The sequence below is a fragment of the Pleurodeles waltl genome, chromosome 5 (assembly GCF_031143425.1).
Source record: "Pleurodeles waltl isolate 20211129_DDA chromosome 5, aPleWal1.hap1.20221129, whole genome shotgun sequence".
Classification (NCBI taxonomy): domain Eukaryota; kingdom Metazoa; phylum Chordata; class Amphibia; order Caudata; family Salamandridae; genus Pleurodeles; species Pleurodeles waltl.
The window spans coordinates 238,608,748-238,897,105 of record NC_090444.1 but is presented as its reverse complement, the minus strand read 5'-3'; positions in this window follow the sequence as shown (position 1 = coordinate 238,897,105).

Below are 288,358 nucleotides of genomic sequence, written 5' to 3'. Positions count from 1 at the left end.
CCAGGTATGCGATCCTCTGCTCTCAGGCACCGTCACTGTGAGCAATTCCCTACCATCTAATTATTCAAAATCATAGTAGTTTGTATTACCCTGAACTATGTGGCATTTTATTTGTCATGTTCTGTTGCATTATGGGGCACTTGGCACAGATATTCAAAATGTTTTCTGATTCTGACTATTCTGTTATGTATTTTGCATGTTTGACATCACATTTTGTCTCTGATATTGCTGAGGTTGTTCCGATTTCACCTGCATCCTATTATGATTCTGTCTACACTCCCTTTTCCAGTGCCCAATTGTCCCTCAATTATGAGGTGGTATATTCTTTTTCAACATTTCAACACTTGATTTAATTCCATCACTTCTACCTTGCATTCCTCGATTCATCGCATGCATTCATTCCATTCTGTACAAAATTCATATTTGAACCCATTTTTTATTCTGCGATCCTGTTCAAATTGTTTTGTCTGAGCAATCATCAATTTTATTTGTTTTATTTGTTTGTCTTGTTTCAAGATAGACCCTACCATTTTTCACCAACATCAACCTCAAGATCAATATTATTCATCCGCAAACACAACAAAAGCAGAAACAACACCACTAGCTCCATCTTGTTTCTGCATTTTTCAATCTGCTATGCTTGTTAAAACCTCTCATAATAGGAATTCACTGATTCATTGGGTTCCTTTGTCATTCTTAAAATTTTCTACCGATGTATAACCTTTTCGGGGTCTTGCTTTTTTAAGTTCTCAATTACAGTCTTTAATTTGACAGCTGTCTCATTTGCTGGGACATTATTATGACCAGACTAGTTCTTGTGTCAGTCATCCAGCAGCACCTTGCATTCTAACCACAAATCTTCAGGGACCACAATCTCAAACAATGTAATCAAACTGGCCCATAACACTGAGAAATGTGTGTCAACAGATGTATTTCTTCATGCCACTTTGCTGGTTGCTCCCTCAATTTCAGAAAATTATTTATAAAAGCATACAAATCTACCCTTATCCATGAGACATGTACTAAATTTCCTCTGTGTACTACTCTTAAGGGAAATTCAACTACTGTGACTGTCCCTACTTCTGGATCACTTGTGATACTCCTTGACCTTCCCTCAGCCCCCTTCATTTTTCTTTTTTTTGCTGTCCCCTTCTTCCATTTTTTCTCGATATTTCTTCAAATCATTCCAATCTCTTGTTTCTCAATTAGGACTTTAATATGAGCTCTCAAAGTACTCCAATTCATCTCTTTAATTTCATCATGAGTTTTGCATTTCTCATTTTGCTAATGTCAACGTCTGGCTCATCAGCCAGTTCTTCTAATTTATTATGAGCTTTGTTGGCACACCTAGCTGCTTCTTTTATCAAATACCTTATTTTATCTGCATTGTAATTCAATAACAGGTTCAAGTCCACATTTCCTGTAACACTTCACCAAATTCAATTTTCAGTATTCCAATACAAATTCCTTAGGCGGTGATTCTACTAACACTGCTCTCACAGGACTAACCTGTGTTTGATCTTCTGAAACTCCACTTCCACTAGTACTAGGCACTGACATTATGGGCAATGTCTCTGTCAGGCACTCAGTATAATCCCAGTAGGGGCTTGTGCCATTCCTGTACCTCCCCCAGCATCATTATGAATAGACTGGGCTGCCTCCATTAATATATCTGTGTATGGAGGAGGTATAGAATTCAATAGCAGACTTATGATTTGATCATTAATATCTGACTCCACTTATTTCCTTCTCTTAAATTTCTCCTTATCCTGCCCTTCTCCATTAACTATTGCAGGAACATTTGTACACACTCTATCATATCTTCCTTCCAACTTTTCTCTTGGCAAGCTAGTTTACTTCCTAACAAACCCCTGAATTACATCTATGATTTACATCATATTTTTATTCTCCCTTTCCTTTTCAGTCGCTATGGCAACTTTTCAGTCATGCTTTTTAAATGCCTCAAATTGTGTGGTTTTAGGCTTTAGCTTCATGTCATATATAGTTTGTTTTAGGAAATCTAGCTTTTTAATATTATAAGTGCCCTCCAATGGAAATGGTAAAACCTCATTTGCAGTGTAGTAGTGCATTTATTACATTCAGAGATCCAGGTGCATGTGTAATACCCAACTTCTCCCATCATTTCCTGGGCTAGTGTTTTTTCACTCAATAATTTCTAACCATCTCTATGTATTTCCCTCTTTGGTTTAGGTTTTGAAAATATACCACTCATATTTCTGCACAGAATAGACTCAAAAAACTCAAAATCACAATAAAGCTCTATAAACAACTTCAGCAAACAACAACCAATTACAGCGCTACTCTGTCAAAGGTCAATCTATCACAGTAGGACTATGTCAGCAAGCAATCAGAGTGCAGCTTTGTGGTGGCATCTCATCAATCCCAGCACAGCTTCCCGGCTAAGCCACCAATCACAGCACAACTTCTTCATGAACAGGAAAACAATTACAGAACCACATTAAGCCACATTAAATCATTAAACCTTTGACTGTTTAACCTAGAAAGAAGCTATAAGTGAGTACTTTAAGTAAAATAACTCAATGGCAAACCATAAAGTTTAAATTGGAGTACTAAAAGAATAGGCTAACAACAATGATTTAAGACATCTCGCTAGGTAAATTCCGACCAGCACAAATCTATCGCCAAATTAATGTTCTTCATCCTGTGCACTCAAGGTAAGCACACCAACTCAAATTAAGATCTCAAGCCTGAAAAGGAAAAGTGTTGATTCAAAGTCCCTACTGATGCGTCAGTAGCACCTCTCTCTATACACCACAGTACGTAGTTGTTTTTTTATTTGTGTTCATGAATATGATTTAGTATAACTCAAACTGCACATTTGCCTGCATGATTGGATAGCTAATGTCATTTTTTTTAATGGGGATCTGTTTGGACTCAGGACAGCATTTCAACTGGGGACCCAAGAGTTATTTGCCCATGTAAGTTCAACAATGAAAAAATAGCTCCCCTACCAAGTCTGCCAAAAATAAACAAAATATGACCTTGTAGTCTGAAACTCTTTTACGCACGTCATGACGTAATATTAAACAGGGCTGTATCCCAAGCAAGCGGCAGGTAGAGACTGTTCCACTGTGAGGGCGGGGATTGGAAAACTCCCCAGATTCCTGGGTTTGTAAAAGAAAAGTTTGCTCCACTGGTAAAAATATTTTCACTCGGAAGATAAAAAAAAATATTTTTGTGTCATCGTGCAACGGTGCTCTCATTTATAATTGTACACTTCATACATTTGCACATTGTTGAAGTGTCTCTGCCAAGGGAAGAAAGGGAATTCATGAACTTTACACCTGCAAAACTGCCATTTGTGTAGCTTTTCAGGTCTAACTTTGCAAAGTTTTGTCTATGCCTGATAGTGGCGAGCCTACCTCCAGGCAAACTCTTAGAAATGATGTGTAGGTTAAAACTTAGACTTTGGAACAGGAGGCTGACACACAAACACATGCGGCCATTCAAACCGGCAAACGATTCCATATTTGTGGATTACAAATATTTTTTTTAAGTTTTTATCCCATGAACAAGTCGGCATGTTGAAGTTTAAGATGTCTGTGAATCATCCAAATTACATTTTGCTGCTGGTTAATCTCATAAACAACATTTTTTAATCTGCTCCTTAATGTTTCATGTAGTTTGCTAATGTATATTCTAAGCTCAAATATCCCAGGCAAACTTTTCCTGTACCTTGATTTGTCCTTTCTGTTAATATCAAGAACATGTCCTGACAATGACCATGATTTAAGACTGCTCATATCACCTAGTTTTCTTCATGCCATATTTATTGTCATTTTAACTTCACATGTAGCTATCTGTTTGTATTGTCCACGAATAGTTCACCAAAACGCTTACGACATAATCACTTTTAGCTAGACCTGTGGAACTTCATGGGCTCAGACATAAAGTAAGCATTATTGTCAGTCCTCAGGGAAAGTGTTGAATATTTCCCAGTATTATCCTAACAACAGGAACAATGACACCCTCAGTGTTTCAGGTCTTGGCGCCCACACAGCGGCGCGTTACAGATGAATGCCTTTCTCTGTTAACATTTCATAGAAATGGGACCCTCTGCTTACATCTGGCATGTTCACTCTCTCTGTCAGTTGGGAGCAGCCTTTTTCAGGAAAGAAGAAATTATGTTTTGATCACATTTTATGGCTGTCATGCTGAGCCTTACAAGAACAGCAAATGTTCAACAGGTGTTTTTTGTACTAATTGGGAAGATGAGTTTTAAAAAAATGACAGGGTCTGCCCTCGCCGCTGTGAGCAGCTTTACACAAATATCACTGCTCAAATTAGAACCAGCCTGTTTTCCACACTCCTGTTTCTGCTGACATGTGTAGAGCTGCACAGATAGCACGTGTCCACGCCGGCAGATACAGATTTTTTTTAAACATTTGGACACATTTCCCTTAATGCATACACTGATGGAACGATACAAAAATGATTATACAACTGAATGTTTATTAAACTGCGATGAGCTCTATAACTAAGACGTTTGTTCTACCAAGTTCATGAAGGGAATGGCTGCCTTTTACATGTTTGTCACTTCTAATAATATTGAACAGTGATAATAACTTAAAAAACCCAACTTAACACATAATAAACATTTCCTGAAAATGGGGTTGACAGGGACACTGCACCATCAACGTTCTACTTATATAATCAAAACTTCATCAACACCATTTAGGCGTTAATGCCTCTATTTGCTTGTTAGAAATGTTTTAGCTTAGCATAACTTTAGTGGAGGCTTCGGCCTAGTTGCCTGTCTCACGGTTTAGATGCTCGTATTTTTCCAACGTGCTAATAAAAGTGTATTCTTGCTTGAAGCTGTACTTTTCCAGTGGGATCGTTCACATGCTTATCTTTAAGGTTTCGTGCCAGCCTGGCATCTTCTTCTTTGCTCCAAGGTCAATCTGCAGGTGCAGACAATGGACGCTCTGAAAGTGAGTTAATTGGTAAAATATGTTGCAACTTACGTTCCCGACTCCAAGGATAATGTATGCTTAGGTAGAAGCTTGTGAACTGTAGTTTTTGATTGGACAATTTGAAGCCAACCTATGAACCCTCCAATGGAAGACCCTACTGGATTTGAACTGTTGTCTATTTAAACCAGGTGCACGAGAGGAAAGCAGCCATTATTGGACATGCGCCTTTACCAGCCCATTACCCGTTGTTGCCGACTTCGATGCCAATTGATGTTCGATGAGACTTTGATGCTTTCTCTAATCGAGAGAAAGAGACTTTAAGTAATTCTCGCCCTAGAGACTTTAACTTTGATTTGTCCCTTTGCATGAAGTAATAGTTTTGTCCTTTTGCCGCTGAGATGCAATTGCCCCATCCACCCTGCCCCTTTGTCCTGTCCCATGCTGATCGAAACCGGTACCTGTGAGACGAAGACTTCCTTGAATGCTGATTGGATTTGGTAAATATGAAAGGAAATTGTACAATTGCATTGTGTTCTTTTTAGGTAACCAACTGCTGATTTTTGATAAGAGCCTTAGTTAGGAGTTTTCTAAATTAATGTTGCTAAATTGTTTTTGCATGAAGTCCCACATGCCGATGCTAATTTGAGGATAGATGAGGATTCATCTGTCGCACGATGCAATTTGAGACCTTGTTATGCTGACCAATGTATGCTATAAGCTCATTACAGATTATAGTTTTAGTGGTTTGTATTGCTATTATCAAAGGCATTATTATTCAAATGCTGCATAGATTGCATCTGTTTCGTTGTTATGGACAGCTATTAATGTTCATCTACATATATCATTTGGTGTTGAGACATGTTTATATTGTGCTAGCTTTGTTAATATAGGGAAATAAATTCACTAACTTTGCAATAAACTGGTGTGGTTATTCATGACCGAAAGGTCATGGTTTCGTCGAAATGTATTCTGGATTAATTGTGAAGTGTTATGTTATGTTGATCAAGGCATTGCTTATGTTCATTATTGATTAGTGATTTGATTAAATGGATTACTCTCGGGTGAGGAGAGCCCCACTAGGTCAAAAGATTCATCGACCCAAGAGCGTTCAGATACAGGTAATTTATTAGGTCCGGAACGCTCTATCAGTAGATGGTAGCAGAGGACGGTTACGCCCTTTGGGACCCCTCATACTTAAAGTACATGGTGTTGAATTAATGGTTTCGCCCTTTGGGACCCCATTCGAGAGGTATATGGTGTTGAATTAACGGTTTCGCCCTTTGGGACCCCATTCGAGAAGTTGAATTAGATTTTTCTTGGGTAAAACAGATTGAGAGAATGATGATGGGCTAAGTCCCCCGCGACTTTCCCGGGATCTCGGAGCTTGCGAATGGAGAGAATGGAGGTGTGGAATCGGCGTTGGCGGTACTAGTGACGGTATGAGTGAAGTTAGAATTTTGCGCTTGCACAGCTTATTGCCGCAGATTGTGTGAAAAGGTTGGGAGGATTTTAGAGAATAGCGGAGGTGCGACTCTGAGTGTAGGAGTAGAGAAGTCGTCGAACTTCATAGAAAATAGCGGAGGAGCGACTCCGAGTGTGAGAGTAGGGAAGTCGTCGAACTTCATGTGTATGTGGCGCTTTGTGCAGAAAAAGGTCCACGTGGTTGTTGTTGTTGAGACGGGCCCTGCAAGGTCAAGAGACTCCGGAGTATGTTGAAAAGTGTATGAGACACTTGTTTTATGTTGTGGTCTGGTCGGTTTAGTAGGTTGATCGGGCGCGGTCAACGAGTCGGTACGTGTGTTAAGGGAGTGAAAGAAACTTCGACTTCGGGCTTTGACAAATTCTAAGTGCACTAGAATAGATCATTGACAAGTTGAGAGTAGGTCTGCGGGTCAGATTTGCTTGCGAAAGTGGGGACCGAGAAAGATGGAATAACTGCCGAGGCTAGTGAAAAATCCCTAAGGTCCTGAAGCGATTGTATTACCCCTCCTGTAGTAAACCGACAGATCTGTTTTATTATTATTTTGGTTGCTCGCGATACATGCTAGAAGTTGTTACGAGAGGAGCTGAGTGAAGGAGGATAAGCCGCAAGGCTTTGTCAGCCGCAGTGTGTGTGAGTGTGACGTCACTAGGAGCCGCGCTGGGATAGGTTGGTTGCAGAGAAGGGCCGCGCACGGATTGGACGCAGTCCGTGGGGCTCGATTGGAAGGGGAAAGGCAAGCGAAGAGTATTCCGGGAATTAAAGTCACTTATTGATTACAAATTTTGTGAAATAAAAGTCGAGAAAATGAAATTTTTGAAAGCATTAAAGAGTGCGATGAAGGGGGAGTCTTACATTAAAGCGAGCGTAGGAGAGGAGACGCCACCCGAAGGTACACCAGCTTACATTGTAATGGAGGAAAAGGGGGTAGCTCCGTGCCTTTGGCTAAAGCAATGGCACAAGCTGACAGAGAAACATGGGAGCGTAGCGTTCCCGATCCATGGGACATTCAATATAAGGATTCTAGAGAATTTGAGATTTGCGATGTACGACATGAAGGTACCTCCAAGGCCAGCACAGTTTGAGGCTCTAGCGATTTGGGAACTAATGGCCAGACAGCAACAGCAGAAGAAGTTCGAGACCAGGATAAGGAAGGTAGAAAAGACACTAGCGGACGCTAGGTGGGATAATGCACAGAAGGTGTGGAGGTCAGATGTATTGCAGGGGATAAAATTGTTTCCCGCAATTGCAAAGGAAGAAGAGGCGACAGGTAAGAAAGCTACCTGTAAGACAGACAGGAGGTGTTCCAAAGATAGAGAGGAAGACGAGTTAGAGGATGAGGAGTTCATCATGCAATTACTGAATGACCGTCCACCACCTTATGCAGAGAGTGGACAAGGTCCAAGTACCAGTTCTGTCCCTCCGGCACCGGTACAGAATGATGAAACTCCGAATTCAGAAACGCCATCGGGATATAAGGACCCGAGTTTACTGTTCACCCCGCAGATACGGCAGGTTAGGAGAATATATCCAGATGTGCCTATATTGAAAACTGCAGAAAATTATCAGCCGCAGGTCCCAAGGTACTACAGCAGTGACAACAGCACGGGAATGATTCTAGATCCAACCGTAATGGGAGTACAGAATGGTCACAGCCCAACATTGGCACAAGCTGAATCAACCCAGTTTTTGATGCCTCAAAAGCAGATGCAGGGGGGAATCACACATGCTCAGATGACGGGGAGTCAGATAGGCAGGCCGGCAATGATGACCCATAGTGTGGGAATGAACATGCCTCAGAGCATGGGGAATGGACAGAACCCAGATGCGATATCCCTACCCATTACTGTAGGTCCACCGGTACCTTTGTACAGTCAGCCTAACTCAGGTATGAGCGGTCAAGGATTAGTGGTGCAGAGTGGGATAGAAAGGAGGTGCATAGAAAACACTCCAGAGACAACTCCGATAGTGGCTCAGCCAACTGGATCTGGGTCCCTGATGGAGTTTAGTCCCATATGTGCTCAGTCAACAGTGGTGAGGTTGAGTCCCCCACTGATGATAACGCTATCATCGAACACTGAAAAGTTGCCGCAACCGTCAATGGCAGTCGATGTGAACGCTACACTGATGGGGTTGAATGCGCAACAGCTGACACAATGGTTCAACAGTCTGAATTCCACACAAAGCTCAGCCAGTGGGAAGGGAGAAGACTACCTGAATAGGGTAAGGTTGAACATGGAAGCAGAAGAATTGGTAGAAGGGACTATGGGTGTGAATAGGTTAGAGTCCTACTCGGAAGAAGAGCTGAGGTATCTATGCCCCAGGATTACGAGAGAAGTGAACAAGGTACACAGAAGGTTGCAAGAAATAGCTGACAAAAACGGGGTTGAGATAGACAAGACAAAACACTTGAGCAGGAGCTATAGATTGGATTTCGGGACCACAGACTTTGAACACATGAGGTCAGCAGGCATGAAAACGCACCTTAGAGAATTGCTGCAGAGTGCACAAGTGTGGAGGTGCCTAGACAAATGGGAGAGCACGTGGGCAAAGAAAAAGGAGAAGAAGAAAGACAGTGTCTCAGAGCACAACGAGAAAAGACCACAGAGTAGTGATGCAGTAACAATGTTACCAATGAGGGAGACAGCAGGGGGAAAATTAATACATGTACCGTGGCACAGAAGCGACATTCAGTCTTTCACGGATGATTTTCCCAAACTGAGAGAGAAACCGATCGAATGGTATCAACAGACTGATAGGTTTGTGAAGCTTGCAAAATGTCTTTGGGAAGACCTGAACACCCTCTTTGAGATTGTGGTTCCGGCAGATTTGTGGGAAGAATGCAAAAGGGCTGTAGGTTGGCCGACAAGTGAACCAGAGAGAGACAGGGATACAGGTGCACCATCACCTATGGTGATGAGCTTGTACTATAAGGTGATTGAGCATTTGAAGACGAAAAATGTGGATTGGCAGAAGATTGATCGGACTGCCCAAGAGGCTAAAGAGTCAATTCATGGTTACTATGAGAGGTTGTTGAAGGCGTTCAAGAACTACAGTGGCACGGAAACAATAGAGGCGAAGGACATGCTTCATTTTGTGTTTAGATTTGTGGAAGGGTTGAGACCAGAGATAAGTCAGATGATAAAGACGCATTTGATTTGTTGGCAGTCGAAACCGATTGATGAGGTGTTGAATTATGCGAAATACTGTAGCGACGAAATTGAGGTGAAACAGAAAAGGTTGAAAGAGAAAGTGATGGTGATGCAACTTAAAGCAGCTCAGACAGGGTTGCAAGGGCTGCAAGGGTTCCACCAGCAGGTACCGCAGCTGCAGCTGCAACCGCAGGGAAATATGGTGTTTCAGCCAGAGGCGAGAGGAAGAGGCAGAGGAGGTTTTGGGAGTAATGGTCCGGATTTGAACACTGTTGTGATTCCGAATGGTGTGCAGGCAATGAAAAAGGTGATGCCGTGTCACGTGTGCGGAATCGTCGGACATTGGAAACGTGAGTGCCCGATGATGGTGAAGGAAGGTACAGGTGTTGGTCAGCAAAACAATGATGTCAATGCATTCCAGACAATGAGGGGACCGAAAATGAGAGGTCCAAACCCAAATTTTCAGACCATAAATCAGCTGCAAGGATTACAGCCCATGCAGCCGCAGCAGATGCAGATGCCCCGTATGCAGATGACGCAAATGCAGCCAATGCAACAGCAGTTACCAATGGTACCTAATCAGCAAATGCAAATACCTTTGGCACCAATGGGTCAGCAGCAAGTGATGGTTCCTCCACAGGTCTCGAATCAGGTGATGAGTACAAATGGCACAGTGCAACAGTTCCCATTACACAGTGAGAATGGAATAAACGATGTATGGGAGAGTGAAAGTTCAGATGAGGAGGGAAATTGTGTGCTTGCAGCATCCTTGGAAGTTGATCAAAAGGGTCCGTATGTGGAGGGAAGAGTTATGGGTCATCGAGTTTCATTCTTGGTTGACACGGGAGCCACACGTTCGACTGTTAGGAGCATCGAAGTACCAGATTTGCCCCTCTCAGGGAGAACAGTTCAGGTAGTGGGAGTAGCAAACAGATACCTGACAAACCCAATCACAGATCCAATACCAGTCAGAATTGGGAACTATCAAGGGTTACATAATTTTGTGGTATGTGACTCAAGCCCGATAGCACTGTTAGGGAGAGACCTATTGTGCAAATTGGGATGTTCGATTATGTGTTCGTACGATGGAATCAGAATTCAGACGAGCAGTGATGGGGAAGAAGAGGACAGTGTAGAAGGGGACGAAATGGAAATTGTCGATGAAAAATATCCTCTGATTAACCTTCTTCCGATGATAACTGAAGAAGATATTCCAGATGAATTACGGGAAACAGTCGGGAAAGAAGTGTGGGATATGACAGGAAAAGAGGTGGGATTGGTGAAAGGAGTGGAACCAGTGAAAGTGACAGTAAAACCCAATGTAACTTTTCCCCAGACCCCACAATACCACATGGCACAAGACACCCTCATGAAAGTCGCCCAACTGATTGACGAGTTTGTAAAACAGGGAGTACTGAAAGAAGTGTTAAGCAGTCCATGTAATTCACCAATCATGGGACTGATAAAGCCGAGTGGAAAGGTCCGAATTGTGCAGGACCTGAGGAAAATAAATGACATCATAGTCAAATGCTGCCCTGTAGTACCGAATCCAGCTGTGATAATGTTTCAAGTCCCTTGCGATGCTGAGTGGTTCTCAGTCATCGACTTGTCACAGGCATTCTTTTCGGTGCCTCTTCATGAGGACAGCCAATTTCTCTTTTGTTTCAAATTCTTAGACAGAGTTTACAGTTGGTGTCGAATTCCTCAAGGGTTTTCTGAGTCACCGTCAATTTTCAATCAGATTCTAAAGAAGGACTTGGAAGCGTTAGAATTGCCATTCGAGTCAATCCTGGTACAGTACATTGATGACTTACTGATTGCCTCTAAGACAGAAAATGGCTGCACAGCCGACACCATTGCTCTACTGAACCATTTGGGAAGGAATGGACACAAGGTGTCCCCTTCAAAGTTGCAGTTCTGTCAGAAGAAAGTAAAATACTTGGGTCACCAAATAGAGAAAGGGTCACGGAGAATAATGAAGGAAAGAATAACAAGTGTACTTCAAATGAGTCCACCCAAAACGAGGAGGGAGGTGAGGAAGTTTTTGGGAATGGTGAGCTACTGTCGCCAGTGGATTCCCAACTTCTCAACTCTAGCAAAGCCTTTACTGAAACTGACCCAGAAGGATGCATTGGATGAAATTGAGCTGAAAGGAGATGAAATGGATGCTTTCATTGAGTTGAAAGAATGCATGTGCAGGGCTCCAGCTTTAGGTATGCCTGATTACACAAAGCCTTTCACATTGTTTTGTCATGAACGTGATGCATGTTCTTTGTCTGTCTTGACCCAAGCCCATGGTGGCGTAAACAGACCAGTAGCGTATTTTTCAGCTACTTTGGATCCGGTCGCAGCAGCACTTCCAGGGTGTTTGCGCGCCGTAGCAGCAGTTGGTATCAGCCTCACTCAGAGTGAAGGAATAGTGATGGGACATCCATTAACAGTCATGGTCCCTCACTCAGTTGAGATACTTTTGACCCGCTCCCGAACACAACACATGACTGGAGCAAGACTCACAAGGTATGAAACAATAATTCTGGGTTCACCGAATGTGCAGCTGAAAAGGTGCACTACGTTGAATCCAGCAACCTTGCTCCCTGGTGAAAATGCTGAAATTGAGAACGCTGAAGACATCGAGCATGACTGCCTTCAGGTGACTGAATTTTGCACAAAACCCCGACCTGACATCAAGGATACTAAGCTTGATGAAAATGACCAAATTGTTTTTGTTGATGGGTCATGTTTAAGAGATGCATTGGGAATATTGAAAGCAGGATATGCTGTATGTACTGTAACAGGTGTCTTGGAAGCATCCTGGCTTCAAGGAGTCTATTCTGCACAAGTAGCAGAGCTTGTAGCCCTTACAAGAGCATGTCAACTGTCTGCATTGATGAAGGTTACCATTTACACTGATAGTCAGTACGGGTTTGGAATTGTGCACGACTTTGGGCAACTATGGTCACAGAGAGGTTTCCTGACTTCTTCAGGGTCCCCAGTGAAAAACGGGGAGAGAATAAGGGAATTGTTACATGCCATTCAAATGCCAGCCGAAATTGCAGTGGTAAAGTGTAGTGCTCATACTAAAGGACAGGACTATGTTTCTTTGGGAAATGCATATGCGGATCAAGTCGCAAGATTTTGTGCCTTGAACTGTATATTGCTCAGGGATGAATGGAATTCGATAAATGAGCCAGAGCTCGAACCAGCTGAAGCATTTGCCTTGAAGGTCGTGGATACAATGGATGAACTAAAAGCATTGCAGAATAGCATCAGGGAGGATGAAAAAGCTTCCTGGATTAAATCACAATGCACAAAGAGACCAGATGAGATATGGGTTTCAAATGAGGGAAAATTTGTGTTACCAAATTGTCTCTTATCGCAGCTAGCGCGGTTCTATCATGGGCAAGCTCACCTAGGGAGAGATGCCATGATAAGATTGTTCCGTCAAGTTGCAGAAGCAGTTTGCCACCGATGTGTCATTTGTCAGCAGATGAACCCAGGAAAGGGAACGGTTGTGAACGTGAGCCACATTGGCAGGGCCGGTGGCCCGTTCAGCCGAATGCAGATGGACTTTATTGAGATGCCTGTGCATGGAGGTCTGAAGTATGTGTTGGTGATTGTGTGCATTTTTAGTCACTGGATTGAAGCATACCCCACACGTAGGAACGACAGCCTTACAGTTGCAAAACTATTGTTGAGGGAGTTAATACCACGCTTCGGATTCCCGATCTCTTTAGAATCAGGTAGGGGAAGTCACTTCAATAACGAGGTGATAAAGTTACTTTGCGCAGCGCTGAACATTGAGCAAAAACTGCATTGTATCGTCCAGAAGCCTCAGGACTGGTGGAACAAATGAATGGTACACTGAAATCAAGAATGGCGAACATATGTGCATCGACAAATTTGAAATGGCCTGACGCATTGCCTTTTGTGTTAATGTCAATGAGAAACACCCCTGACAGAAAGACTGGATTGTCCCCGCACGAAATTCTCATGGGCAGGGCCATGAGACTTCCTGCAGTTCCTGCAAACGCGCTTTTGAATATTACAGATGATATGGTGTTAGACTACTGCAAAGGTCTGGCTGACGTGGTTCGCTCTTTCTCTCACCAGGTGGAAGCAACCACCTTGCCACCGATCCAAGGTCCAGGACACACACTGAAAGCAGGTGACTGGGTCGTGGTAAAGAAGCACGTGAGGAAGTCGTGTCTGGAACCCCGTTGGAAAGGCCCTTTCCAAGTGATCCTGACGACAACTACCGCTGTGAAGTGTGCGGGAGTTCCCAACTGGATTCACGCCAGTCACACAAAGAAAGTGTTGTGTCCCACAGATGAGGAAGTTGAAGCACTGAAACTGCCAGTTCCTGATAACAAAGTGCCAAGCGCGGAGACAGACCAAAACAGAACTAGAAGCGAACAGGCAGAAATAGAGGAGAGAGAAATATTCTCTGAGGACGAAACAGCCGACTCACTTGGGGAAGACCAAGGAGAAACCTCAGACAGCGACGAAGAAGCTGAAGGTAACAAAGAGCCTGAAGCAGCTGAAGGTAACAAAGAGCCTGAAGCAGCTGAAGGTAACCAAGAGCCTGAAGCAGCTGAAAGTGACAAAGAGCCTGACAAAAGTAACGGTGACAAAGGGCTCGAAAGAGGTGAAGAAGCAGGTGAGCCTGATCAGAGGAGGGCTTTCCCAGAAGCAGACGGTACAGAAAAGGAAAAGGAAAACCTGATTGACCCAGAAGGAGGGGACAAGGCAAAACAGAACGAAACTGTTCAAACTTCTTCAGGAGAGATCGCAGGTCCATCAAGTGGACAGAGTGCAAAGAAAAGACCAAGTATATCACCAGTAAAAGTAAGAACGAGAGAAACGTTGAACGACAGTGAAGGACCAAAAGTGAAAGAGAAAAGAAAGGAAGTGTCTGTCGTGGTACCGACATCAAGTGAAGAAAAAGACTTGACCAAAGAGGAAAGTACCAGTGAGGCAGAATCAAAGAGAGAGGCAAAATTGAAAAGGAAAAGGATACCAAACAGGAGATATTCCGGTCCAGAATGGGCATATGTAGTCAATGACGATTGGACTGACGAATTTGTATCTCTTAGCCTCGAGAACGAAGAAGAAGAGATACCAATAGAAAAGAAAAGTTTTATGGACTCTGTTGATTGAAAAGCTGGTAAATGACATTGCTTGCTATAATATAACGTGATACAACCAGCTGAGACATTGCTAAAACCGGATGAGACATTTGCTAACTTGATAAGACTTTGATAACCTGATTGACTCTTAAACCCGATTTGAGACGACGTTGCTAACCGAAAAAAAAAAAAAGAGAGAGAGAGTGAGTTATTGAACTTTGAAAAAAAAAAAAAAAAAAAAGACTGAGTTATTGCCGAATTGAGACAAATGCTACTAACCGATAAGTGACTGGCCTTCTGAAGAAAACTGTGAACATTGCGCTCGTTCAGCTTTGTAACTGAATTGCTAAATCGTTTCTTTATAGGTGCTTCTAACTCTCTGATTCTATACAGATCATGACACAAAACAGTAGAATGAAATATTGTAAATATGCGTGTATAGGCTTGATAACTGCATGTGTACTAATAATAATGGCAATAGTGCTTGGAATGCGTGGTAAGGGTGAGAATGAGAAAATTGATGCTTCTACTTCTGCTCCTATTGCTGTCACTGAACTAACCGCACTGAAAAGACTAGAATTAGATGAGAGACACTTGCATGATAAGAAAGAGCTTTCGTATAATGTTTTCTATCGCTTGCTAACAGAATACGTTGAGACTATGGATGCGAAAGATTGTTATGTGTGTACACAGATACCGACATCGGTAACGGAAGGGGTGACTTATCACCACATGCCTCTTACATATGGGATTACATGTAGTATAGTGACTTCTAGATTGTATGGTCAAACCAACATACAGTATTTTTACTCAAATTATGATGTTACTTTTGCATATGTTCCTATAATCACGCAGCTAAGCCAGATTGCTAAGGATTGGGATGCTAAAATAATGAGGGAATTTTTCGAGCCAATGCAACCTTTTGAAACCGCTCACGCACATAGGGAGAACCTTACCTGCTCCCTCTCAGCAGTAGAAATAAGCTTTTTAGATCGCACAGATGATAGAAGGGCACAAATGAATGCGAAATTAGAAAAAGAGCTACATAAGAGGACTTCAGTAGATAATTATGCTTTTGCTGCAATAAAAACACAAGGGAGAATAGCTTTAGATGCTTGGCATGTAGGGAAATTTTGTATATATCGAGGTGAATCTTATTATGACAACATTTTTGTAGGAGCGAGTGAATGCAAACATACGTTTATCTTTAAGGCCAAATGGACATTCATGCTGAACGGACTTGACCCTGTCATACCGGGTGTATATTACATTTGTGGCCATAATGCCTATTATCGTCTTCCAAAGGGATGGTGGGGGAGATGTTATTTGGGTATAGTGTTCCCAAAGGTTTATCAACTGGATGACCTATCGGTGATTCCAAAGACGTCTGGATCTCATTGTATCCAGAAAAGAGAGACCGCAGCTGCTGTGGTAGGAGATATATTTGGAGCCATGATTCCTTCATTGGCAGTTGTGTTGAATTCCATCAAAATAAGAAAGTTGTCTACTATAGTGGACAACATGTTGACAAAGTTTTCAGGTGCTATAATCCTGATAGATGCTGAACTTGCAGCGGAAAGAGCTATGACTCTTCAAAACAGGCTTGCCCTAGACATTCTTTTAGCAAAGGATGGCGGCGTTTGCAAAATGCTTGGTGCGCGTCACTGTTGTACGTATATTCCAGACAACAGTGTGAAAATTAAAACTATGCTTGCGAATTTAACAAAAGAGAGTGCAGATTTGAAGGAATTGAAAGAACCAGGAGTTTGGGAGAAGGTTGGAAAGGGAATTGCTTCAGTGGGAAATTGGCTTGGTGGCATTAGGAATGGAATATTATTAAAAATAATACAGGGAATATTAATCGTACTGATTTGCATATTTGGAATTTGGGGAATAAAAAGGGGAATAATAATGATTATGGAAAGAATTAAAAGAAGGAAGGAAGAGAAAATGATGAAAAGAATGGCAGAAGAATACAAAGCAAGAACAAGGGGAACTAAAAGGCAGAGAGAACTGACAGAATTTTAATGGAATAAAATTTGTGGGAATGGTTTTGTGTGATGACAAGTAGTCATCAGAGGAGGGATTGATGCCGCAGAAATGAAGGTTTTACATTTATTAGCGCTTAAACGTAGTACTGCAATAATTAAGTGTGACTTTAACCGAACTAATAAAGATTGTACGGGGACAAATGTGCCCTCAGAGTAGTTTGCCAACATTTATAAGCGTGCTTTATATAACGTGATGTATTAGAATTGTGCTAGTTTGACATAATCGTAAACGTGTGCCATGATTTGCTTGTTAGAAATGTTTTAGCTTAGCATAACTTTAGTGGAGGCTTCGGCCTAGTTGCCTGTCTCACGGTTTAGATGCTCGTATTTTTCCAACGTGCTAATAAAAGTGTATTCTTGCTTGAAGCTGTACTTTTCCAGTGGGATCGTTCACATGCTTATCTTTAAGGTTTCGTGCCAGCCTGGCATCTTCTTCTTTGCTCCAAGGTCAATCTGCAGGTGCAGACAATGGACGCTCTGAAAGTGAGTTAATTGGTAAAATATGTTGCAACTTACGTTCCCGACTCCAAGGATAATGTATGCTTAGGTAGAAGCTTGTGAACTGTAGTTTTTGATTGGACAATTTGAAGCCAACCTATGAACCCTCCAATGGAAGACCCTACTGGATTTGAACTGTTGTCTATTTAAACCAGGTGCACGAGAGGAAAGCAGCCATTATTGGACATGCGCCTTTACCAGCCCATTACCCGTTGTTGCCGACTTCGATGCCAATTGATGTTCGATGAGACTTTGATGCTTTCTCTAATCGAGAGAAAGAGACTTTAAGTAATTCTCGCCCTAGAGACTTTAACTTTGATTTGTCCCTTTGCATGAAGTAATAGTTTTGTCCTTTTGCCGCTGAGATGCAATTGCCCCGTCCACCCTGCCCCTTTGTCCTGTCCCATGCTGATCGAAACCGGTACCTGTGAGACGAAGACTTCCTTGAATGCTGATTGGATTTGGTAAATATGAAAGGAAATTGTACAATTGCATTGTGTTCTTTTTAGGTAACCAACTGCTGATTTTTGATAAGAGCCTTAGTTAGGAGTTTTCTAAATTAATGTTGCTAAATTGTTTTTGCATGAAGTCCCACATGCCGATGCTAATTTGAGGATAGATGAGGATTCATCTGTCGCACGATGCAATTTGAGACCTTGTTATGCTGACCAATGTATGCTATTAGCTCATTACAGATTATAGTTTTAGTGGTTTGTATTGCTATTATCGAAGGCATTATTATTCAAATGCTGCATAGATTGCATCTGTTTCGTCGTTATGGACAGCTATTAATGTTCATCTACATATATCATTTGGTGTTGAGACATGTTTATATTGTGCTAGCTTTGTTAATATAGGGAAATAAATTCACTAACTTTGCAATAAACTGGTGTGGTTATTCATGACCGAAAGGTCATGGTTTCGTCTAAATGTATTCTGGATTAATTGTGAAGTGTTATGTTGATCAAGGCATTGCTTATGTTCGTTATTGATTAGTGATTTGATTAAATGGATTACTCTCGGGTGAGGAGAGCCCCACTAGGTCAAAAGATTCATCGACCCAAGAGCGTTCAGATACAGGTAATTTATTAGGTCCGGAACGCTCTATCACTTCCGCTCCTTGTCCAGGTCTCCTCGGACCAGAGAGTGGCATGGATTGACGGGGAATTAGGGGGAGCAGGTGAGAATGAGAGGAAGACCATGTTGTGTTTGGGTCCTGGATTATCACCCAACAATGCTTCCTTCCGCCTCCATGGCTGATCTGCTGGGGAAATGGCCATATGGGTTTTACACAACATAAAATTGTAGAAAGAGAGAGTATCCTTACTAAGAAACGTTCCTCTTCCGATTTCGTAGTGACATCATAGATAGCCCAAGCTGTGCTCTAGGGCCAATTGGAACCAGTTGCTGGGAAACAATCCATTGTTAATTCTATATATGAATTTATATACCCATTCTCCCCTTGAACTTTATATTTCCATTCATCTCTTTCAACGTCGCTGATGTGCAATCAACTTTATATTTTTTTCAGGCTGCTACAAAACATCTATTTAATCCCATTAAAATATGAAAATCAAGTTACCAAATGGAATAGGCATTTGCTAGTACTCAGGGTTCAAATCTGAGTAAACTTCTACATCTCCACTGTCGGAAGATTTTTAATCTCAAAATCAGCTCCAACTGGAACGTAACCACTTGTTTGAGAAGCAATAGGAGGGTAGAAAGCTATGTGTATTTATAGCCTATTTATTTCTCCTTTCTGGATCGACATGGGTATGAAAATAAATCTGATCTTTAACCCCTTCGCTGCCAGGCCTTTTCCCTTCAGGTGCCAGTCCTTTTTTTGGCTATTTGGGACAGTTTGGGCTTAGGCCCTCATAACTTTATGTCCACATAAGCTACCCACGCCAAATTTGCATTCTTTTTTTCCAACATCCCAGGGATTCTAGAGGTACCCAGTCTTTGTGGGTTCCCCTGAAGGAGACCAAGAAAGTAGCCAAAATACAGCGAAAAATCTGTTGTTTTTTTTTTAAATGGGAAAAAAGGGCTGCAGAAGAAGGTTTGTGATTTTTTCCCCTGAAAATGGCATCAACAAAGGGTTTGTGATGCTAAAATTACCAACCTCCCAGCTTTCAGGAACAGGCAGACTTGAATCAGAAAACCCAATTTTTAAAAAAAGTTTGGCATTTTAGTGGGACATACCCCCTTTTTACTATTTTTTGTGCTTTCAGACTCCTTCTGGTTAGTAACAGAAATGGGTGTGAAACCAATGCTGGATCCCAGAAAGCTAAACATTTCTGAAAAGTAGAGAAAAGTCTGAATTCAGCAAGGGGTAATTTGCGTAGATCCTGCAAGGGTTTTCTACAGAAAATAACAGCTGAAATAAAAATATATTGAAATTGAGGTGAAAAAAACAGCCATTTTCCTCATCGTTTTACTCTGTAACTTTTTCTTGCAATGTCAGATTCTTTAAAGCAATATACCGTTACATCTGCTGTACTCTTTTGGTTGCAGGTATATATATGGCTTGTAAGATCATCAAGAACCCTAGGTACACAAAGCCAATAAATGAGCTGCACCTTGCAATGGGTTTTCATTCTATGCCGGGTATACAGCAATTCATTTGCTAAAATATAAAGAGTGAAAAATAGAAAACCTTTGTATTTCCAAAATGGGCACAAGATAAGGTGTTGAGAAGCAGTGGTTATTTGCACATCTCTGAATTCTGGGATGCCCATACTAGCATGGGAATTACAGGGCATTTCTCAAATAGACATATTTTTTACACACTGTCTTACATTTGGATGGAAAAAATGTAGAGAAAGACAAGGGGCAATAACACTTGTTTTGGTATCCTGTGTTCCCCCATGTCTCCCAAACAAAATGGTATCTCACTTGTGTGGGTAGGCCTACTGCTCACAACAGGAAACGCAACATGACACATCACATTTTTACATTGAAATCTGATGTGTTTTTTGCAAAGTGCCTAGCTGTAGATTTTGGCCTCTAGCTTAGCCTGCACCTAAGTAAACCTACTAAACCTGTGCATTTTTAAAAACTAGACACCTAGGGGAATCCAGGATCAGGTGACGTGTGGGGCTCTCGCCAGGTTCTGTTATCCAGAATCCTTTGCAAACCTAAAAATTTGGACAAAAAAAACTTTTTTCTCACATTTCGGTGACAGAAAGTTCTGGAATCTGAGACGAGTCACACATTTCCTTCCACCCCGTGTTCCCCCAAGTCTCCCGATAAAAATAGTACCTCACTTGTATGGGTAGGCCTAGCGCCCGTGACAGGAAATGCTCCAAAACACAACATGGACACATCACATTCTCCCAAAGAAAACAGACCTGTTTTTTGCAAAGTGCCAAGCTGTGGGTTTTGGCCTGTAGCTCAGCCGGCACCTAGGGAAACCTACCAAACCTGTGCATTTTTTAAAACTAGATACCTGGGGGAATCTAGGATGGGGTGACTTGTGGGGCTCTCACCAGGTTCTGTTACCCAGAATCCATTGCAAACCTCAACATTTGGCCAAAAAAACACTTTTTCCTCTCATTTCGGTGACAGAAAGTTCTGGAATCTGTGAGGAACCACAAATGTCCTTCAACCCAGCGTCCCCCAAGTCTCCCGATAAAAATGGTACCTCACTTGTGTGGGTAGGCCTAGTGCCCGCGAAAGGAAATGCCCCAAAATACTATCTGGACACATCAAAATGATCAGATACAAAACTACCTGTTTTTGCAGGGGGCACCTGCGTTTTTGGTCCTGGGCTCAGCAGCCATCTAGGGAAACCTACCAAACCCAGACATTTCTTGAAAACTAGCACCCGAGGGAGTCCAGGTAGGTGTGACTTGTGTGGATCCTCCAATGTTTTCTTACCCATAATTCTCAGCAAACCTCAAATTTAGCTAAAAAATCACATTTTTCCCACATTTCTGTGTGGGATCACCACAATGGGATGAATTTTCCACCACCCAACATTCCCCTCAGTCTCTCGGTAAAATGATACCTCACTTGTGTAGGTGGTCCAAGTGCCTGTGACAGCGAAGAGCCAAAACATGTCAAATTGAGGGGGAACCAAAGCGGGTCCAAAAAGGCAGTTTGAAAAAAAAAGTTTTTAGGCTGACAAGTGCAGCAGAATTTTTATCGGTATAGTTGAGACAATGCTGGGTGGTAAGAATTTTGTGGATTGCAGCAGATTCCGGAAGGTTCCATCACAAAAATGTGGGCAACATGTGTGATTTCCAGCAAAGTTGGAGGTTTGCAGGGCATTGTGGGTAAGAAAATGGTGTGGGGTGCATGTTAAACACACCACCCTGGAATCACCCATATGTTTAGTTTTCAGATGTGTCTAGGTCTTGTGGATTTTTCTACATGGCAGCATCCCAAAGTCCAAAAAGTGCAGCCCTCACCATTCCAGGTGGGACGATTTTGAGAGTTAGCCAAGTTCTTATAGCCCAAATGTAAAACCAAAATAATCAAATGTCCTCTTGCTTGCCATGGGATAAGATGTTTTCGTGTGTGAGGGGATTGCTGAAAGACTGTTACCCCTTTCAGTTGGGGTGGGGGCATAACCAGGCCCAAACTGGTTGGTAGCCACCACCCCACTATTTTTAGTTTTTTTCTTAATTCTCTGGCAACTAGTAGACTTTCTGCCCCCTGAGTGTGGATTGGGGGTTATTGCCCCATCTGCCCACTAGTGGGCAGAACAACTTTGACCCCATTTATTTGGAGTGGTGGTATGGCCATACCCCCACCCTCTTATTTTGGAAAAAAAATCTTCCCTCGTCTCTGGTGGGCTTTCTGCCTCCCTTGGGGCAGATGGGCCTTCCAAATATCAGCCGCAGATATGGCCAACAGTAATGTGCCCCCATGGGGTGTGACCCTTGCCCAAGGGGCTGCCCCCCCAAACAAAACACACACATACGCACCCCAATCCCTGATGCCTAAGTGGTTTTTGCCCCTCTCAGGGGCAGATTGGCCTAATATAAAAAAGCCAATCTGCCCCCAAGGGGACCAGATAGGCCTAAAATAAATTCCCCCCCCCCCCAGGAGAATGACTCTTGCCTAAGGGGTCACTCCCCTTGCGTGAAATTGGTACAAACAAAAAAAATCCCTAGTGGTTTCTGCCACCCTTGGGGGCAGGTCGGCCTAATAAAAATAGGCTGATCTACCCCCAAGGGGGGCAGAAATGGGCTAAAATCAATTTGCCCCCCAGGGGAACGAACCTTGCCGAAACTGAAAAAAAAAATCCCTGGTGTCTAGTGGGTATTTCTGCTGCCCAATTGCATCGCGATTGTGCAGCAGAAATGCTGAGAAAGACATTAAAGGAAAGGCTTTTCCTTTCCTTTCCTTTGATGCCTTTCTCTGCCCCTCCACGTGATCGTAGGATAAATGCAAAAGCATTTCTCCTCGATCGGCGCTGGAAGCTGAGCTTCCAGCGCGGAGGGGCAGGCCTCTGATGAGGTCAGTGCACGCATCACACTATACGGGGGGTCAGGGGGCATAGGGGGTGGAAGGGGAAGCGATTCTCATTCCATCGCTTCCCCCTTGGGCCCCTATCTCGACGTAACGCTTCCGTTTTGGGCACCTGAGCCACGCTGCCCAGGACGTAACCGTTACATCCAGGGTATCCAAGGAGTTAAACATAATTCATCCTAAATAATCATAATACAATTGATTGACTTTTTCTAAAGTGCCACAAATCTCAATACTTTACAAAATCACAACAGATTTAATAGAATAGACAGAAAATAGAATGATGGTAATATTATGGAAGTTAAGATACCTTCTTCTGATAAAAATTAAGTGAAATGTCCAGTTGTGGAGAAAGATTACATATATTAATTGCTACATTTATAAATAAATACATGCAGGTACCAATAATTTTTCCCTAATATCTGCACCAAGACCACATTTTGTATACCATGAACAAAAACATGCCTTCTAGAGAGAGTGTTGAAAAGTGGTGCTTACACAGTTTATCATAGGTGCCTGCTTGACCTTGGTATTGATCTAATATATGTTAATCTGAGTACTAATAGTTTGACAGTAGAATGATGCACTGAGAAGTCATTTTTTAAATATGCATTTGTGTAGACTAATTTTAGAAAAACAGGTGGTAATGAAGTTTAATTATTTGTTTGAAGGATTAAACTGACATTATGTTATAATTTAGAGTCTGAACTAATAGTCTGTATTGAAACAATACTGAATTTCTTAGAAAGAGTGTTTTAAAAATATGTATAAAGAAAGAGAAAGGCAGTTCTTTGCCATAATAATGATAGTGTTTTGGCTAAGTTCTTTTGTTTTAAAGCTATTGTAACATGAATGCTGATGAATATTTATTAATGCATAGTTCATAGTTTGCATATTAAAATGTGTTTTATTTGAATGTATTAATGTGCTGCTTAATTCCCTTGCATTAGCCTACATGAAGCCTGTATTCTTGACTGTGGAGAAAATGTCAAGTCAGCTTGCTATAAATGTCAAGTCAGCTTGCTATAAAGTACTTTTCTTTCAGACTTCATTCCCATGAGAAAACTAGGTTGGTAATAGATGTCTATTGTTTTACACATAGATAGTTTATAAATTAAACCTTGAATATGGAACATCCTAGACTGTGGACCAGTAGTTTAAACATTTGTTTCAATTTTGTGTGGAGCTACACAGATGGATGCTATTCTCAATACAGATTTGTGAAATTATGAAGTTGTTTCAAGTTGGAGTTGTAAGATCGATTGCTATTGGATGATGCCCCTTCAGCGTCAAATTAACTGTTGCCCTAATGGATCAGATTGCCATATGAACTTTAACCAGCAGGACTTTGGTCAGATTCCCATCAGTATGCAGACAGATGATTTTCAAAACTCTTACAGATGAAAAACACTGCATGTTGAGACCCTTAGAGAGATCTCTACAGCTCTGCCGTTTGTCCCTTTCAAATGCTTTGCTGAGACTTAAAGATTTTCTTTGAAACCCTTACAGAAGACTCTTCACCAAGCTTCTGATATGCTGACACTTTCCCTTTATACCAACCTTTTACCCCACCTCATTATCAAAATTCTTTTTGTCCTTTTGTTCTTGCTTGTCTTTTGCCCGCATATGGTCCACCCCACATGTTATCCCATGATTGGCTAAGTTTCCCTCTGTCCATTCAACATTGAATTGTGATTATTTGAACTGCCTTAATGCTTATTAAGACTTTGCAGCATTTATTTACGGTACAACAAATCATCTTATTGATGTTTTGCACTATTCTTCTAGAGTGTCTAGTTCTCTTAATGTTAGATCACCTTAACCTGTTTCATCGCCATGGTCAAATCTTTATCTTTACTACTTTGTCTTGACAATTGTCTCCTTGACTTTGAGCTTAAGTTTGTAATTGAACTCCTTAACTTTATTCCTGACTCAAGTCTTCCTTGTATGGCCACATGGGTCCTACGGTGTAATGTAATTGGTTTGTATTGAGCTTTGTTGTTTAGTTCTACTACACCCTTTTGCAGGTTCCAAAAATCCATTGACCTCATCAAGCATTGATTCCTGTAAAGGATGAACATGCTCAGCAGAGTTATGGTTTGTCCCACAAAGGGGGTTAACCATTTAAGTATAGTGTTAGGATGATAGAATTTGTCTCATGCAATTGCCCAGTCTTAAATCCCCCCCCCCAACTTCTGTCCCATGAGTGAGTATTAATAGGAAGTTGCACTTGCATTGCTTTTGGCCTGAAGATTGTTGTAAAGTGTGATGATGTGAAGTGCTTTGCAGAGTCGTTGTACTCGATTGATTGTAGCGCTTGTTTTAAAAAAATGTCCATGGTTATTATTGTTCTTAAGGGGTCCATTGTAGCCTCTGATCTTCGGGATAATGCACAAGTGTAGAAGACACTTGGTTAATTTATTGTCTGCAGTGAGGTGCTTGTCATGGGACATTGTTGGCAGTGCCAATAGGTTTCCTTGAGTAAGTGTGGGTTTGTTTGAAATGAAAATGGAGGAACTGTATCAACCAGAGTGGGAACTGCTGGTCAGGTTTCACTCGATGTGTAAATGTGAAATATCTGTACAGCTCTGAAGTGGTTGAGTTCTTACCCTGTAGCGCACAGATAGTTTGTTGGTTTTTTGCTCACAATATTTTGCATTAGGCATGTGTGAGCGATTGTATGAGAGACAAAAAGTGACTGTGTTGCTGAAAGATGTGAGTGTGACATCATTGTGTGCTGTTCTGGTGTAGGTCAGTTGGTGTGAAGCCGGGCTGGTGGACAGTGCTGCATTGCTATTGATTGAGAACATCAAGAGAAAAGGATTGTGGAGTTGAAGTTACTTCAAGGTAATTGTGGTCCACTGAATTTGACAGAAAATATAGGCCCTCATTATGACAACGGCGGTATTGACTGCCTACCGCTGCGGCGACGGCCAACAAAATCATCGCCGTGGCTGCCAGCTGACCGCCATATTATGACGATAGCCGGAATTCCGCCAGAAGGATGGCGGAATTCCGGCTGTGGCCATGGCGGTGGATAGAGGTAAGGTGGCACTGCTGCCAGCAGCAGTGACACACCAGTAGACCGATGCAGACAGCATCATGACACATGATATGGCCTGGCAGTTTTCTGCTGGCGGATGCTGCTGCTGGCAGCAGCGCCCCATCCCATCTCCTGCCAGAGGACCCCCTGCAATCAGGTAAGTCGGGTGCTCCAACAGGGGAGGGGGTGTTTTGTGTGTGTGGGTGTATGTTTGTGTGTGCGTGCATGTGGGTGTGTGGCGTGTGGAATGCTTGTGTGCATGCATGGTTGTGAATGTGCATGTATGTTGTGTTGTGTGAATGCGTGGGTGCTTGTTTGTATATAAGTGTGTGTGGATGTGTGTGTGAATGGATGTAAGCATGCATGGGTGAATGTGGGTATGAGTGTGGGCATGTGTGTATGATGGCACGTGAGTCTGCGTGTCTGACGTGGGTGGTCTGGAGTGGGAGGGGGAGGGTGGGGGAAGACTCTGGGGAGGGGGAGGGGAGCAGGGGAGACCCCTATCAGTGACAGGGAAAGAATTCCCTGTCACTGATAGTTCCTACCATCATGGTTTCCGTGGCGGTAAGGAAGCCACGAAAACCATGGTGGTAGGCGGTGTCAAAATCCCGCAGGTGGAACAGTGACAGCTGCCTGGCTGGAGAGTGAAGTCTCCAGCCTAGCAGCTGTTACCGCCCTGGCGGACGGAGTGGTACATTGGCGGTTTGGCTTAAGCCAAACTGCCAATGTCATATTTTGTGGAGGAGTACCGCCAGCCTGTTGGCAGTACTTTTCTCCAAAATACCACTGTTTGCCAGGGTCGTAATGAGGGCCATAATTCGTTAAAGCTTTAAAAACTGCTTTGAGAGTGGGTGTGTTTATTTCAGTTTGAGAGACCCAGCCCAAAGGTGCTCCAGGTCATTATGTGTCGTCCTTCATGCATGTTTGTGGCTTGAACAATGGTGCAAGATTACTGAGAAAGAAGGTGCTTTAGAATTTCCCCATTATGGAACTTTTAATTTGAGAATTCTAGACAGTCTGAGGTGAATACTCGATAAAATTAAACTGCCTCCAAGACCTGCACAATTTGAAGCCCTTAGGATTTTGGAACTCTTAGTAGATCAGAAGATGACAACTAAATATGAGAATGGAATGCAGAAGCGATAAAGACATTTGCTGAGGTGAGTGGGGATACAGAGCAGAAAATTTGGAGAGCAGACATAATTGAGGGACTAGGAATTTATCCAGTTACTTCTCATGAAGATGGAGAAAGCACTAATCCTAAGCTAAGAGAAAGACAGGAAAAGTAGAGCAGACAATAGATACTGAAGAGAAAAAAAAACGTGACATATGAGAGTGATTTAGATGATGAGTTTATAAATCAAATCTTATTGAATTGTCTGCCTCCGTATTATTCAGTTTAGGTAAGAGCAAGAAGTGAAGCTACCCAAAATGTATCCCTGAATGTGCCCACTGCTCCAGTTGCACAAACCCCAAATCTGATAATGACAGGTACACCTGCAAATTCAGTGATACAGATTCCTGAAGTGAATCAACCAGTTCAGAGCTTTAATACAATTCAATCTGCTCCAAGTCATATTGTGAGTCAGATTGTGCCAAATCCTAATGTGAATCCGAGGTGCAGTCACCTCACATGAATTGGATGGTGCAGTCATCTTATGTGAATGTGCCTGTGCAAAAATTGTGTTCCGAATCAGCCTACACAAATGTTTAGTCTGAAACAGTCAGTACCCAATGTTTCACCAACCCCAACAGGACAGAGTTTGACTACAGTCTTAACAGGACAGATTGTAGGAATGACAATTCCTCAGAATCAGACCAATCATTTTGGTCCTGAGGCATTGGCAAATCCTGAACTATAGGACTTGTTGTTGTCTTGTATGCCCCAGGTATGTCTGGAAGTAATGCACATTGGTAACCAGCTACAGCTCATGAGATGTCCCTTCATGGTGTGATCAGTATATTCTTATAACTCAGAAATGGAAAGAACAGGTTCTCTTGTGAGAATATTAGCCCCTACATGAATTGCAGATCCAAACCCGAAGACAAGTCAAATAGGATTTACCCCTGATGTGAGGATTCCTCAGAGAGCCTCACCATATTTTGTACCCAGGCCACACCAAATTCTGAATGTTAATTCAAGCACTCCACAAGGACTATGCTATAATAATACGCCAGAGAGCATCTATTTTTAATAGTTCAATTCAGCAGACTGTAGGTCTTTTAAGAGCAGAAGTGATGCAGAATAATTCTATGAGTTTGAGAGGTTTCACTGCCCAGCAGCATAATAATTGGTCAGATAATTTGAGTTCTGACGGTGCAAAAGGTGCAACAAACTGCAATGTGAGAACAGAAGGGACGCCAGAGAGACATAGATCAGCGAATGTGCCTAGATTGAAATTGGAATTAAATGAAATTATATTAGGAACATTAGACACAGCCCAATGGCTGGAGTAGCTGAAAAATACGCAGTGGGTTTGGAAAAATCAAAGCCCTTAAAGAGAAGTTACAGATTGGAGGTTAGCACAAAAGATACAGTCAACATGAAATTCCATGGAATAAAATTTCTCATTAAGGAATTGATCACATAAATCCAGAAATGGGGAGCAATAGACAAGTGGGAAAGAAGATGGGCGAAGAAAAGGGATCAGAAGAAAGCAAAGCCAAATGTGTCCCCGGCAGGAACAAATCAAGTTAAGGCAAATATAAAGATGCTTCCTCTGAGAGAAATACCAGGTGAAGGTTATGTTAATGTACCATGAAGTAGGAGTGGTATTCTGTCATTCACCAACGATTACCCGAGGCTGAGAGAGAAACCAGTGGAATGGTACAAGTAGACAGAGATTTGCAAAACTTTCAAAATGCCTTTGGAAGGATTTGAATACATTGTTTGACATTGTGGTTCTGAGTGATTTGTAGACCAAATTCAAGGTGAATATTGATTGGCCTGATCGTGAACCCCAAAGAGATCCAGTAACAGATCTACTCTCTGAAGAAGTGCTGTAAAACTATTAGAAGACAATTGAGTTTTTGAAAAGCAAGGTGTACCTAAAAGATACTGATTGGCAGAAGATTGACAGAACAGCCCAGGAGTCAAAGGAGTTGATTTATGCTTACTACGAAAGATTGCTGCAACCTGTCAAACGTTACAGTGGTACTGAACCAATAGAAGCTAAAGATATGGGTAATTTTGTTTTCAGCTTTGTGCAAGGTTTGAATCAAGACATAAGTGAGATGATTGCGCAGCATTCGATTTGTTGGCAGAACAAATCGATTGATGCAATCTTGTCGTATGAAAAACACTGCAGCAATGAACTGGAATTAAAGCAGAAAAAGTTAAAAGAGAAAGTCATGGTCATGCAATTGAAGGCTACACAGAAAGCTAGTCAGAGCTCACAGATGATGGTGAATGCTGGTGGTTTGCCGGGAGTACCATAGCAGGTAACAAATGTTATTTAGTCAGGAGGTAGATGACCAAGTTAGATCAAACTGGTGGTTCTTTTGATGTCTAGGAATTGAAGAAAATGAGTCCATGTGACGTTTGTGAGAACTTGGTTGGGCCATTGGCGAAGGTAGTGTCCCCTGAATAATATGAATTTTCAGGTACAGAATATGGGAGTTGCTCAAGTTCAAGGCAATAATCAGGTTCAGATTCAGAGGGTTCAAAGACCCCAAATCCAAAATGTAAGTGTGCCCCAAGGGCGACTGATACGTGTGCCCCAAGTACAACAGACACAAGTACCACAAGCTTTGATGACTCAACAGCAAATGATTGGTCCTCAATCACATCTAAATCAAATTGCAAATGCTAATGTGAATCAGATGGCGGCACACTTTACCCTAATGGACCTGAGTAATAAGGAATTTACAGACCTTATTCAAACAGATTGTTCAGATGATGAGGGTTGCATACTAGGTGCATCCTTAGAAGTAGCTCACTATAGTCCCTACATAAATGTTAATGTGATGGGTCATGATGTTTCATTCCTGGTTGATACTAGGGCTACATGCTCAACTGTCAGAACAGCAAGGTACCAAATTTGCCCCTTTCAGGAAACAGAATACAAGTGGTAGGAGTCACAAATAAACAGCTGACCAACGCTGTGACAGATTTTTTTTCCCTGTAAAAATGGTTCATTTGAAGATGAGCACCAGTTTGTGTTCTGTGATTCAAGTCCTGTAAGCTTACTTGGGCGTGACCTATCGTGTAAACTAAATTGGTCCATTAGCTGCACAATCCCAGGGATTGTGATACAAACCAATGAAGAAGATGTGTCCTGTAAAATTGTGATGCAGTACCCAAGTATCACATTGTACCAAATGATGACATGTAATGACTTGCCTGGAGGCCTAAAAGACATAGTAACACCTGAGGTTTTAGATTTTTCAGGAAAGGGCATAGGATTCATTAAAGAGTTGAGCCTGTAAAAATAACAGTGAAGTCAAATGCAGTGTTTCCCAAAACACTAGGAAGTCCATGTAACTCTCTCATTTTAGCACTGCGGAAGCCCAATGGAAAGTACCACATAGTCAAGGACATGAGAAAAATCAATGAGATTGTCATTCCATGTTGTCCCGTAGTCCCGAATCCTGTAGTCAATTTATTCCAAATTCCACATGAAGCAGAATAGTGCACAGTGATTGATTTGTGTCAATAATTGTTCTCCTTGCCATTGCATGAGGACAGCCAATACCTCTTCACATTCAAATTCGGCTGTCATGTTTTGGCTCGGTGCCAAGCTCCACAAGGGAATACTGAGAGTCTATTCATTTACAAATAGATCTTGAAAAAGAATCTGGAGTCCCTCAAAATGGCGTATCATTCAGTCTTAGTGCACTACATTGATGGCCTACTAGTCACATCAAACACTTGAGAAGCATGCAGGAGAGATACAATTACAATTTTGAATCATTTAGGAGAGAATGGACAAAAGGTTTCCCCAGCTAAATTGCAGTATGGCAAAAAAGAAGTCATTTACTTAGGCCACCACATTGAGAAAGGTGTGCAGAAGGTGTTGCAAGAAAAAATCTCAGCAATTCTGAAAATGTATTTCCCTGACACACAGAAACAAGTCTGAATGTTCCTGGGAATGGTTGGCTACTATCGCCAGTGGATTACAATCTTTTTTATTTTTTGGCCAAGCTTTTACAGAGGCTGACACACAAGAATGTGTCTGATCTGGTATTAATGGATGGCGCCTGCACACATGCCTTCACAGAGCTGACAGAAAGCCTATGTTCTGCCCCAGCTCTTGGAATGCCTGATTATAAAAAAAATTTTTCTTTATTCTGTTGTGAGAGGGATGGATGTGCTCTCTCAGTTTTGACACAGTTGCATGGTAATGCAAACAAGCATGTGGCTTATTTTTCTGCCACACTTGACCCTGAGGCTTCTGTGCTGCCTGGTTGTCTGAGGACATTTGCAGCCCTGAGCATCAGCATTGAACAATCCGAAGGCATTGTTATGGGTCACCCTCTGATTGTTTCTGTATCCCACTCAGTGGAAATGTTGTTAACCCAAACCAAGACTCAGTATTTAACCAGTGTGTGTTTGACCTACTATGAACAGATCATCCTTGCTTCTTCCAACTTTAATCTCAAGAGTTGTACTGTTTTGAATCTTGCTGCATTGTTGCCAAATCTTGATGAAAATGTAAATAAATAGGTGGATAAGGTTCATCATGACTGCCTTGATGTGACTGAGTTATGCACCAATCCAAGATCTGACATTCAAAACATACCCCTTACTAAAAATGACTATGTCATGTTTGTTGATGGCTCTTATTTAAGAATTAAAGATGGCACCCTGAGAGCTGGTGCTGCGGTTTGCATAGTCTCTGGTGTGATTAAAGCTTCTTGGCTTCGAGGAGTCTTTTCTGCCCAAGTGACTGGCTAAGTTGCTCTTACTAGAGCATGCCATGTTTTTGAAAAGCTGAAAGTGTCAATTTTCACTGATAGTCAGTATGGGTTTGGCCTCGTTCATGATTTCGGACAGTTGGGGTCCCGGAGAGGGTTCATAACCTCCTCTGGATTCCCTATCCATAATGGTGACAACATTTTCAAGCTGTTGAATGCATCGCAGTTGCCAGCAAAAATTGCTGTATTAAAGTGTGTCGCACACAAAAATCTACTGATTATGTATCCTTAGGTGATACATATGGTGATGAAATTGCAAGATATTCCACTTAAGCTGTATCTCCTTTAATGGAGAATGGAACAATGACACAAATGATGAGACAAGTCAACATTTCCTGTCAACTTCTGTTGATACTTGGAGAAAGTTGAAAGATTGTAGGAGGAAGTGAAAAAGAGGAACAGCAGAGTTGGGTTGGATCATGATGTGTCAAGCGAAATGAAGATGATGCTTGGGTTTCAAATGATGGAAGAGCAGAGTTACCCAATAGCTTATTGTCAACCATGGCCAGACATGATCATGGACAGGCACATATTAGTTAGGATGCAATGGTCAGAACATTTAGACAGACATGGTTTAACCCCAGATTCAGAGTGATGGCAGAAGCTGTGTACCACAAATGTGCCACATGCCACCAGATGAATATAGGTAGGAAAATGCACAGTTGTCACACTGAGTCACATCAGTAGATCAAGAGGCCCATTCAACAGGATGCAGCTGGATTTCATTGAGTTGTCTGTGTGCAATGGACTGAGATACATCTTAGACATTATATGCATTTTTTCCCACTGGGTTGAAGCCTACCCAACTAGGAGAAATGACACTCTCACATGAATGAAGCTGTTACTTAGGGAGCTGATTCCTAGGTTCAGAATCCTGGCTTCTCTAGCATTAGACCAAAGGAAATACTTCAACAGTGAGGTCCTGAAGTTATTATGTACGGCATTACAAGTTGAGCAAAGATTACATTGCAGTTACAGATCTGAGTCTTCTGGATTGGTGGGGCAACACAATGGCACTCTGAAGTCTAGACTGTCGAAAGTATGTGCAAACACCATTCTAAAATTGCCAGATACATTGCCTTGCCTCATGTTCTGCTGAGTATGCATAGTACACCTGATAGGAAAACTGGTTTGTCCTGGCATGAAATTATCATTGGGAGGGCCATGAGATTTCCAGCAGTGCCTGCAAATGCGCTTGTGAATATTTCAGATGACTTGGTGCTGGATTATTGCAAAGGACTGGCTGACGTGGTTCATTCTTTGTCTCATCAGGTTAGAGTGGCTACAGTACAGCTGCAGTAGGAGCCTTGCCATGACCTATGTCCAGGCTCTGGGTAATGGTGAAGAAGCATGTAAGGAAAACATGCTTGGAACTGCATTAGAGAGGCCCTCATCAGGAGGTTTTGGAGGTTTTGGTAACCAATAAATAAAATAACTGTACCAAGAGGGAACTAGCCAAGAGAACAGCCAATGCCAGCATTACAAGTGGCTCACAATAAATACTGAAGAAACTGAGTACACAAGCCAGAGTGAAGGTGATGCTGAGGGTCAAGTAAACAAACAAACAAAGAGAAAGAGATTTAAATTCAAATCCTGTTCAATATTCTTGAGTTTGAAATTACGATGGAGCTCAACTTTGAAATGTCATTACCGCTTGAAGAACAAAGACATCACATTTTGGAAGTGATTATTAGTGATTACGAACTGTGCTTTTATTACAGACATTTGAACTTTTATTGGAAGCCTTTTTGAGCTTTGCAAGTAAAGAAAATCAAGGAAACTTTAGTGAATAATTTGAACTTTTGATGAGACAAATTATTGACTTTTGCTTTGCTCATGAATAAAAAAGACTGAAAAAGAGACAGTGATACATTAAAGCCACTTTGCAGTTTTGATTTTTGATTTTGAATTCAAATTTTTGGTCTGAAATCAAAGAGCTCATGGAGTTAAATAGAACTAGAGGCAGGAAGTATAAATTACATATGTATAAAATTAGTGACTTTGACAGTTATCATGATTATAATATTGCTTACTGGACTGGGCCTACCCACACCAAGTGATTCAGAGAAAGCTCATGCTACAACTGTTGTAAGCTTAGCAAATCCCATAGCAGATCAAGATCCCCTATACAATAATGATGAATACTTGCACACTGATGGTTTTAGAGGAGATTTATCAGCCAATGTTTAACATAAGTAACAACTTATGAATACACAGATATCATAGGGGTTAGAGGTTGCTACGTGTGCACAGAGTTGCCTTGATCAGTAAATGAAGGAATCACCTATCATAGTTTACGCCTAAACTGCGGAATTTCCTGAAGTCGGTTATTAACACTTTTGTATCAGCAAGAGGATTATCAATATCATTACTTAAATTATGACCTAGTGTTTTCAATTTCCCCAATCATTAAACATTTGAGTAATTTTGCAAAGACAAAAAACATTGACACAGTAGGAGGTTTCTTTGAGCTTACATTGACATTTGGTACAGTTTATGCCCATTAGAATAACTTGACCTGAATTTCTCACCACAGTAGAGAAAGAGTTCATTGGGCAAGTTGAAAAAGGGGAAGAGCTATGAAGACTAAAACAGAAAAGGGAATAGTTTTAGAAAAACGGGAAAAACATATTCAGTGGCTGGAAATCAAGGATTAAAGGACGGCCGCAGGAGGTCCCGCCATGCTCCACGGCTGAGCCACAGACAGGGAGAGAGCGAGTGCACCAGACTCAAACGCACTGTGAGGTTCCTAAATGGTTTGCTGAACGGAATGCGGAAGTGATTCTTCAAGGCTCCGAAATTGAAGCAGTATCCAGGCAGTTGCTAAGACGCCGGCTCGGGTGTACTGTGAGCGGTCTCCCAGACGCGCTATGCGGAAACTGAAACTGAAGCTCACGAGGTCTCCAGGCTGTATCTAGGACACCGTATCTATGGATCTCTGAGGAAGTGCCAAACAGCGGTCAAAACAAGCGGCCGCGTAACCGGGCAGGTATTTTACAGATTCACTGCAGATTGACAGAGCAGGATAACGGCAAGTGAGACACCAGGATTTTCACGTCCTAGGGGAAGGGGGGGCGGCTGTGAGTACTAAATTTTTCAACTATCGACCTCTGCTGGTCAGGAAGCCGTCAGCCTCGCCTGGCTCAGTATACAGACGTAGGGTCTTTTTTCGGGGAGCAGCTCATGGAGAGAGACTAGGGGAAGACTGAACTGAAACTGAACTGAATTGGAAAAAGACTGCTACACACCCCTTTTTTTTTTTTTTTCTCTCTCAAATTCTTCTTTTTTTTGGAGGGAACCTGTACATTACCGCCCCAGTCGGATAGGGGTTAGGGGGATTGTATTTGAAGTGTTGGAAGAGCTAAAAAAAAAATTGGGCAGTTAATTTTTTGCCCCTGTGCATCCTGTGAGCTCGGCTATATCCTGATATAACTCAATTTAAACACACCTGAGGAGGGCAGTACAGGAAGCCCCCTTTGTTTTGTTTTTTCCCTCTTTCTTCTCTCTTTCATCGTTACACTACATGCTGCTCAGTGATTTCTGGAAAGATGCTGCACTCTCCACATTATGCATTGAGTGCAGGTCGCCCTGCCGCTAGAGTTCCTAGAGCAACACGCACTGCCAAACAGAAACGCCCTGCGCCTTCAGATAATCATTTGCACAAGGCTCCAGCTTCCGTACCTCTCCTTTTTTCTGCCATAGATTCAGTCTCTAACCCTACTTTGCCCCTACCTCTTAATCTACCACCTTCCGGGACTAACTTGTCAAGCCCCCCCTCTGACGAGTCTAGGGCTCTGCCAGCCAACTTGGACCCTAGCCCGCGGTCATTCGAAGGCTCTCCATTGCCTACTCAGTCGACCCCCGGCTCCCCGGCTGGAACTCTGAGACCTCTTGTGATCAGGCGACGGATATGGACTCTGCACCCAGACCCCTCTATCCCTTTTTTGGGGGGGAACCCTCAAGAAGGGTACCTCTGCACTATCTAGTAGCTGCACTCCTGCCCCTCAGGTAGACAGATCTTTATCCGTGCACAAGATAGACACAGCAGCGGGAGCTTCTCTTCAAGCTGCTTTTCCTGCTGTGCTTTCCGGATTTAATGGCCAAAATGGCGGGTCCTTCTCAGGAGCCGAAAGATACGGCAAGCACTAGCGCTCCCCCGGAAAACTTACTTCTGCAGATACTAAGAGAGTTAAAAACGCTGAAAGTCTCCCAGGACGATGCAAATCAGAGAACAGAATCACAATTGAACTTGATCTATAGTAATATCCAGCAACTTAACTCGCAAATTACGGATATTGAGCAACGAGTTTCCGACCTTGAGGACATCCGGGTGGCTGTAGAACCATCTCTGGCAAAATGTCAAGCTGATTTGTTAGATCTACAGATTCGACTCAACGCCGCCGAAAATTGATCACATAGATACAATCTGCGTTTCACGGGAATCCCTGAAGGACGTGAAAACGGCCAGACAGTCATAGATTTGGTAACTGATCTTATTAAAGGTCATGTTTTGGTAGGACTAATGGATAAGCATCCAGATCTCACCATTATGCGGGCCCATCGGGTACCCGCAGTCCAGCCGTCAAACCCTAAATATCCTCGCACTATTTTAGTGAATTTTGGTGATTTTCGTAACAAGGATCAGATTTTACAGAAAGCAATTAAGGCTAAAACCTTCCAGATTCCCGGCGACTATGCATTCAAGATTTTTTCAGACATGTCGGCGGTGGCTGCGCATCGGAGAAGAGAACTGAAATGGATGATTCCGGCATTTCAAAAAACAGGAGCTCAGGCTGGACTTGTGCAACAATCTAAACGTAAAGTTTTTTTTCAGGGTCGCTCAAATTTTATTCATACAGTCGATGCTGCTAAGTCCTTGCTTCATGTAATCCAGAACTCTGAGCAGCTAGGATGAGCAAGGGGGGGTGAGGCCAGGGCTGGGGTGGAAAAGACTTAATAAGATAATAAGACACTATCAGGGTGTCATATTGGACTATGAGGATAATAAGGATAATGATATTCTAAGAACATATGGACCTTTTTTTTTTTTTTTGCCCACAGCGCATGCTCAGGCTATTCTATTTGCTGTCTCTCTAGTCTATGGCTTAAGGTGCTATGACAAGGCACCATGCTAGGACAGGATGCAGGCAGGGGGTGGGGAGGGGTGTGGCCTTGGGTTGTCCGGGCAGGAGGGCTCCAGGTGTGGGCCACTGAGGGCGAGGGATGGGGGGCAAGGAAGGGGGGAGGGTTAGGGGGAGAGGTATGGACACCAGGATCCGGTTTTGTCACTTTGGAGGACTGTCATGTTTTGGATAGTGTATTTTACTCCAGATTAGGGGAGATCTTAGGCAGACTAACTCTAGGTATAAATCAATGATAACATCTTTTCTTCCATTAAGAATACTCTCCTGGAATGTTAATGGATTAAATAATTGTAGGAAAGATCCGCGATCGAGGAAAGGGTATCTGCTTTCAATCCCTCAGTTATACTTCTTCAGGAGACTCATCTTCCGGTTAATAAAGTCCCGGATTTTTGCATGTTTAAAAAAATGGCTGATTTTAAAGTAGTTGCTGCGGCTTCAGCGGTGCATAGAGGTGTGGCAGTCTTTTTAGCCAGAGCCCTCAATGCACAACCATTGGATCTTTTTTCTGACCCTGATGGGCGTTGGTGGTGGGTTCAATGTTTAATCACCAAGGAGAGATTCATTTTTTTGGTCCTCTGATAGATGACCCAGACCCTTATATAGGCCTGTTTCACTCACTCTTGCAATTGACAAGTACAATTATTATTGGTGGGGATTTCAATTTCCTACAGGACCCAGTTTTAGATACTACAGTAAGAGGTAAGAGACAGCACAAACCTTAAATTGCAAAAATCTTCAGAGATTTCGCTAAGGTTTTGATGCTGTCCGATCCTTGGAGAATGAACACCCCCAATGCGAGAGAATATACTTGTTTTTCCACTCAATTCAAAAGCTCCTCACGCATAGATTTTTTCCTGATATCAGACACATTGTGCTATAGATCTCGGTCGGTTCAGCACTCTGGTCTTTCAGACCATGCCTCTTTGCTGCTGGAAGTGTCTCTCTCCTCCACAGCTTGCACAACTCGGACCAAAAGGTGGGGTTTCAACCTTTGGCACCTTTTAGACAAAGGGTGGATACAGGCTTGCAGGACGAAATAAGGGATTTCTTCAAACACAATCAGGGATCCTCAACTCCAGCGGTAGTCTGGGATTCATTTAAGGCTTTTTTTAGGGACTGGGTAATCGCCAAAGAGGCAGCGGATAAACGGCTCTTGAGACAACAAATCGCTGTATCGGAAGATGTAGTTCCAGTGTTTAATTGCCTATCTACATGCCCCCTCGGACATTAATAGGCAGGTGTTCGAAGCTGCCAAGAAAGCGTTGGTGGAATTTTTTTTTAAGAAGGTGGATATAGAATATCGGATCTATAAACAAAAGGCGTACGAAGAGAACAACTTTACAGGAAAAATGTTGGCATGGCAAGCTCGAGATCGTATTGCTGATAATGTTATACATGCTCTAAGATGTCCAGTCACCGGGGCTAGACGTACTGACCCCGGGGATCTTGACAAAATTAGGCTGGAACATTATAAGCAAATTTATAGTTATGCCCCAGTTATAGATCCTGGGACTATTGAAAAGTTCTTGAGGGACCTAGATATTCCCTGCCTCTCAGAGGAAGACTCTGTGGCACTTTCACAGCCATTCACGAAGCCAGAACCTCTAGACGTTGTTAAGAACCTTCCCACGGAGGCTTCCCTGCTGAGTTCTATAAGACTTTTATAAATGCATTAGCCGAGGATTTTTTGGCATTAATAAATGGTCTGCTGTGGGGCGAACAGATTCCTAAGGCCTGGCATTCAGGAAACGTGGTCAGCTTTCCTAAGAAAAACAAGGACAGGGAGGATCCAAATGCATATCGTCCAATTTCACTGTTAAACTCAGATTATAAAATAATCACAAAACTATTGGCCAATCGGCTTAATAGGGTAGTTAATGAACTGGTACATCCCGATCAAAACGGGTTTATAGCTGCCCGACAACTGGCTATAAACACACATTATTTAGCTGGGGCTCTTGATTATTTTGCTACTAATAAAGTCCCTGCCATTATTCTTTTGCTGGATGCGGAAAAAGCATTTGACTTAGTTGTTTGGGACACGCTCTTCGCAGTCTTGACTAGCTACAAGGTACCTTCTTAGGTCACTGCCCTAATTCAAAGGTTGTACTCAAACTCAGAGGCCAATATCATTATAAATTCGAAGTCTGTCGGACAACTTCAAATACAACGAGGGACTAGACAGGTATTTCCTTTATCCCCGTCTTATTTGCCCTTTTTATTGAGCCTCTCGCTATTAAAATCAGACAACATATTCAGATCCAACCTCCGTTAAAGTCAATGGGTAAGATTAAACTTTACGCAGATGATATAATTTTGTTTTGAGATACAGAATGTTCTTCTCAGGAAGTGGTCTTTAATCTCTTTAATGAATTTGAGCAAATTGGTGGTTACAAGATCAACATGAGTAAGACTGATATTATTCTCTGTGGCACTTCTCCTATCTATCTGGTTCCTGAATTACGGAGCTGTGTAAATGCCAATCCAAAGAGATACTTAGGAATTTATTTTTCGGCCAATACAGGAGATTTTTATGATTTAAATTTTGCTCCCTTACTTCAGAAAACTCAGGCTCTGCTGGCTCGTTAGGGGTCTCTCCTCCTCTCTATATTAGGCCAAGTTGCGTTAATTAAAATGTCAGTTTTACCACTTTTCAATTTTTTGTTTGCAGCTATTCCGTGCGTTCTAACGCAAATTGTTTTTAGAAAACTGGAATCCCTATTTCGCCCATTTATTTGGCAAAACCGAAAGGCCCGCGCTGCTTTAAGTATACTGTATGCCGAAAAAGAAAAAGGGGGATTGGCCTTGCCAAATTTCAAAGATTATTATTATGCATTTTTTGCACATTATTATGCCAGATTTAATATGGATCATTTGGCTGGCTTCAGGTTTTTTATCGATTTTCAGGTATTAATATGTAGGGAGCATAATATCCGGAACACTGCACTCTTGGCGAAATCACCTAAAAAAGTTTGTTATAAGATTTTTAAATGGTTTTTTAAGCGAAGATCAGACTTCTTTAGAAAATACTCAATTCCTTTTCTACATTTCGACACTCCACTTTCACAGATTTTTTTGCACTCTTGTGCTCAGCTTACTGAAGATTTAGTAAAGAGGTGGGAGCTTGCTGGATTCAGTAAGATTGGAGATTTTAGGGCTCAGGATAATTGGGAAACTCCATGAAGTATTCTGATTACTGTTAAAAATGATTTTTTGTTGGCTGGGTCTTATAACATTTTGTTACATACTCTTAGGGATTTAGACGTCAATTCTATTGTCAACGTCCAGTCATTGGTAACAGAATCGGTCAACCCTCCTAGGACAAGGACTGCAGGGTCGTGGAGAAGGTTCCTGGCAGAAAGGGCCAAAGTAGATCTATTAATCGTCTGAATTTCTCCATGCTCCAAGGGGCTAACTGGCACAGAATTATATTTTTCAGTAAATGGTTATTGTATCGAACGCCGCAGGCCCTATCTTGCATGGGGACTGGCTATCCTGATAAGTGTTTTCGCTGCAAGGAAGTAGGAGTGGCAGGTTGGATCCATTTGATTGCGACATGCCGATGTATACAGGGATATTAGGAGGGAGTTTTTGAAGTCTTAACGATTATGGCATCGGTATCCATATCAGCCAGTATTCGCTTAATGAGCTTGGGCTACGATCCCGAGGCAAGGCTCTCTTCTAGATGGGCGAAGCTCGTAATCATAGCCACTGCGGTCGCTAGGTCGCTTCTGCTGAGAAATTGGCGTTCTGAGCTGTCTCCTACTAGTCAAGAATGGTATTGTACGATGGCGCAAGTCAGACTTCAGGAGAAGCGATACGCTACCAGAGTAGGCAGTGTCAAAAAGTTCTCACTGATCTGGGGGGATTATTTCTTCGATAAATTCGTTTGATTTTGTTTTGTTTCATTTTCTGAAAGTGACAATGTATCTTGTTTTGTTTCGATGTTTCTTCATCCTGGTAAAAAAAATATTAATACATTTTTTTTTTTTAAAGGATTTTTGGCTTTAGACTGGCAACATGTAGGGAAGTTAAGTGTATATAGACCTAGATCAAAGACTGATGCATTTTGTAGGGACTAGTGAATGTAGACATGTGTTTTTGTTTGAAAGTGTTTGGACAATCATATTAGCTAAACAAGAAATCAACATATAAGGTGTTTATTTCATATGTGGAATAAACACTTATTACAAACTGCTAAAAGGTTGGTATGGTACATGTTGACTGGGAGTAGTTTTTCCAAAGATTTATCATGTGGATCATATTAACGATCCAGTCAAGGATAAGAAATCAAACACCAGAGTAAAAAGAGGTGCGAGTGCTTCAGATTTTGTAGAAGATATTCTGGTGGCATAATTCTATCTGTAGGTGTTATCTTGAATTATGTCAAGATAAGGAAGTTGTCAACTATAACAGATAAGTTACCTAAAGACACTTCAGGTACCATTTTATTAACAGACATGGTTGACGTAAGATCAATGGTTTTACATAATCGCCTTGTGTTAGACATTCTTCTTGTAAAAGGAAGCATAGTTTGCAAAATGTTACAAGCCCAACAGTGCTGCACTTATATCCCTGAAAACAGTAAAGAGAGAAAAAAGAACATTGCAAACATGACTGACTTGAGATAGGACCTGAAAGAGTTAACAGTGACAGGTGCATGGCAAGCAACAGGTGGTGGATTTTCAGCGACTGGAAAGAGGTTTGGAAATCTATGGAAAGGAATTGCAGGAACCATCTTGATACCCCTATTGATATTAGTGCCCTATTTGCAGATGACCTTTGCTAATTATTCAAGTAGCTGAAGGAGGAAAGAGCCATGAGTAGACAGAAAAAAGAGGAGATTGAGATGGACACTACAAGGAGCATATACTGTAGTAACATGAAGCAGCAAGACGAGTCCAGGAGAGCTTACCTGCATCAACCTCTGAAATTTTGAATAATTGAAAATGAGAGTTGGGGTATTTTGTGATGGCTAGATTTGCCATCAAAGGGGAGAAATGATGTAGCCCAAACCTTAATGGTTTTCCTCGTGTCACAGGGACCATCTATACATGATACACACATCTCAGTACTAATCTCAGTACTAATAGTTTGACTGTAGTATGATGCACTGAGAAGTCATTTTTAAATGTGCATTTGTTTAGACAAATTTTAGAAAAACAAGTGATATTGAAGTTTAATTAAATGTTTGAAGGGTTAAACTGATATTATGTTATAATTTAGAGTCTAAACTAATAGTCTGTATTGAATCAATATTGAATTTCTAATAATTAGTGTTTTAAATATGTGTGCAAAGATAGAGAACTGCAGTTCTGTGCCATACTAATGGAAGTGAATTGATAACGTTATTTCATTTTAAAGTTATTGTAACATGAATGCTAATGAAGATTTACCAATGCATTGTTCATAGTTTGCATATTAAAATGTGATCTATATGAATATATTCATGCGCTATTTAATTCCCTTGCAGTAACCTAACTGAGGCCTGCTAGGCCCCCTGTGTGCCTGACTGTCCAGAAAATGTCAAGTCATCTTGCTAACGTACTTTTATTTCAGACTTTGTTCCCATGAGAAGACTAGTTTGGTAAGAGATGTCTATTGTTTATGCATACATAGATTATAAATTCAACCTTGAATAGAGAACAAACTGGATTGGGGACTAGTAATTTAAAGATTTGTTTCAATCTCATGTGGAACTACACGGATGAATGCTGTTCTCATGACAGACTTAGGAAAATATGAAGATATTTCCAGTTGGAGTTGTATGATTGCTTGCTATTGGATGATGCCCCTTCAAAGTCAAATTAACTGTTGCCCTAACAGATCAAATTGCCACATGAACTTGAATATATTCATATCCAGCAGGACTTTGATCATATTCCCTTCAGAGCCCAGGCAGATGCTTTGCAGAATTCTTACAGATGAAGAACCCCGCAATATGAACCCCGCAAGCTGAGTCCCTTGTAGAGGTATCTACATCTCTGCCTTTTGCCCCTTTGAAATGCCTTGCTGAGACTTAGAAATGTTAATTGAAACCCTTTTGAAGAGCAGTCCCCCACCAAAGAAAGTGGAATCAGTAGAAGGGAGCTGGAGGAACTAGGAACCCCAAGAGGTGAGTACCAGAATGACCGCCAGCGATGAGGAGAGCAGACGTAAATACCAAATATTGCCCAAAAACAACAAGGGGACTTTAGAAAAGGATTATGCATGACCCAACCAAGACTGGAAGAACCCAAAGGTGAATCCTGATAGAAGAGTCACTACCCACCCTTCTGTGGATGCAAGACCTGGTTGACGGTGGATGAAGAAGGTCAGCAGCGCAGCACAGGAGATGAAGAGAAGTCCCAGGAGTGATAAAAGTGATGTCCCATGTCGCAGTCGAGAAATAGTCAGATGGTGATGCTGGAGAACCACCAACAAGCCTCCGCAAATGCAAGATACAGAGAAGAAGGTGTGCAAGGCTGAAGAGGGCCAGCAAGGTCCAGTGTACATTACAGAAAGAGGGGACGGCAGGGTGACCCTCAGAAGCAGGTCGAGTCACAAGAAGAGGAGTCAGCCCCCACAGGCAACCCACTGGCAGCAGCCACAGGAGTTACAGTGAGGCCCACTCAGCACACCTGAAGAGGAGTTCCACATCACTTGAGCAGCAGGCAGGAGACTGTGCTTTGCAGTAAGGGGTGCTAAAGGCTAGGGCTACACAGAGCTTGAAGATCCCTTGAAAGAGGAACAAACAAGCCTTGGTAGCTGCAAGAGTCATGGTGCACAGGGGTACTGTCCTGGAAGGAAAGGCAAGGGCTTACCATATCTACGTTGGACAGCTGGTAGAGAGGACCAAGGGGACCACTCCAGACTACCACCTGTGATGCAGGATCAATGCATTTTCCGAGGAGAGCACATCCACGCAGTCGGTCATCATTGCAGTTGGTGCCTGCAAATGCAGGCGAGTGACTCACCACCCTCAGAGGATGCACAGCTGAGGAAATGTTGAAGTTGCTGGAAGGAGCCAGAGAAACAGTGTTACAGAGTGGAGTCATCACTGAAGTTGCAGATTGTTGGTTCCTGGAGGGTCCAGTTGCAGTCCCAGTGGCCAGAAGATGAATTAAATGATGCAGAGGAGTCCTGCTGGAATCTTGCATGTCAAATATAAGGACCCACCCAACAGCGAGACCCTAAATAGCTCAGGCAGGGGGATTGGTCATCTAGCTGGGTGACCACCTCCAGGAGGGGGCTGTAACATCACCTACCTGACCTGGCCCCTCAGAGCCTCCCAGGGGCTTCTGCCTACCTTAGATTCAAGAAGGCAGAACCAAGTGGACACCTGGAGGAGCGCTGGCCACCAACCCTAGGGTGGTAATGAACAGGGGAGTGTTCACTCCCCTTGCCTTTGTTCAGTTTCATGCCAGAGCAGGAACCAGGGGTCCCTGAACTGGTGCAAATCAGTTTATGCAAGGAGGGCACCAAATGTGCCCTTCAAAGTATACCAGTGGCTTGGGGAGACTACCCCTCCCAAGCCGTGTAACTCCTATTTCCAAGGGAGAGGGTGTTACCTCCCTCTCCCACAGGAAATCCTTTGTTCTGCTTTCCTCTGCCCCAGCTGGTCAAGCAGCAGGAGGGCAGAAACCTGTCTGAGGGGCGGCAGCAGCACGAGCTGCCTGGAAAACCACAGAAGGCTTGTAGGAGCAATGCTGGTGTCCCTCTAAGGAACCCCTGAGTGCATGGAATCATATACCAATACTGGCAACAGAATTGGGGTGTGATTCTGACATGTTTGATATCAAACATGCCAAGGTTCGGAGTTACCTTTATGTAGCTGGGCACAGGTACTGACCGTTATGCAGTACATTGATAAAGGTGCTTCTCTGTACTTACGAAGTTCAGTGTAATGGACCTGGAGTTCATAGGGGCACCTCTGCTAATGCAAGGGTGTCCTCACACACAGGTACTTGCATCCTGCTCTCTGGGATAGGAGGGCCTACAATGGGTATGACTTACAGTGGCCTGGTACAGTGACCTGTAGTAAAAGGGTGCATGCACCTTATCACGCATGCTGCAATGGCAGGCCTGCAGCCACATATTGCATGGGTCCCATGGGTGGCACAATATATGCTACAGCCCATGGAGAACCCCTGGTGCCCGAATGCCCTGGGTACCTAAGTGCCATATACTAGGGGCTTATATGGGGGCACCAGTATGCGAACCGTGGGGTGAGCAAAGTCCTAAGCAAGCATATTTAGAGGGAGAGAGCACAATCACTGGGGACCTGGTTAGCATGATCCCAGTGAAAACACTCAAAGTATACTGACAGCAGGCAAAAATTGGGGGTAACCATGCCAAAAAGAGGGTACTTTCCTACAACCCTTACAGAAGACTTTTGACTGAGCTTCTGGTATAGTGAAGCTTTCCATTAATACCAACTTTTTTACCCACCTTAGTTAGTAACTTACTGCCTGAGATTACCTTTTACCAAATTATTTTGGTCCTTTTAGTTCTTTTTGTCCTTTGCCCTAATGTGTTCCGCCCCACACATGTTCTTTTCAGATTGGCTACCTAAAGAGTGAACCCATGCGCAGCCAAAATTGTACTTTGATGATTTGAAACACCTTCATGCTTATTAAGATTGAGCGACATTTTTTCTCCGTACAGCAAATCATCTTATTGAAGTTTTGCAATGTTTTTGTAGAGTGCCTAGTTCTCTTTATATTAGTTTGCCTTAACCTATTTCATCACCTTGGTCAACCCTTGATAATGCTGTATCTTTACAAATTTGTCTTGAGAATTGTCTATATGACTTTAAGCTTATGTTTGCAATAAAACTCCTTAACTTCATTACTGACTGAAGTTTTTCCTCTTATGGCAACATGGGTCATACTGTGTGATGTAATTCATTTGTAATGAAGAGTTGTTGTTATGCTCTACCCCACCCTTTTGCTGGTTCCAAATATTTATTGACCTCGTCAAGCACTGATTCCTGTGGAGGATTAAAATGCTTCAGCAGTACTGTTTGTGCACAGTCTTGCTGAGGGGCAAAACTGGGTGGAGCCTCAAGACCTAAGTACACCCAGTGCAAGGCTCCTCTGCTTGTTATACTCAAACTGGAGTGGTGTGAGGATAACTTTTCAACACACAGATCTGAACACCCTGTCAATTTTCAATACCAGCCTATTCCACGCTACCTGCAGAAGGCAGCCCTGCAGCACAGCATCAGCCATCTTGAACCTGCCTCTACTGTAGGAGCCCAAACAGTATTGGAGTAGAGAGTGTGAGCAAACCAGGACATAATCCTCTAAAAACATGCAGGTGGAGAAAATGACAACTGCCAACATGAATTAAATACAGCAGAGACATTTTTTAATGAAGAACATACTGCCTTTATATAAGAACTGCTGGGCAGATTTTCCTGAATTGTATGTAGGGGAATCATTCTTAAAATTTAAACAACATCACTTCATTATAGTCAAGTTTGTCTTCTATATATTTTGCCTGAAATATATTATAATAATACATCACTCTTTGACGCTGTACACTTTCTTGTAAACATTATATACACTTTTTTGACGAGTTTCTTATTAGGTTTACATTCATCATTTGTCTTCCTCCATTTTATATTTTAATTAATATTTTCAGGTTGTATTAATTATGTCTAGTTTCTATTTATGATTGTTAACTTTAATATTTTTTTGCCAATAACATATATTAACAAACAATGGCAAAGCCGAGAGGCCTTGCCTATGCAAAATTTACTGGCTTTGTCAATGTATCCTAGGCATGTTGTAGAGCAGCACAGCGGCTGTGCTGCATGGGTATAAGTTGGAAAAAAAGTGCTATGACAAAGCCAGCTCTGGCGACGTCATAGAGCTTTTTTTCCTGTGGTGGCTAGGCAACATAGACATAGCAAGGGAAGGTGTGAGGAAAGAGGCAGCCCGAAAAACAGGATTGAGGGTGGGAGGTAATAAAACAGTTAAAAACGTGCTCTGTTGCGTCCAGAACTGGCTGCATCATAGGGCATTTTTTCTTATGGTGGAGGGAGCAACACAGACAACAAAAGGGTCAGGATAGGAGTACAGAAGCAACATTACCAGGAGGGTGGTGGTTGTAGGAGGGAAGAATCAACACAGAAAAGGTTAGGGATGGGTTGGAGGGAAAGAAGCAACTCAGACAAGAGGTTGGAAGGGGAAAAAGCAACACATACAAGGGAAGATGGGATGGGAAGAAGCAACACAGACATTGGGGGTTGGGAAGAAAAGAAACTACATGGACAAACTGAACATGGAAGCCCTGAATCTAATGGAGCTGCATTTCTGAAGGATCTTTCCATTGTGTTCCAAATTGGCCTGATCGTCAGCAAAAGTGTGACTTTCTGTCACTAGAGACGGGGAGGCAATGGCCAAGAAGAAGAGAAATGTCCTGAAATTCAATCAAAACATGAACACCCAGGGGTTCAGGCTGTCCTTGACAAAGTATTTGGGTATTAGTGTGCTAGAGTAAGGACAGGCAGTGAAATGAATAAGAAGGATGGGTGCCAAAAGTCCAAGTGTGTCATTAAGTTCTCACATGAATGAAACCTTTATTTGATGGCCACAAGAAGTATAGCATTATGGAATCCTTAGGGACTGTAGTGGTAACATTGATTTCTGTGGTTTCAGTGAACAATCAGTATTCTGGGAGTGCTAAGTCACCAGTGGAGCTTCTGTTCTCCCACATAACTGTTGCCATGTCTGTAACAGGTATGTTACATGATCTGGACAGGTTTGCCTGCAAAGCTTATAATAATATTTTTTTGTTTTTGGAAGTGTTGTGGGCGGACAGGTTGGATGGCATTCGGTTACTTCACATGGGCACGGAACAAGTGGTTGTTTGAAGTCTAAGATTCAAGGTCATATCGCTAGATGTTTAATAGTTTCTATTTAGGAGAAGCATAATACAAAACAGTAGCCGTAATCCATGCAAAGATAGGTCTATAGAATAAATACACATTGACAGACTTCAGTATGAAATACAGATAATGTACAGCTACTAAAAAAATCTATAGAACAACTCAATAAACAGAGGGGACTATATGCAGCATAGGTAAATAAGTGTAAAAGATGCTAACATAGAAGGAAACGGAAATTAAGAAGATAGAAAAGAAAAGAGGAAAGAAGAGGAAAATTATATATTCAGAGACATAATTTTAACCCTTAAAAATTATATATAGATATTTACATATTCAAAACATTAAAGAAAGAAGCAAAATGAATGAAATGCATACCTAATAAATGTACATGCTCGTCTTGAACAAGCAAAAAGAAAATGTTAATAGTACAAAAAGAATGTATTCTTAAGAGTAATTTAAGATAAATAATAGGTAAAGGGATCCATGCATTATTATGTTTAACAGCCAACTGAATAGCATGTATGTTATTTCTGTCCAGTCTGTGGTTATGACAAACAAGATTAAACAACGCTTGAACTGAAAACTTATGGTTAGGTTTCCAATTGAAAGAAACAACTTGTAAGGCAATTGATATTAACATATGAATAGATTTTGCCAGTAAATTGTTCAACCAAAGACAATATACACTTCCTAAAAATTATGTATTGACGGAGAAGGGTGATGTTGTATGACCAATTATACTTATTGTGTTCTATACATCTAACCAAGCAAGAATTGTAAGAGCATGCATGAGAGTAGCAGTATAGTATACCTTTAATAGAACAAATATAAAGTTTGAATTAGGCGACCTGATCATGAAGTGGAGTACATAGTGGCCTCAATTTAATCCAAAATAATTGTTGCCCAAGAAACAGAGAAGTTAGTTTCCCTTAAAAACATAATCCTTTTATAAATAAGAGAAGCTGTATTTAGTATCGTTGTAGAAATGTTGCTGGCAGAAATAGCCAAATTGCAGGACCTTAAAGAAATTATTGATACCAAAAGGGGATTGACAATAATCTTCTGGACATTATATTGAACATTCATTAGGTACTCCTTATGGCTCAGTGAGTTAGTGAAAAGAAATAAATGAATCCTCAAAACATAGTTGTGATACAGTAAATGTACCTTTCCTAGCCCAATTACGCCAAAAGATTACCTCATCATTATTCTGAATAAATTGTTATACAAACAGGAGAATTAAGAAACTGTCCCAAAGAAGAGAAATTGTAGAGAAGAAAATGTTTTTTACAAAGTATGAGAATTTACGCTATTTGAAGGAAGCCAACATTTTGGAGCATTCAACATCCAAAGAAAATGTTTATGTGAAATTGAGATATTAAACAAAGTTCCAAATCAAACCAGAGCTTATCATTACTAGGGTGTTCATTATTTAAAGATACCATAATTTGTTTAATACAAAAAACTATATGATAATTATTGAAATTTGATAAATTAGTGACTTCATTAGATTTAGATATTTTCAATTTATCTATGGATAGCCTAACCCTTTTCACATTCCACTGAAATCATGAGAATAAACTATCTATTTTAGGTAAGACATTATTACAATTGTAATAGCTAGTACAAGATAAAATTAATAATAGGAAGAGCCGTCATTTTAATTGTATCCAAATGACCCCTAGAGTTAAAAAAGGGGACCATGTTTTAGTTAAGTGGGTAACTTTAGATACAATTTCATCTATATTGAGATTAAGAGTATTCTTAATAGAATATGTAGAACCTGTGTTAATCATGCTATTGGGCTTTTTCACTATTGTACTTATTTGTACCATGTGATTACATTTGCACAGATAACTATTATTGTCTGTTGTAGATCTTTTATATTCTTATGTTTGAGTGATTACTCTTAGTGATTTTGTGCATAAAGCATTGGTGTATACAGTTTAGAAGGACTTATGTTTTCTCTTAACAGTTTGCTAGAGACAGTGTACCAGAAATCAGGGTCTGGGTGAGTAAAACCATATACATATATAACATAAACAGTAGAATTTTCTAATTTTAATTTAATAACAATCCAGCTTCCCTCCAAATCAGTATCTTGTGAAATAAAAGAAAAGGGAGGATTCTTATGACATAGCCATACAATTTCTGTTATCCAAAGAGAGTGAATGAAAAATATCACCCACCCACTGTTTTTTAATTCCATTTATATATGCATCTGAGAGATCTGTTTTCTGTAATAATATTAATTGACCCTGGAGTTCAGAAAGATGGGTTAACATTCTCTGTCTTTTAATTTTTTTTTCAGTCCCTTCACATTCCATGTAACAGTCCTTAACTTGATCATGTGAAATCATAAAATGAGATGAGGAACAATTGTCTCCTATAACACTGAACATTGTATACCCCCCAAAAAGAATAGATAAGGAATGATGATAGAGAAGAAAATAGAAGAAAAAAGAGAGACAGGAATGGGAACAATTTCCCAATACATAGAAATACCTAGACAAAATGTTGACAAAAGGAGAAAGTAATAGCAACTCATAAGAACAACTCAGAATAAGGATGAAAGGGTTGCTGAGCACCTGAAGAAGGATGCTTATTCCAGGACTCTGCTTAATATATACATTGAAGGTAACCAAACATTATGAACAGGTATTAACAAGCTAATGAGAGGAGATACCTTACTCATATAAATGGCAAAGTGAATATGAGGAGATAAAAGGCAAACAACATGTAGGGGCTTCAGGAAATGAGACAACAAAACAACAAGATGCTGAATGGATGACATGGCACATCATTATGGCATACAAACAAAAAGAAACACATATTAAAGAAAACAAGTGTAATCTTGACACTATTAACATCAAAAATGAAAAACACAGTACATAAGATGTGCCAAAAAACCTACTCTGACTAAAAAAAGAATTGAAAACGTCTAACATGTAATATCAAGTGTCCATATTCTTTCCCTGTTCTATGTCTAGAACTTGATGTTGAATGAATTGTTCCAATTTATTTTGGATCCTCAAAGGTGCAGGTGTTTTTTCTCTGAAGGTAACTTTGAAAAGCCAAGGATGTAAAGGCCATAGCTAGGATTCATAGCTTTGAACTGAGGACTCATAGAGATGAAGTGTATTCTACAATTTGCCTTGGCATTCAAACCATGCTGAGAGGAGACAACTCTGTTTCCTGACCATTGTAGGGACTTTTTAGACTGTGCTGCTGAAAGAATATTCATCAAATGAGCAAGGTATAAAAAGAAAATTATAATGCCCCTTGGCTCTGAATTTTGAGATGAAGAGAGTTTTTGACTCAAATGACAAGTCCTTTGATATTTAAATGAGAAGAAAGTTCCAAACTGACAATGTCGGGAATGATCTTCTGCAGAAAGAGAATCATTTGTAAGCCTTCAGAACCATCAGGAATGTCATATAGTCTGAAATTATTTCTTCTATTCCTGTTTTTCAAATGTTCTTTAAACTACCTAAAGAACTGAATAGTAAGTTTTACAACATTCTGTATTGAATGTTTACCATTGTTTATCCTGTGTTGCACAACAGAAAATCTTTTGCCTAATGCAGACCACTTTTCCTTTATTCTTTGTAAGTAACTATTTGTTTCTACAACAAAAGGCTTAAGAGTTTTAATTTCTTACAAAAGGACCTCAGGAGTCAATGGTGTAGGAGACTTTGCTATCTTAATCAATGTTGAGGTGCTTGCCTTTTTAGAAATTGCCCCAGCAGGATGAGAGTCAGCCAGAGAGTACTCACTAGAAGTACCAGCATTATCCATAGTGACAAAAGACAAATATTTGTTGATTACAGTCTCTTTAGGTTTTTTGTTTTGTTTTTACAAGAGACTGTATTATCAGACTTTAGGGGGAAAGATACTGCTTTAATTGAGTTCTTTATTCAGCAAGATCTTCCCATTCAGTCCCTAGGCTAAAACATATAACTAATCACTATATATAAAGCATAACCATTGAGGTTAATGGGCATGCATTTAGATAGACCATTTATCCATTCATGAACATCTGTGAAAAAAGCAAGCATTGATCTAAATCATGTATAGCCACAGGTACCACTGAAAATGTATTCACATAAGCAGCAATGCACAAGCTGAATATTAGAATGAGTCAGATATCCCCAGCACATAAGGTTCTTGAGAAAACATTAGGTCCAAATGTTGAGAAAAAACAGGCATAGAAAACTGTAGATAACCAGTAGAAGCAATTATGAAGAACAGTTTATGCTGTTAAATAAGAATTGTATTGAGATGTTTTCCACCTAATGTGTAAATATGCTAAAGCCTTCCAGCTGCAATTGACCACTAAGGAAGTAACAAACATGAACCAGCAAGCTGTTTCACTGAAAACAGTTGTCTTTTCCCATACTGCCGATGTTTGAACTGAAACCTCATTGGAGGAAACAAGATGGCAGGTGTTAGCCATCTCTCCTGAGGTGAAAAAAACCCTGCTAGTTTGACAAGTAAAATTCCACATAGTTGCTTTTTGTAGCCTGCAAAATCAGCCTGCTGAAATTGCCTGCAAGTGCAGCCACTAAAGTGTGATTGGAAAGCCGAGCCTCCCCAAGAAGTACAATGAAAGGCTGGAGCCACTCCAGAGTGCTAAAGACCTGATGCCATCTGCTGTGGCATCCAGCCACACTTCCCCAAGTTCACATCCCTTAACATATAGGGTCTAAGCTCCCCTTCCTAGAGGATGCGGGGCCACTGTTATTTTGGCAGAGAAGGGGCAGATCTGGTCAAAGAATCACCAGGTGAAAGGTGATGTGAGCTTTCTTTCATCAAAAGCCTATGACAGGCAATTTAATTTCACCACTAGAACCAATAATTATGGCATGGATCTCTCTTGATGCACAAGAGCCTCTTGTTTATACCATGGGTGATAGCTCATGAAAAGGACCTGCTCATAGTAGCAATAGTCTGCTCCCATAACCAAGGTCAAGATTTACTCATTTAGCAGCTAATCCATATGATCATGGAATTTGTGGAAGGGAAGATAATAGTGGCCAGAGAGCCATATGAAGTAATGCCTTCTAAATTGGACCAGTCTGGGGATGCAGGAGTTCTCCCAAGGTGGCATCAAAGGAATTCTTAGAAGGGCAAGAACATTTTTAGGCATGGTTATGGTGGGCATTGCTTTCCTAGGACCTAGCAAAGGTGTCATACAACTCCTTAGGGCCTGCACGTTGGGATCAAAAAGGGATGGCCTCTATCCCCTGCTCTTTGCATCGTCAATGGATTGCAGAACACATGGGTTAGACCTGAGGAGACTGTCAGAGATGTGCATTTTGGAAAAGAGATGCATAAGCAGTCTCTATTTGCAGACACTTTCATGATGTTCCTGTAAAACCATGTCTTCTCAGTATCGAGCTTAATGTTAGATAGAAGATTGAGGATTGCTTGTACTACTGAATATCAACCACCCAGAAAATTGTGGTAGAACAACATTGAAAGCAGAATATCGAGAGACAAAATATTAAAAAGTACACATCAGTAAGCATAGATTCACTATTCCTAACTTAAATATAAATAATTATTATACATCTACATATTTATGACTTTGATATTTTGTCCTCAATTTTGTGTCTCATTGATATTCTGGTGTCAATTTTCAGGGTGCACACCTTTTCTTTTAATCTCTTGGCCAAATGTGCATCAAGGTCAAACTATGGGTGACATGGTATTATTGACACCCCAGATCTCTGCACCATGACATAAAATGCCTCTCACTTTTGCGTGTACATTCTCTCATGGGTGCATGACTCAATCTGATATATTTTTGGAAAATAGAATGAAGCCCTTTGCTGTGCCCTCTGTCCCATCTAAGGCATCGCCAAGGTGGCTTTTCCAGGTTAGTAACTATTACTGCTTGGTAATTGACAAGGTGATCTAAGTTAAATGAAAAAAGGTTTGAGGCCCCCGGCAACAAAGTGGGTCATCTAAATTGGTTATTCCAAAAGTTATCAAAAAGTCTGTGTAAGATGGGTAGCTTCAATATGGTCCTGATATACTGTTGTATACACATGCTATAGATATATGTGAAGACCATGAAATAGAGACTGGATAGTTTGGCACGTACCAATGGCCATTAAGTTAGCATCCTTTTGGGACCCCTGTCTGTTATGGAATAAAACAAGATTGAAGAACTTGTTTTTATCTACCTCCTTAATTTATCATTTTGAGTTGGTTACTCCGTGCTGCATTGAAATTTGACATACTTACATTTCTGTTTAAGACGCCTTCAACCTCCATGAAGACTCTTCCAGTTTTAGACCTGTCTCATTATTGCCTTCAGTGGCCAGAGTTCTGCAAACTCACACTTCTATTCAGAATAGTTTACCTGGGATCTAACTTGCAACTTGATGACTACGAAGCAGGTTTCCACCATAGAAAGAGAACAGTGTGAGCTGGTGGCAGTATTTGATGATTAACGGACATTCAGTAGCATTTGGCATCACAAACTATGCTATCTTATTATGCCCTCTATAACTTATGCTCTTGATTGGGGTGAAGAACCATATATGCCCCAATCAATATCTAATCCTTGACAGTTGGCATCCTTAGGGCTCCTCATTGCCCCCCATTCTCTTTCATTTACATGTTGAGCCACTGGCATGTCTTACCCGTTCCCAGGGTTTCCACATATAACTGTATGACGGCTATCTCCAGACCTTCCTTTGGTGGGGTGGATATCTGGGCATAACTGCAACTAAATTACAATAGTTGAAGATCTGGATGGCCAGCTATTGGCTAAAAATTAATTCAAATAAATCTGTAAAATGTAGATGATGGTGGAGAAAGAGCTATAAATGCTTTTGGAAATCCTTTATAGTAAGGATTATGAAAGGGCTGTGTATAGCAACTCCAAATACCTCAAGTTATAGTGACACACCTGTTGATGGGATCTCAATAATTTGCCTAAGTGGCTCCTTTCACTTTGAAATCTTCACTAATTCCCCACTTTATCAAGAGCAATGTTTAAAGTTTTGTACCTATTTAATTGACCTTTTCTGGCAACTCCCAAAAATTCTTGAGAGACTAAGGGGCTCATTATGAACTTGGCGGTTCAGACTGCCATGCCGGCAGAGGCGGAAAAGACAGCCACCGGCATGGAGGTCTGAACCACCATATTAATAACACAGGGAGGGCCACCTGTGGTGCCCCTCTGCCACCGACAGGCTGACGCTGACAGGCAGCCTGACGATGGCAGATTACATTATCCGACAGGGCAGCATTGCAAGCAGCGCTGCCCTCCAGATTATGTACTTTGTTTTCCCCAGCCTTTCACTGGCGGGTTCCCCCGCCAGGAAAAGTCTGGTGGAAGAGGTGCTCCTGGGCCCCTCTGGTGGCCCCTCTGGTGGCCCCTGCATTGCCCATGCACTTGGCATTGGCAGTGCAGGGGCCCGTGCAGTGCCCTGTCATGCAGGTCACTGCCTGATTTACAGGCAGTGATCAGCCCAACGGGTGTTGCTGCACCCACCGCACACCAACATTGGCGGCGGCTCCATTTGGAGCCACCATCAATGTTAAGGCCCAGCAGGAAAAACATTATACGGCCGGCAGGGGGGCCGTCGCGCTGGCGGTCTTCTGTTGACCGCCAGCACTGATCTCATCGTTTTTTACCGCCGAGATCATAATGAGAGCCCAAGTTCCAGATATGAATATTATGGTCAGCATTATCGGGTTCAACTGGAAGATCCACAACAGGAGAGGAAGAAATTAGAGAAAATATTAGAAGGCCACCACAGAAATCCTGTATGCAGCTTGCACTTCTGGTTGCAACTACTATAATTTGGAGGCCTATCTCGGCTTCTGGTTGATATTACAGGTAAAAAGTGTGTTTCCGTTGGATATGGTGATTATACCTGGCTTAATGTAGCCTGAACTGATACTTTTTTGGGTTTCCGTTCCACCTGGTGGGCATCCCTGGGATGTGGGATAACCTTTGGCATTTAATGGTGATAGGTGAGAGTGTGAACCTTTATCAGTTTGTGTAAATGTGAACGTTAGTTGCTTATTGTTGGACCTGGCCCTTTTTGCAGGGTCATTCCCAAATGTTTTGACTCCTTCCTCCTATTTTTCTGACCAGTTTTTTTGGCTTTAGGACTCTGGGCACTTTACCATTGCTAACCAGAGCTAAAGTGCATATGTTCTGTGTCTAATTGTAGTGATGTTTGGTTTATCCATGATGGGCATATTTGATTTACTTGTAAGTCCCTAGTCAAGTGCACTAGAGGTGCCCAGGACCTGTAAATCAAATGTTACAAGTCGGCCTACAGCACTGATTGTGCCACCCACCTGAGTAACACTGTAAACGTGTCTCAGGCCTGCCACTGCAGTGTCTGTGTGTGAAGTTTTGTACTGCTAATTTGACCTGTCAAGTGTAACCACTTGCCCGGCACAAACCTTTCCGTTTACGACATGTAAGTGACCCCTAATGCAGTGCATTAAAAAAATTGGACATGTACTGGTTTTACATGTCCTGGAAGTGAAATATTGCCAAATTGGGTTTTCACTAATGCAAGGCCTATCTCTCTTATAGGTTAACATGGGGACTGCCTTCACATATCTCTTTAGTGCATTTTCCCATTGGGAACTGATAGAGATGTGGAGTTTGGGGTCACTGAACTCACAATTTATGAATACATCTTTTGGTAGAGTTGATTTTCTGATTGTCTTTTTGAAAGTGGGCATTTTCTTGCTTAACCATTCTGTGCCTCTGCCTGTGTGTGGAATCCACGTCTGGGTCAGACTGATAGTTAAGCTATTTGTGAATAACCTCAAGACAGTGACACAAAGGGAGCTGAGGTGTGTCCTGTATATACTGATGAGTCTTCCTGGGCTATGGTGGGGAGGGAGGAGCTGACACCTGCACCTGAAAGGGCTGCGTCTGTCCTCCCACAATGTAGTCTAACTCCCTGGAGTGTGTCTGGGACCAGGCCTGGGCAAGCAGGATCTTGCAAACAACAGAGGCTTTCCTTTGAAGTTTGCCTACTTCAAAGGCAGAAATGAGTGTAAATAGTGGACCCAAAACCCCAGATTTCTAGAACACCTCTGGATCAAGAGGAGCCTCTGCCAAGACAAAGAGCTGAACAGCTTGAGGAGGAGTAATGCCCCTTTGCTGTTTGTGGTTTGCTGAGTTGGCCTGCAGTTGCTGCTTCTGCCCTAAAGAAGACAAAGACTGGACTCTGCTGTTTATCCTGCTTGTGAAGTCTCTCCAAGGGCTTGAAGTAAAGCTTGCCTCCTGGTGGAAGTCTCATGGATATCAAAGACTTCAGGTTCATCTACCTACAACACTGTGAACTGTGTATTTTGTGCTGCAACAGAAGAAAGAAAACTCCCCATGATGCCATCAACGATGCCGCTGTCTGCACCTTGACCTGACGATGCCGTATGGAGTCATGCCCTGCTTCACACTGTAACCAAGGTCTCACCAATGCCACCACCAGATGCTGTCTCCAAGCTGCTGCTTGCACGTGACCTGTGGGCCCACACTCTGCATCACCTGGCTCACACCACAGCCTTGGTATCCCCAAACTGCTGCTCTACACTGCCAACAACAACGCTGCCTGCACCGTGGCCTAAGGACAGCGCTTGTGAGGTACACAAAGCACTGCCCCTAACCCCAGCCCTGGCCAACTGATGCCAGCGCAATTGGATCCAGCATTGTCAACAGACGACCCTGTCTGCACCGCGATCCAAGGCGCTGTCGCCTTGGGCCTACCAATGAAAGCGCTTCAGCAAAGACGATGCTGCTGCCTGCACCGCGACCTGAAGACACCCAACGTTGCACCGCCCTGCTTCACACCGCAGCCCTGGTCTCACTGACGCTGCAGGATGCCGTCACTGAGCAGCTGCCTGCACCATGACCTGTGTGCACCGCACTTTGCATCAGCCCTCTTTGCTTTTTTTTTTTAACATCCAAACATTTTATTGGGAAGGTTGGTGCTGCATCTCGGCAACTACCTTTTATTTATTTTTTATTTAAAAAAAAAAAAAATTATTATTGGAAAGAATCATACAGCAAATATATTCTTACATCACTTTACACTGAGAACATATCATTCTAAGCCGATAGTGGAGAAACAAACAGGGGAGAAAGAGAAATAGATGGGGGGGGGGGGTTTATTCATTTATACGCTATTCATTGTGAGTCCGAATCCAGACCTGAAGTAGCTCCCATATTGCCTTCCCTTTCCTCCTGGCACGTTTCCCCTTGCGTTTGTATAATGCCATCTCCGGATGATATACAGCGAGCAGCCTGGCCAACCATTGCTGCCAAGACGGGGTTCGTACATTCAGCCATGCGGATGTTATACATATTCGATACACTGCCATGGCTACAAAAATAAATGCTCTATGTGAACCATCCAAATCGCCAGCTACCCCGAGAACCATAATTTCGGGAGTAAGGACGAAATCACATCCCAAAACCTCCTTCAAGACCGATTGAATACCTTCCCTCAAGGCCTCCAGTTCCCCACATGTAGCCATCATATGTACGATACCGTACCATACCTCTCACATCTTGGACAATTTGTTCCTGCCGTACACCCCCATTTGGCAAGGTGAGCTGGAGTATGATACAAATCAAATATAGTTTTATAATGCTGCGCTTGCAAGGAGGAAGATAATAAGATGGTACATCCCAGCTCCAATGACCGCATAAAGTTATAGCTTCCATCCACCAGTAATTTATTCCACTTCTCCTTATACTTCTCTAGATCGTCTAGCTGCTCCGCCAGCATTAAAGGGTAAATTGATCTGATGGTTATATTAGAATTGGCCAGGATATTGTTCAACAGTTGATTACTTCTGAATCCCTGCGCACCTCCTGTTTTTTTCCATAAAAAATCCCGTATCTGTAAATATTTTAAAAAGTCCCTTTGCTCAAGACCGTACTGCTCCTGTAAATCTCCAAATGCCTTCACCCCGAAATTATCAAAGAGATTCCCTAGCCTACTTATGCCTAAGGAGACCCAGTTTGCCATGTATTTATCCTGAAAAATCTCGGGGAGCAGTGGGTTCTTCTCAATCATGGTATAATGATTATATCTACCGAGTCCTTTCTTCTTATACCATACTCGCCAACACTTATATGCTGCTCCCAAAACCTTAAATCTAGTTTTCTTATAATATCCAGGCTCATGATACGTTACCAGACACCCATTGGCATCTAATCCTATCTGTAGCTCATAAATACTAGGGCAGTCTACCTCCGTACTTCCTTCTTTCTTGGGACCCCATAATGGACGCATGTACTGAAAAGCTGCTGCAATTTGATATAATTTTATATTCGGTAACGACCACCCCCCCCCTTTATCGAGAGAGAGAGACAAAAATTTGCTTGCTCTTCTACACTTACCATATGCCCAAATAAATCTCATAATCACTCTTTCTATCTCCTTAAAGCTAAGATTATTAAAGCTCAATGGTATGGCCCGAAAAAGATACAACAATTTAGGAAGGAGGATCATTTTCACCATATTACACCTCCCCACAATAGTCAGATGTAAATTATTCCATCTGCACATATCTTCTCTGGTTTTCTTCAGTATAGGATCTATATTCAGATTAAAAATTTCATTTATCATTGGTGTAATATTGATACCTAAATACATTGCCTGATCCACCCTCCGACTGTCTTCGGTGTTTGTGTATTGATTAGCCAGCAGCTGCGTTTTAGCACTATTTAACAAGTATCCAGAGAACTTCCCAAATTTTGTCGTCACCTCTTCAACCTCTCTCAGTGCTGAGTCGGGGGAGGGCGTTAAAATGGCTATATCATCTGCATATGCTAATACTTTTGTATCCCATCCCAGCCTATGTACTGGTGGAATCTTGCTATTTGCCTCCAACTGTCTAAGCAAAGGGTCTATATACAATGCAAACAAAAGAGGGGAGCATGGGCATCCCTGCCTAGTGCCTCTCCTGATCATAATATTCTCGGATTGACCTCCCATTAACTGTATTTTCACGACCGGTGATCTATATAGAGCCCTTACCGCTGTAATAAATTTCTTCCCTAACCCATAGTATTCCATAACATACCACAGATAATTCCAATTTACCCGGTCAAATGCCTTTTCTGCGTCTAATAAAGCAACCGCCATAGGCTCCTTTGCTACCTCCGTAGCATCCAAGAGTGCTATGACTCTCTGGATATGGTTAGTAGTGTCTCTTCCTGGGACAAACCCATGCTGCCTAGGGGAAACGAGCTCCTTGATCACCCGAGATAATCGTGCAGCCAGTATCTTTGAGTATATTTTAACATCACTATTTATTAATGTGATCGGGTGATATGAGGCCGGGCTTGACGAAGGTTTCCCCTTCTTCAAAAACATAACTATATTGGCCAGATCCCAAGATGGGGGAATTTCCCCTCCATTCTGAACCTGAATGAACAGCTCTACCATCACAGGGAATAATAATGCTTTAAAAACTTTGAAGAATTCTAAAGGAATCGAATCGGGCCCTGTAGCTTTCCCGGTAGGTAGATCGCTCATTGCCCTGTCGATTTCTGAAATATCTATCCACTCCCCCAAGCGTAATATGTCGCTCTTGGCTAATTCCTTAACCTTAATGGGGTGTAAAAATTCCGACATCTCTTCCTCCGGATGTCCAGGTATATCATTATATAATTCCTGATAGTATCTATGGAACACCTTTCTAATTCCATCTACTTCAGTTACTGTCTGGCCTTGCCAGTCTTTAATCTTTCTGATGACCCCAGATGCTATTTTCTGGCTTGCCCGTATCGCTAGCAGTCGCCCGACTTTTTCTCCATACTCAAACCCTTGTGCACGCTGTGCTAAATATTTCTCCGCTATTCTTTGGGCCGTATCCCTGTTCATTGCTGCTTTTACTATAGCAACCTCCTCTTGAGCCCTCCTTACATCGGCTCCAGCTTCTATAGCTGTAATCAATTGCCTCTCTGCCTCCTGCAGCTTCACTTGGAGCTCTTTTATTCTCCCTTGGATATCCTTCTGTCTTTTGATACTAAAACTCAATGTTTCGCCTTGAATTCCTGCTTTCAAAGTGTCCCAGATTATCTCTACTGAAGCTGACCCCTGGTTAAACCCCAAAAATTCCACTAACCACTTTCTCATATGCTCACAATACTCCGGGTCCTTGAGGAGCCCCCGTTCAAATGTCCATCTACTAACCTTTGGCTCTAACCCACTCAGTTCTAAATCTAGAACTAAAGGATTATGATCTGATATAATCCGTGAATGTAGCTAGCTCAATCTTACCCTGCTTCAAAAGAACGGGAGAGATTAAAAAATAATCTAGTCGTGCTAGTTTCGCATGAGGGGATGAATAATAAGTATATCCAGGGTCTGGTTTACGCAGCTTCACCCAAGCGTCCACTAATCCTAATTCTTGCTGGATAGCGACCATTGCCTTATATACCTGAGGTTTGCGCCCCTGATACCTCTTGGTTGTAAGTGCTAGTAAATCCTGCAATCCCTCCCAAGATCCGTTGAAGTTGAAGTCCCCACATATAATATAGGGAGGTGCCCAATCTGTTAGCTCAATGGCAAGAGTATATACCACAACTGGATCGTCCGTAACCACCCCGTACAGAGAGCATAATGTAAAGCTACTATGTCCGTAACAACATTCTACTATTACCCATCTTCCACCCATATCTGCCTTCTGCCGAGTAATATTTAATTTATTAGTCCGGTCTAATATTGCTACTCCTTTGGTTCTAGCTTCTTGTTCTGTCCGGGCGATCACTTTCATACCAAGCGAGCCACTGTCCCCAGAATTAATATATTCCACATGTGTCTCTTGCAAGCAAAAAATATCTGCCTTAAAAGTTTTCAATTCCTCGGCCACACCCCTTCTTTTACGAGGGTCATTTAGTCCACATATATTAATTGAGACAATTCTAAGCCTAGCCATTCATTATTTTGGTTGTTTCCCTTTTTTTTTTTTTCTCCCTTTTTCCTCCTTCCCCTTCCCCTCCTTCTGCTCGATAGAATCCTTACATTTAGCTTCATTTTCTCTTGAATTCTCCGTTCCGACTGCTCAGCACTTCTAGTTTTCCCACTCCATTTCTCTTGCTTCTCTTGAACCTTTCCTTTCCATTTTCTCCCCTCGTTTTTTCCCCCTCCCTCCCCCTTTGCCCTTCCCCTCCTCCCTGTTCCCCCCTCCATCCCCCCCACCACCTCCCTGGGCCAGTCTCCGCCCTCCCCCACCTCATCTCCTTCCCACCCCCCCGGGACTGCCCCCCACCTTGTTGAGCAATCAGACCACCTGTGGCCTGGATATTGGTGTCGTGAATACAGCGGCTCACCCACCCATCCGTCTCCCAAGCACCACTTCGTCCCTGTATTTCTATATTCTATTGCTTGTCCCCCATCAGATATTCTTTTGCCTTAATTTCTGAGGTGAAGACTTTTACTTTTCCATTCATTATTGTTTTAAGTCTAGCAGGGGCCAACAAATAAGCTTCCCCTCCTTTATCTGAGAATGGTTTAATAAGTTGTTGTAGCCGCCATCTCCGCTCCACGGTAGCATGGCAAAAATCGGGGCGGGTAAAGAAAGTAACCCCGTCCGAAAAACGTGGGGTCTTAGGACGGGTTTTATCAGCTATCTCTTGTCGTAGCAAATAATTCCCAAAATAGACCAAGATTGCTCTTGGATATTTCGATTTTGCCCGCTGGCCCCCCTCCCGTTGGGTTATTGGAAACCTATGGACCCATTGTACCTCATTATGCCAGTCCCAGTTCCCCAGCTCTGGGAAAGCCCCACGTAGGAGATTGACCATATACGCCTGTATATTATTTCCTTCTAGCCCCTCCGGTATGCCCAGAAATCGAAGATTGTGCCTTCTCTGTCTATTTTCCAAATCTTCCATTTTCCACATCACATCCGTCAATTGCCCGTCTCTCTCATGATTCTGCTCTTTCAGAGTGTCCACATCCTCCTCGACCGCCACAATCCTCTCTTCCATTGAACATAGCTTGGCTTCGATCTCTGTGCATGATTTCGCGACTTTACGAACCGTCCCCTGCAGTCTTTTAGTAGCAATCCTTACCCGCCGACTTTCGATCCTGGTCTCAGTTTGCAGTTCTTTAATTGAATTATATATTGACTGCAGGATCCCTGCCTCAGTGCCCAATGTAGATGCACTGCCAGGGCTGCCTGCAGAGGCTCCAATTTCTGTTTTCTCATTATCAAGACCCTGGGAGCCACTGGTAGGAACATCTATTAAACCAATACCAGAGTAGTCCCACTTTAAAGTCCTGCCACTCATAGATGCTGCATTTTCACCACCCTCCTGAGACCCAGGGCGTGTTCTGACCATTTTCCGTTGTTGGTATTGCCGCACTGTAAGTTCATTGCTTGGAGATTTGTTGTCAGCCTCGGATGTCTCACTCCCTTCTGATTCACTAAAACTGTGGTCAACACTGCTGAGATCGGAGCCTTCTGTTAAAGAGTAAAATTTATCACTACAGTCTTTGCCCCAGTCCATAAGTTGGGGGTCTTTTCCAACTGCTTTATCCCATTGTTTCCTATTTCCTAGAGGGATAGTTAGGTCATCCTTTTCTACTGCGGGTCCTGATGCTTTTATAGCTCCCTCCTTATTTTGGAGCTCCGACTCCTCATTTTGATCAGGTTGTTGTCTTTGGGATTGCCTGAGCACAGAGATGCCGGGTATTTTCTCACTTATCTCTTTATTACTGTCTTCAGCCTCTATACTGGCACATGGAAGAGGGGTTTCCACCCCTGACGCTTTGCTTTCCAAGGGGGGGGTTTATATGTGCCGGAAGACTATTTTGCACCCCGCTTGCAAGGAAGGCCGTGATAGTTGACTGGTTTTTGCCTATCGACCTTGTTTCCAATGGGGTGGTATTGTTATCACCCGTCTTGGCATCTCTCAATGATCCGGACACGTTATTCCCAGCCGCTTTGCCAGTTATTGAGGTCAGACGTTTATTTTACCCTGCTGCCTCTCCTTTATCCTTACCGATACGTGTCATCTTAGCCACCCCCACCCTTATCTCCAAGATTCCGGATGGTTTTAGGCGCCATATTTGTTTTAACAGCATAAGATAATAATCTGATAAATCTTGTGACTCCGGCCACTGCAGTTAGTACATCTGATATTGTTCGTTCAATAACACTCTTTAAAGAGCCATGAGGGGGTATACTGATACCAAGCTGCATTACATTGCACTCCATACTCACCTGAGGCTCTCAGTTTTTCAAATACCCCTCCTGAAACTTTAACTATTTTAGCCTCACTCTTCAGTTTTCCCTGAGATCCTTGTCGAATGTGGGGATCTGATACATGTAGTCCTGCCTTCAGAGTGCTTTAATAATAGTCAGAGAGGACCGCCGACTGTTAATGCTCACTGTTAATACAATTACCTCAGTGCTGCAAAGAATATTTTTCACTCCCTCTTTTTTTTTTTTACCTTCTCTCTCAGAGATTTAGTTTACTAATTATGCAATTCTTTTTTTCTTTTGTGAGTTTTTGAGAGTGGCCATTCCGTCCTCCATGTGCCTGGTGCCTTCAGCCCCCGAAAGATAGTCAAATTTTCAAGGAGCCCAAAAGATACCCCAGTCTATCTGAGCCCTTTCTTTTCCTTAAGTGTGAATACAAACAAGAGAAAGAGAGTGCCTCCAGTGCAATAAATCACTGTGCTGCACTCACTATGCACTTTCCGAATGCCCATTCACGTCTTCCCCTCTTACCGGAGCGAGACGCGCGGCAATTCCAAGTCCTTTCCAAACGTGGTTCAGCCTTGAGAGCGCTGAATGCTGACCGCGTCTGAAGCGTCTCTTAATCCGTAAACAGACCGAGAGAACAAGGTGCCCCCGCGTCCCCGCGATCTCCGGCGAGGGAGCAGGGGGAATCTTTCTTCAGAAAACGGCAGCGGCTGGGTTCCTCTGACGAGGGGAATCCTCGCTGCTGCAACACAGCGCTCCTCCGTAGCGAAGGGAGGCAGCAGCAGCTCGGTGCTTGGTTCCGGTGGGGGGGGCTTTCCGAGCCTCTCCACTACGCCGACACCATCTTGCCGCATCAGCCCTCTTTGCACCGCATCCCCGATGCCATCAATGCCAGCATTCCTGAGTTTATCATCAACTACAGGTGTGACTTCAAGGGCCCGACAACACCTGCACCGACCTCTGGAACTGACACTCACCAGTGCCTGCTAATGCCAGCAACCCAACAATCCAGATCTAATTGCAAGGATCACGATTCCCCACATTTCCAAGGTACTGTTTGCGGGTCTTCCTGACATCGTAACTGGCTCGCGGCCCCACGTTTGGCCTGAACTGTTGGATTTGTTGTTCATGATGCTGTGATTGCCCCAGATGGAGCTATCATCTTCAACAAACTGCATTTTTAAGTAATTCTTTCAAAATTCATATCTGTATTAATTGTTGGATTGTTCTCATTTTGGTCTTTTTTTACTTCCTTTGCCGACCGGGACGGACATGGTTGATCCCTTATTTTATGGGTAATAATCGGTTGGACATTTAATTCCAATAATATGGAAAGACAATCAATTTAAAGACCATGAAAATATAAGCCTTTTAGAAGTCCTTTTGTGTAGGACGAAATGCGTTGGCTGACTGCTCATTTGTTCAAGAAAAAGCAATAATAAAAAATGAAGATGTTTAAAAGACAACGTTGTGTTACTGGACTTTACTGACTTTGCGCAGTGGTGCACTATCCATATCTTTTTGTATGTAATCCTTTCAGGATTGCCCCTTTAGTGGCAGGTGCCGTGATTTGAGCACAGGTATAGCCATAGATATTGGGTGACAATATAGTTCACAGAGTTTTAATATTTATGGTAGTCTAAGACAGGTGCATTCTTAAGGTTTAACTCGCCACCAATTCAGTAGCAGTTCAAAGATAAATATTGGCTATTTTACTAAAACTGGTGTGGTGTCCCTTTGTAGTGTTTTCACTGTGATACTGTATGTTATGGGAAAAATATTTACACATTGCTTCTGAGATAAGCCAGACTGCTCGTGCCAAGCTACCAAGGGGCTGAGCAGAGGTTATTTGAGTTGGATATTTCCCTCACTATGAATAGAGCGAGGGTCTCTACTTGGACAGGGTGTAAACCGACTGCCTACTAGACCCAATTTCTAACACTAATGACAAGCCAGTACTTAGAGACAAACTAGTGTTTTAACTAAAAATAAAAAGCTGTCAAATGGCAACAAAAAGGGTGAATATGTACAGAAAATGATGAGCTTTGCTTCGAGGAACTTGGTTTATTTATCAACAATGAAAAGGTGGGGTGAGGGCTGAATGACTGCATTTTTAGTGGCCATTGAGTTAATGTTGAAGGAAAAATGTACTAAAAGAAATGAGATGTAGGTGAACTGTGTGCTTACAGAAAGCAGTTTGAGTAAAAACGCCATGCGAGAACAACAACATCAGTATATTTTTCTTATCTTTTTAAACACCTAAATTATTGTATTTCAGTAATACATTTAAAGTTTATAGCTGAGTGATCATTCAAGGTGAAATGAGTACATTAATTGTAAAGAGCTAAAGATGATCTGCTGTTATTGGTATTATTTTGTGACTCATGTGGAGGTGTAAAACAAAATGTGATGGGTGGAGTGTGCAAATAAATCTCAGCCACTGGTCATCTTCCCAATTTCTTTATTCTTTTGCCTGTTTTTACTGTAAACAGGCTATCCGTGTGCAAATCAGCCTTGGTCTTGCTCCCATATGAACAGTGCAGCCTTATCTGCTAGCCCACCTTCTACTGTAAAACATCAAGACATATTTTGTTACATAAACACCACATAGGCCTATGACGGCTAGAGGGCATTCCAGCCAGATAGCCATCTTTTGCTGAGCACCACTTTGTCCACAGCTTTGCTGTTTTTACCTTGTCTTTCCAGCCAACGGTGAGGACCGCCAAGCAGACCAATAAGCAAAACCCTTGCCTCGCTCCCATGTATGAGGTCAGGGCTCCTTCCATATAACTGGGACAGGCAGAAAGGCTAACACTGCTATGCTCTCATGTTGGAGAATAGGGTGTAGGTAGGAATTCTTAGATGCATATTTTTGGGACTTTTTCTCTGTTTTTCCCTAATGTTCACAATCATCACTGTGTTATGTTTCAGTCTTTTAATAATCGCACCTCACTTCGAACGCAGTCATTTCAATACATGCATTGAAATTTATCCTACATCTCTTTGTCTGCCTTCTCATGTGTGAAGTGTTGTGTAACTGAGAAACAAGGGTACGATCTGTCGCCCATGAATTCCATGAGAGGACAGTGTCATACTCTTAGGCTGCCACAAATCACCTTTATTTTTCAGGTTTTGGTTTGGTGAGGTGGTGCTAGCAAGCTGAAGAGCTCAGTTGAACAGCTTCCAACCCATGCAGGAGTGACTCAGTCGCCCACATGTGGTGGTACTACCACCCAAAACCAAGCAGTCTCACTCCCAAGGGAAGATTCCCATGAAGTGGCACCACCTATGATGGGCAGTCATTAATTTAACAGATCTCCTGAGTATCTCTGTCTCACATGCTAAAGGCACCCTAATTACCGTTATACAGAGATGTCTGTGGTGTTAGGGAAATATCCTCCTCAGCTAAGTCTTAGGCTGTAGGTTGTTCAAGCTTTAACTTTAAAAGTATTCCCCCATTGGTGTTCCCAACTTTAATCCCCATCTCTTGACATGGCAAGGCCAGTAAACAGAACAGAAAACTGTAGACAACCAGTCACCAGTACCTACTTGCGAATGGGCTAACCAATGAGGATGGGGATATTACATTTGTAGTAAAGGCACACAATGTGTACAGAACTGAAATGTTCTACTCATAGGTCTCCTTTCCTGCAACAGACTCAGACTCTGACATATTATATACTTACACAGTTGCGAAAGTATGAGGGAAACAGAGCATACCAATAATTAGAAATACCTCAAATTTATCACGAACACCAAAATTGGTTTCAAGGCTCCCTCCCACATGTAACACAACCCATTAGATTAGGTCCCTTAAGCAGTGATGGACCTACCTGGTCAGCATTTCCTACATACATAACATATCCTAATGTGCAAGAAATGGCAGTAGTAGAAGTGCGTACTTTATCCAACAATCTTGTTGATATATAAAAATGCTTCATTAAATGTATAATACGGACATTAAACACTACCCCGGTGAGGGCTACTCCATCTATAAACATCTGGCCATAACAGGGATAAATCTTCAAACTGTCCATTCAATAATGGGTAAAGTACCCATCAAACAGGAGGAAGTTCCATTTTCGATTGAACAAAAAGCAAATCAACTGGAAGCAGTGTTTCCTCATATGGGACCCCATGATAAACAGAGAATCACTACAATGTGTTTGCCTTTTGGGATGGTTTCCTCCTTTGAGGACTGCACCATTTGGGCACAATGCTGCAGTTTATACCACTATGCATGGTACACCAACACTTGTGAATCTTCCAGAAGTGTTAAAACAAATTCAAAATGAACATGCAGCTGCCCCCTGCCCTGGATTTGAGGATGGTTGATGTACAACTTTGAAACAGTGTCCTCAATTATTTTATGTAATATTAAAGGGGAAGCAGCAGCTTCAGCAATACGCCAGAGGCACAGATATTTTCCTCAACAGGAACAGAAACATGAGCTGCGATTATTTCTGAAACTTGTGCAATTATAGGTCGGATAGTCTGGGGGCCAGACCAACTCAACCAGAACTACAAAGTAATTCTGGTAAGGAAAATACTAAGCTAGTGCAAGAGAGCTCTACAAAATGCTGGGATGAACAAAAATCGAATAAAGATAAAAGAAGCCAAAGAGGAGAATCTCCACATTGGGAGACCTCAGAAAAAGGTACAACTTTAGAAATAGGGTAACCTTAAAAACTGCTGACAAATATCAGTGTACTGATACATGCCCATCTCATTCCTTCAGGCTCTCCCCCAACAAACAAAGTGAGAGAGAAGGGCAGTCATACCACCGAAACAAATATGTGAAACAGAGAAAGGAGTCACAATGCTCATCAGAGACATCAGTGAAAAAAGAGGAGAAACTTCCACAACAAAAACCTCAATTTAAAAAGAAAAAGGTTGCAGCAATTTTGGCTAAACATGCCACATATGCTGAGGATATTACTGAAGAACAGGATGTGGGCAATGACTCTTCTAGACAGCATGGCAGAGGTCATGCTAGTTCACCAGAATCTTCTAGATCTTCTGGATATGACTGCTAGTAATGACTTCCCTAAAGTTAAAACAGCAGACAGGCATGTCTCCCTACTCGATACGGTCTAGGGTCTATAAATTAAGAATTCAGACTAATATTGCATGACATTGATCCTGAGGCATTGTCCTATGTGGATGACATTAATCTCACAGATGATGACCTCAACACATATTTAGCCAGGTGGATAGCATTGTATTGAGATTTGTGGCACAGGGCAACAAATACATTTCAAGAAAACAAAGATTGCTTTTCTAAGTGCCCTATTCTTAGGATACAAATTATCAAGTGAGGGTAAGAGCATCGCCCTGAAATGTCTAGACAAATGTGCAAAACTGCAACCACCAAATACCATCAAGAAACTACTGTCAATGCTGGGTTTCTTCAATGTTGACAGGGCCTACATTCCAGAATATGCACAATGCATAATACCACCATATGACTTAATATACCCAGAATTCTCAAGCAAACAACATACACAGATTCTCAGAGCATTACAGACTGCCATGATTGAAGAAAAATACTTACACACACATGCAACAACAAAACAAATGTAGTAATATGGGTAATTCCTGATGCCATCAGTTTCACCCATGTCACATTTTATGAGGGAGACATGGTACCCATGGCATACAAATCATTCTTGCTCTCCAATCCATAACAGGGTTTTGCACCAACAGAAAATATACTTACGGCAGTTCAGATGGTGGTCATCAAGGAGAGGCCACTTGCCCAAGGCAAATACATTATTGTTGTTACCCCAATACCAGCCCTACAGGCTGTTACAATAGCAAGCTTTCCGAATGCAAAAGCACTACATCCACTTTGGATTCAATGGGCAACCTCCTGATTGCCACTGATGTTGGTTATGTTTTCCATCCAAACCTTAAGACCTAAGAATTCCTTCAGTATGAACTAGAAGATCCATGTCTGCTAACATCTTGCTTCATGATCAATAATGAATAATCATTTACACTGATGGTACAGCACAATCAGCTGTAGATACCAAATATCAATACTCTGCGGCTTGTTCAGCTGCTGTAATGAGGGATGGTGAATTCCACCCTCAACAAACCTACACACAGACTTAAGAGGACTACACCGCACAGCTTGCAGAGCTTAACGCTCTAATCTTGGCAGTTGAACACACGGATCCTGAACTTTCTACTTTGATTATGTGTGATTTGTATGACTGAGTCCAGTCCTTCAATGGATTCTTATACTACTGGTGCCTGAAAGGGTTCAGAGGTTCCAAAGGAAACACCATCAAATACACATTTTGTGAGAGGACGTAGCTGATCCTAAAGAGAAGTTTCCAGGGGCCCATGTAGTCCACACATTGGGTCACCAATATGTAGGAATACAAGTTGTAGGAAATTCATTGGCTGATTAATCAACAAAATCTGCAGTAGCTATGGCTTCTGTTGCTGCGATTACTCACTCTCAGATGAGAATGGATGATGAAACATTGGCTGCTGTGTAAGGTTTGGCTGATGGCAAGCCCTTACCAAAGCATATCCTGCAAAATATTCCATCCACTTAAGTGCCCAAAGTATTGCCTTTGCAACAATACCAGGAGTGGGAGATTGTGTGAACCCCAACCAAGACCAGAGCTTAGATCACATCTAAGCGGCACATGAGGGAGTTGCTTCTGCCTATGCTGGCATGGCAGCTACCATCTTACTGCTACAGAAACACTATTGGCGGCCTGGTCTATACAAACAGACCATCAAACGACCACTGCAGACACCCCTCTTAATTTCCAACAAACCATTAAAATGTGTGTACCTGGACCATTGCAGTCCTTTACAATCAGATGGTGAATACAAATATATTAGTCGCTGTTGATTCCTGCTCTAGATTCCTGTGGGTGTGGCCACAATCAGTGGCTGATGCTCAAACTGCTATTAAAGATTTGCAAGTCTTCATCAGGACATATGCAGTCGCAGCAATCCACTCAGACCATGGCCCTGCCCTTTCCTCCAGGGCATTCAGGGACACCGTGGCAACCATGGGTGTTGGGTTGCATTGCAGTTTTCTACACCAGACTGAGGGAAATTCGATTGTGGAGTGGAAAAATGGAGACCTAAAGCAATCCTTAATAGTGAGATATTAGGTTCAGGTCGTACTTGGCATCGTCACCTGTATGGAGTTCATAGAGCACTAAATAATCTACCCAGAAGGTCTTTGGAAGGATGTACCCCTTATGAAGTCTTATTTGGGATATCTATGTATGTCCTTGATCTTGATTCCCCTGGCGCGGTGGCAGCAGAAACACCTTTTGACATAAATAAATGTGTCACTGTTTTATAGGAAACACAACAGTTTATTGATGAGAATTTATCCCCATATGCTGCCACCTTGGGAATGAGAGATTTGCACCCACAGACAGGCTGGATTGCTAAAGTTGGGAATCTGGTTAGTGAAAAGATTCCTGCGAAGAAAGAATCTGGCCCATCATATAGAACATGAGTTCCAGTTCTGGGAATACACTGTCCCAAAACTGTCATTCTACCACTGATGCCTGGTTCCTACGAAAACTGCTTTGTTTCAATTGACAATGTCAAATTGCATCATGTGACTGATCTTGCACAGTAGACCACGAGGACTCCTGAGTACTTCCTGTACACCTTTCACTACGATTCAGAATCTACCTCCACAAGAACCCAAGGATGCTCAAATTATTTTCCTGCACTTGGGTAGGGCGGAGAATGAACTTATGTTGATTCCTGTCACTACTTTATTGACAAGAAATGCCCAGAATTTAGATCTATACTATTCAAATGCAACACAAATGGATAGAATTGTTTATTATGAACCTCCAATGGATACATCTGTGTCAACACCAGAGCAGTACGCGCTCTATTGGCGACAAAAATGCAAAAACCCAGCACTCTCAAAACAAAGTAATTTATGCATTGGGCCGATATGTTGTGGTTTAACCTATTGCATTGCAGAGTTCAATCCTGAAAACTTATTTTTAATATGCTTACAAATAGTGTTCCTTTGCAATGTATTGCTGCAGGTTTTCAGAGTGTGTTAGGGTGTGGCCCCTTTCCAGGGCCTTCCAGAGGCTTTCCCTGCAACATGCCTGGGCGGGGTTCTGGGCTGGGCCAAGACTCTATAAAAGAGAGCCAGCCCAACTCCCAGTGCTCACTATTCAAAGGTCCCGGTGCAGAGCAGCAGCTTCTTCAGAGCTCCTTTTGGATCTTCCAGTCTTCTGCCCTAATCCTTCATTGGTGATCATTGTTCCAGGCGGTAAGACGGTGGTTGGACTGTCCCGACACCGTTATTTAAAATTTTCATATTCTTGGTTTAAAATCTTGAATGATTAACAGATTTCTTGCGCGCTACCATTTCTTGACATTTACATGGTAGTTTACAAATAGGCAAGACGCGCGATTTATTTAATAAAGGTTTGACTTTGTTATTCATTGCACGCTACCATTTCTTGACATTTACATGGTGGCTTAAGAATCGGCAAGACGCACGATTTGTTTTATGGTGTTTAAACATTGTTGTCCATTGCTCGCTACTATTTCTTGACATTTACATGATGTTTTACGAATTGGCAAGACGCACAATTCGTTTCATGAGCATTTAACTTTGTTGTTCATTGCGCGCTACCATTTCTTGACATTTTACATGGTGGCTTAAGAATCGGCAAAAGAAGCACGATTCGTTTCATTGTACTTTGATCTTGTTATTTATTGTGAGCTGTTATTCCTTGACATTTACATCGTGTTTTACGAATCAGCAAGACACGCGATTCGATTAATGATGATTTGACTTTGATATTCATTGCGTGCTACCATTTCTTGGTATTTTACATGGTAACACTCGAATTGGCAAGAAGCACGATTCTCTCCTCGAGTTTAATTCATGTTGTTTATTGTATGCTACTATTCTAAGATATTTATTATGTAATATTCGAGTTGACAAGTTATGTGATTTGTTTCCTGAATCCATATTGTGTTATTCATGGTGCACAATCCTTTTATGGTGTTTAAGAAGAATACAATTCAACAAAAGTATTCACTGCACTCCATGAAGTTTCAGTAGTGCCTATTTATTGATGCCAAAGTAACAACCACCAACGCGTTTCAACTCCACAAGGAGTCTTGTTCACTCCTTGTGGAGTTGAAACGCATTGGTGGTTGTTACGTTGTTACGTGGTTCTCACCGAGGAAAGCGGGTCGGGCCCCTTCAATATAAATCTTAGTTCAACACGCTCCATTAAGGGGCCACAGACCCTGACAGGGCAGCCTCCGCATGAGGGCGAAGCATCCCATCTTGACATAGAAGAAAAAGTAGCTAAGGCACCAGTTTGGGATCCATCCAAACACTTTATTCCAGAGTGAACAACAACTCTCCTTTTCCTGACGCGTTTCGGCTCCAACTGCCTTGATCACAGGTGAGACAATGCAAATGATCACGAAGCCAGTGCTTTTTAAATTGCTGATCATGTGACCTGATAATCACGAACTCAATGTCCCAAGGTGCACCATTCCATATTTTTAAACTCTGGTGCTGAATCGTTGTACTGCATAAAATAGCGTTTTAGGCACCAAAGTTACAATGTATACTGGAAAGGTGTCCTTGTTAAAAGTTGTTGCCCATATTCATCTCGTTATAAGGAGGTCCCAAACAGCTAGAAGGGAGGTAAAATACCTCTCTCCCATCCCTTGCTCACCTCATTTTGACCTTCTGTCTCGGATAAATGCCGTGGTTCTCACCGAGGAAAGCGGGTCGGGCCCCTTCAATATAAATCTTAGTTCAACACGCTCCATTAAGGGGCCACAGACCCTGACAGGGCAGCCTCCGCATGAGGGCGAAGCATCCCATCTTGACATAGAAGAAAAAGTAGCTAAGGCACCAGTTTGGGATCCATCCAAACACTTTATTCCAGAGTGAACAACAACTCTCCTTTTCCTGACGCGTTTCGGCTCCAACTGCCTTGATCACAGGTGAGACAATGCAAATGATCACGAAGCCAGTGCTTTTTAAATTGCTGATCATGTGACCTGATAATCACGAACTCAATGTCCCAAGGTGCACCATTCCATATTTTTAAACTCTGGTGCTGAATCGTTGTACTGCATAAAATAGCGTTTTAGGCACCAAAGTTACAATGTATACTGGAAAGGTGTCCTTGTTAAAAATTGTTGCCCATATTCATCTCGTTATAAGGAGGTCCCAAACAGCTAGAAGGGAGGTAAAATACCTCTCTCCCATCCCTTGCTCACCTCAGTTTGACCTTCTGTCTCGGATAAATGCCGTGGTTCTCACCGAGGAAAGCGGATCGGGCCCCTTCAATATAAATCTTAGTTCAACACGCTCCATTAAGGGGCCACAGACCCTGACAGGGCAGCCTCCGCATGAGGGCGAAGCATCCCATCTTGACATAGAAGAAAAAGTAGCTAAGGCACCAGTTTGGGATCCATCCAAACACTTTATTCCAGAGTGAACAACAACTCTCCTTTTCCTGACGCGTTTCGGCTCCAACTGCCTTGATCACAGGTGAGACAATGCAAATGATCACGAAGCCAGTGCTTTTTAAATTGCTGATCATGTGACCTGATAATCACGAACTCAATGTCCCAAGGTGCACCATTCCATATTTTTAAACTCTGGTGCTGAATCGTTGTACTGCATAAAATGGTGCCTTAGCTACTTTTTCTTATATATATATATATATATATATATATATATATATATATATATATATATGTATATCTGAATATGCACAATTTGTGTTGAAACATTTTAAGAGTACACAGAAGGCCAGAGTTTCTAGATGTTGGTAGATGATGGTTTAAAGTCTCATTTGTCTTCACATAAGGTCTGAAGAGACTTGTCCCTTGTGAACATTTCAACTGTTCCAGTTCATGATGGGATTGTTTGGGATAAAGAACCGTTTGATATATTTGGCCCCACAGAAATGATTCAATTTCCATATGTTTTCAAATTATCTATGAATTATATTATTACAACGGGGGTTGTTTCTGATGACTGGGATGTAAAAACAGTTGATCCTATGCCTTCTGAGCATGACTATTACACTGTATTTGGGAGTGAAGATGTCTATATGAATACAGCGAATTATGGAGAAATATTCTGTTATCACCATTATGGAGACCATTTTCTACACCAAACTGGTACCCAAAGAGTAGTTCATAATTACATACAATGGGAACATTGCACTACTTCACCAGTAGGGAGCACACAAACATATGTAGATAAATTTGCATATTTTACTGAGTATGATGCAAAAAATGCTGAGTCCTATTATTTCAAACTACCTCCCTCTAAAGTGAGAAACATATTGCTAATGAACACCAAATTGATTTATTCAGGTTCCTTTGCTTCCCAGTCGGCCATTGAAGGTTATGAGTACTGGAAAAAGTCAATTGACTTAAACAGTGTGTGGGAATCAAAGAATGGCAAATACAAGCCACCAAAGCTTTATTTAGAGCTTGTTGTATTCCCTTACAAAATATATAATTAAATGACTCAGTCCAGAAAACAACTTGCCTTGGGTTGGTTAGCAAAAATAAAATAGATGAATGCTCCCAGTATTCCATCTGTTGCAAAATTTGACAATTGGCAAAAAAAGATATTAATGAAGAACAACTCAATAGTTGGTATGTTTAATTCATCAGTTTCAGGTATCAATGGGTGGTTATTGTGGTCAGTGGACACAAATGGTTGTCATCCACATTTTAACTCCACACAGGCTTTTAGAGCGAGCAAACCAGATCCTTGTTACATCACCGCACAACACTTTAGCATCATCACAAAATACAGAGTGGGCAAGCTTTGTTAATAATGGTTACAATCTTCCACATTACTAGCTGTAAACGATCACCTTATTCTCCTTTCAGAAGATGTAGACTTACAAGGTTTCTTGTTAGGTCCCAGAAAGCCAAGCTCAAAACATTTCTTATTTGCAAAATATAATGAAATATGAAAGCTTTCACAAATTGAAATTGCATCCTGTTTAAGGCAGATAAATAAGATAAATGTGGAGAAAGCTCTAGCCTTTGTCAGTAATGATATGATCACATTGTCCAATCGCATGGATACTTTATTTTTCTTTGTTTTGCAATTTTTTTTTTTTATTGAGAGTCATGAACCAAGAAACATAGATATGCATGGTATTAGACATTGCACCAGGATATGAGAAAGGTGCATAATCTAGGAGAGAAATAACAATAATAACAACAGTAATATAAGAAGAGTACAGGTATTCCATCCTCAGAAATAACGTCCCCAATCTGTGATCATTTGAGCAGAACCTCAACAAGATTCCTCATTGGCAGAATAATACAAGAACCGAGTGGTAGAAGTGAGCATTGATAGGAAGGAGTGTAGGGTCCCCAATTCTCATCAGGTGTAGAAATTACCAGACAATGGTAGGCGATAGTGTCAATCATAATCAGCGGTATGAAGCTAAAGCCTAGCACTAATACCCTGGTGGCAGCATATTCGAGGGATTGTGTGTTCGTTCTGCTGATGGGGAAAGTGGGGAGGGGGGCACTCACAATAGTTCCAGGGCTCTGTGTATAAGGATATTGTTGCCAGGTGTAGCAATATAATAAAAAGGGGATATGTGAGTCATGTAGGAAGGATAAGGTCGCACACATTGGGGGTTAGTAACATATTGAAAAAACAGAGAAGGAGAACATGCTTGTACCATGGAAGAAAAGAAATATAGAGAGGATGAGAAAAATGTGTAGACAAGAAAGACCGGGGAACTATAGAGAGAGAGGAGATAGAGAGAGAGTAGGGAAAGGGAGGAGGAGGGGAAGGGAGATAGAATATGGAATAGTATCGAAGCAAGAAGGCTAGAGAAAGAGAGAAGGGGAGAAGGGGAGGTGGGCAGGAAGGAAGAGCAAGTAATCGAGTACAGCCGGCAGACAGAGTAGGGGTAGAGTGATATATGGGGGGGGGTAAGGAGAATAAACATAAGGGAAGGAAAAAGGGGGGGGAGATTAGGCATTTGCTAGTCGAAGAAAGGGGGCCCATGTTTGCAGGAATACCTCCGTCTTGTCCTGTACAGTATAAATGATGCGTTTGTGAGCTGCAGTTTGAAACATTGCTGACAGCCATGCATTGTGGGAGGGGGCCGTGGTTGCACACCAATATCGAATAATACAGAGTTTAGCTATGGTTAGCGCAGTGTGTAGCAGGTGAAGTTGTGTACGGGACATGTTGTGTATAGTTCTAGTATCATGCAAAAGAAGCAGAGCGTTCGATAGAGATGGTGGCAAGGGTAGAGTCTCCCTCAGAGTGACTCCCACTGCCTCCTAGTATGACTGCATAGTCGGGCAGTTCCATAGTATGTGCAATAAATCAAAGCATGGATGGATGCATCGTCAGCAAGTCTCATGGGGCAGTAGTCCAGCTGCTCTAAGCTTCTGGGGGTCCAGTACCAGTCATGTAAGATCTTAAAAAGGCAAAATTTCATTCTGGCCTCTCGGGCCCCTCGTTCTCGCGCTGCTAACATGTCAGCCCAGTCCTCCATATCATAGTCTTTCTGTAATTGGGTTTGCCATCGGCTCCTAAGGGATGTGAGAAGAGGAAGGGAAAATAGGTGTTGGTTAAAGAGATCATTTAGTCCCAAAATCATTCCCCGAAAGGATCCCCAAGTTTGTAGATGGACAAGTATCGGAGAAGGTTGTAAGGTCCATCGGGTGGGGCTAAAGCGACTCCGGAGACAATGTGAGAGTTGCCGCGCATGGATACCTTAAACAACATTGTATCTTTTGCAATTGACATAATTCAAAATGACATTTCACATTGACGCCTTGGACAGATTCAACTTAGGCCCATTATGCAGTTGAGTTGGATATTACAAGCTCTTAAAAATTGATGCATGCCCTTGAAGCATGTTAACTCGAAAGAGTTATTTGCAGCATTTTTTGAGACAGAAACAACAGGTAATGGCTAAGAAAGAAGTTAGTTACATCACACTTATCATTGAAAAGTTATAAAAGTTGCCTTTTACTGTGGTAGAAATTCCATTGTCAGTGAGGTTAACACATGGAGGGATTAATGTGGCTACTTCAACATTTCAATTCACTTTGTGTTAAAAACATTTTCCTGTAGGCAGATTCAAACAGCTTGGAGACAGTTACATCCACAAGGTGTGGGAGTTACCTTTTGATTACAAATGTTTGAACGGTAGGACAGAGGTCTTTCTTAGAAGGAGTGAATGCGAGCTTTCTGTAAGTCATTTTGTGATTTGTAAACAGCTGTCACTGCACAGCACATGTAATGTGGCAGTCACAATTTTAGCCTGCTATCTGAAAGTATTCTTGTGCCTTTGATTTGAATAGGAGTTACTTGATGCTGAGTGATAAAGGTTGCTGTGGGATGAGACAGGGCACTGCTTATGTGATTTTGGTTTCTCAGATTGTAAATTGTTGTGGTAATGTGCTATTCCCCCCACCCATGAGATAAAAGTAGAAGAATTGTGGCCTCCCATCGCTACACATAATGCAAATTTCGACAAGCTGAGTAGACTGAAAGCTCATTTGGTCAGCCACATTTTTAATGCACCCAACACCAGTGGGATTGTCAACTGTTTTAAGGCTGTTGGTTCTGGTTTTGTCAGCACTCCATGTTCAGAGTTAAACCTTTGGCTATCCACTCATGCAAAAGAAGCAGAGAGTTCGATAGAGATGGTGGCAAGGGTAGAGTCTCCCTCAGAGTGACTCCCACTGCCTCCTAGTATGACTTCATAGTCGGGCAGTTCCAAAGTATGTGCAATAAATCAAAGCATGGATGGGTGCATCGTCAGCAAGTCTCATGGGGCAGTAGTCCAGCTGCTCTAAGCTTCTGGGGGTCCAGTACCAGTCATGTAAGATCTTAAAAAGGCAAAATTCTCATTTGGTCAGCCACATTTTTAATGCACCCAACACCAGTGGGATTGTCAACAGTTTTAAGGCTGTTGGTTCTGGTTTTGTCAGCACTCCATGTTCAGAGTTAAACCTTTGGCTATCCACTCATTTATTTCAATTGTTTTTGGAGGATTCCCAATAACTTTGGCACTCATTGATGGTATTCTGTTGTTGCTATTTTTGATTCACAGTGGCTATCCCATCTCAACAAAGGGGAATGATAGAGCTGCCACCAGCCCAACTGTGTCGTGAATCATGATGCAGTATTTGGAGCATCACTGCTGGAAGAATTTGAATTGAACCTGTCACTGTCATTCCGAATAGTTCTCAAATGTGTACAGCCTGTTTTTTGTTGTTTGTGATGCCTCTTTGAATATGCATTGGAGGTGTGTCTTTGCTTTACAGCATGTATCTTCTTTGGAAACAGATCTGATAAAGTTCTTGATGAGGGCTCACTGTCGGATATGCCCATTGAGATTGAGGTTGTTACACGATGTCTCCTATGAGCCGCCCGTTCTAGATGTTGCTTCAACATCTAGCACTATGCAGGACTCTGCCTCCTCAGTCGGAACTATGAGGCACCTGAACGTGTATTCTCCTTTGATCTCATGTCTAAAGTGCTGGCCAACTTATCGCCAGCTGAAGTGGGGTCTTTCCTGGATTCAATCTCATTGATGACATCATAGATTTCCTGCAGGACCACAACTACTGTTAAATTTGACATTTAGCATGTTTTATTCTAAACTGTCCCTTTTGCTTTGGCTGGCTTTCAGCTTGATTTGCTCGTCAACTTTTATATCTATTTTAGTGAGCGTTTAGTAAGTAGTCAGTGTAGTTAATTTTAGTATTAAACCCTGCGCTCTTGTACCGACAATGGGGAGGGTGTTGTGGGTTCACCTTTTAGAGCAGTGACTGGGCACCCATATTTTAGCCTTTTGGCACATAGCCTGTGCCATCAAGGAGCACACACACACATTTTTTTGCTTTATTTAATTGTATTATATTTTATCGCAGCTAGCTTTCTAGCTTGTTGCTTTTACGTTTTAACAGCTGAAGTTCTTAGACCACACATTTTGTTTGTGTTCTACATTTATCTGCCCCTTGCATGCATTTTTGTTCTATGCCTTGCCCAAGGCTGTTATATTTATACACAATAGTTTACTAAGTATTGCCGTTACAAGAGTACAAAGTCAGCAACTAACCATGGACACAAAATCACGTCAGGCCTGTTTTTAGAACACAACATGTTTTGTTATATAAACACCACATAGGCCTATGACTTGTAGCGAGCATTCCAACCAGACAGCCATCCTGTGCTGAGCGCCACTTTGTTGACAGCTTCGCTGATCTTGGCCTTGTATTTCCAGCCACCCGGGAGGTTCCCCAAGCAGACCAACAGGCAAGATCCTTGCCTATCTCTCTTGTATGGGATCAGGGCTCCTTCCATAAGACTAGATAGGCAGAAAGATTAACATTACTATGCTCTTATGTTAGAGAATAGGGTGTAGGTAGGAATTCTTAGACAAGTTTATTCCAGGATGTTGGGACTGTTTGTCTGTTTTTTCCTAATGGTCAAAATCATCCCTATGTTATATTTCAGTCTTCTAATATTTACAGCTCATGTTTTTTAATTTTAAAATTCAGTCATTTCAATAAATACATTGAGGTTTATCCTGTATCTCTTTGTCGGCCTTCTAATATGTGAGATGTTGTTTAACTGAGAAAAAAGGGTACGATTTGTCACCCACGACTTCCCTGAGAGTCCAGAGTGTCATGTGTTTAGGCTGCCACAAAACACTTTTACTTTCCAGATGTTGGTGAAGTGAAGCTAGCAAGCCAAAGAGATTAAGCTTCCAACTTGTACGGAACTGACTCTGTCACCCACACGTGATGGTGCTGCCACCCAAAATCAAGCAGTCATACCCCCAAGGTAAGGGTCCTCTGACAATTTAATGCTTATGGCAGACTTAACTATGAAAACCACATCAGTCCTTAAATAGAAGGATCTACAACGGTCTGTAGACAGGGAGCAGGTTAGCTCCCTAACATTGCTTAAAGGGTCATTTGTTCAATAAGTGTACATGTATTACTACAAATTCCCCAACTAGATGTGGCTTTTTTGGAACTTAGGATTACCAATAAACTCAGTGAATGAGTGTGACTTTCTCCCTGGGATGCATTGTTTGAACACATGCATGCACAAGCATAGCTGACTTACAGAGGTAACATAACAGAAGCCAATATAACCACCAGGATGTAGATGAAAGATAGCATAGGACCCTGTATGAGAAGCTGACCCACTGAAACTTACAAATGCTTGTTTTGTTGTGTAGCCTTTTTTAGCTATAGCTCCATTCACGTTATTTTAGCATACTAGGCCTGCTGCTGTGCACTTTCACCTAGATATATTTTCTTCAGCTTCATTTTATTATTCTTACAATAGCCACTTTTGTGGTCTTGTTTTATTTCTCTCTATCTAGCTGTTTTTGCCTAAACCAGCAATACATTCTCAAACAAGACTTTCTTGCTCACTCTGTGCATCTTTCAAGGCTGCAGTAAGATAGGTTGCCAGTGAACGTGGTACAAGTCCTGTCTCTGACATTCATAGAAAAACACACATCCTTACGTAGGGAAGTTTTCTCAGAACATTAGGGGCCTGATTACAACTTTGGAGGAGGTGTTAATCCGTCCCAAAAGTGACGGATATAACACCAGCCGTATTACGAGTTCCATAGGATATAATGGACTCGTAATACGGCTGGTGGTATATCCGTCACTTTACTGTCACTTTTGGGACGGATTAACACCTGCCTCAAAGTTGTAATCAGGCCCTAGCTGTTTTATTATAAAAAACACTTCCCTGCCCCTCACACATTAGAGGGAGATTCCAGCCAGAAAACCACAACTGTATGCTGATTGTTGAACGCTTCGCTACCGCTGCTTATGCAGACTTCAGGCCTTTGCTCAGGTATGGGGGATGATGTCTTCCCAGGAGAACCTGAAGGGCAGACTTAAAGCTTAACACGCTGTGCTCTAGTATAGCCTAGGTAGGAATTAGTCTATTGACTCTAGTGACAATATGGTAGCGTTATTTGTATGCTTTACTCTCCTTGTCACAATTGTAATCTTGTCATGCTGTATCGTCTTGGTTATTGCAGCACAGGCTTTGCTATCTAAGATGCAGTCACTTCATTAAAACCTTATTGAAACATCTACTGCCTCTGTTTGTCATTGTGTATGTGAGACTAATGTAACTAAGAGAAATGGATGAGACCTGAGTGACCACTGTTTCCCTGAGAAATCAATTATGTCATGCGCTCGGCTGCCCAATCAACCCTGCCCTTGGGTAGAGATGAGGCACTGCTAGTTAGCCATTGCAAAATCCGGATTGGGGCGACAGGTGTCACCTGTAGTGGATCAGACAGTCTCTCACACCGCAGGCGATTCTGCCACTCAAAATCCAGAAGTCTCATAAGAATAATGAGAGCCTACGCAACAGTTTGATGTGATGTCCACAATGAATGTGAGCAGAAGGCCGGGAATAAATCACTATTTTCACCACCATGTTCAAAAGAGAAAACTATTATAGATCTTCATGTAAAAGTCCCTGATATCCCATGTATGGTTGCCAAATAAAATATATTTTCAGAGTGTTGTAAAGTTATTGGATTCACACTATCTGTGGGTTTCATGGACTTTACTGTACTTCAAACAACATTAACATTCACACTCGGTAAAAGTAATATAAGATATTAAGGTACTCAAACTCATAATGACATTGCTGCCCTTGTTTTCCAATAACATGGCCACTAGCTTTCGTCTGATGTTGCACTGTAGGGACACTAAACATAACGTGAAAGAGATAGGAAGCATCATGTAAAAAGATTTTAAAGTGTTGTCTTTATGCGTTGCATGATATTTCAGTTTAGGTTTTAGATTTAGATAAAAATGAATGTACAAAGCCTTTTCCAGTGTTCACTCCCACATATAAAATCTTGTCCCCTTCATCTAAGGCAGATGTGTCATGTGCACTGCAGTTTTGGCTGGGAAATGTTTGAATTCTCAGATCTAGATTAGCCAGGCTCTTATGTTTTCAATATAATACTAAATACGTCTATACCATAAACTCTCCTGTCATTTTAAGAGATTAGATAAAGGATATTTTGACAGTAATTATTTTGCAGTATTTATTTATGGTCGTGATTGCATGTTTATTAATGGATGCTGCTCGCATATGTGACACTACACTAAATAAATTAAATGTTTTAAGATAAGAAACGAATTTTAAGATAAAAAACGTTTGGCAATGTTCCCTATCTCTGTATACTTTTCCTTTTTGCTTTGTGCCCATTTCTTAAGTAAACCGATGCGTGATTGATATTAAATCTAGTAGATAAGAGGAAAGAATGCATTTATATCTTGGCCTACTAATCCGTGCTGCAGAGTGGGGCCTTCAGCCCCCGGCTCTCCGTTTACAGCAGTCTAGCTGCTTGTTAGGTGAGGCAGACATGCGCCCATACCATTTCATAAAGAGGAACGGCTTACTTCAGTGAATGGTTGCAAAATAAGTAATTAATTCATGCATAGAACATTGGAGTGTGTTTGGGCCAACCAATGCCTCTTGTGATCGAAACTAAGATAATTTGCTTCTGCACTTACTGTATCAATCAGCAGAATGAATCAATCAATTACACCCCAGGGATGATGGGGCGCCTTTTAATACTATGCATTGGCAAAGCCTGTAGGTTAGAGTTTAATGTGATAATGCCTTCTAATACAGGCAATAACAATTGATGCTTTCGTGCGGTAGTTCATTTATGGTAGACCTATTGATACTCCACAACCTCTTTCAATAGATTAGTTTACTGTACATACACAGTGCTGGTGCTTTTTCTCGCTACATAGACGGATTGTGGAGAGAGCAATGAATAAGGTGGGTGAGGGTGTCTGAAGGTAGTTTGGCAAATGTACTGGTTAATAGTGATCGAGGCTTGTTGGGTGAGATCATATTCAGAGAGTTTGAGAGTTTCGAGCCTCATGGAGTGGAAAGAGTTTTTGAGGATTAGTGTGAATGGGGGAGCAGGAGGGGTATTAGTGAATGGGGAGAGTGGGCATGAATTAGAACACGTGGACAGGGTTGAAGTTTCAGACTCCCACTGGGGAGTAAATGTAGAGCTGGGGCGAGGGAGCATAGCTCTGAAGCGAAATCATGAGTGCAAGTTGGGAGAATTAGAGGAAGCAGAGTGTTACTGAGAGGAGGGAAAGTGAGGAGAATTTGAGGAAGAGGAGCAAAGGGAGAAGCAGTGAAGTTTGGAGCGTTGTAGGTTGCTGTGTCTGCCAGAAGATGAGTAAGGGGAGAGGAGCTCCAGCAAGCAAACTCATGCCGTGCTGCTTACCAGATGGGGGAGGGTGATGAAAGAATTGTGCCTCGCTTCTACTTCATAAGGAGTAAGAAGATAATAGGATGCCTGCCTACCACAAAGGGCTTGTGGGAGATGTAGGTTCAGTGTAGGTGGAATCAGTTCATTAAGATCCCATTGGCCTGCATCTTGAATGAGATAGCAGATGGTTTGGTACGAATCTCAGCTAGAAGGTAGTTCCAGATTCTGGGGGCTGAGCTGGAGAAGGTGTAAGTGTAGCTCCTTCTTTTCATAAATGTCAGTGGTTCCAGTCAAAGGGAGCTGGAGCTCAATAGTGAGTTAGACAGACTGTCTTGTGCATGTTTTTAGTTTCAATGGAAAATGGAAAGCCACTGGAGAGATAACAGAGAGGGAGTAATGTGGTTGAAGAATCTAGACCAAGTTATGAACCTGGCTTCTGCATTTAGGGTTGTCTTAAGTGGAGAAACGTTTTTCAGTTGTAGTAGCAATTCTGTATCCCTGTGCCATTGTCCTATCCCTCAGATGCTGGCTCAGTATCTTCTGTCTCAGTCTCTGATCCTACGTCAGAGCTGTCCTCTAAAACTCGTGTTAGGGCTTGAGCATCAGTCATCCAACAGCATGCCATCTCTGCTACTAGCTAAACTGTTGCTCTAAAACACTAGCCTAAGTAGACAGTAACAGAATTGCTGGTGGGTGTGTGTGTGATACCTGCAACAGTAGAGGTCCCCTTACCTTCGCTTCTTCCCTCAATCAGCATGTTCTCTCAAGTCACTCAAAAAAACACATACTATTACTTCACCTTGTCACATACCAATCGTCACAGTCTTTAGTGCCTCTAGCGCCCAGTCCAATAATCATTATTGGTTCTCCCACTCCCATTACCTCCTCCTCTGATTCCCTCACTACCACCCGGCAAAAGTGCATTTCATCTCTCCATAGCCCCCCTCGCACATACATTTCATTTGAATTATAGCAGAGGTAATGGCTGGCTTTAATATTCCACTCAGCTATTCACATATAATACAGTTTTGATCCTTGCAGTAGGCATATAAACCTTCTGCGCTACTTTATGGCATCAAAACTGCCACTTGACAAAAGTCAGATCCTTTTCTAGCAGAAACATATTCACAAGAGGTACTTGACTTTTTTATTGCTGCCTAAAAGCTACAGTTGAAACGCGTCAGTTGAAATATGTGCATAGCTTTGAAGTAGCCCCCAGGGAAACCACACACGCATTGACAAAAGTGATCGCTATATAAATATATATACATATATATATATATATACACACACACACACACATATATATATATTTATAGATCTATCTATAGACATATCTATATATATATAAATATCTATTTAGATAGATATATCTATATAAAGATAGATATATCTACATAGATATATTCATATATAGATCTATATAATATATATATATATATGGATCTATAGATTTTTTTAACAGCTGTATGGTTTCCTTGGGGGCCATAGTGGCCCCCAGGAAAACCATACAGCTGTTAAAAAAGTATTGCCCCCACAGGGGGTCGCCCTGCTCACGGGCTACCTCCTGTCAATTTTTTTTCATTTTTTACACCCCTAGGGTAAACCTAACTTTCAGAAACAAATTGCCTCCGGGGGAGGACTGGCTCGTTTGCCGAGGCGGCTGACACCCCCCAAGCGAAATCCCTGGTGTCTAATGAGGGTTTCCTGGCCCTCAGATCGAGGGCCAGGAAACCCGTTCAGAAGGCCTCGTTTGAAAGGTGAGAATCTCCCCTTTCAAACAAGACCTTCCTGAATATCGGGAAGTCTCGTTTGAGCCTGTTTTCACCACTGGAGGAGGAAGCGGCCACTAGACCGCATCCCGCACCGGTGGGGAAAACAGATAATGACATCAGCACGACTTACGGCATGCTGACATCACAAAGGGGTGAGTGGGAGACACAGAAGATCTCCTGTGTCTCCCGGGTTTTTTTTAATTATAAAAAATCCTCCGGTGCAACGCATTGGTGGATTTTTTAACCCCATCCCTGGTGTCGGCCACTGGTAGTGACCCTCACCAGGGAGATAGTGTGGGCGTCGGCCATTGGCTGACGCCCGCACTGAAGAAGTTAATCACAAGGATGAACAAACTAAAGTCATACGGAAAAACTATACATCAAATGTACAAGTATTTTCCTTTTCATGTGACTGTAGGTGAATGAATACATAGAATTCTACCTATTGTGCGTGGTAAAAAAGAAGCATTCTCAAGCACGCCTGGAGTTTATAAGGTTGTAACATCACAACCAAAGATCTTACTTCCTGTGATCATTGTATGCTGCATATGCTAATTAGTGACTTTAATTCTTTTTTATGATTTTTCTTTTTTACTGGAAACTAGTAAGTATCCTCAGAACAGGTTTGAACAGGTCCTCTCATAGGACTAAAAGATATCTTAGTCAATTGAGGCCAGGTACTTGCAGAGTAATGTAGGAGATATAAGCTTGATACGTCTAGTGATGTCAGAGCAGTGGGGGGGGGGTGTGGGTGTAAGATGGAGCAGATGCCTGAGGAGATCGGATGACTGGTCATAGCTATGAAGTGGCAGTGAGTCATACATTCTTGTTAGTTTCAAGAATGCCTCTGTAAAATGTAGGATTTTTGCACTCATATTAGGAAAACTAAATGAACATGTTCCCAGATGAAAGTTCAGTTTGATGAGATGCTGGCTTAGCATATGTTGTGAGGCTACTTGGTGTCTGGTGAGATGTTCTCACATCTGTATAGATGAAAGTAGGTAGTGCATAATGACTGATCAGCAGTGTACAAGCTGCATGTTGTAATTGTTACATGTGTGCCCTTTTATACTGCGATGGTACATTATCAGTTGTAAGCATTCTCTTCCTCTCAAACTGGAATATATGTTACCAGATCGAAGTTTCATACTTTTGCAGAATTTTAAAATGGAACAACAAATGTGATGAATTTAAAAGTTTTAATGTAATGATTTTTTATGAATGTTTTTGTCTTACTTGAAAAGCAGAAATCCAATAAAATCATATGTGGGCATGGTATGCAGTATGTTCACGACAGTGATTAGAGGTAGTGCCATTTAAACAAACTTGAATACTCTCTTTGACTCAAGTGCCTGTATTACACTTTAATCGTTGTACTTGAATTGTAATAACTTCCCATTTATGCATAACAAAGCTGTGTTGATACATTTCCAGAGGATTGATATGTGGGTTGTGTTTAACATATGTATAATTATTTTGAAATAAATACATATATATATTCTTTTAAAAAACGTCCAAAGAAAACTGAAGAGAACTCTCTTCTCCGCAACTGATCCTCTCTTAGATGTAGCTGACTGTGCTCTTTGTTTTTTAGAGTTTAAGATTTGAATACTCACACCCATATTTATACTCGGTTTGCCCTGAATTAGCAGCATTAGTTTTTAACCTAATTCACCGCAAACCTAACTCCATATTTATACTGTGCCGCTGGACAGGTCTAGCGCCAACGTTATGGAGTTAACGTTGTTTTCTAGACGTGAAAACCTAGCTTGCGTCAATGAGATGCAAGGTAGGCATTCCCGTCCAGAAAAGGACGATATGGCCTTTGCACCACATTTATCCCCTGTGCTAAAATCCAGCACGGGGGGATGGGGGCCTTAAATAATGGCGCTAAGCAGCTTAGCGCCATTATTTAACCCCTGGGTATGGGCAGGCATAAGGGGACCTGTAGGCATATTTCCATGGTCATAGACCATGGAAAGTGCCCACAGGTGCCCTTCCCTGGCCCCAGGGACACCCCTATCCACCTGCACCCACACTAGAGGGACACCACAGGATCGGGGACCCATCCCAGGTAAGTACTGATAAGTATTTTTTTTTCCCCTCTGGTCGAGGCCCTGACATGGGGCCCCTGCACGGCGCTGGCCCCAATGGCCATGCCCAGGGAACACTTGTCCCCTGGTCATGGCCATTAGGGTGGTGGGCATGGCTCTTGTCTTTACTAAGACAGGAGCCATGTCCATGGGGGTTGTGCATAGAGGCATTTTTATGCCTGCAAACAGTGTAGTGTGTTATTTCGGTGCACAAACCCCGGTTTCCCATACGCATCCCCCGCCCTGTTAGCATCCTTACAAAGGACGCGAAGAGGGCATTAGAGCCGGCTAGCACCATTCCATAAATTTGGCGCCTGGCCGGCATCTTGGAATGGCGCTAGCCGGCGCTATACGTTTTCACGCAAAACTGCACTAATGCTGTTTTGCGTGAAAAAGTATAAATCTGGCCCTCAGTGTCTCAAAAAGAAGCACTTCTATGACTATTGGTGCCTTATTGTCAACCAATGATTCATCGATTAGCGATTCCAATATGAGTGGTCTGATGATGATGATGTGATGTGTAAAGAATTCTTCTTCTTAGAACATCTAATCTGAGAGTCAGTCTCTTCCCTCCTACCGGTGCCCCATCCAGCAAAGATCTCAGCAGAGAGACTCTGTCAAAGCCTGCCACCTGGAAATCTACAGCAGTGTCTCTTTCAAGAATATAAATAGTTTGGAAGGCTCTTTGAACAGAAAATGCATGGATCGAATAAAGAACATATGTGAAGTTATAGGAAAAAAGGAGATAATGGAACTGGGCCAGTGTCCTTGTGAACATAAAAATTCCGTGTGTCTGCCTATAAGACATGGTCATGAATTATTGCGTCATCCACCCTCAAGGATACTGCCATATATTTGAGGTGAAGAATAAATGTAAACGTCTTTGCGTTTTGTGTCACTAAGCTTATGAAACGGTCACAGTAGCCAGCAATAGTGAGACATGATGAAGAAGGGATGACCACAGGAAATTAATGAGATTAAATAAAGTGGATGAGCAGTTGAACAGGCTCAGGGGCCTGGAGTGGAAAGAAAACAAAAGGCGAAGGATTAGCACTAGAATCTATGGGTGGTATAAATACTTCAAGAGGTACTATAATGGTCCTAGTGTAGTCATCAGAGTTGAGCGTCCAGATTTTCTCAGCACATATCCGAATGTATGTTGCAAGGGCAATTTTTAATTGGGGTTTATTTTTCCCTGGTTCATTTTTTGGCAAATTGCCTTGGAAGAGGGCCTTGGTGGATGTTAGAAGAATGTTTTGTGCATGCATTCTTACAGCTTCAGTGGGGTTCCTGTTACGACAAAGGGTGGAGCATCGGGACAGGAGAGATGTCTTTAACTAGATCTTCTTATTTAGGGAAATTGGAAAGATGGTGAATTAGTGGAGATATGGGGGCTCCTTATAACGGCAATTTGGGAGCAAGATATTTTATAACAGTTTCATTCATCAACGTTTTGGACTCGGCTTTCTTTCTATAAGGTTTGCTCCTTTTTGGCGTTTTCCCTAATTTGCAATGCCTATTTCTGGACACTCATCAGATACTGGCTTGACTTATGCAAAATGGAATGGACAATGTCACACTTTACCCTTTTGATGTCGAACTTGCTGAGTCTAGCCGTATCTTGCCTACGAGTAACTTGCACAAGTTCTGTCAATTTGCATGAGACATTATTTTGGCGACTGCATTTTATGGCCATTATAAACCTCGCACATTTTGCAGATACACAACTGGTACATACTTATTTGCACACAAATATGTGCATGACACATTTTCCACTTTTTGGTATAAAGTCTAATGACTTGTGACTGTTCCACCTTTTCGTTAAAACTTTCAACCGTACCCACAACATAGATGCTTACACACCACACACACAACACACACATACTCATAATCAAGTAAGCACACATCTACAAATAATTATTCTTCAATTGCATGATCCAAAATGGGTAGTTTCATGCCCAAATGCATAATTATGATCTCTTCTTCCAACTGATGGAAAATATTCCAGCTCCTATCTTTGTAGTTAATATTTTCAGCGATAAAGTGTGTTGTAAAAGCAATGTAGCCTGACTAATGTAATACAGAAACAAAGAGAGCAACATCCGCATAAACTATTTAAAATGCAATGTTTTAGTTTTCTGTAAACAAGCATGTGACAGCGTTTCGCTGCACATCGCAAGCGAGTCTTTGATGTTGTTTTAACTCCTTGAAAAAAGTGTGCATATGCAAGGGAGATGGCCTGCAACTGTCTTTGATGAAGAAATTCCAACATAGTGGATTAAAGGTCTGAGACTGAAGATATATAGCTTCGTGAGCAGCGGAACCATTTAGTAAAACATTAAATGATACTTAACTAAACAGTTGTCTTGGGAACTTCAGTTTATATACCACTGCCCTACTTTAATAGACATTTTAGGCTTACAGTTCTTTTAAAACAATATGTCATGGTGTAGTAAAAAATGTAAGCATTTAATCTTAGCCTTATAAGGCCGTTTTTCAAAGTCACTTCCCTTTCCTGGAGTATGCAGAATTTCTGATGGAAGGCTTGGAAGTGGCTAAAATGATCTCTGGTCTTTTTCGGTGCTCATGATTTCTTCTACTAGAGTTAAAAATAAAATGTTACAAAAATGAAATGCATCGATTAGTCAAAAAGGCTAGACTAAACACGTGTGAGTGTGCACCTTTGTGGATGCCTGCCCTAAACTAATATTTAGTAATACAGTGATGAGCGTATTTGAATGTAATAAGCTTTTAAATGTTAGGGATGTGCGAAGTTGTAATTTATTTTTCCAGCAAAATCCCTGTAATTCCCACCAATATAGTTTCTTCCTGAACTTTTCAAAGTTCAATGCCTGTGAATTTCTCCCACTTGGTTTAAATTGCTTGGGAATTGAAAAAAGATTGCTAACATCCATTCAGCATGATCGTTGCGAGGAAAACATTTTCAAATTTAACTTGTTACAAAAAATGGCACATCAGTTTCTGCGGGAACCAGCACACACAAGGAAATGCGCCGACTATGTGTGGAAATATTACAGGAGGTCATGGACGTTGGATAAGCGGGATGCTCCATAAACTGTGATTAGGTTATTGATGAGGTTTCTAAGAAACACTACTTGCATAATTAAAAACTTTTCACGCACCTATATTTAATTCGCATTAAGACCATTGATCTCCAGGCCATGGCAGAGCATAAAATAATCAAGCTAGAGACACACCAAGGAAAGATTATTCATTTGTTTCTGCCATTTTAAATAAAGTTGACATGGCCTGAAGGCATCAGAGCGCTTTACAGCAGTAGTTACATTAATAGGAGTTAAATTCAGATGTTTACATCAGTGTATGTATACAGGAGTTACCACAAGAGACAGTTACAAGAAAATGGCAAACTACATGAACAGTTAAACAAAGGCAGTTCAGGGTGCTGTGGATAAAGTAAATAAGTCTGGTGGAGGGTGAATTATCTAAGATGTTTGTCAAAAAGGAAGAGCTTGAGGTCCTTTTTGAAGTTTGCTGGGCAGGTGGTTAGATAGAGTGAGGGAGACAGAGTGTTCCAGATTCTAGTGGCGCTGCCAGAGAAGGACTGGTTCATCTATCATTCTTGCCTGAAGTTGAAGGGTTCCAGGAACAGGTATTCAGCATTTCTGGACCCCCGATTTGCTCTGGAGATTTTCAGTTTCTTGTTTAGATAGGAGGGTGAGGAGGAGTCCAGAGCTCTGTAGGTAATGCAAACGATTTTGAATTGGGCCGTGCCTCAAAGGGGAGCCATTTAAGGGTTAGGAGGGCTGGGGAAATGTGGTCAAATTTGTTGAGACCTAAGGCGAAACATGCCTCAGCATGTAGTGTTCGTCTCAGTGGGCCTACGTTTGGGAATGCCTGAGAGAAGGGAGATTCCATAGTCTAGTCTAGAGAGAACTAGAGACTGCACCACTGTTTTGCGGTCTTGTTCCAGAATCAATTGCCTGATGACTCAAAGCTGCCTAAATTGGTGTTGAGCACTGTTAACCAAGTCTTTTAAGTAGCTGTGAAGATTGAGATGATTATCAAGTGTGATGCCGAGTGATCTGGCACTTGTGACAATGGTGGTCAATCTTCGAAGGCGGGAAATTTGGCCATCCATTCCTGTACTAACATTTTTGCTTTGAGGGGTGAGATCAATAGAAATTCAGTTTTAGCTGGGTTCCGTTTTAAATGGTGGTTGGACACCCTGTTTTGAATATTTAACAGTGTATTTGAAAGCAGGACAATTTCCTCCAGGGATGAGATTTTCAAGTATATTTGGGTATCGTTGGCGTAGAGATGGAAGGGAATTTCAGAGTTTCTGATAATCAAACATAGTGGTTCTAGGTAGAGGTTGAAGAGGGTTGGGTAGAGGATCATACCTTGAGGAAAATTCACTACAACCAACCCCTATTAAAATCCCATTAAAATCATGCAGCAGATACGCTCCTTAAAGTCACCCATTACAACTATTCAGGATTACTGATCCTTTGTTTTAGAAGATGTCCTTGGATGTGGAGCACACAAGTGCTTTACTCGCAGAAAAAGACCAATTAGAAAAACCATGTTTATGAGCTGCTCAGAATGCACTTCCTGGAGGATTTCACTGCACATCTGTACATAGTGGTGGGTGGTGTGTATCTGTCTCTGTGCCCTCTTCTCGATAGCCAGAGGCAGCCTCCTCATGTACAGTAGCATCTCTTGTTCTTGCTCCTCTCAACCTGTTTCTATTGGAACTTAGCACTTTCTATTGGTGTTTGGGAGGAGGGGAGGTGGAGATGCTGCTGGCTGCAGTGCAATCCTGGCAGCTGAGTGAGGTCATTCTATCTAGTAACAACATTCTCAGCACCCAACTAAGACCTAAAATCACCTTGGCTTGGTAATAAAAAGCCTATTAGCCCAATTACTACTGACAGTTGAAAAAGAGAAAGGCAATTGCCACAAGGTGGGGGACCACTGAGAGCTGCGCTCACTTATGGCTGCACTCAGGGGACTTAGACTAGACCATTAGGACTACACAGATTCAGAATTCCTTGGCTGCTCAGTGGCACTGCTACCCACTGGTTCTTGCTATATGGATATATGCTACTGTCAGGTGTGGATCATGCTTGGCTCTTGCCCCCACCTCCTCCTGCTGATAAAAAGACCATGGTCAAGCATAAATCTGAGGCATCCTCCAGTCCTCTGCCCCTACTTTTAGAATAAAATGCAGTCACTCTTGAGCTGCTTTCTGAAACATTTTCTTCTTTTTTAGCAAGTTTGTTAACTAAATAAAAGACTTGGGGCCTCACTTACAAGAATCTGACGCATCAGCTTTAACTTATCAGATCTCTTGCGCTGCCCTACAACCCCCTAACAACGCCATAGATGAGCTGTATTTACAATACAGATCCCCATGGTGCATGTTTTCACAGATGCATCAGAAATTCTGAAACATCTCTGGTGCTAAACCCATGCACTGCTGGACTAGTGTCAAAAAAATGATGGTACTCCAGCACTGCGAAGAAGGCTCCCATAGAGAAAAGCCCTACATCAGTTTAATGCCTGCTCTGAGCAGGCGTTAAAATTCTGACGCCATGAAGTAGCAGAAAACGCAGTGAAATGTTGTAAATTTCACTGCATTACTGCTGAGTGGCTTTTCCTTAGGAAACACCTACCTGGAATACATTATGGGGGTCATTCTGACCCTGGCGGCCGGTGGCCGCCAGGGCCACCGACCACGGGAGCACCGCCAACAGGCTGGCGGTGCTCCAACGAGCATTCTGACCGCGGCGGTTCAGCCGCGGTCAGAAGCGGAAAGTCAGCGGTCTCCCGCCGACTTTCCGCTGCTCGTTTGAATCCTCCATGGCTGCGGAGCGCGCTCCGCAGCCATGAGGATTCTGACCCCCCCTACCGCCATCCTGTTCATGGCGGGAAAGCCGCCATGAACAGGATGGCGGTAGGGGGGGTCGCAGGGGCCCCCGTAAGAGGGCCCCGCAAGGTATTTCAGTGTCTGCCTTGCAGACACTGAAATACGCGACGGGTGCTACTGCACCCGTCGCACCTTCCCACTCCGCCGGCTCGATTACGAGCCGGCATCCTCGTGGGAAGGGAGTTTTTCCCTGGGCTGGCGGGCGGTCTTTTGGAGACCGCCCGCCAGCCCAGGGAAAAACTCATAATACCCTCCGCGGTCTTCTGACCGCGGAGCGGTATTATGGGGGCGGAATTCTGGCGGGCGGCCTCCGCCGCCCGCCAGAATTAGAATCAGCCCCTATATCTGGTGCAGGAATAATGTGACGCAAGGGTTTACAAATTGACGCATTGGGCCCAATGCATCAGTTGTAAATGTGAAGCAGTGTAAAGCACTGCTTGCGCCACTATTGCATATAAAAATATAAAGGAGGCCCTTGCTTTTTCACTCACTTATTGACTGTCCCAGGACCAGGTGATTTTTTCACTTGGCAATGGCTGAATTATTATTTCGATTTATATCTGTTGCTTGTCATCTCTGTAAATAACTGTTACTTTTTCCCAATGAATGATACCCAATTTACCCGACTCCGAATGATGAAAGGCTTAGTCCGCTTAAACTCAGAATATGTGATAAATATCATACCTGATAAATTCTTACCCGCCTGAGTATGATTTTATTGGATGCTCACACCAAATGCCAGCTAAATAATAATGAGGGGCGTAATGGGACTCCAATTCATGACCTCCAGAAACACACATTTGTCAGTGGTGAATGATCAGCTCACTAAATCAAGTTAAACCAATAAAACAATACAACTTCTTTCAATACTGTGCCAGATACATTGGGCATTGTGTCCAACGTATGCCTAGTGAAGAGACTTTAAAACGCAAAAGAGTGCTTTTGTTAATGTGAGGGCTTAGATGGGAGGAGAGTGTCCTGATTTCCAACTTCTAAAGTAAAAGCCCCTATAGGCTTGACTGGACTAAATATCTGTGTGTTATTCTGGGCTGAAAACATTTGATCTTGATCATTCTTGATGCAATACCTGGTTACCCAGATTAAAGAGACAAGGCCACATTTTTTTAAGGAGCTGCATTGTCCTTGACTCACAAAAGGTGGCACAAGTTAGCACAATTCCTTAATTTAAATTTATAGAGCCACACAAGGAGCAATGTTTACAGCCTTGTGTGGCTTTGTAAAGAAATGTACCACAACACTGCTGCTTGTCCTGTGTTATGTTATATTTCAAGCTGGAAGGCATTCCATAGGTGAAGCAGAGGCGTTTCCATGCATACACCCTTGGATTTGACACAATTTCAGATTTACAAGTTTTTAAACTTGGGGTTCCATCAAATTGGTACACCTCCCATATGATGGTGTAACGAGGAGAAAAATCTTTTTTGCCCTAATTATTTACTCTTTCTGTGGGTGATTCATTTTTCATCACTTTTTAAACCAAACAACCCTGACTGTATTGTAGACATTTACGCCCTCATTACAAGTGTGACAGTCTTAAGAACGCCACACTAGCGGTGGTGGTCGGACTGTCGCCATAGTGGTGGTCCGACTGCCACATTACGACCGTGACTGAGTTGCCACAGTCCAACCGCTGGCACCGCGTGGTTGTAGACAGTTGACAGCCTGGCAGACTCAGTGGTCATAATCTGCCCTCTGGATTACGGGTCCCCTTTCCACCAGCCTTTGCATGGCAGTCGGACCCCCATACAAAGGTTGGCTGAAAGGGGACCCATGCACTTGGAATCGTCAGTGCAGGTGCCCCCATTGACAGCCCCGTTGTGCTTTTCACTGCCCAAATTATGGGCAGTGAGAAATGCGACAGGTGGTGTTGCACCCGATGCATCACAACATTGCCGCTGGCTCAATTACGAGCCGGCATCAACATTGTGGTGAGTTTCCCACTGGGCTGGCCGGCAGAAAAGCTGTTTCCACCCGCCAGCCCAGCAGGAAACTTGTGATAGGGTCGCGGAGGGACGGCTGCATAGGCAGTCACCCAGATGCTGGACTTTGGAGTCGTAATGAGCCCCTTACTGAAAAGGTGCCAACATTGGTGCTAGGAAGCACATAGTGTGCCAGCGCTCCATATCTTTGTAAATATGGAGCATTTCTGCTCTCATTATTCCATGGAACTCAGCCCAGCAAGTTCCCTTGCTGTGCCACATTCATGAAATAATACTAAATGTACCCCACAGTTTATGTTTTGACTACTTTGAACATACAGTCCTGCTGCTGTGCTACAACTAATGACATGGCCAACACATATTACCCCTGGCTGAAATGATAAAATGAAGTTTGTTTGTTACTGTCTAGTGGTCTATAAAGTTCCGACCCTCCTCAAGGCACAGTGGTATCATTTCGACCAGTAAGGATGACAGATTGTTGTTTGCTATAAACACACAAGTATCTATATGTTACTTTTTGTCTTCAGTACTTTTTGGTTGTGGTCTCTCCATTTTCTGTAGTCGGGGCACATCTCACATGCTTGTCTTTGTTATGATCTGACAATTTATGTGTATAAAGTAACATTAACTTTTGAGGAATAATTTAGGGATATGGTTTTTTCTCAAACAAATTAAAGGAGGGAGTGTTAATCTTATGTTGCATTGCAAAATGGTGGCATTGATGGCATACAATAATTTCACTGTTTATCGCAAATTTATATTGCTAATATTCAGTGCTGCACAATAATTTGTGTCCAAACTAGATGGTTATGGTATGTCTTTTTATGTAAAAAAAATTCTGAATTGGAGGTTTTCTCAGGTACGGGTTCTTGAACCTAGAGCAGATGGCTAGTCAATACTTCATGTGGGCAAGTTTAATTTTACTTATTTATCCATTTAAAAATTGTGGGATAAGAGGAGCTGAATTGTAGCAATTTTATCATAACTGATAAAACTTGCGTACCTCTGTGAGAGAAGAGGAAGCTTGAATAGGTGATGCCCATTCGGTGCATGTTCATTGAAGTTGGGATACTTGCACTACTGATGCCCATATTAAAGGAGATCTGTAAGTAAAAGGGATTCTTGCACTGCTGATTCCCAGTGGTTGCACCTGTTACACTTGTAAGGAAAGATAGCACTAGTGATTAGCATGCTGCACCTGTTTTGTGAGTAAAAGACATTTGCACTGACAATGCCATACTGTACTTTTGTCTGTGTAAGAGAGTAGTTTGCACTGTTAGTGCCAGGCTGGACCTGTATCTGTCCTGTGAGTGAAGAAAGCTGAAGGTCCATACTGCACCTTCTAAATGTGTGGGAGATATATTCACGCTGTGATTCCCAAGCTGTACGAGTTATTTGAATGAGGAAAGTTTGCACTTTATTACGGTATTCAGTATCTGTTCTATGAGGGAGTAAAATTTGGCTTGCTGTAAAGCAGCGTGCATTCCTCAGACTGCTTTTGAGCAGGCAGATAGCTATTGAGTGGGGGTTCAGGAATTTTGTTTTTAGTCAAGTAAGCTTAAAATTATGCTGGATCATCCAGGACTAAATTTCAATGAGAATTTGTAAAGCTATAGAAATTTCTTCTGGAGATTATGGTGGTCATTTCAACTCTGGCGGTCGGTGTTAAAGCGGCGGTAAGTCCGCCAACAGGCCGGAGGTAAAAAAAATGGAATTACGACCGTGGCAGAAACCGCCAACATAGACAGCCACTTTAACACTCCGACAGCCACAGCGGTACAAACAAACAGGTTGGCGGTCACTGCCAACAGACAGGTGGAGGACAATGTACCGCCCACAGAATTACAACCCACCAATCCGCCACCTTTTCCGGGGCGGATTCACTGTGAACAAAAACACAGCGGAAACAGGACTTTGAAGGGAAAACGCTCACCTCTACACACCCCACGAGGAACCAGGACGCCATGGAAACAGAGCTCTAGATTTTTCCAGCCTTTATCTTCCTGCTCCTCTACCAGGAGCACGAACGCCGGCGGCGATGACCACGGTGAGTACTTCACCTACGACACAGGGGAGGGGGGAGGGAAAAGACAGTGACACATACACGCAACACGCACCCACTACAACACACACGCTAACACATCATGATACATCACAGTTACACCCCCCAACCCCCTCTGGAAGAATGCAAGGACAAAAGGAAATGAGTCAAATTTTTGTGATATATTCAAAAACATGATTCAAACATATTTACAAATATATACATTTATACTATATACAATTAAATACACCAAGAACACAAGTCCAAAGTATTCCACCATCATAGTCCGTGGATCACTGGGCCCAAAAGGCATGGGCGAGGCCCACACAAGATACCCGAACAAGACGGAGAGAACACTGCAGGGGCATCAGACAGAAACAAAACAGGCACCTCAGCGGGAAGGGAAAGGGGGGCACCTCAGCTGGTTGAGTGCACGACGCAAAATCCACGAGGGGGCCCCATGCCCACTGTTCAATCATGAGGAGTGCAAAGCCACAGTCTCTTAAGTCTCTACAGTGGGTGGTTTGCCCACTGTTCAATCCTGGGGAGTGCAAAGCCACAGTCTCTCAAGTCTCTACAGTGGGTGGTTTGCACACTGTTCAATCCTGGGGAGTGCAAAGCCACAGTCTCTAAAGTGGATAACAGTCTCCACTGGTTCTTGAGGGGGTTTTGTGGCCAGAGTGCTTCATCCTGCCAAGGACTGAGGTAGTGGATAACAGTCTCCACTGGTTCTGGAGGGGGTTTTGTGCCCAGAGTGCTTCATCCTGCCAAGGACTGAGGTAGTGGATAACAGTCTCCACTGGTTCTGGAGGGGGCTTTGTGCCCAGAGTGCTTCATCCTGCTCGTGCCGGCCTCAGTAGCGTCAGAGCTTTTGGCGCTCATGGGCCTGCGGTGCTTGTAGCGGCGGTGTCCTTGACAGCGGTGCTTGTGGCGGTGGTGTCCTTGGCAGCGGTGCTTGTGGCGGATGTGTCCTTGGCAGCGGTGCTTGTGGCGGCGAGTCTTTGGCAGCGGTGCTTGTGACGGCGGTGTTTTTGGCAGCGGTGCTTGTGGCAGAGGTGTCCTTGGCAGCGGTGCTTGTGGCGGCGGTGTCCTTGGCAGTGGTGCTTGTGGCGGCGGTGTCCTTGGCAGTGGTGCTTGTGGTGGCGGAGTCTTTGGCAGCGGTGCTTGTGGTGGCGGTGTCTTTGGCAGCGGTTCAGCTGCTGGCGGCCCTGTCTGTGGCAGCGGGGCTGCTGGCGGTTACCTACTGGGCAGCGGGGCTGCTGCTGGCAGTCCTGTCGGTGGCAGCGGGGCTGCTGGTGGTCGCCTCCTGGGCAGCGGGGTTGCTGCTGGCAGTCCTGTCTGGGGCAGTGGGGCTGCTGGCGGTCGCATCCTGGGCAGCGGGGCTGATGGCGGTCTTCTCCGCTGTGCCAATCTTCCCAGACTTGCCAGTTTTCTTGTGCCCCTTCCCCACCTTGGAAGGTGTAGCAGCTGACTCCACAATCCCAACTGTACCCCTGGGAGCGTCTTTGGTAGCTGGTGTCTTTCCCCTCTCCCGCCGGGCACTGGCCAACTTTTGGTGCTTGACAGGTGGGGAACTGTCCTTGCTGTGGCTCCTTGCCAAACTGGCTGCCCTGCTGCCTGGTGCACTCCAGAATCCAGTGACTACTGGCACCACTGGTCCCACCGATGTTGTGGCTGAGGTGCTAGGTTGGGACCTGGAGAGTCGGGCTCTAGGAGACTGAAGGGGTGGGGGAGGTAAGGGAAAGAGGTCAAGGGTGGTCAGGAAAGGTTTCTTAGGAACACTGGGACGGGTAGATGAGATGGAGGGGGTTTGGGAGTGGAGGAAGAGGTAGTGGTCGTAGGAGGTGTACGTTTGGTGACTTTGGGTGAAGGTGCATGGGCTGGAGGCTGTCGTGAGGTGGATGGCTGTTGGGTGGGTGTGTGGCTGCGTTTGTGTACCTTGGGCAGTGGGCTCACAGACACACTGGGAGAGGACATAGGGGATGTGTGAATGGTAGTGGGGGTGGTGACTGCACGTGAGCAGGTGTGGTGGTGGGTGTGCTGGTGAGGGACGTAGTGGCTTAAGATGTAGTGAATGCAGGTGTGAGTGGCGACGAGACTGGGAGGGAGGAGGGAGACGAGGAGGAGGGGGACACAGTAGAGGCAGTGGATGTTGGTATTTCTGCATGTTTCTGATGCTTGCGTGAGTGCCTGTAGGATGTGTGGTGCTTATGTTTGCCTGAGCTTCCTTTGTGTGTTGAGGTGTGTGCATGCTGGTCTGATGGTGTGCTTGGGCTAGGCTGAGGTACAGGGGTGTGGGTCTGGGTGGTGGAAGTTGGAGGGGGGAGGCTAGAGACAGGGACAATGGCTGCCATCAGTGCTGAGGCCAGAGTATGAAAAGCTCGCTGAAGGGCAGCCTGACCAGAATGAATGCCCTCCAGGAATGCATTGGTTTGTTGCAACTGCCTCTATACACCCTGGATGGCATTAAAAATGGTAGACTGCCCAACAGTGAGGGACCTGAGGAGGTCAGTGGCCTCCTCACTGAGGGCAGCAGGGGTGACAAGGGCAGGGCCTGAGGTGCCTGGGGCAAAGGTGATGCCCACCCTCCTGGGGAGCGGGCACAGGGCAAAGGCTGAGGGGCTGCTGGGAGGGCGGTGCTGGAGGGGGGGTGGCGGCTTTACCTCTAGATGCGGGGGGCACAGATGTGCCCGCCACCACAAGGGAGCTCCCATCAGAGGAGGAGTCTGTATCGCTGGTGTCAGCTCCTGTCCCCGCCGTGGAGTTCCCCTCGCCCTCTGTCCCACTGGTGAATTCGGAGTCCGTAGCCTAGCCCTCCAGGGCCATGTGGGATTGCGCTCCCTCCTGCTCCGGTGCCACTGCTCCTCCGCCTGATGATGCTAATGCACACAAGTACAGGGAGACCACGAAAAGGGGGGGGAGACAGAAGAAAGATATGTTGAGTGCATGCAATACCGCTACTGTTGGCGGACACAACAGACACAGAAGCCCCCTGCACTACGCCGCGCACTTGGGGTGTACACATGGATGTCACAGGAGCCTGACTAGGTGTAGTTGGCACTGTACCCAGGTTGGGTGTGGTGACACAGGGTCTGCCTGAAAAAGGGGACTTCACTAGCAAACTCGCCCTGGCCTAGGGGAACCCACAGCCCACCTCCCCCACCCAGACACCTACAATGCGCGCTGAATCAGCTGAATGAGAGTGTACTCACCCCCTTGTTGCTGCTGTGCTGCCCTCAAGCGCCCATCCAACTCCGGGTACGCCACCGCCAGGATCCTGAACATCTTGTGGGTCATGGTGCGACGGGCACCCCTCCCATGTTGGGAGGCCATCCCCAGCTGGGCCTCCGACGTCTTCTTGCTCCAGCGGCGAATGTCCTCCCATCTTTTCCGGCAGTGGGAGCTCCGTCTGTGTTAGACCCCCAAGGTCCAGACGTCTTTGGCAATGGTACGCCAAATATGCTTCTTCTGGTGGGCGCTGACCTACACGAATTGTACAGGGGAAAAAGAGAAGTTATTACCAACTGCACTGTCACAGTCATTGGCCCGCATCCCTACCCTTGCCATGTGGCACATGCACTCACCGTCATTTCATGCACGCCTCATTCTACCCCCATCTTTCATCCACCCCACTCCACACAGGCATTGCCCATAGAACATGCTCCCAGTGTACTTACCTGCCTGTCTGAAGGACAGTAGATAGCGTGTACTGGGAGAAGACCCCATCCACGAGTTTCTCCAACTCCTCCGTGCTGAAGGCAGGGGCCCTTTTCCCAGACGCACGAGCCATTGTCTCTTCCAGACTGAGGTCACAGCAGCACTTGCAGTGTAGGTCCTCTCCTATCGAAGATCAGGTATAGAGTGATTAAACAGATAGAAAATGGCGGTCACGTCCGCGGCGGTGCGTACCTTCACCCCCGGCGAATATGGTCATTGGCTCCTGGGACCCATAGTGTCCAATGTTAACCAATGCAGAATTGCGCCACGGTCTTCGACCGACTACCACAACGATGTACAACGCCAGCGCAGTTACCTCATATCCCATTGTCCCACTTTACCGGTCAAGCACCTGCCATTTCAGGGGCCCACATGGCTTTATTTTTTACTGCATCACACATACCTAGGCCTTGGCTCAACACTCATACAGGCAAATTTCAGGTTATGTATAGTTTTCTGAGTAAGCTCTGTGTACGTACCTCAGAGTTGGTTGACTCTGTGCTGGCTGTTCTCCTCCATAGGCACCGTCCGCTGGGGCATGTGAGGAGATGGCGGCATCCTCCGGTGTACAGACCGCTGGTGGTCCTGTCGACAATGGAGGAAAGACATGTGATCATCACCTACAGGCTTGATCGTGCCACAATCCAGGAACTGTGTGCCCAGTTGGAGCCAAACCTGATGTCAGCCATCCGCCATCCCACAGGAATCCCCCCTCAAGTGCAGGTGCTGTCAGTATTCCATTTCCTTGCAAGTGGGTCATTTCAATCAACAGTGGCCATAGCATCAGGGATTTCCCTGCCTATGTTTTACAACCTGTTGTCCAGAGTGTTGTCTGCCCTGTTGAAACACATGTGCAGCCACATCGTTTTCCCTCAGGTGGAGGATTTGCCTACAGTGAAAGGTGACTTCTATGCCCTGGGACATATCCCAAACATCATAGGTGCCATTGATGGGACCCATGTGGCCTTGGTCCCTCCCCACAGGAGTGAACAGGTGTACAGAAACCTGAAGAGATATCATTCGATGAATGTGCAGATGGTGTGTTTGGCAGACCAGTACATTTCCCATGTTAATGCCAAATTCCCTGGCTCAGTGCATGACGCTTACATCCTGCGGAATAGCAGCATCCCTTATGTGATGGGGCAGCTCCAGAGGCACCGTGTGTAGCTATTAGGTGAGCACCCGGAACCAAATCAGTGGGAATAGTTGTCTACGTCTGGGGATATCCCTAAGAGTTAGTGTGTGTCTAACAGATGTCCCTCGCCATTTGCAGGTGATTCTGGTTACCCCAACCTGTCATGGCTACTGACCCCAGTGAGGAATCCCAGGACAAGGGCAGAGGAACGCTACAATGAGGCCCATGGGCGAACTAGGAGGATTATAGAGCGGACCTTCGGCCTCCTGATGGCCAGGTTCCGGTGCCTACATATGACAGGTGGTTCCCTATTCTACTCACCAAAGAAGGTGTGCCAGATCATTGTGGCCTGCTGTATGCTTCACAACTTGGCTTTGCGACGACAGGTGCCTTTTCTGCAGGAGGATGGTCCAGATGGAGGTGTTGTGGCAGCTGTGGAGCCTGTGGACAGTGAAGACGAGGAAGCAGAAGAAGAGGACATCGACAACAGGAACTCGGTGATCCTGCAATACTTCCAGTGAGACACAGGTAAGAAGACAAACCTGCCTGCCACATGTATTCTAACACTACTACCTCTCAACTGTCTGTCCTTTTCATCCAGTGTATGGTCACTGAGTTGTCACTTTCCCTTACCATTTCACCGATGTGGGTCCCACTGTGTGACATCTGCTTTGTTTCCTCATGGACTAAAGCTGTGTGGCATAGGTATGTTGACATTACATTTGAAAGAGCATTTTGTCACTGTAATTGCTAATACACTAATTCTAAATCACAGACAGACTCCAGATAGTTTTGTGATTTAAGGGTGTTTATTTTAGTGCTCAATATTGGAGGGGGTTGTAAAATGGTGAGGGGTGATGGTGGAGGAATGTCCATGGCAGAGTCCAGTCTATTAGTCTCACAGGTGCATTGTCCAAAGGGGCATAGGAAGTGGAGCTGGGGAGGTTTGAGGAAGGACAGGGTGACAAGGTGGGACAAAAGGATGACAACCAGGGTGGTCTCATTTCTTGGCGGGGGTCTTGGCATCGTTCTCGGTCTTTGTCCTGGATCTCAGGGACCGTTTGCGGGGTGGTTCTCCATCTGCAGGGGGTGGGGTGCTGGTGTGGTGGCCCTGTGGTGGTGCCTCCTTTCCACTCGTGCCGGTGGAGGTGGTGGGCAGTTCATCATCCAGGCTAGTGTCAGGGGCCCCTTGTTGTACCATAGTGTCCCTCCTGGTGTTGAGGACTTCCTTCAGCACCCCTACGATGGTGCCCAGGGTGGAATTGATGGATTTGAGTTCCTCCCTGAACCCCAAATACTGTTCCTCCTGCAGCCGCTGGGTCTCCTGAAACTTGGCCAGTACCATTGCCATCGTCTCCTGGGAATGATGGTAGGCTCCCATGATGTTGGAGAGGGCCTCGTGGAGAGTGGATTCTCTGGGCCTGTCCTCCCCCTGTCGCACAGCAGCCCTCCCCGTTCCCCTGTTTCCCTAGGCCTCTGTCCCCTGAACTGTGTGCCCACTGCCCCCAGGTCCCTGTTGTTGTTGGGGTGGTGGGTTAGCCTGGGTTCCCTGTAGTGGTGTGCACACTGCTGATTGACGTTTCCTGGGGACAGAGGTATGGGCCCGCTGGGTGGGTGCTGTGCTGGTGTTTCTAGAGGGGGAAAGCTCTGTGGTGGCCTGTGCCAGTGTGAGGGGAACCTACTGTCCCGAGGTCCCAGATGGGCAAGGCTGGTCATCTAGATCCAGTTGGACAGAGCTGCTGTCATCACTGTGGGCCTCTTCTGTTGGTGGTGTGGACATGTCTGGACCCTCCTGTCCTGTGACGTTGGGTAGGGGTCCTGCAGGGATGTAAAAGCATGATTATTGCATCTGTGTGTGCCATGGTGTGCAATGGGTGGGTGACTGTGTACCCCAGTGCTTGCATTCCTGTGTGGGTCCTTGTGTGATGATGGTTTAGGGGGGTGTATGGGAATGTTCAGTTGCCATGCTTTGGTGATGGGTATCCATGCTTTGGTGTTGCATGCAGGGCTTGGTGTTGGGATGGGTGGTTTGTGATATTGGGACATTTGTGAGGAGTTGGAGTGATGGGGTGAGGGCGAGGGTAGGGGTATGTGATAGCATGCAGGTAGGGTGGGGGATGTAATAGTTATGATTTGACTTACCAGAGTCCATTCCTCCAGCTACTCCTGCGAGGCCCTCAGGATGCAGAATAGCCAAGACTTGATCCTCCCATGTTGCTAGTTGTGGGGGAGAAGGTGGGGGTCTGCCGCCAGTCCTCTGAACCGCAAGGTGGTGTCTTGAGACCATGGAATGCACCTTCCCCAGTAGGTCGTTCCACCTCTTCCTGATGTCATTCCTATTTCTTGAGTGTTGTCCCACTGCGTTGACCCTGTCCACTATTCTTTGCCATAGCTCCATCTTCCTAGCTATGGAGGTGTGCTGCACCTGTGATCCGAATAGCTGTGGCTCTACCCGGATGATTTCCTCCACCATGACCCTGAGCTCCTCCTCAGAGAACCTGGGGTGTCTTTGCCATGCCATGGGGTGGTGTGGGTGATGTGTGGGTTGGTGTGTGTTGTGATGTGTGGGGTGATATTTAGTGGTGTGTTGTGTGAGGTGCGTGGATGTTGTGTGAATGATGGTGTTGAGTGCCTGTGGATACTTGTTTGTAGATTGTGGTGTCTGTTTCTGGCCTTCTTTTGGAATTTTTGGTAGTAAGGGTTTGTGAGCGATGTGGGTGTGTGTTTTATATTGTATTGGGTGTGTGCGAGTGGTGTGTGTATGTGTATTAGGTGTGTGTATTTCATATTGTCCAATGTGGTAGTGTTTTGTGTAGTTACTTAGGTAGTGTGTGCATTTTGAGCGCCGCGGTGTGTACCGCCAATTTCAACCGCGGTTGAAAGAACGTGGATTTGTGGGTCGTGATAGTGTGGGCGTATTCCTGTTGGCGTGACGGTGGAGGTTTTGTTTTCACCAGTTTATCACTGACCTTTGGTGTGGCGGACTTGTGTGGGTGTCTAAATTTTGGCGGATTCCGAGCTGTGGGTCATAATGACCGTATTGGAATTCCGCGGCCGCAGCGGTGTGTTGGTGGTCTTCTGCACGGCGGTAAGCGGCTTTTAGTGCCAATTTTGTAATGACCCCCTATATTTTCACTTGGAGCTGAGAGTCATCTGAATAGAAGTGAAAGTTGATGCACAAATAATTGAAAAATGAGTCAAACACTTTGATACATATATAATGAAAAGTGTGGGTGTGAGAAGGGAGTCTTGTGGGACTCCTGATGATGTTTTGTTGAGCTGTAGCTGAAGTTAGCTATCTTGACACACTAGACTCAGTTTACTCGAATGGATGTAAATCATTTTAGGAATGCCCCATTCAGGCCCATTCTGATCTTGAGAATTTTTTAGAGTCTAGGATAATTAACTGTATAGAGGGTCGCTGACAGTTCAAGAAGGATGAAGAAGCATGAGTCTCCATTGTTCCGAATATTGATGGTATTGTTGACTACTTTAAGGATAGAAATTTCATTGTTGTCTCTTGTTCTAAAGCCATATTAGAATAGGTCATTCTGAACAAAGTGTAGTTTGAGCTGGGATTCCACGCAGCTTTCACAACTTTTGAATTAGCAAGAGTTGGGAAGGTCTTCTGGTGATCTGACTCTTGTTTAGAAGAGGGTTTACCTGACATATTTTGAGTCAGTCTGGGACTGATTCAGTGTACACAGAGGTGCTTATGAGGTTCATCCAGTATGGCAGCATCAACTGAATGATATCCTTGAGAATAGAGAAGGGCATGGGTTCTGAGCAGTGAGAAGGATGTGTCAATTTGACGATTATCTTGAAAAGGTAAGCTTCTGTAACCACTTTAAAAGTGGACCGGGAGGTTTTGTATTTTAGTAATAAGTGTGAGTGTTTCAGATCCTTTGATGGGGTACTAGAAAGAACTAAGGTGGTCATTATGACCCCAGCGGTGAGTGGTAATGTGGCAGCAATACCGCCAACAGGCTGGCGGTACATACTGCCACATTATGAGATTGGTAGGTTGGCTGCAGCCACCCGCCACTTCTTCACTCATACCGCCATGGCGGTATGAGCCAACACGCCAGAGATGTCTATCTCCAGCCCGGCGACCGGCATAGTAGCTCTATGCACCTGCCTACCACCATGGTTTTCCTTGGCATTAGCAACTCCACGAAAATCATGGCGGTAGGCTCTTCCGGTAACAGGGAATTCCTTCCCTGTAAGCCGTTGGTGGCTCACCCACACCCCCAACACACACCTGACACCTCCCCAAACCTCTTCCTTCTAAATTCCCCCCTCCGATCCTCACACTCTCCCCCACCCCCTCCGATCTTCACACTCACCCACCAATCTCTCCGATCCTCACACTCATCCCTACCCCTCCGATTCTCACACTCACCTCCACCCACTCTGATTCTCAAATTCCCCCCACCCCCTCAGATACACTCACCCCCATATATGCACACACCCGCAGACACGCACCACGCATACACCCAATCACTCACACTGGCATGCATGCATTCATTCAAGCATACTTCCAGACATACTCACACACATTCTTACACACAATCACACTGACATGCAGACAAGCACTCACTTCACCCTTCTGATACGCATTCACTCAAACGCATACATCCACGCAAACAACACAAAACACACAGACACATTCATACACACACTCACACATTCATTCAGACACTTTGACACTCAGACACACACACACAACACCCCCAAACCTTCCCACCCCCTCCCCTGTCAGAAGCCCGACTTACCTTGGTTGAGGAGGTCTTCTGACAGGGAACGGGTTAGGGCACTGCTACTGCCTGCAGCGCCCCACCAGCAGAACACCGACAGGCCGTATTACTAGACATAATACAGCTGGTGGTGTTCTACTGACGTGGCGATGCTGGTGGTAGCAGTGCCAGCTTACCACCGTCCGCCAGTATGATCACTGCCTGGATTTCCACCCTTATTGTGGCGGAAGTCAAGCAGTGCTCATAATATGGCAAACAGATGGTAGCTGCAATGAAGGTATGTTGGCGGCTGTCACCGCAGCGGTAGACGGTTATTACCGCCAATGTCATAATGGCGACCTTAATCTTTTACAATTTTATCAATGAAAAAGATAGGTATTCCTCACATTTTTCTTAAGAGGGTTTCAAATGCCTTTCAGCATTTACATTGTAGATTGTTCCGCAATTTCACATAGTTTTTTGTGACTGGTTCTTTAATTTCTGCATTTGTGAGCACAGATTTGGCTTCAGAGATGGGTTTCTTGTATTGATTTCTTTCTACCTGGCAATGGCATTGAGGGTGTCAGTTGAGGTATTTTATCACCAGAGCTGTTCTGCAGCTTTGAGGGCTTTCTTTATTGTTCATTTACAATTCATTGGGAATACCCCTTTTTAAGTTTTTAACTCTTCTAGATTTTGGGACTTAAGTTGTCCATGGTCTTGGTCATGGACTCTGAGTAAAGATTTGCAAGGTCATTGATCTATTGGGTTGTTCTATAGTGCACAGGCAGGTCTGGTAGAATGAATGGCTTTTCCTGAGTTTCAGAGATACCTGGACCAGAGGTTCAGTCTTTTATGGTAGGCCATGGCAAGTATGTGTCCTGGAGCGTATCAAGAAGTGGATAATGCGTGATCAGACCACTTGACTGGAAGTATGGAGTCAATCTTCAAAAATCTCTTTTTAGCATTCAGTAAATCTGAAGTACAACCCTTCAAGTGGTCATGCCATTCTGATCACAAATTTTTAGCACCGTGTCTGATTCATTTACGAATTTGTGCCTTTTGTAGTCTGGTTAGAAGCAGGTTTGACTGTCTACAAGACATCAGGACATCGATTCATCAAAAAGTACAGAGAGACATTAGGTGTTGGGACAGCCCCCTTTCACCATTGGTTTTCATTTTGTTTTCATGGCTTGTCATTTCTTGAATGGGCTGCCAATCAAGGACATGGCAGTTTGTGAATGGTTAACCTGTCACATTTATGTTCTCATTAGGTTTTGTTGATAAGGCCCAAGTAGCCTTTTCTATGTTTATGTACTTACTTTGCTAACAAAATATTTTCACTGCTGGTTTCTGACTTTTTGTTTCGGTAGTTCTTGCTGGTTGGATGCCTCTTATAAATAAACTGTGGTATTCTCCCTTGCACGTTCATTTGTTTTACTTCACTGTCATGGTAACATGTTGTAGGAGCAAGAGATGTATAGTGAAAGATGGGAAGTGAGGAATGAGTGATTAGGAGTGAAGGTTGAAAAATGAAGACTGATGAGTAAAAACACAAAACTAAAGATGAAGGGTGAGGGAAGAGGAGAGAGGAATGAGAAGTAAGGGATGAGAGTTAAAGAGTGAGAAATGATGAGTGAGTGAGAGATTAAGACAGAGGTGTGAAAGGTGACTGAGGAACAAGCGATGATGAGTGAGGAGTGTAGGATAAAGAGCAGCAGAAGAGAAGTGTAGGGCAAGCAGCGAGCGAAGGTGGGTGAAGAATGAGATATGAGAATAGTGACCGAGTGTTGAGGACCAAGCAGTGAAAAATGTGAAGAGTGAGGAACAACAAATATGGCACGATAAGTAAGGACTCGGGCCAGATGTATGAAATTGTTTTGCACTCGCAAACGGTGCGAATCGCAAAAAACGGCCGTTTGCGAGTGTAAAACGTGGTCTGCGATGCATGAAAGGCATTCGTAAACCAAAAATAAGAAATCGCAAAATTAGCGATTTTTTGCATTGCGACCTGGTTTTGCGAGTCGCATTTTGCGATTTGGTATTTCCAGTAGGAATTTGTGAGGCGCAAAATGCGATTCGCAAAATCCAAGTCGCAAATAGATGCATCAAAAAATCGCAATTTGCGATTTTTCGCAGAATGGCATTTTGCACATGCAAAATACCACTGAGTGAAACCAGGTGGTAACCAGGTGCAACCTATATAAAGAGGCCCAGAATACCTCAGACTCTTTTCCACAATGGCTGCACTCTACGTCATGGCAAGGAGGATGAGGATCTTGGCAGGGTTGAGGAGAGGGAGGAGGAGACAGGAGCGCATTTTCAGAGTGCGCATTACACTTTTTGACCTGACAGAGGAGGAAGTATATGAGAGGTATAGGTTGAATTCAGCCATGATACTTGATCTGATAGCTGAGCTACAACCCATACTGCAGCGCAGAACACTAAGGACTCACAGCACACCCACCCATGTGCAGGTATTATGCTCCCTACACCTAATTGCCTCAGGGAGCTATCAAGGGGTCATAGAAGCAGCTGGAGGGATTTCACAGAGTACCCTCTCCAGATTTTTCAATGTATTTATCAATGCCATGCTAAGCAAACTCCAACAGTACATCAGATTCCCCCACACCCAACAGGAAATACAGCAGACAAAAATAGATAGCACAGTTCCCCCACGTCCTAGGTGCCATAGATGGCACACATGTGGCAATCTGTCCACCATCAGCCACAGAGAATGTGTACAGAAACCGTAAATACAAACATTCCATGAATATTCAGGTGATATGCAATGCCTCCTATATCATAACTGATCTCATGGCCAGGTACCCAGGGAGCACACATGATTCGTAAATCTTTCGCCACAGCGGCATTCACACAAGACTGCTAGCTGGGGAGTTTGGTGAAGGATATCTACTAGGTAATGTCACTCTGCACACTGGTGCATAGATGGCGAACCCATGTAAATGCATTAGTTACTCATCACACCCTCTGTCCCTTCCAGGAGACAGTGCCTACGCAGTGCGCACCTACATGATGACACCCTACCTCAATCCCACAACACCAGCAGAACGGAGATACAATGCAGCACACAGGGCAACCCGCAATGTGGTGGAGCGCACATTTGGACTGCTGAAGAGTCGCTTCCGGTGCCTCCACAAAAGTGGAGGGGCACTACAGTACAGTCCAGAGACCACATGTAGAATAGTGGCTACTTGTGCAATATAGCACATTATATAGCTACAACCAGGGGCATACCTATAGAAATCAGTGACACTGAATCAGATGAGGATGACAATCCCATACCACCTCTACAGCCAGCAGACAGGACCAGTGCAGCAGAGGGAAGGCAAAGGCGTGCCGACATCACACACAACCATTTCAGACGTGAGTATGAATGACAAAAATCCACTGACAACTGTACCTGTAGTGACATAAATGTATTACCTTACGTCAGGTAATGAACGATTGAGAAATAAAGGAAACAAGTGATGTCACAAATGCAAATAAACTAATGAACAGAGTCACGCACTATTCCCTCATAGTGGTAACAGCAGTGTAATGGCGGCAAGAGTCACTTTCTTCTCCCACGCACACCACTCGGGTGCCCAGTTAAGTCACTGGCACCTCGATTGTCACCTTCAGTGGCAGTGCTGTGCCTGGCACTGCGCCGTCTGGTGTCTGCTGCTGGTACAGCAATACTGCTGAGGCTTGAACTGTCCTCAGTGTCCCCCAAGGCTACCTCACTGGGAGTGGCAGATCTTTGTCCCATTATGTGTTCAATCACATTTGTGATGTGAACCAGTCCCTGGACAACGTCCCTGCTGCTATGTGCAGCCTCCACTTGTGCCACCACTGCGCAACGGGCGATTAGTGCAGTGGAATTAGCCATCCTGTTGGAGGACCTGCGGTAGCTGCCAAACATTGTCCGGAACCTGTGTTCCTGTCTGCGCCTGCTAACCCTTTCATGGCGCAGCTCCTGGCAGAGGTCACGGACAGCACTTGTTAGTTCCCTGGTGTCCTCTGAAGCCTGTCCCTGTCCCTCACGCAGCTGTAACACATATTGCCATTTAGTGCGTCCAGTTGGCGATGCAGGGTCATCATGTTTCTGTTGTGCACTCGCAGGTTCCGGTCTAAACTGAGGATCCGCTTATTTTGCAGACGTTGCTGCTGCAACATAGCAGCCTCAAGGCCCCTGAATAAGGATAGACCCTCACCTGCCTCATGATGTTGCTGCTGGGACTCTTATGCAATCCTGCGTGGTGCTGGCTGACCCCTGCTCTCCAGAATCTGGCTGCGCCTGTCTGGTGCTGACGGTGTGCTTGGCCCTTCCAAGTGCTCATCCGAGTCGCCGCTCAACTCTGGCAGTGGTAGTGCCCTGGGCCTGTGGCGGACAGTGGACATATGGAGGGACCCACTGGTGTTGGTATCTGAGGGCTGATGGGTGTCCGTCTCTTCTACACATGTACTTTGTGTGGCTGCTGTGCCTGGCCCACCTGCAACAACAATATGCAGCATGTCAGTTCTGTATGTTACATTATCTGTCAGTAATTGGCAATAAAGGTACAGGTACTGCTCTACACGGTGTTGTGTGTGTTGTGTTACCTTGGGTGTCACTATACTTCATTACATTGTTATGCTACTGTCTGTGCTAGTTTGTGGACTGCCACTCCCATAATGCATTGTTGTGCTGCTTCTAAGATGTGGACTGGACTACTTCACACACTGCTTCACATTACATGCCAATTCCTAAGGGGCTTTTGTGCATACACATATCGGGTTCCCAAACATCATTGCACTTACCTTGGCTGGTACTCGGTGTGCCGGAGGTGTCGATGTCTGTGACCCCAGTCACAGCTTCAGGGAGGCGTGTGGATTCCACCAGGTCCTCCAATGGTGTGGATAGTGGTTCTGTTGGTGGTCCGCCACTTGTACCCCTGGCCTCCGCAAGTCTCCTTGCCACCCTCTCCTTTGCAGGGGAGCGCAGGTCATACCACCTTTTTTTTATTTCCTCGATGGAGCGCTGTGCCACTCCAATGGCGCAGATTTTGGATTGGATGTCCAGCCATAATCTTCTCTTTTCACTCAGGAACCTGGAGTGAACTTTTCACGAACAGGCGGTCATGGCTCCTCACCACCTCCTCAGTCAGGACCTCAAGCTCCTGTTCACTAAATTTAAGCTTGCGCTTCCTTTCTGCCTTCTCCTGTGCTGGTCCTGGGGTCTCCATCCTGGCTCAGGTGTTTCTGCTCCTGCTGAGTGCTGCTCTGTGTGGCTGGGCTGCTCTCTCTCAGGATGCTGGTTTGGGTGTGGCACCTGAAACTGCCTGGGATGACTCATTTCCTGCTGGTGATGTCATCAGGCTCCTCCAGGTGTGCATTCTCGAACTTTCTCGCAATTTGCTAATTTTTACTGAATCGCAAAAAAATCGCAAATTGCGAGAATGCAATTCTGTTACATGGCCAATTGCGACTCGGAAATAGCGATTTCTTAAAAATTGCTATTTGCGATTCGCAAACTCATGTTTTCATTCATATGGCCCTCAGTCATTAGCGATGGGGTATGAGGAAGGAAAAATGAGAAGTGAAGGATGCAGGATGAAGAATGATAAGTGGAAAATGAGAACTGAAGCGTTATGGACAGGAAGTGAGGAACGAAGAACAATGTGGAAAGAATAAAAATCGAGGAATGGGAGATGAAGATTGAGGGATGAGAAATCTAAGGTAAGGGAAAAACAATGGAGAAGTGAAAATGAAAACAAAGTGGAGTGAGAGATGAGGAATGAGAGATGAAGAATGAGCTGTGAGGTGTGAGAATAGAAGAAGGTGGAATACATTATTAGGGGTGAGGAATTAGGATTGATAAATAAGAATTGAGAGAATGAGGGTTAGGGAGGGATGTTTGATGAATGAGGGGTGATCAGAGAGCCAAGAGAACAAAGGAAATTGGAGGTGAGAAATGAAAGGTGGGTTATGAGGACTGAGAGTGGCAGATGAGGTGTGAATAGTGAGGAATGACAGAAAAGGGATGAGAACTGAAGAATGAGAGGTGAGGACTGAGGGATGATGAGTGAGCAATGAGGATGTCTTAAAAGGGATTAGATAATGCACATTTGAAGGATGGAGATTGGGGAATGATGGATAAGGAGTGAGAGATGAGAAATAAGGAATGAGAGATGAAGTGTGATGACTGAAGGTTAATTGGCAAGGCTATAGTGAGGGATATAGAATAAGGAACAGTGAGGGGCGAAGAGTGAGAAATATAAGGTAAAGATTGAGATCTGTGCCATGAGGAGAGAGGGATGAGGATATCCTAATATGGTCAGGGTGGTAGACATTTTAGGAAATATCATTCACACAGTTCCCTTTTCACTGCTGAAGTGAGGGGAAGAGAGCAGTGATAGCTGAAGGATGTCAGTAAGAAGTCAGTGGTGAAGAGTGTGGAATGAGGGAAGAAGAGTGAGGAAAGTGGGTGAGATAGAGAAGGATTAGGCGAGTGGAATGAGGGATGAGATTTGAGTGGTGAGGATCAGGAGAGAAGACGAGTGAGGGTGTCTGAGAAAGAAAGAGAAGTGAGGGTTGAGGAGTGAGACAGGAGAAAGGAGAGAAAAAAGTGAGAGATGACAAATGAGTAAATGAAGGATGAGGAGTTAGATATCAGGGCTGAGCATTGAGAAGTGACGGATGATAATGAGGAATAATGGTTGATTAAAAAATTATGAAAATCAAAAAACGCAAGAGGTCAATAGGTTATGAGTGAGGAATGAGAACTGAGGCATGAGATGTAAGGGGACAGGATGTCCTAAAATGGACAGAGTGAAATACATTTCAAGCTGTTATCATAGCCCTTTTCACTTATTTCTCAGAAGGGGAGGTATGAGCATTGAGGGAAGAGGAAAGAAGAATAGGGAGAGGTGTGGAATGAAGTGTGACAAATAAGGGATGTAGAGTGAGTAGAAAAGAGTGGGAGATAAAGGGTTGGAATAAGGAATGAGGGACGTGGAAAGACAACTGAAGGGTAAGGGATGAAACATAATGAGTAGATTGATTGATGCAGAGTGAGGGACGTGAAGTGATTATTAAACATCAAAAGTGAGAGATGATTTATGTATGGGGAATAAAGGATAGCTGATGGATGCTGAGGTATGAAGAGTGAGGTTAAAGAAGGAAACAGGGCATATATGGCCTCCTTTATATTTTGTCGGTGAGCCCAGCCTCCACCAGGGTGCTAGAGTAAATTACCACGTCATTTTGACGAAGATGCCCACTGTTAAATTTTGAAATGTCTGTTTGCCAAACGGACATTTCAAGCATTGACATGTACCAATATTCCCTCTGCACCAAAAGTATGATAGAAGAGAAGTAAAGAATTGGGAGTGAAGAAGAAGGGAAGGGTTGAGGATGAAAAGAAATTCAGGAGTAAGTTGTGATGAGTAATGGATAAGGACTGATGGGAGGTGTCAGAGTCACCAGATCCTCAGGGTCTGTGCACCTTCCCAACACTTCTCCCACAAGACAGCTCCAATACTCTGATTAGAATTGTCACGGAGTCTAAGAGAGTCCAAGTGGGGAAAAGGGGATTTGGAAGGGAACAGCTGGGAAGGAGACCTGTAGGAAGCAAAAAGGTTAAAACACACAATATCAAGATTATATCATATTAATCAATACTAGGCTATGATTCTAAGCATTGTCATTCTGAAAACATGGACAACCTAAGCATAGACTTAAATAACTAGGCTTCAAGATGACTAGATACCTGTGAGGGAATCAAGAAAGGATTAAATGCAACTTTCAAATTAAAGTATTATCTTTTGCATGAGGATCAGGAAATAATCTGAATGATTTCTAATCCATCATATGAATCGTGCTTGAGGAATTTATTATGTACATACAACATCACATCTAGAACTATAGCATTTGTTGTTTTCTCAAAATTCCAGGAACATGAATTGCGCACATTGCAGATTTTCACAAAGGTTGTAAATACCATAGAATTATTCGAATATTAACATGTAAATGCCAGAAAAAACCCAGAGCATATTCACACGCACAAGGTAAAACCTCTCAACATGAAAATTAGGCCCAAAAGCTCGGATGCCTTCGAAAACGGGATCAGGGGCCCAGCCCGACCTCTGTCTACCGCCCTGATCAAGGATCACCAATGTAAATGAAGGGCAAAGGCCTTGAAGATCAAAGTAGGCCTCCGGAACAGGAGCTCAGGAAGTTGCTGCTGCTCTGCACCGGGACCTCTGACTAGTGAGCACGTGGAGCTGGGCTGGCTCCCTTTTATAGAGTCTTAGCCCAGCCCACCAACCACATCCAGGCATGCTGCAGGGAAAGCTTCTAGAAGGCCCTGGAAGGGGACCACACCGAAACACAGTCTGAAAGCCTGCAGCAGTACATTGCATGTGAACAGTATTTATATGCATGCTGAACATAAGTCTTCAGGATTGAACTCTGTAATGCAAAAGGTTAAACAACATCATATCAGCACAATGCATAAATTATGTTAGCTTGAAATTGTTAGGTTTTTGCATTCTAGTCGCCCATAGAGCACGCATTGCCCTGATGTTGACAGGAGGGTTGAGGAGTAAGAGGGAATACATAAGTAGGAAAGAATGTGGAAAGGCATGTGTTGTGTGTGGTGCGGGGATTGCATACTCACAGTGAAGACTTGGGTGTATGGTATGATATATTGTAATGAACCTACTAGAACTCTACAATTCCACCATTCCCCAGGCTCTGTGGCCCAGGAACATCTGAGGACTATTTCAAGAATATTAATTAATTCATGATATCAACAGAATGTATGTGTGTATGTGTGAGGGGGGTTGGGTGAATGATGGGAATGTGTATGAAGACTAGTTTCTGAACAAGAGGTCCAAATGTAATGATGCCTTAAGCACCCTTATGGCCCCATTTTAGCTGTGATTAATGTTACAGTACTTTGGAGGTTCCATCCTGATGTTTGGAAAGGATTTCTGGGACAAGGGGGGTACTGCAGGACTGTTGATGTACTATATGCAGGGCCACTGGAATTATGCAGCAGAGGAAGGCCAAATTGTGTGGCAGGGTTGGCTAAATTATGCAGAAAGAAAAGGCAAATTATATGACATAATACGGCACATGTTGTGATAGTATTTCTGCATTAATTTATCATTTATACCCACGTTATGCTCTCCAGGACCGCGTCCAGCCTTCTGCAACTTCATCCCTGACTTCATCGTCCCCCCTCACCATAGACTCCAACAACTACACTTTCCTAGGCAACCTAAACTTCCATCTCGATGACCACAATGACATCAACACTACCAGCCTCCTCAACATCATGAACAACATCAGACTCACTCAACTCGTCCAGGACAAACACAGCACAGGCCACACACAAGACTCCCATCTCACCTCCAGCAACTGCATTAGATACAGCCACACCACAGAACCCACCTACACTGACCGCTCCATTGTTCACTTCAATATCACCTTCTCACAGAACTCTGCCCCCAGTATGCCCAATGACCCCAACGCACCTGGGGCAAAGTCTCAAAGGATACATGGAACAATGCCCTCAAAATCACCCACCCCAACCAACTCCTCCAACAACCTACACCAGAATGTCAGAAACCTCAACAATTGGATCACCAACTGCACCGACAGCGTCACTCTCATCGACAACAACATCCACAGTAGGGCCACCAAGCAGGCTAGCTGGTACACTGAAGACCTCATAACCACTATACAACACTGTAAACAACTGTAAAGGAGATTGCGCACTAGCAAGGACATGACCGACAAGACCAACTTCAAGACAGCCCTCAACCTCTACCATAGACAGTTGAGAGAATTGAACAAAAAGGCCTTAGCCTCACACGCCAAATAAAGCTCCAATAGCAGTAAAAGTACTCTTCAATATTATTAAAGAATTATCCAACCCCTCTGCCACAACAAACAACATTACCCCCTTACAGGAACTCTGCGACAACTTTGTAAATTTCTTCCACAACAAGATCGCCAACATCTAGAGAAACTTCAAACCTAAGGCTAAGGCCACCAATTTCTTCAAGCAACACAATGACCCGCTACTACCCCAGATATCTAACTAACTGAATGGAGTCAGCTTGCCCCACAGTACACTACCTCCATCAAGAACTCAGTACACTCAGGGGCTCCACCCGACCCATGCCCTCACTACATCTTATTCACCACCTTGTTGAACACCTCAACTGCTCCGGCCATCTTCCAAGAGGACTGGAAGCAAGCAGAAGTCAACACCCTACTAAAGAAACCATCCACAGATCCAGCCAACTCAACAACTACCAACCGATCTCCCTGCTCTCATTCCTGGCCAAGCTATTAGAAAAAAACACAACCAACAACTCTCCTCACATCTGGAACGAAACCTCCTACTCGACTCCTCCCAATCTGGATTCCCCAGCAACCACAACACCGAGACAGCCTGCAATGCAGCTACCGACATTGGAAGCTTACTCTACCAAGGAGGGATTGGGGCTCTGTTATACCTGACAGCCTTAGAGTGGTCATCTGCCAACTTTGTTGCCTGCCTCCCTCCACTTTTCTGACACTGTTTATGCCGGTTGTAGGACTCTGCACACTTTATCATGGCTAACCAGTGCTAAAGGAGCATATGCTCTCTCCCTTAAACATGGTAACATTGGTTCCTCCCCAATTGGCATATTTGATGTACTTGTAAGTCCCTAGTAAAGTGCACTACATGTGCCCAGGGGCTGTAAATTGAATGCTACTAGTGAGTCTGCAGCACTAGTTGTGCCACCCACACAAGTAGTCCCTTAACCATTTCTCAGGCCTGCCATTTCAAGGCCTGTGTGTACAGTTTCACTGCCACTTCGACTTGGCATTTAAAAGTACTTGCCAAGCCTTAAACTTCCTTTTTACTACATATAAGTCACCCCTCAGGTAGGCCCTAGTTAACCCACGGGGCAGGGTGCTATGTAAGTAAAAGGTAGGACATGAACATGTCTGTTTTATATGTCCTGGTAGTGGAAACCTCCTAAATTTGTTTTCCACTACTGTTAGGCCTGCTCCTTTCTTAGACTAGCATTAGGTCTACCCTCATATACTGTTTGAGTGGTACGTTCTGATCAGAAAGGGGTAACCAGGTCATGTTTAGTATGGCCAGAACAGTAATAGAAAATCCTGCTTATTGGTGAGGTTGGATTCTATACTATTTTAGAAATGCCACTTTTATAAAGTGAGCATTTCTCTGCACTTAAAATCAATATGTGCCTTACAGACTGTCTCCAATCAACATTTGTGCTGGGCTGGTTGACAGCCTCCTTGTGAATTTCAACCAGACAACTATAAACACGGGACCCTCGGTCACACCTGCACTCATCTGCATACTGAATGGGTCTTCCTGGGCTGGAGGGGTGGAGGGCCTGACACTCACATTTCAAAGGCCAGTGGCCTTCCCTCACACAATGGACTGCCAACCCCCATACTGGGACCCTGGCAGACAGAACTGTACTGAAAAGGAAACTTGTGGACTTCAAAACCACTCTTTGAAGTCTCCCCACTTCAAAGGCATTTTGGGGTATATAAACTGGGTCTCTGACCCCACAAAGTCTGACACTTCTGGACCTGAACCTGCAACCTGTCAAGAGGAACTGCCTGGCTTCCCAAAGGACTCATCTGGACTGCTTTGCTGAGAAGGACTGCCGCCCTGCTGTTACCCTGCTGCCATCTGACTTTGCAGAGAAGTACTCTCCAAGGGCTTGGATTGAGCTTGCCTCCTGTTTTCCGAAGTCTCTGGGCCAAAAAGACTTCATCTCTTCAGGAAACTCTTTGTGCGCCGAAAATAAATGTACAGCCTGCCGGAAATGACTCAGAGCCATTTTGCGACTGAGAAATCATTGCACAGCTGAGCCGGAGCAAAGCAGCCTGACTTTCCGAGTGACAAATCGATGCAGCACCTACCTTGCAGATGGAAATGCGAAGCACAGCCTACTGGATCGACGCACAGCTGCACCAGAATGACACAGCCCGACTTGCTGAGTGAAGAATCGACACAGCACCTGCCGAGTGACAGAAAATTAGACGCATCACCTACTGCATCGACACAATGCCTATGACTTTTTCCCACAGGCCCAGGATTTCCCTGCATCATTCCACGGCATCAAAAAGATCCCCGCATCCCAGTAAGGAACCAAGACTGTGCACTGGAAATCAATACAAAGCCCCTTGCAGCGTGGAAAAAAACAACGCATCGTCTGTGCTTAGTTGGAAAATCTGACGCACACCCTATTTTTCCATTCATCTCCTCCTCTGCGGTCTTCGTGCATTTTATTTTTGACACATACCAGGTACTTTGTGTAAACAAGAGGCAACTGTTGAGTTCTAAGATTTCAGACTCTTGTTAAACCTGCAAAATTGGTATTTCAACTTGTGCTTATTGAATCTTTATTATTGTGACCTTCATTTAACCAGATAGAGGTCATATGTTTTTCTAAAACTGTGGGGTGTATTTCTGTGGTGTTGTCACTGTGTTACTATATGATTTAATATACAAATACTTTACACATTGCCTTCTAAGTTAAGTCTGACTGCTCAGTGCCAAGCTACAAGAGGGTGGGCACAGGATACTTTGGATTGTGTGTAACTTATCCTGACTAGGATTGTGATCACTACTTGGACAAGGGTTTATACCCCTGCCAACTAGAGACCCCATTTCTAACAGGTGCTAACCCTCCTAGGCCTCTCAGCAGCCTTCAATACAGTCTTCCACCACACATTCATCACTAGGCTGCACAATATAAGCATCCAAGGAGCCACTCTCATACGAGTCACCTATTTTCTCACTGGAAGAATGCAAAAAGTCAACCTTCCCCTTTTCACCTCCGAACCTAAGGAAGTCGTCTTTGGAGGATCCTCACGCAGCCCCACTCTCTTCAGCACTTATATGACACCTCTGGCCAGCATCGCCGGAATCCATGGACTCAACATCATGACCTATGCTGATGAGACACTACCCATCCTCTCCCTCTCCGAAGACACCACTAAAACCAAGACCAACTTCCACAACTGCATGACAGATGCCACCAACTTGGTGAAGGACAACTGTCTGAAGCCCAACACAGCTAAGGCAGAAGTACTGATTTCCAGAGACAAAAGCTCCCCATGGGACGCATCCTAGTGGTCCGCAGAACTCGGACCTACTCCTACTCCTTCTAACCATGCTAGGAACCTAGCCATCATTCTGAACAACAAGCTAACCATGACGACTCAAGTTAATTATGTCTCCTCCTCCAGCGTCTCCTTCCTCCACATGCAAAGAAAGATATTCAAATTGCTACCCCAAAGCTCAAAACTTACCATCCCTCATGCCCTCACCTCCAGCCGCCTGGATTACGACAACACTTTCTATACAGGGATTGCAGCTCACCTCTGATGACTACAAACCATACAGAATGCCACAGCCAGACTTGTCCTGGATCTCCCTGGATGAACCCACATCACTTTCTACTGCAGGTAATTCTACTGGCTCCCAATATAGAAAAGATGCTAGTTCAAGATCCTGACCCATGCACACAAGACCCTTCACAATTTCAGACCTGCTACTGAAACCACCGCCTGAAATTCCATCAGCCCACCAGACACCTATGATCTGTGTCCATTTCTCTAACCCTCACCCTTCAAATGCAACATATCAGTTGAGGTGGTCGCTCATACTCCTACTTATCAGCGACTTCATGAAACAAGCTACCCCTTTATCTATGGACCTACCCATCTCTTCCAAAGTTCGGAAAATCAGTGAAGACCTGGGTAGTGCCGTGGCAGTGTGCAGTAAGCTTCAAAGGGCTTACTACCCTTGAAACTCAACTTTCTCGCCTGCTGCTAGCAGCAGATGGATTCCCCCTTTGCAAATCCCAACCTTTAGTGAAAGCAAAGAGCGGAAACCACACAAAGGGTAGGAGGAGTGGCCCCACCAGACTTGCGCCATCCATTTCATTTTCATCCATCCTAGATAAAAAGAAATAGCCAATTAGGTTTAGGGAAGTGACCCTTCCCACAGAAAGTGGTCACTATAGTAGGTGTATCCACACAAAGGTAAGTGCCCCATTGGACGCTGCCTGGTTCCCCCTAAAACACCCACTAAATTCAGTATTTACTGAGCATCCCCGGACCAAGAAATCAGATTTGAAGGACACAAAGAAGACCAGCATAAAGAAGACCCAAGGCAAGAGAATTGTGGACCTGCTGCACAAAGAAAAGGCGCAAAAGCCTGCATGCTGCACCCAGGACCTGATACGCTCTGCTGCATAGAAGCTGGAACCTGGACTGACCCCAAGAAATCCAGAGGACCTCAAGGCTTCACCAATTGTCCAAGACCTCTCTCCAGAGTGGAGATACCACTCTACAACAATCCAAGAACCAACAGCCCAGTGAGGGTCACTTCACTGACTGGCCAATATCTCCCAAACTTGAAGTTACAACCAGAGCTGACAATACACTAATCACCACACAAACAAACCCTGTATGTGTGCCATGTTTGGTGGCACTGTGCCCTCCAGTGGCTGCACATACCAATACTCTGGGTACTGGTCAGCAGACGTCAGACACTAGGAAAACCAGCTCACTCACAGCTGAAAAAGAACCAGGTGAAAGCCCTAGTCAAGGAACTTCAGGAACACCCCAGACTGCCCGCCAAAGTGCCCCAGTTGTCCTGTAAGTGACCTTCAAAGAGACCTACCTCCAGATCCAAAGTGCTCCTTTGTGCACAGACTCTGGCGCATCGATTTGCACTACATCCGACCACCCTGTGCCCTGCAAAGAAGAACCAGCTGTGCCACAAGAGTCCTTCACCCCTTGTGACCTTGACACTCCAAGGGAACCCCAAGGAACCCTCTTTAATCTTGCAAGAACAGACCTTTTCCAGGTGGTCCCCCTCAGTGACCCTGTACCAGCTCCAAGAGAATTTCCACTGTTGCTCCCCCCGGAAATGGGAGCCACCCGAACTTCTCCACTGGCACATTGTGTCAACTGACGACCTCGACCAACCTGCAAAAGCAGAACTTGTTAAAGCAACTGTGTGATTTAATATGTATTTTTAAAGGTGTCTTCCTATTGATTCCTATGGTGCGTAATAACACACAGAAAGACTGCATTTATTAAAACTTCAAAAATCCATATCTTAAAAAGTACTTAACCAATTTTGATAATCTTGATCTTAAAATTTATATACAAATCTGAACTATTTTCTATACATTGGTCTCGAGTTATTCCTTGAATGTGTGAGTTGCATGATTGATACTGTGAGTACAAAAAATGCTTTGCACTCCTCCAAGATTGGCCTAACTGCTCGACCAAGCTACCTCAAAAGTTAGAGCATTAGGTGATCTAGTTTTTACTTCTGGAAACCAATGTGTGGTTGCCTGGACCCCCTGCACAGTGTGCCTAGCTTTGCACACCACATAGAGGGCCAGCCTGCTACATTTTCAAATTAGCTTTTATGTTATATTATCTTAAAACAGTACAGTTTCCAGCACAAGATCACAGTACAATACACACATGGAACAACATATCATAAAATCAGGGCCACTGGAATTATGTATCTCTGAAACTGCTGCTTTTTTCATAATCACAGATTTGCTGCATTTGGCACATAATTCACTATCTGCTACATAATCTGCAGATTTAAAGAAAAATAAATGTTTCTAGCTCAAATGGATTACAATTTATGAAAAACATGGCAACATGTCCTATGCACTGGAAGGCCATTCAAAAATGCTGTTTGGTCATCTTTCATTTGCTTGTTGGTGCATTTGCAATTCAGTTGGCAGTAATAAGATTACATTTTCTCACAGACAATCAGTCATTCAATCAATCAGTAGATTTATAGAGTGCTACTTGTCACCCATAAGGGTATCCAGGTGCTGGCAGGGTCCAGTTGATTAGCCAATTAACCAGGTCTTCAAGGACTTTCAAAACTCTGGAAGAGATGGGGAGGTCTGTAGATGAAAGGGTAGCTTGTTCCATGACTTCGCTGCTAAGTAGGGGAAGGAGTGACCTCAGCATCTGCTATGTCGGATGCAGGGGGTGAGGGTTAGAGAAACAAATGTGGAGCAGAGATGTCTAGTGGGCTGATGGAAGTTCAGGCGGTTGTTTAAGTACGCAGGTCTGCAGTTGTGTAGGATCTTGAAATGGCATCTTTTCTGTACAGGGAGCCAGTGGAATTTCCTGAGGTAGGGAGTGATTTGGGTTCATCTAGGGAGATCCAGGACAAGTGTGGCTGTAGCATTCTTTATGGTTTGTAGTCATTGGAGGTGAGCTGTGATCCCTGCATAGAGAGTGTTGCCATATTCCAGTTGGCTGGAGAAGAGGACCTGGGTGATGGTTTGCCTTGAGCTCCCAGGTAACAATTTGAATAGCTTACATAGCACGCAGAGGATGAAGAAGCAGGAGAAGGAGACTGAGTTAACCTAAGGTGTCATGTTTAGCTTGTTGTCCAGAATGATACCAGTTTCTTAACATGGCTAGTGGCAGTATGGGTATGTCCAACGTCTGACGGCCACCAGGAAGAGTCTCATGAGGAACTTTTGTTTCTTAAAATCATTACCTCTGTCTTGTCTGTGCTGAGCATCAGGCAGTTGTCCTTCATCGAGTTGGTGACGTCTGTCAAGCAGTTGTGGAAGTTGGTCTCGGTGTTGGTAGTGTCTTCAGAGAGAAAGAGGAAGAGTGGTGTGTCGTCAGGATAGGATATGCTGTTGAATCAATGGGTTTTGACAATTCTGGCCAGACTGTCATATAGGTGTTGAAGAGGGTGGGGCTGAGTGAGGATCCTTGGGGTACTCCACAGATGATTTCTTTAGGTTCGGAATAAAATTAGGGAAGGCAGATTGTTTGCGTTCTTCTGGTAAGTAAAGAGACGAGTCATCTGAGAGTGGCTCCTTAGATGCCTATGTTGTGCAGTCCTGTGATGAATGTGTGGTGGGAGACGGTATCAAATGCTGCTGAGAGGCCTAGGAGGATCAGAGCCTCATACCCTCTTCAGTCAAGGAGGCCTTGGATGCTGTTGGTGCTGCTGTGCCAGAATCGGCTACATAAACTCGGGACTTGCAGCCGGCCAGGAGGTTTCTTAACTGATTGCCATTACTTTCGAAAAATTTGTATGAGGTGACAGAGGTGAAGTGGTGATAGTATTGACACCACCTTGTAACCCAGATTTCAATTATTATTTGGTCTTTATCACTCCACGTGTCCTGAAGAGGCCCATACTTATACAGGCCGAAACGTGTCAACCTTTACTTAAGGAGGTTGCCACATTAAAAAAAATTAACAATAGTTGGACAATGTGTATGATTTACATCCCTCTGTGAATAGGTGCTTTGAGAAAGCAAGATTGGCGGATGTAATCACTTTTGTAACCATCTCCTTTCCACGTGAATTACAGTTTCAATATACTTGTGACCACGGTTTCCAAAATGTTTAATGGAGAGTGATGAAGAGATATTCAAATAATGTGTGTAGGTGTGAACAATTTGTCGTCAATAAGATGTAGTAAATATGTGCATATAACTTTATGTATAGAATGTTTCAGTCTATTGATCAACTTAGGTTGTCATTGTCCTTAACAATTCATTAATAGTTTGTTAAAATTGAAATACTTTACCAATGTTCAATTGATGAGTTCATTGTCAGCGAGTCATTATTTGTATTCGTCCCTACTATCGACCATTTGTCTTATCTTTAATATATTCTTTCTACCCAGGGTGGTAGGGTTATTAGCGTAGACCCCATTATTTTTGATTTAGAATCCAGATTGGGAGCATTCGAATAGGAGGTTCCATTCCAGATGTAAGGAGATTTGTTGGTTGATGGGTTTTTCTTATAACTTGGCCAGGAACATAAGCAGGGAGATCAGTTAGCAGTTTTTGAGTTCACTGGGGTCTGCCGATGATTTCTTTAGTAGAGCATTGAGTTCTGTTTGTTTCCTTTTCTTGGGGAAGGTGGACATGGCAATTGAAGTGTTGAACAAGATGGTGAGTATGTGGTTGAAGATGTGGTGAGGGCATGGGTCGATTGTGGCCTCAGAGTTCATGATGGAGGTGGTGCTCTGTGGGACAAGCTGGCTCAATTTGGTTAGTCATATGTTTGTGGGAGTAGCAGGGATGTTGTGTTGCTTGAAGAAGTCAGTGGCCTTGGACTTGGGTTTGATGTTTCTGTAGATTTTAGTGATATTGTTGTGGAAAAAGTTTGCAAGGTTGTTGTAGAGTTCCTGTGAGGGGGTAATTTTGCATGTTGTGGCTTAGGGATTGGGACTTCTTTGGCAATGTTGAATAATTCTTTGCTGTTACTGGAGCTTGATTCAATTCTCTAGGCTGATATGTTTCCATTTCAAGCCTGTGATACAGTGCCTGGAGTGTTAAAAGGTTTTTGTAATCTTTAGCTTGGCATGGATGCTTATGATTAAAGACTTTGCTATAAAAATGGCAAAAGACATAGGGCCTGAATGAGATCTTGGATAGGATTTATTTTTCAGCAGATGGAATATCTGGCACAGTTGTGACGGAGTATCTTGTCTGCCAAGATCTCAATCAGGCCCAAGTGTCACTTTCTAGCTTTGCGTAAATGGAACTGCACAAATCATGTGCTTATGTGCTTAAAAACTTTGTTAGACAAATGGACATTTGAGGTGAGCAGATCTGGAGTGTTGGTGGTACTGTAGGTTACTCCATAGAAAGGAGCTGCTCTCCCCCTAAGCTTGGCAACTACTCAGAGCCCCCTGCTTCTTTTTTTGCATAATTGACACAACACTGTAATCTTGAAATGATAAAGATGTATACATATGTGTGTGTGCACACACATACATGTAGATATATATTTATATGTATGAATTGATATATATATATATATATATATAGTTATAAATATATATATATATATATATATATATATATATATATATATATATATAGATACACACACACACATATATATATATATATCCCATGTATGTGTGTGTGTCTTTTTATTTTTTTAAGGGGGAACCCTCTTTTTTAATTTCTTCCCCTCCCTTTACCTATACCCACTTCCTAAATCCTAAAATCACTCTTACCCTTTACCTGTACCCACCTTTAAACTAAAAAAATATCCTTACATCCCTTTACCTATACCTACCTTTAAACCCTAAAATCATCCTTACCTCCCTTTACTTTTACGCACACACAAACAATTATATTTACAAAAATTCTTGCGTGCGTGATAAAGTACTGTGTTACAAATGTAGAAATGCTTATCTAAGTTGTAAATGGATGTGTGGAAAAGGCTGGTTTCTTGTTTTATATTCTGTTAAATGTATGGTATATTAATTTTAGTTAATTCATTATCATCTATATCATCTCCTTTCAGAATATGTGATCTTAATTTCAATATGTAATATTTATTTTAAAGCAAATCAACATACGTTCACCGCAAGATATATTCATTCAAACAAGGGTCATATTCATTTAAACATTGCTTGTGATCATTTCAATATGTACTTAGTACATTTCAAAGGATGCCACTTTTATCTCACATAGTTTCATATTCATTTCAAAAATTGTCATATTCATGTTCATGAATGTCATACTAATTTTAATGTGGGCCCTATTCATTTCACCAGGTGGCAGATTCATTTCAAAGTGGTTCATATTAATCTTAACGTGTCATATTCCTTTCAATGAATGTCATAATCATTTCAATAGTTGTCGTATTCAACTTAACAGCTGTCATAAACATTTTAACATGGGCCATATTCATTTAAAAATATGTCATATTAATTTCAATATATGCATTATTCATTTTGTTTTATATCATGTGAATGTCAAAGCATAACATATTTATCTTGACAAGTTTCATTTTAATTTCAGCATTGCTCATATTCAGTTTAAGGCATGTTGAATTAATTTCAATGAAGCTCATATTCATTTCAATGCATGCCATATTCATCTTAGCATGTGTCATATTCCTTTCAATGGATGTCTCATTCATATTAACGCATCATATTAATTTGAACTTGAATCATATCCATTGCAAAACGTGCCATAATCATGTCAATGTGTATCATATAACTTCAATGCAAGCCATATTCATTTTGATAAATGTCATGTTCACTTACATGTTACTCGTATTCATTTTAAAACATGTCAAATAATTTCAATGAAGCTTGTGTTCATTTCAGCTCATCTCATATTCATTTTAACATGTGTTATATTACTTTAAATCAATGTTATATTTATTTTAGTCGATTTCAGATTGATCTTAACAAAATTTGTATAGTAATTGTAAAATGTAACCTATCCATTTGAACAGATATCCTATTCATTTGATAATGTATCATATTAATTTCAATGCATGTCATATTCATTTTGACGAATGTCATGAGAATTTCAGCTTTGGTCGTACTCATTTGAAGGCAAGTCAAATTCAATTAAATGGGGATTATATTAATTTCAGTACATGCCATACTAATTTTACATTATTTCATATTCATTGCAATCCGGGTCATATTAATTTCAATGCAATTAATTTTCATTGCAACATGTGTAATGTTCATTTTAGTGTATGTTATATTATTTTCATTGTGCTTTATATAATATATTGATTTCAATACCTTATATTAATTTCAGTCTGTCATATTCATTTCAATGTATGTCATATTCCTCTTGTCATATGTCAGTCATTTTAAGAAATGCCCCTTTCTTTTTGATGAATATTGTATTTGTTTCAGTGATTGCTTTATTGTTTACAATGGGAGCCATGTTTATTTCAGTATGTTTGATATATAGTTCAGTATATCTCTTATTCAGTTCAGAGAATGTGTTATTCATATTATCCACTAAGTAGCATATTTACTGTTCCAGGTTTCATTTTTTTTTTATTCAGATCAGATTCACTCTGCCAGGTATCATATTTATTTTGACAAATATTACATATATTTTGGCCTTTGTCATATTAACTTTGCAGCACACTATGCATTTCAGGAGGTATCTTATATGGGAAGCTGTAATGTTGACATTAACTGCTTCCCATAGACAATTCTCATTTTCTTCCACAGTAGTTGCTCCATAACTAGAGAAAATTCACAAGCAGTCAATGCACGACTGAGTGGACTTCTCCATTTATGACCACCTTCTTCAGGGCCTAAAACAAGTTCTCCTCTATTTTCTACCAACATGCGGGGTTTGTTCTAGACATAACACAAAACATCCTGTAAGTAAGGGTCAGTCATACCAAAATTGCAATTGAAAATGTTATTTACTCCATTGATTACCCACTGTATCTGGCCATCCTCGATAACACCTACCATCATCAACAATATATAGAGCCATTTAGACATTCTTCACTACCACAAACAGTGTTGCAACACAGTGCCAAAGATTGCAATGTGAATGTGATTCACTGTGAAATGTCACTAAATTTGGCTTAGAGCTTTGTACTTGGCGGATATCCATGCATGTCACACAGCCATACATGATTGGTCTGTCACTGACATTATATTCCTCCCTTGGCAAGCTGTAATCATTACGACAAACAGGTAGACAGAGTAACTACATCTGCACATGTATGTCGAGCGAGTACTTCACACTCTGTATTCTACAGTTGTCACCTCCCACAAGATCACAGTAACGTACAACAAAGATAACCCTATAAAAGAAGACAACCTGGTAATAGCTGTTTCATTTCCATCTCCCAGCAGCATTGTACAGTGTACTCCAGTGTACAGTCAGCGCTTCTCTCAGCTATATCCCCAACACAGGCATGTGAAAATATGTCCCACGCCATGCACCTGAGAACGAATTTCATATCTTTTTCAAACTGACGATTAAGTCAGACCTAGATAGTACAGGTCACTAATCTGTAAAATGTGACAGTAAGCTTATACATTGCACATGACCTGCTGGCATAACTTAGAGTTTCAGCTATGAATACAAAACCATACCCTTGCTCTCCTCCATCTCAATATATTGGCAAATTCGAACTTGTTCATGAAGCTCAAGTTGCAACAGGCCAATCCGACAATGTAAGCGGCCAGTCTTTTATGCATAGCACCATCCTGAGATGCACACTGGGTGGGGGAGGGGAATGCTGATCTTGCAGCACTCTAAAATCACATTGCACTATTGGTAATGCAGACACTATCTTAGAGCTGTCAAACCAGAATCAATTGCTCAATGATTTGTAAAGGATCATTGAGGGTGTTGAGAGTCTCAAGGCACTGGAGTCGCTATTTGTTTCATGGTGATCTGCTCATTCGAGCAGCCAGGTCTTCAGTCTTTTCCTGAACTGCTAGAGAGATGGGGTGGTCCTGAGGTGACGGGGAAGGTCGTTCCATGCTTTGGCCACTAGGTGTGAAAAGGAGCGTCCTCTGCTGTGGCATAGATCTCGGAGATGTCTGCGAGGAAGACGGAGGCAGATCGTAGGTGCCTGGTTGGTTGGCAGAAGGTCAAGCGTTTGTTGATGTAAGCTCCTCCTTCCTTGTGCAGGGCTCTGTATGAGTGGGTCAACATCTTGAACTGGCATCTCTTCTGGGTCGGGAGCCGGTGTAGCTTCTTGACGTGGAGTGTGATGTGGGATCATCTGAGGAGGTTGAAGATGAGTCTGGCCTCTGGGCTTTGTATTGTCCATAGTCTCTTCAGGAGGTGTGCTGTGATTCCTATGTTAAGTGTGTTCCAGTCTTCCAGTCCTTCTGGTGTTGACTGGGAGCCGACTGAAGATCTTGCGGAGCATGCGTAGGGTGTGGAAGGAGGCAGATGAGACTGAGTTTACCTGTTTCTTCATGGAAAGCTTGCTGTCAAGGATGATGCCAAGTTTGCAGGTGTGGTCTGTTGGGGAGTGGGATGTGCTGAATTCAGCAGACCACCATGCTTACTCCATGGAAAGGTGTTGTTCCTAAAGATAAGGACTTCCATCTTGTCCATTTTTAGCTTGAGACTTTTGTCTGTTATCCAGTCAGCAACGTTCATCATTCATCTGTGGAAGTCAGCTCTGGTGGTAAGGGGTCTTAAGCAAGTGAGATGATGAGCTGGGTGTTGTCGACATAGGAGATGATGTTGAGTCCGTGTGAACTGACAGTCCTGGCCATGGGGGTCATATAAGTGTTGAAGAGGGTGGGTCTGATGGATGATCCCTGGGGGACGCTGCTGATGATCTTCTTGAGTTCTGAGGCGAATGGTGGGAGCCTGATTCTCTGGGTTCTCCCAGAGAGGTAAGAGGCAGTCCATTTGATGGTGTCTCCCCGGATTCTGATGTGGTGGAGTCTGTTGATCAGAATGTGATGGGAGACGGTGTTAAAGGCAGCTGATAGGTCCAGGAGGATGAGGGCTGCCATTTCGCAGTGGTTCAGGAGGTAGATGATGTCATTGGTGGCTGCGATCAGGGCCGTCTCAGTGCTGTGATTGGCTTGGAATTTGGATTGAGAGGGGTCCAGGAGGTTTTTCTGTTCCAGGTGTTCAGTGAGTTGCTGGATGATTGCCATCTCGATAACCTTCACTGGAAAGTGGAGCAGGGAGATGATCCGGTAAGTCTTCATTTGTGTTGGGTCAGTGGATGGTTTCTTCAGCAGGGGCCTCACTTCAGCATGTTTTCATTTCTCAGGGAAAGAGGCCGTATTGATGGAGGTGTTCATGACTTTTATGAGCTTGTAGTCAATCGCTTTGCTTCCGAGGTTGAAGATGTAGTGGGGGCAGGGCTTCATGGATGCACCCGAGTGCATAGAGTTCATGATGGAGATAGTGGCTTGAATTGTGAGAGGGTCCAGGGGGTTATCAGGTGTTTGGGCTTTGAGTTCATGGGTGTGAGCAGACCGATGCTGTCGACGGTGGAGTGTTGAGGTTTAAAGTTTTCATAGATGACAGAGCTCTTGTTGTGGAAGACGTCTGTCAGGGTGTCACACATTTCTTGAGAGGGTGGTGATGCTGTTCTCGGCGGCTTTGGGGTTGAAGAACTCCTTCACAATAGCAAAGAGTACACTAAGCTAATATATTCCATACAGGCCCACCCGATATTGTCACGTATCTCCAGAGACAGGGGTTAGGTACAATACCACTGTAGTGTGGTCAATTTTACTTATCCTTTGCGCATTAGCTTCAGGCTTTAGGCCTGGATGTATTTTATTCATTTGCTCGCAGCTGCAGCGCCCTCCACTGGTCGATGCTGATCTGTTGATGTTCCCGATTAGGGCTCATTCCCAGACTTGTGTACTATGGTTGCGTTTGCTTCGTGAGGCAGTTTATGAGATTCCCTTCCTGGAGGAAGATGGTTTTGTCTCATCCATAGGCCCTGCACGGGGTGCCGCCCTGAATGGTTTGGGGGCTTTGGAACACACCTGCTCCATGGTACTTTTTGGCGTGGATCTTCCGATATTGACATATATCGAAGTGGAGGAACTCCTGCTTTCTATTGCTTCTGTCTGACAATTGGATTTTTTTTTTTCTCAGTAAAACCAAAATTTACATTATATTGAATTTGGCTTTATCATCACATGCTTCCCAAATTTATGACTTTGTTGTCCTCTGACCTTGTCGAAATATATATTTTTATGTATTGTTTATATCTGGGGCATACTTTTATATTATTGGAACCACTTGCTACCGACAAGGGGAGGGTGTAGTGTGGTCAGTTTTACGTATCCTTTGCGCATTAGCTTCAGGCTTTAGGCCTTTGTGCATTTTGCCCTGGATGTATTTCATTCATTTGCTCGCAGCTTAGAGCCTCTGTGCACTTTGCTCTAAATGCTTTTATTCGGCTTCGTACTGTTATTTTTCAAATAGCCAGTTCTACGGTCTTGTTTTATATTTCATATCACACTGTTTAGCCTACTTCAGCACTGGAGTTCTCCATAACACATTCCTGTTCACTCTGTGCTTCAGTCAAGGATACAGTCTGGTACATTGCCGATAGACGTGGTAGGAGTTTAGTCTTTGGCATTCCTGCGTATGGTCATTTTGTGATCACGCTGACATGTTCGTTATAAAACCACTTCCTTGTCCCAATACACGCAAGAGGGAGATTCCGACCAGGGAACCACAACTAGACGCTGACTGCCTCGTTGAAGATGCTGAACCAGATCACAGGCCTTTGTTCAGGTATGAGGGCTGATGTCTCCCAAGGGATTCAGAAAGGCAAGTTAGAAGCTTAACATGCTGTGCTCGAAATAGAACTAGCTGAGGGAGAGTAGAAATTGTTAAACACCATGATAGCGTTGTTCTTATGTTTTACTCTCCTCGTGACTATTTCAATCCTACTGTGTTGTATGGTTCTGGTTATTGCGGCTCACGCCTTATTATCTAAAATGCAGTCGTTTTATTAAAACATTATATAAAACTTATACTGCCTTTGTCATTTGTATATGAGATCATACTGTAAATGAGAGAGTTGGTTTGGATCTGAGTGACCACGACTTCCCTGAGAAGTTCCAAAGATGTCATGCGCTCGGCTGCCCAATCATCTCTTCCCTTTTGGAGAAATGAGGCACTGCTAGTTAGCCGGAGCAAAACCGGATTTAGGGTGACAGAGGTCCTTCCAAGTGGGTCAGACTCAGTCTCCCACACCGTGAACGATCCTGCTGCCTAGAAATCCAGTAGTCTCATTTAGGATAATGAGAGCCCACGTGACACCTCTACTAGACTACTTTTTGCTGCATAATAGGCATCACCGTCCCAAGATGCAAACAAGAGGGCAAGTGTGACTAACACTATATGCCCATAGATCATGTGAAGTTAACAATACTGTTGGCACTATCTCAAGGGCTGGTAAAACATGAATAACATAGATAAATATAACGTGAATATCCATAACTCTTGTCTATCCTTATATCAACCTATTTCAAAAATTGAGCAGACAAATGACTATGTAGGGACTCCTCAGAACTTCACACAGACATTTTACTCACTATCCAAATAGGGACATGACAAATGGGTATTCCCATGATGGGCCCAGAGTCCATCTTCTGTACAAATTTGACAATACAAAGTCCCTCTGTCTCCTCTGACTGAGGATTAATTTATGGTGTGTATGAGAAGGATTGGAATGGCAGTAGATTTTGCAAATGATTAAGCAATTCCATGAATTGAGTTAGAAAGTTATACATAAATGATTTATTTTGTAATGTATTACACTAAAAAGACAACACAAATAATGAAAACTAACTAAAGATATTGAAAAAGTGGGGTCAAGTAATTTATGATTTACCCTGTGGAGAAGAATCACAGGTTATTCGGAATGTTTACTGTTAACAGTATCCTAGTAGAAAACCTTGAAACTGAGCTCAAAGTTCTTGTTGCAAAGTCTCCCTGTTAAATGTACCTCTCAAACTCGTTCTTCTATCCATGTCTTTACCTCACGCTTCACTCTTCTCAGGTTTCTCCCCCATCGGCATTTTTGATCTGCTAATCTTTGCGTAACTAAATCCATTTACAAATGTGAAAACAACTATTTTGCATCATAAAAGTGCTTTTACACTCATAAAAGAATTTGCATCCGTAAGTATGTCGTACCAGTATGAACCTCTTTAAGAAATGACCTCCCATGTAGATTTCGACAAAATATTCGGCGATGCTGCAAGTGCACCTTCAACAGCATCCCTTATTAGACTCTTCATCCGCAACAACCAAGTATTTTTGGATGCAGCTTGGTACAACAAGTATCTCCTATGGGCAGATTTACAAATATGTCATGTAACACAGCACAGTATCCACAGTTGCTGCTTTGTGTTCTATGACAGGGAGAGAGCGTAAAAGTGCGATATCTGCACAGGTATGGCACTTTCCTGCTCTCTCCTTAGCACTGGCAGGCAGCCGAGCACCACACAAACACCTTTGTGCCATAGTGGAAGGGTGTCTGCATGAGTCTTGCATAGGGTTTGCACTGGGAGGATGCCCTATCAGAACAATTATGCTTCCACTAACTTTAAAACTTTTCCATTTGAGATTTGTGAAGTTCAGCACACGTGCAAAGGGGATAACTTAAGAGAAATAAAAAAACGTCTCCTTTTAACGCATGTTTCAAAGTGGCCTTATGTTTTGGTGCAAAACCCTGTTTACTATTTTTAGTAGATAAGAATGTGTGTCAAAATCCATGGGTGGTTGAACAAGAACGCCCATGTACCACCTACAGAAGGCCCCTTTGATGGGAAGTAAAACTTTGTGTTACTTTCAGGTCGATTTACAGCGCTAATACAAGTATTGCAGTGGAACATAAATAAAAAATTTAAAAAACATGCTGGTTTGCATCACTTTACAAACCTTTGAAAAATATTTGTAAATATGGAAATTTATTTTAATAGTATGCAAAACATTTGAGAAATTATTCTAATAATTGTTCTAATGATACTTTTTATATCTAAGTGGACATAGCGTGCATAGGAAATATAAAGCATAAATATGGGCCTTTATTTTGGTGAAAAAGGTTTACATGACACAGGTCTGTTGGGGCTGTGATAAACTAAAGGGAAATGAACCAGCGAATTGTGTACCATCATTTGAAGAACGAAAGGATCCTATTGCTCTAATTCCAGTGAGAGAACAAGTAGTGGAAGTTCACATGCCTTCCTTTTGCATTGGTCTGCACCTTGGTGCTTTATCAAAATATTACTACTGAATTTAGTCTTTTTAGGCAGAGAAGAGTTCAGCTCATTATCTATATAGACAGCATTCTTCTGGTGGTTCTGGAGCAAAAGATGCTCACACAGCAATGTAAAAGAGACAAGTCAATGTTGGAGTAGGTCAAGAAGGGCTCATTATTGTTTATGGTGCATTAGGACATTTTTCTTCTCTGTTTGCCATTAGTGAATGTAATATAGGGGTGGGCAGAGCTCACAGAGTCGCACTACATTGAATTGCGCTAGTGGTTAAAAAAACTCTGAAAGCTATTTTGTTTCTTTGTCTTGTGCAGAGTGCTGGGCCTATTTTTTTCAACCACTCTTAACTTCTACCATACCACCTTCTTCCGAAATATCCACCCTTCATTATTCTGTACTTTATTAGTGAGTGTTGTTGTGTTTGTGTATTTTACATTTTTAGAATTCTTTGGTGTGTTTTTGTGACTTTTGAATACTTTTTTTTTGCTTTTCCCTTTTTTTTCATTCTTCCTTCCTTCTATTTCTTCCCCTTTCTTTTTCCCACCCAGCGCAATGGCAGAGTGCAGTAGAGGTAGTGGTGGCACCTATGTAGCTCCTGGATGCTTACCTTGTGGGTGTCGGCTGAGGTGGAAGTGGCTGCACTAGTCTTTTTTGTGCAGTGCCCCCTCCCCTCCAAGCTGGCAGCAGGTGGCAGGCCTGGGAGCAGTTAAACCCTTCAGGAGCATTGACTGCTGTGGGGGAGGGTGTGCCGGTTATTTCATCGGCACACTGGGGTCCAGCGCACCCAGCAGCAGTTAATGCACTATTGGGTGGCCATCCTCGACCAGGAATAGGACCTGCCGGACCTGCTGGGCATCGAGGTGTTGAGGCTTGGTGAGTAATCGTTTTTTATTTGTTGTGTGTGTTCCACAATGCTAATTTTGTTTCTAATTTTCTAATAGCAGTGCCGACTCTCAGAGGTAAGTTAAGGGTAGGTTTGTTTATTATGTGATTCAGTTTGAGCTATCAAGGTGAGTCAGCGCCTCCTAATTGTGATTGTGGGTGCACGTTTGGACTGAATATTTGAGAAGCCATGCAGAGAGGGACTTCTCCTGTCACCAAAAATAAGACAGTGGTAGAAGTAGTAATACGTAATATCAGTGAGTTAGCATTCCCTTATCTGTGCCTTTCTTCATGTACCTTACCTAGTCCCTCCCAATCGCAATCTCCCGGTGACGTGTATATCATCACAGCATGTATGGACTTATGTATTGAAAAAAATGAAAGCTGAGTCTCCCCATCAAAGTTGGTTGAAAGAAGCAAAGATAAATTGTTGCATTATGAATGCATTGTCAGTGGCATGTAGTTGTAAATGTAGGACCATATTTATTTATAAAATCCTTTGCGCCTCTGGAAGTCCCATTTAGCGATGGTCCCGTGGCGCACACTGCAGGACCATATCTACAAGGCCACATAAAACCACCCTGTCTGGTTCTTTATGGTCTTGTAAATGTGGACTGAGTCAAAGTAGGGCAAGTCGCTGCATTGACTTACCCTGCAACAGGAAGGCATGCCTTGGGTGTTACGGTGGTGTTCCCACGTAACACCCATGGCATTTGACACATTCTCCGATTTACATCGAGGTGCATCAAAAGCCTATGCCTCCCCAGGGAAGGCAAAAGGGAGCTGCGCAATGAGGAGAAATAACTTTCTTCTTGTTTTTTCCTTTTTGAATGTCTACTGCAATCTGCAGTACACATAGGAAAAGAAAAACTCCTCTTGTGATTGTTTTTTTTGCCAGAAGCTGTCCCTTCCTGCACAAAACAGTTGTTCCATCAATGCAGGCACCCTTGCAGCATGGTGCAGGGGTGCCTGCATTGCCTCATGGCATCCCGTTGTTCATCGCTGCCAACGCAGGGGAAAAGGATAAGAAGGAACCATATATGTTTTCTATACTGCACATTCCTGCCCTTTTCTTTTGACACAGGGCAGCGCTGCAAGAAGACTTGCTGTGGTGCCCTGCATCAAAAGTTTGCAAATAATGTGGCCCATACTTCAGGAAATTTAGATTAGTGCTTAGGTGTAGGAATTAGGAAGGTAAAAGTAATAGGTCAACTCATGATGTGTCCATCATGCTAGGCAATAGTCAAAATATTTTTGAGGAGATTAACTGTACAATTTTTTTTTAAATCTTCTTTATTTCTTATCTCAGCACCCAAGGGGAAGAAGAGGGCAACATCTGTGATGGGTCTAGGAGGAGACAATGGTGCCAATGCCACCACCAGTGCAGATGCTAGCAGATCTGCTTTCCCTGGTAAGTCTTCCTGTTATATTATTATTATTATTATTTCCCTAATTTTCACCTCTCCTCATTTCGAATAATTTTTCTTTTAGTTTTATTGTGGCAGTCTACCTTCTTTTGCACTTATTTTCGATCTATGTAAGATTTGTTAAATAAATTGTAGTTATCTCTGCATTTATCTATTTTTCATGTTTCTGTTCCTGACTTCTTTCTGTCTGTACTAGCTTTCTTATGCTTCATTACTAAGCTTAGCTTTCCCTACTTCCCTTATATATCTTGCAAACTGGTACCTAATACTAAGAGGACACATTTATAGGACAGGTACTCTACCAACAAGATTTCATGCCCAGGTCAGCCTTTCTACACATGTTTGTGAAGGTTTTTTTGTCTTGCTCGTGCCTATTGCATTTGCCAACCAAGACCTTACCAAATGTTCTCCTGGACTGGCCAAAGAATTCCACCCCTTTATTGTGTGTCAGTGACTTAGATCTGCACCTTCATTATGAAACATTGGCGGATGATTTGTCTACCTTGCTTATCTAACAACAGACAAAATTCCTAAAGTGAATGATAGAAGGAGATAGAACTGTAATGATCTATGGTGGTTGTATTTTGTTGAAACTAAAATGTTTAACGTTTTTTCCAGCTGCACCGACCTCCTGTGCAGGGGCCAGTGGCAGTACCAGTGTGCCGGACATGGCAGTGGTCGGATAGGAAGAAACAGCAGCAGCAGGGCCGGGCGCTGGTAAGTCATATTGCTCTTGCTCTTAGACAATTACTATATACTTACTTCAAAGGTGTTGGTTGTGAAGCCTCTGGTTTAGCAGCTGCAGCGGGGATTGAATTCTTAATAGCCTCTTCTCTCTGCAAATCAATAGACAAAAGCTCGTACTGAATGGGCGCTACAAATTATGGCTTGATGGAAAAGTGAATGCAGGATGGACGACTAAAACAAAGAGTGGGTGAAATGGTATTTGAGTGAAGGATGTGTGGGTGAAAGGAAAGGATTTATAGGTGAGTGATAGGAGATGTATGAGTGGGTGAAAGGATGGATGAAAGCGGTGAAAGGAGTGAAAGGATACCTCAGTGGGTGAGGAATGGATGGGTAAAAGCCAATGCTCGGTGATGAATGGGTTGATGGGAACAAACAATACATGGGTAAATGAATGGATAGGTGAAAGCTGAGTGTTTTAAAGCGTGGATACTGGACAGGTGAGTGTATGGATTGACAGGTGGATAAATATGGATGGCTAATTTGGAATAGTGAAATACTGGGTGAGAGAGTGTAAAGCTTAAATGGTTGATATCAAAGGGTGAATAGAATAGATGATTGAGAAGATGAATGTATAATTGCTTGGATCAAGGAATAAGGGGGGTGTTGTGGAGAGGGATGTGTCTGTGGGAGTAAAAACTGGCCCTGTGACTCGTCGTAATCAGCCACATCAAATTCCAATGGCCCTATGGGACCAGCAATTTACTGCTACTGTGACACTCTACTTTTAAAAAAATTATTTTCACAGAGCACAATTTATAATATTTCATTTTCCTTTTTCGTTTCTGCTATAGCTACTCCTGGTGGACATCATCCAACTCGCCAGAAGATTGCCGCCCGGATGCAGCAGCAGATGCTGGAGGGCATCCACAATGAATATCAGCAGCTATTGGCCCTTCAGGAGGAGGAGGAGGATGAGGCCTAGGCAGCAGAGGCCGCCAGTCCTAGCTCCTACAACCGGCCACCATCGCAGCCAGCATCAGCCCTTCCCTGTTCCACCACAGCTGCCCCCTCATGCTCAGACTGCATTTTTCAACACCACGTCCTCCAACACCTTGTGCGCCTGGACAGTTGGGTGGCACTCATGGAGGCAACTCTCATAGATCTCTGGACCCATGTTGAGAAAACCCTCTTCTGGCTCTTTTTTTAATTTTTTGTTTTGGCGGGAGGGACACTTGTTGTGGGTGGAGAGTGGAGGGAGGGAGTTGGAACGGGTTCAAGAACATTACTTATGTCCTATTTGACTTTTTCTGTTCATTGGACTTTCTGGGGACGGAGCTATTTGTTTGGGGAGAAGGGTGGGCCTGTTGTGGGTGGACAGGGTGGGTTTTTGTATTTGTTTAAAATAAAGGGGATAATGTATTTTACTCAATTTATGCCTCACATGTTTATTTTGGTGTTTTAGTTTGCACTGCTATCTTTTAGTGTAACATGTTTTTTTACTCTGTTAAAAAAGTGTATCTCATCTACTTATACCCTTGCTCTATTGCCCTATTCAATTATATTGACCACTAGAGGATGATTGCCATTGCCTATTTTGCCTGCAAAAACCTGGATACACATAGACAAGTAAGACAACAGCTTCTTTAGTGGGAGTTAGTTACTAACCAAACAAGTCAGCTTCAATCCATAGTTCTTCTCTTACCTAACTAGATGAAGCGAGGGATTCTTCTTACTGCAGGGTTTTCACAAGATAGCATCTTCAGGGGTGGTAGGTAGCAGTGGTAGCAGGCTATCACATCAAAAGGGAAGACAGAGGTGCCACTCCCACCTAGGCAAACTCCAACTGCACAATTAATTAAAAAGGGTTATCCATCACTGTCAACTAGATTGAAAGAAAACAGAGAGTTAGTGGGTAATATCACCTCATAACTATAGGAAGACTGAGACCAAAATACCACAATGACAGTACTTGACACACAACAAAGAAGACCAGATATAATAATAGAAAAAATCTAGCAATATCAACTTCTTCTGAACAATGGTGGGGAGCTTGTATCAAAAACTAAACTTAGGAATGAAATCATAGAGTTAGGAGAAGTGGGCTCAGAGACAAGAGTACTTGGACAATGTTAGACGTTTATGCAACACAGAACACAACAGCCTTATTGATGATGTTGATGGGGCCGGTTGGAATACTGCTCAGGTAATAGAAGCTCATGCAGTGAGTTGGTGTCGCTTTCACCACATCCGACCCAGCAAGTATGTGATCCATTTATGGTGTAAATAAATTCAAGTCACAATTCAATAAATTACAAAGCCCGGGGAAAGAGGGGCTAGGGGGTCTGATAAATGAATAGGAAAGGAGATTTAAGGAAAGGTCTGACAAAGACAAACACTACACAAAAGTAACCATGACAATATTCATCATTGTGCAGAGCAACGCACAATCATCAATTTGTTGTGGAAGGCAACGATGAAGGGATACGTATGACACAGTTTAGTTATATGCATTGCAAACAGTCCTTCTGTCCCAGAGAGACTTAAGATAGTATATCTCTAAATGTTATGTCTTCCAGGTTTGAAAAATACAAAGTATGGGCGATTCAACTAAGCTAACCTAACTAGTTCTAAAAATGATGATAAAAGGAAAATGATACTGTATTTCCAAACTGGGTGGTGCATCTCCATTCTTTTTGGAATGTCCGTCACTCTTGGGTGTCTGGCTGAACCTGTCTGGTAAGTAAGCTGGATTCATACGTTTTCACCAATTTTTGTTTTTGGAGGACTAGGGGAAAGCTGCGTATTGAAACAATTGTATCATAGAGTAAAGGAGAAGGACAAAAGGATTTGAAGCAAGGTAAGTTTCATTAGGAGTCAGGAATGTACCAAGAAGACTCGGAGGCAGAGCAAGTACACAAAGAGGAGTTTCATGTTTGAGGAAGCAATGCAGCAAACATACACGCAGCAGCATTTCCCAAATCAATGCACCTCTCTCCAGTCCATAGAGCTGAGTGAGAGCAAGTCCTCAGGGTCTTCTCCATCATCGTGGTTTGTCTTTAAAGGCAATAGCTTTCTCCTTCTAGCTGTTTAAGTAGTCCCACCCTGAGTCCTTCCAACCTCCTCCTCCTGATTCTGAGGATCTCTGTCCCAGTCCCAAACGGAGTGAGTTAGACCGGTGTAGTCAAATTCACTGCTGTTGAAGAACAAATAGAGAAACAGAACTTGTGTATTGAGTGTAGATTTATGTTTGATAACTAAAGTGACTGGTCTGGTCTGAGGAACAAGAAAAAAGGAGTAGACACTGCAGGTACATTTCACTAAGCTTGAAAGACCAATCACTTTCAGGAAAAAATGATCACCCATTAGTCCCCAAACGTTGCAAATTATCAGAAACAAGTTTACACATTTGTTGAACTCCCCCCTCACTGTCAGACAGCAACCACACTCATCATCAGTCGTCACTCACAATCACTCAACATATCACTACTCATAGCTGCAATTATTAGTAGTTACCTCTTCTAATCCAAGCAATGTGGTTTAACAAAATATCTTCTCTTTGATGGTATCATCAACGCATTGGAATTGGGCATTGGCCCTGGCAGTCTTTCAATGAATGATCATCTGGGGCAGCCCTGCTAGTTGATGTAAAAAAAATAGGATATGAAAAAGAATGTGAGTGAGTCAGGCAGTGTCTCCAATGTCCTGAAGGGGATGTGGGGGCTTCTTCACTGCACACAGGACCAACTCCAATCTGGGCTCATATGTGACTATAAAATGTGGTGCAGTATAAATCCAACACAAACGTAATGTTCCACTCAAATTTTTATTTTTGCAAAGAAAGAAAGAAAAAAAAGAAGCTCAACAAGAATTAAAAAGTTCTATGATGGCATTGGCATACTCAGTCCAGGAGGTAGAGTTTGTCCTGAAACTCTGGTGGTTCACCGAGAAGTGGATGAGCTAACACACCTGATTTTGACCAATTGTCCTCTTCTTCCTCCTGTGGTGTTTCGTGAATGATGTAATCAGGTGGTATAAAATGCTGGTTTATTTTGATCATGGTTAATCTCTACGCATCTTGAGGCAAGACACTGGTCCTTCTCACTGTAACAACTGCACCAGTTGCACTGAACACATGTTCAGCAGACATGCTGGCCATAGAACAAGCAATGGATTTTGATCCACATACACCTCGTTTGGATCATCCAGATACTCCTGGAACATTCTCTGAGTGGTCATTGGCGCTGCCACTTGCTCAACCATTTTTGCCTTCGCCTCTTCGCGGAACTTAAGATCTGCCACTTAAAACTAAGCCAATTCAGAGGTTGGGTCTGAGTCTTCTGTTGCTGTTGTAGCCGGTTTTCTTGTTGGTGGGTTTGATGGATATGAGACAACAAGACTGCCCTCTCTGGAAGTTGAAGGTAGCAACCCATGACTTTGGAGTGGGACTCTAAGTTCCAGCCGTTCTTCTTACAGTTCCCTTGCTTGCTCATCAATCTGCCTCTTGTATTGTGAAACACCCCTATAGAAAAAGGAATGAAAGTGAGAATAATGTTTTTGTAGACTGGATCAAGTAGGCTGGCGCGATGTACTCTTTGGAGAAGATTGAGTGATTTTGCAGCATGTGCTTCTGGGTTTTTGATAGCACCCCCAAATGCAAACCTTCTTTATCTCCTCCTGAAGCAGCTGCTTCTTCTCATTGGTCACTTTCTTGGGAGCATCTTTCTTTGAGGCCATCTTAAGCTCTAGGTCGGCACTAAGATGCACAAGCAAAAAAAGTTTGAAGGACCAAATTAACTGTGGCTCTTTGGCAGTACTGCAGATAATGTGGGGTCTCTTCTCTTGTGCAACTAAAAACAACCAAGCAAGAAAAACATGTAGTTAGTGAAACGTGGCATTGTTGCAGGTTGAAATAGTACAGACAAACACAATATTATTGTGGTTGGTTACTTATCTAAGAAATACCAATTTAATCAAACATTGTAAATTCGAACCACACCTCCACACCATAAAAAAATTAATTTCAAATCAGACAGCACAACATGCAGATCTAGCTCCTTGGTCTATATCCATCAGTTTTAAAGAAGACAATTGGGTTAGTCAGAGAGAGGCGCATGGGTAAATGGAATAATCCTTTAAAAAACTATGGTGACAAGGTAGTCCAGGGAAAAAGGAATAATCATTCACAAAATGAATTATGCTGTTGATTTGTCTGCAGTGCTCTGCAGCCAGGGTGTCCTGGAGGAAATAGCATTACACCTAAATAAACACAATGCTGTAATGCAGCTGTGCATCTTCAGTGGATGGATGGATGGATGTGGAAGGATAAATGCAAAATTAAATTAAAATGTAAAAGTATTAAAAAAAAGCTAAAATATAAAAATAGAATAAAGCCATTTTAAATGTAAAATTTTAAATAAAAATAAAAAATAAACTAAAAAAAATATATTAAAAAAATTAAACAAATAAAATAAAAAATAAAAATATAAAAATGAAATAAAAAATACAATAGTAATGGAATAGAGACTTAAAATAAAAAGGCAACATAAAACCTAATTTTTTTTTTTTTTACAAATTACAAATAGAAACTCAAAAAACAAATGTTCAATAATCAACAATGTTTGAATGTAAGCATATGGAAAAGACACACTGACTGCATGCACAAAAAGGCTTCAGCCAGCCACATGGCCAAACAACAACAACAAGGAGCAAGGAGGCATGGCAAACAAAGTACACATGTAAGCCTATAGTAAAGGGACACTGGCTGGATGGCAAAATGACTGCCAGCCACATGGTCAAACAACAACTGTAAACAAGGGGGTATGAGGAAAAAAGAACATATGCAAGTCTATGGCAAAGGGACACTGGCAGGATAGACAAAATTGCCGTCAACTGCATGGTCAAACAACAACTGCGGACAAGGAGAGATGGAGAAAAAAGAACACATGCAAGCCTATGGACAGCAATTGGCATACTGCATGGAGGACAAAGAGAAATGGTGAAAGATGACAAACACACGTACACATATACACACACACGATGGCCATAAAGAGGTATGGTGGTACTAACACTGAAGAAAAGTGACCAGCATTAATTTAGCAATGCAAAACATAAAAATTAACTGAGCTTTAAAAATTATACAACAACAGACATCCTCCTATGCAATCAAAAATTAACCCATAATATATATATATAGATTTTGCAAACAAAGCTCATGGCATGCAAACAATAGTCAACAGTTTAAATTAATCCAATATCTTCCCGGTCCTAAATTAAGTTTAAAAAACATATACCCTTGAAACATTTATTTCATACACTGATGACTACTAGTGCTGGCTCCTACTGGCTAAGTGGCACTTTGGAAATCTAGGCCACATACTAAAGTAATATTGCAGATGTTACAAACATGTAGGAAGGTACTGAGCTGTGCAACAATTTTCCTTTAAAAAAGGTACAAAAGTCAATGAAATGCAAAAGAAATAAAAACTAGGCCTGTTCTAAAACTCCAGGCCACCCACCACTATAAAATGTAAACATCTATTAAATTACAGAAAATACTGGTGCATGCCCAAGCAAACAAGCAACACCCTTATACAACCGTTTTTTAACTTACTTGTGTGATTCAACAAAAACAAAGGGTCTGATTATGAGTTTGGTGGTTGGAAAAACTGAACCATCAAACTCAAGATGGGGAGACCACTGCAGTGACGGTGGGCTCCCCTATGCCCCATTATGAGTTTTTCACTGGGCTGACAGGCGGGGCAGCCCATTTAAAAACGTGTGTCAGCATAGGACTTGGCTCTACATGGAGCTAAATCCAATGCTGTCGCACAGGGGGCCTCACTAGCTCCCTCTGAATGTGCACTGTACGCACAGCAGACAGTGCGCATTTTGATGGTGCTGGGGAGGGTGGCCCCTGCATTGCCCATGTCATAGGCATGGGCAGTGCATGGCCCCATGGCATCCTGCATTAGCTCTCCACTAGCCTTTTCATGGTGGTTCAACTGCCATGAAAAGGCAGGCGGAGAACATGGTTGTAATCAGCACGCCGGAGCTGACTTCTGTTTCGCTATGGCTGATTACAACCACAACCGCTGTCATACAGTCAGGTTCAAAGATCCTGACAGAGACAGCAGTCTTTTGGCGGTTCGACCACCAGGGTCGTAATGTGGCAGTCAGACCGCCACAGCTGCGGCGGTCCAACCGCTACCTCGAGTCTGATGGTCTTGTGACCGTCAGGCTCATAATAGGGCCCAAAGTCCTTAAATGTTAAGGTATAGCCAGGAGACAGAGAGAGTGATTCTTATACCTCAAAATCCAAGTGAAAGGTGACCAGGAGATGGACAAAGCACTAGAATGAGCCTGCTAGACAGGAACAGAAAGTTGGAGTCTCTAATGCACTTTCTTCCCATTTGACAAAATAAGTCTTCTCAGTCTGGAAAAACAAATTGCAGGGTCCATTGGAAAAGAGTGGAAAAGCAAAATGGAAACACTTGCTATTACCAATGACTTAAACATTTGTACGAATTCCGCCCATCACCTATGTCTTCCAGTGAAATGGCATGAGTATGTTTATGCCTTCGTATGAATCATGGAGTTCACTGTAACTAGGACTAATGCTACATCTCAGTGAAAAGGCCCAAAAAAGATAAAAAATGGTCTGGGGTTCCCTTTGTTCCCATTCACAGTGGATCTAGTTTGGCAGTTCAGGGTGGACTGCTTCTATTGGGAAGCACAATGTTCAGTTTCCATTTATGAGGTCCCTTTTTGTAGTGGAAGAGTGGAACAAATGATGAACTGTTTTGTGCCCTAGGTGATTACCAATGGTTGAGAGTTTTGAAAGCAATCTATGACCCTCATGTTTTATTGTGATGTCTTTACTCTGAGTGACATGCCCACATGTGTGTTCTGTGCCCTCTGTGCCGCAAGACTCAAGCTACCCCTAGGTCCTAAAATGGTGTAGGGATGCTTTCTGTTTATATTCAAAGAGGCCCTGGTGTGACAGTTCGGACTGGACTGCTCCTACTGGACAAAGTCTGATTTGCATAGACTAGTCCCTTTCTGGTGGTTGAAAAAACAATAAACTGGAATGTGACCCAATGGAGTGGCAGAGCAGGGGACTTTTCCAGTTTTTCACACATCATTTTATTATTCCTCAATATTGCCTTCACAGAGCACCCATTTTAACCCCTTGACTGCTGAGGCTTTTTAACTCCCAGTGCTGAGCCCTTTTATGCTATCTAGGGTACTTCATAGCTTTTTTGTTCACATGAGGTATCAATGCCAAATATGCATCCTTCTTTCCCAACTTCTTGTGAATTCTAAAGGTACTCAGGTTTCATAGGTTCCCCTGAAGGGACTGAAACAATAGCCAAAATAATGTTTAAAAAAAAAAAAAAAGTGAAAAAGTGCTGTGCAAGAAAGTAAATGTTTTTTTCTAAAAATGGCATTAATGAAAAGTTTGCTGTGCCATCATCCCAGCTTTTAGGAACAACCAAAGCTGTAGCAAAAAACAACTTTTTACTACAATTTTTGCATTTTTAGAAGAGGTCATCAATTTTTCCTAACTTTTGTGGATTCAATCAAATTGCAGTTTGTGGTGAAAACAGGTATGACACTCTTTGGTGATTCTGGAAAGCTATACATTTCTGAAAAGTAGACAACATTCTGAATTCTGCAGGGTTGCAGTTCTGTAGAACACTGGACATTTTCCCAAAGAAAAGAAAATAGCAATTGGTGGCAAAGTTTTCAGTTTTATTTTTTTGTCAAAATAGCCAATATACAAACGCAATATATTTTTACATCAATCTGACCTTTCTGGTCAGAGGAATATATATATTTTGTAGATTTTCCAAAAACACCTGATACCCAAGCCAGCAACTAATCAGCGGCTTATAAATATTTTTCATTGTATACAGACTTTGCAGCAATTCATATGAAAAAATCTAATGGATAAAAAATGAGTATGAAGCCACCTATGCATTGCTGAGATGTGCACTCTATTCTGAGGCTAGAAACATTAGATAATTGTGCAAAACGTGTTCTTTCTTCCACATTGCTTTTCATGTGTAACCAAAAAAGCTGAAAAATCTAATTGGAAATAGTAAATCTTCTACTAGGCTCTCTTACCATGGCTCCTGATAAAGAGGTACACTACTTGCGTGGCTGAGTCTAACAACTGGGACACAAAGCATCCCAAAAAGCAACCTGAAGACATCACATTTAGAACAGCAAAGTCAACATGTTTTTTTCAGTGTTGGTAGCTATGGCTTTTGGGCCAGCACTTGGTGCCACACCGTAAAATCAAACCCTGATATTTATAAAAACTAGACAGCCAGTAGATTGCACAGAGGTGTGACTCTTGATGACCTCATACGCTTTTTACCCAGAAGCCCTTGCAAACCTTAAACTTTTGCTAAAACCACACATTTTCCTCATATTTCTGTGTGAGAAAGTTCTGGAACCTGCAGAGATCCAAACAGGTATAGAAAAATCTGTAAATAATATTCATGTCCCAAGGTAGGCCAACCCATGTCACGGGGGCAAGAGCCCAAACAAAACTGAAATTCCTGGTGTCTAGTGGGAGCCCTGCTTTTGGATTGCGGTGCATCTGAGATCCAGAAGCAGGGATCTGTTTGAAAAAGGCATTGTTGGAAAAATCTCCCCTTTCCAACAATTCCATTTCAAACATTGTGCTGCCCAGGGGTGTAAGAATGGCCCCAAGCAGCACAAGAAGAAAAAGCAAAATGGCAGAGATGTTTTTTCTTTCCTGGAGGGGGGGCGATCATGCCCCACTCAGAGATCATTTACCCCCCCAGGAGTGGTTAATCAATAATTATAATTTATATAAAACTACAGCACCTGGTGGCTAGTACGTTGTGTAAACTAAGCTTTGTCTTAGCTCCACAATATTTGTTTTACACCCTTGAGTGACACAAGTAATCTTCATGCAGTGCACAAATGCTTGGATGTGATAGGTTTTTGTAGCCTTGTAGATGATTCTGCAAAAAAAAGAGAAGAATGGATTCAGGGCCTTCTCAAAATGAAGTTGGACCTTATGGTCTTTACGTAAAGTAGGTCCCAGCGCACAGGTCGCTGAGCAGGGATCTGTTTAAATCCAGGCTAAAATGTCAATCCAGGTCCTCTTTGAACAGGCAGATATTCAAACCAAGACCACTTTTAGCCTGATTAGGCTTCTGTTTTTGAGAACCGATTGGTTTAAATATCATAGTGAGCAAGGGACCCACATCTGAACTTAACCTCTTGGGCAATTACATCAAACTCTCAAAAGATGATGGGAGGAATGCTTGTAATGTGTCTAACCACTGTGTCTAACCACTGGCAATTGCTCAGGTATCATTACAGTTCATTATTCTTTTGCCCACCATCTATACTCATATTATACCCAGACAAATGCAACTCCATGCCTTAGTCCTGAACCAATAGGAACAGTGGAGCCCAATCTGCCAAACCAAGTCCACTCTGGACCCTCAACACAAGCATCCTAAGACCATTTTTAGCTTGATTGGGTCATTTATACTTACTGTGTCTTATTTAAATGAAAGATATTACAAATGTCACAATTTCAAACCTCTTGTTTATTTGTGTTACTCTTGTGGAAGTGTGACTTACATGTTTGTCGTCTTACTATAATGGTAATTCAAATCTCTTCTGTGGATGTATTCTAAAAAATGATGTCACTTTCTAATCATTTTTCTAAATTTCTTTGTTGATATTTCCACAATATCAATGAATGGTTAACAGCCAGTTAGATGCATCTCCCGTTGTTAAAGAGGAAGATGGATTCACAATTCACTGGCAATATAAAAAAACAAATAATGCTTATATATTGAAAATGGTTTAACCCATCCCATAGCTCTTTCAGAGAGTCTTTCCATGTAAACACACTTCATATTTTTTTAAGTTATGATGAATCGACTATTAGTTCCTTGGTATATAGTTATGAATCCATGTCTTTTTACAAATCAAATCTTAACATCTTGAGCCTTTCTTGCCTGTCAGATCTCACAATGTTAACAGCTTTTAGCTTTCAGCATTCTGTCAGCTATTGGGGTCATTAAGAGTCTGGTCTAATGACCTCCAGACTCGCAGTGGTGTTCGCACCACTGCCAATGTGGCGGTCCGAGTGCTACAATATGAAGCGATGGCCATACAATGGGTGGACCACCAGCACCACCAGGATTAGTTGTCCCGGCGGTCTTGTGGTTGTGGCGGTCCTAATCTACCAGGGCAGCACTGCAAGCTGCGCTGCCCTGGGGATTATGACTTCATTCTCAGCCAACGATTTCATAGTGGTAACACCACCATGAAAAGGCTGGCAGAGAACAGGTGCAGGGGGCCCTGGGGGGGGCAATGCAGGGAGCCCCCTGGATAGCACCCTCACAATGGTCACTGTTGGACCTGGCCCTTTTACAGGGTCATTCCCCAGACTTTTTTGCTTTTTGTCTCCTTATTTTTCTGACCTTTGTTGGCTGATGTTTTGACTCTGAGCACTTTTTCACTGCTAACCAGTGCTGAAGTGCATGTGCTCTTCCTTACAAAAATTGGTATGATTGGATTATACCTAATTGGCATATTTAATTTACCTATAAGTCCCTTGTAAAGTGGTATCCCTATACCCAGGGCCTGTAAATTAAATGCTAGCAGTGGGCCTGCAGATCTGCTTGCGCCACCCACTGAAGTAGCCTGTCAAACCTATCTAAGGCCTGCTAGCGCAGAGCATGTGTGCGCAGTTTCCTGCCACAGGGACCTGGCATCTAAATTTACTTGCCAGGCCAAGAACTCCCCTTTTACTACATGTAAGTCACCCCTAAGGTACGCACTAGCTAGCCCTTTGGGCAGGGTGCCATGTATGTAGAAGGCAGGACTTGTGCCATGTTGCGTGGCCTGTCCTGGTAGTGACAAACAGCCTAACTTGATGTCTCACTGCTGTGAGTGCTGCGTCCTCATAGGATTGCATTGGAAATGCCCTGCCTTATGTGTAAGGGGTATTGTCTGATTAATGAGGGATAGCATAGGCATGTTTGGTATGGCTGTGATAGTGGTGAGAAATGCTGCTTACTGGTGTAGGTGTATCTTTTATTACTATCACAAAATGCCACTTCTAAAAAGTGTGCATTTATCTGTGATTATGACTTTGGTGCTCTGCAGCTTGCCTCCAATCCACATCTGGGCAGACTGATAGTTGGGGCTTTGTGCATACTTCTCAGAAAGCCTGAACACAGGGAGGGTGGAGGTGTCACAGAGGTGCATCTACATATTGTAAAGCCTTCCTGGGCTGAGAGAAGGGAGAGGCGGGGCACACCTGCATTTGTAAAGGCTGTGCCCTGGCCTCACACAATAGGGTCGTTAACCCCCCACTGGTGTTTGGAGCCTGTGCTGAAAGGAGAGAGGGGGCACTCCCAGAACCAGTTGTAACTGGCTGGAACCTCCTCTCCCTACCATTGTAGGAAACACTGTAAACCCAGTATAAGTACAGGGGAATGTTCCCCACAATTTGAACATTTTTGGAACTTGAAACTGGACACAGAACGCTGATGAATGGACTCACCAGGAAACCACCTTGGACTGCTGCTGCTGTGCTGACCTGTGACCTGCCTGGTCACTAGAAGGAACTGCCACCATCTGCACCCCTTGTGCTGGCCTGTAGCTGGGCCCACCAGCCCTGTGCCTTTCCTTGTTGTTTTGCTGTTCCCAGGGGCAGGGTGCTGTGGCCCAAGACCCCTACACCGATCTCTACATCTTTGCCTTAGCGCTTAGGAAAAGCGCTCTCTCTGGAATGGCTGCAAAGGAACACCGCCACAGCCCGGGCTTTAGATTTGCCCTAGCGCTTTGAAAAACGCTTTATTTCTGCTCTCCGAATCACCGCTGCGGCTGGGGCCGAAGCACAGAGCCTCCGCGCTTTAGGAAGCGCTCCTGTCCTGAGAGAGCTCACCGCCGCAACCCGGGATACTGCTGTCTGGCAGCGCGCCGAAAACGCACTTCCCCAGGACCCCTGGGGCATCCCTGATTCAAGGTACGGAGCAAGCGCGCTCCTATCGTGCCCCCAGGGGCAAAGCGCACTCGCAGAGGCGCCCCTGGGGCACTAGCAGGCACCGTCCTCAGTGCCTGCTCAGCCTGAAGTGTTGTGAGAGCCGAGAGAGCGGGTCGTGCACCGTGCGGGTGCCGCCGCTCCACCAGAGCAGGAGGAGAGCCTCCTCGGAGGCCCCTGCTCCACCTTCCCTTCACCTGGACAGCCGTCCCAAGGACACGGGTGGCTGTCTCACCGACATAGGGCACGGGGAGTGGAAAGGGAGTTCCTTCCCCCCAGCCACTGCCTTAGGGGCGCTATCGCCCCCGTAATGTAACCTGGGCATTCTGGTTGACCCCACCCCCTCGTAGGAGAGGGCCATTAGAGGCCCAGAGGGGGCCCCAAAAAGACCACAGGTCCCAGGAGGGGCCCATTTTGCACGGTAGAGAGGGTGCAGACCGCCCCTCTCCCTCAGGAGACCTGCGAGGCCCCCGTTTTCATGCATAGCAGTGCCGGGGTCCCCCATACTCGTCCTTCTAGGCACTGGGAGTGCCTCTACTATGGAAATCAGGTACTTTTTAGGGAATCTGGGCTCTAGGAGCCTAGTATAGACTTTTGGAGGTTTTTAGATTGCCTACCTGCTTTCTGCCACTACATACAGTATATGTGCTAATGTTCCTTTTATGGGCATGTCTAGCTGATATTTATTTGTATGACTTGTGAGATATTCTCTAATGTTCCTTTTATGGGTACTTAGGAGTTGTTCATGACAAGTGCATATAATTCTTATTGTAATTCCTGACTACTGCTTATGTTGCAGAATCTTGAGTACTTACATGTTCTAATGTGACAACTGCGTATTCTTGCAGAGTATTAGTAATCTTGTGTAACGATCTGACAACTGCTAAGGTAGCAGGGTATTACTTACGTGTAATGTTGGTATAATTATGTTTTGTGCAATACAGATTATTTTTACATAGTTCAGTGTTGTGTTTCCTTTGTGGTGTACATTTTGCATCACGTGTGTTGTGTGTGTTGTGCAAATGCATTGCCTCACATTGCCAAGCTACCAAGGGGGTAAGCAGGGGTTATTTGGACGTGTAACTCCCTTGCCCTGACTAGAGTGGGTAGGTTCTGCCTGGCTGATGTGCATACCCTAGCCAACCAGAAACCCCATTTCTAACAGTCACTGACTGCTTTGCAAATCAGACAGTGAACATTGCGAGGGTGCCGGTGCACCCTGCAGCCTACAGCATTGCTGCCTACTCGATTATGAGCCTGAGACAATGCGCTATAGGGTGTTTCCTACTAGGCCAGTGGGTGGACACTCAGGTTTCCACCTGCCGACCTAGTGGAAAACTTGCAATGGGCCTGGCGGGGAGGTAGCCACAGTGGCAGCAACCTCCTTGTAGGAAGTTCGGCTGATTGGTAAAACCATCCGCCGAACTCATAATCAGGCCCTATGTGATTGAAGGTTCCATTGTCTGCATAACAACTGGGAGCGATGTTAGGAACAATAGTGTTAACCCGGTGTGGCCACACAGGGTTCAGGAAGCTCTTGTGCAGGTAAATAAGTTGCACATAAATACATCTAGCATTTCTAGATTTTGGGAAACTTTGGATCATATTCCACTCCTCCTCCTCTGTGAATGTTTTACCCAATTCACTTCCTACCTAACTTTGGAGGCTTCATAGCTTTTAAACACATGTGATACATATAACATACCATGTAATCTGCTTTGAGTGCTTAGTAAGATTAGTCCACAGGTCTACTACTCATGTGTTATGTCAGCACACACTGTTGGGCTCTCTTCAATGGGGGCTTATCACTGCCTGTCCCCCATGCCCTGTGTATCACACCTGTTAGTATACTGCTATTGTATGATAGGAGTTGTCCTGATGGAAAATCATAGTCACTCCTGAGTTCAGGGTCACCATCCATCACATTGTCCATGTCAGGAGTTTAGGAGCATAAGCTGTTCTCCCCATCCTCCTTCCAATGTATCGATGTAGTGTCTTGCCAAATCCAGCAATCCAGTCCATTTCCCTACAAATGTGGCTTTTCTGAATGTGAGCATGACTAGTGAGGGCAAACCCAATGCTCCGTTAATGGAAGTGGCCTCTGGTAACTTTGGTTGAACTATCCACCCTGCTGCTAGTTAGTAATATTCCTTTTATGGGTGCCCCTAAGTTCCCCCTTCCCCACTGGAAGCTTAATTTTGTATAGCACACTGTTAGCCTCCCAGAACCCCAACCCACTTTGATAAGTAGCAGGTTCAATACAATGAGAAAATGCACTGGGAAGATGTAGGGACATACTATCAAAGTAGTACACAATTCTTGGAAGGGCTACCATTTTTGTCAGGGTAACCCAGTTCATAAACAATAACAGGAGTCAGTGCCGGAAAGCGGATACCCTATGTAGCACAGAAATGACCAGGTAGTAATTGCCATCCATACTAATCCTAGAGTTTCAATAAATCCTAATACCCAACTATTTGAATGTGTCCAGGCCCATTCAGTTCCCCATCTGTGACATTGCTCGGCATCCCAGCCGGCACCTTTCACAAAGGAGAATGTGACAGATTTAGACCTAGTTATAAGGAATCAAAAATGCTCATGACACTATTGAAATATCTGTGACCTTCCTTCCAATCCTACACTGGAGCCTGATACATTCAAAGAATGTTGTCAGCACACAAGGATATTTTATATGTCTCCTCATAAATGGTTACTGTTAAACCGTTAAAACCTGTCAGCCTTAGGGTGGTCTTCCCGTAAACGTTTTGCCTGCTTGCCTTGTATTTTTGATGATTCTTTTTGTACACCTTAGGACTCTTTACCACTGCTGACCAGTGCTAAAGTGCATATGATTCTACCTTAAACATGGTAACATTGGTATTTAGCATATTTCATTTACTTATAAGTCCCTTGTAAGTGGTACACCATACACCCAAGACCTGTAAATTTAATTCTACTAGTGGGCCTGCAGCACTGATTGTTCCACCCACTTACGTAGCCCTTTAAACATGTCTCAGGCCTGCCACTGCAGTGCCTGTGTGTGTAGTTTTACTGCCACTTCGACTTGGCATTTAAAACCCCTTGCCAAGCCTTAAACTCCCCTTTTATTACAAATGTCACCCTCAAGGTAGGCCCCGGGTAGCCCATTTGGCTAAGTGCTACAAAACTAAAAGGTAAGACAGATACTTTTAAGCTTTACATGTGCTGCTAGTGAAAAACTCCCAAAGTCGTTTTCACTACTATTAGGCCTACCCTTCTCATAGGTTAACAATGGGAATTTCTTATTACACTCTTAAGCTATAAGACCTGATTGAGAAGGACTGGCTATGATTCATATAATTGGAATGGCAATGACTAATCCTCTTTACTGGTAAATTCAGGTTTAACATTACAATTTTAGAAATGCCACTTTTAGAAGGTGACCATTTTTCTGCTTTTACAGCTATGTGCCTGCAACCTGTCTTCAAACACAACTGGGTTGGGTGACAGCTACACTTTGTGCAGTCCCTCTACAAAGTCACACAAACAGGAAGGTTTGACTGAACACTCATCTGCATTCTGATTGCTCTTCCTGGTCAGGAAGGGCAGGAGGGGCTTACACTTACACCTGAGTAGACAGCACCTGTCCCCACACAAAGGGCTGATTACCTTCTACTGATAGTATAGAGTCAGGGTCAGGAAGAAAGGACCTCTGCGCACTTCAAAAACCCTTCTTTGTAGTCACCCCCCGTTCAAAAGCACAGCTGGGGAAAAGTACTGGGTCTCTGACCCCACGGAATCAGACACTTCTGGACCTACAAGGGGACTCTGTTAGAAGAACTGCTGTACTGCATCAAGGACTGTCACTCTGCTGAACTGATGACCTGGAAGGACTGCTTTTCTGCTGTGCTGCCTGCTGTTCTTTGACCTTGCTGAGGGAGAGCTGGACTCTGCCTTGACACTGAAGTGATATCCCAGCGTTTGCTGGCTTGCCTCCTGTTACTTGATATGCAGGGATGTTAAAGTATTTACCTCTGTTCCTATGCCTGGTTAAGTGGAAGAGGACCTAGATACTTGCAGCAGTGAAATTAATGCATGTCCTGCCAGCTGTAAGTGACAACTGATGAATCCACCCTGTTGCAGGAGTAAAACCTGAGCATTGCACTTGGGGCCTTAACAGCTCCTCCAGAACCGCTGCATCGACCAACGCATCCCCTCCATGCTGGAAGCAGCACCCAGCACATCGACATTGACACAGCAGTTAAATCGCCGCATTGGCACCATCACTGAAGGATGATCAACGCATCCCTTCACAACGCAGCTTCAACGCTCGTCTTCGAAAAACAGGTCATCGCCATCAATACGTGGGATATATCAAAGTATCCCTTGTCTATGGGAGGAATATTGATGCATCTACTGACTCGTCATCCCCGCATCTTGTGCTTACGACTAGGATCAAGCTAATGTGTTCCCCTGGCCTGCATGGCTTCTATACTCGGCCCGAGCTCCAGCACAGTAGACTTGAACTGTTGACGTTGCCCCCGTCTAGTGCAACCTCAAGTAACCCCTAAAGCGTTATTTGCTTCTCAGTGCTAGAACTCTCTATCTTTCCTAAGCTCCATATCGCAACCTGTACTCATTGGATTTATGTTGTTTTGATCTTCATTCATTTCTGAAATTATTGTCTATTTTTCTAACCTGGTGTGAAGTAATTTTGATGTGTTTTCACTGCATTGCTGTGTCTGTGTGTTGCACAAATACTTTACACATTTCCTCTTGAGATAAGCCTGACTGCTCTGTGCCAAGCTGTCAGAGAGTGAGCACAGGTTATCTTTTATTGTATATCCGACTTACCCTGACTAGACTTGCAGTCCCTACTTGGACTCGGTGCATACCCTTGCCAAGTAGAGACCCCTTTTCTAACATTGGTGGTCAGCGGTGAGCATAAGACTTGTATTTGTACAATACCATATAGTTTTTCATTGTTCACTACAACCCTTTATTAAGACCAAATCAGACCCCAGTGGTGGTCCACAGGATATTCACATACTCCGCACCTTTTATACAGGGGCAACCCTTCAGTCTCTCCCCACCGACTTTGAAGAAAATGTGGTTGTAGAATAATACACTGCTTACGATTAAATGGAATAGATGTCTCACAAGTTGGTTGTAGATGTACAGGCCCTGGACTGCCCTTCACAAACACCAGAAAATATGTGACTCCTGCAGATCCTACAAAGGCATTAAAAAATGACTGATGAAGAGGACATGGATAACAAGTAAGGACTCATTGGGAGGATAGCCAACGGAAATGTGTGTGTGACCCACATATTCTTAGGGTGCCAGTGTCTGTACTGATTTGTTTTCATGAATACTCAGGTTGAGACAATATGATGTATGACCGTGCAAGGATTAGGGCCTTGTGAAACTAGTGTATTTTCACATAATGCAAAATTTCTGAAAAAGTACAATGAAATGCCAATTTATCATTAGTGCTATATTTTACCATGAAATGTGCCCTTCCATGACTTTTGAGCACAAGGACTCATTTCATGCTAAATAAAAAAATAGCACCAAAAACACATGTCGCGCAAATAACAGCTGTTTGTGTTCTGGTCATTTGCGTTGTTACTATGCTATAATGCAGTGTAATTACTTGACCTTGTGTAATGACGTAACTTCAGGAATGTCACGTAATGAGTAACACGAAATTCCACAAACTTCACTGGTGCACTTTACATTTTGCACAGGACTTGCAAGGATGAGATTTGTTCTATGTATGTTTTATCACAAAATGCCAATAAAGTTTATTGTAAAAAAAAACAGTTTGTTCATATCTATCAACTCATCCATCTATATAGCCATCCATGCACCCACTCACATCATCCATCTACCTAAATTCATCCATCCAAACACCCATCAATCCAAGCACCATCCATCCTCCATTCATCCGTCTATCCATGTAGCCACTCACACAATATATCCTCGCAGGTCCACACTTCCATCCATCCATCATCCATCAATACTATAGGCCAGTGCAGCCATTTATTCATCCGTTCACCCATTTACATAAAATTTATTCATCATTCACAATCTACATCCATACACTCATCCATCTGGTCGCTCATCCACAAGTCCATCAATTCCCCTTAAACATGAAAAATAACAAAACTTAAAAATGAATTAACAACATACACAAAATCAATGGAAACTTGCTGTGTTCTTAAAAATATTTGTGCAAATTACATGTGAGGAAAATGGAAAAGAATACAAATAAATTGGAAAACCTTTACAACAAATGGTGATATTTGTTCTATTGACAATACTGTATAATTCTATTCTATTAAGTGCTCTTTAACCTATTAACCTTCGGTAGTGCACTGGACACCACTTCAAATGTCAGTTCTGGAAAATCTGAAGCAGGTTTGAAAGGCTCCTCAGCAGCTGTTAGCTGCACAGTTTGAAGAATTAACCTGCAAAACGGAACTTCTTGAAAGTATTGTATTGTATTGTAATAGTATTTATATAGCGCTAACTACCCCTGACGAAGACTCGAAGCGCTTTTCGGCGAGTAGCACGCTACTCCAGAACCCAAAAGGAATTAGTGGTGGATTAGTATAGGGAAATATGAGTACAGTTTTAGTATTATTATGAGTTAATCTGAGCTGTGTATATGTGAGTTTGTTAGTTGGATTAACTGGAGTAATGGAGGGGTAGAGGAGTAAAGAATCCAGAAGTGTTAATTGGGAGTTTATAGTAATAGGATTTAGGCTTGGGATGAGTGTAGGGGGGATGGAGGAGGGAAGAGTCTGTGGAAAGGTTTAGGGAGATCATAGTAGCAAGAGGGGTTTTGGATGAGTCAAAGGTGAGATAAACGAGGGAGAATTTAGTAGGGTTGTTTGGGAGATCATGGTAGTAAACTGAGGATTGGGTGAGTTACATGTGGAAGAGGAGGGAAGAGCTTAGACAGGGTTATTTAGGAGATGAAAGTAGTAGATGGATTTGGGATGAGTCAGAGTGGGAATGGAGGATAGATTGATAGAGACATGACATATGGTGATGGATAGACAAAGTAAAGCTTACAAGATTTTTTATTTATAATTGTGTATATATATATATATATATATATATATATATATATATATATATATATATATATATATATATATTGTTTATTGTTCATTATTTTCATTTAATTTATTTATTCATTATTATTAATGTATATATTTTTTTAGATTTATTTATAATTTTAAATTTAATTTGGTAGATTTTATTTTATTTTTATTTATTTTCTTCTCTAGTACAGTAGGACTAAAGTAATAAATAAATAGATATGTAAATACATAGTAAGGGAATATATGTCCAAGAAATATAATAAACAGTCACGGCTAAAGAACTTTTCTGACATTTATTTATCTTTACTCAATTTTTGAATAGCCAAATGCCTATGATAATAAACATTTGATCAGTGTGATATAAAATGAGAGCAGGGATTCATAAGTATCTAATATAACAACTTATCTAGGAGCTATGCAATGACCTAAGAACATGTTAAGCATAGAATAACATATATACATATATATATATATATGCATATATATATATGTATATATAGATATACTGTATATAAACACACACACATACATACACATGGGTGCAACAAAGCAGCTTGAAGGTGCATCTTCTGGCAACGGGTAACCAGAGTAGTGCTCTCAAGGCAGGGGAGATGTGGGCTTGTGGCTTTACATATAATAGTAGCTTGGCAGCGGAGTTCTGAATATGTTGTAGTTTTTTCATAATAGATAGAGATGATCCATGGTAGAGGCCATTGGCATAATCCAGTTTGGATAGTGCAAGTGAGATATTAGCCTGTACTTTGTGTGGAAATCCGAGGTGGGGGAAGATGCGTCGTAGAGTCTTCAAGGTGATGAAGCTTGTTCGTGCTAATTAGTCCACTTGGGCATTCATTGTTAACTTGGTGTCCATGGTGATTCCAAGGTTTTTAACTTCCTTGGATAATTGAGGAGGTGGTCCAAGATCGTCTGGCCAGGCACACAGTGGGTCATAATTTTTCCAGTCACCACATATGAGTCTTTCAGTTTTGGAGGTGTTTACTTTGAGATGGCTTCAAGTCATCCACTGATCAACTGCTCTGAGGCAACTGAAGGGTTGTGAGTTTTCAATGTTTTTGGGGCATTCTAATGTAAGTAGTATTTGTGTGTCATCTGCATAGTTGTAGCATGTGAGTTGAAAATCATTGATCAGTTTTGGTAATGATTTCATGTAGATGTTGAAAAGCAAAGGTGAGATGATTGATCCTTGGGGGACCCCTGCTTTTGTGAGGTAGGGTTTGACGAGAAGGGGGGAGAATAGATGATATTAGTTCTTTTTTGCAGGTAGGATGTAATCCAGTCGAGAGCTGTCCCTTCTATGCCGGCTTCATGGAGTCTTTAAATTAGGGTGTCATGGTCAACCATATCAAAGGCAGCCGAGAGGTCCAAGAGAAGTAGTGAAGCAACTCCATTGCGGTTGACTGTGTTTTTAAGATCATCCTAGATTGCTACGAGTGTTGATTCAGTGCCTCTTCATGGGCGGAATCCAGTTTGGTAGTCTGAAAGTATAGAATTGTCTTCAATGAATTGTTACATCTGGGCGAATGCTGCTCTTTCTATCAGTTTGCCCAGAAAAGGTCCATTTATGATTGGTCTGTAGTCGTTGGGGTCCTGCGGGTCTAGGTTTGTTTTCTATAATAACGGTTGTATGTATGCCTTTTTCAGGTCTACAGGAAAAGCTCCTGTATTTAAAGAGTTGTTGATGATTCTTCTTACAGGTGTGGCAGCAGAAGTAGATAAAATAATGTTCTTGAAGATGTGTGGTTGAAAAGGGTCAGAAGGGCAACCGGAAGGTCTGCTTGCTTTGACTAAATCCATAAATTCACCTTGTAACATTTGTTTGAAGGCCTGTAGAGGCTGGTTTGGTTTAATCTTAGAGGGTATCTTAGGAAGTGGGTTGGTGCTGATGGCTTTCTTCTGTTTTAATTAGGAGTCCAATGTGTCTGCTTTGGTTGTATAATGAGTGTCCAGTTTGTTTGTGTAATCTTGACTAGTGGGATAACTTCCTTTCATGCATGCAAGTTTCTGGAATTCATTGAGAATTTTATAAAATTCTTTGGTTGCAGATTTAGCATTTTGAATTCTGTTTGATAGTACCTTTTTAGCTTTTTGATTGATGATTTATGTATTCTGTTAAGTTTGTGTAGCTCCAGTTTGTCTTGACTGTTGTTTGTTTTGAGCCAGGTCCACTGCAACTTTCTGATTTGTTGCTTTATCTTTTTAAGTTCTGTGTTTCTCAAAGGTGTTGGTTTTCTTTTGTCATGTTTAGTTTTTCTGAGTGGTATTAGCGTATCAGACGCTTTCTGTAGCCACTCATAAAGTTTTGGAACATAATTTATTGTATCTAGATCTGTGTTGGCTGTTAGTGTGTTTCTAAGTCACCAAAATTGAGTTTGCTCCAAGGTCGATAGTTGCATGTATGTAAGTAGTTGTGGGGTGTGTTGATTTGTGGTGTTTTGCGTCAGAAAGTTATCAAATGGTGGTCTGACCATGTGATTGGTGTGATGCTATGAACGTTAACTGGCATCAAATGGTGGTCTGACCATGTGATTGGTGTGATGCTATGAACAGTAACTAGTTCAGGTTTAGCAAAAATGGCATCTAGGATGTATCCAGCGATGTGTGTGGGATTGTGTACAATCTGATGTAGGTTCAATGTGACTAGGCCAGCGGTGCTAGTTTTTAGATGGGGCATATTGGGTTTGTCAAACCAAATGTTTAGGTCCCCAAGAATACATAGGTTTGAGTATAATATAATAAGGTTTGAGGCTGATTTTGTGACTGAAATTATGGACAAATGCTGTCCGTTAAAGGCTTAATTAAGGACAATGGACATTAGGCTAAATTTACGGTTGGTCTGTGAAATTAATGGACAGGTGGTCACCCTACCTACAAGTGGGTTCCGGAACAGTAATGGTGACAGGATACTTGCAGTGTCTACAACAAAATGAAGAGTCTGAATATCCAAGGATTTAGCACCCATTTATGTGGTGGGGAATGACATAGGCATATGGTTTGCAGCCTATGAAGTGGCGTAAGAGCAGACAAGGTCCTAGAGGCTTTCTGGGGTGGTAGTTTGTGGAGGTACATGCCCACAGTGGGGCGGGATACTCTTCTCCGACCGTGTCGGTATTTCTCAGGTGTCAACCAAAAATCTGTTGACTAGTATGGTATAGTATGGAACAGTGTAGTGTGTTTGGTCCCCGACTCTAATGCAATGCGAACAAGGGTTTAGCCACCATACATCTGAATAGGGAGGGCGGGAGCCCCTCAGCTTGATGGAGTACTTGTAAACTTTGCCATGGAGGGACAATGGAAGTCCCACTGAGATCTAAATTGGGCACTCTATCTTTTTATCTTCCCCATCTTTCTTCTGGTGGGAACCCTTACCACCCTTTTGGGAGTTCCTCCTGATATCTTCTTGGACACTCTGGTGCTGACCCAGATGTCTGCCTCCTCAGCAAACTTCCTGAGGTCAGAAAGCTTACCATTCACGAGGTGTTGGTGCAGCTTTGTCAAACAAAGATTAAGCATGTTCTCCTTCAAAATGAAGCTGTACAGCTCTGTATAAGTATCTGCTTTGCTGCTTCTCACCCCATTCGTGTCAACAGAGTGTTTTCCATTGCATAAGCGCTGCACCGCCGACAACACAGCAGGCACCTATGGTGGCTAACATTATTCCGTCGACATCAGTGTGGCAGGCATTGATCTAGTGGTGGATTCCTGATGGCAGGAGTCTGGCACTGGATTGGTTTAACATTGTAGTATGCCTATGGCCTGTGGATGGATGCTAGGAACACACATCTGATGTGTGTTTGGTAATTGTTTTTTATGTACCTGCATACTACACCATAAAACATACTCCATTAAAGACTATGATACTTTGTCATTCCACTGCAGCATAACATTGTGAAGCAGACATTTTCTTAGTGTAGAAAGGTTGTTTTAATTTCTTTGTTTATTGTCTCTTTGTCTGCTCTCATTTTTTTCTTGTGGGTACAAAAATAATTCTATATTTTATTGATAATGGCAGACAGGAGAGATCCCCATTTTACAAAGGGAGAACTGTCAGTCATGATGGATGAAATCATTAGAGTAGAGCCACGTTTGTTTGGAGCACAAGTATAGAAACAACCTTAGCTCAGAAAAGGCAAATGTGAGCCAGGATAGTTGACAGAGTGAATGCAGTAGCAAACAACCTGAGCACACAGAAGGAGATTAGGAAGAGGCGGAACAACCTTCAGGGGAGAGTGCATTCACTGACCTCTAAGCGTCCCCTGGAAGCCCAGAGGACTGGTGGTGGTTCTCCCGGCCCCTCTTACAACTTTTTTCTAGGAGGATAAGGTCTTCCAGATCCTACATCCTGAATGCTTGAGAGGAATCCGTGAGGGAGTGCAGACTGGTAAGTTAGACTTTTTAATGTATCACTAAACATAAATGTTGTTTTTGCTTTGAAGTTAGCTGTTGCTAGTGTGTTTTGCACCTTTGTGAACATATTAACCTGAATTCAAAATTATCAAATTATTTTTTTATCATCAAATTGTAGCATTATGCTAGTATCCCTCATTTTGCTCCTTGTCAATATATGTTGTCAATATGTGAGTTTTTACTCATGCATCATTTGTTGTCTTTGCCTTGGTTGTTTGTCTGTTTGAATGTAGTTTGCTGTTATTAAGATAACAAGTTCTAAACTCCTTGCAATTTCATATGACGTTATGCTGCCTGTAAGTGTTTTTCCACCTAATAACATATTTCACATATGTTTTTTATATTGTAAATGTCTGTACATCTTCACAGCATATATTGTACTAGGCATGTTCAACATACCATTTTGCAAGTGTTGTTAAGGTTTAATTGAAATGACTACAACTACCATGATCCCTTGTTTTTGTATTTCGATAATAATATTGTAATGCGATGCTGGTTATCCTCTCTTTTCTTTCATATATGCACATATATTAAAGTGTTATGTATGTATCAATCTTCATTTCGAGCTCTGTATTAAAATGTCTTTATTTTAGCTTGTTCTGTATGTTGTCACTTTCATGTTTTTTGTGGAATTTCTGTAACTGGTTTTACAATTCAAAGTGTGTTGACTTAAAGATTTACATATATGTTATATTGTATGCTAAATATAAGTTGCATTGATACTAATGGTCATTGCAGTGTTTACATGATGACCAATGCATTAATCCTTTTATGTTGTATAACAATCTGAATTTACACTTTCTAAGTAAGCTTTTTTATTTTCAGTACATCTCTTTACCTACTGTTTTGAAGTTTGCATGTGTGTAATTTAAACTGTTTGTGTAATTTATCATAAAACCACTGAAAGGTCCAATCATACTATTAATTATCTTTTACCTTTATGTTACTTTATTTGTAGCTTCAAACTCATTTCATTTATAATACAGACCACTGTAACACACTACATTATACTGTTTTTGGTTTTAAAAACAAGTAATGTTAGCATTTGATCTATATAAAAAAAACACTACCTACCATTTCGAGTGGTGGTGATGCACTTAACATTCAGAAACACATAACTTCTAGAGAAGTAGTGCCTCTATTAATTGCCAAAAACTTCCTCAACCAAGAGCCCATATGTTCAATATATGCCTCTTCCATCAACAGTTGCCTATTGAATGTGAAAACTCCCTGGTGCCCCCTCAGTCCAGCCACTACGATTTTCAGTACCAAAGGATTATGATCGGATAAAACTCGGGGAACTTTTTCTATGTTGGTTCCCGCAAATCCGGAGAGGGACACCTAAAAATAATCCAACTGGACCAACTTATTATGTGGTGCAGAATAGTAAGTGAAACCTGGGCCAGGGGCCTTTTGTCTAGCCCATATATCCACCAGCCCCTGGTCGGACACCAATCGGGCCAAAGCTCTAAACGTTCCTGGCTTTCGCCCACTTAGATCCGGTCTCCGAGAGGCTGGTCATTAACTCACAAATTAATATTGAAGTCCCCACATACAAGCAGCGGCAGGGGCCATTGAGACACCAGGCCATTCAGTGTATCCCAGACTGCAGGTTTGTCTACATTTGACCCATAGATAGTGCAAAGCATGAACCAAGCAGTCTCCATTCTGCATTCTACAATAGCCCATCAACCCAACTTGTCTATAGATGAGTGCCAATGCACGCAGAGAGAGCTTTTGGCGAGGATCACTACTCCTCTAGCGGTAATGCCCTGTTCTGAACAAGCTAACAGCAAGAAGCCCCGTTCCTTAAGAGCCTGGCACTTCCCCCAAGGAATACGAGTTTCTTGGATACATACAATATCTAGGTGCATGGCCTTAAACCCTAATCTGGTACATTGCCTCTTCTCCCTATCATTAAGATTGCAGATGTTAATGGTGCAAATAAGGAGCTTATTCCTCATCATCATGTAACTTGTAAAATAGCTTAATTATTGCATACGTCTATAAATTAGGTTTCAACTTCCAACCATCATTGATTATTTCCCCCTCCTTTTTTACCCATCCCTACCATTTCAAGAGGCCCTGAGCCTGATCCTGAGCTGACCAAATAGGTTTCCAATCTGGCTTTTTGCACCACTCCCCCCGATACCCAAGTGTCCCTACACTGTCCCTGTGCCCCACTCCTTCCCTCTCAAGCCCCAAACCTTACACCCCCACTCGATATCCCAAGCCTGAAGGCATATGGATCGTAGGGATCCATGCATGATGGGATGTGGGACCCCTGAAACAAACTCGAAACACCCTTTGGAGTCATCCAACTGTTAAGACCATAGGACCCCTCTTGGAGAACTCAGTGGATCCCCTGCCTCTACTGTCTCCGCCCAGCAGCCCTCTGTTGTAAATTCAATAAGAATTTAACATCTTAAAGCCACATTCAATCTGACTTTAGAGACTCCAGGAATTCTTTCACTGTGGTTTCAGAGATAAAGAAATACGAGTAAGCTTTTGCTCTAATTTTAGGTTTAGTTGGATTAAGCAGAAATGTTTGAGCACCCTTCGTCTGAAAGGTGAGGGTCAACTGGCACGATTGCCACCTTCTCTCAACATTTATTTGACAGAAGTCTGGTCTGACAAAAATTCCTGCCCCTTAGGAGATCTCTTCCTATCTGGTCGAACCAGGTCATACAGGAATTGTTGCAACAGAAAGTTACCCACATAAATAAGTATGGCCCTAGGTTTATCTGATCCTTGGGCTAATCTGGGCCTCTGTATAAAGGGAAATCTGTGTGCTCTTTGAATTTCATTTTCCCAGGATCATTGTGAGAGTTCAGGGAAGGCCTCCTTAAATAGTTCCACCACGAACTGCAGAGTATCTGACCACCACTCAACCCCTCCATAACACCAAGAACACAAAGATTATTGTATCTCAATCTATTCTCAAACTCTTCAATTTTCCATTGTGTGTCTTCTACTTGTGCTCTTAATGAATTTTAAACTTGCTTCTGGGTAGTTAGATCGTCTTCTACTTTAGAAATGCGGGTTTCTGCCTAACCAATCTGCTCTGCAAATTCCATGCAATATTTAGCAACCCGTCAGATGGCATTTTGCGGCAAGCAGCTTGTGACTTCCTACTCTCAGCTCTAGTTTCATCTCTGTATGCCATAATAATTTGATAGATTGCCCCTACTGAGACACCCTTGAGGGCTTCACCATCCAGCACACTCTCTGGTTTGCTGCCTCAGTCAGTGGGCCCCAAGCAGGGCTTGTGGAGTAATCCCACAGCAGGTCCTTTCCCCCACAGACTTCCGTACCAGTAGAATCACCCTCCTCGCCTTTCCTCTTCCTGGCTGCACCTGTACGAATTAGCCATGGGGTTGGAGCACTAGACCCTGGGGTATGCTCACCATCTTTATTACTTGATTGCACTGAGTCTGACATTTCATCCCCCTGACCAAATCAATATGTCTGAGAGAGAAAATAACTTTTCTCCTTGATCTATTTCAGCCCCCGCTCTAATTCTAGGATTAGTTAAAATTGGTCTAGTTGCTTGTCATGATTACCCCAATTTGGATGGATATGTGCTCCACTTATTACCACTTTTGGAGGGCTCTGAGAAGCATCCACAACATCCTTATTGTTCTCTATTCCGGAATCCTCTCTCATTTTCCACAGCCATGTCAGTTTTCTCCACCATGTCAATTAACACTTTGGGATCATTCACTAGCTGCACACATTCTCCGAGGGATAATGGCAATATTTGTCCTTCCTCCAAACCTCCTGAAGCCCCTCTACATTGTCTAGCTAAGTGTTGTGCAACGCTTTTTTATCTAACCTCATCAGTGTTACTGGCAGCAGATTTGGTTAGTCGGGGATCTGGTGAGGATTTTTGTCATGGCGAACGTCTTTCCGCCTTAGATACCGCCACCACCTGGCCTGGGATAGACTTCCCTCCTATTTCCTGCCTGCTGGAGCTGTAGTGAAGTGTTACACTCCAGCATTTTCCAGTGTAACCAGCCCGCAAACCTTCGCTCCTCTCACAGGTTGGGGAAGTATTGGGTATAGCCGAGGAGAGGTATGCTGACCTTGCTTCCTGATTAGCCAGCGGGTGGCCCTTAGACACAGAGCGGAGAGGGAAGCTCCAGGAGCTGCAGTAAGTTTACAAGTTGATCCCTTCAACAGCCACCTATCTGCCATGACACAAAGGAATGCAAAAATAACCATTCTTAATCCATCGTCATTCCGATATGTCTTCGGGGGGAGGGGATATCCATACTGCTATGGTGTTTGAGGTTGATCAGGAGGCCGGCAGCAGCCGAGATGACGTGGCCACCATCTTGCCCTCTGCACTCTGAAGTTCTCTGGAAGTTAAGTGGGATGCCCTGAAGGCAGGGATAAGTGGGGAGACGCTAAGCCTGGGCTTGCATGTGCAGAAGAAGAAATAGATAGAACTGTGGCATCTTTATAGGGAGCTGGCCCTAGTTGAGGAAAAGTTAGATAGGGAATTGTTGGAGGAACACGTCACTGATAAAACTCAGGCACAAATAGTAAAATGCAAGGCAAAAATTAATCAAGGTTTTAAAATGGTAATCACACAGAAGTATCAGTTATATAGGGCATAATGCTATGAATATTGGGGATCTACTGGTCGGATACTAGCAATGCGGATCAGGCTTAAAGAGGTGAGGGAGCTGATAACCGCAATCAAAGATCCTAATGGCCATGAGATAAAAGAACTGCAAGGGATTGTTATGATTTTTGGAGACTATTATCAAGATCTCTATACAGAGGGGGCATAGCGGAGTATATTCAGGGGACAAACAGGCTAGGTTGAGTGAGGAAGACCGGGAGCAGTTGGATTTGCCTATTATATCTAATGAACTACTTGCAGCAATAGGCTCCTTAGTGGTGGGGAAAGCAGCAGGCCCTGATATGGTACAGTTGGAGTTTTATAAAAAGTTATTTCCAGAACCACATTGGGATATGCTTCAAGTATTACGCAAGGCTGAGCAGGGTGTTGCTTCGGCTTACTGGGGCCTCGCAAATAAAGTTATATTCAGGAAAAAAGATAAGTCATCCCTGCTGCCTGGGTCTTATAGGCCTATATGCCTATTGAACGTGGATGGGAAACTCTATGCAAAGATCCTCGCATCTAGAGTGGGTAGTATTATTTCCTCTCTAGTATCAAATAGACAACATGGATTTATACCAGGTAGATGGACAATAGATCATATCAGGAGGGTGATCGCATTATTTGATGTAGCGGCAGTTCATGAAACCCACCTGGGCCTGATTTTACTGGATGCAGAGAAAGCATTCAGTCGGGTTGCATTGCCATTCCTTTGTTCAGTGATGAAGCATAAGGGCTTCGGGGATAGATATATAGGGACCATTAGGACATTATACAATAATCCAACAGCCAGGTTATGCATTGCAGGAATAGAGTCAGCAGAGATACAGATTGGCAGAAGAATGAGGCAGGGGTGTCCTTGCTCACCTCTGCTCTTTGCCCTGTATAGAGACCCTTTTATTGGTAAATTTGAACAGACTCATAATGTTAAACCTGTAATTTTACGGTCTATACAATATAAGGTATTCGCATATCCCGACGATATGGCAGTAGTTTCCACTGATCCATTGGCGGCCATTACAGAAATTGAATACCTTGCTGAGACATTCGGTGAATATTCAGGGTACAAACTAAACACTGCTAAGACTCAGATTATCTGCATGGCCACGGCAGGATCAGTGGATCAACGGGTCACTCGTGAAGTTGTCTATCTGGGGATAAGAATCACTACTGTAATGGATCATCTGGTAGAAATCAATTTGCCTCTCATATTGAGTAAAGTGAGGCAGGGATTTAAAAGACTAGACTGTCTGCATCTCTCTCTTATGGGCAGGATCAATTTGATCAAGAAGGTGGTATTGCCCAAGGTACAGTATCTATTTTGAACCATTCCCCTAGAGATTGGGAAAGGCTTGCTCGGGAAGCTGGAGTCCCTATGTCTAAGCTTTGTGTGTGACTATAAAAACACAAGGACGGTAGGTATATGATGCTACCTAGGTGCCGAGGAGGTTGAACAGGCCTGATTTTGACTTTGTACTATTGGGTCTGTATGTTGCAACATATGGCTATATTTTTAACTGGGGACACTGTAGGGCTAAGCTTAGCAGAGGCCCCAACTATATACGAAATTATGATAGGCGAAGAATCAAGAGCAAGTTTTTTTGACGATGCTGGGGTCTAGTTATAACAAAAAAACATGCTTTAAGGTTTTGAAGGCCGCCTATAAAGTGAGGAGCCGGGTTAAGCAGGGACTAGCACTCGGGAAGGTTAATTGTGATACACCTACTTCCACAATGAACGTGCTGCCTGGTATCTTTCAGGCTCTCTTATGAATAAGTGCAGACAGAAAGGGCTGACTATGTTCAGGGATCTATTTCATGATGCTCAGATTCCCGCTTCAGATTTACAAGAACGCTATGATTTACCGAAAGGAGACGTTTTCAAATATTTACAAACTTGTGACTTTTTATTCAAGAATCCTAAGGTGTGAAAAGACATGACTAAGGGCCTGATTCTAACTTTGGAGGACGGTGTTAAACCGTCCCAAAAGTGGCGGATATACCACCTACCGTATTACGAGTCCATTATATCCTATGGAACTCGTAATACGGTAGGTGGTATATCCGCCACTTTTGGGACGGTTTAACACCGTCCTCCAAAGTTAGAATCAGGCCCTAAGTATCCACTTATTGAATCGATTAGGCTGAGACAGAGGATCAGACGTATATATGAAACTTTAATCTCAATGCATGTGGATGACTTAAAGACTAAGAATACCAAATGGGTGCTTAGACTTGGCAATACCAAGGTGACAATACAGGATTCACCAGCTCCTTGTGATAAGATCCTACTCACTGACAGTTTGAGAAGTTAGCATTTTAACACTATCTTTGATCTATACTATACGCCTGTAAAGCTGGCTAAATGGGGAAGGGACGCAGAGGGCAGATGTAAATGGTGTGGTGTTAAACTGGCCGGTACTGTACATATTTATTTCTCCTGTCCTAAACTCGAACCCCTCTATCACAGGATTTCTGAGTGCTATTCTTGAGCAACCATTGCAGATAGGCCCTCATATGCTGCTGGTAGGTTTGATAGATGATAGCGATGCCTAACTCGTAGCTAAGGATCATGCTCAATTAATATTTATTTTGATGGCAGTCACACGTCTATACATCACTTCTGAGTGGATAAATCCTGAGCCCCTATTTTTTCTGTATAGCGGTTTAGATTTCTGGTAGTATGTAGTACGGAACCATGTTTCTATAAACTAAAGGGCCCTAGAAGTTGTCGTCAGGGCAAAGAAATCTGGGAACCAGTGGCTAGGTGGTTAGCAGAAGAATAGCGCCCTGGATGGGAAGCAAGGCTTGTTTTCTATTTCCTTTTTAATGATCATGCTTTCTCAGCAATTAATTTACTAACTCAGTTGTGCAGGGAAAAGTCTATGATCCACTCTCTCTTCCTCACTGCTTATCTGCTGTTATATTATGTATGAATTTTTTAAATCATTTAATTTGGCTATGACTATGCCAGGTTTTCCCTTGATTTTTAATATAACTGGCTATGCTCTGTCTTGTATTCCACAAATGTATATTTATAAATGAACTTATGAAAAGTTAATAAAGATATAAATAAAAAATAACATTCAGAAACACACTATTTCACATTCTAAAATGGGGGGCACCTGGCCTCGCCACCAGGACATTTTCATCAATGGAAGTTGACTGGGTAGTGGGTATAAACTTCACAGCGTTCACAGTTGTAGGCTACCGTCTGTGACAGCAATGTAGGAAAGCCAATTAATGTGCCCTTCTCTGTTGATAATCGTGCATGTCATGTAGATGCATGCGGTGTATGCAAAAAAGCTCTCTTGCCGCCTAACACTAGCATCATTTTTTACACTTTTGCTGCTGTTTCTGACTGCTGGGAGCAACAATGCCCTAGAAAGCAGGTGACAGGGCCCTGACTTCTTGGCAGAGGAGTTTGATTTGCTAGCAACGGAGGTCCTCATTTGTAACAAAGGGCAGGAGGTACCAAGCTTATGTCTGTGTTCGGCCTAAACCCCACAATGGAATTACCTCTTACAACTGACCTCCGCCAACAAATAGAGAGAAAAAGAGGCAAAAGCAATCCCTTTCCCCTTACTTCCTCCTTCTTGAGCCTTATCTCTTAATCATAGGAATGTCACACATTCATTTGTCCGAGCAGATTGACTTTCCCCTAGGATAAGAATAGGGGAGCTAGCTGAATAGATGGAGAAGAAAAATTCCCACATTTTAAGGCGTTTCTCTGAACAATTAATGCAATCTAGGCTAGTGATTCTTTTTACTGAAAATAACCAATCTATATAGGTAGGGGGAGCTTAGATATCCAGTTAGTACAGATCTCCTTACGCACTATTAATACCAAATAGAAAATAAGATGCACCTGAAGCGTCCCTGCCTTGCCACCTAGATTCATCCCGGCCCATCCTGCACACTAAATATAACCAATGGTAAGCTTACCTCTATTTCTCTTTTCATTATGACTGAGACAATCTTACACACATCTCATCAGAAGGTTTGGATATCCGGACACTGCCACAAAAGATGTACATCGTCTGCATCTTCCAAAGCGCACTTCGGGCAGGAACTCTTCCCCAGGGCTCCTAATTTCCCCAGTTTTCTCGGGGTCCAGTAGGCCTTGTACACAGTGAACAGATGGTTCTTTCTGAGGGGTGCTGACTTCACAACAAGCCAAAGTGTGCGCATTGATACTTTCCAAGGATGCAAAAGATTGGAGACAGGCAGGCAGGTCCATTTTGTAAACATCTTCAGGCAATGAAAGAGAGGCATCCTCTGCTTGAACCAGGGACCAGTACCATCTTGATACTTCCTTCTTTAACTTCCATGTACCTATTATATCTTTTTCCCATTCCGTACTGAGCCCACCGTAACTTCTCCTTGTAGCCTGCTTTTTATTTGTAAATATTTAAACCTGGATAGCCCGTCATTAGTCCAGCTGGCTAATGAGTCACATGATGTGAGTAACTGGGGCTGATTGCAGAGGCCCCCTAACTTTTTGCCCCCATTTTCCACTTTATGCTGGTGTTTTCCTGACTCTGCTGGTGCCCTGGGTACTGCTAACCAGTCCCAGGGCCTGTGCTCTGTGTAAAATGGATATGCAAATTAGGCTAATTATAATTGGCTAAGTTAACCTACCTATAAGTCCCTAGTATATGGTAGGGCATGTAGGTTTAGGGACCACAGCATAGGTGGTGCACACCTAGGTGCATTGCTGAGGTGCCCAGTGTCATTTTAAAAGCAAGCCTGCCTTGCTGGCTGCTTTTAAATTAAAGTTATATGCAAATTCGACTTTGGAATTAAAGGTACTTCCAAAGTTTTAAACTACCTTATTTTTACATATAAGTCACCCCTAAGGTGTGCCCTATGTGCCCCTAGGGCTGGGTGCCATGTAACTATAAGCAGGGACTTTATAAAAATAGATTTATAAGCCCTGGTGAGGTAAAAACAGCCAAATTCGTTTTTCCCTCATTGAAGTAAATGGCCTTCATAGGCTAGAATGGGCAGACTTTATTTAAAATTTTAAAGTCTCCTTAAATGTTACATACCAAGAATTTGGTATCAAATTGATTGTTATAATAAATCCCACAACTTCCAGTTGTTGGATTTAATATAACTAGTGCAGGTAAAAAGTTTAGACTTTACCTAAAAAGTTGCCAATTTCAGCTCTGCATTGTTTTTGCTGCTGTGCTCTGATTGGCCAGCCTGCAGCAGCTTCTGCCAGGCTGCTTTAATGAGGTGTGAAGTGGCCTGACTTCACACAAAGGAATGTGCTTGGGGGAGAGAATCTCCCCTCAGCAGATGGGGAAGCAGGAAGGGGGAGGGCTGCCAAACTGGTCTTCAAAGGCAGAGAAGGACATCTGGAGCACCCAGCAACACCCCCACATCCTGCAACCCCAGACAGCTAGGTGCCCCCTTGATTAGATTAGGAGAGGGCAGGAGAGGGGTGTGTTTATGATTTTTAGCCACACCAGTGGGTGGGCTCAGCCAGATCTCTCCTCTAAAAATCAGATTCATCCATTTTGGATTTTTAGAGACTGTTGCCTTCTGGGATGGATTTTTGCCACACTTCCCAGGAAGTGGTCATCACAGGGGGACGACCCTGTCCCTGATTGGAGGACCAGGGCCCCCCTGCTTTTCACCCAGGAGCAATGATAAAACTGGCAGACCTGCACCCACGCCTCAGATCCCCACCAAATTTCAAGAAGAAAGAACTACAAGGAGAAGAAGGACTGCCCTGCTGGACCCCTGGCCTGCACCTGGACCCTGCACTCAGAAAGACTGCACCAGCTGCACACTAGGGCTTCACCACAAGAAGGACTTTGCCTGGCTTCCACTGGTTCAAGGAGGGACTCCCTGTTTGCTACAGGTGAAAAATTGCTAACCAGAGTCCCCTGCACCAACTCCTGAAAAAGTGACCAGCTGACCACTGCCCAGTGGCCAAAAAGGAGTTTGCGCCAGGTGCACTCTGGGAGTTGAAGTCCGCACCCCCCAAGGACCATCACAGAACTTCTGGACCCTTGGGGTGAGCTGTGGACCCCAAAAGAACCTTAAAAGAACATCTGGGTGAAGCCCCAGAAGTTTGGAAAAGATTGGAGAAATTTTGGAAAAAAGCTCCATAAAGTGACCGACCCGACGCGGAAATTCTAGCCGGCTTGCCTCAACCGCGACCCGGCCTGACTTCGTGGTTCGTCCCGGTAAAGAAAAACATCCGAAAAAAAGACTAAGTCCGAACGTAAAAAGTTGACCGGGACCTTCCAGCCATCGTATCCGAGAAGGGCTCCACGGACGTCGGATCAAGATCCAGGTTTACCCCGGTCGAAGGATTTTCATCTCGAAAAAACGACTAAGTCCGAAGGTAGAAATCACCACCGAGGAAACCGACTTCGCGTATCCGGACAAGGGCTCCAGGAGGTCGGATCCAACTGGCAGGTTCGTCCCGGTGAAGAAAAACTTCAAAATAAAGACTAAGTCAGAAGGTAACTTTTTAACCGAGGCCTCCCGCGACCTGTAGCCGAGCAGGGCTCCATCGCGGTCGGCCTGAAAGTTTGACTTTGTCCCGGTCCTGGTGCAACCAGATGACCCGATTGGCGCTTTTTGTTTCTATGCGCTAGAAAATAATAATACTTTAAAAATTCATATCTCCGGTTCCCCTGAACCGATTTTAATCGTTTTTGTGTCATTTTAAAGATAAAAATATAAGCTATTGTTATAAATTGGTTTTGGATTTTTAAACTGTTTCCTGTGTTTTATTTAATTACTGTTTTGTGATATTTGAATGCTTTACACTTTGTCTCCTAAATTAAGCCTTGACGCTCGATGCCAAGCTACCAAGGGTAGAGCTGGGATTAATTTACTGAGACCTAACTGTACTTTTGTGGAGGTTTGTGGCTTGTTGCTAGGTGTAGGTACCTACCTGCCCTACCAATAACCCATTTTCCAACATAATTGGAAGCAGCGACGGGATCCTGTACTTGTGTTCAATATCACGTTACAGTTTTAGATAAAACAAATTAAAAATCCTTTAAATTGTCCTAGTGCAAAAAATTGTTTTTAATTTTTAATTTTAATTTTTTTTTTTAAATTAATTTGGATTAATTTCAATTATTGAATTTTTGTAATTTTTCTAAATTCTTGTTTCCAATTTTTGCAAAAAGTTTTTGTTGACACAAAACTAGGGAACCATGGAGCTTGATCTGGCTAGCCTACCCACACTGACAGTAGTCCAGCTTAGGGGGTTGTGTTTTGAGAGGGGGTTGCCTGCAACCACTAATCTCAGGAAGGAAATCCTGATTAAATCCCTGACAGCATGGGCTGAGGCCCAAGAGGTAGAGACAGAGGAAGCTCCAGAGGAGGAACCAAAAGAGGATGATGCTAACTCTAACCACTCAGGGGAGGAAAGGCATCAGACCCCAAGTGAGGAAGAGGAGGAACGGTCCTCACTGGACACAGTCACTAGGGGCAGACCCAAAGCTAGTGGTAGGAAGAGGGTCCTTTCAGGAGGAGAGAACCCATCCATCAGGGAAAGAGAGCTGGAAGCCCAGCTAGCCTACATAGCTTTGGAAGCAGAGAAGCTGGCCCTAGAGAAGAAAAAGTGGGCATACAAAGAAAAAAGAGATGGAAGCAGCGATAAAGAAGCTGAGGTGTCCATGGGTGGGGGAGTTTGCCCCAGATTACCCAAGGGGGTAGTTCCTGCTTATATAGAGGGGGATGACATAGATAAGTGGCTAGGGGCCTTTGAGAGGGCACTCCAAATGAGAAGGGTTAAGCCTCAATACTGGGGTTCCCTTTTGTGGGAGTTGGTCCCCAACTCAGGGAGGGATAGGCTTCTGACCTTAAGGGGGGAGGAGGCAGATTCATACCCTAGTATGAAGAGGTGCTTAGTCAAGAAGTTTGGTCTGACCCCAGAGCAATATAGAATGAAGTTCAGGGACACCCAGAAGGTCAGTACCCAGTCTTGGGTTGACTTTGTGGACACCTCACTAAAGGCACTAGAGGGCTGGATTATTGGCAACAAAGTAAATACTTATGAGGGGTTATACAATCTGATCATGAGAGAGCACATCTTGACCAATTGTATCCAAGAAAGGTTACGCCAGCATCTAGTGGACTCTAAGCTGACCAACCCTAGAGAGCTAGGGGAGGCAGCTGATGAGTGGTTGAGAACCAGGGTGGTTGTCAAGTCCCAGGGGGGAGACTCCAAGAAGGGGGGGACAGGTCCCCAAAAACCTAAGGAGGGAGGTGGTAAGCCCACCACAGAGACTCCCTCTGTACCCCAGAACCCTAAGAAGGAGGAGAGTAAATCCCACTCCCAATCTGACATGCAGAGACAGGGAGACCCATGGTTAAAAAAGCTCTTGGACAGTAGGGCTTGCTTTGACTGTCAGCAGACAGGTCACTTCAGAGGAGATGCAGCCTGTCCAAAGAAGGTGGTTAGCACTGGGCTGTCCAGTGTAGCCATAGAGGAGGATTCCTCAGATGATGAAGTCCTCCTAGCATTGTGCTGGGAGACAGGACCAGATGGTAAGCTGGTGATCCCTGAGGGTGGGAGTAGGCACTTCCACCACATTCAAGTGAATGGGATCCCTACCACTGGCCTGAGAGACACCTGTGCCAGTCACACTGTAGTGAGTGACCGGTTAGTGACCCCAGACATGTATGTCCCAGGAAAGACAAAGAAAGTCAGGATAGCCACAGGGGAGGTCACCTCCAAACCTGTAGCCATAGTGCCCCTAGAGAGGGAGGGTATCCTTGACTGGATTAGGGTGGTAGTCAGTGCTGACCTTCCCCTAGATTGTATCCTGGGCAATGACCTCCCAGAGGTGAGTCTGGTCACAGATGGGGTGGTCGCCCAGGGCGCCCCCCCAACCCAAAGTCCTGGGGAGTCAGTCCCTACAGTTAGGAGACAGGGGTCCCCAAGAAAAGGAAAGAAGAAAAGGAAGGGAAGGCCACTCTTAAAGAGAGTTCCAGGGAGCCGAAGGCCTTCTGCCCCAGTAGGGGGGGAGCCCAGAGTTGGCACTGGTGAGGCCTCACCTGACCCCAAGGAAGTCCTGAGTAGTCAGGCAGCTGTCCAGATGCAAGGTGTTGCCCCTGCACTGACAGAAGGGAGAGTGGAAGGAGGGTGTCTGCCACAGGAGGTGGTAGCCCCCCACTCAAGACAGCAAGAGGGGTGCCAGGACCCCAAAGATGCCCCTAAAGCAGCTCAGCCACCTGTCAGTGGAGAGCTTAGGGTGTGGTTCTGGGTACTGACAGCTGTCAGTAGCCTCTGCTGGGTGCTAGCCTTCCTGGCAGCACTGTACTTGGCCTGGGAGGCAGACCCCAGGGCCAATAGCAAAGTAGGCCCCCTGACCCTATTGGTCATGGTGGGGTTGCTCAAGTGTTGGGTGACCTCTTTGGGTAAGCTAGGTGTTGCCCTAGCAAAGTTTGGAGTAGGGGAGGTGGGCACCTCACTACCCAAGTTGGCAGAGAGAGAGGAGGAAAACCCCCCTAGAGGGAAGTTTCAGTTTGAGTTGGGTCCTTTTACTGTTGGGATGGGTTCACTACCCAGAGGGAGAGACCCTGACAGGAGGATATAAGGCAGAGTAGGCCCTGCAAAGGGACAGCCAGTTTTCTTCACTGTCTTCCTCGCCTAACAAGCCAGGAAGACTCTCCCAGGGTTGGGCTGAGTCTCCTGGGCGTGTGGGCTGGGGGGGGGGGTTGTGTGAGAAACTGGGGCTGATTGCAGAGGCCCCCTAACTTTTTGCCCCCATTTTCCACTTTATGCTGGTGTTTTCCTGACTCTGCTGGTGCCCTGGGTACTGCTAACCAGTCCCAGGGCCTGTGCTCTGTGTAAAATGGATATGCAAATTAGGCTAATTATAATTGGCTAAGTTAACCTACCTATAAGTCCCTAGTATATGGTAGGGCATGTAGGTTTAGGGACCACAGCATAGGTGGTGCACACCTAGGTGCATTGCTGAGGTGCCCAGTGTCATTTTAAAAGCAAGCCTGCCTTGCTGGCTGCTTTTAAATTAAAGTTATATGCAAATTCGACTTTGGAATTAAAGGTACTTCCAAAGTTTTAAACTACCTTATTTTTACATATAAGTCACCCCTAAGGTGTGCCCTATGTGCCCCTAGGGCTGGGTGCCTTGTAACTATAAGCAGGGACTTTATAAAAATAGATTTATAAGCCCTGGTGAGGTAAAAACAGCCAAATTCGTTTTTCCCTCATTGAAGTAAATGGCCTTCATAGGCTAGAATGGGCAGACTTTATTTAAAATTGTAAAGTCTCCTTAAATGTTACATACCAAGAATTTGGTATCAAATTGATTGTTATAATAAATCCCACAACTTCCAGTTGTTGGATTTAATATAACTAGTGCAGGTAAAAAGTTTAGACTTTACCTAAAAAGTTGCCAATTTCAGCTCTGCATTGTTTTTGCTGCTGTGCTCTGATTGGCCAGCCTGCAGCAGCTTCTGCCAGGCTACTTTAATGAGGTGTGAAGTGGCCTGACTTCACACAAAGGAATGTGCTTGGGGGAGAGAATCTCCCCTCAGCAGATGGGGAAGCAGGAAGGGGAGGGCTGCCAAACTGGTCTTCAAAGGCAGAGAAGGACATCTGGAGCACCCAGCAACACCCCCACATCCTGCAACCCCAGACAGCTAGGTGCCCCCTTGATTAGATTAGGAGAGGGCAGGAGAGGGGTGTGTTTATGATTTTTAGCCACACCAGTGGGTGGGCTCAGCCAGATCTCTCCTCTAAAAATCAGATTCATCCATTTTGGATTTTTAGAGACTGTTGCCTTCTGGGATGGATTTTTGCCACACTTCCCAGGAAGTGGTCATCACAGGGGGACGACCCTGTCCCTGATTGGAGGACCAGGGCCCCCCTGCTTTTCACCCAGGAGCAAGGATAAAACTGGCAGACCTGCACCCACGCCTCAGATCCCCACCAAATTTCAAGAAGAAAGAACTACAAGGAGAAGAAGGACTGCCCTGCTGGACCCCTGGCCTGCACCTGGACCCTGCACTCAGAAAGACTGCACCAGCTGCACACTTGGGCTTCACCACAAGAAGGACTTTGCCTGGCTTCCACTGGTTCAAGGAGGGACTCCCTGTTTGCTACAGGTGAAAAATTGCTAACCAGAGTCCCCTGCACCAACTCCTGAAAAAGTGACCAGCTGACCACTGCCCAGTGGCCAAAAAGGAGTTTGCGCCAGGTGCACTCTGGGAGTTGAAGTCCGCACCCCCCAAGGACCATCACAGAACTTCTGGACCCTTGGGGTGAGCTGTGGACCCCAAAAGAACCTTAAAAGAACATCTGGGTGAAGCCCCAGAAGTTTGGAAAAGATTGGAGAAATTTTGGAAAAAAGCTCCATAAAGTGACCGACCCGACGCGGAAATTCTAGTCGGCTTGCCTCAACCGCGACCCGGCCTGACTTCGTGGTTCGTCCCGGTAAAGAAAAACATCCGAAAAAAAGACTAAGTCCGAACGTAAAAAGTTGACCGGGACCTTCCAGCCATCGTATCCGAGAAGGGCTCCACGGACGTCGGATCAAGATCCAGGTTTACCCCGGTCGAAGGATTTTCATCTCGAAAAAACGACTAAGTCCGAAGGTAGAAATCACCACCGAGGAAACCGACTTCGCGTATCCGGACAAGGGCTCCAGGAGGTCGGATCCAACTGGCAGGTTCGTCCCGGTGAAGAAAAACTTCAAAATAAAGACTAAGTCAGAAGGTAACTTTTTAACCGAGGCCTCCCGCGACCTGTAGCCGAGCAGGGCTCCATCGCGGTCGGCCTGAAAGTTTGACTTTGTCCCGGTCCTGGTGCAACCAGATGACCCGATTGGCGCTTTTTGTTTCTATGCGCTAGAAAATAATAATACTTTAAAAATTCATATCTCCGGTTCCCCTGAACCGATTTTAATCGTTTTTGTGTCATTTTAAAGATAAAAATATAAGCTATTGTTATAAATTGGTTTTGGATTTTTAAACTGTTTCCTGTGTTTTATTTAATTACTGTTTTGTGATATTTGAATGCTTTACACTTTGTCTCCTAAGTTAAGCCTTGACGCTCGATGCCAAGCTACCAAGGGTAGAGCTGGGATTAATTTACTGAGACCTAACTGTACTTTTGTGGAGGTTTGTGGCTTGTTGCTAGGTGTAGGTACCTACCTGCCCTACCAATAACCCATTTTCCAACACATGAAATCACTGAACCAATGGTCCCCACTGTGACACCCACATCCATTAATGGAATAGCCAGTGTGTACTGAAGTCATACCGGAGTACCAAGGGAGTTCCAGATCAGAGCCATCTCACTGTAATATGGGATTTCTAACTTTCTTCCTGGCTGAAACCATACCCTACAGGCCGCTTTTAGCACTTTCAACCTAACTTTTTTGTAGTACTCTGGATGGCCTCATTGAAAGAGGAAGTAGGTGCCCTTCTCCCAAACGTCTTCTGTTAATGCCCGCAGTCGGGGGGATGTGTAGTCCTTGGATAATAACAATCTAGTATTTTTCATTTGGAAGGCCCAGCAACACAATTAGAAGTCTGGAAGTGCTATTCCCCCATCTAATTTCTTTTTACACAATTTTTTCCGAGCGATTTCTGGATTCTTGTGTGCCCAAATAAAGCTAGATATTTTCCCTTGGAGTTTTTGGAGCCTCTCAGCCTTAAAGTATAGAGGTAAAGCATTAAAAATAACAGTGAATTTAGGCAGGCTCACCATTTTATTTAACTTGGTTTTCCATAAAATGGTAAGTGGAAGGTGTGACCATTGATGAAGGAGCTACTTAGTTTCTGTCATGAGTCTTGTAAAGTTTACCTGGGCCATATCCCCCAAGTTCTTCACCACCCTGACTCCTACATATCGGATTTCCTCTTTTTCTAGGGGATTGTTCTTTGGGCCATTCCATTTCATCAGTTCTGACTTATCAGCATTAACTGAATAACTGGAGACCTTCTCAAAGTCATTTACAATTTCTAGAATTGTTGGAGAATATCTTTGAAAATCTTATGTATAAAACAGTATGTCATCTGCATAAAGGGCTTCCTTCTTAACCCAACCATGATACTGAAAAGGTAGTACCCTCTGGTCTTGCCTAATCCTCCTTGCAAGTGGTTCAATATAAAGATTAAACAAGAGCAGGGAAAGTGGACATCCTTGTCGTGTACCTCTTCCTATTTGAAAATGAGGTGAAAAGTTACCATTAGTTAAGATCCTTGCCATAGGGGATTTGTAGACTGCCTCAATTGCTTTAGGAAAATTGTCTCCTAAGTTATTCTGCTTTATTATTGCCTGTAGTAAAGGCCAACTCACTCTGTCAAGTGCCTTGGCGGCGTCAATAGTCATTATAGAGAGAAGGGAGTTTGTAGTTGTTGCGACATCAATTGCAGAAACCAAGTCATGAATCAAGTCCCCTAAATGCTTATCTCTCATGAAGTCTTTCTGACTATTATGAACCAGCCTACTCCTCATTCTACCTAACCTGTTAGCCAGTAGTTGCAAAAACATGTTGTAATCATTGTTAAGAAGAGATATAGGTCTATATGACTCACATCTTCTTGGATCCTTCTGTGGTTTTATAATTAGAGTTACATTAGCTTCATTCCAAGAGACTAAGGCCGGTGAGGCTTCTATAAACAAGGAAGTCATCAAGTGGATTAAGATTGGAGTAAGATCCTCTTTGAGTACCTTATATACCTCAGCAGGTATACCATCCGGACCCAGCAATTTTCCCTTCTTCAGCCCACCAATTATCATCTATACTTCTGCTATATTAATCTGCTGATTGAGGTATTGCTGTGTATCTTGATTTAACATGGAAATTCAGAGGCAAGAGTGTTGTCACTATAGAGATCCAAGAAGAAACTTACAAAAGTCCCCTCAATGTCTGAGTCTTCTACGCAGCGCTCACTAGTCGCTTTAATCACTATTTCCTTAATCACATTTCTGGCGCTGTCTGTCCTGGTCTTCCATGGTAGTTAACTCCCACATCTGTCACCATAGTCATAGTGTGCCAGTTTACTAGCTTCCCATTTTTTCCTTCACCATTCCTTCTAGAAATTCCCCAAGAGAGCTCTTGACGTCCCCGGTCTGATTCTGCAGGACTACTTGTCCTATGGGGTCATTAGAATCATCAAGTAGGCCTTGTAGTTCACCAATCTTTCCCTCCAGTTTCTTCACTCTATTTTTGTATCTCTCTAAGTGCTGCATAGCTGATCAATCTCCCACAAATAAATGCCTTATACGTGTCTCAGATGATACTTAATGGGGCAGAACCCTCATTTAGCTCAAAAAATTATTTGTGTCACGTTTTAGGAATTTGATCTCTTGCTCTCATAAAAATGACCTATCAAGGGTCCATCTAGTGCATGCAGACAGGCCAAAAAGAAGAAGTTCAGCTTGTACTGCAGAGTGGTTTGAAGGTGGATGAGAAACAAATTCACAATATCTGAGTTTAATCAAGCTGAAATCCAGGGGGTCTGTGATAATCTAGATACAAAAAAATCTTATTTAACAGAAAGGTTAGGGGCCATGAAAGCCTTTTTGGGAACATTACAGGTAGACGTTGAGACCAGTAGTAACGAAATGCGGGAACTCAACCAAATTGAAAAAGATTTGCGAGAAAAATTTGAGTTCATGAAAAATAACTGTAGGCAGAATAAATTAAGATTTTTTAATATTCCAGAAGGAGCGGAAGGAAATAAAATGAAGGAGTTTGTTGTAACCTTAATTAAAGATCATATCCCCTCAGTAGCCCGCACAAATTTAAAACTGGAGATACAGAGAGTCCATCGCAACCCCTTTAGGAGAAATTCTAACAGAGATAGACCTAGGAAAATCCTTGTTAATTTTAGGTCTTATTCAGTAAAAGAGCAAATCCTCTCGGAAGCCGTAAAAGTAAAAAGCTTTAAGAATGGAGGCTGGTCAGATATCTCCAGGGCAACCCAAAACTGGCAGTGGGAAATAGGCAAGTTAATTCAAGAACATAAATTATTAGGAGCTATTCCACAATTGAAGTTTCCTGCCACTTTGAGAGTAATGTAGAAGAAAAAAATATATAATATAAGGGATATTCAAGAGGTTGTGAGGTTGATAGACCAGATAAAAATGAGTAAGTAATTACTCCAGAGAGGCGGAGCTCAAGGGTAGCTGAACTACCCAGTTTGGTTAAAGGAGGGTTTCCCCAGGGAGGGTTGGTGGGTAAATTGGGGAGAAGAAGAGCACCAAATAGGATAAATACTATAAGTCTTCACAGGGTGAGAAGCATCTGGGAAAAAAATAAAGAAATAAGAGTCCTCATGTTTGATCATGATTATGATTTTCTTATGGACAGGAAGCAAGTAGCTGGAATAGGAACAGAATGAAGGGGCCTGGGGCTGTTTTTAGGTTAAAAACACTTTCCTGAAATGTAAACGGTCTAAAGGTAGGCAGCAGGAGGAGGATAATTCAATAATTTTTTAGGCTTTCAGATAGTGAGGTCATCCCATCACAAGAAACACATTTAACACAGGAGGCCTGGGGGAAAATCCTTAGGGGTCAAAGATGGATTAATCAGTTTGCCTGTTTAAACCAAAACTGCAATGTGAAAGGGGTGGCAATCATAATAAAGAAGTCGATTCAAGGTCATCTGGTGGACGTAACAGTGGATCCCAGAGGTAAGGGGTTGATTGCAACCATTAGATTAGATGGAGTTGAGTATGCTTGTGTGTCCTATTATGGCCAAATATGGATGACCGAACCATATAACATAACATAACATAACATAACATAACATAACATATGGAGCTCTATAACCATTTAGCTGAGAGCAGGAATCTGATAATAATTGAAGGGGATTTTAATGTCCTGTTAAATCCTGCTCTAGACAGATCCCTCTCCATACTGACAGCTAGTACAACTGAAATAAGAGTGTTTCGGCATCATATAATGAAAAACATGGGTTTGATAGATCAATGGCAAAGTACGACAGGGCAAGCTAAGGAGTTCATTTTTTGAAACAAAAAATACAGACACGCTTCTAAAATCAATTTCTTTTTGTCAGATGTTTGGCTTGGAAATAGACTAGTAAGGGTCATCCATCAGCCGATCCACAGAGGTCCTGTTGTTGTGTAGACATTTTAGTTATAGCTCCATGCAAGTTATTTATGCATACTAGGCCTACCACTGTGCACTTTAACCTAGACATATTTTATTCAGCTTTGTTTATTATTTTAATAATAGCCACATTTGCGGTCTTGTTTAATTTCTCTCCATATAGCTGTCCTGTGCTTAGGCCAGCACGGTGTTCTTAAACAAGCACTCTGTGCTTCTCTCAAGTCTACAGAAAGATAGGTTGCCGGTAAACGTGGTAAACATTTTGTCTCTGGTATTCATAGAAACCCACACATTCTTATGTAGGGACATTTTCCCAGAACATCAGCTGTTTTATTATAAAAACACTTCCCTGTCCCATATACGTTAGAGGGAGATTCCACCCAGATGACCACATCTGTATGCTGATTGCTGAACGCTTTGCTACAGCTGCTTATGCACACTTTAGGCCTTTGCTCAGGTATGGGGGATGATGTCTTCCCAGAGGAACCTGAAGCTCTAATATAGCATAGGTAGGAATTAGTCTATTGACTCTAGTGACAATATGGTAGCGTTATTTCTATGCTTTACTCTCACTGTAACAATTTTAGTCTTCTCGGCCTTTATCGTCCTGGTTATTGCAGTACATGCTCTATTGTCTAAGATGCAGGCTCTTCACTAAAACCTTATTGAAACATATACTGCCTCTGCTTGTCATTGTATATGTGAGACTAATTAAACTGAGAGAAACGAATGAGAACTGAGTGACCACGATTTCCCTGAAGAGTCAATTGTGTCAGGTGCTCGGCTGCCCAATCATCCATGCTCTTCTGTAGAGAGGATGCACTGCTAATTAGCTGGAGCAAAACCCAGATTAGGCCAACAGGTGTCACCTGTAGTGGGTTAAGACTCAGTCTCCCACACCGCAAGCGATTCTGCCGCTCAAATCCAGTGGTGTCATTAGAATATTGAGAGCCTACGCAACACTGTCCTTGTACAGCCAGCTGTATAGCTCACGAAAGGAAAAGGTACACGTGTAAAATAAAAATGTAATTCTCACAACCTTGTTTTTTATTGAAACACAGGCTATATATATATATATATACATATATATATATATATACTGTATATATGCATATTTATATATATGTAATATTTTAATGTAAAATCTACTGAATTAGCAAAATGTTACATTTTAAAATGTATTATATGTGCAAAACAACTAACATATGTATATATTTTTTACATACCAAATAACAATTATTTGTGACATGAGTTTAAGGGAAAAATCAGAGCAATTTTTGAAATGAGAGGAGTTTTAAGTAAAGAAAAACGTTCAATATTATAAATTATTTTGGAAATTATTTTTCTGCACTTTAATTTTCTTCCATTTAAAATGAAAATGGTATGTTTGTGGTATTCATGTAATAGTGCCACATATGGGGAAAGGTAAGGCCTGTGCTGCAAGTACATACAACACAGACTTTCAGTCACCTATAAAAATATATCCCATTCATAAATACACATGTTCATACATCCCCAAAGACCGCACACTCAATGACATACATGGCAGCCCTTTCAGAGTGTCCTTAGTCATAGTATTAGATACAAACCATAGTATCTGACTCTATGGACATTAGGATCAAAGTGAATGAAGCTGGGTGTCTGGTAACAATGCACAAGTTGTTGAGCTTAAGTAGCACACAATGAGTTTTCATTGATCAGAAGTATCTCTCACTACAGAAAATTTTGGAAACCCCTGGCCTAGATGATGTAACTGGCCTAGATTATTTAAATAAGTACATGAGAAGGGATAAGGATACTCAACAGATCACTACCAATTTTAAGTTTTATGTAAGAAAAATTAAGAAATGATTATGCTTTTCTAAATGTTTCTAAATGCTTGTGATTGTATTATAAAAATTGTTTTTCATTAATACAAAAAAACAAAAACTCACAAAACATCTTTTTTCTTTCATTTTTCATAACCATACAGGTCAGCACCCATCAGAAGAAAACCACTTGGAAGGCCATCGGACCACTCTTAAAGAAGTTGTGGACCCTGGGGGTTTGCAAGTGGCACAGCATCAATTGACACAAAAGATGGAGGATCAATGATGCTGGACTAAAAAGTCAGCAGAAGTCCAGCTCAAACAGTCCTCCCAACATGGGAAAAGGGTGCACCTCACCCTGACCCCCTAAAGGCCCCCATACTTGTGGTGGCCTATCCCAAGCTTGATGGGCAGTTGAGAGCTCAACAGCAGCAGCAAGAAGGTAAGGTATTTTTGAAGTTCTTTTTGTTAAATAACTATTTTTTGTTACAACAACTGTGCAATCAGCATAAAAGTTGCAAATTATTTACAGAGGAATTTAATTTTCATAATAAAAAAGAATAATTAGCCAAATAAAATCAATCAATATTAACCTTACCTTTTGAGAGGGTGTACTTTTTCTGTGGAAGTCAAGGCTAATACTCCCCCCGCACAGACAAATTGTTTGTTCGTACATCCACATAAAGGTTGATACATGTCCAACACACAAGAAGCATTCTGGAAGGTGTAAGTGTTTCACAAAGTGTATGATGATATGTTTTGTATATTTTTTTGATGATCATTGTACCACTATATTTCTGATCACTACCAAAGGACTGTTTCAACCAGACACATGCTTGCCTAAGAAAAAAGTGGTACATGAGTTTGTGTGATGTCATGAGGGGCAGTTGTACCAAAGAGGCCACAATGTAAGATTGTGTCAGGTGTGATACTCCATCTAAATTGTGAAGGAGGTTACGATGGACCAATTATAGGTGACATAACATAAAATGGACCTATGATACTGTGTGTGTTCCAAATGTGACATTGGTGAGTTTGTATCATGGACAAACAATAGTAAGCGTGTGAGCAAAAATGCCTACAAATATGTTTTCGTTAAAAAATCCCGGTCAATTTATTTTAAAAGTTACAGATTGGCATGATGCCTTATTCCTTCACAAATGTGCATGTCAGTCTGTTTTTTTTCAAACAGTTTTTTTGCTGTGTACACATTGTTGACATAGTAACATATACCCAATAAAAAATCCCGGTCAATTTATTTTAAAAGTTACAGATTGGCATGATGCCTTATTCCTTCACAAATGTGCATGTCAGTCTGTTTTTTTTCAAACAGTTTTTTTGCTGTGTACACATTGTTGACATAGTAACATATACCCATGAAAAACATTTTTATGTCATTTGTTGTGTCCAGATGATAAATCAATAAAGAACAAAAAGAGATTAGTTAAGGGAACCTTTGCAGCTGGACAATGCACAATGGACAAATTATTATTTGCTTGATATAGATATTTGTGACATGAGTTCACTATTCAATACAACCAATCTGAACCATTCAGAGGTGTTAAACAATTCCTGGAGAAAATTGAAAATGATCAAGAGAAATTATCAAAATTTAAATGGAAGTAATTATGGGAAATTACACAGCTGTGAGCAAATTGGTCCTGAATATGTTCCCTACATGCATGAGGTAATGGTAAAGTATACCTAAGTTTGAAAGGCCTGAAGCAAGTGAAATATGAAAATTAGGAAATATTTGTGAAAAACCCTTATGATCAGTTTTATTTACACAAATACAATACAAATGTTGCATATCTCTTTTTGGAATTTCTAGGAGCAGGTTAAGGGGACATTGGTCACAAAGGTGGGAAGAAGCAGGCCACTTTGTATTGGATGGTGAGATGTTGGACACTGATGGACACAGTGTCTTGGAGGGGAGGGGACTGGACTAGAGGCCACCAGCTTGTCATTATCTTTGGAGACCTCCACAAGTGACCAGTCCCTAGTGGCAGCAGATCCTACAGGACCTGTACCAACTGCATCCTTGTCTGCAACCCAGAGACTCAGCTCAACTCTCCCTCTTGCTCCCCCACCAGTTGCCCAAACCTGCCCCCTTTAAAGGGTTGAGGTATCCTTTGCCCGTTGCATTTCTGGATGCCAGTCAAAGTTCAATGCCTGGCATGAAGAGATCACTTACAAAGATAACCTCCGTACTGACCTCAGCCCCTCAACCAGCCCAATCTTGTGCCCCAACTCATGTTCCATCCTCAAATCCCAAGTACCATCTCTATCCGAAGCACACTCACCTGTCTAGTGGCACCCATTGTAACAGACACAATACGCACACCCATACACATGCATAAACACAAACACAAAAAGAAACACAAATATACACCCATACAATATATGAACACTACTAACACTACAACCTATGGCACTACAACCACCATCATGACCACACCTATCACAACTGCCACCACACCCCAAGCCCCACCACTACCACCACAACCACAAGCACCACAAACACAATATCCACCTCAATAGCACATTCATCCCAACAAATACACTGAGACAAATGCCCACCTACATGCAAAACAACAGCCACCAAAAGCAAACATAAACATTCACCCGAATACCAAACACCTGCTAAATCACACACATCCAAACATACATCAAACACACAGGCAGCTGCAAAACATACAGAGACATTCACCACAACCCCACCAACCACATCATCTACATACCCATCCAAACAGACACGCTAACACAAAAGCACATACACAGCACTAACTAAATCCAAATGCAATCATTCAGCCGAACACCAAATACCTGCAAAAAAATCACCCCCAAACACACACAATACAACATGTAACTGCAAAACAGACAGACACACACACACACTACACTCTAGCTCCCTCTACCTCCCGAACTGAATCCTCTGACACCCCTCCCACCCATGCTCCCCCACCCAAATTGTTGTGTTTCCTGTCCCTGACCCCTGTAAAACTAAAACTTACCCCTCCCAAAAAGGATCCCTTAAGTGCCTCCTCTGTGCCCAGTTGACACTCCTTCCTTAGGAGGTTACCTCTTGGCAGTGTATTTAGGAGGACATTTCTAGGCCAAAAATCCACCAGTTGATGCTGTCTGTTTAAAATAATTATTTCATTGTTTTTTTTTTGCAACCTCTGTTTATTGGTATTTTCAGTGTAGCATAACATTAAGATTTACATCAGCAGTAGGATAACAAATGTGTACAATTACCAGTTAACTGTATACGCACAACGAAGAACGGCATGTGTCAACCAGCTGATAACTAGTTTTCCAGTCAAAGTCTTTAGCCACAATGTGCCCCAATTTCACATAGTGTAGGATTAATGGACATAACAATTCTGCAGAGAGGATTCATAGAATAGAACTTTAAAGTCTGCAGATGCTTTGAAGGAGAACAAATATCTACCTGTCTCTTTAAACCACTCCTGAGGATCAACGCGTTTGTACAATGTTTCGCTGGCAGAGATATAATTTAAGCAAACCACAGATAACAATAAGAACATGAACAACCGTTGGAGTGCTATGTATACAGTCTATAAGTTGTGATTTAAGCTTGCCACCATAGGTGCGGGAATTTTCCTGGGCAATCTATTCATACCAGTATAGAACGGGGTTGCATACATGCCATAGACACATGCCGCCCTGGCAACATCTAGCCCCCTTTTCAGAACCGAGACCGGGCCAGCCTCTCAGGCACCAGCATCCCCCCACTCACACTCGCACTCCAGAAGCAGACGTACACCCACCCCAGCAGCTAGGCTGATTCCTCCGCATCTGAGCCCTAGAGTTATTTCATTGTTAATGAAAATTTTGGGAGCGGTATTCTCATTTCCAATAAAATTATTTTCTTATCACCAAGTTTGTACTTACATTATTATTTTTTACAAGTAATTGATCAATAACAATGTTAATTATGATAATATGAGATATATAATCTTACTTATATGTATGACAGTAAACACAAAAGCCTTCTAAAACAACTTATTTGTACAGTGCATACATTAGTTAAAATCATTTGTAATAGACATAGTAATTGTGGTGCAAGCATTCGCACTCCAGAAGCAGACGTACACCCACCCCAGCAGCTAGGCTGATTCCTCCGCATCTGGGCCCTAGAGTTATTTCATTGTTAATGAAGATTTTGGGAGCGGTATTCTCATTTCCCAATAAAATTATTTTCTTATCACCAAGTTTGTACTTACATTATTATTTTTTACAAGTAATTGATCAATAACAATGTTAATTATGATAATATGAGATATATAATCTTACTTATATGTATGACAGTAAACACAAAAGCCTTCTAAAACAACTTATTTGTACAGTGCATACATTAGTTAAAATCATTTGTAATAGACATAGTAATTGTGGTGCAAGTATTCATCGTGATAATAGACACTTACACTAAAATTAAACATTCTAAATGTGTGTTTGTTTTAAATTGATCAGTGATAAAAATAAACACATGCATTACACATTTTTAAAATTAGAGTTAACTAAAATGTAATGTTATACAGAAAACGCACTAGACAAGGGGACATTTGACATTCATAAATATATTATATTTCTTAAGTTTTAAATGAACATTGATTTTACATTTATTGTACACAAACGTTTTGGCTTGTCTAGTGCACTTTCTACATTTTTCAAAATCCATATTATTGCGATAATGTGTAATGCATATGATTGTATGATTTAATAGTTTCAGAAAAATGATTAAACAAACATGTATGGACATTTTTTGTATTTGGAAATGATGTCACTTTTTGTGTGCATGTCCATTAGCATGAAGGCAGTTTGCAACAAATTTGTAAATTAAATAATATCATACAGGTGTGTTTCTTTAAATTTGTAATACAGCAAATCACACACATATGAATTGCACATTGGTAAAATATTGCATGTAAGTGTGAATGAAAATTGCACTAGCCCAAGGCTAATGCAAACAAACCATTCAAAAGGTAACATGGAAAAAAACACACCTACCTTCGATTCCATCAACAACAGGGTTTATTTGATTCATGGTCAAGTGGCAGCAGCAAAGGAAGGACTTGGATGTTTGGGTTCATCATGGAAAGGGAAGTGACAAAGAGTGAAAAGGGTAAGTTTCAAGCTTTTAGTCCTTCCAATCAGCCAACTCAGGTGTGGAGGTTTAATCTTGTCCGAAGGCACATTGTGATTGGCCCAGTGGTAACACTGGCTGTACTCCCTCCGACATCCGCTTTTGTCTATGGCGCAGTCAATGCAGGAGGAAAATTCTGACAGAGATGGTGGCACTCTGACAGACCTTCGTTAATCGCCCCACCAGCATCTAAATAGAGTGGCTGGACCCCCTGGTAGGCAGACGGATTATCCAACAGGAAAGCATCAGCGGGACAAAATCCTCCAGCATCTAAATCAGGCCCAGAGTTCTCTAGAGGCCTCCAGCATAAAGGGTCTGGTTCTCATTTCCAATCTGGCCACCAGAATTAAAACCACCCTGACAAAAGTCAGCAGCCCAAAACTCCCAAGTGTCATGAGTGCTTTGAGTACGGACACTACCAGGGGAATTCCAAGTGTCCAAAATGAGCACAACCTCCCACTGGAGAAGTACCAGGTGTGGTGAATGTAGTGCTGGGGGCGGGGTTTGTCCCACATACTTGGGGGGGGGGGATTTAGTGAGGTTAGAGTCCCTGGGTGACAGTGGGATGGTACCTGGTCCATGTGCCAGCTAATGCTACCATTCCAATTATAGGCAATGGGTTGCCATTAATAGGCGAGTTGTTGAGACTCTGCGGGACACAAGTATCAGCATGACTATGGTGAGGAGTCAGCTAGTGTCCCCAGAGCGGTGATACCCAATGCATTCCACCAAGTTGTGGTAGCTGACAACAGAGAGAGTTGCTATCCAGTAGCTCTTGTTCTATTTGAGTTTTGGGGTTCACATCTTCTGAATGCTACAGTGAGCCCTGCCATGCCTGTGGACTGTTTGCTTTGTAATCACCTTGAGTGCATTACCTGGAAGGAAGTGAAGTTCAAGGCTCATGTGGAGATGTTGGGGGTTACCTGAGTGAATCTGTGCCACAACAAGGTCCATGGCTGCCTAGGATGGAAACAAAAGGGAATGGAGTCTGGAAAAATGGCCCAGCCAGCTGCTAAGAAGAGGAAAGACAGAGGGCATGGGAAACCAGTCCCTAAATGCTCCCTAATGAGGTGGATGGAGCACCTGCGGTGGCAACCCTAGAGCCCACTGAGGAAGGCATTTCTCCCCTTTGTGACCTGGCAGAACTTGCTGGGTAGCATTTGGAACGAGGAGCCACCAAAGAGAAGTTCTGTAGGTCACAGAGGGAGTACCCTACCCATGAGGGCATGAAGCAACAGGCTGAAGCCTAAGTAGTAGGTGATGCTTCTGGTCGTCATCACATTTACTGGGGACATGGGACACATGGCCCCCCAGTGCTACATGGCCTTTCTACTGGAGCTGGCTCACACAATTCCCCTTGCAGCACACCAGGGCCAAGACTAGTCCTTTGCAAGGTTTGTCTCCCACTTGTATTGCCCCAGGATGGAGAATGTCTCAAATGCATTCTGTAGGACTTGTCTGACCAAGCCAGTGGGAAGAGAGGGCAGAGGCTTAAAGCCCCCCTTAATCCCATGCCTTTCATTAGCATATCATTTGAGAGGGTGGGCATTGACATTGTTGGGCCTCTGGATCCCCAGAATTCTTCAGACAACAAGTTTTTCCCTGGTTCTGTTGGATCATGCCACTAGGTACCCAGAGGCCATTCCTCTGAGGAACACAACTGCACCTGCGGTGGCAAAGGCCCTGATGGGAATTTTTACCCGAGTAGGATTCTTCCCCAAGGAAGTGGTGTCTGCGAGGGGCACCAGCTTCATGTCTTTTTATATTCAGTAAATGTGGAAGAAGAGGGGGCAACCCACAAATTATCCATGCCTTGCCATCCACCAACAAATGGGGTTGAGAGTTTTAACAAGACTCTGAAGGGCATGATTAGAAGCCTGCTGGAGGCCTTGAGGAATAAGTGGAATATCCTCTTGCCATGCCTTCTGTTTGCATACAGGTGGTGTCAAATAGGGAAGTGGGCTTCAGCCCCTTCAAGCTTCTATGCGGACCCCCTGTCAGAGGACCTCTGAGCTTGGTCAAGGAAGAGTGGCAGCAAGCTCTGAGGAAAGTTCCACAGGATGTGAAGAGCTACATGCTGGCCTTGGGAGCCAAATGGCTAAGTTATGGAAGCACGTTTCAGACAACTAAGAAGCCAGCCAGGCTGTGATGAAAGAGTGGTATGACCAAAATTTTACCACTGAGGAATTGCAAGCTGGGCAGAAATTATGGGTTATGGAACCTGTGGAACCCAGATCCTCCATGGCCATTGGTGTGGGCCTTATGATGTGATTGAGAGAAAGGGTGAGACTACCTACCAGGTGGACCTCTAGACCCCTAGGCAACCCCACAGGGTGTTGCACATCAATCGCCTCAAACCCCACTGTGAAGGGTCTATGGTGACACCCAAGAGCAACCCTTCTTTACATCTTGGGTGATCTAGCTTTACGGCTTGACTTGTACATTGGCTGCAATTTTCTGGACAGGACCTTGTTTGCTCTTTGGTTTGATTGGACAATCATTGGCGAAGTGACCCTTGCGCCCGCAATAAAGACATTGTCCGTTCTTTCTACGTAGGTCCTTTTCGTCTTTGGTCAAAGGTCTCCTGAGAGTTCCGATTTCCATGAGTTCTGGGATACTCTCTTTCTGAGTTCTTGATTCTCTATGTTCGTGAACACGCCAGGAATATTTCTCAGTCTTTTTGCGTGTTCCCCGTCATTCTGCAAGACGATGATCTAGTCTCAAAACAAGGTTTATCAGATTTGACAATCTGTAGGCTGAGGATCTATTTGGGCAAGAATGTCCTTTAACTCATCCTTGAGTCCTTTATAGAACAAGGCTGCTTGCTTTTCCTCAGGCCAGGGTGTCTCTGCTACCAGCCGATTAAAACTAGCTAAGTAGGAAACTAAGGGGGTGATTCTAACTTCGGCGGGCGGCGGAGGCCGCCCGCCAAAGTTCCCCCACCAAAATACCGCTCCGCGGTCGAAAGACCGCTGAGGGTATTTTGGGATTTGCCCTGGGCTGGCGGGCGGCCGCCAAAAGGCCGCCCGCCAGCCCAAGGCAAATCAACCTTCCCACGAGGACGCCGGCTCAGAATTGAGCCGGCGTAGTGGGAAGGTGCGACGGGTGCAGTGGCACCCGTCGCGTATTTCAGTGTCTGCGAAGCAGACACTGAAATACTTTGTTTGGCCCTCTTACGGGGGCCCCTGCAGTGCCCATGCCATTGGCATGGGCACTGCAGGGGCCCCCAGGGGCCCTGCGGCACCCCCTACCGCCATCCTGTTCCTGGCGGGAGACCCGCCAGGAACAGGATGGCGGTAGGGGGTGTCAGAATCCCCATGGAGGATTCTGCAGGGCAGCGGGAAACCGGCGGGAGACCGCCGGTTTCCCGCATCTGACCGCGGCCGAACCGCCGCGGTCAGAATGCCCTGCGGGGCACCGCCGGTCTGTCGGCGGTGCTCCCGCCGACCCTGGCCCCAAGTCTTGGTTACCTTGTCGCAAGTCTAACAGTTCTTGATCTGCCGACAAGGTCACTGTTCTTCGATCAAACACTCGTTCAAACTCACGGACAAACTTTCTCCAATTGTAATGCAGGGGACTGTCTTTACGCACAAGAGGGATTGCCCAGGTGGCCGCGTCCCCAGTCAGGTAAGATAACAAGAAGGCCACCCTGGATTGGGCATCGGGGAAAGTGTTTGGTCGACAGGTAAAATGTAATTCCACTTGAACCAAAAAAGATTGCCCTTTCAGGGGATCACCTGAAAGATTTTCTGGAGGAGCCAGGGGAATAGCTGAGGGAACATTGAGGGAAATGTTTGTTGGAGGATTACCTCCTGAAGCTTGAGGAGGAGGATCAGGCCAAGCCGCACCCAAAGGACTTTGCACCTTCTTTTCTACCCTTTCCTGCAACTGACTCACTCTCTCAGCTAAGCTAGCTACTATGGGGCTCATTCCGAGTCCGGCGGGCGGCGGGCGCTGCCCGCCGGGCGGAAACCGCACAAAGACCGCACCGCGGTCAAATGACTGCGGGGGTCATTTTGACTTTCCCGCAGGGCCGGCGGGCGATCTCCAGAAGATCGCCCGCCGGCCCAGCGGGAAAGCCCCTGCAACGAGGAAGCCGGCACTGAATGGAGCCGGCGGAGTTGCAGGGGTGCGACGGGTGCAGTAGCACCCGTCGCGATTTTCACTGTCTGCATAGCAGACAGTGAAAATCATGGTGGGGCCCTGTTAGGGGGCCCCTGCACTGCCCATGCCAGTGGCATGGGCAGTGCAGGGGCCCTCAGGGGCCCCACGACACCCGTTCCCGCCATCCTGTTCCTGGCGGGTTTTACTGCCAGGAACAGGCTGGCGGGAAGGGGGTCGGAATCCCCATGGCGGCGCTGCAAGCAGCGACCGCCATGGAGGATTCCCTGGGCCAGGGGAAAACCGGCGGGAAACCGCCGGTTTCCCTTTTCTGACCGCAGCTTTACCGCCGCGGTTAGAATAGCCCTGGAAGCACCGCCAGCCTGTTGGCAGTGCTTTCGGTGCCCTCCACCCTGGCGGTTTCAAACCGCCAGGGTCGGAATGAGGGCCTATGTCTTTAGATGATACTACCTGTGCTTGGAGCTGCGTGATAACTTTAATTAGCTCATCCAATGTGGCCATGCTGAGAACAAACGCAAACCAGCAGGATATTAAATTTGTGGGCTCACTATTCTGTCAGGGAGACAAGATCCTCGGGGCCTGTGCATGTTCCCAACATGTCCACCACTAGACAGCTCCAAAACTCCAATAGATATACCACCAAGCCTGAGAGAGGCCAAGTGGGGGAAAAGGGGATTAGGTAGGGAACAGCTGGGAAGGAGACCTGTAGGAAGCAAGAGGTTAAACAACACAATGTCAAGTTATAATCACATTGACTTTCAATAGACTATGGTTCTAAGAATTCTTATACTGTAATCATGGATAACTTAGGACATGACTATAACTAGGCCTCAAGAAATCTAGGTACCTGGAAAAATCAAGAATGGGTTAATACAATGTTTCATTTGAGCTTTTCAGGAAATATCATACACTGTCTAGAATACAAGAACGTTCTTCAAAATAGTTTCAGGATAAACATTGCATTTTCACAGGAGGACAAAGGCTATCTGAACATTCCATGAAAAAACAACAGGAAATGTACTAGGAACTTAATTAGCACAAGGAATGCCGCACTTTGAATTAAGCGTTTTGAGAAAACCAAAAGCTCAGGATAAATGTGTGCACCTCAACAAACACTGCACACCAAAGTATTCAATACCATGAAAAGAATGCGCACACAGCCGATTTGAAAATCAAGAGTTTACTGCCAGAAAAGAATCATGCACCTTGCTGCTGATTCGAAGTTTCTCAATGCTAATGTAATGAAATGATCGCGCACACTGCCGATCTGAATGTCAAGAGTTTTTATGTCAGGAAATGAATCGCGCACCTTACCGATTCAAAATACACAATGCAAATATCATGAAATGATTGCGCAGACTGTTGACGATCTAAATGTCAAAGTTAAATACCAGGAAATGAATTGCGCACCTTGCTGATTCGAAATACAGAATGCAAATATCATGAAATGATCGCGCACACTGTTGTCGATCTGAATGCCAAAGTTACATGCCAGGAAATGAATCGCGCACCTTGCTGATTCGAAATACACAATGCAAATATCATAAAATGATCGCGCACACTGTTGCAGATCTGTATGTCAAGAATCATATCCCAGGATTGAATCGCGCACATTGCCGATTCAAACAAGACTATGTAAATGTCATGAAAACACAATCGCGCACACAAGGAGTTTCACAAGTAGGCCCAAAAACTCAAATGTCTTTGAAAATGGGGGTCGGGGCCCACCCGGGGGTCGGGGCCCACCCCGACCTCCACCTTACCGCCCTGCTAAAGGATCATCAATATAATGAGGGCAGGCCTGGAAATATCATGGTAGGCCTCCAGAACCGGAGCTCAGAAAGTTGCTGCTGCTCTGCACCGGTACCTCTGAATAGTGAGCACGTGGAGCTGGGCTGACTCCCTGTCCACAGACCACACCCAGTCATTGGGCAGGGAAAGCTTCTAGAAGGTCCTAGAAAGGGATCACACCCTGACACACTCGGTAAACCTGCAGCAATACCTTGCACATTAACATTTATTACAAACATCATTAATAGTGGTTTTCAAGGTTAAAATCTTCAATGCGAAAGGTTAACAAACTGCATAGAAACATAATGCATGAATTATGCCTTTGCATAAAGACTGTGTTTTTGCATTTTAGTCGCACGTAGAGTGCGCACTGTAGTGATGTTGACAGGTGTGGTGAAATATGTGTGTTGTCCCTCCCTAAGTACCGACCCCTGCAGAGACTCAGGAATGCACCAGTGTATCGGCCCCTAGTTGACCTGGCAACCATTGAGGAACAACACATCATACTGACCTACCGTCTGAATCGGATGACCATACGTGAACTGTGTACTCAATTGAGCCAGATATACTGCCAGCTCTACATAATCCTTATGCGATTCCTCCTACTGTGCAGGTACTATCTGTGCTGCATTTTATGGCCACAGGGTCATTTCAGGCAACAGTCATCTTGGCAGCATGTGTGTCACAGCCAGTGTTCAGTAACATTTTAAGGGATGTCCTGACTGCCTTGCTGAAACACCTCCACAGCTATTTCAAATGTCCCAAAACTGCTGACTTGCCTACTGTGAAATCTGATTCCTATGCTATTGCATGGATTCCACATGTGATTGGGGCCATAGATGGCACCCATAATCCCTTGATTCATCCCGGGGTAAATGAACAAGTGTACAGGAATAGGAAAAGTTATCACTCCATTAAAGTACAGGTGGTGTGTTTTGCAGACCAGTACATCTTCCAAGTGATTGCCAAATTCCCTGGATCTGTGCATGCCTCTTACATTTTGAGGAACAGCAATGTCCCACACCTGATGGCACAACTACAAGGAGAGAAAGCCTGGCTTGTGGGTGAGTGAGATGTGAGAGTGCAGTAGCTAACAACCTGCCTTTCTTACTCTTTACCCTCTACACAATGCTGACATGTGCTATGGATTCCCGCTCTTCTCAGATGATTCTGGCTATCTAAATCTGTCCTGGCTGTTGACACCAGCGAGGTATCCCAGGTCAGGGGGTGACATTCGCTATAATGAGGCACATGGCAGGACAAGAAGAGTTATTGAAGGACCTTTGGCCTACTGAAGGCAAGATTCCGGTGCCTGAATTTGTCAGGTGGATCCCTGTGCTACTCCCCAAACAAGGTTTGCCAGATTATTGTGGCCTGCTGTATGTTGCACAACTTGGCACTACGAGACATGTACCCCTACTGGAAGTGGAGGAACGACCTGATCCACCAGTGGCAGCTGAGGGGACAGAGGACAGCCATGACGAGGGGGAGGATTATGTGGACTTCAGAACTCAGCTTATTCAGCTATACTTCTAATGAGTTGAAGGTACGTTTTGCCTAATGTTTCCCACAACATTTCCTACGTAGAGTTGTATACAATTGTAAGAATGTACAACCAGTGCTGGAGACACAGCAGTGTGTGTGTGTGCGTGGTGCAATGTGTGTACTGTCATATACCCCTTACTGTTCATGTGTTTGATGACTCCCAAGGGTAGTTCATGCACAGAAGTTTTGTTTTCCTGGATGTGTTTCCTCCCTTCATATGTATGGACTGCTTGAACATGCTGTGTGGATAGAGGGTGTGGGCCAGTTGTGACACCACATTTCCTCAGTAATTGCACGCTAACCTAGTATCACTCACGATGTGGGTAGAGGTCACCTCAGTTGAAGTAGATGGCCCTACAGTTATGGTAATCTGCAAAGCTGCTTATGTATGTGCATAACTGGTGTGTAGTGCAACTGACAAATGGTAATATTGGTCAGTCAAGAAGTGACAGTACTAGGACATTCCTGGTGCAAGTGTCAGGAAGCAATTTCTCAGATTTGGAATGTTACATGCCTGCAGACATTCGCCCTAGCCAATTTCTGGTACTGTTTTAATATTTGACATTGCGAAAGTAATAAATAATGTGCATCCATTATGAATAAAGCACAGATACATTGGGTGTAAATGTACAGTTTTCATTAAGTGCAGCAAAATAAGGGATGGGGAAATACAAGGGAGTGGGCAGATGGTGGACAAAATAGTCAGTTTGGTGTTCACAGCTGATGGAAGCACAGGTCCAGAGTCTGTGGGGCCATTGGGAAATGGAGCACAGACAGTAGATGGTGAACAAAGTGTGTCAGTGGCACACAAGGGAGATAGTACAAGAAGGCAGTGGTTTTGATCATAGTTACAGTGTCTGAGGTATGTCTGGTTGGAGGGCCACATTTGCGAGTGGGTTCTTGGGCAGCAGAGCAAAGGTGCTGGTGTCCTGTGAGTCCCCTGGCAGGGCCACCAGTCCACTACCAGCAGCAGATGTGGAGGGCTGGGGTGTCTTGTGGATGGGGCCTTCATGCGAGTGGAAATCTCAGACATGACTCCAGTCATGTTCTGCAGCACCCCTTTGATGGAGGCCAGGGTGGCATTGTTGGCCTGCCATTGCTCCATGGCCTCCTGTTGGTGTTCACTCTGCAGCCTCTGAATCTCCTGCGAGGTGGGCAGAATCTGCCCATCCTGTCCTGAGTGTGCTGGTATGCTGACAGGATTTGGGAAATGGCCTCCTGGCCAGTCACTACCCATGTTTGGCTCCCCTCTTGTCCCATAGATGGCCTCCCACTTGCCTGGGCCCCTTGTTCCTGTGACCCCATTACAATCACCCACTCCCACTTCCACCAGGACCTTCATCGTCTTGCCTGGTGACGGGTGGTGACTCTGATCCCTGTACAGGTGGGCACACAGTGGCTGAGCCTGGGACACTGGTTTGGGGGCATTGGGCCACAGCTGTTGATTGTGGCTATGTAGTGGGGGTCTGCCTGGTGGGCTGGGTGGGGCTTCTGGAGGGTGATTGACCAAAGGTTCCTGATGGGCCAAGCTGCTTGTCCAGATCCAGACATCTCACTGTACTGTCATCACTGGGGTCTTCTTCTGCTGTGGGACTGGCACTTTCTGGCACCTCCTGGCGGGTGCCATGGGCAGTGTCACGTGTGGAGTAAAACAAATCAGATTGATTGTGTGTCCTGCAGAGTGTTTTGACTGTGCGTTAGCTGGGTGCCAGTAGTGTTCAACAGCTTCAGGGGATATGGCATTGACAGTCAGTTAGTTGTTGATGGTGGACATTGCACATGTGCATTGCTTGCACACATTAGCAGTGGCATGTGTCCTTCTGTTTCAGTCCTCCATCCTGTCAGTGCCATTTCCCTTTCAGCATCTGCCACCAGTTCTGCTTACATCCCCATACATCTGCATGCAGGACTCCCATTGGGATGGGTGCAGTGCATAGAATTAGTAGAGTGGGCGATGCATTGAGGGACTTTTGTGTTTCAAGCATTACATGTAGGGACAGGTAGTTGTGTGGCATTGGTTGGGTAGGTGTTAGTGGGGCACGTGGGCATGCTGGGGATGGGTGGGGGGCTGATGGGGTGGAATAGATATGGGATAGGGATTCTTGGGTTTGGCACAGGGGGAGGGAGGACATGCCTTTCAGATGCAGGTGGTGGGAGGGGTGTGTCATTGACTTACCAGAGTCCAGTACTCCAGTAGGTCAGTTGAGGCCCTCAGGATGAAGGATAGCCATGACCTTCTCCTCCCACTTGGTCAACTCTAGGAGAAATGGTGGAGTGCCACCGCCAGTCCTCTGGATGGCAATCTGGTGTTGTGATGCCATTGCCCGGAACTTCCCCCGCAGGTCATTCCACCTCTTCCTGATGTCGTCCCATATGCGTGGATGGTTTCCCACTGCATTCACCCTGTTGACGATCCTCTGCTATAGCTCCATATTCCTGGCTATAGATGTCTGCTGGATGTGTACAGCGAACAGCTGCGGCTCCACCCGGATTATTTCGTCCACCATGGTCTGCAACTCCCTGTCAGTGAAACAGGGGTTCTTAGGGTGTGCCATAGTGGGTTGTGTTGGGAGATGTGTGTTGTGATGTGGTGGTGTTGTTTGGGGTAGTGGAGTGTGTGAGTGAGTGAGTTGTGGCAGGTGTGGTGATATTTGAAGGTGCAGTTGTGGGATGCGTGGTTGTGTGTTTGTGAGTTATATGTGGTGTGGGGGGTGAAAAAGCTTGACTTGAGTTTGTGGTGTCCCTTTCCAGTTGGCCCGTAGTTGTGTGACAGCAGGTAGGAATAGCTAAGGATTGTGGGTATTGTGGATGTGTGTTTTATAGTGAGGTGTGTGAAGTGTATGTATGTGTCTCAGGTGTGGGGATTTCAAATTGTCCAATGTGGGGTGTTGTTGTTGGTGAGTCCATTTCGAGGCCGCTGCGGTCTATACTGCCAATGGCGTACCACTGTTACACGACCGCTGTGCTGATTTCTGATTCGTATTTGGGAGGGTGGTTTAGTTTTTGCCTCGGTGGTGGTAGATTCTGTGCAGCCAGTTTCCTGCCATCGTTTGGCCTGGCGGGGTCAGATAACTCACTCTTTTCTAGAGGATTTTGCCTTTGGGGTCGTATTACAGCAGTAAGTTTCCCGCATCCATGCCGGACTTTTTACAGCAGGTTGGTAATTACCGCCAAACTCATAATGAGGGCCTAGGTGTCATCAAATTCCTGTCAGACCCTAAATACTACGGACGGCAGATGGAGGGTGGTTTGGAGTTCTGCTGACCTACCCCTAATTATGAATCAGGTGCATTTCTATTGTATAGACCTGGTGACATCATGCTCTTCTGATTGGGGTAAGCCTTATAATTCATTGGAGAGTTTTGCTGACCTTATGTCTTGTATTAAAAACACATTGAGCAGACCCATTAGAAAAACACATGTAACAAAAAAATCATGGTTTGATAAAGATTGTAGGAAAGCAAACATTATTTTGCGACAAGCCCTAAAGAAAACTCTTGGGGATAGGATGTAGCTTCTGCCTGTAAGAAGGCATATGCTCTAGCTCTGAAAAAGAGAAATCTGATTTAAAAGTCAAGCATTGGGAGGCTATTGTGGTCGCTTGTCAAAATAAGGACCCACAGGCTTTTTGGTGGGCGGCCTAGGCTGGTTTAGCCAAGGGCCGATCTTCTGCTGTTTTTACTGTGCAGATCACCCCTGACGCTTGGATTGTGCACTTTTCTGGTATTTATCACACCCATACTATAATTTCTGAAGGGGCTCATGTAGATTTGCCATTTAAATGTAAACCTCCTCTTTTCAGCAGAGGAAGTACTTAAGGCAATTTCTAATTGTCTCCCAAATAAGTCCCGAGGTCTGGATGGGATCCCTCTTGATTTGTTTATAGGAGACCTTGGGTTTTGGTCACCGATTCTTACTAATATTTTTAATTTGGTCTGCCAGGTGGGGCCATTGCGTATCTAATGGTACCAATTTTCAAAAAGGGAACTGTCCTTGAACATAGGTGTTATTGTCCTATTTCACTGCTTGCCTCTACCTCCAAAATAATTGTTAGAGTAGTATTGGAGCGATTGATCTCTTCGACACAGGAAAAAAAATGTTTTTTTCCCAGTCACAATATGGGTTTTGAAGGGGCCTGGGTACAAACGACAGTGTCTAAATGTACCTCTACTCATTGTTAAATATAAATTTGAGAAAGGCATGTCAATCTATTTGGCATTTATGTACATAACGTACGTTCAATTGTGTCAATAGATCAAAGTTATGGGAAGTTCTTTTGTCTACGGGTCTTGATGTGGATTTGGTTATGTATCTATGCCTCCTTCATCATGACCTTACTACCTTTATTAGATGTGGCCCGAACGGTGAGTGCACTCCCTCATTTAGAGTTAACAGCGGTGTTAGGAAAGGGTGTGTCCTTGCCCCAACATTACTTTTGCTATGTATCAATAAGCTGGAAAGTACTTTGGTCTCTGTGGGAGCTGATGAGCTGCAGGATAACAATAATGCCCTTCCCACTCCTCTGTGTGCAGATGATGTGGTTATGTTTTGTTGGCTCAGAAAACGGGTTGCAGCAATTGGTGACTTGTTTTGTGGATTTTATGAAGGGCCTAGAGTTAAAGACAAATTATGCAAAGTATTTTCCAATCGTATGTGGCCCCAAATCTACCAAAACCCGAACACTGAGCACAGATGGGTGCACACTGGATACAGTGCACTTTTTTCAGTTTTCGGGGTTGGATTTTGATGATGCCTGCACCTGGTTTCCCTGTGATAGAGGTAGAGTGTCCTGTTTTTGGCGCATGGTGGGAGCCACCTTCTCCCTTGCTGCCAGCTTCATTAAAAAACCATTGCAGCCATTTTGGAAATCTATAAAAGGAAATGTCTACCAACTGTGACTTATGGTATGGGAGTGTGGGGTTATAGGGAATTAGGCACTATTCAGGTGGAGGAGAATCTTTTTTGCCACCAGCTGTTGTGCGTTCTTCCATCGACACATCACTATTCTGCCCATTTGGAATTAGGTTTGGATCATGTGCAAGATACCATTAATGCAGCTCCGTTGGTTCTCTGTTGGTCGTTTTGGGCTAATAAGGAAGCAGAACTCAATAGAGCAATCATTAATGACTGTCTTTCCAGCGACTAAGGTCTTTCTATCCCATTGTTGAAGTTTATAAAGGACATTATGATATCTTTGGGTTGTCCTCATTTTTTGGATAATCCGCAGTCAATTACAAAAAAGGATAAAGTCTGGGTTCAGGAATGTTGTCACCTATAGACAGTCTGTTCGAGAGGCCAACGAGCCAAAGAAGCCGTCTGTAAAGTGGTATTGCATGATTCAGATGTCAATGGGGACTGCGCCATATTTGCTGTATGGACAAAATGTATATGAGCGAATGTTAGAGATCCAGTTTAGGCTGTGGTCTATACCTTGGCTTTTTAGTTTTCCTCAAGGACAGGTCTCAACTGCTGACATCTGTTTCTGCCGTCTGAGGAGTCATCTTCTCATTCTTTATTGCACTTTGTATTTTTTTGTTGTAAATTTTACATGCCCTTTACAAGATGTTATTTGCTACTTCTATTGCGAAAGAACAGGTTCACTAAATGCGGGTCGCATTGCTTTTTCTACAACAGTTAATGGATAATGAAAACTGTTTTGCTGTTGGATGCTTTTTTAAACGTCCCCTAGACTTGAGAAAGTCGATACTGTTTTAGTTATATTTATATATATTTGATGAAATATTATGACTTGTCTGTGAGTTTTTAATGGTTTTTATCTGTAAACAGGTTATATTTTTTGGTGTATTAAGTAATGTTATCTTTCATGATCTATTTTATTAAGATCGAATAAATATTGAATTGATATATACATGATTCAGACAGAAATGTGTGGAAATAATCAAAACACCATATCTGACAAGCAACACATTTCATTTTACAGATAGAAATGTGTGGGAATTATCAAAATGATCAGCACTTTTTACATTTTACATCTAAAAGACGGCTTTTTATGGTCTTTAACACGTATGTTTATAACATTCTTTTTTAATGGTGGGCCGTGAAATCTCTACATTTACTGTTTTAGTTCCTCCTGTTTCACTCAAACAGGATCCTGCTCTCTCCATTTCAGCTTGATCAAAATGTGAAGCATGTTCTATCTTCGCCTTTTAACTGTTAATGGATTCCTATCATGACGTTATTTGTCACTGTCTTCACACTTTGATGTACCACAAAAGAGACATGACCCAATTACATCAATTTTTCTCATTATCAGCCAAATATTTAGACAGTTTCTGTTAAGCTGATTTAAGGCAGAGCCACGATGAAGTAGTCCCTTGGTGTGCAGGCATTTTTAACCTTCAGAAGCAAAAGGTTTTGTGACCCTTGAGGATGGATGTTTACTCAAGCATGAAGGATGTAGAAAGCCCCCTTGGCAGCTAAGAAGGGGGTTGTTATGACAAAATTAGTCAGCAGTGACCAAGTGAAGTGGGGGAAAGTAGTTACATATTTATACTGCCGCCCTAATGGAATGTTTGTCGAGAAGTCTTCAAGTAGCAAAATGCATTAGCATTTGTTGTGTCCCACCCTTAAAAGAAGCAGATGTTTCCAATGAACTGGGATTCACCGTGCAGGCTATACATGGAATTGTGTTTTGGAGACAGAACTCACAATGTTTCTATCTTAAAATATTTACACTGAGAAAGTGTTCCAAGGCTGCTTTACAGCAGCCGCAGGGCGTGGAAGTGTATGTCAGAGATTAATTTGAAGATTATTTTCTAGAGCTAGAAACAATTCTCAAAGAAGAGACATGGCAGCTGGACGGTAGCCCTGCTGAAAGAACTCGTTCTGCACACTACGACTGGCTATCCTCCGTGAATTCAAGGGAATGCACTCTCATGCGGTACAATTGTCAATTGCAGTAAATTAACATGCTAAAACTGGAAGCACATTGGGACCAATACACAGAGATTTGACATTTGTGTGTCACAGCCCAACTCCTGCACTCAAATGGCATGATTTATGGGTGCAAGCTATTCACAAAAGGTGACCTTGCTCTGGTGAATTATTTTATTCGTGGGCAGTATTAAACATGGTATTTTGCTTGATTAAAACCCCAGAGACGTGGATGCATAGAAACTGTTGAACTACACGGAAGTCTCGAGCTCCTGGATGTTCACAAACATTTCTTCACCCACATTCCCCCATGCACATTTATGTAGAATTGTGCATGGGGAAGTGATTCCGCATAATAGCAGTTGTTAATGTGCAAAGGTTTTCCACGACTGGTGCATAATTCCAGGTATCGGACAACCATTGTGAATTCCCAAGGCTCCCATGCAAGGCGTACCATTGTGGGGGCTGAATAACGCTTGACTTTTAGGAATCAAACCTGCTATGTGTTTGATCTTTTCTACTGTTCATGTTTGCTCCATGAGTAAGATCCGACCATTTTATTTCAACTAGAGCACATTTATCAAGTTTCTCTAAGTACTTTATGAAATGCAAAACAACATAAAAAGTGTAATAATGTAAGTCATAAGCTGTCAAAGGGCGAGAACCCGGAGCAGCCCCTCATTCGCATCACCTCTCTTATGGTCCATTTCTTAAAATCTAAAAACGATCTTTTCAATCTGGAATTCCTGCAGGCAACATGTCAGAGATTCTGTTTTTTGCCAGTTATTTTCTACATGAAAAATGACATTTTCTATTGAAAAGAAAACCTTACTATACACCACCATTGAATCTGAGAGTGATTCTTTTTAGGTCTGGCTAATGACAGCAGTAATTGTTAGCAACAAACAGCCTACAACCTACACTATACAGAGAGAGGATTTGATTCAACCGTTTTCAGTCAAAGACTTGTTTGGGGGTAGTTGCATTTAAGAGTTGACTCCGACATGTTTTGGCATTTCATGAATTCTTACTTTTTTTTCCATTTTCCCATCGATGACTTGGCTAAAAGACACTTAACATCGCGATGCAACAGCCAGTAAACTTGAGGACATTCCCCAAACAACCCTGTTATCAGGAGCATGTACAGGTCTAGTGCAGTCTGTCGTTCTTCCTCCAGGGACTGCACCAACTGCAATGAAGGGCACATTTTCACTCATCTGTAATATTTGCATTTTGAAACTTCACAAAATTGACACAGGTCAAGGAACGCAATAAAGTGTTTTTAATTATGTTGAACATATCCTGACAGCATATAGTACCATAAATTAACACATTCAGAGCCCAGACAGCTTTCCTGCAGCTGAGAGAACATGCTTGTCACATTCAAAATGCCCAGCACTCCCTAATGGCACTAGGCATGTTGACTTTATCAGTGTCAAAACCAAGAACATTGCCATGTCACTAATTTGGTGAAGTGTCCATATCACTATTCCATTCCCCCACAGACAATCCACCTAATAACTAGAACAAATGGGGTATTTGATGAGCCCAACACCCTGTGTTTGGACTTCTGCGTTTGTGGTCTCGCTTGTCATTTTATAGTTGAGGCCATTTAAGCCATGCACCAGCCCCTTATACCATGATAGGCAATAGGGTTTGAACACAGATGAAGATCTACCTTTTATTTTTTGCTACTGGAACCTGCTATCAGTATTTACCTAGAAACTCCAGTGGAATATCATAATGTGCTGAATATATTTTGTTTGAAATACCAAGTGCAGCAGGGATGTCCACCACAAATAAGAGAGTTAAGGCATTGGGCATGGGCAGTATTGTCATTTCAAGTGTGCCACATTAGTGTCATTTCTTTTTACGCTTATGTGGCCCAACAAGGCCAAAATCACCACACCAAGTTTACAAAGTGTCACAATGGATGCATTGTACACTTTGTATCCTTTTGCAGTTCATTATGCATGCACCAGGCATAATGCATGCAAAGGGGTGTTTTCCCCATTAGAGGGACTGAAAAAATGGCGTAAAGAAATCTAAGAGATTTCTTTACATTATTTTTTTTCTGCACTTTTAACGCCTGCTCACAGCCCAACAAGGCAATGAAAGTCAGTAGTCACTGTAGATCAAAACCTAGGCTCAATTTGGGGCTGACCGCCATGGAGCGTGGGTCAGATACCACAACCAGGTTCATCATGGTCAAGGAGTTTACCTTCAGGCTTTACCTTTTAAGCCCCAATCCACCACACGAGCCCCTTCGAGAACTGAAGGGATGCACTTAGAGACTGACATGGTGTCAGGCAGAGGAAAATATCAGGGTTCAGCCCAGATCTACCAATTGTTAGCTAGGCACTTCCAAGGAAAATACCTCTTTTAGCTTGCTGTCTACATGTGGCCACACAGAAGGTTAGCCAACTGACCCTTGGAGTTTATGTCTTTGTCCTAGGTACTACAGGGAGAAGGTCCAGTCCTTCACTGCTCATTTTAGGTCACACACAGCAGATCCAGTTCTCTTATGATCTTTTGCATGTCCAAAAGTGTTCTGCAGTGGGTGCCTGGAAGTTTCACATTTATGCCTGACACTAGTGAATGGGAGGGAAAGACTCTAGGGCATGCCTTAATCAATGGTGTAAATGTTCCAAGGACTGCACTAGTGAGTGGGAGGGAAAGACTCCAGGGCATGCCTTAACCAATGGTGTAAATGTTCCCAGGACTAACCCTGTCTGCCATAAACTCAGAGACAGAATTCTGTTACAACAAAATCAGGATCCTTCAGCAACCAGACAGTGAATACACATGATTTTTCTTGGTATCTTGTTCTCTCCCCTTCAAGTGTACCCGAAGTGTTTCACGTGGCTCATCAGAGCTGTCAAGTAGGATTTTACATTGTGCTTTCAAAAGGACGCCCATAGCCCAATAATGCATATTCTGTGGCATTCATTAGAGTAGTCTATGCCCATCCAGTCCTCCAGTCCTCTTCTGATCTTGTACATGTCCAAACGTGTTCTGCAGTGGGTGCCTGGAAGTTTCACATTTATGCCTGGCACTAGTGAGTGGGAGGGAAAGGGTATTGGGCATGCCTTAACCAATGGTGTAAATGTTCCAAGACTAACCCTGTCTGCAATAAACTCAGAGACAGAATTCTGTTAGAACAAATTCAGGATCCTTCAGCAACCAGACAGTGAATATACAACAAGTTTCTTAGCCTCTTGTTCTCTCCCTTTCAAGTGTACCACAAGATTTTCACGTGGCTCATCAGAGCAGTCAAGTAGGATTTGACAGTCTGCTGCCAAAAGGAGGCCCACAGCCCAACCCATGTATATTCTGTGGCATTCATTAAAGTAGTCTATGCCCATCTTGGTCAGCCTCTTATTTGCTGCAGGAAGTCTTTTCACACCTAATTCACAACCATACAAGGCTGAACACTGGCTGAGAGCTGGCAGAGAATCATGCTAATTAGCCAATTGACAGTTCAGGAAGGCAAGAGGTAGCTTTCTAAAAGTTATGGATCCTTAAAATTTATTACAAATCTGACTTCACAACTGAATTCAATTTTTAATGCATATTAAAAATAGTTGATTATTTTTTACTCCAGCTAGCTTCATTGCTGAGATATAGTACTAGTATTTTAATCTATATATTGATTATCTACCTAGGACAACTAGACCTGACCCATTGGAAATTGCTTCTAGGTCATTTAGAGACATCATACTATTTATTTTCTACATGTCCCATTTCAAAACTTCGTGCACCCTAGCTTGTGGGCCACAATTACCCTCATTTGGCTTACTTACAAATATTTAAAAGAGACCAGTCAAAAACAGTTTGCAATGTTACTTTCAAGCTAAAATGGTAGGCCTCAAACCATATTTGTACTGTCATTATAATGAATGGCACAATAGGTACTGCAGTCTACTAGTGACATTTAACTTCCAGGCTCTGATTGCAGTTCGGACCATGTACCAAGGACTTATGGGAAAGTCACTATATTAATTAGGAGCATACCAATTCAACCATTTTAAAAGGGTGTGCACAGGCACTTTACTACTGGTTAGCAGGGGTAAAGTGCACAGAGTTCTAAAGCCATCAAACAAAAATAGGATCAAGCAAAGGTCAACATTTCCAAAAATTACATGCACCATCAGGAAGACTATTTCCATATATCGACAACAAGGTTTTATTTAGCATGTAAGAGAGACTGTTTCCATGCTTCTTGGCAAATCATACGATTGCCTTTCATAAAAATCTACACTGAGGATTCCTGTTTAGCTTTGGGGTTTTTAACTCAGTGTAGTCACATGGTTAATGTCATGTATTACAAATTCCTCACTTTTTATAGTGTTGCATTTTCAATTCAGAGTTTTAGTGTTGATTTGTGCTTGTGATAATAACAGAAAATTGTGATTTTGGATTGATTTATATCTTCAACAAGTGTACCTTCTCACATTGCTTCTCCATAACCCTAATCTGACCTTGGAGCACTGAGTTGAAGTACATTTGCGTTTTCTACTAGTCATAATTATGCAGCAATAATGGAAAAGAGAACTTCAGTGTTTGTAACATCCTCTGCTATCAATAAGACTTGAGTGTAGAAGCCATCACTACAGGGACAAAGGAGGGTGGGTGCTAACAAATATACCTGTTTAACACCACTAGTAGATAGAAATTAGAATAATAGCTGTTCAAATAAATCAAATTTAACATGTTAAGAATAGACATAGGCATCGTTTTCGAGAGTACAATATTGTGGCTGTTTTGGCAAATCAAACCCTGAAATGACTACAGTTCGCAGGCTGATGCATATTCAATATTCCCCGTCTTTGTTTAGAAAAAGAACTGTTTATAAAATGTTACTTAATAGCTCAAACACAATACTAGGGAACAACTTGAATTCCATTGCCATGCATTAAAGCTTCATCTACAGTTTACCTACATTCAAAAACAATTTGCAATTGTTCTTAGTTTTGTTTTACAACCAGGAGCACTTTTTGGAAAAATCCTTCCATCAGTGAGATGATGCTTGCTTCTTCCATCCATGCAGTCACAGTTCTCAGCATTTTTCAATATGCTTAACCAGCCATAATGGTTTATGCTCCTCAGAGGGCCTTGTCTTGTAAATTGGCACAATAGTACTGTTCTACCAAATTGATGGTAACTTGAATTTATCCGCAATATTAAAAACTAGTTTAAGACAAAAATCTACCAAGTAGATACGTAAATAATGTTTGGCCCAGGTACTTTTTCTACAGCAAACTGGTTGATGCACATGTGATAATACATTTTCAAAGTAAAATCCTTTTAAAGTAAAGACTGCCTCACCTTCCTCTAGTTCAGTGGTTAGTACACAATCTTTCCAATCTTCTGTGATTAATGTCTTCCTGTGCCTACTTCAGTCTTTGAAATTGAAGAAACGTGATTCACCCATGGTAATATGGATACTTTTGCTTCATTATTAGAACTTTGTCTCTACCCACCTTACACAGCTTGATCTTGGTCAGTGTTTACCTAGATTTCTAATTTTCCTCCGCAGAACTCATTTTCTTCAGGGAAATTGTGTTTTTTAATAAGCAATAATCCTTTGGTTTTTGTAATTTCTTGGAATTAAGCAGAGAAAATATAGATACCACTGCATAACAGGTGTGAAACCATAATGATTAGAGCCCTTAAATGTTATCGTTTGGTGAAGGACAACATGATTATTTATTCAGCGGTAGATTCAGTAAAGCTGTGTCTAAAAATAAATTGTTTTAACTGAGACAGTACTTTATATCATGTCTTAACACATGGGAATGGTTCTTTGTGATGAGCTCTGTACTGATATTCTGAAGCTTGAGGTCTAATTCACAAATTGTGATAATTGCTTTATTGTTTTGATGCTAGAAAAATATAAATTAAATAAATAGTTGATATATTAAAAAATATAATCTATCACAGATTGCTGAATCAGTCATTTCAGGTCATTGAATGTTTCAACAATCTTGGAATGGTATTTGGAAAATGGGGGAGAATGCTAAAAACAACTGTCAATTTAAAAAATAATTTACAATGGCTACCAGCAGTTTAAAGTGTCTTTCAACATCACAGTGATTTGCTGAAACACAAGACAGCAGCACTATCGTATCTGCAGGCACAAGGAATATAGACTTCAGAATGCATGCACTCTAGTCTGTGATAAATAGTCACATACATTAACTCAAAAGACCCATACAAAATTTCAGGATACCTTGTTATTTACACATGTTATACTGTGGGCCACAGTCCATTGTATCATTCTTTGGTTAAGAAGCTGTAACCAAACTTTCTGGAATTCATGTGTTGCTTGTAAGCTTATTAAAACTATATGTAAAAAGGAGAGTCTAGAGCCTGATGACGCAGAAAAAGAAGGTCCGACATATATTCATACATATCGTATAATCAAAACATGTAATGTAGTGTAATTTTAGTAAAGAAAAATAATGTACGAGGGAAATTGTGCCCTCAGGGTAGTTCGCCATCATTGTAAACAAGCTTTATTAATCATGAAATATTGAAAATGTAGTAATCCGTCATAATGGCAAATGTATGCCATGATTTCTTGTTTGAAAACTGTTTTGCTTAGCTTAAATTTAGTACAGGCTTTGGCCTAGTTGCCTGGTTTCAAATTTTAACTGCGTGGTTTTTCCTTGAACTAATGAAACATATATTCTTGCTTGAAGTTGTATTTTTCCAGTAGAGCTGACTGGTACACTTATCTCCAAGGTTTCGTACTAGGCCGGTTTCATCCCCTTTGATACAAGGTCAGTCTCTGCAGGTGCGGACAATGAAGGTACAGATAGTAAAATAATTGGCAAACCATGTTACAATTTGTGTTCCAAGGCTCCAAGGACAGTGTATGCATAAATGAGCGCTAGTAAAAGACAATTTTGATTGGACAATTTGAAGCCAACCTATGAACCCTCCAATGGAAGACCCTGCAGAATTTGGAATGTTTCTTACTTAAACCCACCGGACAAAGAGAAGTCAGCCATTTTCCTCGATGCCAGTTTGAAGCCTGATGCCAGACTCCATTTTGGACGACACCCTGATGCCCTTTTCTCTATCCGAGAGAAAGAGACTTTAAGAATTCTCACCCTAGAGACTTTAACTTTGATTTGCCCCCGTCTTGCCCATGCAGTAACTTTGCCCTATTCTCCTTGCCGTTGCAAGGAAGCTAACCCTTAACTTTGCCCCTTTGAAATTTGCCCCATGCTGATCAACCGGTACCTTAAGGACGAAGACTTTTCTTGAATGCTGATTGTATTTGGTAAATATGAAAGGATAAATGTATTATGCATTGTGTTTTTCCTTTTAGGTACCAACTGCTATTTTGATAGGGTCCTAGCGAGAAGTTTTTCCAAATTTGTGTTGACTAAATTCGTTTTGCATGAAGCCCCACATGACGATGCTAATTAGAGGTTAGTCGAGGTACCATGCTAAATTGAAATCTTGTTATGCTGACCAATGTATGCAATTAGTCAAATACAGTTAGTCATATTGGTGATTTGCATTGCGATAACAGAGTGTATCATTATTCAGATTTTACGTAGATTGCGTTTCTTCCGCCGTTATGGACAGCTAGTAATGTTCATATACATATATCAATTGGTTTTGAGACATATATATATCGTGCTAGCTTTGTTAATATAGGGAAATAAATTCACTAACTTATAATAAACTGGTGTGGTTATTCATGACTGAAAGGTCATGGTGCGCCGAAATATCAACTGTTATTGATTTCTGATGTGCTATATTGATCTATTAATTGAGTATTGATTACCGATTACAATAGTTATTGATTATTGATCTGAGTGACTCGACTATTTTAGGATGAGGAGAGCCCGACTCGGTTAAAAGATTCACCGACCTCCAACGTGTCCAGGTACAGGTAATTTATGAGGGCTGGACGCGTTATCAAGCCTATCCTAAAAGGCTACATATTGTTGGATTCTGTTCCTAAATCAACCTCAACAGCATTTTAAAACATACCTTTAAGTTCCCTATTCCCTCAGTTGCACTGGACACCGAATCCTAAGGCAGTAGGTAACAGTGTGGAGTCATTGTGAACCACTGCCAATTTGTATATGGCTAGTACTGGTGGGTGTCATATTTCAGCACATGTGTTCAAACAACCAGGGCTGCAGACAAGCCTGAGGTTCCGCCTGGTATGTTGTGTTGCACAAGCCATATGCCCCAGCAATGCCAGGAGATGCAAATTGTGGAGGTAAGGGAAGACATTCTGTTGGTCTCTTCTGTTGGGCTCTGATGCTGACCATAACAGATGCACATGGTACCATCTCGCAGATGGTGGCCTTTGTAGTGGACGCGGGGTAAAGTTGGAGATGAGATTTTCTGTGTAATACTGGAGTGAGCGGACATGCCTCTGGGATGCACAAGAGACTTCTAAACGACTGCGGAGGAGGGGGTTGGAGATAATATATGTACAGTAGCCTTCCCCTGCTCCCTCTTGCTTTGCACTATAACTGAGAAATACACTTTCTGTGGCCTGGAGCATACCAGTCTTGCTATTCAGATGCTATCATTTGCAGTCCTTGTCTTCATATAACTGCAGGAGCTGACTACACCATCACACCTGTTTTGTAAGGTGTCTTATGCTACATTGAGGGCTGACGTGCTCCTGCAATCTCCAAAAGATCGCCCGCTGGCCCAGCGGGAAAGCCCCTGCAAAGAGGAAGCCGGCTCCGAATGGAGCCGGCGGATTTGCAGGGGTGCGACGGGTGCAGTGGCACCAATCGGGATTTTCAGTGTCTGCAAAGCAGACACTGAAAATCTTTGTGGGGCCCAGTTAGGGGGCCCAGTGGCATGGGCAGTGCAGGGGCCCCCAGGGGCCCCACGACACCCGTTCCCGCCATCCTGTTCCTGGCGGAAAAAAACGCCAGGAACAGGATGGTGGGAAGGGGGTCGGAATCCCCGAGCCGGCGCTGCTTGCGCCATGGAGGATTCCCTGGGCAAGGGGTAAACCGGCGGGAAACCGCCGGTTCCCCTTTTCTGACCGCGGCTTTACCGCCGTGGTCAGAATGGCCCAGGAAGCACCGCCAGCCTGTTGGCGGTGCTTCCGCGGTCGTTGGCCCTGGCGGTCGGTGACCGCCAGGGTCAGAATGACCCCCTTAATTCACTCAATTAAATAGTTGACAATGAAGAAATATTTTATAATTGATCAGTTAAAAATTATATAAATAAGGATATAATGATATAATTACCCAATTGAAAAAAAATATAATGTAACACTGAAATAATTTACAAAATAATTAATCTAATTAACCAAGTAAATGTCATAAATCGTAAAAAGTATACAAATACGTATTTATATATCTTCCTACTACCCTACCCTACCCTACTCCCTACAAACTCACCAACCAATCAATAAACATAAGAAAATTAAATAAACTAAAAAAACAGCACTTTCAATTATTACCAAAATAACAAAATAGTACTATAAAACTACAAGAAACATATTAATAACTTAAACACCCACATAATTCATAAAACATTAGAAAGTATTACAAATCAATATGACATTCAACTATATTTAAAAAACAGCACTATACACTTGTACCTCAATTCTTGCGTTATGCTCTACCACTGTAGGCTAACTCTGTATGTGCCAGTGGCCTTTTTGGTAGATGCACAATTATGGAGGAATAGGTAAAGGATGTTCTATGCAGGGAACGTCATCACAGGCGCAAGATGTGTCAGAATCTCTGAACGTTGGAGAGTGTTTCTGAAAAAAGAAATGAATGACCCCCAGGCCTTTGGCGACTCTGATAAATTTGTTTCTGTTCTTCACTGCTATTATTTTCCTGATAATGGTGGGCATAAAAAAGGATATCACACTGTCCACCCTAAATAAATCTGGTGGTATAATGCTCTTCCTACTATGTCCAGTCATCATAGGAATCTTTAATTCAACAGATCCAATGGGAACTCTATTGTTGGAAAGCTGACCATAAATATGCCATGTGGAATTCCAGTTTGGCTGACATGATATTCTGTCATCTTCATGACAGTGTACCCTGTTTTGCCAAACTCCAAAATGGTCTCTATGCAGTCTTTTTATCCAAACAGCACCATGTCTGTGTAGGAGGCAAGAAGGGCAGCTATTGAAGTTAAAGAGACAAAATGAATTTTGTAATTGTCTATCCAGCCTGACATCTAGTGCACAGGATTGAAAGAATTCCCTGTCTTTAATGTACCACAAGAGGCCTCCAGGTTCCAGACGTAACATGTTAGTGAAGGAAAAAGGGTCACGAAGAGTAACGGTCAAGCACATTCAAAGATGCCTCTCATGGACCGGAGGAAACCCACAATGTTGAATTTATATTTTGCTGGTACTCACATTATCCTACACTTGTAGTGTATCACACACTCACCTGGTCCCAACGATACTGGAGCCGATGCTGGACATCCTATCCCTCTCAGGATGATGCAAGATCCAGGGCTGGGACAGCTAAATCCCGCAGTGCCCAAGGGGGAAAGAGAGGCAAGTACAAAATTAGAAAAGAGAAACTTGTGGCACTAGATCTGCTCTATGACGGTACAACACTGCCTACCAGGATGCTTCACTCCTAAAACAATCTGTGTTTGTGAAGGTGTATGTTTACGGGACAAGAACCTCTGGTTTCGTTAAGATTGAATACACTAGAAACAACAAGAGGCTATTACCATCAATGCACTAGCAAACCTCTACATATATTAACAATGCATTAACTTCAGTAACAAACACAGATTTTTTCAGACTCACAGCATGAGAGCAGGATAACCAAGTTCTTAAGACTCTTGAGGAATAACTTGAAATACTGATTGGAGTAGACATTTGTAACCTCAAGAGATGCCAAGTGGAGGAGAGTGATAGTGAGGTCCATGCATAACACAACAAGCCTTTTCAGAATTCAGCTACTATATGGAGCATGAGGCCATATCAGGGCAAGGATGTCAAGGTGAGGCAGTACAGTGCGGGGAATGGCTAGACAGAACCCCAGTGTGGCTTCTTTCTGGGCAGCTGGGCAGAATGTTGTCACATGCACCCTCAATAATTCTGGGGAGGTAGTGTGTAATGAAGGCATCTTAGATACATTCTTAGACATCAACATACTCACCTATGCCAACAACACATAACTTATACTGTCCATCTCAGACAAAACACCCAGCACAAGGAATAACTTCAACACCTGCATGTCTGAAGTGGCTACCTGGTGGATGAAGTTCAACTGCCTCAAACTGAAGACAGACAAGAACAAAGGGATGTTCTTTAGAAAGGATGCTTCAATGTGTTTAGACATGTCATCCAGATCAATACCGATGCTGTTGTCTGTTTCTATACCCTGAGGTTGTTGGAAAAAGATCTACAATTGGCTATCAGGATGACTGTCACCCAAGCCCTCATCACCAGCAGACTGAACTACAGGAGCACCATCTATGCCGGGATCACCAAGCAACTCACTAAAAGACTACAGACCATCTAAAACAAATCTGTCAAAATAGTCCTCAACGTCCCACGCCCATCATGCATCACATTTCACCTGAGGCAACTCCAATGGTTCCCCATACACAACTCTGCACAGTTCAAGCTTTCTACCCACGCATACAAAGCATTATACAACACAGTTAACCTCAACAGCCACATGTATTTCCACCAACTCCCCAGGCACCTCAGAAGCACTTTCACTAGTACATGTCCACACCTCATTAGAGCCTCCTCCTGTCTTCTTGAATGCCATAAGAAGCTGAAGACCTAGCTCTTCGAGTAAGTCCACTCAAGGCTTGCCTCACACATCTCCAAAAGTGCCAGAATACCCTCACATGTGATAGGATGCTATAAAAAGACACATTATCTAACACAACTATGAAAGGGACCTTTATACCTCCGAAACTACTCTGGCTCCTCTCCAAGTTACTTGCAGAAATTCCACTACTTGAGTCTCTCTTCTATTGTACCAGGTATTTTTCACAAGTCCTCTGGCCGCACTCTTTGAGGTGATATGGGCAGGAAAACAGCATTGCTTGGGATGGAACATTTTGCCATTTCTTTTTTGGATAGGCACCTGATATACAACCCTATCATTATGCTGCAAGAGCCCTTATAGCTCCATAGTGGTACTTCTCACTTCATACAGCAGCAGACGTGGGCCCGTAGAAAAAGGTACAATGCTGCTGTTATTAGTGAACAAGATGTGAGCATTTAAATCAGAGATGCACACTATGGTCCTGACCAAAAGGGCATTTTGCAAACAATCTGTATACACTAGTCTTTTCTCTCCAGAGTTATCACTGCTTAAACTATCCGGCTGTCCCATCCTCTTCTGAGTAGACAGAAATTGACTCTTTCTATATACTGTTACATTTTACAGGGATTTGACAGTTATGATTCCTTTTAATTAGTGGGGTAGCATTATGGTCAACCTCTTTGATATGTTCAGTTACTTTAGATAGAATCACACAGTCAAATTGTTCTGCCCACTTTTCCCAGAGGAGCACTGACTTATGCTTCCTTCTCTGCATTGATACAAATGAGGGACAGCAGAGCATGTGCTTCCAGTCTATACAATATCAATCACAACACTAGAGGGACAAACCTCATTCTGACAAAGAAGCATTGGGGGGCCAATCTTGGGGAAAGGCTGATGGGTGAAAACTGGATCTTCTGTTGTGCTTAAATACTCCATTTTAAATTGCTATACTGAACAGCTAGCAGAATCAGTAAGGCCACAAGACATGTGGACTCACCCACCTAGACAAAGGCAATATATGAGACCATTAGCCATATAATGTCCTGACAGCAATAGTTTGGAATGGGTCTTCCCTCCCCCTTAAACCTTTATTTATGAAAAGGAACTGCTGAGATATTGTTAGACAACCTTTTCTTTGTTGACTGTAAGACAGTATCTTATGTATTTACCTCAAATGACTTGCATATATGCAAGTTGTGAGATTGCTAATGCTCCTGCACGTGTTGCGTGTTATTGTTGGTTTGAAATGTATTCAAAACAATAAATAACTAAACAATAAAAAACCTTCCTGCAAAATGACTGCAAAGTTATCTTCTTTAACCTATGTTCTATTTTGATCATTTCTAAGTTACTATCACACCTAAAATAGGTATAATGTCTGCATGGCTTTTAGCAATTACTGGTAGTATTTAATCAAAATGCATGGATGTATTCATTCAGCCTGTCCTGCTCTAACCAAAACTGGCTGTGGTCAGAGCTCTCTGTTTATTGTGTGCACTCTACAGCTTTCTTTCTATGATTATTACTTTACAACTCTTCCTGTTTTACCAGAATGCCATGCTCCAGCACTACTTGCCAATTCTCAAGAGTCCCTCACCTCTATTAACTGATCTTTAGTCCTGATTGCCTGGTCAGGTCATAGAAGCTCTGATCCTCCTGGTAGTCCTTCGCAACCCTTCTCACCTGGCTAGAGCTAAACAGATTTAGAGATGTTGCCATTATATAAGATTTTACTCACTTGAAACTCAGTCTGTTTTTCAGGGTACATATCTGGTATGCCCCTAATCAATATTCCACTGGTCTGTTTATGTGGTCATTGTAAACATTCCCACTAGCCTTTTTCCATGTTCTGCATGAGGATTAGTAGTGTACTTTAATTCACATATATGTGACACTCTGCTGCTCTTGCTCCTACAGTATTTAATAGTTATTGTAACAAATATATCTGCTGTATCTGAAAGAACTGTTTAGTCTTAGGCTTTCCAAATTTATTCTCGGATACCATTGCTCAGCTCATAGCCAGGCATACTCTTTGGACTTTAACCTCAGTGGAGTCTTCCTTAACCTCCTGCTGATTCATTACCATTCAGTTATTCTAATATCCTTTCATGAGTGTGACTGTTCACATCTCCAGCGCTGTGTCTTCTCTGGGATGATTATTGCTCCAATTATTTATTATTAAAATGTTTTTACTAGAATAGTGAGAGTATTTGTTCATTATCTACTGGAGATGGGATTCAGTATATTCCAATTAAAGTCATGATTCCCCTTTTATAACCAACAACATTAGTGTAACGTTACCACTGATAATCATTGTTGAGGGAACAAGAAAAGAGTATCCCTCATCTTCTCTTTTTACTGAGCCTTGAGAGAGAATCTTTTATAAGAATAAAGACATTGGGCCTGATTTAGAGTTTGGTAGAGGGGGTTATACCCCACAAACAAGACTGATATTGTATATGCTGGATTACAATTCCATTATAGCCTTTGGATCGTGTAATATGGTGGACCAGAAATTTGTCACATTTGTGACAGAGTAGCCCCTCCATCAAACTCTAAATCAGGCCTATTATACTATTAATATTAACCTGTACAAAAGGAGTTTGTAGGCCTTATTTAAACACTGCATTTAAATGTGGGTTTTCCATTTAAAGTTTGCACTACAACATGTATTTGGATGAACTGCTGACAAAGACAAATTCTTATTTCTTTCCTTCCTTTGATCTTTCCTCTTTGTTAGTTTTGACCTGCGTCATGGTCATAGGTCTAACATTTCATGATGCAAATGTTCCATGGTAACACATAAAAGAATAGGGAGAGTGGTAGACCCTTGTTTCATGACCATATAACCTATGAAAAGATTTACTGTGATGTTAGATTAATCTTAAAAAAATGCTTCTTCATGAATTGGCTGTTAGAAAGATATGTGAGAATGGAAGTGAAAAAATGTGAAGAGTGTATCATGCTTACTTAACTGTTCTTTGCCTTATAAACACTAACTGGTAGTAAGAAACTCACTTGCTTCATTACTACTTGGATAATAGTTAAATGTATCATGCATTTAGAATGTTCTTTATTTAAAGCTTGCCATCTTGATGGAAGTCCTCCTGTCCACATGAAGAAAATTTACGTATTTATATATATATATATATATATATACTGTATATATATATATATATATATATATATATGTATTTTAACTTTTAGACCATCTGGTTTATTGATGTTGTGTTGCTTATATGGTTTGTTCAAATGCTGAATAAAGCATGTTGTTGATGATGATGATGAGGATGATGACCTCACCTCTAGGGCTCGATAGATGAGCTGGACTTTTATATCCTAAAGGCTCCCAATAGTCCTCAAGGAGCAGCATTAAAATGATGATTCACCAGCCTTGATCCATTGATTTTGAAACAATTCAAACGCAGATTTGGAAACGACTTGAAGCCTTCTCTTTTCATTCGTTTTTATCATGCTGAGGCTTGAACTGTACAATCCTTTCATCACAGGGACTGGGCCCCACTATTCATTAAAAGTTTCTTAAGTGTAAATATCTTAGATTTCACCCAGGTACTCGTGGCTCTTCTGAGTAAGGATTTATTCTGACCCTCTTGGAAGGCTGATGTTCTTCTTTACTTTACCATCACAATTGCATGAAGTCTGTGGGCTTACTGTATCTAAACCTGTACATCTTATTTTGTTGTGCTGGGATACTTTGTTAGAAGTTACTAAGTGCTTTATAAATCACATTATTATTATGATTATGATTATGATTATGATTATTATTATTATTATTGTTGTTATTAGTAGTAGTAGTAGTAGCAGTAGTAGTAGTATTATTATTGTTATTATTAATACCACATGCCAACACTATACAAAACTCACAAAATAAATAAATAACGGTTCTAAAAACCTTTTCCCAGTAAAGATGACAAGATGTTCATTTTTATTATCAACAGGAATAATACAACAAGCAAGTATATATTTATTTATTTGATTTCCATAGTAGCATAATGTCCAAAGTTTTAAAGAAATGCACAAATCACCTGCATTCTGAACACATCCATCTGTTATGACCATGTACATTCAAAGTAATTTCAGTTTTAATGGAAATAAGTTGCTAACAGCATAAAAGACAAAACTGATTGAATAGTACACAAAATTAGTGAGTAAAAATGATAGTATCACTGGTATCATTGTTCTGTGATTTTACACTGTAAAGTCATGTCCCCATTTGGAGTAAGCATTAGTCCCATTTTGTATATTGAGGATTCACAGATACTTCTCTTGAAATTGTAATTAGAACACTCATACGCTATTAGTTTCTTGGTGCTAACTAAACCAAGAATCCTGCAATTAATTTGAGAATACTTGCTTGAAATGCAGAGCATATCATTCTTAGCAGGCAGCAGGTGTTTTCCACATTGTGGGGGCACAAACCTGGAACTGCAGCCCCTTCTTTTTCTTTGGCACATGAATAATACAATAGTGTCACTGTTAATAAAGCATGAGCTGGCTGTCACTACAACAATAATGCAGAGAAAACAGTGGTGATAAATATACATGCACACAAAAGAGAATGGCCATCACAATATCTTTCTTCAATTTATGTGCATGGGTGGTGGATGTCAGTACAAAATTCTTTTGTTCAAATTATCCTCATGAAGAATGAAATTGCTTCTCAAATAGACTTTGCTGGTTATAACCAAACTTCATACTTTTGAAGAGTGAACTTCAATTAAAGTAAAATGCTTGCACTACTACAAGGAGGTCCTCTCTGTTCCATCACAACACCTTTGAGGGAATTTCAAGCCATCATCAATGAGTCACAAGCAGTTGCACAGGGCCCTGGTAGATGGTGGATAGGTGCTGCTTCATTTTTTAATTTTACTATATGACTGCAATGATTGGGCATATTAAAATGCTTTAAATCCATGTAATAATATGTTATTTCCTGGGGTTGTTTTGAATTTTATATTCTCATTCCTGGAATGAATTTAGGTTTCATTACATGATTCATCTTTTTTTTAATAGGTATGAAGTGGTAGGTGACTTGTGTTATATGTGACAGTCTGTATGAGAGAATGCACTCCTAATGGGAAAAGCCTTTTCCCAAGAGGAGAAATGTCAAGAAGTGGGAGGTTGCGGTTACCAATGCCATAGACATTCAAGATTTCCATTTGATTCCTCAGTGAAATATTGACACTTTTTTAAAGTTATAAGATTTTCAGGTAATTTTTCAGAAGTTTTTTTTTTACACTTATCAGAGTGGAGTCAAATGGAGCCCTGCTAAAAGCGTACTGTAAATATTGAACCATGGCCTTCACTGTTGTGCGACCAAAGAACTTATTGCCTGATTTAGAGTTGCAGATGGGTTACTCCATCACCAACATGACAACATGATGGATATCCCACCCGCCATATTACAAGTGCCATAGGATATAATGCACATGTCATTGGCTTCCAGTGGAGTGTGGGATTAATTTCAAGAGTATATCAAATACATGTGACCTGCCATCACTGGCAGCCACTTAAACTCTGCTCATAGGTCTTTGACAAGTCACCTCCATCCTGAGACAACAATTAGTTTTAAAGATGACACATGGCATAATTTTGTTGAGAATTTAGCGACCCAGACTCGGGAATCGCTTGTCCATAACTTAAGGGTAAAACACAAATATGTGTCATTTAGGATACCTTTGACAACAGCTGAGCCGTTCGCCTGTTGAAGTGGTCAGCCGCAGAAGCATATTGGCTAAGTGATCAGTCCAGACATCAGGTTATGGTCCATCTAAGGTGGCAACAATTTGATGATGTAGTGCAATATAAAAACAATCTAAATTAATGCAGTGTCATACCATCAATAGGGAACACACGTGTTTTGGATAATGTGATCTCTAAAAGTTCATATCTGCATGGGATGTAAACCTTTGATGGTGTAAAGTTTGTTTTTGATTAAATGAAACCACCATATTGTTTAGCCAGGCTGAACAGAGTAAACTGTTGCTGATGGAAAACTGTGCTCCATTACTTGTCTATGAATCATTTGAATTACTGTACTGCTTGACTCTACAAGATATATTAAGGAGTGTAAGATTTGTGTAATCATTATCTGAAAACATTTTTTTCTCACAATCTGATATCAGTCATCTAAAAAATGTAACAGACTTGATATCGAAACCTGGATGTGACAGGAAAAGAAATCTGAATTCTTGCAATTGCTAAACTATTAGAAACTGTACGAATAACTTTATCTTTTAAATTATGAAAGGCATAATTCCAATGAAAATAAAGGCTGTGGTAGTTTCATTTCTATCTCTTGTGTGATCCACACTTAAAGATGAAGCAGGGAAAGACACTGGGTCAGTGAGCAGGAAGGCAGTGCAGGAGAAAATAGACAAGGAGGTTCAATGGCTGCAGTGAAAGAAGCGCAGTCTCATAGAAGGGGAGAAAAGTAAGAAAAAACGTTTAAGAAAAGCAAGGAAGCATAGAAAGAGGTTGGAGTTTAGAAGTTAAAGAAAGAGAGAAGAGGATAGAAATGCAGAGGTAGAACTAAGACCGATTCCTTTCAAAGCAGGGCAAAATAATAAGCCGGATTTTAGTAAGTAACGTATCCATGCATAAACTCCGTGGAAAGGTTTCTCCAGAGTAAGTTCTCACAAATTTAATCAGTTTATGTTCATAGTCTGACTGATCGTTATTTAATCTAGATAATTTACTTTCAGTAACACGTGTTTGGTCATGCAATAGACTAACTAATATTTTGGAAGATGTTTTCTAGGAAGTAAGATGTGAAATAACTGCACTCCACGGCAAAACTGCAATGTAATTCCTTTCCTTCTAACCAGTGCAAGAATTCTTAAACTCCATTAATAATAGAGCGGTTAAGCCAAATTAAGTTGATGATCAATTTACAGAAAGGTTGATGAGGGATGGGAGATGTCCTACATTTCAGCAGATATGGTCGATTGACAATTGGATAACCGTGAACCTAGGTTCTAACCACAGCTTCATCACTTCACAACAAATCTGTAATTCTCTGGATTGCAATTTAGTAAAGTCTGAAGACTTTCAACTCTGACTCTTTCTCTTAAAGTCTTAAAGTACAGGAGCTTTGCAAAATAAGCACAAGTAATGTAAAAAAAAAAAAAGGAAACGAGGAGCAGCAACATTAGACTTTTCCAGTAGCGATAAACTCCTATGCTGCTGCAGGAGGCTGCTGGGGGGACAACGACCCCTAGGTGCTTACATTGAGTCCCGCTCATCCTCTCAAAAAACGTTCCCAATGGTACCATTCTCCTCCTCAAACGCCCAAACCATTGAGATGCCTGTTGCAGCTCATCCACTCCAGCTGCTACCATCTCTGGGCCCTGCTTGTGATCTGTGGAAGGTGCAGTCTTGTCATTCAAGGTATCTCGCAAACATTAATGGATAGGCAAGGTTGCAGTTTCTTACTACACCTTGTGGAGTATGGTAAAGTCAGAAAAACTTTGGCTGAAGGCTCTGCTTTTTCTATTTGGTCCAATTATACAAGTATAACAATGTACAAGGCATTGCATGTGACTGCATCTAAGAAAAAGGCTTGATTTAAGTGTTCATTTATTTATTTAATTTTAAATCATGATGTCCTGACTCGTGTACTTTAGTGCTAAAGGCCAAACATAATTTTAAAATGTGATACAAGTTTTGACTTACTGGTCATTAGAAATATTCATTAGTCAAACAGACTATGGCTTGTTGTGCAAAATGAATAAATGAATGTACAACTTTACAAATATTTTCTTACAAATGGAGAACCTCACACTCATTCTAATGTTTTAATGTTTCGAGAATTTTGGAATAGCTACATAATGCTCGAAATTGAACATAAAGGCTGTTGAACTCAAATGAGATCACAACATTTCCTGATTTTTCACTTCATAAAAATAACTTTATTTTATAGTGAAACTTCGCAGAAATCACTTTTATTTGGGAATTTTACCAATCCATGTGTAACATGAAGCCCTTAAGAACAAGGCCCTTGGCCAGGTGGGGCACATCTTTGGACGGCGGATATTGTTTGAACAGGTGCTGACAGCAGCGTCGACAACAGCATTTGATCACTTGCAGGAAACAGGAGTTGTAACGGGAGGACTCAAGAGGCGCAGATAAATTGTAGAGCCTCTCTACAGGAAGTGACAGAAGGGAGGAGGTGGGGAATGCCAGGGCAGTCATCTTAACCTCGGTGGTAGGAAAATTGATGAGACTGCAAGCCAAGGCTTGTGCAACATGTAAGCACACAAGGCAACGTGAGATTGGCAGGAGAGGAATCTTCAATGAAACACAATTGGTTCATGCTTTGGGCTCACTGAATATTCAGTTTCATCAAACCTAATTCTGCATGTTCGTGTTTGTTTACAAGATTCTGCTTGTACAGTGAGAAGGTCAGGCAGCATTATGGTCTTGGTTTGGGTGTTACAAGCGGTACCTCCTGTTAATACCTGTTGCCACTTCTCCAGTTTTATCTAGTTTAACTCCCAAGATGTTTACAGCCTCAGCGGCAACGTGAAGAAGACTCACCTCTACTGGCCAAAAATATTAACGAATAGAGACGTCTGTTTTGCTATTACCAGAAACTCTGTCTTGTCAGCAATAGGTTTAAGCCATTTCTAACTAATACGGTGTTTAATATCACGAAAGCACTGGCTAACTTATGTAGCTGACTCCGACAAGCAACTCAAAGGGTATAATAATTGGTTATCGTTTGCATAAGAGTAGAGTTGTAGATTTAGTAGAGGTCTCAAGCTGACCAGAGGATGCACGTATATATTATCCACATATGGCGAAAGTGCTGAGCCCTGAGGGATCCACAAGTCACTTGAAATTACATGGATAAGAAGTTATTTAGAATGATGTGCCAAAAGAAAAAGCAAACTACTTTAGCGCCTGCCATGATATTTCAGTCACCGGACGTCTCCTCACAAGGATTGGGTAGTCAACGATGTTGAATACCACTGATACGTCAAATTAAATCAGGAAATAACACATTCACTGTGGGCAGCCATGCAAATATCCTGTGTAGCAGCTACAAGTGCTTTGTCAGTGCCAGAGGAGGGCAAACGAAATCCGTACTTCAGCCAAGAAATTTACATTTACGAAATGTAGATGCTTACATTCACCCAGAAGGATGCAATACAACCCAATATGAGGAGGAAAACCCATAGTGCATAATATGTGGATGGATACTGTAGGAGGCTGGACTGGCTTGTAGCGAGTACCAAGGGGTACTTGCACCTTGCACCAGGCCCAGTTATCCCTTATTAGTGTAAAGGGTGTCTAGCAGCTTAGGCTGATAGATAATGGTAGCTTAGCAGAGCAGCTCAGGCTGAACTAGGAGACGTGTGAAGCTACTACAGTACCACTTAGTGTCATATGCACAATATCATAAGAAAACACAATACACAGTTATACTAAAAATAAAGGTACTTTATTTTTATGACAATATGCCAAAGTATCTTAGAGTGTACCCTCAGTGAGAGGATAGGAAATATACACAAGATATATATACACAATAGCAAAAATATGCAGTATAGTCTTAGAAAACAGTGCAAACAATGTATAGTTACAATAGGATGCAATGGGGACACATAGGGATAGGGGCAACACAAACCATATACTCCAAAAGTGGAATGCGAACCACGAATGGACCCCAAACCTATGTGACCTTGTAGAGGGTCGTTGGGACTATTAGAAAATAGTGAGAGTTAGAAAAATAACCCTCCCCAAGACCCTGAAAAGTGAGTGCAAAGTGCATTAAAGTTCCCCTGAGGATAAAGAAGTCGTGTTAGAGGAATAATGCAGGAAAGACACAAACCAACAATGCAACAACGATGGATTTCCAATCTAGGGTACCTGTGGAACAAGGGGACCAAGTCCAAAAGTCACAAGCAAGTCGGAGATGGGCATATGCCCAGGAAATGCCAGCTGTGGATGCAAAGAAGCTTCTACTGGACAGAAGAAGCTGAGGTTTCTGCAGGAACGAAAAGGGCTAGAGACTTCCCCTTTGGTGGATGGATCTCTCTCGCCGTGGAGAGTTGTGCAGAAGTGTTTTCCTGCCAAAAGAATGCCAACAAGACTTGCTAGCTGCAAATCATGCGGTTAGCGTTTTTGGATGCTGCTGTAGTGCAGGAGGGACCAGGAGGTCGCAAATTGGACCAGGAGGTATAGGGGACGTCGAGCAAGACAAGGAGCCCTCTTAGCAGCAGGTAGCACCCGGAGAAGTGCCAGAAACAGGCACTACAAGGATGCGTGAAATGGTGCTCACCCGAAGTTACACAAAGGAGTCCCACGTCGCCGGAGACCAACTTAGAAAGTCGTGCAATGCAGGTTAGAGTGCCGTGGACCCAGGCTTGGCTGTGCACAAAGGATTTCCGCCGGAACTGCACAGGGGCCGGAGTAGCTGCAAAAGTCGCGGTTCCCAGCAATGCAGTCTAGCGAGGTGAGGCAAGGACTTACCTCCACCAAACTTGGACTGAAGAGTCACTGGACTGTGCGAGTCACTTGGACAGAGTTGCTGGATTCAAGGGACCTCGCTTGTCGTGCTGAGAGGAGACCCAAGGGACCGGTAATGCAGCTTTTTGGTGCCTGTGGTTGCAGGGGGAAGATTCCGTCAACCCACGGGAGATTTCTTCGGAGCTTCTAGTGCAGAGAGGAGGCAGACTACCCCCACAGCATGCACCACCAGGAAAACAGTCGAGAAGGCGGCAGGATCAGCGTTACAGAGTAGCAGTAGTCGTCTTTGCTACTATGTTGCAGTTTTGCAGGCTTCCAGCGCGGTCAGCAGTCGATTCCTTGGCAGAACGTGAAGAGAGAGATGCAGAGGAACTCGGATGAGCTCTTGCATTCGTTATCTGAAGTTTCCCCAGAGACAGAGACCCTAAATAGCCAGAAAAGAGGGTTTGGCTACCTAGGAGAGAGGATAGGCTAGCAACACCTGAAGGAGCCTATCAGAAGGAGTCTCTGATGTCACCTGGTGGCACTGGCCACTCAGAGCAGTCCAGTGTGCCAGCAGCACCTCTGTTTCCAAGATGGCAGAGGTCTGGAGCACACTGGAGGAGCTCTGGACACCTCCCAGGGGAGGTGCAGGTCAGGGGAGTGGTCACTCCCCTTTCCTTTGTCCAGTTTCGCGCCAGAGCAGGGCTAAGGGGTCCCCTGAACCGGTGTAGACTGGCTTATGCAGAATTGGGCACATCTGTGCCCAAGAAATCATTTCCAGAGGCTGGGGGAGGCTACTCCTCCCCTGCCTTCACACCATTTTCCAAAGGGAGAGGGTGTAACACCCTCTCTCAGAGGAAGTCCTTTGTTCTGCCATCCTGGGCCAGGCCTGGCTGGACCCCATGAGGGCAGCTGCCTGTCTGAGGGGTTGGCAGCAGCAGCAGCTGCAGTGAAACCCAAGGAAGGGCAGTTTGGCAGTACCAGGGTCTGTGCTACAGACCACTGGGATCATGGGATTGTGCAAACTATGCCAGGATGGTATAGAGGGGGCAATTCCATGATCATAGACATGTTACATGGCCATATTCGGAGTTACCATTGTGAAGCTACATATAGGTAGTGACCTATATGTAGTGCACGCGTGTAATGGTGTCCCCGCACTCACAAAGTCCGGGGAATTGGCCCTGAACAATGTGGGGGCACCTTGGCTAGTGCCAGGGTGCCCTCACACTAAGTAACTTTGCACCTAACCTTTACCAGGTAAAGGTTAGACATATAGGTGACTTATAAGTTACTTAAGTGCAGTGTAAAATGGCTGTGAAATAACGTGGACGTTATTTCACTCAGGCTGCAGTGGCAGGCCTGTGTAAGAATTGTCAGAGCTCCCTATGGGTGGCAAAAGAAATGCTGCAGCCCATAGGGATCTCCTGGAACCCCAATACCCTGGGTACCTCAGTACCATATACTAGGGAATTATAAGGGTGTTCCAGTAAGCCAATGTAAATTGGTAAAATTGGTCACTAGCCTGTTAGTGACAATTTGGAAAGAAATGAGAGAGCATGACCACTGAGGTTCTGATTAGCAGAGCCTCAGTGAGACAGTTAGTCACTACACAGGTAACACATTCAGGCACACTTATGAGCACTGGGGCCCTGGGTTACCAGGGTCCCAGTGACACATACAACTAAAACAACATATATAAAGTGAAAAATGGGGGTAACATGCCAGGCAAGATGGTACTTTCCTACAGATACCAACAGCAGAACCCAGGGAGTTCCTTCTTTCACCCATTGCACATAAGTGTGCAGAGTTGGGAAACAAGTTCAAGTGTAGACATGTCAGCAGGAATCTTTTGCATGGGGGCTGCACCAGGCAAATTAGGAGCACACCCCAATTCACCAGAAACTATATAGGTTTTGCAATTAAATAGCCACCAGAGAAATGGCATGCACTGCCAACTACAAGACCAATGCCCTGATATACCAAGGCTTTGCGCTGTTGCAAATGTATGCACCATGATCAAAATGAAGCATTGTTGTTTACTTTCAAGTGCAAAAGGGATTTTGGGCTGTAAAGGGGGCCTTTTCCTAGCACAAAAGAGGCTCTGAACTACTTCTGTCACTTCGCATCACGGGGACTATACTGGGGTGTAACCTAGGTAGCTCAGCGTAAACACAGGTTTTGATGCAAAGTCCAGTCTACTAAGATAGTCAGACTGTGCTGGGTGTCAAAAATTAATGCTGCCTACAAGCAGGTGTTCACAAAGGGAAATGTTTTCATTTCTCTACAATAATCACACAATCACATGTGTGCTGAATGGCACATCATACATCCAGGCTGTAGGACTCTTCTCTGTTTGCCTAAGTATAAGAATTTGTACTGAAGAGCGGTAAATGGAGGTATGAAAGGTGGTTAAGGTAATAAAGAGGTTAAAGTATAGGATCAAACATGAGTCATTCTTAAACCAAATAAAAACCGCTGGTAGAACTTCCATTCAACATTAATGTAGTGCTATAAAGCCATCCACAATCACTGTTGAAGACTGTTTTGTTTTTTACAAAAAACCTTTTTATGGTGTATGAAGAATATAGATCTTAGTCAGCTAACTAAACATTAACAGAACGCAATACTTTAAGATACTTTAGATTCCCAAAGTCTCAAAGTATAGAGCAGTAAGAATTTAAAAGAATCTAAATGGTGACCCAAATTTCCTTGACGTTTGTCTATTCTGTCACTGCTTTCATATTGTTTGTCAAAGAACAAAAGGTGGGGCTACTCCAATTTTGTTAAAATGAAATATCACAAAATGTTTCTCTTTTCGAAGAATTTGTGAAAACATCAACATTCACGTGAGTAATGTACTCCAGGAAGAGGAGCAAGGTGTACTACTGAAACATGACCATTGACTTCTTGAAACCAAAGAGATGAGCCAGCATCCATCACGCCCTATCCACCAAGGCCATGGAGGAAAACTTACCATGCCTGATTCCCTGTGATGGGTAAAAGAGGAAGCCTCATGGCTACAAGTTGTTAATCACTTTACAACATTTTGGGCTATTTTACGTCCCTTATGCCATTCTTATCTACGTGAGGGTACCAGCAGTTGGCCATGTGTGGTGATAAACCTACTCCAGGTCTGAGCTGGACCACATTAACTATGATTTTGAGTCCTTTCTGTCATAAGTATAAAGAACAATTTGTGAATAGCAATGAATTTAACCTTTTGTGGATATGTCCATGTCTCTCCACCACTCCCTAATCCCTCCATTCTCCTCACTAAACCCCTCACAGTTAGTAGTCCCAATTTTCAAGCCACACTTCCTGCCCATCCCACATTTACTATTCAAACATGGGAGTACACGTTCGGAGATCTCCACAGTTAGAGTGGAGATTTATGCAGAGAAAAGACAGGAGAGGAAGAGGCATAGACATAGGTTAGTGGATAGCATTTTGTAGTAAATGAGAACTACTTTTGTAATTCTACTAACTGCACTACAAAATGGAATTTGTGACTCGACCCATTTATGTGCAATCCAAAACAAATCCTCCATAGAGTGTTTGCTATGCACAAATTTCATGTACAGCGACTACCTATATGAAGGCGATTTATAGAGTATCATATATCACCTTGTTTCAGAGCACATAGCATGGAATGGGCGAAAAGAATACAGGCACTTCCCAAGGAATATGTCGTTTTATCAAGTTCTACAAAGCATTTAACACCAAGATTGATGGAGAAGATGTAGCCAAGTATAGGCAAACAGCAAACAAGGCATGCAATTGATATTTGAATATTTTTCACAAAATATTATCAAACCACATAAGAAAGACTAATCATTAGATAATCCGAATACAAATTTTAAACCCTTTGCAAAAAATTCAGAATTGCATGATTTCTATGACCAGTCTGGCCCTAGTCTATGAGTCCTGGAGGAAAGCATCTCAGACATATCGTACACATACGGGGGGCCGGGCACCTGGTTGTGGACAACGAATACTATATCAATTGCACATGCTGCAGCATTCTCAATTTACCCTTAACGTAGACGTGGGCTCTTTGGTGCTTGTTTCCAATTATCTGGACCTTTTTCCCACGAAATGTAACTCTCATGGGCACATCAATAAATATACAACATGTGGCATATCATAGGTGGTGAAAGACCTGCTGTGAAATCCCTTGTTGCATCCTGTCTGTCTGCGTAGCATGTGCGCCTGCTGGGACCCTGTTGTTACAAATGGAAGAACCGAGACACTTGAAACTGCATCCTTTTGAAGTGAATATAGATTGTGTCATTTCAAGATAATTATCCCTGACTGGCGTCTTTACCAGATTTGTCTCTTTTCAGTGAAAATGAAGATGGCCGAGGAGCATTCTCAAGCAGGGATGTTTCTGCTGCAGGATTTCTCACCGAGCACACGAAAGAAACTTCTAAATGTTACAAGAAATACTATACCCGAGGACCAATAGATTTCTTCCGGTCTTGGCTGCACTGTTAACACTGCTATTCATTCATGATTTAATTATTTCAAACGTGCTCTTTATGTAACCCTTGTCTTGGAAACAGGTTTCTATTTCATATAGTGCAGTGCTGAGAAACATATGTGTCTTATTTCATACATCGGAGCAGTCTAAAATGGCGCACGATTCTTACTGGTGTTTTTACTGATTAAGCTTCTGTGTGTGTCTTTGTCTTCTGAAAGTATGCCTACTTTTAAGTTTCTCCTCAGAAGCAGAAGAAAGGCATACGAACGCAGGCACATGTATACGGACAGCATAGTGTACTATTCTAGCCACAGGCTTTGAAGATTTTTGGAAATTGTTTTTCTGGTATTGTTCCAACTTAATAACATCGGATTGGCATTTTTTATTTAAATTCCGAGAAATAGGTCGAAACAGTTAAATATGTAACCAATATAAGAATAAACCTATAGTTTTACCACACGTAATTGAAAACGTCTAGTTAATGAATATACAGAGAAACTTAGTATATCTGCTAAATATATAGAACAGTGATCAAACACTATCACTCCGGTTGCAATTTGCGGTCAATATTTATGTGTCCAGTGTAGACTTTTGCAAAACGACCTGGGTATTAATAGGTCGGTTTACAAAGTTCCAAATTTGATTAAGTCGCAATCTGACCAACCCAATTAATATTCATTAGGCATGTGCAAGTTGCAACTCAATCCAATTGGATACAATTACGGGGATGGTGGCCTTTGAGAGTTACTTTTTATTTGAATGAAACAGTGCTGCTTTTTTAAGTTAGGATTTTGTAAAAGTTTCTCTGTGGCCCCTGGAGCACTGTCTACTCCTCTAGATGTTTTTTTTCCAGAAGTTACAAAGCGGAAGAGGTCCAAAAAGGCCGCCTTTCTATTTGCAAATGGGTTACAACCTGAGCTTGGGGTGAGTAATTTTTCAATAGTTTGCAACCAGAATTCTGGTCGCAAACCATTGACGCGTAGGATACTGGTTTGCAATTTGATTGGGGCACCTACAACACATCCCTTTAAAATTGTGAATTGGTATCCATTCATAATCCCATTTTAGGAGTCAATAAAAGTTTGCTGATTCCTAAAATAAGATTGCTAAACAACAAAAACCTATTTTGTGGTTGTGAATTGAAGTATTTAAAACTGCAAAATAGGTTAGTATATCTGGCCAGTGTATCAACAATAGAACAAAATGTAGAAATGTTAAAGACAGAAATAAACAGAAAGAGACGAAAATAAGGAAAGACATAGAGAAAGATAAAAGAGTATGGTGTAGTATAGTGTAACAGAACAAACATTGAAGGTCATAATGAGGAGTAGGAAAACATGAAAAAAGTAAGTGATGAAAAAGTAGAGAAATCGAATTTATGGGGGATGGTGTTGCAGTGGTGGAGAAATTGCAGGGTAGTATGACCTGCCGTGCACTGGACATCTGGACACCAATTTCGGGCAGGAGCGAGGAGCAGGAAACACACATGCACACACGTACATAATACAACATACAAGCAACCCACTATAAAGGGCCACTGCACAAAAGAAAAAAAGCTGACGGAGCCACAGAAAAAGCAAGGACGAAACATCGCTGGCCAGAAAGAAGCAGCTGCGACCTAGGTATGTGACACAGTTCTCACGATGGCCGAAGAATGCCCAGCACGATTTTTGATGCCCTCTACCTTTTAACCTCTCAGACAGCCAAACAAAAGGTCCTGAGTGGGAAAACCGATCCGACGATTTGAGCACTACTCGTGAGCCACCTGCAAAAGCTACTCAAACGAACAGGCTAAAGACCTGTTCCTCAATTTAGTTGGTGGTGACGTAGAAGACCTATTAGTTATGTTCCCTCCAGAGTCTGTCAACACATATACAGGTCTTGTCAAATGCCTCTTAGACAGCTTTGATCCACAGCGCAACATTGATTATGAACGGTACACATTCAGCACCTCGTGCCAGAGAGCCGATGAATCACGAGATGATTTTGCAATAGTACTGCCAAAGCTTGTAACCTACTGCAAATTTGACAAGTTCAACTACGAGGAGGCAATACGACAGTGCATCATTGAAGGGTGACACTCCACTGGGTTCCCAGCAAAAATACTGAAGGAAACATACACACTGGATGAAATACAAGCCATTGTCAGGACGAACGCCAAAGCCACGTTGCACGCCATCAATATGGAAAGTGGGCAAGTGCAATGCTCAAACAAGTCCATCAGATGACAGGAGGTAACAACAGATCTGATGGACAACTGCCCGCAACAACTAAGGCTGAAAGAACATGCTATCATTGTGGACTAACACATCCGCACGTTGGCACATGTCTGGCTATGGGACAACGGCGTTGAAAGTGCAACACGGACAACCACTTTGCAAGAGTCTGGTGAAATGAGTCGCTTGAAGCTGGAAAGGGCACAACCGGGCAGGACAAGGGCATAATCAAGTCACCGCACAAGGTACACGGAGGCGTACAGTTGTAGCCCATAGCAGACTTGGCTCTGTCCCAACACTGGCAACCGTTGAGCATTTATACCTCATGACAGAAGTGGCAGCACCAAAAAGGCAGTTGAAACCGATACAACTACTGGAAAGAAAAGAGATGTAAAAGACTGCCTTGTAGACCTTGTGGTGAGATGACATACAGCCCGTCCGTATTGAACAGAGGAGCCACGTGCAACATCATGTGCACGTCAGAATATGGCAAAATGGAGCCAAAATCCCACCTGACACCATCCAGCGTGGATGTCTCTTAATGGGTTGCCGGGTGCCCAATGACAAACGTAGTAAAGTTCTGGGAGATGCTCACATACAAGGATGTGCCACTGTAAGACAAGATCCACGTTCTAAGAGGAGGCGTTCCAGCACCCTTCCTCCTAAGCAATGAAACAGCGCAACTCATGAGACTCTTACCAATGATGTACAATGTGTCAACACATCACAGCATCTTAATGGAACACCCAGCACTCTTCAAAGGGCTGGGGAAGCTAATAAACATGCAGATAACCCTCCACATCAGTGAAGCGATCAAACCAATGGCGCAAAACCACCAGCAAGTCCCAGTGGGTCATAAAACTCAAGTGGAGAAAGAGCTCAAGAGTCTGCTTGAACAAAACAGCATAGAGTCGGCTGATGGTCTAACTCCTTTGGAGCCTCCTATCATCGCTGTACCAAAGAAGAATACAAGCAAAATATGCACCTGTGTGGACATGTGGCTACCAAACACAGCCATAGAAAGAGAGAGACACACTGGCCCTGACCTGAGTGACATGATCAGCTGTCTAAATGGAGCCTGCATATTTATCAAGCTCTATCTCTTCATGTAGAAGTCCACTATGAGAACTCACCAAGCCAGGACAGCCATTCATATGGACCGCAGAGTGTGAGAGGGCATTCACAGATATCAGGAAGGTTGTCACATCGGTGGACCACCTTGCCTACCTTGATGCATCACTGTGCACTAAACTCACAGTGAACGCCAGCCCCAGGGGTTCAACACAAGCCGGGGCATGACTCCCTCAGGCAAATTGTTTTATACGTGAGCAGGAACCTGACCGAAGTGGAAAAAGTGTGCTCGCAGTCTGAGAAAGAAAGCCTGCCAGTTGTGTGGGCTTGTGAACATCATCACATGTTCCTGTATGGAAAGTCATTCACAATCATAACAGATCACCAAGCACTGGTCACGATCTATGGTAACCCAAGTGCCAAAATTCCACTTTGCATCGAGAAGTGGGGATAAGACTGATGGACTACAACTTCATGATAATAAACAAGCCAGGGAAAGAACACAACCCTGCTCACTATGTGTCAAACACCCCCCTCAAATACCCAACAGTCACCTTCCATGGTGAAGGAATACATCAACTTTTTGCTCTGGCAAAACACTCCAGCACAGATCACTGTAGATGAACTCACAAAGGAGTCCAAGGCAGACAGCACACTGAATGCAGTGAAGAGCATCATGAAGCAGAAACGGTGGAGGCACATAAACCCCAACAGCCAGTTCAGTGACTAGGTCAATAAAGTGGACATCCTCACATTCAAACATGTGCAGGAAGAATTGCCTGAAACAGAGCAAGGAATACTCCTTTGAGGCACCAGGATAGCCATCCTGCAGTCCCTTTGCCAACGAACAATCAATCTCATGCACAAGAGCCACAGGGGGATGACTGCAAACAAAAAATGTTGAGAGAAAAAGAATGGCTCCCAGGTATAAACTGTCTGGTGGAAGAAGTGAGCCAGAGATTACATCTCTGCTAGGCCCCTGGGAGCCCGCCAAACCAGAGCAACTACGAATGTCTGACCTCAGGGATACCATCTGGATGACATTAGCAGTGGACTTCTAAGGGTCACTAGACACTTTGGGCTACCTACTGGTTGTCATTGATGAAAACTCACATTTCTCCCTAGTGCGCCAGGTGATGTCCACATCTGCAGCAGCCATTCTACCCATGCTAGATGAAATCTTCTCATCATGGGGCATCTCAATAACACTCTAAACTGACAATGGACCTCCTTTCGCAGGGAAAGATTTTCATAAATTCATGAACTTCCTCGGCATACATCTTCAGAAAATAACACCGCTGTGGCCACAAGCAAAAGAAAGTGGTCCAAAGTGCCAAGCTCAAACAAATTTCGGACTGCCAAGCCCTATGTCAAGTCCTGCTGGATTATTGCAACATCCCACAGAGCTCCACCGGGGGATGGACAAAAAGACTGAGTTTTACGTTTGTTCTCTCTTTTTTCTATTTTTCCTGTCTTTTATTTTCTTCCTTATCTTCTCCCTCTCCTTCCTTTCTCATCTCTTGTATCATTGCATTTACCTTTCCACTTTCCAATCTATCTCTCGATCCCTCCTTTTCCTTAGGAAGGTATTTTCGTTTACCAGAAATAGTGGAGATATCACAGTGCTCGAGAAGTGGCAGGGCACTTGAACCTGCCACACATTGGACAACTGGACACCACATCCGGGCAGTGGGAGAGAGGAGCAGGAACCATGCACACACATCCAGACACTACAACATACAAGCAAACACTTAAGCAGGACGAGAAGGCACCATCACTGCTGTGACCTGACCCAAGGGAATAAAGAAGCGTACCCCCACTGACCTGTCTCTGCATGCCTTCTTCAGGGGTCAGGGCCCACCACCAAGGACACGATGGATGGAACATATCATTAGAAGATTATGAAGATGTAAGATCTAGACACGAATCTAGTAAGAGGAAGTCAGTACTAATCAGTCTTAATTTTCTCTCTAGTACCTTTGACGGCACTCAGAAGCAAGCACCTCGACACTGTACCAATGTTTGATGATTCAAACATAAGGCCAGCCACATAAATACAGATCTCTGTAGCAAGTGCATTATTCGTCTTACCTCTCTTACCGATATTCTTCTCTGAGACTTGCTGGATACACAGAGAGATCTGCAGCAGGTGCCTTAACCCCTTAAGTCATCTGTCAATTTATTATGGGCAGAGATGGTAAACACAAGCTTTTGTACTGGAAAAATAGCCTACTTTTGTCTTTCTCCTCCACATATGATTCTACCCACAATTCGTGGGTAGCAGAGTGATTTATTTATACATTTTTATGACTATTTATGAAACATGATCACGGAGGAACCTATTTTAATTTCTTGTGCAAACTTAACATATTCCTAACAAAGAAACAGTGAAGTGTACAGTTGACCATAACACTGGGGCCTTTTACAACTTATTACTGTTGAGTAATTCGCATTGTGGCGAAAAGCTTCAGGTTAAGAATGCTGTTTTGTATAAAATTGTGCTGCATGAGAAGGTCACAGGTCATAAAGCCACGTGCTCGAATGGTGACATTTGCTGCAATGGACCCCTGCATCCTTATTCTTCTGTTCTTCCCCTCAGCCCTGTTTCATTATGAATAGCCAAACCCATGAATGGCCTCAGTAGCAGGAAACTCCTGATGGCATTGAATAATCGTAATACAACCTGAAAGCAACTCAGCAAATATCAATATAAACAACTTTACAGAATGAGATGGCCAACAACAAAAGCTGAGCGGTGCAGGGGATGAGCAGAGCAGGAGAGGAGCAGAGAGAGAGCTGAATGGAGCTGGGCCAGAAAACATGTTAACAGAATGTTCGAATTTTGAAGTGAACCACATTTCTGGAAAAAAATGCATTAAAATGTTTTATGATCTTTGTTTTAAGGCAACACGAACCAAAACTCTGCATATGACACTCCCTTTAAATAATGTTATACTGCTTGGTATCAAGGTGTCTGAAGACCACCAAGCCCTGTGTGACTCTTCTAGCATTTCAACGGGGAGAAGTAATTTCCATGAGAAGTTGGTTTTGGATGAATTTAGCTGTGTTATGATTTTTGCTACTCGGAACTTTAAACAGAAAAATGTAAATAATTGAAACATTGAAACCATTGAATTCAGAATTGAATTATTCGCCTTGTTGTTATTTTCTAAAAAGTTCCCCACTTCTTCTCATCCTCACCGCAAAGAAAACCATATATTATAGCTCAAGAAGGGCAATTAGAAATGTTGAACTGGTGTATGAAAGGATGGATTCCACAGGAAAACCCCACTGATGCAAATATAATCATTACAAAAGAACAGTATTGGACAGGCTACTCTGCTCAGAGCAGGGAGGCTGTACCCAGCCCCGCTGGTAACACCCTTCCATCACTGCTAGCACTAAGGACATCTCTCCACAGCATGGACATAAAGAAAGGACCAGAACACTGGGCACCACTTCACAGTATATTGCAAACACCATGGCCATCTAAGAATGTGTGGAAACCTGGTAAAGTGAACAATGGCCATAGTGATAATCTTAAAGCCAATAAAGTCACCTTCACAGTCGCCCCCTTGCAGTGTGTCATGGGGAGTGCTTTGGGTGGCCAGTGTCGGTGACAAGTCAATTACTATACTTATAATTTACTGACCTTCATCTGCGCACTCCCTCACTGCTCGTCACCCCATGGCCCCGCCGTTTTACAAGAAAACAATAATAAACACAGTTTATTATCGTTTTCTTGTAAAGGTTTTGCAGCTGCCGCTGATGGTGGGGGTACAACGCTCCTCCGTCCTAACAGAGGAGCCGCCCCTGGTTCTGTGTCACTGCAGTAGAGTTAGGACTGAAAGGATAGGCACCAGCTTCTCTTTCCCAGTGACTGCAGTGGCCATTTCTCTTGTTTCACTCCTAGCGGATGCATCCGCAGTGGAGACAGACCAATAGTGAGAGGCATCCCAGCTAATCCCTAGGTATAGTATGGTGACTGCTATAGCAGGGTGGACGACCAAATGCACATTGGAGGACAAAGAGCACCAACACAGGGTCTGTGCTCTCCCATTGTCTCTCACATACCCCTAGGCCTTTAGCTAAGGACAGTGTGTGAGTGGTAGAAACAGCTATGTGCAGAAATATTTTCCTGCAGGCAGTGTTCAAACGGCCAACTGGAGGCAGTCGCATCCAGCTGTATTTCACTGTTTGAATACTTTTAACAATAAGCAGTGCAATATCAATACAAAATGTAATAATTTGCAAATTGAAATTGCTGACTGACTGAACTAAAAGGGGATGGGCATTTGAAGTAAGCAAAGGATCAAGTACCCAAAGCCACAAAAGCTACTGAATGAAGAGGACTGACCAAAGCCCTATCGCTCAAACACACAGAAGCTAACTTCAGACCTGAACAGGTGATGCAATAACCTTTACCAAGGAAATGATTTGGAATTCTGATTCAAATCTAGCACTATTATGTGGCTCAAGATAGGAGCTGTACACCTGTGATATTTATATTCTGACACCTTCCAAGATTTGGGGCCAGATATACTAAGAATTGTAATGACGCAACCCCTCTTATCTTGCGTTTGCAACTGTTCACATGTTTTTTTGAATGCGCGTATTCAATTGACAGAGTCAGTAACTTTCACTGATTCCTAAAATTGGATTGTAACCCCATACCAAATCTGTATTTGGAAGTGGTGTGGTGTAGGCATCCTTCCAAATACCAAATAGGTATGATATGTATCACTGTTTTTCTCAATCAGAATTTGGTCATGAAATATTGGAAAATTACTCCCAAATTGGGCTGGTAATGCATTCTGTAAAGGGGGCCCATTTCCCTAGAGGCCATTACCAACTCTCAAACAAACTAAAAATGTCCCTTTTGTAAATGCAGCTCAATTTCCTTTAAGAAAAATGGCCTGGAATTTAAAAAAAACACTTCAGAAAAAAGCAATTACAGACATGATGGTTTTTCTGACCCTATAAGGCCACCATCCTTGTAATGGCTTCCAATCATAGTGGGTCATAATTGCGGCTTATCTTCCTAATATTAATGAGGTAGGTAAGATTATAACCCATAACAATTCAGAATTTTATGAACTGACCAATTTAGGACACAGGCGGGTCAGTAAATTCTTTACTAGTCACAAAAATATAGGTCCCAATTTGCGAACTTTAGTTTGTGACCAGTTTGTTGTACATCTGGTCCTTGGTTGCTTGTTGTAATCAATCAGAATTAAGCACATGTATGCGAATGTGGGTTGTATTTCATAATAATGGTCATAGAAATATTATGAAACAAAAATAATGTTGCCTAAATATAGACGACAAATATTTTGGCTTTCTACACACCTAGCATAAAATCCCATTATATGAACAGCAAAAATATAAACCAAAAGAAATACATAAAACAATAATGGTGATTACAAAAATATAGTACACATACATATTGTTTTTCAAACAACACAAAAGAATCAGATAAACCATTGATTTCTTAAATATTGAGAACAAAAATATTTAAAAAACACATTAAACATGAAGAAATGATTATATGTAACAAACGTACAAATGCCAACATTGACATATATTAATTTAAAAATAACATCTATCATTAAACAAAAAAGTAACCAGAACAAACTACCACAATGGTTAATCAATGGAAAACTTTAATTGATAACTGAGGCGTGTAAATAGAACAGATCACACACCATTGAGGTTGGTGCTATAACAGTCTTAGAAGAGAGGGAAAAATTAAGTTGCATGACAAAGCAACTAAATGCCAAATGCAATTATGTATACATTTATATTTTACCAATAAAATATATGTATTCTAACACCTCCTAATATATCAACTATGTTTATAAATTTAAACAATCCCTCACTAAAATTGCACAACAGATACATCTGCTGAAAGTCTTAAATGTGCTAAATAATAAGGCATATACAAGGTTTTGCTGAAAATGTTTTGCACCCCAAGAATACAAACAGCTAGTAAGTAAAAAATATAGGTGCAGATTCACAAAAACTATTTCGAAATATGTAAATTTGCCCCAACATATGAATCGAACCTGGATACTCATTATGGGTTAGGGGCCTGACTTTCATTATAGTTTGGGGAACTGATTTTGTTTTAAGCATTTGCCTTTGTTTTAGGACGTTGTCCTATATATATATGAATATATATATGGGTGGTTTTAAAAAATACCTTCATACAGATAATTTACACAAGTACTTTATATAGCAACACTCACATATTGAAGCACACACATGGACGTTAGGTTCTATGAGCATTTATTTACAAAGTGGTGACAGGTAATAATATTTAAATGAAATATATGTCATCGATGCTTACAAAATTCCCACAAAACATGTTTGAGCAAGTGAGGATAGCGGATTTCAATTTGGACAATGGTGCTAATGACCACATAGGGTTTGGGAAGAAGGTTCCCAATATCTCTGGCTAAGCAAAACTGGTTGAACTGGAACTTGTGGTTGTGGCCAAGGTTGTGTCTGAAGTTGTGAAGATGATGTTGTCTGTGGAGTTATTGGGTGTTTGGGTGATGCGGGTGGATAACAAAGGATTGATGGTGATGTGTGCTTGTTCATGGGAGGTTGTGATTAAGTTGATTCCTGTTCATGCCTTGATCCTACAAGTTGATATTGACACTTGGTTGGTATTGCCTTCAAAAACTGCATATTAAAGACATATCATACTCTCTTCCTTCAAAAAATGAAGATGTTCATGGTGCATGCTTGCAATGGCTCGATAGCATTTCTCAACATTTTCCAATACATGGGTCTCTCTCCTAAGCATCTGAGGTGTTTATATAATATTGTCCACAAACTCTCACTTAGTCTTATCCATGTCTTAAATTACCCCTGCATAGATGACTATTGCCTTCTAACCTGATACTTCGAGAGGACGTGATTTGGTCATGTCAGTTCCCATCCCACATACTTGGCTGTCTGATGTTGCCAGGAACTTGTCCATCAAAGAGAGAGATGCCATTTGGGAGACTGTGGCCAGTGGTTGATGAGAAAGGGAGAGTGCTTCTAACCAGAGTTTTCCCTTCCATTAGATGATTGAGAGAAAACCAGTGAAAAGACCAGAGCTGCATTTGCATGAAAGGAGTGTGTAGGTAAGTCAATTGATGTATCTCTAAGTTTAAAGCTATGTGGAAAGGAGTCCTGGGCAGCAGAGACAAGCATCTGCTGTTTAACTGGTGGCTGAGGACTTGCAATCTCCAGGAGAGTTATTAGAGGAAGACTGCCACAAGCCACAAGATAGTCCTTAGTGACAGTTTCTGGGTGAGGCCATCAATCTCCTTGTCCACCTTCTTTTTATCTTCATCTTCCTCCTCTGCTTCCACTGTGGCAGTTGCCAGGAAAGCTGCTCACAGGAGTACAATATTTTCGACTGGGATTCCCTGCTGTCCTGAACTAGTAACTGGTGTAGCATCATTGTCAGGCTCAGTGTCCTAAAAACTCACCAGACTATGTTTACAGTAGCTTTCTATCAGAAATCACCCTTATTATTATAAGAGCATACTGAAACATATATGTGTAATGATTGAGCCATACATGTATTTATTACTTAGTAGCAATGCCACAGATACTTGCTTTGTGGGTGGACCCTTAGGTGTCAGCTGGCAACCTAGTGCTCTTGAAGAAAGTGGTAGTAATGTCTCCCCTAATCTGACATCTGCAGAAAAGACAGTGATATTTGTGTTGAATTATGTCAGTATCTAGTAAAAGGGAACAGTGATTGTTGAAACAAATGGTGTCCATGCACATAGAATTACATGAAACATGTAATGTATACACCTAGGTAGAATTTGCAGAGTTGTGCTATACGGAGCTCCGTGAAGTGCCCCAAAAACTATGCTGCACTACGCAGTGTTCCACAACCAGTGAAGTGCGTTGGGTTGCGTTATTTGCACTGATTTTTAGTGCCAGGTGTTTACCCCATGCTGAAAAATCAACGCAAATGTGTTCTGGTGCAGCGCAATAGGGTGCTGCTTCCTTTCTGCCACTCGAGTTGATTTTCTTCTCAAGCAGCATCTACCTCAACGTGAACGTAAGGTTTCTCAACGTGAGCGGTCGCAGCCATACTGCAACCGCTCACGTTGAGAAATCTCACCGGGAGGTGGTCTTGAGTAAGATATTGCTTGATCATGCTCACCAACTCCCCGTTGATGAGCGCAAGTGAGGAAGAAACTCCGCTCTGCTCCGCTTCACTATGCAGAGTTTTTCGGATATCCGTGCTCTACGTGGAGCCCGGAGTGGGAAACACTCCACAAACTCTGCGAGCAGAGTTCACTGCCCACCCCTAGTAATGTACTCCATTTACAAGGGTAAAAGAGTCAAAGAAGTAAGATTGATAAGAAATGAGAAACAGTGGTGGGAAAATATAAATAATGACCTGCATATATTTCAATATGCTGTTAAATCATTTACATCCACATGTTTTCATTATGCTGATCAATGGGTGATTAGGAGCTGAATTGCTGCTGTCAGGATGCCCCTGATTTTTTTCTGTGTTAATGGTTTCAGTGTGGACACTAGGAGTTGTTGTCTAACAGTAGCTTACAAGAGAGCATGTATAGAGCAATCAAATATCAAAACATCATAATTATGAAGGTATGGTGTTAGAAACACATACGATCAACAACAAAAACACATTTCCTGCATATTAGCAACTTTAATTAAAATGACAATATTGTGTTGATATTGCAATGACAGGTCAGGTGATTACTTACTGTGACAAATAGTAACAAATTTGAAGTCTGAGAACAACAAGGTCATGCATGGGTTGTCCACATCATGTTATTTTAATATGAAAAAACATATCATAACACATATATAGACAGACTGCCCAGGACTTTGCGGCGTGAAAGTAAACACACTGCACCATCAATATGGATATTTTGCAGCACAAAGTTGTACTTTTTGCTGCAATTTTGCAATATCTTATTTCTAATATTTTTTTGCTTATTGTAGTTTAAACCCCCCAGAACCTCAGTCTCCTGCTCAGCCGTCACCCTTCTTTTATATTCTCTTCCTCTTTTAACAGCCTCACATCATCACTTTCCGTTGCAATTACTGTTATGTCACCAGCCCCTTCCTCTACCAGGAACAACATCCAGCTCATCTTCCCACTGTCAGAAGACCAACTTCACCACCAGAACCAACTTCCACAGCTGTATTATTAACATCGCCAACTGGATGAAGGACAACTGTTTTAAGCTTAACTCAGGAAAGACGGAAGTCCTCGTCTTTGGGAACAATACCTCGTCATGGAACAAAGCATGTTTCCCTGCTTAACTCAGCCCATCCCCTAGCCCTCAACCTCGGTATCATCTTGGACAGCAAGCTATCTATGAAGAAACAGGCAAACACAGTCTCACCTGCATGCTTCCATACCCTACTCATGCTCTGCAAGATCTTAAGGTGACTCCCAGTTAACACCAGAAGGACCGTCACACAGGCCCTCACCACAAGTAGGCTGGACTACAGGAACATACTTTACGTAGGAATTTCTGAATGCCTCCTGAAGAGACTACAGACAATACAAAAATCCTCTGCAAGACTCATCCTCAATCTCACCAGCCATACCTCCATCACACTCCACCTCAAGAAGCTACACTGGCTCCCAATCCAGAAGAGATGCCATCTCAAGATGTTGGCCATGCATACAAAGCTCTGCACAACGACGGGCAAGCATACATCAACAAACATATTACTTTCCACCAACCGACCAGACACCTATGATCCACCTCCATCTTCCTTGCAGACACCTCCCAAATCAGCTGAAGCAATAGTAGAGGGTGCTCCTTCTCACACCTGGCAGACAAAGCTTGAAATTACGTTTCCCTACACCTTAGGACTGCCTCATCGTCCTGGCAATTCAGGAAAGAACTCAAGACCTGGCAGTTCGAGTGAGAAGTAAGCAACCACAGTGCCTTGAGACCTTTAGAAGTGATTTGCTTCGCTTTATAAATCATTGATTGATTTATTGATTGAATGAACCTCCCCTCCCATACCATGATCCTCCCTATTCTCTGCCATCACCCTCATGCTTCTCTGCCATCACCCCACTATGGTCATTATCCCACTCTGTCCTAACCTCCCTCTGCCATCACCTTCCACTTCCTCTATTGTCACACTTCTCTAATATATATCACCGTAACTTTTGTATACCTTGTAATCATTTAAATGCTTAATATTTGTGAACATTTTGTGGCTGCCTAACTCATCCTACATGCAGTCTCCCTTACAACATGCGCAATACTTTGGTTTTTTCAACTGTGACAGCCAGTTCCCTAGTTGTAAAATAATAAGTGGCAGAGCCCATTCTTCTGCTCAGATGGCAATGGTTGGTGCTATCGAAAGTCAGGGTGCTGCACACAAGGTTATGTACTTTAGATCCACCACCAGACACTCCTTGCAAGTTTAACTCACTCTTGCAGATTCTTTTAAATCCATGCATACAACCTTTGTCACACTTGTTCCATCTTTGCCTCCCTCCTTCTTTCCCACTTGTATATTTTTCTCTTGTTTCCTCTGGATTAACCTTTTTGGTGCGTCGGACAGCTGGGAGCCATCTGACCACACACTGGGTGTGTACATCGGGCAGCTCCTGGACATCCTGGCACCCACCCATGGAGGACACGCTGGCGCTCCGCCTGTGGGATGCCCTTTTGCACCATCCCACCAGGGTTGGCAGCTGAAACACTTCTGCATCCACCCCTGACCACACCCCATGGCATCTCGTGATGCCAGCATGCACAGCATGCCAACATCATAAGAAGTTGTTGCGATGCGGTGGAAGCCATTTGTTCCAGCGCGTCTTTGGAGAAACATGTAATTTTCTCCTTGGGGTGTGTGTGGGGGGGTGTTACATGAGAAGAAAGAGGCAGCAGGGGAAAGGAAAGGATTTAACTTTCAGCTGATGTCTCTTTGAGCATTCCTGCTGCACATTCATAGAGATTTTGTGTCATGTGTGTGTTTTCTGTGTTTGATTGTAGGGGAGTGGCCTCTTTGGCGAGGGTCACTCCCCTTTAGGAGACACATACTTTGGCCATTTCTGCCCCACTTGGGGCAGATCAGCCTCTTATTTTTAGGCCCTTTTGCCCCTCAGGGGGCAGAAATGGCTCTAAACCAGGGATTTCAAGAGGATGAATACTTGTGTGTTTGGGGAGTAGCTCCTTGGGCAAGGGTCGCTTCCCTTTGGGGAGCATGTATTTTGGTCATTCGGCCTCTTTTGTTTTAGGCTCATCTGCCCTGAAGGAAGGCAGAAGCCACTAGGCCACCAGGGATTCAAATGTTGGCCATATTGGGGAGCAGCTCCTTAGACAAGGGCTGCTCCCTTCTGGGGAAATCATTTTGGCCATTTCTGACCACTTTGGGGGCAGATCGGCCTCTTTTTTAGGCCCATCTGCCCCCAAGGGGGGAGGGGCAGAAACCACTAGTCACCAGGGCTTTCATTAGGATAAATATAAGGGAGGCAGAAACTACTAGGCCACCAGGGATTCAAATTTGGCCATGTTGGGGAGCAACCCATTGGGCAAGGGTTTCTTCCTTCTAGGGGGAAATAATTTGGGCCATTTATGCCCCCTTGGGGCAGAAACCACTAGAAACCAGGGCTTTCATGAGGATGACAATTTGTGTGCTTGAGGAGTGGCCCTTTGGGCAATCGTCACTCCCCTTTTGGGAACTCGTATTTTGGCCATTTCTATCCCCTTGAGGCAGACCAGCCACTTTTTTTGGCTTTTAAGTCACTAGACACCAGGGAACCAGGTATTTCTATATGGCCATGATTTTTGTATTTGAGGAGTGGCCTCTTGAGGAAGAGTGGCTCCCTTTTTGGGAGCACGTATTTGAGCTATTTCTGTCCCCCTTGGGGGCAGAACAGCCTCATTTCTAGGCCAATCTACCCTCAAGGGGGGCAGAAACCACTAGGCCACTGGGGATTCAAATTTTGGCCATTTGGGGAGCGGCCCTTTGGTCAAGGGTCTCTCCACATTTTAGGGGAAAATTCTTCTGCCCATTTCTGTCCCCTTGGGGGCAGTTTGGCTGTTTGTTTAAGGCCCATCTGCCCCCCAAGGGGTACAGAAAACCGCTAGACATCAGGGAAAGTTTCTGAATGGTTTGACTGGAGCATAATTTGCATTTGTGATCATAATGTTTTATTTCTCCTTTTTATTCTAGTGCAAAACTTTTGATTTCTTTGCTGTGACTTTGCTTGCAGTTCCAGTGTAATTGCATGTGTTTCGTAAGAGAAACATTTTTGCACTGTTTACTCCAAATGAGTATGATTGCCGTGCATGAATGATTTTTTTGTAAAAGGTGTAATAATAGCAGCATATTTAGCTTATGTTTTAGTGTGTGGGAAATTCTCCTTGGATTTGTGCACGTTGTGTATTGTGTTGTCTTATGAGTATTTTTCTTTTTTTTCTGCTTTTAGTGGGATATCATTGTTGCTTGCTGTACCTGTGCAGAGTAGGTGCTGGTGAGCCTAGCTTTCTCTGGCAAGTGAGTGATATAGTTTTTGAGTATATAGGTCTTTGTGATAAAGCCACACTTTGTTTTCTATTTATTTCACACAGTGTTAGTTGTTATTGACTTATTAGTAATTATTACGGTTAGCCGCAGGATTACCACTCAGCAAGTTGTTGGTATACTTTTTGAATCTTCCATTGACCATGATAATGAGACTGACCCTGCATCTGAGGCACAGGAGGAAGTGCAAGACTCTGTCAGTGAATTTTCTGTCCGAGAGGAATCATCTGATGATAAAGCCAGTCTCAGTGTGAATAAAGTACCTGTTTTAGAGGTGGACACTGATGTGCAGAAATAGGCATCCGGATTGCAGCTTGGGGCTGAAAGGCTTCCCATTGGAAGAGCTGAACTCTGGGTAACCCCAAACATGGTGCCTGCCTTTACTGGTGTCACAAGGTATAGAGTGAATACTGAAAACATTTGGCCTATACTTTTGTTTCAATTGTTTATAGACAATGTATTTTGGATGCGATTGCTGAACAGACTCATTTGTATGCTGAACAGTATTTGAGGGACAGCAGTGCCAGACTTAAGCTCCACTCTAGAGCTACCCGGTGGACTTCAACAAATCTGGATGAGTTGAAGAAGTTCTTGGGTTTAACTTGATGGGCTTGATAAGGAAGCTGTTGAAATGCAAGTCACCACATCATTTCAATGTTTGATTATGAAAAAGATAGTGAAAAAGACTTGAATGGCTGCTGATGGGCTTTTTATGTGTTGTAGTTACCCCTGATGAAAGGCTTTCAGCCCAAAATGCATTGGGAGTACATCAACTTGGTAATGCAAAATGATGAGCGGATTCGGACATGTTGTAAAAAAGTTTGGATGGGCATTTACCATACATTTGAAGATTGGATATGTATTGCCTTCACACAAATATAGTAAACATTGGAGAAAGATTATTAAAAAACTGGATTACCTGGATTAAACTGGATTTTTTTTTGAATGTCTATGACTTAAAATGAGTGATAATGTGGATTTTACTTTTGTGTGCATTCTACCGTACATTTGACAAATTGAAAGATAGCCACTTTGCTGATTACATTCCTCCCACTCCCAAAAAAACAATCCCTGTAAGAGACGTAAAGTCTGTATGCGACGAGGCATGTGGAAGGAGAGTCGTATACATTGTCTTGACATGCCCTTCTAAACTGGGACTGTGTGGGCCCGCATTTTTTAGATGGTATCAGACGCAAAAGTGAGTGTTGCCTGGTCTGTATCATTTTATATTTTTGTTCAATTTCAGGGTTGGCATCAGTGTGATGTATTTAGTTAGAGCAGTTGTGGTTGTAGTTTTGTATTTACTTACAATTGGTTTGTGTTTTCTGTTTTGTAAAAGAAAAATGTGATGGCGGTGTGCCGTGACTGGTGCTTGGCTGGCGGTGTGCATGGACGGGTGCTTGGCTGGTGTTGTGCATGGACTGATGCTTGTGAGTCATTGGTTCAGTTTTTAGTTTTCATTTACTAACAGTGGATTGCATTTTTGTGAAATCTCTTGTTAATAAAATTGTATATATTGAACCATCACTCACTTTCGTGCCCAATGCAACCAGTATGTGTGTGTCCTTGCTAAATAGATGGGGGTGCAGTAATAATGGTCTTTTCTGTCTTTTTCTGCCATGTTGTGCATTGTCTCTACATGGTCTCTTGTTGTGAATGTTGTAGTGTACTGGGCCTGCAACTGGCGGTGTTAATGGTCTTGTGCGTGTCACATTTGAAAGGAGTGTGAATGGCCTGTAAAGTGGTTGGTGCCTTGTCGCCGCCTTACAGCTCACAAGATGAGTCATTGGTTCAGTTTTTTAACCTTATGAACAGTGCATCTCATTTTTGTGAAATCTATTGTTAATAAAATTTTAATTTTGAACTGTCACTCACCCTCATTTCATGCCAAATCCGACCAGTAAGTATGTGTACCAAGAATGGTGGGTATACACAAGACCATTTTATTGCACTTCTCCTCACAGTTGGGAATTCAACCTATGAAAAAAGTCTCTCTGCTGTAATCAGGCATCAAAGCACACCCCTGACATGCTAGGTGTCTCGAGTGGGAGCGCAATAATGAAGCTGGTGGGTGAGGTGGGTAGGTTGGTGGGTGAGGAGTCTTTTTATCAAAACCTAACAGCAGTTTTTTCATAATTGGAGTGTTTGGGGCATCTGAGAAGTAAGAGAGTTGGTAGTGTGCTTGATGCTAATCTAGGGAAGATCTACCAACTCTAGATATGTTCGAAAACTAGACACCCAGGGGAGTACAGGATGGTGTGCTTCCTATGGATCCCAACAAGTTTTTTTTTACCCCAATGCCCTGCAAACCTCAAAATGTGACTAAAATCACACATTTTCCTCACATTTCTGTGCCATATTCCTCCAGAAACAGAAATAAACCACACATTTCCTACCACCAAGTGTTCCCCTCAGTCTCCTTGTTAGAAACAGGTTCTGTGGTTGGCAGTCAGTTTGCACTCTGTCCATCAAGGACCCTCACTCTAGTCAGGGTAACAGAGATACGCAGCTCAGATAATCCCTGCTCACCCCCTTGGTTGCTTGGCACAAGCAGTGAGGCTTATCTCAGAGCCAAAGTGTAAAGTATTTGTAAAAACACCGACAGTGACATAGTGAAAACACCACATGAGCACTCAACACCAGTTTTGAAACATAGCCAATATTTAACAGAGTAAAACAAGACCAGAACAACAAAAATCCAACATACACAAGCAAAGATATTAATTTTCAAAGATTAAACTTCAATATAGCACTTAGAAAACACAATAGCTCTAACTTGGGCTATCATGGCGTCATTGACAAAGTCATTCCCAACAATCTGACAACACTCACGAGGATGGCGGTGCCAGTCATGGAGTAACATGGACCCCCAGGTACAGTACCTTTGGTAATGAGGAAACAAGCTGGTGCACAGAGTCAGGGAATGGCGTCGCAGGATCCGGTGCGGCATTTGTTCCTTACTGCAGAGCAGGGACGATATGCAGCGTCGGTGTGAGGCGTCGGTTCCTGATGATCTGACAGGGTTGATGAATCCGGTGGGTGAAGACACATTAGGTGACCACCATGAGGCTACAGGCGCCGCGGCAGAGTTGGATGTCATGGACATCAGTGACACAGCACTCAAGACTAACAAAATCACGGTACGTCAGTGAGACCCTATGGAGTCACTCACAGTCATCTCACTCCAGCGTGGACCACAGTGTTGGATGCAGGCGGCATTGTGGAGTTGGGAGGCATTATAGGTCCTGGCGTTGTCCGTAGTCGATGCACCTGGTTCTTTTTGTTTTTAGGCCAGCTTTCACTCCCACAGGGCAAGAAAATGGAATAGGCACCACCTGACAAGTAAGAGTCAACAGAAAGTGAACCCAGAGACTGGTAGGTGACGTTTTTGATGTTCCTGAGACTTCTTTACAGGAGGCAAGCTCAGTCAAAGCCCTTGGAGAAAGTGTATGAGCAGAATACTCAGCAAAGTCCAGTATTTGTCCTCTTTAGGGCAGAATCAGCAACTGCAGGCCAACCCAGCAAAGCACACATAGTAAAGGGGCAGTATTCTCATTGGCAGAGGTTCCTCTTGGTCCAGAACTGTTCTAAAAATCTAGGGATTTGGGTCCACTACTTATACTCATTTCTGCTGTTGAAGTAGGCAAACATCAAAGGAACGTCTCTGTTGTTCACAAGATCCTGCCTTGCCCTGGCTTTGCACTAGACACACACCAGGAGGGGGGAGACTGCATTGTGTGGGGTCAGGCCCAGCCCTTTCAGGTGCAGGTATCAGCTTATCCCTCCCACTGTAGCCCAGGAAGACTAGTCAGGATATGCAGGACACACCTCAGCTCCCTTTGTGTCACTGTCTAGAGGAATTCACAAACAGCCCAACGGTCAGTCTGACCCAGATGTCGATTCCACAGGCAGGCAGAGGCACAGAATGGTTAAGCAAGAAAATGTCTACTTTCTAAAAGTGGCATTTCCAAACAGACAATCTAAAAACCAATTCTACTTAAAGATGTATTTTTAGATTGTGAGTTCCAAGACCCCAAACTCCTTATCTCTATCTGCTCCCAATGGGAAACTGCACTTAAAAGACATTTAAAGTCTGTCCCCATGTTGACCTATGGGAGAGATAGTCCTTGCAATAGTGAAAAACAGATTTGGCAGTATTTCACTATCAGGACATGTAAAACACACCTTTAAATACACTGCACCCTGCCCATGGGGATACCTAGGGCCTACCTTAGGGGTGACTTACATGTAGTAAAAGGAAAGGTTTGGGCCTGGCAAGTGAGTACACATGCCAGGTCAAATTGGCAGTGCAAAACTGAACACACAGACACTGCAGTGGTGGGTCTGAGACATGTTTACAGGGCTACTCATGTGGGTGGCACAATCCGTGCTGCAGGCCCGCTGGTTGCATTTGACTTACAGGCCCTGGGCACCTGTAGTGCACTTTACTAGGAAATTACTGGTAAATCAAATATACCAATCAGGAATAACCAATCATAATCCTAATTTACACTAATTTACAGAGGGAACACTTGCACTTTAGCACTGGTCAGCAGTGGTAAAGTGTCCAGAGGTCCAAATACCAACAAAAACAAAGTCCAGAACACAGTCAAAAATAAAGCCAACAAAGGCAAAAAGACAGGGGAAACCACACCAAGGATGGCAGGTCTAACACTCCTGATAAAAATGAAACCTTACTTGTGTGGCTGCCCAAGGCAGAGTCAGCTTAAAAATGTATTAAACAGATCTGCCCTTTTGGACCTATTTTGTTCACCCTCAAACTTTACATGTTTTGGGCCCTTTCCTGTCACAGGCACTTGGCCCACCCACAAGAGTGAGGTATCATTTTTATTGTGAGACCGAGGGGAATGCTGAGTGGTAAGAAATGTATGGCTCCACTCAGATTTCAGAACTTTCCATCACATAAATGTGAGTAAATAGTTTTTTAGACACATTTTGAGGCCTGGAAGGGATTCTGGGTAACAGAACCTGAGGAGAGTCATACCAGTCACCCCATCCTAGATTCCTCAAGGTGTCTGGTTTTCAGAAATTCACAGGTTTGCTAGGTTCCTGTAGGTGCCAGCTGAGCTAGGGCCCAAAATCCACAGCTAGGCACATTACGAAAAACAAGTCAATTTTCAGTGGAAAAATGTGGTGTGTCCATGTTGCGTATTGGGCCGTTTCCTGTTGCGGGCACTAGGCCTACCGACACAAATTAGGTACTATTTTTAACAAGAGACTTGTCGCAATGCTGGGTGGAAGAAGGTTTGTGGCTCCCCTAAGATTCCAGAACTTTCCATCACAGAAATATGAGTAAATTGTTTTTTTGACAAATGTTGAGGTTTGAAAGGGATTGTGGGCAACAGAACCTGGTGAGAGCCACACAAGTCACCCCATCCATCTAGTTTTTGAAAACGTACAGGTTTGATAGGTTTCCCTAGATGTTAGGGCCCAACATCCACAGCTAGGCAATTTGCAAAAAATGAGTCAGTTTTCAGTGGAAAAATGTGATGTGTCCACTTTGCATTTTGGGCTGTTTCCTTTTGCGGGCACTAGCTCTACCCAGACTAGTGAGGTACCATTTTATTTGGAGATTTGGGGAAATGCTGGGTTCAAGGAAGTTTGTGGCTCAGAAATGTGAAAACAATGTGTGTTTTATATGAATATTGAGGTGTGTGATCTGTCCAGATTGCATTTTGGGTGATTTACGTCATAGGCACTAGGTCTACCCACACAAGTGAGGAACTATTTTTATTGAGAGCCTTGGGTGACCATAGAATAGCAAAACAAGTGTTATTACCAGTTGTACTTCTCTACATTTGTGCCTTTCAAATTTAAGACAGTGTGCAAGAGAGAAGTAATTTTAAGAATCTTCTTCTAATTCACATGCTAGTATGGGTACCCCCAGCTTTATAGATGTCCAAATAACCACTGCTTTTACACTATGGGGGTCATTATGACCCCGTCGGACAGCAGTAAAATGGAGAAAAGTACACGAAAACCATAGCGGTAGGCACTATCAGTGACAGGGAATCCCTTCCTTGTCACTGATAGGGGTCTTCTCCGCCCCCTCCCAGTCCCCTGGTTTCCCCCACCCCACCCTCCCCTCCCTCTACAGACCCCCCTTCACTCATGCACATTCATGCACACACGCATTCACACACTCATACCCACATTCAACTACGCATGCATACATCCATTCACACACACATCCACACACACTTACATACAAGCATACAAGCATTCACACAACACAACATACACGCACTCACACTTCCATACATGCACACAAATACTACACGCACTCACACATCCATACATGCACACAAATACCAGCCGCATACACGCACACACAGACATACACACACCAACACACACATTTCCCCCACCCCCTCCCCGTCAGAGCACCCGACTTATCTTTTGCGAGGGGGTCCTCCAGCAGGAGAGAGGACGTGGCGCTGCTGCCAGCAGCAGTGCCCGCCAGAAGAACACCGCAAGGCCGTATCATGGGTCATGATACAGTCTGAGGAGGTCTACTGGTGTGGCACTGCTGCTGGCAGCAGCGCCACCTTACCGCCGTCCGCCGGCATGGCCGCAGCTGTATTTCCGCCATTCCTCTGGTGGAAAGCCGGCTGTGGTCCTAACACGGCTGTGGTCATAAAATTGTTGAATTCAGAATAGTGTCTAATTTTCGGAAAGGTATAGCTTTCTGGGATACACCATTGGTTTTATACCCATTTCTACCACTAACTGTAAGGAGGTTGAAAGCACAAAAAAATAGGAAAAATGTTGTATGTCCCAGTAAACTGTCAAAACTGTGTTGAAAAATGTGGTGTTCTGATTCAAGTCTGCCTGCTCTTCCTGTCACTTCGGATGCCGGTGGAGTGAAGACAATGGATCCACAGATGAAGCTGGAGAAGAAGAAATGCAGGATACAAATGTACAAATGTTGCAGTTCAGACTTTGTCAATAAAATAACAGCAAATAGAAGAGCTTAGAGTAAACTAATTGTATAATTTTGATATTTGTTAATGATCTGATTTGTCATAACTTTCTCACCTCATGTTTTATCCCATCATTTTTATTTAACAAGTTTAATTTAATGTTCGGTCACCATTGATCGTTTGCCATTATTCTTTGGGATTTTCGTGTATCCTGAGTTCTAGGGATTCTATTCTGTATGATATGTCACTTTGACCTTTCATGTTTTCCCAGATAGTCTATTGACATTCTGGTACTTTATTTGTTTATGTCAGTTCATTTAGTGTATCTTATAGATCAGATTCTAAACCATGAACCCCACTCTTATTTCTAATGCTATCTGTTCCTGTCCTGATGTTGGTGCCTGATGTTGCTGTCCTACTGACGAAGTAGACATTGTTGCTGATTACTGTTGTGATTTGGTAAATATATGAGCTGTGAATTGTTATTTGTCTTTTGTTTTTCAGGTACCAGCTGCAAATGTTTATTTACTGCTACTTATTTTTGATAGCAACATAGTTAGTGTTACGAAAACTTTAGCATGAAGCCCAACATGTTAATGATAATTAGTGGTTAGTGAGGCATAACTCACATGCTCATGAATTGACATTGATATTTGTGTCTTATTATTTATCAGATGTATTCAATTTCCTATGCTCAGATTCTGTTGCTATGGTTTTATGTAATAACTGTTGAGATCATTTGTCTCTTTGCATTGATTAGACGTAGATATATCTGGCATTTGAATCAGCCTTTGTTGCTTCTCTACATGTATCATTTGTGTTTGAGAATTATTTACGTCACCTTAGTGTTGTTAATATAGGGACAATAAATCATTTACTTCTTAATAAACTGGTGTAGTTATTGAAGTTGGATTGATTATCATATGTTATATGTGATGTCTATCACATATTTCGAATGACATTATTCTTAAAGCAGATTCGGTTTGGTTCATCGACGTAGTGTGTGAAATCCATTATCTACTCCTTGCTGTCTAAAATATAGCTAGGGTTTCTCGACGTCAACAGTTTTGGTAGCAGAGTTTGGTTACGTATCTCTTTGGATGATGTCATTGCTTGCATCATAAATTGTAAAAATTAATTGGTGTGGCTTGATTAATATTTTTGAAAAGGTTGTTCAGATTTGATAAAATGAATTTCTAAATGCCTAAAAGTGACTTTTCCCTGTCCTTGGAGGTTTCTTAGGTTGATAGGGAATGTTCTTAGCGTATTGATGTTAGATTGAGTGGGTAGAATACGCGCTTGCACAGCTTTAGCTAATTTGCTGTTGATTGAGTTGTTTGTGAGATTTGTGGGAGTTGGCATACTCTAGAAGAAGAAATAATGTTAAAAAGAAAGTTGGCGTACTCTGAAGTATGTGAGTAGGGAAGGTGGCGAACTTCCTATGCTTGTGGCTCTTGGTGCTTGGAAAAATTGTCCACGTGGTTGTTGATAAGACGGACCTAACAGAAGAGATCTAAGACTCCGGAGTGTTTTGAAAAGTGTAATGAGACACTTGGTTTTTGTTGTAATTTGTAATTTGTCTATTTAGTAGGAGGCCAATCGGGCGTGGTTGGTAAGTCGACTTTGCAAGTTAATTTTAGTGTTTGGGAATTTTTGACTGAGATTTGGCGAGTTCTGTGTGCACTAGGACTGTCTCCATTGATCAGTTGAGGGTGAATTTTGCAAGTCAAATTTTGCTTGCGAATCTGGGGAACTGTGAAAAAGAATAATTGCAAAAGCAAAAGCCGAGAGTGAGATTTAGAAGGTTCCTGAAGCAATTGTGTTACCCTACCTTTAGTAAATAGACAAATTAGTTTTTTTTTCTTGGTTTTGAAGAAGTGCTCACGATTAATTTTTGCATTAGGGTTGGAATGTTTTTTTGTTTAGGAGGACAAGCCGGAAGACTTTGTCAGCTGCTGTGTGTAAGTGTGACGTCAGTTTTTGTGCTGTGCTGGGGTAGGTTGGTTAGTGAGAAGGGTCTTGCACAGATTAGTAGACAACCGTGAAGTGCTATTGGATGAGAAGAGAGCTGAAGATGATTGTGGGAGTGTATTCGATTCATGGTCACTGATTTTTTCAATAGAAATTGTGAAAAATGAAGTGCTCTTAGGGGAGATGAGTATATTCCGACAAGGGAAGGAGAAATTTGTCTGCCAGAAGGTACTCCGGCATATATCATAATTGAGGAGAAAGGTACGGGAGCATGTCTTTGGTTAAAACACTGGATTAAGATCACAAGGAAGAAAGGTTGTTTAGCTTTTCCCTTAATTTGAGAATTTTGGAGAATTTGAGACAGAAGATGTATGGACTGAGAGCTTCACAAAGACCAGCTCAGTTTGAAGCTTTAGTGATCTGGGAGCTAGTAGCTAGACAGCAAAAGTCTTTGAAATTTTAGAGAAGGATGAGAAGGGCATAAAAGTCACTAGTGGAAGCTAGATGGGACAGTGAGCAGAGACAGTGGAGACTGGATACCTTACAAGGTGTTAGATTGTTTCCAGCAATGTCAAAAGACAATGAGAAAGAAACAAACAAGATTTCAAAGAAGTCTAAAAGAGTTCTTCAGCAGTTGAAAAGCAGACATCAAAAGAACCTAAAAAAGGTTTTGTTTAATGATTATGAAACAGACGATGATGAGTTCATTACACAGATTTGGAGAAATGGTCCACCACCATATGTGGCTCAAGAACATTCTAGTACCAGTGGTATAAATTCTACTGCACCGATACCAGTTGTAATGTCACAGAGTTCAGTTCACAGTGACCATAACACAACTGAGAGTTCTGTACGGGTTAATCCTAACGTGAACCAGAGTTCAGGACAGAGTTCACAGAGCTCAGGACAGACTAGTCCTTTAGTGCAAATACCGATGCAGAGTAGCTTTAATCAGTCGACAGACAATAGACAGCTACCAGGGATTAATGTTCCTGAGATTTATCCAGATGTTCCAATTGTGAAAACAACTACTAATCTAGTATTATCCTCAGGTCAGAATCCACAGGAGCTGAGATTGATTTTGAAAGAGCCTATTCCGATAATATTACCACAAATGCAGGATATGGGAATAATACAGTCTCGGAATGTTGAAACCAGGAGTTCAGGTGTGATTTCAGTACCAATTATGTTTGGTCCACCTATGCCTTTATATGTCCAGGGCAACAGGTGTGTAGTGAATCAAGGAGTTCAAAGTCATGTTATTGTCATCCGTACAAGAGACTCTAAATAAGTCAAGATCTTTAATAGATTTGACTCCTGTTAGAAATTTGGAAACAACCAGCTCATGCAGTGGCCAGGAGGGGAGATTGTTAACTCCCCAGTGTGTAAGTCCAATGCAGCAGCAGTTACCGGGTGTTTAGCCTGATTTTATTTTATTAAAGGATCTGACTGCACAGGAAATAACAAAATGGTTAGAGGATTTGAGTGTTCCAAAAGTCCCAGAGAATCAAAGTAAGGGAAATTAAGTTTTAAACAAAACAAGATTGCCAATGGAAGCAGGTGAACTTCTTGAGAAAGTAGAGACTAAATAGACTTGAATAATATACTGAAGCTCAGTTGAGATATTTGTCTCGATTAATTACAGAGGGAGCAGCTGAAGTGTATCAGCAATTACAAGAATTAGCAGACAAATATAAAATAGATCTTACAAAAACAGAGAACCTGAAGAGAAGTTATGGATTACATTTTGAGACTGAAAATTTGAAAACATGAGGTCTGCAGGGATGAAAACACATTTTAGAGAGATACTTGAAAGAGTGTAAATCTGGAGAGCATTAGAAAAATGGGAGGGCAGATGGATCAAGTAAAGAGAAATGCTGAGCCAAGGTTCAGCTACTCCTCTTGTAGAGATATCACAGAATAAAGAGCTAGTAAAAATGTTGCCAATGAGAGAGCCTCCAGGAGGGAATTTTGTACATTTTCCTTGGAGTAAAAGTGATATTTCGTCATTTACAAATGATCACCCCAGGTTGAGAGAGAAACCACTGAAATGGTATCAGCAGACTGATAGGTTTGTGAAACATGCGAAATGCCTGTGGGAGGACAGAGATCAGCAAACAGGTGCACCATCTCCTGAAGTAATGAAATATTACTATAAGGTCACTGAGTTTCTGAAGACAATAATTTTGTTGTAAAACATTGATTGGCAACGCATAGATAGCACAGCTCAGAAAGGGAAAACATCGATTCATGCGTACTATGAAAGGTGATTAAATGCGTTTAAACATTACAGTGGTAGAGCAACAATCGAGCTGAAAGACATGATTCATTTTGTGTTCAGGTTTGTTGAAGGTTTAAGACCAGAGATTAGCCAGATGATTAAGAGTCATTCAATTTGTTGGCAAGTAAAACCAATTGATGAGGTGTTGCAGTATGCGTAATACTGTAGTGTTGAAATTGAATTGAAGCAAAGGAAGTTGAAAGAGAAAGCCATGGTGATGCAGATTAAAGCTGCTCAGACACGGATTCAAGGAAATTTTCAGCAGCCGCAGGGAAATGGTATGTTTCAGTATCAAGGCAGAGGTTTAGGGCATGGTGGAATGGCACTTCCGGTTGTTAATCAAAGTGTGGATTTGAATTCTGTGATGATGCAAGGAGAGCAGCAGAGAAAGAGGATGTTACCTTGTCACGTTTGTGGGCAGTTGGACATTGGAAACAACAGTGCCCAATGCTAAATCAGGGAGGTGTTGTTCAACAGACAAATGGTATGAATACTTTTCAAAGCATGAGAAGACCGAGAATGAGGGGTCAAATTCAACATTTTCAGAATGATCTAAATCCGATGCAGGGTTTCCAACCCTTACAATCAATGCAGCATGTGCAAAATGTACAACCGCATATACAAGAGGTACAAATGCCCCAAGTACAGCAGATACAACCACAAGGGCAGATGGTGCCTACACAACAAACTGAAATGCCTAGACATTTTTAAGTACTGCAGAGCCCTAAGAATCATCAGCAGGTGATGCTTTCTCAGATGGTCACAAATCAGAAATTAAACCAGAGTGACAATACAGTACATCAATTTCCTTTACATAGTGAGAATGAAATAAACAATGTATGGCTGTCAGATAGTTCAGATTAGGAGGAGTATGTGATGGCTGCATCATTAAAAGTTGATTGGAAAGATCATTATGTTGAAGGGAAAGTGCATGGTCACAAAGTTTCTTTTCTGGTTGATTCTGGGGCTACACGCTCAACAGTGAGATCTGCAGAGGTTCCAGATTTACCCTTGTCAGGGAAGACAATTCAGATTGTGGGAGTTGCAAACAAACATTTGACAAATCCTATTACAGAACCAGGTATTGTTAAGATTGGTAATTGTAATGGGTTTGCACAAGTTTGTGGTTTGACTCAGGTCCAGTGTCACTCCTGGGCAGAGATCTGTTATGTAAAACAAGATGTTCTATTACTTGCACAGATGAGGGAATTGAGATTCAGACAAAACAGTGATGATGAAGATCTGACACTAACTGTCAACAATGAGTCGGAATCTAGGGAATTTCCTTTCATTAGTTTCGATGAGCCAGAGGTTGAAGAAGCATCTTTGATTAGTTTCTTCTGGTCTTAGAAACAAAAGATTTCCCGGTTGATTTGCAGAAGACTGTTAAGTCTAAAGATTGGGATCTTCCAGGAAAGGATATTGGGTTAACGAAGGAGTAGAACCAGTCAGAGTTGCAGTGAAGCCTAATGAGGTTTTCCCTCAGACTCCACAATATCCGATGACAATTGAAGCAATTGAGGGTGTAAGACCTTAGATATAACAATTTGTGGAGAAAATAATTTTGAAAGAGGTGTTGAGTAGCCCATGTAATTCACCAATAATGTGTTTGAGAGAACCATGTGGGAGAATGTGTCTTATACAAGATATGGGAAAAGTAGAATACGTTGTGATTAAGTATTGTCCAGTTGTGCCAAATCCAGCTGTGATTATGTTTCAGATCCCATGAGATGCTGAATGATTTACTGTGTTAGACCTGTGTCAAGCATTCTTCTCCGTACCTCTGCATGAGGACAGTAGATATCTCTTTTGTTTTAAATTCTTGACCAAAGTCTACTGTTGGTGTAGAATTCCAAAGGGGTTTTCAGAGTCATCATCTATTTTCAACCAGATCTTGCAAAATAATTTAGGGCCATATTTATACTTTTTGACGTAAAACTGTGCAATGTAATTCCCTGATGACATGGATGACGAGCTGACAAACATTAGCCAGCAGACCCTCCAAGATGTCCTTGGAACCCTCCAGACCCCATCTTCAGTGACAAAGAGGAGTTCAGAAGTAGCAGCCATCACAGAGGACCCACCCACCACCCCAATTGTATAACCTGCCAGCTCCAACCCAGCTGAGGGCTCTGACGACAATGGCACCAGCTTTGAGAGGACTGTAGTTGGAGTTCAGCGGGAGCTGGCCAAGGAGGTCCGGGTGGGGATGCAAAATATGGCAGCCAGCCTTGAGGGGGTGCGTTCGTGCATGATGTCATCTGCAGAACAGGCAGCAGCCATGTAAGGGCGAACATCTATCCTGCAAGAACTTCAACAAAGTGTGAAGGAAATCAGCACTGCAGTAAGGAAGTTGCCACAACACCTCGCACACCAAACCTTTCACTGCGTGCACGAATACAATAATGACCCCCTCAGGGCCAACCTGGCTGCCTACCACAGTGATGCAGCTGCCATACTTAAGAACTAGCAGCTCCTCCTTGCTGCAGTACTTCCCTTAATAGCCCCACAGTTGGCAGCTACTGGGATTTCTGACTCCACGTCTTCAACACTGAAGTGTGTGTTGCCCCTTCAAACCCACCACCACCAAGGGCAGAGGAGACGACACACACATCAGAAGATGAAGACGCAGAACAGATCACCTTCACCTGTAATAGTACCCGGTAGCACAAGTCCATGCCAAATTGGCACTTATATCCTAGGTCCTGTGCTTGTTAACATGCCAGTCTTGCAACAGCTGCTCACATGCACTGTTCTCCAGCCCACTATTTAGCTTCACACTATGCTCTGTGATTGTCTCTCACTACCTCATTGGCAATTCATGTTCCTCTGCAATGTTTGACATTTCACCCCAGCATGTCCAATGACATGTCCCATTGTACCTGTGTAGTATCACAATAGAAGGTGTCACACTAATGGACTCACAATCCTGGCCTATGTAAATACTGCACTACAGCACTTTAAAATAAATAGCACTTACACAACCACTTTGTCTCTGTGTAATGTGACACAACAACCGTGTAGGAGATTAGTGATGTATGTCACATGTCAATGGCCATAGAATGTCAATACAACTGCCTTGAAAGATTGAGGGCTGATAACTATGCACTGGGGTCTGGATTGTATCATCATCTGTACTTCCTGAGGGTTATTTCTGAAGTAAATAGAAAACTAACAGTATAATGCTATGTTGGACTGAAAAAGTCAGCTTCAAGGGATGTTGAAGCCGAAAATCAATGTGTTCAAAATTTCCTTCTAGACAATCTTTATGTATCTGACATCTGACTATAAACTTTCATCACACACACAAACCATACAGCAGGAATGGATGTGTACGAATGTATAGACAAATATGTAACCTGGCAGTACAATGTAAGAAATGATAGGTGTGAGTTATGTATACAATACTACATCAGATTATACCATCACTCACCTTATCAGGGTTCACATGAACATCAGCATGCAGGCAGACGTACCACAGTGCCACAGATTCCAAATCTGGTCTCAAACAATGGCAGATTGAAAACACACATCCATACTTAACAACACATTGGGAACCATAGTAACCTTGAGTGGTGGGTGCAATGGAAGGCAGATGCATAGAGAAGTAGCTTTGGTGTAGCTGCCAATGTGACAGCACATTTACAATTGGGAATAACCATGTCAATAATGGGATTTGGATGCAGGATGGAACACAAATGCTAATACTAAAATGACACTGTTCACCCATACCAAGGCCCTGATCCCCAAGCATATGACATATACTGTAAAGGAGTACCTAAATATTTATTAACAGTAAAAAAGGATACTAAAACTAGGGGAAACACCTTAACTAACTTAAACTATCCTAACTACACATTACCCACAACTGACCCTAACTACCCTAATCTAAACTTACTTATCACATTTAACTAAACAATATAAACATCAATCCACATCCCCCTTATATGAAAGGATACATGTAGGACAACATATACTAACCTAAACACATACTATCTTATGCTAAACAAATATATATATTTTTTGTATTTTTTTATTTATATACACATAAACCCCAACATCATCCCCCCACCCACAATAAAAACACATGTTAAAACATAAGACCCTCCACCCCCCAACCAACTTATACTAACTAAACTAACAGCCTATTCTAACCTAACACTAAGCCCACTAAACCCACTAGAAATAAGAACCAGGAAAGAGGAGGGAGGGGAAGGAATCATGGCTGAGGGTCGCAAAGTTACAAGTTTGCCCTTTGCAGGATCTTCTTTATCCCACGCAGTCTCCTGCTATTGCGGGACACCTCCTGCTGCAGCCTGTCCATCCCCGGCAACATCCGTTGCATGTCACATCTCATGTTCATAAATTCCGCATTGTCTATGACTGTAGCAGGGGTTGTTTGGGTGCCACTAGTGGATGGTTGTGTTAGTGCCGGTGCCGTGCTTGGAGGGGGAGCTGCAGGAGCTCCTGTCTGTGGGCCTGGTGCTGAGGAGGTAGAGGGACCTGCAACAGTGGCTGTCCTCCTGGGTGTGACTGTCGTTGGAGCCGTTGTGCTGGTGGTGGTGGCTGTTGTGGGCAAGGATGGCCCCACTTGGGCAAATGCCCTCCAGACCCCTTTGGCTCTCTTATGGTGATAACTCCATGCCATGTTGCGGAACATCTAGAATGTGGCTGTAACGCATTGCCCGCCTCTGGAATTCTCGGATCTGATTGGCATCCATGTTGGCAGCTGTGAAAATAGAGAAAGCCAAACATTAGTGACATCATTGTGTGAGACATCTACTGATGATATTCTAACACTTCCTCAAAATTAGCTTAAATAGTCCAAATCACAGTACAGATCATAGATTGTCCCTGTGGAATTACATGCCAATGCAGCTGAGACATCTCCTATCTAGCAGCACAGCAATGCTCAAAAAGGTGTGTACTTACTTAAATGATCTGTGCATCATAGTTCTGCCATTAGTCACATAACAAATGCTGCAAGTACTCCACATGTGACAGGTCAAATATTAACTATCTTCCGAATGACAATCAAGGCCCACAAGATCTGTGATTTGTAAATGGAATTGGCAGGATGGTATGCAGTTGCTAATCATGAGGGGGTGTCCTAGTTTGGAACAAGGGAATGTTGGAATTACATGTCTGTCTTCTACACTGGGATCCTCACACCTAGGAACACATATTTCATAATCCTAACCTTGTGCCTCAGTGGGTGATGGACATGCAACTCATACTTTCAAACATCAAGGACAGGCAGGAAGCTTTGGGCAGCTGTCCATTGGTTTAGTAAGCCCAACACAGGTAAGGAGATCTGCCAACTAGGATAGACTCAAACATTGAACAATCACATCCACATTTATGTTCCTAATTGCAGACAATTGTCAACATCATTTGATATTACTTATACCTTTCCAAAAACAAACATAGATGCAAGCAACCATCTGGGCTTGAGCTGCATGCACACCTATGACATTCTACTCAAGTGCAACATAAATGTAGCACAACATTTGGAGCTAGATGCTACTAGGAAGTCAAACATACAGGCCTACATTTTCATTAATTCACAGGGAGGCTCAAGTCTGTGGGTAATAGTTTGGCACCATTGGTCTGTGTGAATCAGGGTATGACTTGCTGACTATATCATGAACCTGGCTAACTCAAAAATGTTTGATGTCATAAATGTAGCAACAAATATTACCCTGTTCACCTGTCCATGCCTACAGCACAGCACTAGCATCCCTAAATATGACTCTCCGCCACTGATTGTCCTATTCAAAAATGGAACAAAGGGTGGTCATTACAACATTGTCGGTAAAAGCCGCTTACCGCCGTGCAGAAGACCGCCAACACACCGCCACGGCCGCAGAATTCCACCACAGCTATTATGACCCACAGCTCGGAATCCGCCAAAATTTAGACACCCACACAAGTCCGCAACACCAAAGGTCAGTGATAAACTGGCGATAACAAAACCTCCACCATCACGCCAAGAGGAATACGCCCGCACTATCACGACCCATGAATCCATGCGGCGGTCTTTCAACCGCGGTATTCCATTGGCTGTACACACCGCTGCGCTCAAAATACACACACTCTTACAAAACACATCCACTTTGGACAATTCGAAATACATATACCTGACACACATACACACCACTCCCACAACTCAATACAATATAAAACAAACACCCCCATCACCCACAAACCCCTACAACCACAATTGTGACTGAAGGCCAGAGAGAGACACCACCAGAAACAACACTAGCATCCATAGGCACTCAACACCATCACTCACACAACATCCACGCACCCCACACAACACACTCCTAAATATCACCCTACACATCACAACACACACCACCCCACACATCACCTACACCACCCCATGGCACCGCCAAGACACCCCAGTTTTTCTGAGGAGGAGCTCAGGGTCAGGGTGGAGGAAATCATCCGGGTAGAGCCACAGCTATTCGGATCACAGGTGGAGCAAACCACCATAGCTAGGAAGATGGAGCTATGGCGCAGAATCGTGGACAGGATCAACGCTGTGGGACAGCACCTAAGAACTAGGGATGACATCAGGAAGAGGTGGAACGACCTACGGGGGAAGGTGCGTTCCATGGTCTCTAGACACCAGATTGCAAATCAGAGGACTGGCGGCAGACCCCCACCTCCTCCCCCAGAACTAACAACATGGGAGGAGCAGATCTTGGCTATACTGCATCCTGAGGGCCTCGCAGAAGTAGCCGGAGGAATGGACTCTGGTAAGTCAAATCTTAACTACTTCATACCCCACCCTACCTGCATGCTATCACATACCCCCACCCTCGCCCTCACCCCCATCACTCCAACTCCTCACACATGTCCCACTATCACAAACCACACATCCCAAACCCAAGCCCTTCATGCAACACCAAAGCATGGACACCCATCACAAATGCATGGCCACTGCACATACCCCCCCCCCTAAACCATTATCACAGAAGGTCCCACACAAGAATGCAAGCACTGGGGTACAGGGTCACCCACCCATTGCACACCATGGCACATACAGATGCAATAATCATGCCTTTACACCCCTGCAGGACCCCTACCCAACGTCACCAGACAGGAGGGTCCAGACATGTCCACTCCACCCACAGAAGAGGTCCACAGTGATAACAGTAGCTCTGTCCAACTGGATCTAGATGACCAGCCCGGCCCATCTGGGACCTAGGGACCGTTGGTTCCCCTCACACAGTCACAGGCCACTACAGACCTTCCCCCTCTGGAAACACCAGCACAGCACCAACCCAGCGGGCCCATACCTCTGTCCACAGGACACGTCAAGCAGCAGTGTGTCCACCACTACAGGGAATCCAGGCTAACCCACCACCCCAACAACACCAGGGACCTGGGGGCAATGGTAGTGGGCACATGATTCAGGGGACAGAGGCCAGGAACACAGGGGAACTGGGAGGGCTGCTGTGCGACATGGGGAAGACAGGCCCAGGGAACCCACTCTCCACGAGGCCCTCGCCAACATCATGGGAGCCTACCACCATTCCCAGGAGACTATGGCAACGGTACTGGCCAAGTTTCAGGAGACCCAGCGGCTGCAGGAGGAACAGTATTTGGGGTTCAGGGAGGAACACAAATCCATTAATACCACCCTGGGCACCATTGTAGCGGTGCTGGAGGGACTCGTCAACACGAGGAGGGACACTGTGGCACAACAAGGGGCCCGCCGACACTAGCCTGGACGATGAACTGCCCACCACCTCTGCCGCGCTAGTGGACAGGATGCACAGCCACAGGACCACGACACCAGCACCCCACCCCCTGCAGATGGAGAACCACCCCGCAAATGGTCCCTGAGATCCAGGACAAAGACAGAGAACAATGCCAAGACCCCGCCAAGAAATTAGACCACCCTGAATGTCATCCTTCTGTCCCACTTTGTCACCCTGTCCATCCTTAAACTGCCCTAGCTCCACTTCCTATGCCCCTTTAGACAATGCACCTGTGAGACTAATAGACTGGACTCTACCATGGACATTCCTCCACCATCACCCCTGACCAATTTACAACCCCCTCCACTATTTTGCACTTAAATAAACACCCTTAAATCACAGAACAATCTGGAGTCAGTCTTTGCTTTGACAATGTGTATTTGCAATAACTGTGGAAAAATGCTATATCCAATGTATTGTCAACATACCTATGTCACACAGCTCTAGTCCATGCGGAAACAAAGCAGATGTCACACAGTGGGACCCACATCTGTGAAACTGAAAGGGAAAGTGACAAATCAGGGTCCATACACTGGGTGAAAGTGACAGAAAGATGAGAGGTAGAAGAATTATATCAGATGTAGCAGGCAGTGTTGTCTTCTTACCTGTGTCTCACTGGAAGTATTCATGAATCACCGTGTTCCTGTTGTCTATGTCCTCCTCTTCTGCTTCCTCATCTTCACTGTCCACAGGCTCCACAGCTGCCACAACACCTCCATCTGGACCATCCTCCATCAGAAAAGGCACCTGTTGTCGCAAAGCCAAGTTGTGAAGCATACAGAAGGCCACGATGATCTGGCACACCTTCTTTGGTGAGTAGAATAGGGAACCACCTGTCATATGGAGGCACCTGAACCTGGCCTTCAGAAGGCCGAAGGTCCTTTCTATAATCCTCCTAGTTCGCCAATGTGCCTCATTGTAGCGTTCCTCTGCCCTTGTCCTGGGATTTCTCACTGGGGTCAGTAGCCATGACAGGTTTGGGTAACCAGAGTCACCTGCAAATGTCAAGGGACAACTGTTAGACACACACTAACTCTTAGGGACATCCCCAGACCCAGACACCTAGTCACACTGTATTGGGTCCATGTCCTCACCTAATAGCCACACACGGTGCCTCTGGAGTTGCCCCATCACATAAGGGATGCTGCTATTCCTCAAAATGTAAGCGTCATGCACTGAGCAAGGAAACTTGGCATTCACATGGGAGATGTACTGGTCGGCCAAACACACTATCTGCACATTCACCGAATGGAAACTCACGATGTAGCTGCGCATGTGTTTGAGCAGGGCAGACAACACTCTGGACAACTCGTTGGAGAACATAGGCTGGGACATCCCTGATGCAATTGTCACTGTTGTTTGAAAAGACCCACTTGCCAGGAAATGGAGTACTGACAAGACCTGCACTAGAGGGGGGATTCCTGTGGGATGGTGGATAGCTGACATCAGGTCTGGCTCCAACTGGGCAACAGTTCCAGGACTGTGGTACGATCAAGTCTGTATGTGACAATTACATGTCGCTCCTCCATTGTCGACAGGTCCACCAGCGGACTCTACACCGTAGGATGCCGCCATCTCCTCACCTGCCCCAGCAGACATGCTCTATGGAGGAGAACAGTGAGCAGAGAGTCAACCAACACTGAGGTACGTAAACACAACTTTATTCCATAATTTTTTTTAATCGATATATGCCTGTATTAGTGTTTATGCAAGGCCTAGATATGTGTGACGCAGTCAAAATTAATGCCATGTGGCCCCCTGAAATGGCGGCTGCCTGACCTGTAAGGTGGGACAAGGGGATATGAGGTAACTGCGCTGGCATTGTACAGCGTCGCGGTAGGCTGTCGAAGACCACGGCGCAATCCTGCATTGGTTAACATTGGACCCTATGGGTCCCAGGAGCCAATGATGATGTACGCCGGCGGTGACGGTACGCACCGCCGCGGACGTCACCGCCATTTTCTGTCTGTTCACTCACTTGATACCTGATCTTCGACAGGAGAGGACCTACACTGTAAGTGCTGCTGTGACCTCAGTCTGGAAGAGACAATGGCTCATGTGTCTCGGGAAAGGGCCCCTGCCTTCAGCACAGAGGAGTTGGAGAAACTGGTGGATGGGAACCTCCCCCAGTACAATTGGTAAGTACACTGTGAGCATGCCGAATGGGCAATGCCTGTGTGGATGAAAGATAGGGGGGAGAATGAGGCGTGCATGAAATGACGGTGAGTGCATGTGCGTCATGGCAAGGGTAGGGACGCGGGCCAATGACTGTGACGGTGCGGATGGTTATATCTTCTCCTTTTCCCCTGTACTATTAGTTTAGGTCAGCGCCCACCAGAAGAATGATATTTGGCGTGCCATCGCCAAGGAAGTCTGGAACCTTGGGGTCCACCACAGACGGAGCACCCACTGCCGGAAAAGATGGGAGGACATTCGCTGCTCGAGCAAGAAGACTGCGGAGGCCCAGCTGGGGATAGCCTCGCAACGTGGGAGGGGTGCCCGTCGCAAAAACAACAAGTGATGGACGGAATGCTGAACATTGTCAAACACTCACCCCCAGTCATAGATCTGGGTTTAATCCATCGTTCTTTTGCTCAGCATGCCACCCCAGTTTGGACCCAGCCATATGCAAATCAGTCTTGACCCTGTTCCTCATGGGAACAGTCCAGACCGAACTGCCAAGCCAGGTCCTCACTGGACGGGAAACAAGCATCCTGGGACCGGTTTCGGGGTTTCACCCCTCATCAGCCAGGCTAGCTTGAATCCAGTGGCATGGGAAGCACGGGACCCACGTCTGGGCATACCCTTCCCACTTAGGGTGACAAAGCAAAAACAACAAGTGATGGACGGAATGCTGAACATTGTCAAACACTCACCCCCAGTCATAGATCTGGGTTTAATCCATCGTTCTTTTGCTCACCATGCCACCCCAGTTTGGACCCAGCCATATGCAAATCACTCTTGACCCTGTTCCTCATGGGAACAGTCCAGACCGAACTGCCAAGCCAGGTCCTCACTGGACGGGAAACAAGCATCCTGGGACCGGTTTCGGGGTATCACCCCTCATCAGCCAGGCTAGCTTGAATCCAGTGGCATGGGAAGCACGGGACCCACGTCTGGGCATACCCTTCCCACTTAGGGTGACAAAGCAAAAACAACAAGTGATGGACGGAATGCTGAACATTGTCAAACACTCACCCCCAGTCATAGATCTGGGTTTAATCCATCGTTCTTTTGCTCACCATGCCACCCCAGTTTGGACCCAGCCATATGCAAATCAGTCTTGACCCTGTTCCTCATGGGAACAGTCCAGACCGAACTGCCAAGCCAGGTCCTCACTGGACGGGAAACAAGCATCCTGGGATTGGTTTCGGGGTTTCACCCCTCATCAGCCAGGCTAGCTTGAATCCAGTGGCATGGGCCCGTCGCACCATGACCCCGCTGATGTTCTGGATCCTGGCGGTGGCATATCCGGAGTTGGATGGGCGCTTGAGGGCATCACAGCAGCCACAAGGGGGTGAGTACACTCTCATTCTGCTGATTCAGCAGGCATTGTAGGAGTCTGGGTGGGGGAGGTGGGCTGTGGGTTCCCCTAGGCCAGGACGAGTTTAGTAGGCAAGGTCCCTTCTTAAGGCAGGCCATATGACACCCCACCCCACCTGTGTTCAGAGCCAACTACACCTAGTCAGGCTCCTGTGACTTCCATGTGTGCAGCAGTCAGGCATAGGCCTTGCACCCCATGTCCCTGTGATTAATTTGGGAACTCAAAGTTCACGGCGTAGTTCAGGGGGCTTCTGTGTCTGTAGTGTCTGCCAACGGTAGCGGTATTGCATGCACTCAACATGTCTTTCTTCAGTCTTACCCCACTTTTTGTGGTCTCCCTGTTCTTGTGTGCATTAGCATCATCAGGTGGAGGAGCACTGGCACCGGAGCAGGAGGGATCTGCATCCCACATGGCCCTGGAGGGTGAGACTACGAAGTAAGAAGCCACCAGTGGGACAGAGGGCAAGGGGAGCTCCATAGCGGGGACAGGAGCTGAAACCAGCGACACGGACTCCTCCTCTGATGGGAGCTCCCTTGCGGTGGCAGGCCCCTCAGTGCCCCCTGCATCTACAGGTACAGCCGCCACCCCCCCTACCAGCACCGCCCTCCCAGCAGCCCCGCAGCGTGTCCCCCGTGCCCGCTCACCAAGGAGGGTGGGCATCTCCTTCGCCCCAGGCACCTCAGTCCCTGCCTCTGTCAGCCCTGCTGCCCTCATTGAGGAGGCCATTGACCTCCTCAGGTCCCTCACTGTTGGGCAGTCTACCATTTTGAATGCCATCCAGGGTGTAGAGAGGAAGTTGCAACAGACAAATGCATACCTGGAGGGCATTCATTCTGGTCAGGCAGCCCAACAGCGAGCTTTTCAGACTCTGGCCTCAGCACTGTTGGCAGCCATTGTCCCTGTGTCCAGCCTCCCCCTCCAACTTCCTCCACCCAGACCCAAACACCTGTACCTCAGCCTATCCCAAGCACACCATCAGACCAGCATGCACACATCTCAACACACAAGGGAAGCTCAGGCAAACATAAGCACCCCACATCCCACAGGCACTCACACAAGCATCATACACATGCACACATGCCAACATCCACTGCCTCCACTGTGTCCCCCTCCTCCTCGTTTCCCTCCTCCCTCCCTGTCTCGTCTCCACTCACACCTGCATGCACTACATGTTCAGCCACTACCTCCATCACCCGCACACCCACCACCACACCCCGCTCACTTGCAATCACCACCCCCACTACCATTCACACATCCCCTGTGTCCTCTCCCAGTGTGTCTGTGAGCCCACCTCCCAAGGTACACAAACGCAGCCACACACCCACTCAACAGCCATCCACCTCACGACAGCCTCCAGCCTCCAGCCCATGCACCTTCACCCAATGTCAGCAAACGTACACCTCCTACAACCACTACCTCTTCCTCCACTCCCAAACCCCCTCCATCTACCCGTCCCAGTGTGTCCAAAAAACTTTTCCTGTCCAACCTTGACCTCTTCACCTCACCTCCCCACCCCTTCAGCCCCCTAGGGCCCGCCTTTCCCGGTCCCAACCCAGCACCACAGCCACAACATCTGCGGGAACAGTGGTGCCAGTAGTAACCGGCTTCTGGAGTGCGGCAAACAGCAGGGCAGCCAGTGTGCCAAGGAGCCAGACTACGGACAGTCCCCCACCTCAAAACAACAAAAATTTGGCCACTGCCCAGCGTGAGAGAGGCAAAACATCTACCACCAAAGCCTCTCCCAGGAGTACAGTTGGGAGTGGGAAGACAGCTGCGCCACCATTCAAGGTGGGGAAGGGGCACAGAAAAACAGGCAAGTCACCAAAAACCTGCACGGCGGACAAGACCGCCCCCAGCACCGCTGAACATGACATCGCCGCCACCAGCACCGCTGAACAGGACACCACCGCCACGAGCACTGCTGAACAGGACACCGCTGCCACAAGCACTGCTCCAAGGACACCACCGCTACAAGCACAGCTGAACAGGACACCGCTGCCACTAGCACCGCTGAACAGGACACCGCCGTCACAAGCACAGCTGCCAAGGACACCGCCAACACCAGCACCGCTGAACAGGACACCGCTGCCACCAGCACCGCTGAACAGGACACTGCCACCACCAGCACCGCTGAACAGGACACCGCCGCCACCAGCACCGCTGTACAGGACACCTCTGACACCAGCACCGCTGAACAGGACACCACCGCCCCCAGCACCGCAGGCCAATGAGCGCCAAAAGCTCTGACGCTACTGAGGCCGCCACGAGCAGGATGAAGCACTCTGGGCATCAATCCCCCTCCAGAACCAGTGGAGAAAGGCATCCACTACCTCAGTCCTTGGCAGGATGAAGCACTCTGGGCACAAAGCCCCCTGAAGAACCAGTGGAGAAAGGCATCCACTACCTCAGTCCTTGGCAGGATGAAGCACTATGGGCACAAAGCCCCCTCCAGAACCAGTGGAGGAAGGCATCCACTACCTCAGTCCTTGGCAGGATGAAGCTCTCTGGGCACAAAGCCCCCTCCAGAACCAGTGGAGAAAGGCATCCACTACCTCAGTCCTTGGCAGGATGAAGCGCTCTGGGCACAAAGCCCCCTCCAGAACCTTGGCAGGGTGAAGCACTCTGGGCACAAAGCCCCCTCCAGAACCAGTGGAGACTGTTATCCACTTGAGAGACTGTGGCTTTGTACTCACCAGGATACAGCAGTGGGCAAATCACCTACTGGAGAGACTTGAGAGACTGTGGCTTTGCACTCCCCAGGATACAGCAGTGGGCATGGAGACCCCTCGTGGATCTGGCGTCGTGCACTCATCCGGCTGAGGTGCCCACCTTACTTCCCCCTGAGGTGCCTGTTGTATTTCTATCTGATGCCCCAGCAGTGTTCTCTCCGTTTTGATCGGGTATCGAGTGTGGGCCTCGCCCATGCATTTTGGGCCCAGTGGTCCACAGACTTTAAGGGTGGAATACCTTGGACTTGTATTCTTGGTGTATATATTTGTTTATAGTGTGTACATATATTTTTGATTACTGTATTTTATTAGATTACAAACGTTCAACTCATTTCCTTTTGTCCTTGCATTCTTCCGGAGGAGTTGTAAATGTAATGTATCAACATGTACTTGTGTGTGTGTTGTAGTGGGTGAGGGTGGGGGTGGGGGTGTTGCGTGTTGCGTGTGTGTGTCACTCTTTTTTCCCTCCCCCCGTGTCGTAGGTGCAGTACTCACCGTGGTCTTCGCCACTGTCTTTGATGGTACTGGTAGAGGAGCAGGAAGACAAAGGCTGGGAGTATCTGGAGCTCGGGTTCCATGGCGTCCTGGTTCCTCGTGGGGTGTGTAGAGGTGAGCGTTTTTCCTTTCAAGTCCTGCTTCCGCCATGTTTTTGTTCGCGGTGAAACCGCCCTGGAAATGGTGGCGGATTGGACTGTTGCAATAAAGTGGGAGGAACCTTGTCTTCCGCCTGTCTGTTGGCGGTTACCGCCGCGGAGTTTGTTTGGCGGTTGAAGTGTTAAAGTGGCTCTCTATGTTGGCGGTTTCCGCCATGGTTGTGATTCCATTTTTTTTACCGCCGCTTTAACACCGACCGCCAGGGTTGTAATGAGGGCCAAAATGTCAAAGTCCAAGCAAGCCACATATCAGATCATGCGCCAGCACATCATACCTTGCTATGTGTCCGGCACACAGGAGTCAATCATACAATAGCTGCAAACAGAACACAGAACTAACATATCAACACTTACTGGATATGTCTGGGTCCACAAATCGAGCCACTTCTCCAATTGTGGAGGGGGCTGGTCCACCTGTAAAACATGGAAGGGTGAAATGCGCTCAATTTCTGCGCACTGTACAACACTTTGAACAAAAACTCACTGTGTGTGACATTATATATGATAGACCAGCACCTCAGACAGGCAGACACCCCAACAGACATACCACTGCAAACATGTATTGACCCTGTCACTCCAGTGAGTGACACACACACATGCAGTGGCCCTGACAATCATGTGGTGATAAACATGATTACTCAATTGGGTGCAGATTTATTTATAGAAGGTACTCCATTTCTTCATTTGTTGTTATGAGAGACATGCAAAGCCACATTGCGGGTGCACTGCAATACCAGTCACTCAGGTATTGTGGCTTGTGCAGCAAGGGGCAATCAGTAACTGTGTGATGCTCATGTGGGTTGAGTTTAGCTCATGAATTATTGTGCTTTCTATGTTCCATTATATGTGGGCCTGTGTTGTCTGTAGGTTACATATGCTGCATTGCCAGTGTAACCAGAGCCGTATATGCCCCCTATGACACCAGGATGGCAGCAATCCTGTGTGTTACTTGATAACAATCTTAAGCTAAACATGGATTGGCCCTTTTTCTAAATCGAAACAACAAAGAAATAAAGAAATAAATGCTGACAGTGTCTAATTTGATCATCCGTGACAGAATGCATGGGCACAGGCATAGTCATTGCACCTGAAATGTGTTACTCATTGCCCTGTGTACCTATATCAGGTATTGTAAATCACAGTTAGCCACATTCATCATCTTACATTTGCCAAGATGTGTGATCTGTGGGTATACAACAAACTGACACTGTTCCCTAATTGAGACATGGTTTAGCAAATGTCCTACTGTGGCAATCTTGATGAGGTAGGTCTCAATTTGTGTGCACCTTGGGAATGGCAGCAGTCACAGGAATGCTGGTCTCCTGATCTTAGCATACACCCATGTCTGTGATAGCCTTCATACTGAGAAGTTAACTATTGTACATATGCAGCACTAGATCAGCAGGGGTGTACCAAACGTAAACTAGCAAACTATTTTGTCACTTTATATGTATGATGGAAGCAGTCAGGGGTCCCTTACACAACATCATGCAAATAAATGTGTGCCCATGCATTCACCAAGTTCAGGTATCCCATGATAATCCATTAACTTATGAGAATTGCATGGCTATAAAGTGACACAGATGGCAAATGCATCAGCTCTGTACCAGCAATTGTGCCCAAGGCAAATTAAAACACACAGGAACAATGAACATAGGGCCAGATTTTTTTTTCTTCAATGTGCAGCATTTGCTTCATGTTTTTACACTACAGCTATGGAAAGTAGCACCAAACATTTAGATATTATCCTGTGTACATTACTTTGGCATCCATTTCTAATTTAAATGCTGCACAAACCAAGTCAAAGTATCAGCCTAAGATATTACCAGAGGTTAGGAAGAACTTTGTACGCATAGCCATGAAAACAGTTCAGACATGTATTCCAAATAATTAGGGACTACATTCATTCCTTGCTTTAGCATGTGAAATACATTTCATTCCTGGTACACTCACAGACCATGACTAAAACATATGTTTGAGCCACATTACCATCATCTATTGACGTCAAAGCAGCACTAATTGACAAGATCAAGTTGTGTTTTGTAAGTTTGTGCAGCTTTTGCGTCAACAAATGATGGTAATGTGTAGCAAATATTGTATACATCAGGGCCACTGTATATTTAACTTACATTCCACATGTCCCCAAACACCCATGCAGCACGTCAACTCATCTGCTACTGTCACTACAGAGCATTTAAATGTGTGGTGGTCGTTGCGCTGGGTGTTGAATATTCTCTTCAGATGGAAAAGCACCTTGGACCACCTGAGCCTCCTCGCTTCCGTGTGATACCCCTGTATCACCCTGCCTCCAGCCTCTAACATCAGGGGGAGGAAGTGGCACACCAGCCAAATAAAAGCCCCCAGCTCCTCCTCACCCATTCTCTCCAGATGTGGCCTTCCCAACATGACAAAATATAATAGGGGTAGGAAAGGGTAAAGAGGAAAATACAGGGAAAGGAGGGAGGAAAATGAAACTTAAATAACCCACAAACAGCTCAACAATACCCCAACTAACAATACCCACTAAACACTCCCAACAGTACAAAGACAAAATCAGACACAAAAAATGACAAATACACACTTACACTGATTCACTTAGGCAATTACAAAAACAACGGACGACAATTGGAATGGCACACAGGAGACAAAAGCACAATTTGGACAGACAAAACTCTCAGCACAGCCACACAGTCTAGAAGAATCACAGACTGCAAAGTGAAAGTGAAAGTACACCCACTGTACAATTTCTGTAAACAGGATATCCATTTACATAACTTACTGTCTCAAATGCAGTGTGTTTATATTCTGATGCGTGAAAATGTTATGATGCTTACAGGCTTTGCGTCAAAAAATTTGGACGCAAATGCTTACAAATTCCCCGCATTCAAAGATCAATATATTTTTCAGGGGTAACCAACTTCATGAGGTGCAGTGTTGGAATTACTGCTAGGGACCAATGGATGTATAATGGCTGTGAGCATCATTTTTCAACGCATATGCAGCAAAATGTGACGCATATGTGGCTTTTTTTACGTGTTTGGATCAAAATATGTCTTTAACTGTGTTTGTGACATGTTTCTCATTTTTAACATACATGAAAGCTGTAACTATACAGAGATAGGCTGTTAGGGCATGCTGTGTGTGTTCCAGTGTTTGGGCACATGTGGAAGACACACAACAGCGGACCATATTACTCATGTTGTTGTGCCGGATTAGCACTTTTAACTGACGCAACAGCAACCCAAACATTTGGAATATGAATAGGTATTCCATAGTTTGAGCAGGTGGTGCGTCAATAGAGGATAGGAAGGCCATGCAGCTTAATACATTCAGTCATGGTCTGTGTGTATATGTCTGTGAATTGGCTATTTCAATTGTTGTTGTGCCTCTGTGTGAACATCACAAAACGTGTTTTGAATAATGTGCTTGTATGCATGTGTTGTAAATGTGGATAACCATCAGATGCCATTCATTGTGGTACATCAGTCAGGATATGTGTTTGTCATACCCATAGTGTCTAATGCTGTGTGAACTTCCCTGACTTTGGTGACAAAACATCTCCCATTACAAACTATGCACAGGATAGCTAGAGAACGGTTGATAATGGTAATGTTACAAGGGCAAGCCATCACATGTACTGGAATGTTGGATACCACTTCCTGGTCACTTGTTTGTATACTACCCATGAATCAGGCATTTGAAGATGCTAGGTAGGTACAGTGTTTGTGACACAGAGTCCCAAAACCAATCCAAAAATATTATGTTACACCACAGTTTGAGTCATATAAATGACCTATGTTTCTCCTGTGGCAGTGGAGGACCAGCAGACCATGCTGCATGTGTTCACATATTTCCAGTGGTTCATTGCACAAAGGTGTCCAGTTCAAATGTGTGGCCATGTGAACCCAGAGTCAGTATTGGCCTCCATGTTGTCACGGTTATGTGCAGGTCTAGTCATGAGTCTGTGGAGCCATTCCCTGCATTAGCAGAGTATCCTTCAAAGCAGAATTGACCTAAAGCCAAAGATAAATTGATGACACACAAGGGGATAGTCCAGTTATGGCACTGCAGAACTTTTATAAGGCTGACAACAGGGCAACCTGGGTACCCTCCAAAACTTTATGCATCAGTAATATGAAACAGGCAGGTTTCATCACAACATTTGTACACAGGGTGGCCTCTAAAATTCCCACTGCAACAGGGAACATCAGTGCCTCTGTGCTGATTAATCTCACAGCTAGTCACCACGCAAGCACCATCAATATGTTGCAGCCAATGTGAATCTGTGTGTGGACCGTCACGGCACAAACATATTTTGTCCTTTCATACACATTAGCAAATGTTGTTTGTTGTGCCTGAGGCACCGTACCAAATCCATGCATACAGCCATAGTACACTGTCACTGTTTGTCACTCATGAATACATGAAACCCAGACAAGGGATGTGGGCTGGATTAGGCAATTTGAATACATGTCCCAGACCATAATACGATAAGTAAACTGATTACACTATACTATCTATTTGAGGATTAGACCTACCAGACACAATACCCCATGAGGAAAGAGAGGGCATGGAAAGCAACTATGAGACAAATGTACCCCAGGGAACCTTTATGGTTAACACAAAGACTGGAACCAGTCAGGCAGGATGCAGGCTCTGTCAAGAACAAACATGAACAAGGCAAATACACAGTGAGCAGACTCTGACTGGGAAAAGCTGGAACAAGACTGTGGGAACTAAAAACTGTATTTGTGCTGTGGGCTGCAACTTTACACAATCCCCCCAGGGCTCTGTTAAACAAGTGATTTATACGGCAATGCACAACAAGGAGATTCAGAAAATGGCAGCTTCTAAGCAGTTCCAGGCAGCAGCAATGGCAGTGCAGGTTCAAATGGATGGTCTGCATGGAAGTGCTCACAGGTGCAGTCTCTCACAAGTCCTGTAGTTGAGAATCAAGTTCAAAGGGCCAACTGGACCTTTCACATGGGAAGCAATGGACAGCTTATTACAGGTCCTACCAACTACCAGGCAGTGCATTATCGGACCTGAAGTCCATGAAGACTGATGAACTATGACTATGGCATGCCATACTAAAGAGGGAAGCACACTGGAGTCAGAATAGGAGTCTGGGTGTCTGTAGATGAATGTTATCAGGGTACATAGAGTCCATTTACAGGGCCCCATAGAGAAGGGTGGGCAGAGACTGAAAACATGGCAGTGGCAGGACTTATTACCTGGGATGGACTGCGGAGGGCATGCCTTGTGAGCAATGCTTGTCATACCTGGAGCACGCGTGCTATCCATTTTGAGCATAGATGGACTCCTTGTCACACATGCTCCTTGCAAAGATAGCTGATGTCACACTTACTGCTGTCAAGGGTCTGGTCATACATTCCTGTTACCAATACAATAGCACATCCACTGCCTCATGTATGAAACACTTTTTTACCTTATGATTGATGGTGTCTTAGTTGTGTGTCATTTGCTGCAATGAACCATGTTGGCAACATGGATATGTGTCATAGCTGTGGTCCTCTGATTTTGCCCTTCATGTGTGAAATAGACAGGACATATGTAATTTCCACTGTGTGTGGTGTTGGGTGCACATTCATACCCATCAAATGTGATGTTGCTTTTTCAGTATCCTAATCTGTATTTCTTCAATGCTCCATGAGGCTAAACTCTAATTATGATTCCTAGGGATCAGGTGATGCATAAAAAATTACCCAGAGCATGATTGAGTGATGAAGTGAGGTGTTTAATGACATATGGTAAGAAAGTGGTGATGGTGACTATAGTTCGAAGAAGTTTTGTACAATGTATTGTCTCCGACGCAATCCTGCAGCGGTGTTTGGATGGTCCCCCTCATGTTGACAAACAGCATCCTCCTCTTCCTCCTCTTCCTCCTCTTCAGCATTTGTGGGTCTGGTTCATAGAGGGGAATGTTCCTCCTTACTTAAATGTTGTGCAGGATGGCACAGGTCAAAATGATCTTGCAGACCATTTCAGGTGAATATAAGAGGATGTCTCCGGTGATGTCGAGGCACCTGAATCTTGACTTCAGGATTCCAAAGGTCCTCTCTACTATGGTGTGTGTACTCTGATGTGCCTCATTATAGGCACACTCTGCTGCTGTGCTTGGGTTGGCAAATGGGGTAATGATCCATGGCTGGATCCCATAACCCTGATCAGCTGAAAGAGAAAATGAGTGTAAATATTTGGATGTTGCTTGCACCTTGATTATCACTTTGCATGGCAGTTGTTATCTTGTGTCATCTGTGACTCATCTGTGTTTGCGTTACTGTGTGGGATCCTAGGCTTCTAGGATGTTTTTTCAGCATTGGGTTGTTTATTTATCTAAACTGATGTTATGCTGCTTTACCTGATATCAGCCGTATATCTGTAAACTTGCAGTTCATTGTGTATCTCCCATGCATTATGTCATGTGAAAGAAGTGTCCAGGTGCCTTCACTTGAGGTGACATGATACTTCCATGCACAGAATTTATTCCACTGTGGTGGTAACACGGTTGCACTATATGGCCTGAACATCCCATCCAATTCAACATATGTAATAGGATGTGAAAAACAACAGTATGGCCCTTTGATTTGGCTAGGTGACAATGTACAACACATCTCCATAAGTTTGCAGCACTGAAGTGTTCACAATTGACAATGCACAAATATCCCATGTGTGACAAGTTCTATGCAAACCTATTTTTGTGCCCTCACTGAGTTGGCTCATGTGCAAACGTGTACCTACACTACTGAACCTGGTCCAGGTAAGCTGGCTAACTTGGTCATGGGGTGAAGGTTTAAGTGTCAGAAGGTCCATGTGCCGGTACATCTGTTGTGTATATGTGTAATTGTCTCAATCCGTATGTGTAGCAATGTGCAATTTGCAATATTGTCACATCAATATGTGTTCTTTGCACAGTCCAATTCCCTATTGGTAGCGGGCAATGTCACCCCAGGAGTGATGTGAGATGTTGGTACTGCCTCAATGTTTCCATGTCACCTTCATTAGAGTCAGCATCATCATCCTATGTGTCTCATGGTATTTGATCTGCAGCGAAACACATTACACACCCCTTACACAGTACATATTGGTTGGCAGGGTGTGTGATTGAGTGTTATTGATGTGATATTGGAATATTCATCTTCCAAGTTGTACTGCCTGTTAAGGCAATGTCATTGTCTCTGTGTGGTTTTAAATTGATCCCTTGTGGCTCTGGGGTGGCATCTGTTGTTATTTGCATCTGTCATTTGTCCATAGGTGTGTATCCCATTGGGTCAGGATTTCTAACATGACTAGCAGTATCACAACCTCAGTGTCTTCCTGGCCACGTGTCCATGTATTGGTGTATGTGTTGTATGTCCTACAGGGTTGCTGTGCAGTGTGTATATAACTAGGTGTCTGTACTTACCAACAAGTAGGCCATTTCCATATCGTCCATCCTGGAAGTGCTGATTGATGATGCAGTGGTGGAAGATGAATGAATCATGTGCACTCCCAGGATACTTTGCCACAATGTTGGTGATCAATCCCCGGTGATCTACAATGGCCTGCACATTGATGGGGTGTGTGTGCTTCCTGTTGCGTTATAGATGCTCCGTTGAAGCAGGTGGCACAATCCGTACATGTGTGCTGTCAATGGCACCAAGCACATGCGGGAAGCCATGAATTTGATAAAAGCCCTGTTTGGTCTCCTGCTGCTTCTGCTGTGTGTTGGGGAAGCTGATGTGGCGGGGTGTGAGGGAGATGATGGCATCCAATACCTTGGGTAGGAAGGCAGAGAATGAGGGCTGTGAGATCCCGGCAACCAGTGCACCAGTTGTTTGAAAAGAGCCACTTGCCAACATGTGGAGGGCAGCTAGAAGCTTGGTCTCTGGTAGAAGGATGTGGGGTGTCTGCAAGCTGGGTGCCAACTGTGGCTCAATGTTGCGCAGCAGCTGCTGTATTGCTTGCCAGTTTAGTCTGTACCTCTGGATAATGTCATGTTCCCTGAGGCCCTGAAGGGTTGTCCTGGTCCTCGGCGTTGCCTTTGGGGTCCCTGCTGCTGTGGTGGAAGCTGCTGCTGTTGGTCCTGTGCTCTGTGTCTTCGTGCATGCTGGATAAATAGCACCTCCATGTCTTCCTTTTGGAGCTCTGGTGTTGCTTCTGTGTGTTTTCCTTAAGTACTGGTGTGTTTGCCCCATTTTAATACCTGCCCTGACCCAGGTGTTAATTTTTTACGCAAATTGGGCTGTGCATAATTTTGCCGACTCTGCCTCCCAGCCGAGCGGGATTTTTGCGCTGTTGGATAAATATGGCGCAAGGGCGTTTAAGTCATTTTTTGGATGGGAACGCCTACCTTGCAAGGCGGTTTCACGCATCCATAAAATGACGCACACGGAGATATTTTTACGTTAGCGGGTCTAGAGTCAAAATATACAGTAAATATGGTATTAGTTTTACCCTGAATTTGTATAAAAAAAATGATGCAAATCCGGCGCAAGCACAGTATAAATATGCCCCTTAGAGTCATTAGTAATGCCTTACCAATCGACATTGGTGCAATACAATGATGATCTATTGATCGCATCAAAGACAAAGGAAGCATGTAAATATGATATGAATGCATTATTGAGTCATGAAGTGTCCCCTACTCAATTGCAGCATTGTCAGAGAGAGGTGAAATATTTGGGTCATCTAATTGAGAAAGGAACTAGGAGAACTTTGAGAGAGAGTTGCAACAATTTTACAGATGAAAGTATCAAGTACCCAGAAGGATGTGAGGATGTTTTGGGGAATTATTGGTTATTGTCGCCAGTGGATTCTGAATTTTTCAGTTCCTTCAAAGCCCTTACCGAGACTGTAAGACTCATAAAGATGTTTCTGATCCTATAATGATGGTTGCAACTTGTATGAAAGTGTTCACTGATCTGAAAGAGAGTTTTTGTCAAGCTCCAGCTTTTGGTATGCCTGATTACACACAGAGTTTTCTGTTGTTTTGTCATGAACGTGATGCATGTTCTTTGTCTGTTTTGACTCAGACACATGGTGGTGTCAATCGTCCAGTAGCATATTTTTCAGCTATTTTGGATCTGGTCGCAGCAGCTTTACCAGGATGCTTGTGGTCCATTGCAGCAGTAGAGCAGAGCATCGCTCAAAGTGAAAACATTGTGATGGGTTACCCTCTTACTGTGATGGTTCCCCATTCAATAGAGATCTTATTGACTCATTCAAAGACTCAGGGCCTGATTTATACTTTTTCAGTGCTGCTTTTGCATCAAAAATCACACAAATGCGGCTCTATAAAAGTATAAATCAGGCCCTCAGTATCTGACCAGTTCTAAAGTGACCAGATATGAGACCGCAATCCTGGAATCTCCAAATGTAACGATAAAGAGTTGTACAGTGCTTAACCCAGCACCTTTACTTCTGTTTGAAAATGTTGGTTCAGATAAATTGGATGACACTGAACATGATTGTTTGGAAATTACAGAGTTATGCACAAAACTCAGAGCAGATATTAGAGACACCTGCCTGGAAGACAATGATCACATTATTTTTGTTGATGGTGTCTGCTTGAGTGATAATGTGGGCACCTTGAGAGCAGGATATGAAGTGTGTACTATCACTGGCATATTGGAAACTTCATGGCTTCAGGGACTGTTTTCTGCCCAAGTGGCAGAATTGGTAGCTCTCACTAGAGCATGCCAAATTTCGAGTCAGATGAATGTGACAATCTACACAGATAGTCAATATGGATTTGGCATTGTGCATGACTTTGGCCAGATATGGTCACAGAGAGATTTCTTAACTTCCTCTGGTTCAGCAGTAAGAAATGGTAAAAAGATTCATGAGTTGTTACAAGCTGTTCAAAAACAAAGAAAATTGCTGCGGTGAAATGCAGTGCACAACAAAGATCACAAGATTACGTGTCATTGGGAAATGCATGCGCAGATCAGGTTGTGAAGTTTTGTGCCTTGAATGGCATATCTTTAAAAGGTAATTGGGAATTGTATACAAATTTTACTATGCAAATCATTGAAACTTTGGAAGAGCTGAAGGCTCTACAAGATAATGTTTCCAAAGAAGAACGCAAGGATTGAATCAAACTTAAATGTGTCCAGACGGAGGATGATGTCTAAGTGACAGGAGAAGGGAAGGTAGTTCTGCCAAGTAGTCTACTGACTCATATGGCTAGATACTATCATGATCAAGCACATATAAGGAGAGATGTTCTAAGTAATACTGGTTTAATCCAAAGTTTAGATATGTTGCCGAAGCAGTTTGTCATAGATGCATTGTTTGTCAACAGATGAACGTTGGCAAAGGAACAGTGGTTAATATGGGACGCATTGGCATGGCAGGAGGACCATTTAGCAGAATGCAAATGGATTTCATTGAGATGCCTGCATGTGCTGGTTTGAAATATGTGTTGGTAATGGTGTGCATTTTCAGTCACTGGATCAAGGCTTACCCTTCAAGGAGAAATGATAGTCTCACAGTAGCAAAATTACTGCTTAGAGAGTTAATTCCACGTTTTGGTTTCCCGGTCTGTTTGGAATCAGATAGAGGAAGCCACTTCAACAATGAAGAGATTAAGTTGCTATATTCAACCTTATACACTACGCAGAAACTCCATTGTAGTTACCTCCCAGAAGCTTCAGGACTCGTAGAGCAAATGAATGGAACTCTAAAGTTCGGACTGGCAAAGATATGCGCATCCACGAACTTGAAATGGCCAGATGCTTTGCTGTTGCTTCTAACGTTAATGAGAAGTACACCTGGCAAAAAAACAGGATTGTCGTCCAATGAAATCCGCATGGGTAGAGCTATGAGGCTACCAGCAGTACCTCCAAATGCTCTTATAAATATTACAGATTTACATGGTGTTAGACTACTGGAGACGCCTAGCTGATGTGGTTCGATCTTTTTCTCATCAGATGGAAGCAAACACACTTTAACAGTCTGAAGGACAAGGACACAACCTGAAGGCTGGTCATTAGTAAGCACATGAGGAAGTCGTGCTTGAAGTCAAGGTGGAAAGGACCCTACCAGGTGATATTAATCACAACTACAGCTGTGAAGCGTGCAGGTCTTGCGAAGTGGGTACATGTGAGCCACACTCGGAAAGTGAACAATCCAACAGAGCAAGAAGAAGAGCTGTTGAGATTACCTGCAGCTAAATGTATTCCAGCACAAGAGAGAGAAAGAGAAGAACTGGAGATAGTATCTGGAAATGTTCCAATTGATTTACCGACTCCTGTAGCAGATGAAGTAGAAAGTATCCTGGAAGAGGAGGGTGAATCATCACCAAATTAAGTAGTGAAAGAACGGGCCCAAGGAGAACAAGAGAGACTACCAGTCGAGAGAAACACTGTTCAGAGGAGGGTGTCATCAGAAGCAGGTGGTCTGACAAACCAGACTGAACAAGTGACTGACCCCAATGGAAAGGGAGTTGAGACAGATCCAAGCCAAGAGGGTTTGACCCCTCCTGAACCAGCTGCGGGAACGTCAAAGGAGAAGAGTTCGAGTTTAATTCTGAAAAGAGTATTAGCAAGAAGACCTTTGAAAGGTGACAACTGGCAGGGAAAAACTCAGAAACAGGGAAGATAAACATGGTTCCACCAATTCAGGAAGAAAATGAGTTCAACGTAGGAGAAGATCTCAGTGAAGACATCAAGAAGAATCTGGTAGTAGTCGAAAAGTAAAAAGAAAGAGAGTTGCAAATTAGAGCTACTCTTGTCCCACATTGGCATCTGTAAATACTAATGAATGACAAGAATAATTTTAGAATTTTTGTTTTGACAGAGACATTCTGAGTTTTTATTTTGGCACGTGAAGAGAAAAGGAAAGACTGAAGCTGAATTTTTGAAAAGTAAATGAAAATACTTTAATGAAGTTGTACCTAAAGAGACTTTGATAACCTGACTTGACAAGCTGCTAAACTGGTTTGACAAATTTGTACCGCATTTTGACAACAAGAATCCTGATGGTGTGAATTAACTTTTGAAAACAGATTTTAGGAGGGATTGAAGATTGAAAGTTGAAAGTTGAAGATTTTTGAAAATGTTGTCTTTTATTTGTTTATTTTTATTTTTGCTGCATAGCCATTAATTTGTTTACTTCTAGTTTTTGATACTTTACAGACAATGGGAAACTTTAGTAATCAACTAAGAATAGTCATTGTAAATGTATAGGTATTGGTTTGGCAATTGTATTTGTAATAGTATGTTTGTTATTGATTGTGAGTGTGATTGTTTTTTAGATGAATGGAGTCAAACATACCATAGAAACACTCACAACTGTTAGTCCCTTAAAGTGTACTACTATTATTTCAGCAATAGATAGGTTTGAAATAGATGAGAAATACTTACACAAACAGAAATAACTTTCTTCTATGTCTTCTATCGCTTATTGCATAAGTATGTTCATGTAATGGATGCAACAGATTGTTACGTCTGCACACAGATTCCAGCCAATGTTGATGAGGGAATTGCTCATCATAGTTTACCGCTTACGTCTGCTATAAGTTGTAGTCTTTTACTAACACGATTCTTTAACCAGGAATATATTCATTATTTATTTTCAAACTATGATGTAGTATTTTCCTATGTACCTATAATTAGATATTTAAGTAGAATAGCAAAGGATAGTGACATAGATTTGGTAAGGGGTTTCTTCGAACCTACATTAACATTTGGGACTGCGTTCGTGCACCGAAAGAACCTTACCTGTTTACTTTCACCTGTAGAGAAGAAGTTTCTAGATAATACAGAAGAGAGGAGAAGAGCAATCAAAGCTAAGATCGATGAGGAAATGGTTCACCGTAGACGTGGGATTGATCATGCTTACACTGACATCACTAAGCAAGGGAAGTTAGCATTAAATGCCCAACATGTAGGAAAGCTTTGTGTATATAGGCCGCAAAATTACTTTGGTAGAATATTTGTGGGTACGAGTGAATGTAGAAGTGTTTTTGTTTCAGAGTAAATGGTCAGGATCCTCCAGTGCCTGGAGAATATTATATTTGCGGGAAGAATCCTTATTATCGTCATCCTGGAGGATGATATGGCACATGTTATTTGGGAATAGTCTTTCCGAAAATGTACCAGCTGGGAGACTTAAGTAAGTTTCCTAAATTTACTGAAATTCAGACAAGACACAAGTGAGAATCAGTTTCAAGCATTGTGGGAGACATATTTGGAGCAATATTTCCTTCAGTGGGAGTTGTTCTGAATTCAATAAAAAAATACAAAAGTTGTCTACAGTTGTGGATAACATGTTGGCGGATTATTCAGGAGCTATTCTACTCTTAGATACTGAAATGGCTGCTATAAGAACTATGGCTCTTCAGAACCACCTTGTGTTAGGCATTCTTTTAGCAAAAGAGGGTGCAGTTTGCAAATTACTTGGTCCATGTCAATGTTGTTCATACATACCGGACAATAGTAGATTAGTTAGAGGTTTGGATAACAATTTAACAAAAGATGAAATAGAATTAAAAGAATTAACTGGAACTACTATTTGAGAAAAAGCTGGCAAAGGAATTGCTTCAGTAGGAAATTGGCTTGGCAACTTAGGGAGAAGGTATTATATTAAAATTAGTCAAATGGATTTGATTATTGTGTTTTGTTTAATTGGAATTAGGGGAATATATAAAATATTTCAAATGATAAAAAGAAGAAGATTTGAAAAGAATCAAAGGAGGGTAGACACCCATGGAAGACCTCGGCTGGTGGAAGATCCTTTGCCTACCTCGTGGCAAAGAGTTGGAACACCCTGCCCCTGAACCTCAGGGAGTCACCATTTCTACCTCAATTCAGGAAGGACCCTAAAATCTGGCTCTTCAACTGAAGCTCAGAGGACAAACCCCCTTAACGGTTTGAGACCCTTATGGGTGAATAGTTACACTTTTTAAACCCTGATTTTGATTTGGTATCTATATGTGTGTGTGTGTGTGTATATATATATATATACATATATATATATAATAATAATACAGATATACGCACATATTTGTATAGATATATATTTATATATATATGTATATACATATATATATATATATAAAACCTAGTTATAGTTATAGTTAGGACCATGTTTCCATAGAAAAAGCATTTTTTGATGTGCCTTTGTCTTTGGCACCATTTGATGAATCTTCACCAAATTTTCCAACAAAATGTCTGCTGGTGATTTTTGTTGTGCACAAAAAGTTTTGGGATGATCCGTCAAGCGGGGGCAAAGAAAAAGCGGTGGTCAAGAAAGTTGTGTTCCAATGTTAATTCTCATAGGAACTTTGAACACGTCTTCTGCCCAAACAGCTAGATGGGTTTACACCAGATTTGGCAGAAAGCTAGCTTTTGGTATGCAGATTGTGTGTTCGCTTATTTGGTATTAATAAGTTCAGTAGTTTTTGAGAAATGTAGGTGTTAGACCTGACAGCCTTAGGGTGGTCACCCCTAACTTTTTGCCTGCCTCCCTCCACTTTTTGGATACTGTTTTTGCTGGCTTTCAGACTCTGCGCACTTTATCACTGCTAACCAGTGCTAAAGTGCATATGCTCTCTCCCTTTAAACATGGTAACCTTGGATCATACCTGATTGGACTATTTAATCTACTTATAAGTCCCTAGTAATGTGCACTATATGTGCCTAGGGCCTGTAGATTAAATGCTACTAGTGGGCCTGCAGCACTGGTTGTGCCACCCACTTAAGTAGCCCCTTTACCTTGTCTCAGGCCTGCCATTGCAAGGACTGTGTGTGCAGTTTCACTGTCACCTCGACTTGGCATTTAAAAGTACTTGCCAAGCCTAAACCTCCCCTTTCTCCACATATAAGTCACCTCTAATGTGTGCCCTAGGTAACCCCTAGAGCAGGGTGCTGTGTGGGTGAAAGGCAGGACATGTACCTGTGTAGTTTACATGTCCTGGTAGTGTAAAACTCCTAAATTCGTTTTTGCACTACTGTGAGGCCTGCTCCCTTCATAGGCTAACATTGGGGCTGCCCTCATACAGTATTGAAGTGGTAGCTGCTGATCTGAAAGGAGTAGGAAGGTCATATTTAGTATGGCCAGA